General features: G+C 43.3%; 6 protein-coding genes and 1 non-coding gene across 16 annotated transcripts; 4 read left to right on the plus strand and 3 right to left on the minus strand.

The window, feature by feature from the left end:
* Positions 1-12939: 12939 nt before the first annotated feature.
* Positions 12940-128626, minus strand: FKBP5 (FKBP prolyl isomerase 5). 6 transcript variants are annotated; one of them, XM_032864312.1, is made up of 12 exons: positions 128520-128626; positions 121389-121493; positions 66430-66556; positions 62667-62811; positions 50596-50738; positions 49537-49651; positions 35077-35233; positions 28727-28817; positions 26295-26378; positions 17961-18146; positions 15862-16101; positions 12940-15172 (listed from the first exon to the last, which is right to left on the minus strand). In XM_032864312.1, the coding sequence occupies exons 3-12, from the start codon at positions 66532-66534 to the stop codon at positions 15068-15070; spliced, it is 1371 nt and encodes a 456-aa protein (XP_032720203.1). In that variant the 5' UTR covers positions 66535-66556; positions 121389-121493; positions 128520-128626; the 3' UTR covers positions 12940-15067. The 6 variants fall into 6 exon arrangements, with proteins under 6 accessions (XP_032720203.1, XP_032720204.1, XP_032720207.1 ...); XM_032864313.1 differs by having other exon boundaries at positions 66430-66559; XM_032864316.1 differs by lacking the exon at positions 26295-26378.
* LOC116871795 lies at positions 105398-105503 on the minus strand. The gene has a single exon (XR_004383507.1). It is a non-coding gene; the product is annotated as a U6 spliceosomal RNA (small nuclear RNA).
* A 15994-nt stretch (positions 128627-144620) lies between the features above and the next one.
* Positions 144621-165998, plus strand: LOC116871756. Its single transcript, XM_032864576.1, has 5 exons — positions 144621-144799; positions 157621-158432; positions 162419-162505; positions 163354-163434; positions 165852-165998. The coding sequence occupies exons 1-5, from the start codon at positions 144621-144623 to the stop codon at positions 165974-165976; spliced, it is 1284 nt and encodes a 427-aa protein (XP_032720467.1). The 3' UTR covers positions 165977-165998.
* On the plus strand, positions 164213-175592 carry ARMC12 (armadillo repeat containing 12). 5 transcript variants are annotated; one of them, XM_032864321.1, is made up of 6 exons: positions 164213-166224; positions 166829-167331; positions 173194-173367; positions 173514-173585; positions 175206-175265; positions 175360-175592. In XM_032864321.1, exons 1-6 carry the CDS (start codon positions 165981-165983, stop codon positions 175453-175455), a joined length of 1149 nt encoding a protein of 382 aa, XP_032720212.1. In that variant the 5' UTR covers positions 164213-165980; the 3' UTR covers positions 175456-175592. The 5 variants fall into 5 exon arrangements, with proteins under 5 accessions (XP_032720212.1, XP_032720213.1, XP_032720214.1 ...); XM_032864322.1 differs by having other exon boundaries at positions 166829-166974; positions 167197-167331; positions 175206-175574; XM_032864323.1 differs by having other exon boundaries at positions 164213-166143; positions 166829-166974; positions 167197-167331; positions 175206-175574.
* A 14407-nt stretch (positions 175593-189999) lies between these two features.
* Positions 190000-192625, plus strand: CLPSL2 (colipase like 2). The gene is made up of 3 exons (XM_032864577.1): positions 190000-190155; positions 190865-190987; positions 192530-192625. The coding sequence occupies exons 1-3, from the start codon at positions 190000-190002 to the stop codon at positions 192623-192625; spliced, it is 375 nt and encodes a 124-aa protein (XP_032720468.1).
* Positions 192626-207767: 15142 nt separating this feature from the next.
* CLPS (colipase) lies at positions 207768-210269 on the minus strand. The gene is made up of 3 exons (XM_032864546.1): positions 210129-210269; positions 208470-208592; positions 207768-208018 (listed from the first exon to the last, which is right to left on the minus strand). The coding sequence occupies exons 1-3, from the start codon at positions 210210-210212 to the stop codon at positions 207887-207889; spliced, it is 339 nt and encodes a 112-aa protein (XP_032720437.1). The 5' UTR covers positions 210213-210269; the 3' UTR covers positions 207768-207886.
* Positions 210270-217341: 7072 nt separating this feature from the next.
* On the plus strand, positions 217342-230246 carry LHFPL5 (LHFPL tetraspan subfamily member 5). The gene is made up of 4 exons (XM_032864324.1): positions 217342-217994; positions 222137-222373; positions 228864-228889; positions 230135-230246. Exons 1-3 carry the CDS (start codon positions 217583-217585, stop codon positions 228872-228874), a joined length of 660 nt encoding a protein of 219 aa, XP_032720215.1. The 5' UTR covers positions 217342-217582; the 3' UTR covers positions 228875-228889; positions 230135-230246.
* The last annotated feature ends 6257 nt before the right edge of the window (positions 230247-236503 follow it).

Consider the following 236503-nt stretch of genomic DNA (forward strand, 5'->3'; position numbering starts at 1 on the left):
AAGAGTCGGATGCTTAACCCACTGAGCTGTCCAGGTGTCCCTAGTTGTTATATCTTAATGCATTGAAACTTTTATATAATGTCCTTCTGTCTCTTATAATCTTTTTGAAGTCATTTTGTCTAGTGTTAGTATAGTCCTTTTGTTGTCTTTTCGTTTTTATTTGCATGGAATATAGTTTTCCATCCTTTCATTTTCAACCTATTTTTGTTTTTGAATTTCAAGCGAGTTCCTTGTTGGCAGAATATAGTTGCATCATGTGTTTTCATCCGTTCTGCCAATCTCTATCTTTTGATGGAATTTAATTCATTTCCATCTAAAGCGATTCCTAATAAGGATGGACTTACTCATCATTGTGCTATTTGTTTATAAGCTATTTGTTATAGCTTTCCGTTTATTTCTTGCATCCCTGTTTTGTGCTTTTTTCTTATTGAAGAGATTTATTTATTTTAGAGATAGAAAGAGAGAAAGAACAGGGGATGAGTAAGGGGGAGGAGGAAAGAATTTCAAGCAGATCCTGTGCTGAGCATGGAGCCCCATGGGGGGCTTGATTTGGGATCCTGAGTTCATAACCTGAGCTGCAACAATGAGTCAGACACCCAACCAACTAAGCCGCCCTGACACCTCCATTTTTTTTCTTTTTATAGTGAAATGTTTGAATTTCTGACTTCCTCTTTTGTATATTCTATAGCTATCTTCTTTTTGGTTACTGTGGTGATTACATTTAACATAAAGTTATAATATTCTAACTTGAATGTATAGCAGCTTAACTTCAGTAACATACAAAAATTACTCCATTAGAGCTCTGTCCCCAACATTAATTAAATTAAAATTATAGTTTTATACATTGTGTGCCCAAATACATAAAATACTCATTTAAGAGTATTAGTCTCCTAAATTATGTGGAAAACAATATTTGGAGTTACATACCAAAGTTACAGTAATACAACCTTTTACATTACTAATTGTTTTCCTTCTTTAAACATATTATTCTCTTAAATCATGTAGAAAACAAAAAGTACTGTCACTAACCATTGTTAAAATAATAATAGCTTTTAAGTATATTTACCTTTATTTTTAAAAAAATTTTTTTAAATTTTTTATAAACATATAATATATTTTTCCCCAGGGGTACAGGTCTGTGAATCGCCAGGTTTTTTTAAAAGATTTTATTTACTTATTTGACAGAGAGAGATCACAAGTAGGCAGAGAGAGAGAGAGGAAGAGAAGCAGGCTTCCCGCTGAGCAGAGAGCCTGATGCGGGGCTCGATTTCAGGACTCTGGGATCATGACCTGAGCCGAAGGCAGTGGCTTAACCCACTGAGCCACACAGGCGCCCACTATATTTACCTTTAATGAGACCTATATTTCACATGACTTCAGGATATTATCTAGTGTCCTTTCATTTCTCCTTGCTGGTATTCTCCTGAGCATCTCTTTTGGGACCAGTCTCAGTGATCACCAGCTCCCCTAGCTCTTATCTGTGAATATCTCAACTTCTCTGTTTTTGAAAGACAGTTTTGCCAGACAGGACCCTTCATTGACTTTTTTCTTCTTTGCCCACTTGATTATATTGGCCAACTATCTCCTGGCCTCCAAATTTTCTGATGAGAAATCTGCAGATAATCTTATTGAGTCTCCCTTCTATGTGATGATTTGCTTCTCTTGCTGTTTTCAAGATTTGCTCTTTGTTTTTTGCTTTTGGAAGTATGATTATAATGTGTCTAGTGGTAGGTCCCTTTGAGTTCATCTAATTTGGAAGTTGTTGAACTTTATGGATTTTTATGTTCATGTGTTGCACTAGATTTAGGAAGTTTTCCTCTAAGTTTAGGAAGTTAGGATTTTTTTTACAGTTCTCTTTGCCCCCCTTTCTCTTTCTTTCCTTCTAGGACTCCCATGATATGTATGTTGGTCAGCCTGATGGTCTCCCACAGATCGATTACACTCCATCTGCTTTTTTCAATTCTTTTTCTTTCTGTCCCTCAGTCTGGACCATTTCCATTGTCCTGTCTTTAAAGTTTGCAAATTCTCTTCTGCTGGCTCAGCTCTGCCTTTGAATCTATCTAGTGAGCTTTTCATGTCTATTATTGTGCTGCTTTGCTCAAAAAAATTTTTTGTTTTCTCTTTATTGATATTTCCCTTTTTATTTACACAATTTTCTTGACTTTCTCCAAATCTTCAATTTTTTGAGCATCTTGAAGACTGTTTTAAAGTCTTTGTGTAATATACCTTCTATCCTTTTTCAGGACAGATTCTGTTTTTGTTTTTTTCCTTTGAATGGGCTGCACTTTCCTGTTTCTTTGTATGCCTTGTGGTTTTGTTTTAACACTAGCATTTGAATCTAATAATGTAGTATTAAGTCTGGAAATCAGTTTCTCCAGTGTTTGCTGCTTGATATTGGTTTTATTTTTAATTGTTGTAGGCTGTCTCTGTGTTGAGGATCAAACTGAGGAGCAAATGTAATGTCTTTTTTTTTTTATAAACATATAATGTATTTTTATCCCCAGGGGTATAGGTCTGTGAATCACCAGGTTGACACACTTCACAGCACTTACCATAACACATACCCTCCCCAGTGTCCATAACCCCACCACCCTCTCCCAAACCCCCTCCCCGCAGCAACCCTCAGTTTGCTTTGTGAGATTAAGAGTCACTTATGGTTTGTCTCCCTCCCAATCCCATCTTGTTTCATTCATTCTTCCCCTACCCCCTTAACGCCTTATGTTGCATCTCCACTTCCTCATATCAGGGAGATCATATGATAGTTGTCTTTCTCCGATTGACTTATTTCGTTAAGCATGATACCCTCTAGTTCCATCCACGTCGTCACAAATGGCAAGATTTCATTTCTTTTGATGGCTGCATAGTATTCCATTGTGTGTATATACCACATCTTCTTTATCCATTCAACTGTTGATGGACATCTAGGTTCTTTCCATAGTTTGGCTATTGTAGACATTGCTGTTATAAACATTCGGGTGCATGTGCCCCTTCGGATCACTACGTTTGTATCTTTAGGGTAAATACCCAGTAGTGCAATTGCTGGGTCATAGGGTAGTTCTATTTTCAGCATTTTGAGGAACATCCAAGCTGTTCTCCAGAGTGGTTGCACCAGCTTGCATTCCCACCAACAGTGTAGGAGGGTTCCCCTTTCTCCATGTCCTCGCCAGCATCTGTCATTTCCTGACTTGTTAATTTTAGCCATTCTGACTGGTGTGAGGTGATATCTCATTGTGGTTTTGATTTGTATTTCCCTGATGCCGAGTGATATGGAGCACTCTTTCATGTGTCTGTTGGCCATCTGGATGTCTTCTTTGCAGAAATGTCTGTTCATGTCTTCTGCCCATTTCTTGATTGGATTATTTGTTCTTTGGGTGTTGAGTTTGCTAAGCTCTTTATAGATTTTGGATACTAGCCCTTTATCTGATATGTCGTTTGCAAATACCTTCTCCCATTCTGTCAGTTGTCTTTTGGTTTTGTTAACTTTTCCTTTGCTGTGCAAAAGCTTTTGATCTTGATGAAATCCCAATAGTTCATTTTTGTCCTTGCTTCCCTTGCCTTTGGTGATGTTCCTAAGAGATGTTGCTGCGGCTGAGGTCGAAGAGGTTGCTGCCTGTGTTCTCCTCAAGGATTTTGATAGATTCCTTTCTCACATTGAGGTCCTTTATCCATTTGAGTCTATTTTCATGTGTGGTGTAAGGAAATGCTCCAATTTCATTTTTCTGCATGTGGCTGTCCAATTTTCCCAACATCATTTATTGAAGAGGCTGTCTTTTTTCCATTGGACATTCTTTCCTGCTTTGTTGAAGATTAGTTGACCATAGAGTTGAGGGTCTATTTCTGAGCTCTCTATTCTGTTCCATTGATCTATTTGTCTGTTTTTGTGCCAGTACCATGCAGTCTTGATGATGACAGCTTTGTAATAGAGCTTGAAGTCCGGAATTGTGATGCCACCAACTTTGGCTTTCTTTTTCAATATTCCTATGGCTATTTGAGGTCTTTTCTGGTTCCATATAAATTTTAGGATTATTTGTTCCACTTCTTTGAAGAAAATGGATGGTATTTTGATAGGAATTGCATTAAATATGTAGATTGCTTTAGGTAGCATAGACATTTTCACAATATTTGTTCTTCCAATCCAGGACCATGGAACATTTTTCCATTTCTTTGTGTCTTCCTCAATTTCTTTCATGAGTACTTTATAGTTTTCTGAGTATAGATTCTTTGCCTCTTTGGTTAGGTTTATTCCTAGGTATCGGATAGTTTTGGGTGCAACTGTAAATGGGATTGACTCCTTAATTTCTCTTTCTTCTGTCTTGTTGTTGGTGTTGAGAAATGCAACTGATTTCTGTGCATTGATTTTATATCCTGACACTTTACTGAATTCCTGTACAAGTTCTAGCAGTTTTGGAGTGGAGCCTTTTGGGTTTTCCACAGATAGTATCATATCATCTGCAAAGAGTGATAGTTTGACTTCTTCTTTGCCGATTTGGATGCCTTTAATTTCCTTTTGTTGTCTGATTTCTGAGGATAGGACTTCTAGTACTATGTTGAATAGCAGTGGTGATAACGGACATCCCTGCCGTGTTCCTGACCTTAGTGGGAAAGCTTTCAGTTTTTCTCCATTGAGAATGATGTTTGCAGTGGGTTTTTCCTAGATGGCTTTGATAATATTGAGGAATGTGCCCTCTATCCCTACACTTTGAAGAGTTTTAATCAGGAAGGGATGCTGCACTTCGTCAAATGCTTTTTCAGCATCTATGGAGAGTACCATATGGTTCTTGTTCTTTCTTTTATTAATGTATTGTATCACATTGATTGATTTGCAGATGTTGAACCTTGAAGCCCTGGAATAAATCCCACTTGGTCATGGTGAATAATCCTTTTAATGTACTGTTGGATCCTATTGGCCAGTATTTTGGTGAGAATTTTCGCATCTGTGTTCATCAAGGATATTGGTCTGTAGTTCTCTTTTTTGATGGGATCCTTGTCTGGTTTTGGGATCAAGGTGATGCTGGCCTCATAAAATGAGTTTGGAAGTTTTCCTTGCATTTCTACTTTTTGGAACAGTTTCAGGAGATTAGGAATTAATTCTTCTTTAAGTGTTTGGTAGAATTCCCCTGGGAAGCCATCTCGCCCTGGACTTTTGTTTGTTTGGAGATTTTTGATGACTGTTTCAACCTCCTTACTGGTTATGGGTCTGTTCAGGTTTTCTATTTCTTCCTGGTTCAGTTGTGGTAGTTTATATGTCTCTAGAAATGTATCCATTTCTTCCAGATTGTCGAATTTGTTGGCATAGAGTTGCTCATAGTATGTTCTATAATTGTTTGTATTTCTTTGGTGTTGGTTGTGATCTCTCCTCTTTCATTCATGATTTTATTTATTTGGGTCCTTTCTCTTTTCTTTTTGATAAGTCTGGCCAGGGGTTTATCAATCTTATTAATTCTTTCAAAGAACCAGCTCCTAGTTTCATTGATTTCTTCTATTGGTTTTTTGGTTTTTATTTCATTGATTTCTGCTCTGATCTTTATGATTTCTCTTCTCCTGCTGGGTTTAGGCTTTATTTGTTGTTCTTTCTGCAGCTCCTTTAGGTGTAGGGTTAGGTTGTGTATTTGAGACCTTTCTTGTTTCTTGAGAAAGGCTTGTACCGCTATATATTTTCCTCTCAGGACTGCGTTTGTTGTGTCCCACAGATTTCGAACTGTTGTGTTTTCATTATCACTTGTTTCCGTGAATTTTTTCAATTCTTCTTTAATTTCCTGGTTGACCCATTCATTTTTTAGAAGGATGCTGTTTAGTCTCCATGTATTTGGGTTCTTTCCAAGTTTCCTCTTGTGATTGATTTCTAGCTTCAGAGCATTGTGGTCTGAAAATATGCAGGGAATGATCCCAATCTTTTGATACCGGTTGAGACCTGATTTATGACCCAGGATGTGGTCTATTCTGGAGAATGTTCCATGTGAACTAGAGAAGAATATGTGTTCTGTTATTTTGGGATGGAATGTTCTGAGTATATCTGTGATGTCCATCTGGTCCAGTGTGTCATTTAAGGCTTTTATTTCCTTGTTGACCTTTTGCTTAGATGATCTGTCCATTTCAGTGAGGGGAGTGTTAAAGTCCCCTACTATTATTGTATTATTGTCAATGTATTTCTTTGATTTTGTTATTAATTGGTTTATATAGTTGACTGCTCCCATGTTAGGGGCATAGATATTTAAAATTGTTAGGTCTTCTTGTTGGACAGACCCTTTGAGGATGATATAGTGTCCTTCCCCATCTCTTCTTATAGTCTTTGGCTTAAAATCTAATTGATCTGATATAAGGATTGCCACCCCTGCTTTCTTCTGATGTTCATTAGCAAGGTAAATTGTTTTCCACCCCCTCACTTTAAATCTGGAGGTATCTTCGGGTCTAAAATGAGTTTCTTTTAGGCAGCATATTGATGAGTTTTGGTTTTTTATCCATTCTGTTACCCTGTGTCTTTTTTTTTTTTTTTAAGATTTTATTTATTCGACAGAGAGATCACAAGCAGGCAGAGAGGCAGGCAGAGAGAGAGGGGGAGGAAGCAGGCTCCCTGCTGAGCAGAGAGCCCGATGCGGGGCTCGATCCCAGGACTCCGAGATCATGACCTGAGCCGAAGGCAGCGGCTTAACCCACTGACCCACCCAGGCGCCCCTACCCTGTGTCTTTTGTTTGGGGCATTTATCCCATTAACATTCAGGGTAACTATTGAGAGATATGAATTTAGTGCCACTGTATTGCCTGTAAGGTGACTGTTACTGTATATTGTCTCTGTCCCATTCTGATCTACTACTTTTAGGCTCTCCCTTTGCTTAGAGGACCCCTTTCAGTATTTCCTGTAGAGCTGGTTTGGTGTTTGCAAATTCTTTCAGTTTTTGTTTGTCCTGGAAGCTTTTTATCTCTCCTTCTATTTTCAAGGATAGCCTAGCTGGATATAGTATTCTTGGCTGCATGTTTTTCTCGTTTAGTGCTCTGAATATATCATGCCAATTCTTTCTGGCCTGCCAGATCTCTGTGGATAAGTCTGCTGCCAATCTAATATTTTTGCCATTGTAAGTACAGACTTCTTTTCCCGGGCTGCTTTCAGGATTTTCTCTTTGTCACTAAGACTTGTAAATTTTACTATTAGGTGACGGGTGTGGACCTATTCTTGTTGATTTTGAGGGGGGTTCTCTGCGCCTCCTGGATTTTGATGCTTGTTCCCTTTGCCATATTAGGGAAATTCTCTCCAATAATTCTCTCCAATATACCTTCTGTTCCCCTCTCTCTCTCTTCTTCTTCTGGAATCCCAATTATTCTAATGTTGTTTCATCTTATGGTGTCACTTATCTCTCGAATCCTCTCCTCGTGGTCCAGTAGCTGTTTGTCCCTCTTTTGTTCAGCTTCTTTATTCTCTGTCATTTGGTCTTCTATATCACTGATTCTTTCTTCTGCCTCATTTATCCTAGCAGTGAGAGCCTCCACCTTTGATTGCACCTCATTAATAGCTTTTTTGATTTCAACTTGGTTAGATTTTAGTTCTTTTATTTCTCCAGAAAGGGCTTTTATATCTCCCGAGAGGGTTTCTCTAATATCTTCCATGCCTTTTTCGAGCCCAGCTAGAACCTTGAGAATCGTCATTCTGAACTCTAGATCTGACATATTACCAATGTCTGTATTGATTAGGTCCCTAGCCTTTGGTACCGCCTCTTGTTCTTTTTTTTGTGGTGAATTTTCCTGCCTTGTCATTTTGTCCAGATAAGAGTATATGAAGGAGCAAGTAAAATACTGAAAGGGTGGCAAAGACCCCAGGAAAATACACTTTAACCAAATCAGAAGAGACCCCAAATCGTGGGGGGGAGAAAGGGGATAAAAAGAGGTTCAGAGAAAAAAAAAAGAAACAATTATAAAAAGAAAACTAATAAAGAAAAAATATAAAAAAGGACAAAAAATATATATATTAGATAAACTAGTTAAAAAAACGTTAAAAAGGGTAAATGTTAAAAAAAAAATTAGCAGAAGAAGAAAAAAAATTGGAAAAAAACCCAGAAAGAAAACCAATTAAATTAACTGCGAGACTACAAGACTAAGGAATCATGGGGAGAAAGCCATGAGTTCAGTGCTTTGGTTTCTCCTCCTCTGGAATTCCGCTGCTCTCGTTGGTATTTCACCTGCACTCTTTGGTAGGTGAACTTGGTCCTGGCTGGATTTCTTGTTGATCTTCTCGGGGAGGGGCCTTTTGTAGTGATTCTCAAGTGTCTTTGCCCCAGGCGGAGTTGCACCGCCCTTACCAGGGGCCGGGCTGAGTAATCCGCTCGGGTTCGCTTTCGGGAGCTTTTGTCCCCTGAGCACTTTCCGTAGAGTTCCAGAGGACAGGAATGAAGATGGCGGCCTCCCAGTCTCCGGCCCGGAGGAGGTGAGAGCTCGGGCCCCACTCCTCAGTGCGCCTTCAGAGAATAGTGCCCAATAACTCCCGTGTCCCTGGCCTCCGGCCGCGCTCCGAGCTCATCCAGGCTGTGACTGGTTCAAGGTAACCCTGAGCTGAGAGCTCACTCCTCGGCTCTGTCTCTGTAGCCGGCTTCCCCGTTCTAATACCTGTTTAGCCTCTGGAGCGATGTCCCTCAGCGGAACAGACTTTTAAAAGTCCCATTTTTGTGCTCCGTTGCTCCGCCACTTGCCGGGCCCTCCCCCCGCGGTCTATCTTCCCGTCGCTTTGGATTCACTTTCCGCCAGTCCTACGTTCAGAAAGTGGTTGATTTTCTGTTTCTAGAATTTCTGTTCTTCTCTTTGATCTCCCGTTGGATTTGTAGGTGTTTGCAATGTTTAGATAAGCTATCTAGCTGATCTCCTGCTACCTGATGTAGCCGCAGCCTGCTACTTCTCCGCCATCTTGACTCCTCTCCTGTAATGTCTTTTTTAAGGTCTTTCCTGAGCTCTTTCCTAGACATGTACTGTCACTTGCCTACTGCCCCCACTATGCACGCTTTTTTCTGAATGTTCTAGTCTTTAATGGCTGCCTCTCAAAAGCTGAAAATGTGAAAAATGAAGAGGGGTGGGCAAAAAAGGTTGCTGACCCTTTAAATCTCCCTGGAAGTCACTTTCACTAGAGTGGGAAGAGCTTGCAACAACAGGGGTAGGTGAAATGACGCTACCCATCTTTTTGCACCTCAATGAACAGAAGCAGCCATCAGCAGAATGTGATCCCCAATATTGAGGGGCAGAGTGCTTTTTGCTGTGGAAGTTGCTCCAGAAAAACCTGCAGAGCTTCCTGCCTGACTGGGGTGGCAGATGGGTAAACTGCTATGGTGCTAAGACTTGAAATTGAGTGAAACTGACTGCAACTTGCCATCCATGCCTTCCTTGGGAAGTTGCCTTTCAATAGACCCCAGAGTTGCAAAATAGTTATATTAGACAGATTCTGCCAGTGCAACTGTTGTGGAGGTACAGAGAGATTTCTGGTGCCTCCTCCTCTGCGGTCTTCCCAGAATCTTCCTCCCTGATCTGTTCAGGATGAACTCTTGAGTTATCAGTGTGACTGGAGGCAGATTTAAAATCAGGATAGCCTGAATACACAGATCCATTTTGCAGTTATGCCCCACCCCCTCTACTCAAATTGCTGCTGGTTCACCATCTCAAGGACTTTAACACCAAAATCAGGTTGTAGGAATTGCTAGGAAACCACATGGTTCTGGCTTCCACATTATCAAAACAAGTAAAGGAATAAAGGACCACTGAGATCGAGGTGTGGGGCTGCTGTATGAGAAAGGACAGGAAACCAATTTATTGAGCATCTACTGTGTACTGGATTGGTATGGTGTACTAGGTACTGAGACAGTGAGGAGTCAAAGAATAAATGAGTTCCTGGATCCCTCAGTGGTGGTCACATGATTATTAACTGTATGTCCAGGCTATGTCATTTTTAGGAAGACTTTGATGTCTGTAGAGGGTGAGAGTATACATGTAGGCTTAAATTTTTAGACTGATGAGATCAGGCATTCTCAGTGGGAAAAGATGGCTGTGAGCAGACATCAAATAAGTTAGCAGAGCAACTAGAATTGGACATGACATCCCCAAATACCAATCATTGGCTCCTTGTTCTTCCCACCTTATCTCCTTGGTCAAAATTTTTAAGGAGATAAAGGTGCACGTCCTCCAAGTAGGAATATTTAAATGTCTGCTCATAATGAGCAGAGTCGAAAGGAAAACCTTTGCATTTTCTTGCTTCAATCAGACTCCAAGGTGGTGGGTTGTGTTCTAATACCCAGAGAAGAAGATCTGAAAAAGAACCTAAACACCAAAATTCCTTCTCTCAACCCAGAGCATTTTTCTTTTTTTAATGGTTTACACAGAGTTTTATTCAGGGTAACTTACTATAGTGGGGGATTGGAGGGAGGATGGTCCATGGTGGCTGTATAGTTGTTCTCTGCAAGATCTAGACCTTACCCCAGATTTTAGGGTAGGGGGACACGCTGAAGGGCACTGTAGCGAGACCAGGGGGTTCACATGCACCTCAAAGGGTGTACAAGGACCTAACTACAGCTAACTTTTGATCAGATCTTGTGGCACCACCTGTGCACCAGAAAGGAACAGATGTTGATCTCGAACAGATTCACGGGAGTCCAAAAGAAGCCCCCCCTCCATCGCCTTTGGTGGGCATCTCTAAGGGATGTATTAACCTCCAAGACCCAGAACACACAGTCGCAAGAGAGGTTTCTAAGCAAAGATGAACAAGAGGGAGGGCCAAAGATGAAGTCAGTATTGTCAGCACTCCTATACTGTATCATTGAAAATATTTGTAAAGTATCATTTTACTAACTGTAGAATACACCACTGATGTAATGCTTCATTATACTTAATCCCCTTTTATGTATGTTTACTTCCTATTACTATCTTAGGACTAAATCTTTGCATACATCTTAAGTTATTTCCTTAAATTACTGCAGAATTTCTGGAGCTGGGTAGAGTATTTTACCCATACACTTAGATTTATAAAAGAGCTGCAAAGATGGCACGGAAAGTTCTCGAATGCCCTTTGACCAGCTTCGCCAGAGCATCCTTTAAAAAGCAAAACATGCCTGTCCTTTACATACTAGTGCATTTCCCCTATTTTTACTCCAAAGTAGAATTATGAGGCCTATGGCTCTGCTGCCATTGCAGGTTTACCAAATGCTTGAGGATTTTAAAGAACTACCAACAGCTCATTCCAGTGGTCAGCACATCTTCTGCAGACTAGAAAAAGACTTACTTTGGAATCGGGAGAGACCATCAGTTGACCTGGATGACTGTGGGTGGGCCACTTCACCATTCTGGGTCCTCCTCCACTTGGTTCTCCAAGAGCCTTCAGGAATTCCTGTATTGGGTACTATGCTCCAGTTGTCCCATCTGTAGGTAGTGGTTAGCCCCAAAGGGATGCTGACAAAGGTCCTCCTGGGAGTTACCCTCTGCAGTGTCCCTTTTCTGCAATGTATTGCTAAGGTCACACGTGTACCTGATGTGCAATTATCGATCGAGATAAATTATACAAACAGCAGTGATGAAATTATTGAATTGAAATTATTGAAAATTACTTTCTTGGTATCCTGTCCCTACCCCCGACTCCGAATGTCAGCCAAGTAGGAGAAAAATATGAAAGGAAGTGCTGAATGACGATTCCTGAAAACTTTCTCAAGCCATGAAAGAATGTCCCTTTATGTACAATTTTGCCAGTCATTGCTATTCAAACACATAAGCAGCCAGTTGATGGAAATAATATACAGCTAGGTCAGGGAATTTGGAGCTTTGGGATTTTGATTAAACAGCTCAAATTCAGTGTATTTTGTCACAAATGTTGGTGGGTCCCCCAGCATTGCAGTCTGAGAGAATACATCCCAGTGTACTGTGCTTAAGAAGGCTGAACAAGTGTGGACAAAGGTCTTCACTAATATTCCTTGTGGTCTGGAATGGACGCAGGCTGCCTTGAATCACCCAGGTCACAAACTTACAGCTGGGAAACTTTCTCTGGCTACCCTTAATAGCCCTCGTATGATCACTATTTGCTTAGCAAACACATGCAAATAAAGGGAATTATTTCATTCCCAGGTAACTTAGCAGCAGAGGGATAGGAGTCAAATTCAACCTGGAGATGAAGCAAGGAATTCTGAGGGACTCAAAGGCAGTAGCCGGAGCCCACCAGGGCCGTGCACAGGTGCCAGTGGTAGGAACGACTAGAGGCAGGCTCGCTACCAGCCCACAGCTGTGTCGCCTTTCTTTTGCAGTCTAGGTGGCCTCTCCTTAGGACTTCAGGGTATGTAACCATGAGTATCTGATGAAATATGCTACTTAAGGAAGAGGAAACACATGCTGAACCCAGAATATCCCTGCCACATGTTCACGTTTTACATAGAGAGGGCACAATGAAACCACTTCGTTTCCCAAACTGAACCTGCCTTACACAATCAGTTAACGTGGTGGAATAACCTACCAGGGGACAAGAAAACAAATTCCTGGGGCACCTGGGTGGCTCAGTAGGTTAAAGCCTCTGTCTTCGGCTCAGGACATGATCCCAGGGTCCTGGGATCGAGCCCTGCATTGGCCTCTCTGCTCAGCGGGGAGCCTGCTTCCTCTCTCTCGCTCTTTCTCTCTGCCTACTTGTGATCTCTGTCAAATAAATAAAATCTTAAAAAAAAAAAAAATTCCTCTTGTTTTTCTGGTGGTTAGGTTCATTTGAACAAAGATGCATCACTCCTTTAGCCCGATGCTGATTTTCAGGTCTGCCTCAGAGCGAGGAGGACCACACTGTCTCCAGCCAATTTTCTGAGGTTGCATTTCTTCAGCTTGGCCCATACTAGTTTTCCAACCAAAACGACTTTGCCTGAGGACTATTTAAACAAAACCCAAGAATAATGGGAAATCACATTTGGTTAAGGAACACAAAAAAGTGCATCTGAATGATTTTTTTTTTAAAAACAAGTTTTTAATTCATCATATGCTGCCTCAGCCCTCCAAATGCAGTCTGAAAGATGGTTCAAAGACATCTGCTGGTATCCAGACAAATTGAGATTACTGAATTTGATACAAGAATATACGAAGTTTCTTTTTCTCGAGTGGTGATGGGCACCTCACCATCCTTTGCTCAGAATCACCCGCACACCCCAGCTCTCCCCTGCCATGAGGTGACCCATAATACACACCCAGGAGTCAACTGGCTGGGATAATTTAAGTTTTGGAATCGTTTTTTGGGTTGTTACCTGCAAAAAGCTAACTGGCCTTTTTAGGATCAGATCTCAGTATTGGCCTCACTGGAGTCCTGCTCTAGTCAACAGAGCTACAAATACTAAGGAGTCAAGCAAACAAAGCAAAATTGACTTCTGGTTTTCATGTTTCCTCAGCGAGACTGGGGCTTTTTAAAGAAATCTTATGAAAAAAGACAAGAATGGAAAATTAAAAGGATTCTAGTTGTCAAAGGAGAAACAATTTAATTTTCATTTGTTCTATGGAGAAGAAGACTGGTATAAATGGAAAGGATTTTATTTTTATGTTTCGATGTGGGTCCTAACCTAACAGTTGAAGTGTTTTTGCTAAAACCACCATTAAGGTAAAAACTAGTAATTGCCAGTGTTCTTTAGGATTTTACCAAGTGAGATGTTCCAGGTTGGAGCTACTGTTTCCTTCGGTTGCAAACGTGGGCCTGCAAGTGCTTCTCAGGCCACAGGGAGAGAAAGCAACGCTCAGTCTCGCTTACCTGTGAGGACCAAGATTTCACTATGTGTATATATTTTAAGACTTGCCGTGGGACTGGAGCTTTTAGGTGAGATGTGTCTGCATGGGAAGCGGTTTTCAATATTCTTTTTCACAACTCACACCAGAACGAAGAAGCCATCGGCAGGAAAAGAAAGCTACTGCATGCCAAACCTGTGAGGAAAACCCTTAATGTACAAGAATACCACCTTCTTTTTCAACTCCACAGATACTGTTTTTAAAAAATCAAGCTACTTAGTAAAAAGTCAAAAAAATTTTTTTTGCATGATAGAGGAGTGTAAGTAAAGTTTCATAAACCAGTATACATGTTTATGAGCCGGTAATTTTTTTAAAGACAAAAAAAAAAAAAAAAAAAAAAAAAAGGCTGTGCGGATCCTAAATGGATATGTAAATGAATCCACCCCAGGTCAGAGATATTGTAAGAACAGGTCTTCAAATCTTAATAGCAAGGGTTAGAATGGTAATAAGAAATGGAGCAACAGCAATGCTAGCTGGCAGTACTGTACTCAACATTACATCCTACAAGGGACAGAGGAGGGGAAAAAGCACAATTCTAATTACTCTTTTCACATTTCAGCATCTCAGAACTTCATCGACTACAGGGGAAGCTAATCTAGAAACTCCCTCTGCTCATTATCACTGCTGAAGAACGTTTTGGGAAGGACAGACTCCCTCCTCCAGGGCCAGGCTGGGTGCAGAGAGTCCCACTCTCCCAAGCAGGCTGGCTTAGTGAGGGGGGAGTTCGACTAAGTCAGCAAGCAAGTGACCGCTGAGATTCTGGCTTTCGAGTCTGGTGCTGCTGAGAACCTGAGGGGATTCCAGACCCCTCTCCCCATGGGTTCTATTGGGTAAAAATGCTAGCACTTCAGTCAGTTAAAAAACAAAACCTCCTCTTCTTCTCCCCCACCCAACGGTAGGAAAGGAGAAAGTCATGACGCATTATTTTTAGGTTTCTGCAGTGCTATTAAAGTTAATCAGATGTAAAACCTAACCGCCTCAAATTGTTAGGATTATCTCAAGGGACCCTGAATTAGATAGTGAAAGTTGACAGAAACTGAAATGAGCTGGACTTCGCTGTTGGCTCAATCTCGCCACACCAACAGTCATTTCTCTTTTGTTCCACCTGGAGTGGTCCCATGCCACCCCCTCAAGGAGCACACTGGGCAGCAGCAGGGTGGCTGTTTTCTGGGAAGCTACTGGTTTTGCCATTTGCTTCCAGACTCACACAGACTCTAACAAACTTTACATTAAACACTGCTTAGTCCTGAGTTGGGTGAAAGCCCATGGAGGAGGGGGCCGAGTTCATTAGGGCTCTTCCCTCCTTTGCGTGGGGTCATACGTGGCCTCCAGCTTTTTCTTCCATCGCTTGACTTTCTGTTTCCTTTTCATTGGTGACCCCTTCTAAGGTCTTCTTGCCCATGGCTTTACTGGCCTCTTCCTGAGGAACAAATAAGAAATCAAAAGAACTGAAACATTCAAGTAATTCTTGGCTCCTGCTGACTGCTGGCCTGGCCTCAGACAGCAGGAGAGCATGGCGCATACTGCGCCAGGCCTGCCTGGGTGGCTAAGAGGGCAGTGCTGCCAACAGTTAAGAGGGGGTAGCTTTCACTTTTCTTTGGTGAACGTGACTAGCTTGGTGGAGGGAGGAGGGAGTGCCGCGACAGGAAGGCTGGGGAGTGGAGGAGGAGTTCAGGACTAGAATACAACTTTGCTAGAGGGGAGGCTGACGATGTAAAGGGCATGATGGTGGGCCTTCCCCATGGTGGCCCGTTTCCTGGGAACATGGGAAGTCCCGACAAAGAAGCATTATCCGAAAAAATACTTGATGTGTTTGTTTTTTAAAAACTAGCAAACTTTAGTACATCTCCAAGGAACTTCCTTTTCTCCTCTCTTCCATGGACATGTCAGTGCCTCACAACTGTGTATGTCTGATGAGCAGAACAGCCTGTTCTACTTCTGGATCCAAACCAGCCTCAGATCGGGTCAGAAATCATTCTGTCCATTCTTGTGCCTCTTGGGTTGTCTACCTGCCCATGAGCCTATGCTTAACCTTCTTGACACAAAAATCAAAGGGGCAAGGTCAGTTTTTGACATACCCGAAGGCAAGGTGGTTCTGTCTATACATACCTTCGCATCCTGCTCTGCAAACTTCTTGAACATGTTGGCGTATATCCTGCGGTCCCGCTCATTGTGCTCCTTAGCCTTTTTCTGGCACATGGAGATCTGCAGTCGTGCGGCCTTATTCTGGGGATTAACTTCCAGCACTTTCTCAAAGTCACCCTTGGCTGACTCAAACTCGTTCATGAGCAGCTGGGCTTCCCCCCTCCTGTACAAGCCCTTTTCATTGGCACTGTCTAGTCCAAGGGCCTAGGGACAGATGGTCTACATTTTAGAAAGCATGAATATAATTTGTGGACATTTCAAAGAGTTCAGTATTTAAATGACTTACCAAAGCTTTCTGGCCAAGGACTGACTCGAAAAAGTGTATTGAAGAGATAAGACTCAAGGTAATTAAATACTATTGATCAAAATACAACTAACTATACCCAAATGAACTTCTGTATTTAATGCAATTTCTATAATGATCCCAAGGGGATTTGGGAGGGGCCTCTGCAGAAGTTCATTTTAAAATTCAATGGAAGAAGTAAATGCCCAAAATGGCAGAGAAATTTTGGGGGGGGGGGGAAATAGGAGGGGACTGACCTACCACAAGGGAAAAAAAAAACATTATGAAACCACTGAAATTAAAAGTTTGATTGCTAGTCTATGGGCAAACAGTTCCATGAAACAGAACAAAGCATTCAGAAACAGATTCATGTGTATGTATATTAAAAGATTTAACAGGGACAAAGGTGGGAATGTAAATCAGTAGGGAAAGGATTAACTTTGCAATAAATGGGGCCGAGACTGGCTATAAACATGGAAAATAAGAATTAAATTTTTACCTCATATCAAAACACGAAAGATTCTAGGCCAAATACACTTACATGCAATCTCCCCCATCAAAATATAATAGGGTTATTTTTAATCAGTTTTTTAAAAAGCACACCTAGTTAGAGTAGGTTTTGCAAGTACTTAACAGAATTATTTTTATCATCTTAGGGTGGGGGAGAACTATCTAGTTAGAAAGTAAAACATCTGACGGATATTAAAATATTAACACTTTTCTTACAAGTGAGGAGAACAAGGTTCCTACTGGCAGACAAAGAGTTAACAGTAATAATGTACAGACTGCCTCAATCAATATAAATCAGACAAATAATCTAGTTGAAGGATATGAACAGGCAATTCACAGAAGAAATGCAAATGACTAATAATGAAAAGATGTATGATTTCATTAGTAACCAAAAATAAAAATGAAAACAAGAATTTTTTTGTTGCCAATAATAATGAGAAAAAATACATGGATAATATTCAATAATCCTAAGTTTTGACTCTGTATTTCCATACCTGGAAACTCAGCCTGTAGAAACAATCCCAGAAGTATATGGAAGTGGCCTGTGTACATCCTCTATGGAAGCAGCTCCAAGTCTTATCATACTTAAGTCTTGAAATGCTTAAGTCTGTTCTTATTACATTGAACCTGAGGCGTTCTTATATCCAATATCAAATACCATAGATTTAAGGAAAGTCATGGATTGTAAGAATTTTAATTTTTTTTTTTTTTTTTCTAAAATAGGCTTTATGCCCAGTGTGGAGCCCAATGTGGGGCTTGAAATCATGACCAGAGCTGAGAGCAAGAGTTGGATGCTACACCCAGGTACCCCAATTTTAACAAAACTACTCATAACATATTATAGTCTATGCATCAGAAAAGCCTCACTGTGTGGTGTCTGGGTGGCTCAGTCAGTTACGCATCTGATTGTTGATTTTGGCTCAGGTCATGATCTCAGGGTTGTGGGATGGAGTCCCGTGTCAGGCTCCTTGCTCAGCGGGGAGTCCGCTGGAGACTCTCCCTCTGCCTCTCCCCTCCCCCACTCACTTGTGTACTTGTGCACACTCTTTCCCTCTAAAAGAAATAAATCTTAAAAAAAAATCTGAATGCAATCGCAATCTTTCTGAGTTTCCCAATTCATAATGAGAAACAAACAATCCCAAGTAAACATGTGAATATAAGAAAGCAAAATGAAAAGCCCTCCACCCCTTGGCTAAGAAAAAGTAAAAGACAACCAAGTATGAAGATGGAGAAAAAGATCTGGAATATCTACATGCACGTCACTTGTTACCTTATCACAGCATTCCACAGCTTTGGTGTATTCTCGAAGCTTCAGGTAGCACATGGCCAGGTTCAGGAAGGCAGCAAGCAGAAACGACTCAGAAGCTTTAGACTCCTTTTCTGATAAGCCATATTCCATCTCTAGCCAGGACACGATCTTCCCATATTGAATCACTGCCTGCATGTACTTGCCTCCCTGGGAGAAAAAAAGCTAGGGATTATTTCTTGTACAGGCTCTGGAGGGGGTACCCAAGAACTGTAAGCTCAGGCCTCCCTGAGACAACCAAATCCTCCAAATGAAACAATCCCCTCATACTAACCATGATATTTGATCCTTTCTTTTTGCTCTTAGGAGATGGCCATGCAGGCCCCCTTTCCCATTCTCTCTGCAGTACCAGTGGCCTCTGAGCTGGTTGAGGACAGTGCACTCTATAAAGCTGTTTGTTCTCCAGCAAGTACCATCTCATCCTTTTCCGAGGGGAGAGTTCTTCCAGCAGGAGGGCGTCAAGGCTTTGGGTGACATTCTTTGGTGCTAGTGTTTATCACACTTTCATAAGGCTGGTGAGTAGTTTTAGACTCTATCACTAGTTTACTTGAAGGGGAAGTTACTTTTCCCTTTTCTCCTGACGATCAGCACTCCACAGTAGAGACTACGTGCTGGTAAGTGCCAGTCACAAATACAGAAAACTTTAGTTATCTAAACCAGGAATTGCCAAACTTTTTCTGTAAAGGGGCAGATAATAAATATTTTAGGCTTTGCAGGCCAGTCTCTGTTGCATCTTGGTCAACGGTAGTACAAAAGCAGCCACAGACAATATGTAAATATGTTTGATCCCTGAACACAGGGCTTTGGGCTGTGACTCCCCGTGTAGTTGAAAATCTGTGTGTAACTTATTTTAAATGATTTAATTACTTATCATTTTACTAATTTTATCATGACAAGGGTACTCTTTCATTCCCCTCACCTGTTTCACCCATCCCCTCACCTAGCTCCCCTCTAGTAACTGTCAGTTTGTTCTCTATAGTTAAGTCTGTTTCTTGGTTTGTCCTCACACCCCCGCCCTTTTCTCATTTGTTTTGTTTCTTACATTCCACATGAGTGAATCATCTGGTGTTTGTCTTTCTCTGACTTATTTCACTTAGCATCATACTCTATAGCTGCATCCATGTCATTGCAAATGGCAAGATTTCATTCTTTTTATGGCTGAATAATATTCTACTATATATTTATGCTGTATCTTCTTTATCTATCATGTACTGATAGACACTTGGGTCCATATCTTGGCTATTGTAAATAATGCTGCAATACACATAGGGGTGCCTGTATCCCTTTGAATTACTGTTTTTGTGTGGGTAAACACCTACTAGTGTGATTACTGGATCACAGGGCAGTTCTACTTTTAACTTTTTGAGGAACCTCCAAACTGTTTTCCACAGTGGCTGTACCAGTTTGCATTCCCACCAACAGTATAAGGAGGTTCCCCTTTCTCCACATCCTTGCCAATAGCTGTTGTTTCTTATGTTGTTGATTTTAGCCATTCTAACAGGTGTGAGGTGATATCTGATTGTGGTTTTCATTTGCATTTCCCTGATGATGAGTGTTTATATAATTGTGACTTCCCCCAAACTTTACTCATAGTCTACTGTTGACTGGAAGTCTTATTGATAACAGACAACTGAGCAACACATTTTACCTGTTATTTGTATTATATATGGTATTCTTACAATAAAGTAAGATTAAAACAAAATGTTATTCAGAAAACCATAAAAGAAAATACTTTTATGATACTGTACTGCATTTATTGAAAAAAGTCCATATATAATTGGACTGGTGTAGTTCAAACCCATGTTGCTCAAGGGTTGCTTGTAAGTGTATGTGGCTGTGTCCTAGTAGAATGTTACTTCCTAAAACGGTGTAGTTTGCTGACCTCTGATCTACACACAATGGAAATACACATAGTTGAACAGCATACAACATAAATAACTAAGACACGAATCACATAGATGTCAGTCGGCGAACTAAATGAGAAAAATCTTTCTCCTACTGTATTTTTGCTCTTATCTGATTGGTAGAAAATTAATAATTATGAATAACAACTGTGTAGTTAATTCATGTGAATTAATTATATATATGCTCCATGCAAGAAATTATGGGGCCAGGACAATGTGTTTATTGCCATTTTAAGATGAAAGAAGTGACAGCTGGTAAATACACAAAAGGGGAGTACAGGTGAGGAATCTCCTCTGAAGGATTTGACTATAAGCCTGAAAGCAGATGACACATCCTACCAGGTGGCAGAATTGTCGCCAGATCCCTGAAGATACTAGATCTAATGTGTGACCCATGAACAGTGTTAAGAACATGTTGCTAGGATTTTCCACAGTCAAAGCAGTGTATATCCCTCAATGTAGAGGTTTCTCCCCATACTCCAAAGGTCACCCAAAGACTAAGAAGAGAGAAACCCAGAGCAAATCTACAAGAATATTCCAGTTACAAAAGACTTTAAGTGGCTGGTGCAAGAAAGGAGCTCCACTTGTAGAAAGAAGCCCTGATGCTGATTTTTGGTGATGAGGATGGAGCAGACCATTTCCAAATGGAAGGTCTAAGTCCGAATTAAAGGAAAGCTACATCTCCCACTGAACATCCCACTTCACAGGTGACTTGTTTAGGGAACAGAAGACTCACAGCACCCACAGGTTCTGCGATAGAAGGGCAGAGCGAAAAAAAATGCTGAAGAGTTTTGAAGGAAAGCGTACTAAAATCAAAGTCTATTATCCTCTCGGCCTCAGACATTTGTGATACGGTTATTTAGAAGAAAATGAAATCCAGGCCCTTTTATAACAAATGCTGAAATTTTTGAGGAAATTATATTATGCATGCTATGGACTGAACTGTGTGTCTCCTGTGCCCCCGATTCACAGGGTGAAGGCCTATCTCTAATATGATGGTATCTGGAGATGGGGCCTTTGGCAAATAATCAGGTTTCAATGGGGTCGAGGGTGGGGCCCTCATGATGTACTTAATCCCCTTGCAAGAGACACCATAGAACTTCCTTCCTCGCTTTCTCCCTTGCCGCTAGCACCTAGGACAGTTCATTTAGGACGCAGCAAGCAGGCAGCCATCTGGAACCCAAAGAGAGCATTCTCACAAGACACCAACCCTGCTGGCACCTTGATCTTAGACTTCTAGTCTCCAGATATGTGAGTAAGCTCCTGTTCTTTATATCACCCAGTCTACGAGATGTTATTATGGCAGCCCAAGGTAATGAAGACAACACTTACATTTTATCAGAGCCTGAGGCCCACTGCTTTTCGAGGCACTACAGAGAAGAAAGTCCTCCTGAGTTTCAGGGTTTGTCATTTCTTTCTTTCCCTGTCTTTTCTCTTGCTGGATGGGGAGCAACTGAGGATAGGAATCATGTCTTATCCCTTTGGAATATCCAAAGATACTTAGCACAAAGAAGCCCTAGTAAAGGTCTGAAGAAATATTAAGGTCAAAGATATAACTATGCAATTAAAACTTTCTCTATCATGGGGAGCAAAAATGGAGAAGTGCATAGAAATGAAAGGTATCATTTTATTCAGATTAGGTAAGGAGGACAGTTATTTTCTCTGTTCTGCCAGTTGCTTCTTTCTTGTCCTCCTCAAATGTACCTATTACCTTTTCTTTGTATCTCCTAATGTATTATCATAGGGAAAGAAAAAAGCCAGGGAGGACAATGATCCAGATCTTATAATAATGGTAGGTTCTGGGGTACGTGGGTGGCTCAGTCGGTTAAGCACCTGCCTTTGGCTCAGATTGTGACCCCAGGGTCCTGGGATCGAGCTCTACATTGGGCTCCTTGCTCAGCCAGGAGCCTGCTTCTCCTTCTGCCCATCCCCTCACTTGAGCACTTTCCTATTCTCTCTTTCAGATAAATTAAAAATAACAATAATAATGGTAGGTTCTAAATAATCAGAATGGTAGAGGGCTATGGTTTTAAAAAACAAGCAAACAAACCAAAAAACCAAAACTCAAAAAACCTAACAGACTTTGTAATAGTTCCTTTCCATTTATATAGCATTTTAATTTCTTGAAAGCTCTTTCATCTGTCTCCTAACTGTACTTAGAGCTCAACTTCCAACAAACAAAAATCTTGTTTTTTGGTATTTCTGCTTCTAATGTACTAAAACAAGAGTTTTCAGTGTGGGGGTGATTCTGGTCCTTGGGGGGCATCTGGCAATATTTTGTCTCAACTGCAAGGAATGTGTGCAAGGAGTGTGCGTGCTACTGGCATCTAGCAGGCAGAAGCCAGGGCTGCTGCTACACATCCTGTAAAGCACAAGACAGCCTCTCAGCATCACAGAGCTACACAGCCCCAAATGTCAGTAGTGTCACGGCTGAGAAATGCTGTACTAAATGAATAAAGGGAGGAGAAAGAAGGCAGGGCGGACACTTCCTTGGGAGTTTTTTTAAAACCTGAAATTCTAGAGTTATGGATGACTTGTTTCTAAATTACAGCATTGGTTTCTTGGTTCAGCAAAGTCAAAACACAGCAAAGCCTGGTTTGTCTGAAAAGGGTTTGGCGGTTGAACGATGATCCTTAACTAACTTGCTCGAGAAATGCTTTTTTCCCAAGAAGCACAAGGGGGCGTGAGAGCCCCGTATCACTGCAGTGTCCTCAGCCTTCTTACCACTCTGTCTCCAAGTCAGAAAAAAGAAACACTAGTCAAGTCCGATAGTTAATGCTCCTGTCCTGCAGGACACTATCAGCTCTGAGAGCAAAAATCAGGTCTGTTTAACTGGCTTGCACAATGCCTGGCACAATGAATGGCATGTTGTTCTGTTAATTATTTTCAGAGCTAAATGAAGAGAGTCTTCTGACTTTCTTCTCTTTAGCCTTCAGAGGTTGGTATGAGGAGTTGACAATCTAAGCAGCAAAACGATTCCCTTTTTTTTTTTTTTTTAAAGATTTTATTTATTTGACAGAGCGAGATCACAAGTAGGCAGGGAGGCAGGCAGAGAGAGAGGAGGAAGCAGACTCCCTGCCAAGCAGAGAGCCCGATGCGAGACTCAATCCCAGGACCCTGAGATCATGACCTGAGCCGAAGGGAGAGGCTTAACCCACTGAGCCACCCAGGTGCCCACGATTCCCATTTTAAAGCTGAGTGCGATTCAGCTCTTTACTAAGGGGAGAAATACTACCTACTTATGTGTAACCCAAACCCACAGGTCGATGAAAATGGAGCTGTAATGTACTAGATGGCATGAAGTGTAGATTTTTACTTTGCCCCATCTCTGCTCTCACCCACACACATCTGGACTCTGTGCATGTGCTCAATGTGCCAAGTCAAACACTCGGAAATACGAAGCCCAGGAGGGCAGAGTGGCAGATTGAAACCTGCCCTGAAATTTTAAAAGGGAATGTGTACAGGAAACTATCTACCAACCATTTTTAAGTCTTACATCTAAAACTAGGATCACTGCTGGGATCTTTTACCTATAATTATGAAGGTGCCTCCAGGGAAGTCTCTAGTAGTACAAAATGTTCAGAGACATTCTGGGAGAAAAGTCTTAGGTCAGTGGTTTTCAACCTTACATTAATTTTCCCCCAACAGACTAATGTTTTGACAGATTTTGTCTATCAAACTGCATGTTAAAAATAATATGTTCCATATGTGTGACTGCTGATCCAGATTTTATCCAAAGATCAGTAATTTTTCGAAGGTTCTTAATATTATGAAATACACAAATCACTACTGCAATTGTGATGCTCAGAAGCGACAAAGTAAAGTAACCGTACGGACACAGAAGCCCTGCTTTCTGCCACTGATCACTAATTCTGGCCATCTCTGTGTTCAGCACACAGCTATACAACACGTGGCTTTGCCACATTACTTCATTACCAATACTGTTCCCTAAAGTTCTGAGTCATCAGCAACCAATTAGAGCTTCTGAATAGCTGAGCTGTTTTACTACACAGAGTTGATATAATTCTAGTCAGATGCCAAAACCCCAACCCCCATCCCCAAACTATTAATATTCTACTTAGAAGTTTGGGAAATAAAAATACAGTAAGGACTTTTATAGACTCCAGGTTTATAGGAAACACCATTTGGGACCTACGGTCCTAAGGGATTTTACAAAAAATATTTCATTCTAGCATATTGTGTATTTGAGTCTACACATAACTCATGTGGAAGCTTATTTGAATAGCTTAGAAGTATCCAATATAGTTCAATTAGAATTTTAAAAAAATCAAAATTACTTTTCAAGAGTTTTGAATATCACAGAACTTTAGGGCTGGAAAAAGACTTGGGGATCATTTAATCTAACCCCATCACTTTTTAAAAAAGATTTTACTTATTTATTAATTGAGAGAGAGAGAGAGAGCCCAAGCAGGGGAAAGGGCAGGCAGAGGGAGGAGCAGGCTCCCCGCTGAGCAAGGAACCCCATGCAGGGGTCAATTCCAGGACCCTGGGATCATGACCTGAGACGAAGGCAGATGCTTAACCAGCTGAGCCACCCAGGTGTCCCATCATCACTTTTTAAAGATTTTATTTATTTATTTGAGAGAGATAAAGAGAGAGAGCAGGGAGAGGAGTAGCAGGAGAGGGATAAGCAGACTCCCCGATGAGTGTGGAGACCGATGCAGAGCTCAAGCCCATGACCTTGAGATCACTCTATGAGCTGAAATCAAGAGTTGGATGCCCAGGGCACCTGTGTGGCTCAGGTCATGACCCTGGGGTCCTGGGATCGAGCCCGCATCAGGCTCTCTGCTCAGTGGGAAGCCTGCTTCTCTCTCTTGCACTCCCCCTGCTTGTGTTCCCTCTCTCACTGTCTCTGTCAAACAAATAAATAAAATCTTAAAAAAAAAAAAAAAAAAAAAAAAAAAGTCGGATGCTCAATCGACTGAGCCACACAGGCGCCTGTAACTCCATCACCTTTCACACACAAAAGTAACCTCTTTCGACATTAAATAGCTTTAAACCACTTGGAGTCATAAAGCCCGGTTTTCCCAATTTGGAGCTTATTACACTATTCCCCCAAGCTTTCCGGTGATCCATACATATTACCTTAGTATATATAATAGCTATAGATATATATAAATAATCATATATTAACTATTCCAACAGATTCCAAATGTGTTTAGCTATAACCCACAGTAAGAAATACGTTTTCAATTATGATCCAGTGCCCACTCACACACAACTGAACAAATTTTATGAAACAAAATTTGTCTTTACTACATAATGCAATATACTTCCACTAAATTGGTATCATGGCCCAATAATGGGTCTGTTTTCACAGTCTGAAAAACAACCACCGCACATGTTGGCCCCTGGCTGTGTGAATTCTTTCTGCCTTGGTTATAGTCTTACATCATTCTCTAGCTGTTTCATGGGGGTAACACTGCTTCCCCCCTACCCCAGACAAGGCTGTCCGTGCAAGAGCAAGTCTCAGAGCAGATGCTCCATAAAAACTCGCTGAAGGACATTTAATGCATCATTGCTTTAGGCTGTTGAAAACATCTAATTTTTTGGATGGCAGTGGCAAGAAGGAAAAAAAAAACCTTGACAAAACTCCATTCTTTCACTCTCTTCCTCTCTAAACCCTTTCTGCTGGACATGGAGAAAGTACTTGGTTGGGGGTGGGGAAGCAATGGCAATGGGCAGAGCATTCTGATGAGAACTGCTATTTCTTTTTCTCTTATATCTGAGGGTTTAAGATCTAAGTGAGGAAGTAACACATTCCTAGATATAACTAGAAAGGGCTTTCAAGAAACAATCAATAACAAATGTCATTCAGGAGTTTCTCAGATTCCTCACAAAACCAAATGTGGCAGGGATCATTTTGGCCACTAGAGGAAATGAATATTCTCTTCCTTTTGGTTTCTTCTGGAATCTGTGCGAGTTCTTTCCTTTTGTCATGTGCCTCAGTGGCTTGACCGAGACAGCGGAAAGGAAGATGATGTGAAACTTACCTCCACGAATTCTTACTTGCTAACAATTATCCGATTCATTCTTTAATTCTACACTTGCTGAGTGCCAACTATGTACCAAAAAAGATGCCTTAGGTCTTGCGAGATACAGTGGAGGGTGAGCAAGCCAGACCTGGCCTGCCTTTATGGACGGTTACAATCTGGAGTAGAATGTGTAAAAGAAACATCTGTATTCTTTTTGTCACATTAATCCATTCCTTCTCACCATTTCTAATACTGAAAATGACAGACTTGTAAAAATTCAGACTTACTCTTACCCAAAAGGGTGCTGATAGAATTCAGAGTAGGGGATGTCAGCACAACTCACTGACAACCTGAACAAATTCTTTGTGATGGAAAAGACTGTACAAGGACTCACACACCTTGAAATACACAGTTCCCTTCTCTTTGACAATGGCAGCCTGCTCCAATTTTTCTTTGGTGTCCATCTCCCAGGATTCTTTGGCCTGTTGTGTAAATTTGTAACAACAGTTAGATGAACAGAGAAGGAAAGAGCATTAGCTAATGGCTGTAAGAACACACAGCGGCTTCTTCTAGGATACCCACACCTCAAAATGCACTGGCTTTTAAAACTGGGTGCCACTGCCCACTCACTGCTAGGCTAGAACTCACCTTCCACAATGACCAAGCTGCAGTCTGGCCCGTGGTGCCCAAGAAGGAAGAGCAGGCAAAAGCACAGTAAGGAACCTAAGCCATTGTGTGCTTTGGAGTTATGAGGTGAGGACACACAACAAAACCCAACGTCCCTCATCTCCCTCCCACAAACTTCCCCAGCAAACTGCCATTACAATTTCAGCAAGTTGTTTCTCTCAAGCCTCAGTGTTTCAAACTCTAAAATGGGAACACTACTGTAGTTAAGTCACAGGCGTATATTCACACAATTTTTTAAATGCCAGGCCAGGTCATCGTCTCTCCACTGGAACAACTAAAGCTTCCAAACTGTGTCAACTTGCAGATGGATACCCGGGGGATTTCAAGTAAAACATAGATGCAGAAATATTTCCAGGGATTTCGTGACCATTTGCTATTTCGTATCATGTGTATTATCACTCTCCACCATTAGAGATAGGAATCCAGAGCCAACTGCACTTTCAGTATGAATAGCTGGATTTAAAGGGAGTGTCAAGAGTCAACAGAACAATCTGGGATCCTTTAGGGGAAACGACAGTGGCTGTGTCAGTGCTACTACTGCAGGAATCACGAAACTTGAGTGGGTAACTGTACAATTCTCTCTATTCAAGAAACAATTAGTGATGTATTCCTGCTGCCACCCGCCCCACCAAGTGAATAATGAGAGTTACCAGTCTTTCTGGCAACCCTGTGTTGCTTCTGACAATTTAGCTCTATTATTTTAAAATCTAGTAACAAGGGCCCTCAGCATTTTTTATACGGAGTTTGGTTTCTATGGGGTATAAGTGTGTTATTAATACTACGAGGCAGAGAATTAAAATGTTGCTTCCAACAACATCACACTTTCACATGGTTTCAAATATACATGGTTTCAAATATCCTGGAGCCACGCTCTCGGAGCAGGGAGCGCGTGGGGGCTCCTTACAGCACACAACAGTGAGAATGCACCGCGGTAAAGAAGCGTCCTCTGGGCTGTGGATGGGAGGGGGCTGTAGCTTACTTGATTCAAATGGAAATGGGAAAGCCAAGGTCGAAATAACCATATGCTAAAGATTGTTTACTCTCTCTTTAATAATAAAAACCATCGTGCTATGGAGGCAGCTTTGGAGGATCAGAGCTGAGCTGGCAGGCCTTTAGGAGAGGTACCCGGACAATACGTGATGGTCATGACAAGAGCATAATGTGGTTGTCTGGGGGAACATGGAGTGTGAGGGGTATGATCAGGAATGTCACTGTTGGGGGAAAATCCCAAAGCAGTATTCCCCTGACTTTCCTGGCCCAAAGTTCCAGCCCCACAGGACAATGATTTCCTTACTAAGTCTAATAGAATATGAACAGTTACATTTCCAGTCCACAGCTTAACGTACAGAACACAGAGGTAGCGCTACAGGCCTACAGAATGCAGTTCTTAGAAGCTCTCTGGGGAGAGCGGGGCTTGGATTTGCAGAGGGGACTTTGCTGGCCGTGATGGCATGCCTAAGCATAGGCATCCGCTTTGTGTGTGTCTGATGAAACTGCTGCTTGGAGCCTCCAGAGGTAGGCCTGAGACAAACACGCTCCAGGAGGGCTGCTGCTTCTGGAACCCAAAGCAACTGACAAACTCTCTCATTTTTAGACTTGGACGGGTAGGAAAAGAAAAGGCTGGAGGGTCAGCAGGTTTGTCTCTTGTGTCTCTTGTCACAGAGCCTGGTGGTCCACGATGCCTTGCATTTTGGATAACTTCCACGACTCCGAGAAGGGTACAATCCATTCAGCTTCGGAAAACTGCACCCCACTCCCCCAAGGAGCTGCTTGGCAGAACGTGGACCTTTCTGTCTTCAACCCAGGAAAAAAAGTACAGAAAGAACAAGTCTAGGAACAAATAAGGGAACAAGTCTTGGATTCTACCCAAAAAAGTTAAAAAAAAAAAAAAAAAAAAAAGGCTGACACGTAGGAACAAAATAAGAACACTGAGCTCCTTAGCTGTATATCAGCTGTGCAGTATCACTTCTCCCAGACTCTGGGAGCAGTGTCAAAGGCAAGAGACAAACTTCGTCACAAAAAGCACAACATACGAATAAATACCATCTATCCACACCACTAATAATAATGTAAGATAGTCGTTTCTGGGAAGTGGACAGAGAAGAAATCTACCATGATTTAGAGAAGCTGGTTATTTTCTCACCTTTTCGAAGCTCTTAAGTGTCACTTCATACATAAGCTCAGCATTAGGTTCAATGCCAAATTTCGGCTTCCCTGCCTCTCCAAAACCGTATCTGAAATGGAGAGTAAGAAAACAAAACTTTAAAAGAACTGATGTATTTCCAGGCACTTCCTCTGGTGTTCTGAGGCATCACGTCAGCACAGAGCTCTCATCTGCACTCTACACACATTGGGGACCCTGAAAACAAACCAGATGTGGGTCAGAAGGTACAGTGTAGTATCCCTGCTTGGCTTTTGAAGGAACCAGGCTAGATTTCGTTTTCTTTTCTCCTTCATCATCACGTGTAATGTTAACACCTATACACCTTGGGAAAGCTTGTTTGAGGGGATTTTAAGATTTTATTTATTTATTTGACAGAGAGATCACAAGTAGAGAGGCAGGCAGAGAGAGGGGAAAGCAGGCTCCCCACTGAGCAGAGAGCCCTATGCGGGGCGATGCGGGGCTCGATCCCACGACACCGACACCCGGGATTATGACCTGAGCCAAAGGCAGAGGCTTTAACCCACTGAGCCACCCAGGCGCCCCTTGAGGGGATTTTAAATGCTGCCTTTTCCTCTGCTTTATGTAATATCTAGTTCTTTTTATAAAATAGCCATTGTTTGGTTATCAGGACTTTCCCTCGAAGCTTTATCAGCAGGACAGAGACAACAGACACTGTGATTGCTACAACGCTATTAGCAGCTATGTTATAAGGATGCTTTTAACTTTACAGGGCACTCTCCTTCCAGTAGTACCACTTCCAGTCAGATAAATGGCAGGGGTGGGGGGAAGGAAGGAAAAACATCAGGAAGGAAACTCATCCCCCCAGTATTTCTGCAAGACATTTAAAAAGACACCGGAACACACAATGAGAGAACAAATACATAATCAAAAAGACCAGCCCTAGCAAAGCTCTAACCCCCCTCAAGAGAAACACTCTCAGAGCTCCGCAGCTATCATGCCGTAAACACAACGCCTGGGAGCCAAAATGTACTGAAGAAAACGACTGAGGGTCTATAAATTGTTTTCTATTTTCTTTCAGATCACCAAAAGACTTTTGAAAAACCCAAAGCATTCAAGAAGCACACATCTCCTAGAATGGAAGTTCTGGTGGTAGTTGGTCTGTCTGGTCCAATGGATTCCCAGCATTCAGTACAATGCCCAACATATTTTGGAAGTGTTCACTGGAATATATTCTGTTCCTGTATGTTTTAAGGCCAAACTACTCTTGAATACATGGAATGGTACTGCAAGATAACTTAGTAAACCCCACTTTTCAGGGCTGAAGGATGCCCAAACCCGGTGGCTGCTAATACCTCCCACTTTCTCTGGGGCAAAACGACTAGAAGGGGGTAGATTCCTATCCTGCTGCTTATACCACTTTCTTTACCCCCTGCATGAATTTTTCAGTAAGAAAGTGCTTACTCACCTCCACTATTACACAAGAAAATAAAAGCTGGAGCCAGAGAGAGGCACAGAGGCACAAAGAGAGTTGGTAGAATGTGGTAGTTTTAATAGCAGGGCAAAGGGTGTCTTCAGCAAAGAAATCAAAGAGGACATAATTATCAGTGGCCAATTTTAGGCAGTCATGACTAGTTTTGTACTTCGAGCTCTTAGACCTATGTAGCTCTTATTTGCTTTCTACCATCTGGTAAATAACAGAACATTCCTTAACTGCTGGGAACTAGGTAGACAGGTGAGTCCTTGCTGATCATGTTTACCGACAGCATGTGGCATTTGGAACCTTGTGCTCAACAGGTACAAACCCAACAGACGGTATGACACTTGCCTTAGGCCAGTGACTCTCGACAGGGGTGATTTTAATCCACTCCCCCAACAGGGACATTTGGTAATATCTAGACATTTGGGGTTTGCCAAAACTACCAGGGTGCTACCAGCATGTAGTGGGTAGAACATCCTACAACACGCTGAAAAGCCCCCACAACCAAGAAAGATCTGGCCCACAATGTCGACAATGCTGAGGATAAGACAAGCTGCTTAGAGGAACTCATGAATCAAAGTCCCACGGCTAGGGGTGGGGGAGGTGGGGGACTCTGAGAAGACTTGTGTAGAGTATACCATCCTGGGGAGGCGTAAGCCCACACCAAACTCTTTTGAGAGCATCTAGTCTGACTTCCAGGTTATACAGAAAGCTGTCTGACTTATGCTAGATGGGCCTGGGCACGGAAGGACCCAGGGCTCACAAATTCATTTGACTGAAAGAACACCACAAATGGAATTCCAGGACTTAGCCCAAAGATACAAAGCTACAGTAACAGAAAGAATCTGGTAGTAATGTTCTGGAATTAACAGTAGCCTGCAGACAGCAGAGACACAAAACGTGACTATTAATGACCATTAAAGCTTTATGTGCATACAAGAAGTATTTGTACCACAAGTGCTTACTGACTGCTTCATTTTTACAGATGAAGAAACTGAGGCTCAGAGAGTAGCGCTTCCGGAGAGTCACACAAAGTAGCAGCAGCAGAGCCAGAATTTAAATTCAGACTGTGTCCCTGGAAAACTTTATTTTTTAACCTGCACTGCCTCATAACAAAACACTATGTCTCTTGGCAGCCCGTGTTTTAGTCTGGGGTTGGTGCAGGACAGAAACATAAGGAAAGGGAGGGAAAAAAATTGTAACTAGCCATACCTTACCTGAAATGAATACAATGTAAAAGTATTGAACAGTATTAAACACAATATAAAAGATGCTGTTTGCTGAGAAGGAAAAAAATTGGTTTTGTGGATGTGTTTTAGGAATTTATTATGAAAACATCCCACCAAATAGTCTGTCAGAGTCGCACAGGTGTGCCCTGAACATATTCTAGAGAACGAAATGCAGATGACGCAAGAGAACTATAGAGCGTGAGTCTGTGGCAGCCACACTCACGGCGACACTGGGATGCAGTGTTCTGTGGTGTGTGGGGATCTGAGCAACACAAGCAAGCCTACGGCGGGCACTCACAGCCACCTGCTGTGGGGACGGCCTGCCTGTCTGGACAGCATTCCGCCGGGCGCGTCCGCTGGCCACACTGCTAAGTAGGCACATCATATACCTCAACACACTAGCCAGGATCTTGAAAAGAACAGGTTTCTTTCTAACCGTGCTGAATTGTTTCCATGAAATGTCTGAAAAACTTTTATATCTAGAAATTTTTGAAAACTTGATTACTTTTATAACTGAAAAGATTGGAAAAATCCACTGTATGTTAAAACAGGGTTTCCTTTTTCTTGGGGTCTAAGGGGCAAAATGGAGTAGAAAAATCGTCACCACAGTAGCAATCACAGCGAATACACCGAGAGTTTCTAGGTGTCAGGCACGCTGCAGAGTTCTTCACGTGCATTAGTTACCTCATTCAGACCTCCACAACTTTATGTTCGTAGATCCTGTTATCCCCATTTTATGGAAGGACAAGCTGAGGCTGAGGGGAGTTAAGTGACTTGCCCAAGTAGACACAGCTGGTAAGGTACAGAGCTGGGGGGGTACTAACCATTAATGACACAACAAACAATTTAAGTGTGCAAGGAACTATTTGCCTGGATGTATGTAAGGATGATTTCTGTATCTCTTTGCCATTAAACTTGAGACAGCTGCCTCCCAGGCTGTCTTGTTAGCTAGCTCAAAATACAATGAACTGATTCATATAATCTACGCTTGCATGTATGCAGAATTATCTATCCTCAAGGAGCTTAAATCAGCAAGCATACAGGGAACATAAATACCACTCTCTTCATATGAGTCTAGAACTACAATTTTAGAAAGCTACATTAAAAATAATTAGCTAGGGCGCCTGGGTGGCTCAGTGGGTTAAGCCTCTGCCTTCAGCTCAGGTCATGATCCCAGGGTCCTGGGATCGAGTCCCGCATTGGGCTCTCTGCTCAGCAGGGAACCTGCTTCCTCCTCTCTCTCTACCTGCCTCTCTGCCTACTTGTGATCTCTGTCAAATAAATAAATAAAATCTTTAAAAAATAATAATAATAATTAGCTATTACCTGGATATGGAGGAGACAGCCTTCTCTATGCTCTGAGTAAAAAACAGTTCCTTCTAGAATGAGAGAAATAAGTTCACCTGAAAGTGAACTACAACTATAGGGTAAATGTAAATAAAACACACTAAAATGGGAATATAGTAGTGGAAAAAGGATGACAGAGAAAAAGAAAGCATGAAATAAAAGGTGCCTCCATGAAGGCTGTAAAAGGGGTCAAGGTGTGGAGCATTTGTAGTCCTGGCCAAACCCTCACTTGAGAAATAGAATTAGGGCTCGAGTATGAGGGCAAAGAGGAATATGCTACTGGATTACTCTTGAGGCTCCACAAAGGCAAGCAACTGTACAAAAGGCCGACTGTACCTATTGGTGAGTGTAGGCCATCCGGATCCTCAAGAACTCAGAATCCTAGGGGCTGAAATCCAAGGAGCCAGAGAGGGAGGAGACTGCAGATAAGCAGATGCGCTTTCATGCAAACAGAATAAAAACACCCTGGTTTCTCTCAAGGGTCTATTTCTCAAGATAGAAGGGTTAGATTCATGGTATAATTTTAGGTCTAAAAATAATACCAAACATGTTTTCACAAGAGAGCTGTTGGTGTCTGATAGTTCTAAGCTGGGAAGTGCTAATGGATATCCTTATGATGGGAAAAATTTAGGCAAAAATGAGTCATCTCCGCTGCCTTTAGATCCAGGAAGAACAGGTTTTTTTTTTTTTTTTCAGGGACTCGTATAAGAACAGGTGGCACAAATTCAAGTGGTAATAAATCATCCAAATGCTTCTTCTACTTCCAACCCTCACATGTTTTACTGCCTCCCATCTAATTTAGAGAAAAGGAAGGAGAGAGGTAGGAGAATCATGTGAGATGGGCCAATAGCTTCCTGTCTTTGCAATATGGCAGGCAAAACAAATAAGCAGCACAACTTGCCTGTCGGTCCTCTCTTTGACACACAACAGTCAAGTAAACAGGCTCGCAGATCTTTGTGATATTAATTCACTCCATATGAATTAATATATCTTTGTGATATATTAATTCACTCCATGACTGTTGCCTGACTTAATTGTTTCCACTATTGGCATTAACTTCATTGAAAACTCTAAAACATTGATTGAAAAAAGTATATACATATTCTTTGTTTTTACTGAAGTACAGCGGAGTACAATGTTATATCAGTTTCAGGTGTACAGCATAGTGATGTGACAATTCTACATGTTACACTAGGCTCGCCATGATAAATTCAGTTATCTATTAGCATATAATATTAGCACAATATTATTTACTATATTCTGTATGCTATATATTTCATCCCTGTGACTTATTTTATAACCATAAGTTTGTACCTCTTAATTCCCCCTTCGCCTTGTGCTCAACAGGTATCCCCCACCCCCAAATCCTCTGGCAACCTCGAGTTTGTTCTATTTATGATTCTGTTTGTTTTGTCTGTTCATTTGTTTTGTGTGTTTTTTTTTTTTTTTTAGAGTCCACATATAAGTGAAATCATATGGTATTTTTCTCAGTCTGGCTTCTCTCACTTAAGCATAATGCCTTCTAGGTCCATCCATGTTGTCACAAATATAAAATACTGATGAAAGAAATTGAAGAGGACACAAACGGAAAGATATACCATGCTTATGGATTGGAAGTATTAATATTATTAAAATATCCATACTGGCCAAAGCAATCTACAGATTCAATGCAATCTCTATCAAGATATCAATAGTATTTTGGGGCGCCTGGGTGGCTCAGTGGGTTAAGCCTCCGCTTTCGGCTCGGGTCATGGTCCCAGGGTCTTGGGATAGAGCCCTGCATCAGGCTCTCTGCTCAGCAGGGAGCCTGCTTCCTCTTCCTCTTCCTCCTCTCTCTCTGCCTACTTGTGATCTCTGTCAAATAAATAAAATCTTAAAAAAAAAAAAAGATATCAATAGTATTTTTTACAGAACTAGAATAATCCAAAATTTATAAGGAACCACACAAGACCCTGCATAGTCAAAGCAAGCTTGAGAAAGAAGAACAAAGGTGAAGGTATCACACTCCCAGACTTTAAGATAGACTACAAAACTGCAGTAATCCTGGCACAAAATAGATCAATGGAACAAGATAGAGAGCCCAGAAATAATCCACATTTATTTGGTCAATTGATCTGTGCCAGAAGGGGCAAGACTATGTAACGGAGAAAAGATGGTCTCTTCAGTAAATGGTGCAGGGAAAACTGAAGATCTATATGCAAAAGAATGAAAGTAGACCTCCTTCTTATACCACACACACACACACACACACACACACACTAAAATCCCTGTCCTTTAGATAACTTCACTGTGTACTGAGCTGGTATGCTGCTTACCGTGGTCCAAGATATAAAATACATTGTTCTTCCCGTTGCATTTTCTCCAGGGCTTTGTCAATTCCAATTGGAATGTCATGGTCTTCTCCTTCCCCAACAATGAATACCACATCTCTGCAATCAAACGTCCTTCCATCATAGCGGCCTTCCAGGTGAACTGAGGGTGAGGAGACAGGTCAGTCAATAAAGCTGCTCCATAGGTCTGGCTAATTTAGAGAAGTGATAAATGATTATTTTCCCTTTCTCATTTCATCTAGAGACACATGGGGTATGTCCTGTTGACACTTTACCTACCCAGTCTGAAAATTTAAGAGTAATCCTATTTCTAAGTTTAAACTTGTAATTACCAACAACTCTATCAATAAGATAACTCGGGGCAGGGGGGTGGGGGAGGGCACCTGGGTGGCTCAGTTGGTTATGTGGCCAACTCTTGATTTCAGTTCAGATCATGCTCTCAGGGTCCTGGGATAAAGCACTGTGTCAGGCTCCCTGCTCAGCAGTGGGGAGTCTGCTTGAGGAGTCCCCTCTCGCCCTCTCCCTCTGCACCCCACCATCTCTATAAAATAAACAAATCTTGAAGATAACTTAGGGGATAATAAAAGCAGAAACATAGGTTTAATTTAAACCTACTACATGACAGAAATTTCCTCACCTATAACAAAGGATCAAGAAATGCTAGAATATTTAATAGATAATTATCAAGGTGCAATGAACTTAGTATCAAGTATATAATGACCTAAACATTTATAACTATTTTTTGACTTCAGATGCTTGGGAGAAAAAAAAAACCAAAAACAACTAAATGACTATTTCCCCAAAGATAAACAAAAGTTAACTGAATAAAGCAGCTCTTTTTTCTTTCTTAAGAGTCTTAATCTCATTCACAAATATATTTGAGTAAAAACAGAAAACCGAAAGCCAGCATCATCAATAACTGTATCATCATAGCTATATGCCTTAGTGGAGTGATAACTGTAAAGTGGGAAGGAATCATCAGTCTACTATAACTCCACAAATCAAATTATTTAACCATCTCTTCTGAAACGTTAAGAGGTCACTTTCTTGGGGCCTAATTTCCTGTTCCACTTAGACTCACTCACCTCATTCCCAGGGTGATTTCCTATCAGATAAAAAGCTTTTGTTTCAAGACAAAACAGGAAAAATGCATATAGATATATATTTTTTTCTTGATCCCTTACTTTTTTTTCTAGGATAAGCAACTCTCTGAATCTTTCCAACTACTTTTCATATGAAAGACATTCATTCTCTTCCACTTGGGTCTTTGACTCAGTAAGAAAAGATGAATGGTGGGGCGCCTGGGTGGCTCAGTGGTTAAAGCCTCTGCCTTCAGCTCAGGTCATGATCCCAGGGTCCTGGGATCGAGTCCTGAATTCGGGCTCTCTGCTCAGCAGGGAGCCTGCCTCCTCCTCCTCTCTCTCTCTGCCTGCCCCTCTGCCTACTTGTGATCTGTCTGTCAAATAAATTAAAAAAAAAGAAAAAAGAAAAGAAAAGATGAATGGCTCATGCAATAGCACAGCAGTCACCAAGCAATGTAATAATTGGTCTTTCCTAAGAAAATTCTTTATTCTAACCTCTGTAATGGCCTAGATTCAAATGTAACAATTTCCTAAAATTCTTCTTTTCTAACACCAGTTTCTCTAACTTTAACTTGCTTTAGAGAGACTAAAAATTACTCATTCTGTTATACTTGTTTCATGAGACAATTATTAATTTCCAAACACAAATTCAATTCCAACTTACTCTACTTTTGAATTACATGATCTCAAATATCCTCTGAAGCTCTACAATTCTATGAAACTATGACCCAGTGATACAGTTCTCTGATACAGGCCAGAAACCAGCTTCAAAGCCAATTCCTGCAGTTAATTATTTGATCAGGTTACCTTTAAGCCCAAGCTTGAAAAATTCGAGAAACCCCAAAAAGCAAATGGTAGTGGTATAGTCGTCAAGTGCCACAATGTCACATGGACATTTATGCTTTAAAGCTCTCTATCCTGGGGTGCCTGGGTGGCTCAGTGGGTTAAGCATCTGCCTTCCGCTCAGGTCATGATCCCAGGATCCTGGGATTGAGCCCCACATCGGGCTCTCTGCTCAGCGGGGAGCCTGCTTCTCTCTCTCCCTCTGCCTGCTGCTCTGCCTTTCTCTCTCACTTTCTGTCAAATAAGTAAAATCTTAAAAATAAATAAATAAAGTTCTCTATCCTTTTCTGATTTACTAAGATAAGACCATCCCGATGTGCTTCCAACAAAGACGTAGGATGGAGTCCAAGAAACTTGGGCCAAATTAGAGAGAGGTGTGACTCTCCAAACAAGGGCAAGAAATACACTGGCTCTCAGGGTGGAGTTGATATACAGGAATTTTGCTCCATGTCCCCACAGTCATAAAAGTAGATGATCCTCTCTATTACAATCACTTTTGGAATGTTCTAGATCATATAAAACTCAATCAATTGATAGCACATTGAAAATTCTTTTGAATTGGAAAATAGTCTCAAAATAAATTCAGCTTTATTATTTTCAGATACATCTAGAGAGGTTCTGCAGGGTGTCTAAGGCTTAAGATATTTTTACTTAAATAAATAAAAACTCGATGTTGCTAAAGGAATTGAAAGTCCTGAGAAGTTTATGCTCTTACATATTTTAAAATCTGCCCAAGAAATTTGATGTAGACTAATGCAATGATACTTTTCATGAAAAAAAAAAAATTGCTGAGCAAAGTGACTTTCAGCTCATGAATTGAGGAATATTCTCAAGTCTTGAGACTTATTATCCTAGTATATCACAACTCAGCTGACAGATTTTCTGTCTGAGGTTTATTGTTAGAAATGTCTTCCTCCCTAAAGGAGAGTACATTTAGTAGGGGAGGAAACTATCAGTACATTCATTGTGGTTTTTGGTTGATCACGTTTGAATGTGTTTTCAAAACAGGAAATCCAGAGACTCTGCAAAGGATTCCTGCCTGTGTGTCAGTTTCCTAGGCTAGTTTTCAGCTTGATGCGTGTACTTGATGTTAAAATTATATAAATAATTTTAGAAGTTCTCTTTACGTGGGACAACCCATATTAGGGGGACAAAAAGACTGGCTACTAATAAATGTGTTGGGAAAGATAAGTGAAGCAAGCAAGCAAAAGAAGATTTCAAAATTATAAGGAAGGTAAGGAAACTATAATGAAAGCAAGACAATAAAAGACAATAAATGACAGAACCAATTTTTATGGCTACCTTATAGGAAAGTAAAATTCCACAGTAATTCTCATATTTAGTACCTTTTATATGGACTAATCTTTTTTTTTTTTTTTTTTTTGGGTAAATCTAACTCTTAAGTCGGACCTGAACACTACCTACAGTGCCATCAAATCTTCAACTGATACATGCACGTGCACACACACGCACACACACATACCAGTTCATATGTACAAAGAAAACCACAGCCTTTTCAAATCTGGAATGTCCGTGTGAGAGAAGGTGTCACAGGCTCAAGGAGTATATAACCCATTGATTCTCTACATCTACAAGTAGCAAAGGCTATCTCTCTGTTAACTGATTTCTAAACTCAGAACACTGGTGTGACTAGTTCTGCAAGACTGCTAACAAGAACTCACGCACCACCCTGGAGCCACAGAAATGCCACCGACCGCCACAGCAGGGGTCCCCTTCATGGTGACAGATCAAATATGCCTGGCTCCTCCAGGTCCAATGCTTGGGTTTTGTTTTTGTTTTTTTTTTTTTTAATTGTCTCAACAACTGATACAAAAGAAAACCATGGCAGCTCTGGCTAGGAAGACCTGTGGTTGCTTTTGACCTTGCATCTCTTAGTACAAATACTCACTTAATAAATATTTAATAATAACCATCATGACTCACTGGGAGCTCGGCCTCTAGGGCTCAGGAGGTCTGTTGCTAATTCCAACCAGCATGATTTACGGGAAGTAAATGATCTATGACGTGTCCAAAGAGAATAAAAGTACATACAGGATGCTTCTACTTAGGGCTTTTTCGGTAGAGGAAAAAAAAAAGACACAAAAAGGAATAACATTTTCTCTTGACTTAAAGTCCATGGAACTTGGAGGGGGGAGGTCCTCCAAACCCCACGAAGTCAAACCAAATGAAATTACTCGAGCTTTGCTGAGCAATCCGAGTGTAACCACATCAAGTAAGCCGGGTCTGCTGCAAAACATCACTTAAACTGGAGCTCTGACTTATTGTTCTCTTACTGCCCTAGAGCAATTTTGTTTTGAAGAGCACAGAACACCCTGTTCTGAATGTGGCTGGCACATGAACTCGATGTGCTGACAGCAATTTGTACTCCGATTAAAATAGGGGGGAAAAGGAAAGAGTGTACTGCAGTAACAAAAACCGGAATGCGAGAACCCAAAAACTGTAGACTTTGTATTTTAGGAAGCAAAACTGAGAAGGAGGCTCCATAACCTAAAAAAAAAATGTGCCGTAAATGCTCCAGTCTAAAGACGTTAGCTCTGGTGAGTGTGTTTTTCCCTTTTCTAATTATAGTAGCTGGTGTCTGATAGCTTTGCACTCGTTCCCAAAACAATTACTGGGTCATGGGGATCTGAATGGGAATGTTGTAATGGCATTACTACTAGACAAGACTAGTCATCTGGCCAGAGAAAACCAGGTTGTGACAGGTTACTCCCACATGGCAAGGGTTTTTTCTGCTGCCTAGTTCATGCCAAATAAGTTTCTCTCTGCCTGCCTAATAGAGCAGAACATCCAAGAGATAGTGGATTCTTAATGACCCCCTGAAAAGGCAAATAAGGAAACAGAGATGGAGTTCTAAATCAGGAGAGGCATATTAATCACTGATTAGAAGAGAAACTGTAAGCATGGTGGTCAGATTTCCCCCAAACTGCCTTCTTGCTCCTCTGCACCACTTTCTACTGTGCAAGATGACCAAATACCATCGCGCGATGGCTGACAGAACTGAGGAGCAGTGGCTAACTGCGGGCAGGCGCACACCCTAGCTACCTGACTAGAAGAATTCATGCAAATGGATGAGAGATGATAGATCTTAGTCTAAATAGGGACCATACGCACAGCAACAAATCCTACACAAACACAAATCTGCACCACTCCTGTCTTTACACAGGGAGAGCACTTTAGTCAGATCTGGATTCCAATCCCATTCTGCCACTTAACAGTTGTGGCTTTGGGCAAGGTCATCTAAATTATCTGAAGCTCAGTTTCTCCATCCACAAAATAGAGAAAACAATACTAGCTAACTAGTAATTGCAGAGAGTATTAAATCAGGGCCCGAATGAAAGCTGTTAGCCCAACACCTGGCATTTGTTCATTCTTTTTTTTTTTTTTTGCATTCGTTCATTCTTATGTCAGGGTACCTACTATGTGAAGACATTGTGATACACAGAGGTGAACTCAATGGAAGTTGGCTATGATTATTTTTCTGCAATCAGAGGTAAATTATACCGGATTAAACATGTTTTTGAACTTTTGCTCGAGAAGCCACTTAATGGCGCCACAGAGAGGGCTGTCGCAGTATGAATAAAACTCAAAGTTGGTAGACAAAGACAATGTCTTCCCCTTCTTTTGTACCTTACAGTGCCTAACACACAGTTCAAGGCCAGAGAGTAAATATTTATTTAACAATTAATTTGAAAACAGGGCCTTAAGGAAAATGGTAGTGATTTTCACTTACTTCTGGGAATTTTCCTTTTTGAATACTAGTCAGTACTCCTATTTTTAATAAATTCCAAGAGCTATTTAAACTTTTTATTGATATGGAGCTTCTGTCTTTTAATACTATTTTAAAATAAACGATCCATTGGCTGGATTTTTAAAATTAACAAAAAAGACTATTTTCTACTATGATTTTACTCTACCTGAAGACTTGAAGCTGCCTTTTTTACAAGGAGCTACATAAATTCAAGATATTTGAAAGAATAAACAGTGTCCATTTTAGAGCAAGTGCCACACTGCATTATTTTGTAAAAACATATAATAAAGTGGTTTCAAGAATTTGCTCTCTCACTGGACCAAATTTACCAGGACATTCACAAATACTTCAAAAGCATATGAAAAACAAAACCAAAAAAACCTCAGAGCTCTATCAGATCTCAACATGGGCATACATGAAATCATTCCTCTATTTTCAATTTTTGGTACCACTTGGTTTTTGATACTTATCTATTTATTGAGAGAAAGAGAGAGGGAACATGTGGGAGAGGGGGGATGGTGATTGAGAGGCAGAGGAAGAGGTGGAGAGCGAATCTCAAGCAGGCTCCATGCCCAGTGTGAGCCTGATGCAGGGCTTGATCATACCATCCTGAGATCATGACCTGAGCCAAAATTAAGAGTTGGACATTTAACCGACAGAGCCACCGGGGCAATTTTGCCTCCCCCTCCATTTCCCATCTGCATGGCATTTTGTTGAAATGACCCAGAACCTAGTTCCAGGTTGTTAAACTACTATTACTTGTATTATAGTTTTGCCATTTCAGGATCTGTCAAGTTAAATGCATCCAACTTTACTGACATGTTATGGAAATTACTTTTTTGCTCACTAATGTTGCTTATGCCTTGAAGTCTTCACTTCTTGGCTTTATTTTTTTGTGATATTTTAGTATATCCTACAGTTGTTTTTTTATTTTTGTTTTTTCAAAAAGGGCAGGAATCTGCATATTCCAAAAAGTTAACTTTGTTCTTCCACTTAAAGGAATTGACTGAGTATACAACTCTAGGTTCAAAATACTCATAGTCGCTGGGGCGCCTGGGTGGCTCAGTGGGTTGGGCTGCTGCCTTCGGCTCAGGTCATGATCTCAGGGTCCTGGGATCGAGTCCCACATCGGGTTCTCTGCTCAGCAGGGAGCCTGCTTCCCTCTCTCTCTCTCTCTGCCTGCCTCTCTGCTACTTGTGATCTCTGTCTGTCAAATAAATAAATAAATAATCTTTAAAAAAAAAATACTCATAGTCGCAATGCTCAAAGCATTGCCATGTAGTGTTCAGTATCATGAGTAAGTCTGATGTCATTGTGATTCTCACTGCTTTCCATAGAGCTTGTTCCTCTGTGGAAAAGCTCAAAATTTTCTTCTAAGCTGTGGATTAAGAAATTTTATCAGAATGTATCTAGGGGAAAAAGCATTGTTTACCTCTGTAGGCCCCTCTCAACTGGCACATTAGGCTCTTAAGCCTCTTCTATCTTTAGGAAATTTTCTTCTATCACATGTTTGATTAGATTCAATTGGTCTATCTTTGATTTTTTCATCCCTATCTTCTTTCTTCCACCTTCCATATCTTGAATTTTCTGAAGACAGTAATAAATATTATATTTTTAAAAGATTTTTAAATTTATTTGAGAGAGAGAGTGCATGTGCTCGCATGGGGGTGGGGAGGAGGAGCAGGGGGAGAGGGATGAACAGATCTCTGTGCTGAATGCTGAGCCCAATATGGTGCTTGATTCCAGGACCCTGAGATCATGACCTAAGCTGAAATCAACAGTTCGATGCTTAACTGACTGAGCCACCCAGGCGCCCCAGTAATAATAAATATTTTAAAAGTTCTCTTCTATTTCTTCTTAGTCTATCTTGGTGCTTCTTTTTCTCATGGGTACTTGCTGACATTTCTTTGTTATCTGGTCATATTATAAAGGATGGATTCAGAAAGATCAAATGATTGTTGATATCTGGCACTGGTTTTCAGTTTTTCTAAGCAGTTGGATACATTTCCATGGTAATCTTTCCCCCAAAGAGGTGGGCTGATTATGGAAATCTAGGGGTGGAGTTTCCAGACATATTTACGAAGTATTTACTATGAGCTGAGCACGATGCGCCCATGAAGGCTTGGGAAACCTTTCCCCAGCTGTGATATACGAAAAGGTCTTATTTCAGGAATAAAACACTTGAGCCTCTTGACTATTGCACAGAGCTATTTCACATTCCTTCCCCTTCAAATCTGCTTTGTAAGTGCAAGCCATTCAATATGCCCTCATTCTCTAGTCCAACTCCTAATACAGGGAGACTTTTGAGGCAGAGATCCCTATTTTATTTTAGAAATCTGGCCTTACTGACTTTAGCCCAGGAGGAAAGACACAGCCAGACCCTAGAGTAATTCTCAATCCTTGGTTGCAAATTAGAATCACCCAGGGAGTTTAAAAATGTGTGCCTGGAGTTCCAGCCTATGAGATTTAAGATTCTTATTTAGCTGGTCTGGGCATCAGGATTTTAAAAGCTCCCCAGGTAATTCTAAATTCAGCCAAAGTTGAATACTGCTACTAAAGTTTACTACCCCAGCTGTTCCATATTGTTTTATAAGAAACCTGATGATTGCCCCATAGCCTGCTTTCGTTCCCTTGCACCAGCTGACTATGAGCTTGGAGTTCTGCCCAAGTCTGTTGAGAAGAATGGTATGTACCTCTGCAGAGATCTTCTCTACACCTGTTTTGAGTTGGGTTTCCTAAGTCTAGTTTCCATCCGTCCAATTTTATCTACTTTATTCCAGAAATTCTTCATAATTCCTGATCCACTTCTTGTATTCTATTTTCCAGCACAACTATGGATTTCTTACTCTTTCTTAAAAATCATTCTCCAAACCCCTTGCCCATCTCTTAGGAATTCAGTGGAATCTGGGTAGGGAAAGGATGTGAGAAGGAAGGGTATTCCAGCAAACTGAATCCTGCAGGTGGTTCTGCTGAAATGTTCATATTTGAAAACACTGATGACTGTCTGCATTTTTTGCATTCAAATGAGGTTGAAGGCACGGTGAGGCGAGAGAGCCACAGACAGCCAGCATTTTGATGTTTGACTCGAAGCACTGAAATTAACAACAACAACAACAACAACAACAACAACAAAAAAAAAAGTGACCCGACAGGGTACTTGGGGAAGGAGGAGTGGTAGCTATTTAGAGCCTTGTGTCAGATTTCTAAGAAAGCAAAGCTTAAAGGTAACCATGTAGCTACTGTTGGCAACTAAAGTATGATGACTAAAGTATCAGTCTTCATCCCACTGTCAAATAGACTACCTTAGAACACTGGCTTTTTTTTTTTAATGGAAAAAGAACAAGATTGAAGAAAAATGACAAGATGGTCATCTTAATTGACATAAGAAAAACAAACTGGAACAGAATCTAAAAATTGATCTGCAATTATTAGGATCCTGACAGAGAGGGTAAAATTTTTTTGAGGGGTATCTAGGTGGTTCAATTAAGCATCTGCCTTCAGCTCAGGTCATGATCCCAGGGTCCTGGGATCCAGTCCCGTGTCGGACTCCCTGCTCCGTGGTGCTTCACACCCTTTCCTTCTGCCCCTCCTCCTGCTTGAGTTCTCTCTCTCTCTCAAATAAATAAAATCTTAAAAATTTTTTTTGAGGAAGAATAAATCCTGTTAACGAACATAAGTTCTCTCCCCTTCCACATACAAAATAATTAAAAGGAAGCAAAAGTTCGTAATTCAGTAAAAGCCTTTTGATTCAGTCAATAACTTTATTCTTCAAAACCCAAACAAACAACAATCCTGGAGAAATAGGATTTAGGTACAATTAGTATTAAGAAGCTATAAAATTAATTTGAAGACTGTTGTTAACAACAAAGGCAAATTAGTAAGGGGTTCTAGGTCAACTCTGGTAGAGTCAAAAGAATTTGGCGATGAATTGGATGTAGGATATGAGATAAAGAGGAGTCAAGGATTTCCTTCCTTAAATCTACTTTCAGGAAGCAAAACAAATTATATAAGCAGAATATAAGGTAGAAGAAGAAATTAAATGACCTGAATTAGGCAACTTTCTTCATTTAACTGTCACAACAACCCGTGTGGGTATAAAGATTATCATTCCTGTTTTACAGATGACCAATCTGGATGCCCAAGGTAGTCAAGTAACTTGTCTAAAGTCCTAAGAATATCAAGTAGTGATTCCAAGATTCAGAATTCAAGTCCATCACTTCCAAAACTTGTGTGTCCCTCCCCAACTATTCACTGTCCCTTTTCACAGAAGTGACAGGCACTCTTAACTCTTGTGTGTCTATAATGATATATGATGGATCATCACTGTCTCCTGTTCCCTTCACTGCAGAACTGGCTTTAGTTCTGGGATGTCTTCCTGGCCTTGAATCTAAATGTATAGGTGATGCTATCAGAAATGGCAAACTGGTAAAGACGGAGAAGACTTTTCCAAAACAAGTTGATCGTGGTTTCGGACAGAGTCAAACTTCTGTCTTCCTCCCACACATGGTGAACTTGTTTCAAAGAGGGAAAGCAGGACACCTTACCCTTGATAAGTGAAAATACATTTTTATATAACTGATTTGTTCCAGAAAACCAAAAAGGGCTTTTGGGAGAAAAAGTAAAAATAAACCACTTACTCTAAAATTTCCCAGGAAAGTACAATCCTAACAAGATGAGAGACAAAAATCAGTCATAACCCTGTCTTAAGATATTTGGAAATAGAAAAAGTAAAATGAGATAAAGAATTAATCAAATATTTCTAAAATCCATTTATAGTAATGTTAAGGGAAGGGTATATAAGAGGGAAAAAACCCAGATATTAGCTCATTTTTGCAGAAGAAGTACAAGAAGTATAAACCAGGAACTGTGACTAGTGGCCAAAGGAGGTAGGTAGGAAGGAAGGTGGAAATAATGGGAAAATGAGAACAAGTTAGTAGAGATGAGGGGGGAAAACATTTCTGTGTATATCTTATTGTATAGTTTAGAATCATGGTAATGTTTCATCTACTCCAAACACAAATAAATAGTTAACATCAACCAGTGTGTGCTGGACACAAACATAACAAATGAACATAACTGCATTATAAAGAAATAGCATGACCACACTGAAGGGAGTGAGGAAAAGGAACTAACCTAAGTTGGAAAGCAGTGTTTTCAAATGTATGATCTAAGGCTCATGACTAAAGGAACTATGCACAAGTATTTCCTATATTTAGAAAGTTTGTTTTTCACAGGGTGTGGGTTAGCAATTTAAAAACTACTTTCTGTATAAACTACAATTAAACAAATAAATATATTGTGGATAATGAGAGTGAGGTTTCTCACTGCTGGAGAAAGCAGTTTTAAATATGAATGAACCAGTGGAGTTGGACTGGAACTGTGTTAGTGTGTACTCAGAGTTTGTAATATAAATACAGACTGAGAAAGAATACCTGTAGTTGGTTAGAGATGCATATTGAGGTGCATACATTTCCTAGCTCTGTCTGCTTAAGAGGTTCTAGAAGCAATAACATTCCATAGTGTGAGTATACTTAGCACCTGGATCTTGGTTTCTAAATACCTTTCTCTAATAAATCAGAGCTCCTCCGCGAATCAGCTAATTCCAGCCCTGGGGCAAGGAAGTTACAAAATGAGCCTAGAGCATCTTGTACCTAAAGTAAGGAAGTACTAGGGCACCTGGGTGGCTCAGCTGGTTAAGCGTCCAACTGTTAGTTTCAGCTAGGGTCATGGTCTTGGGGTCATGAGACTGAGCCCTGGGTAGGGCTCTGCATTTAGCATGGAGTCTGCTTGGGATTCTCTCCCTCTGTCCCTCTCCCCCTGCTTGCTCTCTTTAAAACAATTAAGTAAAATTGCTTTTAAAAAAGATTTTATTTATTTACTTGAGAGAGTGAGTGAGTGAGAGAGAAAACAAGCAGGGGAGAGGCAGAGGGAGATGGAGAAGCAGACTCCCAGTTGAGCAGAAAGCCTGACCTGGGGCTCAATCCCAGGACCCGGAGATTGTGACCTGAGCTGAAGGCAGAGACTTCTGAACCATCCAGGCACCTTATAAATAAAATCTTCAAAAACAAACAAAAAAAAAAGTAAGGAAGCACTTAAAAATCAAAGAAGGTACATTGAAAAGAACCTTCTAATGGCCAAACCTGGGACAATTTGAGCAACAAATATGAATAGCAATGAATAATAACCTACAGAATAAAATAAATTCCCATGAGTCCACACTATTGAAAATAACTGAATAAACAGGGGAGGAGAGGCAGCTCTTCCTTATAGCAGAATTCCAATTAAACTGTAGAAGAACAATGGAAGTAGAAAAATTTCCATTAGGCAAGTACTACAGTAATAACTGTTGCATACAAAAATCATTCATGGATGTTAAAATCAGCACGTGAAGGTATGATATAAAAGACCTCTGCATGGTCTCCTAGTAGTTCTCTGCCAGTGAGATACTTAGTAAGGCAAAAATAGGAACTTTACAAAGGAGAAACATGGCAGACCCCACTTTAACCAAGGGACCCAAGTTAGTATCATCACATGTACCTCTTGATAATGAAGAACTGAGAAGGGCACATCACTTACGTGGTATTTTTCAAAACAATGTGTAACTTCAATCTAATCAGACAAACCCAAACTGAAGTATATTCTAAGATCAGCCAGTTGTCTTCAAAAGTGTTAAAGTCATGAAAATCACAGAAAGACTTATCAACTGTCACACACTGGAGAGGCTACTATTAGAGGGACTAAATACAATAATAATGGTGGATCCTGAATCTGACCATGGACCAGAAAAAGGACATCGGTGTGGGAACTGATGAAATTCACATAAGATCTGCAGAACAGTTAACAGTATTCCATCAAGGTTAATTTCCTGACTTTGATAGATGTACCGTGGCGAGGGAAGATGTGAACATTAGGGGAAGCTGGGTGAAGCATATAGGAGAAATTCTCTGTACTAGTTTCACAGTTTGTCTGTAAGTTGAAAATTATTTTAAAATGGAAAGCTAAAAATAAAGAGTCCCACTGAAAATACTACTAAAAGCAAGATCTGATTGAATTTAGCCTGCCCCAAAGTTAACTCTGCAGTGGTGGCTTTGTGGCCTTGTCAATAATCAGGAAAAGTTTTTCCTTTTATTTTGGTTGCCAAAAACCTCCAGTTTAAAAATATTCATTATAAATTGTTGAATTTGGGGAGTTACTATATCATATGGGGAAAAATCTCTATTGTTGTATATGTTTGAAAATTTTCATAATAAAAAATTAAAATATATGTTATAGATAACCTTTTGTGTACTTGCTAAAGGTAATTTTCTATCATCCCTGTAACTTTCCTAGAATTCTGTCATGGAATGTTCAGGGCTAGTAGGACCTTACAAATCAAGATGTCTACCCCTGTGTCATTAGAAAGGAAGGAAGCTAACACTCAGAGAGGCAAGGGCTAGTTAGAGTCAGCTGAAGCCAGAATCCTATCTCTGACTCCTGGTCTAACTATTTCTCCAACATGTGAGCTCCTCTTCATTTATTTCAAAAGTTACCATGATAATAGTTACCTAAACATTTCAACTGCAATAGTACAGTATTACTATAACTGGTTCCAATTAAATGAGTAACTCAATCTGAACTAATTTGCAAGACTCTCAGAAATGAAACATGGGTCTCAAATAGTATAAACAATGGTGAAGATAAGAAGATCTACCATTCTAGTTTACTGTTCCAAATGAACTCTTTATTTTAAATAAAATATTTAAATAAAATATTTTAAATAAAATAAAAATTTTATATAAAATATACTTTTATCATAGTTCATTTGCCATCCTTTTTTAGTGCTTTGAGTGTTTTCTCAGTGGAAGTATTTTTCTTCTTCTCACAACTTTGTGAAAGTACTTCAGCCCAGCGAATGGCATCTTTCAAACATCTGTCCAAGTAGAGAGCATCTACCTTACACCTACAGTGGAAAGTGCTGTAGGTGATGCTGGAAACAAAAAGATGAAGAAAGATTCTGGTGCTCAAGCTGGATACTGGGCAAAGGGGCAAGCACGGATTATAGTATAGGGTACATGATGACAAATGGGGTATATGACGGTATGTTGAACGTACTCTAGGAGGGAGGAAGAGTGATCAGTATGCCAGTCCTCAGTAGTATCCTTACTCCCAACTTAGCAAATAACAAATGGAATAGCTTTAAGTCATCCAATAAATGGCAAAGGAGAACTTGAACCAAGGTCTCCCAGAATAGAATGAACAATTTTATCCAATTTTGATATAAGATGAACTTTTTCATCCTGAGAGAAGCCAGTGAAATGGGTTTGAGAGTTCTGAAGTGCACTACAATTTAACTGCTCTGTTTAGTAACTCTGTAACCTTGGGCAATTTATGTAACTTCCCTCGACTTACTTTTCTTACCTGGGGATAATAAATCTTATCTCATAATGTTATTGGAAGAATTAAATGAATAAATATGTAAGGCAGCTAACTTAGTTGCTGGCACATGAAGGAGTCCATAGATTTGGACTTGATGGATGGGATTACCTTTTATTCACTTTCTGGGTCTACAGAAGCTGGCACAGGACCTGGCATGGACATGCTGGAATGAATATTTACCAAATAAAGTCACTATTTAATAAATGTTCAACTTGAAACTATTCTTGGGCTATATTTATTACTATAAACCCATTTTTAGAAAGAAATCTCCATTTTATCCCCATAAATGGAGCCCAGCTTTTAAGGACTAAGTATTGTTGTCACAGCAACACTTACTTTCTACTGTTGCTCCTTCATTTGGGTTTGAATATCCTTCTCCCTTCCGTTTGATTCTTCGGATAATGCCTCCATCTTCAAATAAATCCTCTCCTTTGAAATCAAGAAGCTCAATCTAGAAAGGAAAAAAAGGATCTGGCTGAGAAAAGACCAAACAGAGCCAACAGAACATACTTAAAGACAAGGGCAACCAATTCTCCTTTCATTTTACAAAATAAAACTCTTTTATATTTATCTATGCATCTCAGTTATTGGAAAAGTAGGAAAAAAGGAACACTGAATTTTCAATACCTGGAAAGAGCCTTCACGTAATGACAATGTCTAGGACTACATCCTGTGCGGCTGCAGTGCAAAGACAGACAGGAAATACTAGGAAAGCTGCCTTGTGGGCAAAAAGCCAGAACTACAAGGTGCTGGCCCAGAACTGTTTTATCTGACTTTAAAGGCCACCACCTTTCCACCCCAGATTCATGGAATTCCCTTTTTCAATGTAAAAATAAATCTTATGAATCAGGCCTATGATCAACTAAAGGTGTTTTTTACCTAGTTATGATGTTTCAGGCATTTCCTCCCTTAATTTTTTAAATCAGATTTGGACAAATATATAAAAGTCAACACAGGGTGAATAAGATTATTACAACCTACCACTTCTAACGAAGGAGTGAGATCTGTGACAAAGAGTAAACCTGTATAATATGAGAATACCTTACAATTTGGTTTGGGTACACTTCAACACTTTACCTCCCCTTTTCCAACCTATCTTCTGGGCAATTTCAAGCAGGTTCTACTCACGCCACTGACCAGAACCTTTATTTCTTAAGCCTGGTGTCTTTTGTTTATTTGGATACGACCTTTCTGTGCCAGAAACACGTTTCTAAGAAAGCACTGGCACACACCCCTTGGGTTTGTGGGAAACAATTCAAGAAGCCAAGCTCCAAAATAAGTAAGTTGGATCTGATTCTCAGTGGCAAGCCTAGCTACTTGTCCACTGCCTGTTGCTTCAGAGCCAGCACTATAGTAGAACAGATGCTAACAAGGCAACACCGCACACGTACTTACCTCAAAAAAGAGAGTTGCATTCGAGGGAATTTTGGGGAGACTGCCAGCCGATCCATAGGCATACTCTGGTTTGCAGAGTAAATGGCAGATCTCTCCTTTCTTCATGGTAGCCACCCCAATGTCCCATGCCTTGATAACTTGGCCTAAGAGAAAGAAAAATGTGGTTGAAAGCTATATGCCCTATTTAAAAATATTTAACCATCAAAAACACAAGTTGAAACGAATTTCCTATTCTCTTTACATTACACACTCAGTAAATAGGGGCTACAAAAGAACCTGGTAACATTTACCCACTAAGAAATAAATTGGGATTTTTGAGGGAGACCAGAGTAGATTCCCTGCTGAGAAGAATGAAAGTAGGATCAATTTCTAAATTGCTCAAAGACTGTATCTTTGAAAAGGGTCAATAACATAATCTTTGAAATGTAGCTGGGTTGTAGTTGTTGCTTAATTTATAATTTCAACTATAATAAGGGCATTTTTCTAGGTATAGATAGAACAAAAATAGTATGGAACAAAATGGAATTTGTCCTAAGGAAGCTTATAATTTAGTTGGATAAACAAAAACAACAAACAATTGGAGAAGTATAAATTGCATAAAAGGGCCCATGAAAGATGTCTTCTCAAAATTTAGAAAAATAATTTTTTTTTTTTTTTTTAAAAAACAAAATGATTATGTGTTCTTTTGTCAAATCACAAGAACTACTGAACTCAGAATTTCTTCTCCCCTTCCAGGAAACAGAAGTTGATTTTACTCCTCAACTGTGGAACTATATTAACTTATAAATTGGGGTTTTTTGTTTGTTTTATTTGAGAGAGAGAGAGAGAGAGAGCGCGCGCACGCGAGCGCACAAGTAGGGAGAGTGGAAGGCAGAGGGAGAGGGAAAAGCAGGCTCCATCCCAGGTCCCTGAGATCATGACCTGAGCCGAAGGCAGACGTTTAACTGACTGAGCCACCTACGTGCCCCTGGCTTATATAATTGTAATTATATCTTACAATAAGCAGTCTCAAATCCTTTTGGAAACAATAAAAAACGTAGGTGAGCTAAAGGAATAAAATACGAAAATAAGGTATAACGTCAATCAAAAACTTAAGGATAGCAAATTCAGGTAAACAATGAATCGCAGTGGAAGTAAATTTTGAAGAAAGCTATTATCCTGAACTGAGAGTGGATGACAGGATATTAGAATAAGGGGAACTCTATACTTACGTAGGTAAGTAGAGATGGATTAAACATTCATGACTTATGACTACAGCTTAAGTATTACAATCTTTCAAAAGATCAGACACTTAGTTAAAAATTTCTAAGTTATATATAAGTATTATATTAAAGCACACACAAGAGAGAAAGATATAAAGTGAAAGGGTATCCATTCTTTCCTCGTAAGAAGCCATTATTGTTCCTTTTATATCCTTCCGGTGTGTGCTGTCACTTCTCAAAAGATTTAAGACACAAATGACAGTATACTACACATTCAATTTGGCTTTTCATTTAATATACATCTTGGGGCACCTGTGTGGCTCAGTCAGTTGGGCAACCTACTCTTGGTTTTGGCTCAGGTCATGATCTCAGAGTTGTGAGATGGATCTTTTTTATTTATTAAATCTTTTTTATTTATTATTTGCCAGAGGGAGACACGGTGAGATAGGGAACACAAGCAGGGAGAGTGGGAGAGGGAGAAGCAGACCTCCTGCTGAGCAGGGAGCCCAATATGGGGCTCGATCCCAGGGTTCTGGGATCATGACCCAAGATGGAGACAGACACTTAATGACTGAGCCACCCAGGCGCCCTGATAAATAAATAAAATCTTTAAAAAAAAAAAAAAAAAAAGAACAACCAGGGGTGCCTGGGTGGCTCAGTGGGTTAAGCCTCTGCTTTCGGCTCATGTCATAATCTCAGGGTCCTGGGATTGAGCCCCACATCCGGTTCTCTGCTCAGCAGGGAGCCTGCAGCCTGCATCCTCCCCTCTCTCTGCCTACTTGTGATCTTTCTCTCTGTCAAATAAATAAATAAAATCTTTTAAAAAAAACAACAACCAATAGTATTTCCCCTTGTGATAAGTACCAAGTATTGTATCGAAATACTGAATCACTAAATTGTATACCTGAAACTAATATTACACTGTATGTTAACTAATTGGAATTTAAATAAAAACTTTTAAAAAAGAAATGTACTTCCCCTGATTAAAAAAAGGTATGCTACTTATCATAGAATACCTGGAAAGTATAGAGGAGCATAGAAAATAAAATTTAAAACCTCTGAAATCCCAGTATTTGAGGTAAACTCCCAATTTCCTGGTTCATTATCTTCCAAATTATAAATGTATACTTTGTTTGCATTTAAATTTTTTACATATTCATTCTCAAAATTCTGGTCATAGTTTATTTGGTTTTGTGATTTACTCTTTACATTTCATACTGTATGAGCATTTTTCTTATTAAAAGATAGTATCTGAAAAATGACTTTTAATAACTATATAGTATTTCACCTTTTGATTATAATTTCATCACTTCCATTAATAAACAGGTTCTTTTTTTCTTATTTTAAATTTTATTTATTTTTTAAGGTTTTTATTTATTTATTTGACAGAGATCACAAGTAGGCAGAGAGGCAGGCAGAGAGAAAGGTGGGGGAGGCAGGCTCCCTGCTGAGAAGAGAGCCCAATGTGGGGCTCAATCCCAGGACCCTGGAATCATGACCTGAGCCAAAGGCAGGGGCTTCACCCACTGAGCCACCCAGGCGCCTCTATTATTTTAAATTTTAATGAACAATTTTGCACCTAAATCTTCATGTAGCTTTATTTTATTTATTTTTTTGCATAGTAAAGGCCTGTTACCTGAAAATCAGAACTATAGTTGGTAGGTTAATTTAAAATGTTGCTTTGAGAGAGGAATCAAAAAAAGAACATATACATGTCTCAAACATTTATTTTAAATTAAAACATACCAAAGTATGTTAATTCACTGATCTTTGTAACAAAGTCAACTCCTTGTCTGTAGGTATGGCTTTGGTGATAAAAAGTTTCACATCATCTTTACTGTATATGTCATAATTATGATATATCATTTCAATTTATAATGTGGGTTTCTTTAAAGTGGACTGAGAACCAGAAGATACTTGTAAAGCAATCAGTAAAATTCAGGTAAAATGTGGTCTAAATGGCCTACTTGTTTTTGCCTTTTATCCACCCCTAATTCAATAGCAATTTAAAAAATGCTTTTAGCGGGGCTCCTGGGTGGCTCAGTGGGTTAAAGCCTCTGCCTTCAGCTCAGGTCATGATCCCAGGGTCCTGGGATCGAGCCCCACATCGGGCTCTCTGCTCAGCAGGGAGCCTGCTTCCACCTCTCTCTCTCTCTGCCTACTTATGATCTCTGCCTGTCAAATAAATAAAAAATAAAAATCTAAAAAAAAAAAATGCTTTTAGCAATTCATCTTAGTAAGTCTTTCCAAAAATGTTCAAGTTTTCATTGAAATAATCCCTTTCTTTCTACACGAATTGTTTTATGTAAAACACAAAGTATTTTATATATGATCTAATTAAATTCTACAATTACAAAAAGCACAATAGAGATAAACAGATTTCAACTGATTCTTACTAAGAAGAAGAAAAAGTGCTTGACACTGACAGCTAGGCCTTAATGATGTCTGAAGCAGGCCGGGGGGAAGCTAGGCCATGCTATTTTCCTGTTGGACATAAACAATCTCACAAAACATCAACATCAGACAAGGTCACTCCGAGACCATGAAAAAGTGAGACAAAACAAAAACACTTCAAAATTTTGTCTGGACAAAAAATAAGGTCATTTTGCAACCTACCAAATACCAAACATCCCCCTCTCCTGGCTGACAGGGGTGACTGCTGCTTCTCCAGCAGGTGTAGCTTTTAGTCTCTGTCTATTCAGCCTTCCCCCTAGATAAGACTTATTAAGACACCTAAAGACTCAGCCCACATCCTAACAATATCCCATCCAGAGCAAAGGCCCTCTTCCTTAAACCCTTCCCCAAATCACCTAATACAATCTCAAATTCCATAATAAATCCTTTTGAACACTCCTACTAAAATACCCCACAATTTCCCATATGCAATTTCCCTCCCTACAGTGAGTAATAAACCCAACTTGTTCTATAACCTCTGTGTCCCCAGTGGTCTGTGACTGGAGGGCACTGACAAGGCCCACTTGAACTGGCTGAAGCAGAGTGTAGAACCCTACCACAGAGTAAGAACATAGCAGTACCATTCAACATATTTGCAAACAGAATGGAGAGCATAGTCTGGAGTTTGTTAAGCAAGCTTCTACCATACTTTCTCAGGTTGAATTCTTAGAAGCAGAATTAAACATTTTTAAGATTTTTAATCTGTAGGCTCTTTTGAGCTTTAGGATAGTAATAATAGGTATAAACACCAGGAATATGGAATTTGTTCTAACACTTGACCTGGACTTCCATTAGCTCAAACACAATTTATCAATTTCAGGAGTCCTATTTCTAACACTATCTGAAGTAAAAATACATATTTAAACAAATGTATAATGTAGCTATCCCTAAGTTCAAATGCTTTCCATATATACCTAACTGTAGGCAACTGGAAAAGTTTAAAAAGTATATAAATAGCCCAGTATAAAAGCAATGCATTTTTCTTCCTTCTGCAAAGTGCAATCAAAGAATACATTTTAAAATACAAAATTTGGGAGCACCTGGATGGCTCAAGTAAGTTAAATGTCCGACTCTTGGTTTCGGCTCATGTCATGATCTCAGGGTTGTGAGACTGAGCCCCTTGTCAGGCTTCATCAGGCTCTATACTAGGTGTGCAGCCAGCTTTGGATTCTTGCTCTCTCTCTCTCTCTCTGTCCCTCCCCCACACTCCCCTCTCTAAAAACAAACAAACAAAAAAAACTCATAAAATTGGGGCACCTGGGTGACTCAGCCGGTTAAGTGTCTGCCTTCGGCTTAGGTCATGGTACCGGGGTCCTGGGATCAAGCCCCACATCAGGTTCCCTGCTCAGTGGGGAGCCTGCTTCTTCCTCTCCCTGCCACAATCCCTGCTTGTGCACTCTCTGTCAAATAAATAAAATCTTAAAAAAAAAAAAAAAAAGCCCATAAAATTTTATAGGTTCAGTGTACTGCTCTGGTGGGGTACGCTATTAAGGAGGGGAGGGGAGGCTGTGCATGTGTGAGCATGGAGCATGTATCAGAACTCTGTAACTTCTGCTCAATTTTACTATGAACCTAAGAGTGCTCTAAGACTAAAGTCTATTAAAAATTATATTAACACATTTTAATGGAAGCAACCCAAGTGTCTATCAAGAGATGAATGGATAAAGATGTAGATAAAGATAGATATATACACATACACATAGTGGAATATTACTCAGTCATAAAAAAGAACAAAATCTTCCCATTTGCAACAATATGGATGGATCTAGACGGTATAAAGCTAAGGGAAATAAGTGTCAGTAGGGAACTGGGGTGGCTCAATCTAAGTGTCCATCTCTTGATTTTGGCTCAGGTCCTACTCTCAGGGTCGTGGGATCAAACGCCATGTTGGGTTCTGTACTGGGTGTGGAGCCGGCTTAAGATTCTCTGTCTCCCTGTCCCATCCCCTTTTCTCCCTCTCTGTAAAAAAAGAAAGAAGTTACCAGGCGCCTGGGTGGCTCAGTGGGTTAAAGTCTCTGCCTTTGGCTCAGGTCATGATCTCGGGGTCCTGGGATCAGGCCCCACATTGGGCTCTCTGCTCAGCAGGGAGCCTGCTTCCTCCTCTCTCTTTCTCTGCCTGCCTCTCTGCCTACTTGTGATCTCTACCTGTCAAATAAATAAAATCTTTAAAAAAAATTTTTTTAAATTGTGGTAAAATACATGCAAAATTTTCATCACATGCACATACAAATTTACTGTCACAACCCTTTTTAAGTGTTCAGGTCAGTACTGTTAAGTATATTCATTGTCGTACAACCAGCCTCTACAACTTTGTCACCTTGCAATGTTAAAACTCTACCCATTAAACAACTCCCCATTTCCCTTTAGTATTAGCTAAATAAGTCTTTCAACATGGACTTTCTCCCTCTTACTCTAATATACTAATGACTGACAAAATTAACAGTTGGTTTTACTAGTGATCATGGGTCATCACACAGCAGAGAAGACTATATTAATGTTATAGGCAGACTGCTGATATTACTTCATTATAATTTAATCTCAATACTAAGAGAGAAGTATAGGTATGTGAAGAATCCAAAATGATTGGTTTCTTTGTTTCTCTTCTTAGATCTGGGGGAAGAATATAACAGGAGTTTTCACTTCATAATTCCCAGCCATGTTTGTCACATACCAAGAACATCAAAAACAACTTCACTGAAGCAGCTCTCCATAAGAAATCACTAGATCTAGATAAGGGTAGGTGGGGATGGGCAAAGCCTAAGCATGCCTGGATTTACTTCGAAGAACTGAAAGATATATTCATTCATTTCCCAAATTGATCCCTTCCCAATTTTAGTGATAATATACTTGTTGGAGGGAGGGAGGGGGAAAAATCAGAACTTCTACCATGGAAGTATATTGGAAAATGTTGAGTCCTTATTTCAACTTCTTCTAAAATGAGTTATGAACACAGTTCTAGGAATTCAGAACATGTAAGATTTAGTTAAGAAAACCCAATATGCAGAGAGCTTGTGTGGCTCAGTCAGTTAGGTGTCTGCCCTTGGCTCAGGTCATGATCCCTGGGTTCTGGGACTGGGCCCCATGCCGGGCTCTCTGCTCAGCAGTGAGCCTGCTTCTCCCTCTCCCTGACGTTCCCCCTGCTTGTACTCTCTCTCTGTCAAGTAAATAAATAAAATCTTTAAAAAAAAGGAAAAAAGAAAAGAGAGAAAACCCAATGAGGGAAACCATCTCTTCATTCTAATTTGTGTAACATATTCTGAAGTAGTAATAATCGATTGTCTTAGATTGATTCAGTTTTTGTCTTTCCAGACTTCCTGGGGCTAAAAAAGATGGTTAAACATTATTTCGCAAAGTCTGTATGCAGGCAGAGCAAACAGAGTTAGGACCCAAACTGCTGTAGCACAGTTTGTCATTCCACTAGGAAGCCAATAATCCTAACACTGTGACAACAGTAACAAACATGTGAGTGCTTACTATGTGCTAAACAATGGTGTGCAATGTCTTACTTACTCTTCAGTGTATAACAGTATATATTATCATTATCATGACTTTACAAATGAGAGAAGTGAGGCACAGAGTTTAAAAGACGGCACAGGAAGAGCAATAGACACACAGACACCCAACCTGTAGGTAAAGCTCAAATATATGTGGATGTATAAATGTACATATATATGGTATGTGTATTTTTATGGCAATTTTTTACAGACAAGCACTCATAATTCTATTTTTTTTTTATTTTTTAATTTACTTGACAGAGAGACTCTGAGAGAGAGAGAGAGGGAGCATAAGCAGGGGATGTGGGAGAAGGAGAGACAGGCTTCCCACAGAGCAGGAAGCCTGATGTGGGCCTCGATCCCAGGACCTTGGGATCTTGACCTGGGCTGAAGGCAGATGCTTAACAACTGAGCCACCCAGGCACCCCATAATTCTATTTTAAATACTGAAATCACAACAGAATCTCCAAATCAGTGTGACTTTCCACTGAAATATTTCTACTTATTCCCTTGGGAGAGGTGAATTTTAAGGAATCAAGAGAGCTCAATATAGAGTATTTATGCTACTGTCCATTTATGTTATTTTTCTTCATTTTGGTGAAGTAGCTACTGCCGTAACATATAGGTATAAAAGTATAAACTGTCTAACCAGTGTTTCTTGCTTTACAGTAAACTGAACACATTCTGCTACAGAAGATTTACCAGAAGTATATTGCTCTTTTCTCATATTTCTAATTATCATCTAATGGAGGCCTCTAAAGTTTCTGCCATTGTTTTGGTTTTTAGTCTTTTACACAGTTTTTTTTTACACAGTACCTCGCCGTACTCTTTACAGAAGGTCCAAGAATGAAATCATAGCCAGGATTAATCTTCAAGCTTTTCCACGGAGGTCTCCTTTTTATTTTTTTTTAATTTTATTTATTTATTTGGTACAGAGAGAGATCATAAGTAGGCAGAGAGGCAGGCAGAGAGAGAGGGGGAAGCAGGCTCCCTCCAAGCAGAAAGCCCGACGCAGGGCTCGATCCCAGGACCCTGAGATCATGACCTGAGCCGAAGGCAGAGGCCCTAACCCACTGAGCCACCCAGGAGCCCCAGAGGTCTCCTTTTTAGAGGAGGAGGGAAGGTTAGGTGGCTTACTCGCGTTAAAATGACACAGGAAACGGGTGCCTGAATTCAGTGGGTTAAGCCTCTGCCTTCGGTTCATGTCATGATCTCAGGGTCCTGGAATTGAGCCCTGCATTGGGCTCACTGCTCAGCAGGGAGCCTGATTCCCCCTCTCCCTCTGCCTGCCTCTCTGCCTACTTATGATCTTTCTCTCTGTCAAAATTTAAAAAAAAAAAAAAAAAAAAAATGACACAGAAAGAGTGACAACAGGAGCCCTGGCTTCCGAACACCCAGGTGGATGCTCCTCTCCCCATGAAACCACAGTGTCTCTAGAGAGGCGTGCCGCCATAAGTACCAAGTTAACTGGAAGTTGCCTATTTTATCTCAGCTCCAAATTCTAGGAAACATAAAAGACTCATTCATCATAGGGTAATTTATCAAGAAGATGTGGGTAGAGAAGATAGTAGCGTAAGTTCCTAGCAATTTTTTTTTTCGTAGCAATTCTTTTTTTTTTTTTTTAAAGATTTTATTTATTTATTTGTCAGGGACAGAGGGAGAGAGAGCGCGCGAGCACAGGCAGACAGAGGCAGAGGGAGAAGCAGGCTCCCCGTCGAGCAAGGAGCCCGATGTGGGACTTGATCCCAGGACGCTGGGATCATGACCTGAGCCGAAGGCAGCCGCTTAACCAACTGAGCCACCCAGGCGTCCCTTTCTTAGCAATTCTTAAGTCTACTTGCAAAGATAGCTGCTGAGAGAAGGTATGTTATCTTAACTCCATCAACATCTTCAAGACGGAAATTCAAAGGGTAGAGTAAGAATTTGGGGGACAGGGCAGTGGGAAGAAAGATGTCTGATGAGGCCATTTACTCTGAGGTCATCTCAATTAAATACTGATGGCACAGCCATGCCCTGAAAGTTCACATCCCTAAATCAACAAAAAAAGAGACAAATTCTAATTTAACTGTCAATCATTATCTGCTTTATCAAGAAAGGGAATGTGTATTTGATTTTGACTGGTATCATACTGAAACACAAGATTAATCTCACATTCTCACATGACCACTAACTCACTCAAGACCCAAAGGAGAAGGGAGCAGTGGCCTAGCCAATACCAGAGCTTGGAGAGAATACAGTTGAACAGGAAGCAGAAGTCACCATGACCTATGCCTGTGAGTACCAGGGAAGAGAGAGTATGAGAGGGGCAGAAAGAGTTTAACTCCAAGGGTGCTCAGTGGGTTGAGCCTCCACCTTTGGCTGGGGTCGTGATCTCAGAGTCCTGGGATCGGGCACCGCATCGGGCTCTCTGCTTGGGAGGGAGCCTGCTTTCCCCCCGCTCCCACCTGCCTCTCTGCCTGCTTATGATCTCTGTCTGTCAAATAAATGAATAAAATGTTTAAAAAAAAAAAAAAAAAAAGAGTTTAACTCCATAGTTCCTGTTTGCTGTTTCCTTTCTCAGATCCATGCTTAATTAACAATTCATCTAAAATGGTACAATCAGAAGAAGAAGGGCACCTGGGTGGCTCAGTGGGTTAAAGCCTCTGCCTTCAGCTCAGGTCATGATCCCAGGGTCCTGGAATGGAGCCCAGCATCTGGCTCTCTGCTCAGCAGGGAGCCTGCTTCCCTTCCTCTCTCTCTGCCTGCCTCTCTGCCTACTTGTGATCTCTGTCAAATAAATAAATAAAAAATCTTTAAAAAAAGAAGAAAGGGATGATAATCAACACAGAGCCACAGTGGTAGATAGGGGGATTACTCCTTTTCTCTCACACTTAATCTGGAAACCAACTAGAAGTCCGTTATATCTGTAGCAGATAAGAATAAAAAAACATTGGTAATTCAGCCACTAACTTTCAACAAGCCACATGGCCCATAAAGTTCAATTTGATGTATGGGCTACTATTCTCCTTACAAGACTAAACAAACAAACAAACAAACAACCAAAATTAACTGAAGACATTTAAAAGCATTCAAAAATAATTAGTATAAACCACATTTAAGACCCGAAAATAGTGGTTCTCAACATTTTTTCCTCAGGACCCTCTTTAAATCTTGAAAATTGAGGACCTGAAGGAACTTCTAATTATTTATTGATAATTACCACATTGAAATTTAAAGAAAATAATTATTTACCAACTCACTGAAAAATAGTAGTAACCTCATTATATGTTAACACAAGTTATTTTTATGAAAAGTAACTATATTTTTTAAAAAAATTAGTGAGGATGGCATTGTTTTTACAAATTTATAAGTGTAAAATGTGTCTACCTTAATAAAAGACAACCAGATTCTCATACCTACTTTTTTTTTTAAAGATTTTATTTATTTATTTGACAGAGATCACAAGTAGACAGAGAGACAGGCAGAGAGAGAAGAAGGGAAGCAGGCTCCCTGCTGAGCAGAGAGCCCGATGATGAGGGGCTTAATCCCAGGTCCCTGGGATCATGACCTGAGCTGAAGGCAGAGGCTTTAACCCACTGAGATACCCAGGTGCTCCCTCATACCTACTTTTGCATTCAAATGTTGCAATTCTGGTTTAAGTCTACAGAAGAAATCCAAACCCCAAAAGATAAATAGTTGGAAAAGGTAAGAGTACTTTAATAGCCTTTCAAGGTAATTATGAATATAACCATCTGATATGACATCAAAGCTGGACTAGTGGTAGGTTTCGTAACGGTGAGCTGTAGTATGGAATGTGAAAGCATATCAATGAACTTTTCATATCATATTACATTAAAATCCACTGGTCTAGCTTGCACAATGAATGAATGGATCTTTTAGTCAGGCATGATCTTGTAACATCTAGTATTGGGAAAATATTGGTTCACTGAGTTATGCAGATCTTCCAAATGTTAGCACATTTCATTATATAATGTTTTTAAAATCTCATTCATTAAAACCCATTGATCTCATCAGAACTCTTAAGTTTTGGGGCACCTGGATGGCTCAGTGGGTTAAAGCCTCTGCCTTCAGTTCAGGTCATGATCCCAGGGTCCTGGGATTGAGCCCCACATCAGGCTCTCTGCTCAGCAGGGAGCTTGCTTCCTCCTCTCTCTCTCTGCCTGCCTCTCTGCCTACTTGTGATCTCTGTCTATCAAATAAATAAATAAAATCTTTAAAAAAAAAAAAAAAGAACTCTTAAGTTTTGGAAAGCTGCCAAGGTCAGAGTGGCAGATACACATTTCCCAAAACCGTAATTTTTATTTGAAAACTCGATAGTTTTCAATAGGCTTACTTCATTCATTTTTAAGAAAGTATCTTCCAAATACTAAATAATCAAATCTAAATAACAAGTTTGCCCTTTCAAATAAAAATGGTGCTTTCTGAAAAAATGTACTCAAGTTAAGTGCACAAGTGCTTCTCCATGAGATAACCACTACATTTGGGTCTGCAGGAGCGCTCAATGTGTGCTTCCTATCTGTTACAAAGCAGCGAAACAACGTGAAACTCAAGGATTAGGATTTAATAAAATTAGTATTTCTTACACTTCATCAAGCACATTAAGTGAAACTGGCTTCCCTTTTTTTTCTTATTTACACAGTGAATGAGGGCAGCGAGGCATAAATGATTACTGGCAGAGCTTGGTGTTGCGCCTAGACCTGTGCCGGGGCCCTGGCCGCCTCTACCACTGCAGCTTGTGTGTCTTCCATGCAAGTGTCAATACAGCAAAAAGATAAACAACATCTTAGTAGTATTAAGAAAACAATTTTGACATTATGGACCCCCTAAAAATCCACTAGCTCCTAGACAGAATTGACTAGCTCCTCTATGTTATAAATGGCAATAAATCCAAGCAAAACACAACTCAAAAATACCCTCTTACCTTTGCCAAGACTAAAGACAAATGGTTCATTTCTATCATGACTGGAATCAAACTTCTTTCCATTTGACAACTTCCCTTTGTAATGGACATAAACTTTGTCTCCAATCATTGGTGTTTCCTCACTATTCCCCACTCTTTTGACAATCTAGGAAAGACAAACATCAAGAAAAAGGAGCTGATTTCATTATAATTGGAGAATAGAAATGTCACACAATCCATTCCACATTACCCAGGCAGGTTTACAGACAATTATGCCCTTTCTAAAGGCTTCCCTCCCAGTTCTCTCAATAACCCCCGCTATTAGAAAACTGTCCTGTACTACTCTCAATCTTTATTGCTATATTTAATTATTCCCTCAAAATAACATAATAATATAACCAATAGATCCTGCTTCATGCTAAAGTCTCTCAAAACACAGAGCTAGTTCATACACAAATTAAATTAGATCAAAAAGATTAGTGGACTTTCAAAACCATTCAAAAAGAAGTCCAAAGCAAAATTACAACAGTGAGATTTTATTTACTTCCCTCCTTTGCTAAAAACATTACTTTTTGACTAGATTCCACTAGTTTGGTTTAATTTCAAAAAGCTCGATTTCCTGATAGAACAGGTTATACTTCCTCTTTTGTGAGGACTATTTAACGTGTAACAAAAAAACAGTATCACTGCATAGTTTGATACGATACTAAACAACCTGTTTTCTAGTAAAACAAATGCCAAAAAGGCTCCAGGCTGAAAAACAGTTAGCTGTCATAAAATTCAGTGTATTTATTTTGTTCTTGGCAGAGCAGACCACTAATGCAGTTGGTCAGTTCTGGGAAAAGAAAAGAAAATCCAAGCATGTGGTGGTATAATTTATTCCATCAATCACCTATGCTAAATTAATCACTTTTTTAGGTAACAGTGGTTGGTAGCTCATGTCCAAGAAACGTCATTTTAGAGGAAGAGTCTGAATTTTTATATAAAGAATTCAATTATCCACTCCGAAATTCCTTAAGATGTGTCCTCCCAGCCCCACTCTCATATTACCATATAAACACTGTAAATTTATATTCTACAACTTTCTTAGTTCAAAAGTCCAGACATTCTTTAAAGGAAAAGAATCATTACTGCAACTCCACCAAACACCTGTTAGAATGAATCAATGAGTTCAGTCAAGTGGAAGGATACAAAATCAACACACAGAAATCAGTTGTGTTTCTATACACTCCTAGCAAGGAAAGAACTGAAAAAGAAATGAAACAAGCACAGAAATACAAATCGAACCTGCAGGATACCACCTCACCTGTTCGAATGGCTATGATCAAAAAGACAAGAGATAATAAGTGTTGGCAAGGTTGTGAGAAAAGGGAACACTCATTACTGTTGGTGGGAATGTAAACCAGTGTAGCCACTGTGGAAAACAGTGTGCAGATTCCTCAAAAAATTGAAAACAGAACTACCATATAATCCCAGCAATTCCACTTCTGGGTATTTCTTTGAGGAAAAGGAAAACACTAGATCAAAAAGATATATGTACCCCCATGTTCAATGCAGCATTATTCACAACGCCTAAGCTATGTAAACAACCTAAATGTCCACAGATAGATGAATGGATAAAGAAAATGTGGTACATATATACACAGTGGAATGTTAATTCAGTGATAAAAAAGAATAAAATTTTGCCATCTGTGACAACAGGGATGGACCTTGAGAGCATTATGCTAAGTAATAGAGAAAAACAAATTCTGTAGGATCTCACTAATATATATGGAATCTAAAAAAGCTGATCTCACAAAACCAGAGAGTAGAATGTTAGTTGCTAGGGGCTCTGGATTGGAGAAATGGGAAGATGTGAAGAGTTACCTTAAGGAGATACTTTAAGGATACAATCTAGTCTAGATTCATTTTAAAAATGTAAGCTCCACAATGTAATTTTATCCTCCTGAGCTAGTCACTGATTTCCCAGATGTGCCTTGGTCTTTAAAAAAAAAACAAACAAAATAAAACATACACATACTGAAAATGTATATATGTATGCATATATGTATGTATGTATAACATGTATATATGTATATATAATATATATTTATATGTATAATATATATAATATAATCTCCATATATATATGGAGATTACTACAGATGAGTCACTGTGCCAAATGCTTTATATAATCCCAATAACTGTATGAAGTAGAAAGTAGTGTTCCAATATTACAAATGAGGAAATTTCAACACAGAGAGGTTAACTAAATTGCCCTAGGTCACACAGTTAGTAGACCTATTTAATCTTAACCAAAAGCCCCACAGTGAAACCCAAGGCTCTAGACAGGAATAAATGATATGATTTAAAGGGCTTACAATCTCAAAATATTTCTTACAAGCCTAAAAATCTTAGCAGATTTACTCCCTGGAACAAAGCAGGGCTGAAGGCAGACTGGGGACTATGTTCTTTGTACGGGTACACTGAAAAATGAAAGAGAAGGACTTTCATAGAGCAGGGAGATGCTGAGGACAGCCTGCAAAATACCTACTGTCTCCAGAAGTATCCTGGAGTTTGGGAGAAGTGATTCATATAGTTATGGGTTGAGAGGCCCTCTGAAAGACAGCAGGATATAAATCTAGGGCATAAAGTCCCTCATTCTAGAGTTGAAACACTCTGAAATTTACCTTGGCATATAGCAAGCTAACAGTAAAACATGTATATTTAGAAGATCGAGGCACAGAAAAAAAGCTTTCATATAAGCAAGATTAGACAAAACAAACTAAGAAATTCTCATTTGCTGCTGCTGACACAAGGAGATATTAAAACTCAGCTTAGTGGTAATATTAGAGTTCAGCAAGAAAAAAATTATACAAAAGTTGCATGAGTAACAACAGTGTAGGAGAAATAATGACTTAATATGACTAAAATCATTTAATCTCTCTCAGCTCCGATTTACTTACATGGAATACCAATATACACCTTCCATAAATGGAAGGGTCAAGATGTGCTCATTGTCTCACAAAACTATTGTGAGACACAAAAACACACATGTAGAAATGGTTAATTACAGAGTGAAAAATATTCAGTGTGTTTTAACGAGGAAAGCAAATTCAAAAGATATATTCTCCGATGAAACCTCAAAAAATATCTTCACTGCACAAACAATAATCTGTATGTAAAAACAAACCCTTTTGAACTCTGCAAGTCAGCTTTTCATTTTCCTCTAATACGTCTCAAACTGAATTGTCACCAGCTAGCTTTAATACACTTAAATATTACGTTAAAATAATAACCCTTGTGTACACTCTTGAGAACTCGGAGACACAGCCTTTTAGAGTCACACATAACTTGGATCTGGATCCCAGACCTGCCTTTATTTACCCAGCTAGGCCTCAGTTTCACCCTCTATAATCTGGGATTAAAAATAAACCTCGGGTTGGGGCGCCTGGGTGGCTCAGTGGGTTAAAGCCTCTGCCTTCGGCTCAGGTCATGATCCCAGAGTCCTGGGATTGAGCCCCGCATCGGGCTGTCTGCTCAGCAGGGAGCCTGCTTCCCCCTCTCTCTCTGCCTGCCTCTCTGCCTGCTTGTGATCTCTGTCAAATAAATAAATAAAATCTTAAAAAATAAAATAAAATAAACCTCGGGTCATGCAGATGAACTTGACTGCAGTGTTTAACACTTAGTAAACCCCAGTAAACATTAGTCACCTCTACCTCCAGCCAAAAGAAACAAAGGTTTTTATATGTAATCCTTCCAGACAGCAAATTTCCCTGCATGTCATTCATCCTTGTAACCTCACCTTTAATACTCCTCTATCTTTTTTAGAGGTGATATCCTCTCCACGTTCAGCCACAGCTGCTGCTGGGTTTTCTCCATTGTTCTTGGCACCCTCGTCAGTAGTCATGGTCTTTTATAAGTAAGAAAACCTGCTGAGAAGAAACATATTTTAGCTAGGTAAAATATCATTGTTTTAAGCATCTGAAAACCTCCCTAGGAACAGGCCTTCCTCGATTTAAGATTTACATAGAGCCAATAAGGTTAAACATTGAACATGAAAACAAAAACATCTGCCATGAGCATGTACTGATGTCAAGAGGCATGTACATAAAATATCATTCAACTCTTCAATTTCCCGTCCAGCACTGGTGTCAAATTAGAGAGCAGTACAAGTCAGGTTTGGTAGTCATTATATTCCTTAACGTGATTACACACCCACAGGCAGTACTTTCAGAACTTTGAAAATGTCTTTTTTCCTATAGTGATATTCTTGACAGAGAATTAAGAACCCATTAGATGATATGATTTTAAAAATGACAATATACAGGGGTGCCTGGATGGCTCAGTCATTAAACTTCCAACTCTTGATTTCAGCTCAGGTTGTGATCTCATGGGTCCTGGGATGGAGCCCCAAGCTGGGCTCTGCACTCAGATGGAAATCTCCTTGACAATCATCTCCCCCTGCTCCTCCCGCCACCCATGCACACTCACCCTATCGCGTGCCCTCTCTCTAAAATAAATAAATAAACAAACCTTTTTTTGTTTTAAATAGCAAAATGTCATAGTGGTAAACAGAACATGTGTTAGAAGCTGAGGGACCCCAGTCCACGTCTCAGCTCCAGCAGTATCTGTCTGACACGGGCAAACTTAATCTGGCTGAGCCTCAATTTCACATCCGTAAAAGGGAGAGAGTACATTGTTCCTGGAGTTCCTGTGAGGCGTTAATGAGATAATGTATGTGAAGGGATTAGTACAGAATCATAACTTACATAAAAATGTAAGCCTTTGTCATGCTTATTATTGGGTCCCCTTTAGAGATACATTTTTCATCTCCTGCTCAAAATATCTATCTAGAATGAGGTTCTTCTCTGGCATGGCATTCGAGGCCCTTCACAATCTGATCCTAACCAAGCTTTCACAGGTCTAGCTTTCACTGCTTTCTTTTACTTCCTTTCATGCAGTTCATGCTCTAGTCAAACCAGAGCAATTCCTCAGCCATAACAAACCCTCTGCTTTCCCATCTCCATGCTTTGGTCACTCTTTTTCTTCCCCTCCAAATACTGCTCCCTCTGAAATTCTTCCTCCATCATGCCAATCTTGACTCTATGCACGGAAGTTGTCTGCACTTTTCTGTGATTCCTGAACTCTTCCCTCGATGTGCTACCATATATTTCTAAGAAGATACATTTGCTAGATTTGAAAGATTCTTGAGGGGCGCCTGGGTGCCTCAGACAGTTAAGCCTCTGCTTTTGGCTCAGTTCCTGGGATCGAGCCCTGCATTGGGCTCTCTGATCAGCAGGGAGCCTGCTTCTCCCTCTCCCTTTCTACCCCTGCTGCTCGTGCTCTCTCACTCTCCCTTTCCCAATCTCTTCCCTCCCAAAATAAATAAATAAAATCTTGACTAAAAAGAAAAGGTCCTTGAGAGCAAGGGCCATGCTTTGTTCATAGGTAGATCCCCTAGACTGCCTCTACCTTTCAGACTGCTACAACAAAACAAGCAAGGAATTTGGAGCCCCTTACAAGCTGTTTGATGTTGGCTATCTTTAACTTCTCTAAGCCTTTCTTCCCACCTGTGTGATTGGAATAACAACATCTACTTTCACAGAGTGATCTTCTGGATTAAATGGTATGATGTGTATTTTTAGAAGTATACATTCCAATGTTAGCTCTTACTATCAGTCACCCAAATGACAGATACTTTTCATGCAAACCAAACCCACAGGCCAATGAATAGATGCAACAAAACACACCTCACTGGCTACCGCCATGAATGATTCCACACGGCTCCCCTGGTTGAGCGGGGAAAGTCAAGGATTAATCACGCTACAGCTATTCCCTATTAGGCTAATAATAATGGATAAAGCTCCCTAAAGTCAATATATAATAATAACACATGCAGTGTTTTCACTCATTTCCAACTGACCTAAATTTACTTCAGTGTCAACAAAGACAAATCAAATTCTGCTGTGTCCAAAAATCTTCAAAGAGAACACCAAAGACCAGGGGCTAAGCCCCTTTGCTTAATTTTCTAGTACAGTTTATACCAAACACAAAAGATCCAAATGCTTGGCTCGGGATAAGGGAGAGGCCAGAACAAAGCATTCTCAGACAAACAACAACAGAAATTACGTACCCAGCTGTATGTGATGCTAGGCTAGATAATTAAGAAAATTACATGAACAGGGTTGGTTCCCAGCTTCTAGTAACCAGCTGCTTATGACAGACTTCTCTAATGCATGGGGACTTGTAGAAGGCACCTCCAAAACAGAGAGGAAAAGATCTTTTAAATATTTGGGGAGTCATGAATCTTACTCCTGGAAAAATCCATTGACATAAAAAAATGCCTTGACCTTCATAGATAAACTGACATCCATCAATAGACCCCTGGCAAATCTTGAATTAAATCAATGAGAGGGGCTCCTGGGTGGCTCAGTGGATTAAAGCCTCTGCCTTCGGCTCAGGTCATGATCCCAGGGTCCTGGGATCAAGCCCCACATCCGGCTCTCTGCTCGGGAGGGAGCCTGCTCCCCACTCTCTCTGTCTCTGCCTGCCTCTCTGCCTACTTGTGATCTCTCTCTGTCAAATAAATAAAATCTTAAAAAAAAAAAAAATCAATGAGAAAATTAAAATAAACAGGTGGAAGATTATAGGGAACAGGACAGCCATACAGTCTCAAAGCATGAACCTTCAGATTACTAAATAAAGAAAAAGTGCTTTCCAATGATCTGACAGATACCCCTTAGCACAAGCAGTCTGCATCATGACCAAATGGTGCATTACCAAAAAATAAAACACGGCGATCACTGTGCCTCCTGGATGGAATGGGAACTACATTGTGATGTGATGTGATGGAATGGGAACTACACATGTAGTATTCCTACCAAAAGTATTTAATCTGAAACTAATCAAGAAGAAAAGACAAGGGTGCCTGGATGGTTCAGTCCTTAAGTGGCTGCCGTCGGCTCAGGTCATGATCCCAGGGTCCTGGGAGAGAGTTCCACATAAGGCTCCCTGCTCAGCGGGAAGCCTGCCTTCTCCTTCTCCCTCTCCCGCTCCCGCTCCCGCTCCCGCTCCCGCTCCCCCTGCTTTGCGTTCCCTCTCCTCTGTGTCTCTCTCTGCCAAATAAATAAAATCTTAAAAAGAAAAATCAGTTGTGGAATATCATGTAAGACCACTGGACTAGATGCCTCAAAATGTTAACGTTATGAACGTATCCCTCACTCAAAAAAAGATAGGGGGCCTGTCCCAGTTTAAAGGAGATCAAAGAGATACAACAACCATTAGGAGAAGGAAAGGAAAAGTGAATTGGGGCAAATTGGAGGAGGAGATGAACCATGAGAGACTATGGACTCTGAGAAACAATCTGAGGGTTTTAGAGGGGAGGGAGGTGGGGGAATGGTTGAGCCTGGTGGTGGGTATTGCAGAGGGCCCATATTGTACAGAGCACTGGGTGTGGTGCAAAAACAATGAATCTTGGAACACTGCATCAAAAACTAATGATGTGTTTTATGGTGACTAACACACACACACACACACACACACACACACACACGACTAAAAAGATACAACAACCAAATAAGATGTGTGATCTGTGGCTAGAAACTGGATTAGGGGGACGAAAGTGTTATAAAAGCATATTTTGGGGAGAATTAGAAAGACTTAAAAAAATGAGACTGTACATTAGATATTATTACTTTATAATGTTAACTTTCTAGAGTGTGATACAGTATTGTGGTCCTATGTAGAATAATATCCTCATTCTTAGGAGACACATCCTGAATTATTTAGGTGTGAGATGTCATGACGTCTGCTACTTACTTTCATATCATTTAAGAGGGAGAGTGAGAGAGTGTGTGTGTATGCGTGTGCACGCAAGCACAAATACCACAAAAAAACTAAAAGTTCTGAAAAAGCTTGACTACCCCACATCCGAAGGCATTGCCTTTCTTTTTAATTCTTATCAATTGGGGGTACACTACATTTTTAAATGAAAATATTGTCAATCAAAAAACAGCTCAGTCAGTTAAGTGTCTGACTCTTGATCTTAGCTTAGGTCATAATCTCAGGGTCATTAGGCTGTGCTCAGCCAGGAGTTTGCTTGACAATCTCTGCCCTTCCCGCTACCCGCAACACCTCCCCCCGGTCCCGGCCACTCCTACTTGTTCACATCACTCTATCAAATAAATAAATCTTTAAAAAGCCATTTCTTTTGGTTCTAACCTTACCCCTTGGAAACAACAGCTTGCTAAAATTCAATAGAGAACTTAGAAGTTGATTTGTTAACTTTATAAGTCTCATTTGATAAAGGAATTTGGTCTTCACATTTGGTTCTAACACTTAAAGGGATGCAAGTAATTGTAATCTCAGACAATAGTTCCGAGTAGTATGGAGTATATGAAAAGGGGTAGCACGAGTAATTAAAACACAAATATAAAAAACAATGAAACACCTTTCAACTTTCAAAGGCAGATAAATCTGGAACAATAAAGAAATAAACTGAACTCTTCAAGTTTCTCCCATCAATTTCAATTTGTCCTTTGGGGTACAGATTTTTATAAACAAACAAAACAAATTTTTAAAAAACCTTCTTCCTTGACCTAGTCTTATATGAAAAAAGGCAATAAGATGAGACAATTCCTGAAAATCTGCAAGACACACTGAGAAAGTTTCCCTTTTTTCATAAGGGAGGCTTTTCTTCTTTCCCCTACTCTGGGTTTATTCTGGATTTAAAATCACTATGTAGCTATGGATATTAATCTATGATAAAGCTCACTGTTCTGAACTGTCCAAAGGGGGGAAACTCCTACCCAGTACATCAGAGAGGGAACACACAGTTCTGTTATGGACATGCCAGATAAGCAGGCACTCTCCAAAGTGCAAGTCAGCAAACACCTGAGACATAACAGAAAAATGAGAATGCGCTTAAAATTTCACCAACACTGTATTGAAAAATTCAGTTAACATAACTAAATTGTCAGATCCCCCAAATGAGAAATCAATTTTTTTTTGAGAAATCATTTTAAAGCATTATCCATTAGTTCTCCATGTGTATTACTCACTGTGTTGTTCTCTGTTAAAATATAGATAACTTGAATCAGATTATCCTACTAACAGGAGAGTTTTCAGAGAGAAGACAAAAAAAGAATATCAGAACTGGAATCTTTGTTAATGGCAAAGAAAAACAACAATAGCATTCTTTCTAAGTACCGCAGATGCCTGGGCCATAACAGCTTTCAGCCTCTTAAAACTAAAACATAGGGGCGCCTGGGTGGCTCAGTGGGTTGGGCCGCTGCCTTCGGCTCAGGTCATGATCTCGGGGTCCTGGGATGGAGCCCCGCATCGGGCTCTCTGCTCAGCAGGGAGCCTGCTTCCCTTCCTCTCTCTCTGCCTGCCTCTCTGCCTACTTGTGATCTCTCTCTGTCAAATAAATAAATTAAAAAAAAAAAACTAAAACATAAAAGAAAGAAAACACACAAGGAAAAAGATATACCCTAGGACTTGTAACGAAATGCAATAATTTAATTTTGAAAATACCCATGTAAGGATGAACCAGAAAGCCCTCATTGACTTTCAACCCCATGACTCTGTCAAAACATTCAAGCCCATTAACACATGGGAGTGTCAAGAGGAATTATCTCTTTGTAGACAAGATACACATACAAAAAGGATAAATATGCAAGCAGAGGAAACAAGATCACATCCGAGGACAGACTACACATCAATATGAAGCTGCACACTATGTTTAGCCATCTATTTTCCCCAAGTTAACTTCCTTCCTCCACACTAGTATGGGGAATGGGAAGATGATGACTGATATTCCCACACATGGCCATACATTTTTTTCTCCTTCAAAAAAGCAACCTGTGAAAAGATGTACAAATGGCCAATAAACACATGAAAAGATGCTCGACATCATTAGTTTTTAGGGAAATGCAAATAAAAATCACAATGAAATACGTGAGGAGGAAAACTTTCCCCTTCTTCCCTTCCAGGTTCTTTCGCTGGTCTAATATTTAAGTTGGCATAAGATAAACAAGAAAAAAAAAACCCAAATTTTGAACCTATGGGAACCCCAAAGATATGAAGTTCCCAGACACATAAGCAACTGCGTGTTATGAGCCATCCTGAGCGAAGGAGAAGGGAGTAGGGGTGTGGGGCTTCAAAGGGGAGGAAGACAATTCACAGGATGATGGGAGGAACAAATGTTTGGTAAACAAATGTTTGCCCTGCCATGCAGGTAAGTCTTTTTTTATATAAAAAGTTATCTCTGGTATTAGCTCCCATCCTGGTACAGGCCCTCCATGTAAATTCTTTAAGGCAGCGCAGGGAGAGGTATGTATGTATGTATGTATGTATGACTGAATCGATCAATCAACCTACCTCTTCCTCAATCTGTTAGACCTCAATTGCCTTCCGCTCAAAAGAGTCCACATGCCCAAGTGGCATATTTTGGGATCACATGTTATGCTGCCCCTTAGATACTTTCACACCCATCAGAATAGCTATTTTCAAAAATGGAAAATAGCAAATGTCTGGGGAGACTGTAGAGAAACTGGAACCCTCATGCATTGCTGGTGGGAATATAAAATGGCACATCCTTTGTGGTTCATCAGAATGTTCCACACAGAATTACCATTATGATCCAGCTATTCCACTCCTGGACATACACTCAAAATGACTGAAAGCAGAGAGCTGCACAACAATCTCCAGAGCAGCACTCTTCACAACAGCCTGAAGGTGGAAACAATCCAAGTGTCCATAAACAAAATATGGTGCCTGTGCTTATATGTATGATTAAACCATCCAGCCATAAAAATAAAATGCTGACACATGCTACAACATGGATAAACCTTAAAAACATTATGCTAAGTGAAATAAACCAGACACAAAACGGCAAATATTCTAGGACTCTACTTCTAATGAGGTACCCAGAATAGGCAAATTCATAGACACAGGAAAGTAAAATAGAGGTTAGTAGGGGCTGGAGGAAGGGGGCATGGACTGTTGTTTAATGGGTTCAGAGCTTCTGTTTGGGAAGGTGAAAACATTCTGGAGAACAAAAGTGGTAATAATAGCACAACAGTGTGAATGTAGTTACTGTCACTGCACTGTACATTTAATAATGGTAAAAACTGTAAATTTTATGTTATGTATATTTAAGCACAATTGAAAAAAGAAAAAAGAGGGGTCTGGGTGGCTCAGTCGGTTAAGTGTCTGCCTTCAGCTCTGGTCATGATCTTGGAGTCCTGGATGACTTCAGAGTCCTGGGATGGAGGCCCAACGTGGGGCTCCCGGCTAGGTACGGAGCTTGCTTCTCCTTTTCCCTCTGCCCTTCCTCCCCCCGCTCTTTTAAAAAAGAAATAAGTCTGAGGCCAGAGCAAGACAGAAATTAACAGAACAGTCATCCAGACTTAACTTCTCTCTTTAATCCTCTTAACTGAAGATGCCTTGCTCATTTCCAGTGTACATCCTCCGTGTACATCAAAAGTGCTGAGCCCGGCCTCCAGCAGGGACCATGGCATCAACTCTTCAGGGACCTAAGACTCAGATGTCCAGTTAAGAAGACAGGAGAGGAAAAAGAATCCTCAACAGAATTACCACATTATTGCTACAAACTACTGCCTCCTTTATTCCATCTCTTAGATACATCCAATGTTTTGCTACACTTGCTTTTCTCAGGTCAAGTAGTTACTGAAGAAAGCAAAGTTAACAGACCAAATTTATAATTTTTAAAAAGATTTTTATTTTTTATTTAACAGAGAGAACACAAACAGGGGGAGTGGGAGAGGGAGAAGCAGTCTTCCCACTGAGCAGGGAGCCTGATGCGAGGCTTGATCTCAGGACCCTGGGATCATGACCCGAGTCAAAAGCAGATGCTTAATGACTGAGCCACCCAGGTGCCCCCAAATTTATAATTACTCTGTCACTGACTACTTCGATAAATTACTGTTCTCAAGTATTATATTAGTATTAAAACAAAAAAAAAATCTAGAAAATATTAGACCATCCAAATTCCAAAGGTTGAAAGACAGTACTAAATTACCAACTTTCTCCAAGAGGGCCTTGGAATTATAGAAAAATCGATAAAGCTCTGACTGAGCTGGAAAACAAGAAAAGGTGTTACCGAATTAGAAGGCAGAAGGGATCAGATTGAAGGAGAGGACAAAGAAGCACAAACTGGCTTTTAAACAGCAACTGTAAGAAGAGCTCTTCCCAAAGGAGTCTTGGGTGAGCATTTTCAAAAGCAGGAGTGGGCAAGAGAAATTAAGCAGAGAACCACGTCTAGGGAAGAAAGCAGAAGCCATGTTTGGGTCAAGAAGCCATGTTTGGACCAATTAGGTTGGGCAGGTTTCCTTCTCTCCCTAGTGTACAAGGTGGCTCTCATTCTTTATAAAGGGTATAAGGATTTTCTTTATTCCTGGGGTTCAGACTTATCACAGGATATATTGTGGTATTTGACTTCTTTCCTTAATTCCCACAGAAGCCTTGATATCCTGGTCTTTAATTGCTTAAGATGAGTCTTTGGGGATCTCAGGGAAGTTCCTACTATTATTTCATTTCCTTCATTGTCCTCTACTTCAAAGTCTTACTAGACAGACTGTACACATCTCAGTTTTATCCTTCAAATCTCTTAAGCATATTTCTAAACATGGGATAAACATGAGAATCATCTGGGAAGCTTTAAAAAAAAGCCACTGATGCCAGCACCCCACTAGCAGAGAATCTGCATTTAATTGGTCTGGGGTGGGGCCGGGGCCTCAGTGGGGTTTTTTGTTTGAGATTTATTTATTTGTTTGAGAGACAGAGCACACATGAGTGGGAGGGGCAAAAAGGAGAGGGAGAGAATATCAAGCAGACCCCACGCTGAGCATGGAACCTAACTCAGTGCTCTATTTCATGACCCTGAGATCATGACCTGAGCAGAAACCAAGAGCTGGATGACGCTCAACTGACTGAGGCACCCAGGTGCCCTAAGGGCATTAGCATTTTTATTTTATTATTATTTTTATTAACGTATACTGTATTATTTGCCCCAGGAGTACAGGTCTGTGAATCGTCAGGCTTACACACTTCACAGCACTCACCATAGCACATACCCTCCCCAATGTCCATAACCCAACAACCCTCGCCACATCCCCCCTCCCCACAGCAACCCTCAGTTTGTTTTGTGAGTTTAGAGTCTCTTATGGTTTGTCTCCCTCCCAATCCCATCTTGTTTCATTTATTCTTTTCCTACCCCCCAAACCCCCAACCCTGCCTCTCAAATTCCTCATATCAGGGAGATCATATAATTGCCTTTCTCTGATTGACTTATTTCGCTAAGCATAATACCCTCTAGTTTCATCCAAATCATTGCAAATGGCAAGATTTCATTCCTTTTCATGGTTGCATAGTATTCCATTGTATGGAATACTATGCAACACACCACATCATCTTTATCCATTCATCTGTTCATTCCATTGTATATATATATATACACGACATCTTCTTTTATTTATTTATTTATCTATCTATCTATCAGAGAGAGAGAGAGCACAGGCAGACAGAGTGGCAGGCAGAGTCAGAGGGAGAAGCAGGCTCCCCGCCGAGCAAGGAGCCCGATGTGGGACTCAATCCCAGGATGCTGGGATCATGACCTGGGCTGAAGGCAGCTGCTTAATCAACTGAGCCACCCAGGCATCCCATACACCACATCTTCTTTATCCATTCATCTGTTCATGGACATTTAGGTTCCTTCCATAGTTTGTCTATCACGGACATTGTTGCTATAAACATTTGGGTGCACGTGCCCCTTCAGATCACTACATTTGTATCTTTGGGGTAAATACCCAGTAGTGCAATTGCTGGATCACAGGGTAGCTTATTTTCAATTTTTTGAGGAACCTTCCATATTGTTTTCCAGAGTGGCTACACCAGCTTGCATTCCCACCAACAGTGTAGGAGGGTTCTTTTTTCTCCACATCCTCGCCAACATCTGTCATTTCCCAACTTGTTAATTTTAGCCAATCTGACATCTCATTGTGGTTTTGATTTGTATTTCCCTGATGCCAAGTAATGTGGAGCACTTTTTCATGTGTCTGTTGGCCAACTGAATGTCTTCTTTGCAGAAATGTCTGTCCATGTCTTCTGCCCATTTCTTGATTGGATTATTTGTTCTTTGGGTGTTGAGTTTGATAATTCTTTATAGATTATGGATACTAGCCCTTTATCTGATATGTCATTTGCGAATATCTTCTCCCCTTCTGTCAGCTGTCTTTTGGTTGACTGTTTCCTTTGCTGTGCAAAAGCTTTTGATCTTGATGAAGTCCCAATAGTTCCTTTTTGCCTTTGCTTCCCTTGCCTTTGGCAATGTTCCTAGAAAGAAGTTACTGCAGCTGAGGTCGAAGAGGTTGATGCCTGTGTTCTCCTCAAGGTATTTGATGGATTCCTGTCTCACACTGAGCTCTTTTGGCCAATTTGGATCCATTTTTGTGTGTGGTGTAAAGAAATAGTCCAGTTTCATTCTTCTGCATGTGGCTGTCCAATTTTCCCAACACCACTTGTTGAAGAGACTGTCTTTTTTCCATTGAACTCTTTCAACTTGGTTAGATTTTAGTTCTTTTCTTTCTCTAGAAAGGCATTTTGTTTCTCCAGAAAGGGTTTCTCTAATATCTTCCATGCCTTTTTCGAGCCCAGCTAGCATCCTGAGAATTGTCATTCCAAACTCTAGTTCTGAATGTCTGTACTGGTTAGGTTCCTAGCTATTGGTACTGCCTCTAGTTCTTTTTTTTATGGTGAGTTTTTCCGCTTTGTCATTTTATCCAGATAATATATGAACGAGAGACTAAAATACGAAAAGGGTGGCAAAGACCCCAGAAAAATGTACGCTAACCAAATCAGAAGAGATCCAAAACCAGGGGGAGAAGAAAAGGGGAGAAAGGGGGGAAAAAATGTATGTATGTATGTGTGCGTGTGTTTGTGTGTGTGTGTGTGTGTGTATAAATAAAACAGAGCTACCCACTTGAACTTGGGTGTATTTTGGTCTCTTAGAAGAAACAACTTCCCAGAAAGGGGAACCCTCCTACACTGTTGGTGGGAATGCAAGCTGGTGCAACCACTCTGGAAAACAGCATTGAGGTTCCTCAGAAAGTTGAAAATAGAGCTACCCTATGACCCAGCAATTGCACTACTGGGTATTTATCCTAAAGATAAAGACAAATGTAAAGATAAAGACAAATGTAGTGATCTGAAGGGGCACATGCACCCAAATGTTTATAGCAGCAATGTCCACAATAGCCAAACTATGGGAAGAACCTAGATGTCCATGAACAGATGAATGGATAGAGAAGATGTGGTATGTATGTATGTATGTGTGTATACAGATATAGATAGATCTAAGATAGATCTATCTGTACACACACACACACACACACACACACACACACACAATGGAATACCATGCAGCCATGAAAAGGAATGAAATCTTGCCATTTGAGACAACGTGGATGGAACTAGAGGGTATTATGCTTAGCGAAATAAGTCAATCAGAGAAAGACAATTATCATATGATCTCCCTCATAAGAGGAAGTGGAGAGGCAATGTGGGGGATTGGGGGGTAGGAAAAGAATAAATGAAACAAGATGGGATTGGGAGGGAGACAAACCATAAGAGACTCTTAATCTCACAAAACAAACTGAGGGTTGCTGGGGGGAGGGGGGTTGAGAGAGGGGGGTGGGGTTATGGACATTGGGGAGGGTATGTGCTATGGTGAGTGCTGTGAAGTGTGTGCACCTGGCAATTCACAGACCTGTACCCCCGGGGCTAATAATACATTACATGTTAATAAAAAAAATTAGAAATTATAAAAAGAAAAAAAGAAACAACCTCCCAAAATTTTAAAGAAAGAAAATATATATATATACACACATACACCTATATATATATATAAAAATAAGGGTAAACATGATGAAGGGATGGAATATGACTGTCAAGATGAAAATTTTTTTTAAATTCTAAAAAAGGAATTGATAAGTTCATTCAAAAAAAGAAAACAGGAGGGAATGTGCTCAGGCTGGAGATGAAAACAAAGCCGTATGCTAGATTAGGGTATATTTTGATCTACTGTAAGAAATTGTATCCAAAAATTTTTTAGGAAAAAAAACCTATATGTATACGGAAAATAAGGTTAAATACAATGAAGGGATAAAATATGACTTTAACAATGAAGGTTTAAAAAGGTGTTTTTTTTTAGAAAGGTATTGTTAAGATAAACTAGTTAAAAAACGTTAAAAGAGGAAAGAGGAAAAGTTAAAGAAATAGAATAAGAGGGGGGCCTGGGTGGCTCAGTTGGTTAAGCAACTGCCTTCGGCTCAGGTCATGATCCCAGGGTCCTGGGACCAAGCCCCATGTTAGGATCCTTACTCAGCAGGGAGCCTGCTTCTCCCTCTCCCTCTGCCTGCTACTCCTGCCTGCTTGTGCTCACTCTCTCTCTGTCAAATAAACAAATAAAAAAAAGAAAAGAAAAGAAATAGAATAAGAAATAAAATAAAATTTAAAAAATTTAATTTGGAAGACTAAAGGATCCTGGGGGAAAAGCCAGGAATTCTATGGGTTGCTTTCCCCTAGCTCTGGAGTTCCGTTGTTCTCCTTGATCAGTGAGCTTGGTCTTGGCTGGATGTTCTTGCTAATCTTCTGGGGGAGGGGCCTGTTGCAGTGATTCTCAAATGTTTTTGCCCAGAGGTGGAACTGCACCACCCTTGCTAGGGGCCAGGCTAGGTAATCTGCTCAGGTTCGCTCTTGGAGCTTTTTTTCCCTGAATGTTTTCCATAGAGGTCTGGAGGATGGGAATGAAGATGGCAGCCTCCCAATCTCTGGCCTGGAGGAGGCGAGAGCTCGGGGCCCTACTCCTCAGTGTGCCCTCAGAGAAAAGTAGTCAATCCCTCTCATCTCCCTGGTCTCCACCCATGCTCCAAGCTCATCCAGCCTGTGACTGAGCACTTGTGTCTGACACATGGTCCTATTTGGAGTCTCCAAACCCAGCAGATTCCTGCCTCCAGAGAAGGAAGGTGAGTCTCCCCAGATCTGCCACTTGTGGGGTCCCTGCTCAAAGAGCAGCGGTGGGACTGTGCCGAGGATCACAGTTTAATGTAACCCCAAGCTGAGAGCTCACTCCTCGGCTCTGTCTCTGTAGTCAGCTTCTCTGCTCCAATACCTGGGAGCTCTGCTACACTCAGACACCCCTGATCCTTCTGTGACCCCGCGGGACCTGAGACCACACTGTCCCTGTGAGGGCTCCACCCCCACTTAGCCTCTGGAATGATGTCCCTCAGTGGAGCAGACTTCTAAAAGTTCCGATTTTGTGCTCTGTTGCTCCCCCGCCTCCCAGGAGCAGGCCCCTCCCCTTGCGGTCTATGTTCCCACTGCTTTGGATTCACTTCTCTGCACTTCCTACCTTTGAGAAAGCGATCAATTTTCTGTTCCTAGAATTGCTGCTCTTCTTCTCTATTTCCTGCTGAGTTTGAATGTGTTTGGAATGGTTTAATACCTATCTAGCTGAACTCCTGCGATCTGATGTCATTTCAGTCTACTCCTCCTCCACCATCTTCCCTCTCCCACATCAGTGTTTTTAAAAAGTATCTCAGATGATTCTAATGTGCACAAAAAGTTAAGAAACATTAAGCTTTTCTCTTAGATTCCATCATTGGCTTTTTGCTCTATATTCTGAGATTTTCTTTAATGGAATGTCTAGATCACCATTTGATTATCAGCTATGTCCATTATTTCATTTACTCTGTTCAAAGTATCTTTTAAAGCAAAGTTTTTGATTTTTGTATACTCTTAATATCTGGTTGCACATTTTTCTTACATGTCTTTATTCTGTGGATACAATTACTTCTCAAATATTCAGGGATTCTACTTAGAATAAAATGGGACATCTATGAATAAGTATTTGGCTAAAAATTTTTTTTTTTTTAAATTTTGTGCAGGGGAATTGCTGGGAGATCCAGGGATTCCCCTAGGATCTCCCATAGGCACTGGGCAGAGGTAAAGGCTGGGAGGTTAAGAAACTGAAATGAGAGAAGATAGCATATAATGAGTTACAAGTTAAGTAGAAGGGGAATGCATAAAGATGCAAAAGTGACAGGTGAGCCATGTGATACTTGCACTAGGCTTACCAAAGGAAAAGGTGAAATGCTTTAGGTAAAAGGGAAAAAGAAAGCAAAGGCTTAAGAAGAAAGGATCAGAAAGACTTAAATACATAGGGGAAAGAGTCAAGCATGGATTTGTTCATCAAACAGTTACAGACTGCTTAAGTTACCACTAAGTTTACCATAGGGCTAAATAAAAGTATCCTAAAGTTTTTCCTCAATAAAATGGTCGTGGGAGTATTTAAATAAAATCTGGCAAATTCATACCACAAAAATACAGTCTTTGAAAAGGATGAGAAATTTAGACAGTAAAGAATCATTAAGAGTCTAAATACCAAAAACATCCAAACAGCTGAATTAAGATTTTATAAATGCTCATTCACTGATAAAGAATACTATTGTAATAAGTGAAGTGTATTGTCATGGTACATAGTGCCCAGTGATAACATGGTCCACTGGGCTATTAAAAAAGTAAATAAATAAAATTCAGTTGATGATATCACAGGGGGATAATACATGTGACAATGTGCCATATTGTAATTACACACAGCAACCAACCATGTTCCCCAGCTGTTTGTAGATTTTGGTGTGTGCAATCATTTTACAGTACTAGATTACAAATTATGTGAATATTACATGCCTTTTTTTATTATTTTTTTCTTAGAGTTAAGAAAGCTAAACTCTGGAAATATTAATATAGAACAGGTAAGGTCTTAGCCATTCCAGATATAATAATGACATGAAAAGATGGGAAGATGTCCAAGATGTACTATTAAGTAAATGGTGAGCTGCAAACAATCTACAATATGATCTTATTTTCCAAAGGAAAATAGCATATATGTTACACAAAAAGTTTGGAAAGATACCTACTATCAAAATAGCCAGTAAAATTAACTCTGGAGAATGAGATCTGGGAGAAGGGGGAGAGAGGAAGAAATTTTCACTTCTTAAATTTTATTTTAGGGCATTTAAATCATTTAACAATAAGCATATATTACTTTCATGATTTTTTTCAAACATAGGACAAAAAGATGAAACAATTCCCGGTTCCACTCATCAGGACTTTTATTATTTTTTAAAACAAATTGCTAAGGTTAATGTAAAACCACTGAAATATTTTTTTAATTAAAAAAAGATTTTATTTATTTGAGAGAGAGAGAGTGGGAAAGAATGCACGAGTGGGGTGAGAGGGAGAAGCAGACTCCCCACTGAGCAGGTGGCCCGACATCAGTCTCTGTCCCAGGGACTCCAGGATCATGAACTAAGCCAAAGGCAGATAGATGCTCAACCAACTGGGCTACGCAGGCATCCCTCATCAGGAATTTTTATTTTTACTGTTAAATTTAATTCAAACATTTTGGAGCATCTTCAATGTAGAGGAAGAGAACTCTGGTTGAGCAAAGAGTATTTGTGAGATACCCAGAGGGCAGAGAGATAAGGACTGAACTCAGGAGAGAAGTCTGGATGTTCGTTGGGGAGTTATCAGACTCTACATGGAAATTAAGATAAAAGTATACAGCAATTTCTACTAAGTAAATAAAACCATGTTCTCAAACTTCTAATGTCTAAGCCTCATTTCTGATTACTAGGACTCTTAGCAATACAGCTGAACAGTTTAAAAACTGCAAACCATCCCCAAAGCAGCCAGCAACATTACCAATGACAGATCAAAAAGCTCTCTCAGCACTTCAAAAGCACAGTTCCTCTCATTCCTTTAATACCATACCATTGTTCAAATAAAATTATTTACTGCTCTTTCACCACTTCAGGGAAACATGTGAATCCTTCTCTGGTACCTTATTGACTTTACGCACTGCCTTGTAGCTGTCACTAGCTGTAGCCTACTCCATACCAAATCATGGCACCTCTTAGCTCAAAGGTACATCTGACAGATATCACTGGTTAGAGTTATGGAAGAGACTGCCAGTAATTCTCAAGTCTCTTTTTCTCCACTTCTTCCTTGTTAATAAGACCTCTATTTTTAACAGGACACAAAGCTTCCTAGAACAAACCTGTGTCCTACCCTGCAGGTAAGTTTGGCCATGTAACTAAATCCAGGACACTGGGAGATAAGGTAAATGTATCCATAGAGGAACAGGTAGCCAAAGCATTATACACACACATCTGAGTTCAAAGTTGAAAGATAAGGAGCCGTTCAACAAACAGCTACTGAGTACCTACTGTGTGCCACTGTTCTAGGCAATGGAGCACAGCAGTAAATAACAGAAAACAATTTCTATCTTCTCAGAACTTACATTCTGCTAAGGGTAAAGACAGGAGTAAGCCTCTATTACTTCATGTTCTGAACATGTTTGCTCATGTTTTTGATAGAAAAGTCAAATTCTAGCTGTATCACATTGGAGATTATCACCGTGGGTTGACTCACAGGGTCAAACAGTTTGCTTCCAAGTTGGCTGATGATTTCTAAGAACAAGCCAACAAGGTAACATGACAAAGATCTATGAACATTACGGACAGGTCCATAAATAGACAATGTGTCCTATTCATTTTTATACCTCCACCGTGTAAGTGAATGGAGTAGAAGAGGCACTCAACAAACATTGAAGTGAATTGTGACTTTCAATAGCAGTCAGTATAAAAAGGGTAAAATATCAGACACTAGGGTAAGGAATTAGTGTTGAAATATCATTACCAGTTGACTACATTCCTTCTCCAAATCTACTCTGAAAAATCTAGAGAATTACACTGTACCTGAGTGTTCAACTATTAAAAAAAAAGTCAAAATAACATTCTGTTCTAATAAAATGCTGGCAAAATTAGCATATCTCCAAAGTTCATGTAAATATATGGCTATACATACATACATACATACACACAGCAGGTTCATCTTGTGAATTATATCAGTTTTCCTTAAACATGGGCAGTCAAGAGCAGAAGACTACCGGCAGCTGTCAATCTCTGAGGATACATTAAATCACAACTGGAGGAAAAGGTGGTTTAAAGAGCTAAAATGCAGAGGGAAGAAAGGTAGGATAAAAGTTCTGTGTCATACTGTATCCTCTTCTAGTACCGTCTTATTAAAGCACTGTAATATACATTAAGCAGATTTAAGACATGGCTTTAATATAGTCTTTCCAAAGGTCATTATGTCCAAGAGAAAAACTATATGAGAATAGCATTTTTGGTCTGTGAACAAAACCTTATATAGAAGGAATAAAAACCCTGGCCAACTTAAATCCCCACCATAAAGGTGCCAAAGGAGAACAGCAAAGGAGGACAGAGAAGGGAAAGAGTGCTTGCTCTCAGGTCTGATGTCTAGAAGCCTCTGTGGCCACTGGGTTCTGAGAACGAGCAGATCTTCCATTACAGGACAGATGCAGTGTCTGGGGAGAAGTCTGACAAAAACAGAATCTGTAATACTGTAACAGATCTAAGCAAGAATAAGGAAAATTTATTTTATTACTTATTTTTGTGAAGATTTTATTTGTCAGAGAAAGAGAGAGAGAGCACAAGCAGAGGGAGCAGCAAGCGGAGGAAGAACCAGGCTCCCCACTGAGCAAGGAGCCTGATGCAGGACTCCATCCCAGAACCCTGGAATCATGACCTGAGCTGAAGGCAGATGTTTAACTGACTGAACCACCCAGATGTCCCAGAAGATTTATTTTCTCCCAAACCCCTCCAATTTGAGCTGGTACCTTCCCCCACATGCATGTCAAGTTACTGACCAGTGAAGTCTGTTACTGTGACTTATTCCATCTCTCAAGGATCAGGTTCTTAGGGCCTTCCAAGGTGACAAATTAATCCCACAATTAATCTTGTCAACTAGACAAAGATTCATCTATCTCCCTAAGTAAACACCCTCTTCCAAAAAGTGACTCAGATATTCCACAATTCCAGAACAAATTTCTAAGGGTATATATGACAGAACACTGAACCATGCCTCAATTTAAGCTCCGATCTACTGGCAACTAGCTATGGAATCTTTGGCTGTTGCTCAGTTTCTCCAACTGTAAATTTCAGGAGATCAGACTAGAACGATAGCTAAGATTTATTCCAACTATAATATTTTATGTTTAGAATTACTTTTTAATGAATAATACACATTTTACTTTATGGAAAAATGAGATTTGAAATGCGGAAGGGAAAACAAGTCCCAAGGAATGGAAAAAGTTATTCTGGTATTACAGAGTTCACTTTCCATTGCAATGCTCTGGCAAAACACTATTACTTCTGAGCTCTACAACCTTGGATACTATATTTGTATTTTATAGCTGCAGTAACAAATTACAAATTTAACCGCTTATATAAAACATATGTATTATCTTACAATTCTGGGGTCAGAAATAGAGCCTTCTGGACAAAAAAATCAAGGTGTTAGCAGGGCTGTATTCCTTCTAGAGATTCTAGAAGAAAATCTATTTCCTTGCCTTTTTTTTCAGGTTCTAGAGGCCACCCACATTCCTTGGCTAACGGCTCCTTCCTATTTTCAAAACAGCAATACTGTGTGTCTCTGATCTTGCTTCTGCAGTCGCATCTCCTTCTGACCACAGCCAGGAAAGTTTCTCTGCTTTCTTAAATTTCTTAGGAACCCCTATGACTATGTTGGGCCCATCTGTATAATCCAGGATAATCTCCCCATCTCAAAATGTTTAATCATATCTGCAAAGTCCTTTCAACTATGTAAGGTAACATATTAACAAATTCCAGAGATTAGGATGTGGACATATCTGAGGGGCCATTATTTACATAAATACCTAGTCATCCAAACAAAATCCTAAGAATTTCTCCCAAGCCTAGAATTCTGTTAACTTCCTCCATTTTATCTTTAGGGTTCTTGTAACATTCTTTCCCATCTCTCTATTTATCATCCTGTTGAGCAATGTTCTAATCTGACAGCAAAATTCAATCTATTATTTTATATGTATCATTCTGAAAATTCCTTAAGAATTTCAGAAAGCCCAAGTTGGTACATTTATTACAGTTTTTCAGTTTTGTGTTAAGTTAAAACATTAAGTGAACTTGATAACACACAGTGCATGTTTTCCCACCTCAAACTTAACCACTGAAAAATTACAGTTGAGTCCCTTATGTGATCCTGAAATTTGAGCAGCAAAATATAAACACTGAAAAACACTTAAGTACATTTTTTTTAAAAGATTATTTATTTATTTATTTGACAGAGAGAGAGAGAGAGAGAGAGAGAGAGAGATCACAAGTAGGCAGAGAGGCAGGCAGAGAGAGAAGAGGAAGCAGGCTCCCTGCTGAGCAGAGAGCCCGATGTGGGGCTTGATCCCAGGACCCTGAGATCATGACCTGAGCCGAAGGCAGAGGCTTAACACACTTAGCCACACAGGTGCCCCCCCTCAAGTACATTTTTAAAACAAATGTGACATAGACTCTACAATAAATGGTACATATTTAAAGTAAACAACTTGGGGCACTTGGGTGGCTCAATGGGTTAAAGCCTCTGCCTTCAGCTCAGGTCATGATCCCAGGGGCCTGGGATCGAGCCCTACATAGGGCTCTCTGCTCAGCGGAGAGCCTGCTTCCCCTCCTTCTCTCTCTGCCTGCCTCTCTGCCTACTTGTGATCTCTGTCAAATAAATAAATAAATAAATAATCTTTTTTAAAAATAATAAAAAAAAATAAAGTATACAACTTGGTAAGTTTTAACATATATATATATAGAGCTATAAAGCCATGACTACAATCAACATAATGGACATATCTTTCACCCCCCAAATTTTTCTTATGTACTTTTATTTTTTTAATAAAAATACTGTACTTTTATTTTTTTATTTTTAAAGATTTTATTTATTTATTTGACAGACAGAGATCACAAGTAGGCAGAAGGGCAGGCAGAGAGAGAGAGGAGGAAGCAGGTTCCCGCTGAGCAGAGAGCCCGATGTGGGGCTTGATCCCAGAACCCCGGGATCATGACCCGAGCCGAAGGCAGAGGCTTTAACCCACTGAGCCACCCAGGCGCCCCTGTAATTTTTTTTTTTTTTTAAAGATTTTTTTTTTTTTTTTTTTATTTGACAGACAGAGATCACAAGTAGGCAGAGAGACAGGCAGAGAGAGAGAGGTGGAGGCAGGCTCCCTGCGGAGCAGAGAGCCCGATGCGGGGCTTGATCCCCGGACCCTGGGATCATGACCTGAGCCGAAGGCAGAGGCTTAACCCACTGAGCCACCCAGGCGCCCCTGTACTTTTATTTTTAAGAGTTTATTTATTTGGGGCATCTGGGTAGCTCAGCTGTTAAGCTTCTGCCTTCTGCTCAGGTCTTGGTCCTGGGCTCCTGGGATTGAGCCCTGCGGGGGGAATCCTTGCTCAGCAGGGAGTCTGCTTCTCCCGCTCCCATTCCCCCGCTTATGTTCCCTTTCTCACTGTGTCTCTCTCTGTCAAACTGAAAAATAAAATCTTAAAAAAAAAAAAGATTTTATTTATTGATTTGAGAGAGAGAGAACATAAGTGGGTAGATACTATATAGGGAGAGGGAGAAGCAGGCTCCCCACTGAACAGAGAGCCAAATGTGGGGCTCAATCCCAGGACCCTGGGACCACAACCTGAGCTGAAGGCAGATGCTTAACCAACTGAGCCACCCAGGCACCCCTCCTGTGTACTTTTATAGTTCATTCCTGGGACGCCTGGGTGGGTCAGTGGATGGCTCAGAACCCACATCGGGCTCTCTGCTCTGTGGGGAACCTGCTTCCCCCTCTCTCTGCCTGCCTCTCTGCCTACTTGTGATCCCTCTCTGTCAAATAAATAAAATTTTAAAAAAATAAAATAAATGATTTTTTTTAAGATTTTTATTTATTCACTCGACAGACAGAGACCACAAGTAGGCAGAGAGGCAGAGAGAGAGGGAGAAGCAGGCTCCCTGCTGAGCAGAGAACCCGATGCAGGGCTCGATCCCAGGATCCTGAGACCATGACCTGAGCCGAAGGCAGAGGCTTTAACCCACTGAGCCACCCAGGTGCCCCAAAATAAATGATTTTATAGTTCATTCTTCTCCAGCTCATGTCTCCAGACAACCTCTCATCCGCTTTCTGAATAGTTTGTATTTTATAGAATTTCATATAAGTGGAAACATGTCTCTTTTCATTTTTTCTTTGTTTTTTAAAGATTTTATTTATTCATTTGAAAGAGAGAGCAAGCAAGCAGGGGAGGGGCAGAGGAAGAGGGAGAAACAGACACCCCACTGAATGCAGAGCCCAACAAGAGACTTGATACCCGGACCTTGAGATCATGATCTGAGCTGAATCAGATGTCTAACAAACTGAGCCAGCCAGGTACCCCAATTTTGAATTAACTTTTAAATATGATGAAAAGTATGGATTAAGGTATGATTCAGGTTGTTTTGTTTTGTATAGGAATATCATTGTTCCATTTATTGAAAAGACTATTCTTTTTCCATTTAATTTCCTTGGCACCACACTCAAAAATTAACTGACCATGTTTTTTTCTGGACTCTCTGTTCCAAGAATCTATTTGTTTATATTTACATCAATATCATTGTTTTGATTATTATAGCTATAATAATTTTTAGAAGTCAGATAGTGTTAGATCCTCTCTGTTCTTCATCAAGATTGTCTTGGTTATTCTAGAACTTCATTTCCATATGAATTTTAAAACCAGATTTTCACTTTCTACAAATTGCCTGTTGGGATTCTGATTGGTATTGTACTGAATCTACATCTTTAGAGAGAAGTGACAATACTGAGTCTTCCAATCCTTGAACATAATAGTTCTTCATTTACCTAGGTTTTCTCTATTTTTTTCTCAGTAATATTTTATAAAAGCTTCCAGTGTAAAGATTTTACACATCCTTTACATAATTTATCCCTAGGTATTGAATGTTTAAAATTTAACTATAATAATATTTTTTAAACTTTTTTCTCTTTTTTGTTAATGTGATACATAGTATGCCGCTCCCCACCTTATCTGCAGGAGATATAACTAAGACCCCCAGTGGATGCCTGAAACTACAAATAGTAGCAAACGCTATATTTACTATGTTTTTTTTCTATATATACATACCTGTGATAAAGATTAATTTATAAATTAGGCACAGTAAGAGATTAACAACATAATAAACTAGAACAATTACAACATACTATAATAAAAGTTACAGGAATGTGGTCCCTCTCTCTCAAAATATCTTAATTGAACTGTACTCACCCTTCTTGGGAAGATGTGAGACCATAAAATGCCTACACAATGAGAGGAAAGGAGGTGAATGATGTAGGCATTGTGATGTAGTGTTAAGTGACTACTGAACTTCTAAGGATATATCAGGAGAATCCTATGCTTCCAGACTGAGGTTGACCACAGGTAACTGAAATCATGGGAAGCAAAACCACAAATAATGAGGGATTACTATTTGCATTCTTCAGACAAATCCCATTTGGTCATTGTACTTTATCCATCTTATATGTTGTTGGGGTCAATTTGCTAAAATTTCGTTAAGAATTTTATGACTGGGGCACCTGGATGGCTCAGTGGGTTAAGCCTCTGCCTTCGGCTCAGGTCATGATCTCAGGGTCCTGGGATGGAGTCCCACATCGGGCTCTCTGCTCGGCAGGGAGCCTGCTTCCTCCTCTCTCTCTCTCTGCCTACCTCTCTACCTACTTGTGATCTCTGTCTGTCAAATAAATAAATAAAATCTTAAAAAAAAAAAAAAGAATTTTATGACTATTCTCATAAGGAATATTGGTCTATAATTTTTTTTCTTGCAATGTACTTGGATGGATGGAATATTTATTACTTATTTTATTTTTTTAAGTAATCTCTACACCCAACGTGGTGCTTGAACTTACAACCCTGAGATCAAGAGACCCATGCTCTACCAACTGAGCTAGGCAGGCACCAGTGTCTCGTTTAATATCAAGATAATACCAGTATCATAGAGTGAGTTAAGAAGTATTCCCGCCTCATCAATGTTATGGAGGAATTTATGTAAAACTGGTATTATGACTTCTTAAAATGTTCAGTAGAATTTATCAGGGAAGTCACCTAGGTCCACAATTTTATTTGGGGGAATATAATGTCTTTAATAGGTAAAGGACTACTCAGGTTATTTCTTCCTGAGTAAGAGCTGGTATTTTGTGTCTTTTAAGGAATCTGTCCATTTCATCCATCTAACATACTGGCATGAAGTAATTAATATCACTGTCTTATTTATCCTTTAAATACCTACAGGATCTGCAGCGGGCGGGGGGGGGGGTGGAGTAGGCTTCCCGCCGAGCAGAGAGCCTGAAGCGGGGCTCAATCCCAGAACTCTGAGATCATGACCTGAGCTGAAGGCAGAGGCTTTAACCCACTGAGACACTCAGGTGCCCCATTAATTCCACTTTTTGAACTGGCTACTTTACCAATGAAATGGTCTTCTTTATTCCTGTTAATATTCTTTGCTCTAAAATCTAGTTTGTCTGAAATTGATATGGTTATTCCAACTTTCCTGACTGGCATTAGCATGGAATATCATTTGCGAACCTTTTACGTTTAGCCTATTTGTATCTTAATATGAACAGTAGGTTTCTGTAGGCAGCATACCCAATCTACTATGTACCCAATCTACTAAATTCTGCCTTTTAACTGGGTTGTTTAGGTCATTTATAGTTAATACGATTATTAATATAGATCAGTATAAATGTAACATTTTGCTATTTGTTTTCTATTTGTCACATCTGTTTTTGTTCCCCTTTTCCTCGGATCTCTGAACTTACAGTTTTTAACAAATCTGGAAAAATTTGGCCATTGCTTCTTTAAAATTATTTTCTGTACCCCCTCTCAAGACTACAATTACATTTATATTAGACCACCTGAAGTTGTCTCATAGCTAACTGATACTCTATTGATTTTTCCCCCAGTCTTTATTTCCTTTTATTTTGGATGATTTGTATTGATTTGGCTTCAAGTTTACTAATCTTTTCTCCTGCACTAATTTGCTGTAAATCCCATGAAGTGTATTTTTCATCTCACACATTGTAGTTTTCATATGTAGATGTTCAATTTTGGTCTTTAATATATATTACATATCTATATTTTACATTCTCAATCTTTCCTATAATACTCTGAACATATGGAATATACTCATAATAAATGTTTTAATGTTTTTGTCCACTAATTGTATCATCTATGCCTCTGTTTTGACATACTGATTTTCCTCCTCAGGGGCTGTATTTTCCTGCTTCATTCCAAGTCTGATATTTTTTATTGGAAGCCAAATGTGAATTTTACCTTGGTGAGTACTAAATATTTTTGTATAATTATAAATATTAAGCTTTGTTCTGGGATGCAGTTAAACTACCTGGAAATAGCTTAATCTTTCTGAGGTCCGTTTTTATGCTTTGTTAGAGAGGACCAGAACAGTCTTTAGTTTAAGGCATTTGCCCCACTGCTAATCTCAGTATTCTATCCAATATCCTAGACTTATATTTTCCTCTCTGGCTGTTGGGAATACAAACTGAGAATCAGAAATTGTTCCCTGTAATCCTTTTGGGTGGTTTTTTTCTTGGCTTTGGGTAGCTTCCGTAAAATACATGCCCTGATTAGCACTCACCTGAAGACTTTAGAGGGACTTTGCAGACCTATGGAGTTCTCTCTTTGTGCAGTTCTTTCCTTTCCTAACTGTAGCAACCCTGGCCTCCTTGAACTCCAGCTCTCTCTCCTCAACTCAAGGCAACAGCTGAGCTCCCCACTCCTTACACCGCATCCTGGAAGCTCTCTCCACGAAGTAAGCTAGGATAATTGTAGGGCTCATCTGTTTCTGGTTTCTCGGTGATCACTGTCTTGTGCTACCTGTAGTTCAGTGTTTGAAACTTCATATATTTTTTCTGGGGTTTTTGTTTATTATGTGATTACAGCCAAGAGAGTAAATCAATCTCTCTCAATCTATCTTGGCCAGAAGCACAAGTCCTTAAGTACATTTTCAAGCCAGAGAAAGGAGACACAGTAAAAAAAAAACACAAGTATTATGGATGGAGTTTCAAGTGGGAGAAAAGATATTTGATAAAATAAGCACTGTTTAGAACAAATTTTGAGTCTGAAATTTGAAGGGTATAGGCTTTCCATGACGTTAAAAAAGTCAAAGCCTACAACTGATAATGGACCTACCTCCAAAAATGGCAGCTACTTTTTAAAAAAATGGCAGTCATAACTATAGTTTTGTGTTTATTTCTGGAAATCTGGATAATTGCAATCTCTTTTTTCTTTTAATCTATGTAAGAAATGACGGTTTTAAACCTTAGAAGAATGAAAAAAGTGTGACTTTACATTTCTAAAGGCCATATACCATACTTTTTAAACATCTGAAGAACTATTTTTCCTCTTCTTTTAATTCACCTGAAAATTACATAGTAAAAATCACCTTAATACTTCAAATACTTCATAATGCCACAAAAGTTGACTTGTAATTGGCATTACTCTTTAGTGTGTCTATAAAACTTGCTTTTGTTTTACAACAAACTTCAAATGGACACTCATTATATGCAAAACCTATAAAGTATCAGTATACTGAGATTTAAATATTGCTTAAACTGGAAAGAAAATCCCCAAACTATTTAGAACAAACACAAGCACACACACACACTGTAGCAGCACTTAAAAATAACATATGAACAGCAGTCGGTCACCAAGAGACATGGCTTGATTCTCTGTGTATCTATTTAAACTTCTAACTAGCTCTGGCACCACTTGCAGGTATCTGCTCTTAAAAAGCATACAGTATCATAAGAAAACAACCAATACAGATGTAAAGAAACTGACAGAACACAAGAAAGGCAGAGAAGGCTCTTAAAGAGTGCTGCTTGGATGGCTTCCTCCCCCCAACCCCTTATTTTCCATCAAAGTAGCTTCTGTGGCTCAGATTGCATTATCTGGCTCCTTGCCCTCATGCTACTCACCTGCCATTCATTCCAGTTATCAACGGCAATTATACAAACTATCGAGAGTCCCAAAATTTCATCTAATTGTTCTGAGTAAAGTCTTAAGCTGGGGTGTAAGGGAGGGTAAAAAGGCAGAAAATAAACTGAAGGAAGCACTGGAGAGATAAAAGAGAATCAAAAAACTGAACACTAAATCTGAGACTAGCTCATTTCTACCCATAACCTTATATCCTCACCTTCACACACTTCCTGGAAAGTTAGGTAGCTTGAGTTTTTATCCGCAGAACTAAAAGTTGCCTCTTGAGTTAAACTTATTCTCTTAGACAAGACTTTGTTAAAATTATAAAATTTGACATAGTTATATATTACACAAAGTTTGGGGAATGAAGAAAGGAAGAAAGAATTTACCACAATCCCAATTATTACACCATAAAGGTACTTTTTTTTTAAATGGACATTGTTTTTTAAAACTATTGTAGGTTCACAGCAAAACTGAGTAAAATAGCCAAACAACCTCAAAAACTACAAAGTTGAGAGGACTCACACTTCATGGTTTACTTACTACAAAGCTACAATAATCAAGCTACAATAATCAAGACCATGTGGTACTAGGATAAGGAGAGGCACAGATCAATGGGAGAAAACTGAAAGCTGAGAAATAAACTTTTATATTTATGTTTAACTGATATTCAAAATGGTTGCTATGACAATTCAATGGGAGAAATAATAGTCTTTTCAACAAATGGTGCTGGGACAAATGGATTTCTGCAAGTAAAAATTAGAGTTTGATACCCTACCTCACACCATACATGAAAAGGAACTCAAGATGGATCAATGACTACAATGTAAGAGCTAAGATGACCTCCTAGAAGAAAGCATAGGGACTGTGAATCTTCATTGACCTTTGATTAGGTAAAGTTTCTTTTTTTTAAAACTCAATGATATATTTTTTAATTAACATATAATGTATTATTTGTTTCAGGAGTACAGGTCTGTGATTCATCAGTCTTACACAATTCACACACTCACCATAGAACATACCCTCCCCAGTGTCCATCACTCAGCCATCCCATCCCTTCCATCCCCCTCCCCTCCAGCAACCCTCAGTTTGTTTCTTGAGATTAAGAGTCTCTTACAGTTTGTCTCCCTCTCTGGTTTCTCCTTCTTTCATTTTTCCCTAGGTAATGGTTTCTTATGTGAAACAAGGTACAAGAAACAACAAAAATCGATAAATGAGACCTTATGAAAATTAAAAATGTCTGTGTTTCCAAGAACACCATGAACAAAGTGAAAAAATATTGCAAAGGATGGGATGAAAATTTTGCAAATCCCGTATCTGGTAATGGCATTTTATCTAGAATATATTATCGTCTTGCCGTCTAGAAGAGGGAAAAGAAAGGAGGATCCTGAGCTCACCTCCTATCAAGGACATACAGAGGGAACAACTACTTGTGATAAAACTCACTCTGAAAAGGAACTAAAGACTGGCAGAACAAATCTTTTACAGCTAAAGACATAAGGAGAAGACCACATCAAGATGGGGAGGAGTGAGAGGCACCTGGGAGGCTCAGTCAGTTAAGCATCTGCCTTTGGCTCAGGTCATGATCCCAGAATCCTGTGATCAAGCCCTGCACCAGCTCACACTCAGCGGGGAGTCTTGTTTGTCCCTCTCCCTCTGCCACTCCCCCAACTTGTGCATATATATGCACATGTGTGCACTCTCTCTCTCTCTCTCAAATAAATAATCTTTAAAAAGAAAAGAAGAAGAAGAGGAGGAAGGGCAGATACACAGTTGGTGAACCAAACCCCCAAGGCTGCAACTCCCAGCAGGAGGGAGAGATATCACAGGCATGGAGAAGCCAGGAGATCAAGCCCACAATGGACACCCCTGGCCCTGGGACCTGCACCAGAAAGATGAGACCCCATAATATCGGAAACTGAAAATCAGGGGGCTTATTTCTGGGAGAGCCACAAGGCTATAGGAAACTGAGACTCCTCTGTTAAAGGGCCAGGGCACTAGTATCACCCAGTTCAAACCCAGCACAGAAGCAGGGTCTGGAAAGCACCTAGTACCTGGGTTTTAGGTGAAGGAGATTTACTGACTAATTTTGGAAACGTGTGTTGGAGGGGATAGGAATCTGCAGGAACTTTCTTGGAAAATGGAAGTGCTAGAGGGCACCGTTTTTCTTGCCCTCCTTCAACCTAGCTGGCCAGATACTTGTGGGAGCCTGTTCTGGCACTCTCTACCTACCTTGTAAGCATGCTAGCCCAGCCCCAGCATTCCCCTGTGACCTGCCCAACCTGGCAGGTGCCCCTCCCTGATGGCTCCCACCCCACCATACCTGGAGGGCAGTTTCAATATTCCCCTGGGGCAACTACTGCTCAGTCATACCTGACAGGCAGCTCCAGCTAGGAGGTACCCCTCCAAGCACACCTCCAGACTCCTGCCCTGAAGAATGAGGGAGCTAGCCCCACACACCAGCATGCTCTTATTAGCCACAGTGGGGTCTCTCAGCTAGCCATGGGAATGAAGTGGGGGGGGGGGGCTGCCCACCAGTGTACCCAGAGGTAGAAGCCAGTCATTGCAGATAATAGGGCTGAGGGCTGGCCCCACTCACTAGCATGTCCCCAAAAGCTACAGCAGAACCACTCAGCAGCCATGCAAGGGGCAAAATCTGTACACCAGTGCCCCCTGCTAGAGGGTGCAGCCCGTCATTGCTGACAGCGTCTGAGGGTCAGCCATGTCCAACAGTGATGGAGGATAACTGGAAGGCAGGCAGGCAGGGACAAGGGGTCCCCCCTGCCCTAAGATGAAACCACCCTTAAAAGGATTTTACACCACCCTGGAAGGAACCCTCCACCCTTTCCCATATGATAGGTGAAAAAAATCTGATTGGATAACAGGTGCAGGGAGGGTTAACCAGATTGAAACAGCTCATCAACAAACCCATAAAAACCCCTACACCTAGAAACTCCAGTACAATCCTTTCAGGTCCCCTCCCTCCTTGGGAGCTTTGTACTATCACTTTGCTATCACTCAGTAAATTGCTCAACAAACCTTGCTTTGCTTTCTACCACTCTGGTCTACCTCTTCATTCTCTGAAGTGGAGTGACCAAGAACCATGGGCACTGAAGGAGAAAAAAAATCCTGCAACACAAGCACAGCCTATAGGAGAGCACATGCAGCCAACAAAGGGGACACCCTTGGAACACGTGGTTATGTGACCAGAGAGGACCACACTACTGGATACCAAAGATTATCTTCTACATAAAACCACTACTTTCAGACCAGGAGATGTAGCTGACCTAAATAATACATAGAAACATAGATTTAGACACAATGAAGGGACAGAGGAATATGTTCAAAACGAGAGAATAAACAAAGCCAAAATTAAATGAAACAGAGATAAGCAATCAGCTTGAAGTAATGGTCATAAATTAACACCAGGCTTGAGAGAAGATTGAATGAAATGAGAACTTGAACAACAAAATAGAAAATACAAAAAAGAACCACTCAGAGCTGAAGAATACAATAACTGAAATGAAAAAATACACTAGAGGGAACCAACAGATTAAAAGATGCAGAAGAATGAACCAGAGATCTGGAAGACAGAAAATTGGAAAACAATAAAGCTCAATAGTGTAAAGGAAAAACAATTTATAAAATGAGGATTAGTTAAGGGGATTCTGTGAAAACATCAAGCATATCAGCATTCATATTATAGGGGTCCAAGAAGGCGAAGACAATGAGAAAGGAGTAGAGAATTTACTCGAACACATACCTAAGAACAGCCTTAACCTAGAAAAAGAAACAGACATCCAAGTCCAGGAAGGAAAGAGTGCCCCAAACAAGATGAACCCAAAGAGATCCACGCCAAGACACATAATAATTAAAATGGCAAAAGTTAAAGAAAATTTTAAAAGCAGGAAGAATAAAGCAAACAGTTACATACAATGGAAATTCCATAAGGCTGTCAGCTGATTTCCCAGCACAAAATTTGCAGGCCAGAAGGGGCTGGAGCCTGATACATTCAAACCTCTGAAAGGAAAAAACCTAAAACCAAAAGTACTCTACCTGGCAAGGTTATTATTCAGAATCGAAGGAGTAATAGCTTCCTAGACAACAAAAGTTAAAGACGTTCATCATCAGTAATTCAACCTTACAAGAAATGTTAAAGAGAATTCTTTAAGTGGAAAAGAAAAGGCCATAAATAAAATTATGAAAGGAAAAAATTTCACCAGTAAAAGCAAACATATATTAAAAGGTAGTAGCAGATCTGGATGGGGGAATGGGATGACTGGGTGATGAGCATTAAGGAGGGCATGTGATGTAATGAGCACTGGGTGTTAATATGCAACTGATGAATCACTGAACTCTACCTCTGAAAGTAATAATATACCATATGTTAATTAATTGACTCAAAATAAAATAAAATTTTTAAACTTCCATTAAAAAAGGCAGATTACGTGCTCGCTTCGGCAGCACATATACTAAAAAAGGCAGATTACTTGGGGTGCCTGGGTGGCTCAGTGGGTTAAAGCCTCTGCTTTCAGCTCAGGTCGTGATCTCAGGGTCCTGGGATCGAGCCCCGCGTTGGGCTCTCTGCTTGGTGGGGAGCCTGCTTCCCCCTTTCTCTCTGCTTGCCTCTCTACCTACTTGTGATCTCTGTCTGTCAAATAAATGAAATTAAAAAAAAAAAAAGGCAGATTACTTATAAAAATAGTATAAAGGTTAAAAGATAAAATTAGTAAAATTATAAAAAGATATAAAATAGAACATTACATATAAAAACTTGGAAGAGGAAGTAAAAATGTAGTCTTTTAGGGACGCCTGGGTGGCTCAGTTGGTTAAGCGGCTGCCTTCAGCTCAGGTCATGATCCCAGCGTCCTGGGATCGAGTCCCACATCGGGCTCCTTGCTCGTCAGGGAGCCTGCCTGCTTCTCCCTCTGCCTCTGCCTGCCATTCTGTCTGCCTGTGCTTGCTCTCTCTCCCTCTCTCTCTCTGACAAATAAATAAAATCTTTTAAAAAAAAAATGTAGTCTTTTAGAATGTGTTCAAATTTAAGTGACCATCAACTTAATATACACTGTCATGTACATAGATTGTTATATATGAATCTCATGGTAACCACAAACCAAAAACCTGGAATATGTATACACAAAAAGTAAAGAGAAAGAAATCCAAACATAACACTAAGAAAAGGCATCAAATCACAAAGGAAGAGGGCAGAGAACTATAAAAACAACCAAAAAACAATGGACAGAAATGGCAATAAATACATACCCATCAGTAACTTTAAATGGAAATGGACTAAATGCTCCAATCAAAAGAAACGGGGGGACAGAATGGATAAACAAGATCCATTTATATGCTGCCTAAAAGAGACTCACTTCAGACCTAAAAAAATATATACACTGAAAGCGATATAAAGATATTCCATGTAAAACAAAGTGGGGGGGAAAAAAAGCTCAGATAACAATATTTGTATCAGACAAAATAGACTTTGAAAGAAAGACTGAAACAAGAAACAAAAAAGGGCATTACATAATGATAAAGGGGTCAATCCAATAAGAGGATATAACAATTGTAAATATCTATGCACCACACATATAGGAGCACCTAAATATATAAAACAAATATTAACAGATACAAAGGGAGAAATCGACAGGAACACAATAACAGCAGGAGACTTTAACACTCCATTTATATCAATAGATAGATCATCCAGACAAAAAAAAAATCAGTAAGTAAACAGTGGCTTTGAACAATGCATTAGACCAGACAGACTTAACAGATATATACAGAACATTCCATCAAAAAACAGCAGAATATACATTCTTTTCAGGTACGCATGGAACATTTCCAGGGTAGATTACATGTTAGGGCATAAAACAAGTCTCAATAAATTTAAGAAGATTAAAATCATATAAACATCTTTTCCAACCACAACTGTATGAAAATAGAAATCAATTACAAGAAGAAAACTGGAAAAAAAAAAACACAAATATGTGGATACTAAAAAACATGCTATAACCAACCACTGGATCAAATGAAATCAAGGAGGAAAAATTTAAAAATACCTGGAGATGAATGAAAACCGAAACACAATGGTTCCAAATATTTGGGATGCAGCAAAAACAGTTCTTAGAAGGAAGTTTATTAGTGATACAGGCCTACCTCAAGAAATAAGAAAAATCTCAAATATATAATCTAACCTTACACCAAAATGAACGAAAAAAAGACTAAAGACCAGGGGCGACTGGGTGGATCAGTGGGTTAAAGCTTCTGCCTTCGGCTCAGGTCATGGTCCCAGGTTCCTGGGATCGAGTCCCGCATAGGGCTCTCTGCTCAGTGGGGAGCCTGCTTCCTCCTCTCTCTCTCTCGGGTCATGGTCCCAGGTTCCTGGGATCGAGTCCCGCATCGGACTCTCTGCTCAGTGGGGAGCCTGCTTCCTCCTCTCTCTCTCTCTCTCTCTCTCTGCAAACTTGTGATCTCTGTCAAATAAATGAATAAAATCTTTTTTTTTTTTTTAAAGATTTTATTTATTTATTTGACAGACAGAGATCACAAGTAGACAGAGAGGCAGGCAGAGAGAGAGAGGGAAGCAGGCTCCCTGATGAGCAGAGAGCCCGATGCGGGACTCGATCCCAGGACCCTGAGACCATGACCTGAGCCGAAGGCAGCGGCTTAACCCACTGAGCCACCCAGGCGCCCCTATAAATGAATAAAATCTTAAAAAAAAAAAAAAAAAAAAACTAAAGACCAAAGTTAGTAGATGGAAGAAAACAATAAACATCAGAGAAGAAATAAATATAGACTACAAAAAAAAAAATAAAAAAATAAAAAAAAAAACAGAAAAGATCAATGAAACTAAGCTGGTTCACGGAAAAGATAAACAAAATTGACAAACATTTAATCAACTTCTTTTTTTTTTAAAGATTATTTATTTATTTATTTGACAGATAGAGATCACAAGTAGGCAGAGAGGCAGGCAGAGAGAGAGGGGTAAGCAGGCTCCCCACTGAGTAGAAAGCCCGATGCAGGGCTCTATCCCAGGATCCTGGGACCACGACCTGAGCCGAAGGCAGAGGCTTTAACCCAGAGCCACCCAGGCGCCCCCATTTAATCAACTTCTTAAAGAAAAAATGAGAGAACCCAAATATATAAAATCAGAAATGAAAGAGACCAAAATGAGACCACAAAATACAAAGGATTATAAGATACCACAATGAAAAATTATAGGCCAACAAACTGAACAACCTAGAAGAAATGGATAAATTCCTAGAAACATACAGTCTTCAAAGACTGAGTCAAGAAGAAATAGAAAATCTCAACAGACCAATTATTAGGAACAAAATTCAACTGATAGTCAAAAAAACTCCCCATAAACAAAAGTCCAGGACCAGATGGCTTCACAAGTGAACTCTACCAAACACATATAAGTTACAGTGTCTATCCTTCTCAAACTATTTCAAAAAAACAGAAGAGGAAGGAATGTTTTCAGATTCATTCTACAAGGCCAGCATTACCCTACTGCTAAACCAGACAAAGACACTACCCCACCCTGAAAAAACTTAGACTAATGGCCAGCATTACCCTACTGCTAAACCAGACAAAGACACTACCCCACCCTGAAAAAACTTAGACTAATATCCTTGATGAACATAAATTTAAAAATCCTCAATGAAATATTAGCAAACTGAACTTGAAAACACATTAAAAGGATCATTCAACACTATCCAGTGGGATTTAATCTAGCAATGCAGGATAGTTCAATATCTGCAAATCAATCATCATGGTACAACATGTTAACAAAGTGAAGAATAAAAATTACAATCATCTCAATAGATGCAGAAGTATTTGACAAAACTCAACATCCATTCATGATAGAAACTCTTAACAATGTGAGTACAGAAGAAATATACCTCAAAATAATAAAGGCCATGTATAAACCCACAGCTAACATCATATTCAATTTCCTCTAAGGTCAGGAACAAGACAGGGATCCCCATTCTCACTTTTACTCACCGTAATACTGGACGTCCTAGTAACAGTAATTAGACAAGAAAAAGAAATAAAAAGCATCCAAATTGGTAAGAAAGAAGTTAAACTGTCACTATTTGCAGATGACATGATACTATATATAGAAAACCTTAAAGACTCCACCAAAAAAAATTAGAATAAATGAATTCAGTAAAATTGCAAGATACAAAAGTCAACATAAGGAAATCTGTTGTGTTTCTATAGACTAACAACTATCAGAAAAAAGAAATTAAGAAAATAAATGCATCAGGGGCACCTGGGTGGCTCAGTCGTGGGGCATCTGCCTTCAGCTCCAGTCATGATCCCAGGGTCCCAGGATCTAGCTCCACACTGAGCTCCCTGCTCCGGGGCAAGCCTGCTCCTCCCGCTCCCACTACCCCTGCTTCTGTTCCCTCTCTCCCCGTGTCTCTGTCAAATCAATAAATAAAATCTTAAAAAAAAAAAAAAAAAGAAAGAAAGAAAAGAAATGCATCAAAAATAATAATATACCTAGGAATAAATTTAACCAAGGAGGTGAGAGATCTGTACTCTGAAAACTATAAGACAATGATGAAGGAAATTAAAGATGACACAAATAAATAAAAAGATATACCATGCTCATAGATTGGGAAAATTGATGTTAAAATATCCAGGGGCACTTGGGTGGTTCAGTTGATTAAGTGTCCGACTCTTGATTTTGGCTCAGGTCATGATATCAAGGTCCTAAGATCAAGCCCTGTATCAGGTTCCACACTCAGTGCAGAGTCCTCTTGGCCCTCACCCTCCCTCACTTGCTGTCAGTATGTCTCTCTCTCTCTCAAATACATAAATAAAATCTTAAAAAAAGAAGTAAAATAAAATGTCCATACTACCAAAGCAATCCACAGATTCAATAGAATCTCTATCAAAATACCAATAGCGTTTCCCACAAAACTAGAACAATCCTAAAGTTTGTGTGGAACCAAAAGAGAACCCAAATAGCCAAAGCAATCTTGAGAAAGGCACAAATCTGGAGGTATCACAATACCATATTTCAACTATACTACAAAGCTACAGTAATCTAAACTGTATGGTACTGGCATAAAAAGAGACACATAGCTTAATGGAACAGGATAGAAAGCCCAGAAATAAACCCCAGGTTATATGGTGAAATTAATTCATGACAAAAGAGACAAAAACATACAACGAGGAAAAGACAGTGTCTTCAATAAATGTGGTTGAGAAAACTGGACAGCTACATGCAAAAGAATGAAACTGGACCACTTTTTTATATCATACACAAAAATAAACTCAAAATGTATCAAAGACCTAAATATAAGACCTCAAACCATAAAACTTCTAAAAGAAAACACAGGCAGTAAACTCTTGGACATCAGCTTTAGCAATATTTTTTGTATATGTCTCCCCAGGAAAGGAAAACAAAGGCAAAAACAAACAACTGGGGGGTGCCTGGGTGGCTCAGTGGGTTAGAGCCTCTGTGTTCAGCTCAGGTCATAATCCCAGGGTCCTGGGATCAAGTCCCACATCGGGCTCTCTGCTCAGCAGGGAGCCTGCTCCCCCATCCCCTTCCCGTCTGTCTCTGCCTACTTGTGATCTCTGTCAAATAAATAAATAAAATCTTAAAAAAGCCAAAAAAACAAAAAAACCCAACTGGGACATCAAATTAAAAAGCTTTTACACAGTGACAGAAACCACCAACAAACCAAAAAAGGCAATCTGCTGAACGGGAGAAGACACCTGTAGCTAATATATTCAGTAAGGGGTTAACATGCAAATACAGAACTCCAACAACTCAACACTGAAAAACCAAACTGATTAAAATCTGGGCAGAGAAGATTGGAAATGCTACACCAAGCCCAAACTTCTTTGTCTTGTCATTTCTTCAAAAATTTATTGTTTCTTTGTCTAAAAGGTATAAAAGCTCCCTGCTTTGGTTACTTCTTTGAGTTTCCTATTTTTATGAACTTCCACACAAGCAAAATTAAATGTTTCCCTCTTGTTTAAAAAAAAAAAAAAATTGGGCAGAGGACCTGAATAGACAGATATTTTTCCAAAGATGACATATAAGTGGCCAACAGGTACATGAAAAGATGCGCAACATCACTTATCAGGGAAAGTAAAATCAAAACCACGTGAAATATCACCTAACACCTATAGTTAGAAAGGCTATTATCAAAAAGACAAAAAATAACAAGTGTTGGTGATGATGTGGAGAAAAAGGAACCTCTTTGCATTAGTTGTTGGAAATGTAAATTGGTGCAGCCACTACAGAAAACAGTATGGAGGTTCCTCAAAAAATAGAAAGTTAGAAATACCATAAGACCTAGTAATTCCATTTCTGGGTATTTATTCAAAGAAAACAAAAATACTAATTCAAAAACATACAGGAACCCTTATGTTTATTGCAGCATTAGTTACAATAAGCAAGATATGGAAGCAAACTGAGTGTCTACCAATGGATGAACGACTAAAGACAATGTGGTATGTATCTACAATGGAATATTACTCAGCCCTAAAAAAGACTGAAATCATACATTTGCAACAACATGTATGAACCTAGAGGGTATTATGCTAAATAAGTCAGAGAAAGACAAATGCCACATGTTTTCATATATATAGAATCTAAAAAAGAAAACAAGTGGAAACAGACTCATAAATACAGAAAAAAGAAACCTGATGGCTACAAGAGAGGAGGGGGCCAGAGAGAGGTGAAATAGGTGAAGGGGAATAAGATGAGCAAACTTCCAGTTACAAATTAGTCCCAGATGAAAAGTAGAGCATAAGGAATACAGTCAATAACACTGTAACTTTATATTTATAATAGATGACTACACTTATCATGGTGAGCATTTCATAATGTAGTTAACTACATTATTATTAACACTATATTGTATACCTTAAACTAATATATTATCTCAACAAGACTTCAATAAAAAAAAATCTACAACTCAGTAACAAAGAAACAACCCAATTAAAAAATGGGCAGGAGTGTCTGGCTGGCCCAGTCAGTGGAACATGCGACTCTTGATCTCAGAGGTAGGAGTTCAAGCCCTACATTGAACACCCTTAAGGGTCACTCATTCAGTTAAGTGTCTTGATTTCAGCTCAGGTCATGATCTCAGGGTTGTAGGCTCCATACTCAGTAGGGAGTCCACTTGAAATTCTCTCTCTTTTTCTCCCTCTGCCCTTTAACCCCCATCCTACTTGCTCTAAAATAAACCTTATAAATAAATAAATCTTTTAAAAATGGGCAAAGTATTCAAACAGACATTATTCCAAAGAAGATATAAAAATAGCAAATGATTACATGAAAATAGGCTGAACATTAGTAGTCTGTATGGAAATGCAAATCAAAGCCACTCCATACATGCCAGGGTGGCTATTAGGAAAAGGACACATCATAGCAAGTATTGACAAAGATGTGGAAAAAGTAGAACCCTCACGCATTGCTAGTAGGAGTGTAAAATGGTACAGGTGCTTTGGAAAATAGTGTGGCAGTTCCTCTAAAGTTAAAGTTATCATCTGATCAATTCCAAGAAAAATGAAAACATATGTCCACACAAAAACGTGTGCATCAATGTTCATAACAGCATTATTCAGAATAGCGAAAGAGTAGAAACAATCCAAATGTCCATTAACTATTGAATGGGTAAATAAAATGTAGTGTATCTATACAACACATTATTGAAAAGCAACGAAGTACTGATAACATGCTACATGAATGAACCCTGAAAATATGCTAAATGAGAGTGAGATGCAAAATACCACATATTGTAGGATTCCATTTATATGAAATGTCCGTAAATCCACAGAGACAGAAAGTAGACTGGTGGTTACCTAGCGTAATGGTAGAAGTAGGAGTGACCGACTGCTAATGGGTGTGTGATTTCTTTTGGGGGCGATAAAATGCTCTTAAGTGGGATAATGGTAATAACTGCATAATTCTGTAAATATACTAGAAACCACTGAGTTATACACTTTAAAGAGGGGAATACCATGCTATGTGAATTTTATGTCTATAAAGCTTTTAGAAAAATTACCCCATTGAATAGATGGACATTAATTCCTAACGTAGATTGCTTCCAATATACCTATACTACATAACACTACTGTGAACATTTTTGTGCCTAGGCTTTTATCATATAATTAAGAGCATGGATTCTTGGGGTGCCTGCCGGGCTCAGCTGGTGGAATGTGCAACTCTATCTCAGGGTTGTGGGTTCAAGCCCCATGTTGGGTATAGAGATTATTTAAAGACACAATCTTAAAAAAAAAAAAAAAAGGTATGGGTTCTTTAAAGATTTATTTTAGAGAGAGAAAGAGAGTGTACATGCACACATAAGAAGGAGGGGCAGGGGGAGAGGGAGAGAATTTCAAGCAGACTCCCTGCTGAGCATGGAGTCTGACACAGGGCTGGATGCCACAATGCTGAGATCATGACCTGAGACGAAATCAAGTAGGACACTTAACCAGTTGAGCCACCCAGGCATATGGATTCTTTAAACACACTGCTTCAGTGAGAATCTCGGCTTGACAACATAGCAGTTATAGAAGTGGTGCTTGGGCAAGTCGCTCAACTACTTTGTGTAATTTCCTCCTCTATCATGTGAAATAACAGTAGTCACCCCTCTTGGAATTTTGAGGAGTAAATTAAGTAAGGGCTTTGCATGGTGTCTGTCACATAATAAACTTTCAATATTAGTAGTTAAAATCATCATTCTGGTTTATTTTCTTTTTTAGGTTTTTCTTTTTTTAATTGAGGTATTACTTACAAGAAATATAGGACACTTCACAAATTTGTGTGTCTTCCTTACACAGGGGCCATGCTAACCTTTTCTGTATTATTCCAATTCTGGTGCATGTGCTGAGAAGCGACCACTGTATTATTTTCTTAAGATGATTTCTGGAGGGACGCCTGGGTGGCTCAGTTGGTTAAGCGGCTGCCTTCGGCTCAGGTCATGATCCCGGCGTCCTGGAATCGAGTCCCACATCGGGCTCCTTGCTCGGCAGGGAGCCTGCTTCTCCCTCTGCCTCTGCCTGCCTCTCTGTCTGCCTGTGCTCGCTCACTCTCTCTCCCTCTGTCTCTGACAAATAAATAAATAAAATCTTTAAAAAAAAAAAAAAAAAAAAAGATGATTTCTGGAAGTGGTGTCACTGGGTCAAAACCCACGAAACATTTATGTGTCTGAATACATTTTGCCAAACTACATTTCAAAGGGGGTACACTAATTTTTCATACCGATAGCAAATATAGGAGAGAACCGAGATGACCATGCCATCACCAACATTATGTTACAGTAAATTTTTGTTAATTTAACAGATGTCTCAACTTTCCTTGTGGTCCTGAGCATCTTCAAACCCAACGGTTTTCTAATAATCCTATGAATCCTGCATACCATGAGTACCTACCAAATGTGAACTCTGCACAAGACCCTACACTGGGAGCCACAACGGAAACTAAAATGAATAAGGTCAAGGATTTTGTGTGAGGCAAAACAAAGAAACATTTCAATTCAAGATAACTATGATTAAGTATGACAGAGCTACAAAGTATTTGTAAGCGTAGGGAAAAGATGGTGGTTTATAAAGCAGGCAAAGGGGGGCAGTGCTCCAGCTGGTTCTTGAAAGATGGACATTAATTTCAACTGGCAAGGGTGTGGCAAGAGTAAAATCAAGGCTGGTAAAAGAACACTGCACACAGCACATTCCAGAACTGTGGCTTGAGTAGGAAGTTGCTAGGGGGGAGAATGGGGAGAGAACAAGGCACAGGGTCTCTAGGAGCACAAAAAGGGCCTTCTAAAACACAGCCAATGACTCTGTGAGCTGGGAGGGAGGGTTTCTCACAGGGCAAAGAGCATGCAGAAAGACACAAAGACGTGAATCATCATGACCCATCCAAGGACCCGCATGTAATCCAATTTGGCTAAAGTGGAGGGTACATGCGAAAAGGATGCAGATGATGCTAACTAAATAGGCAGAAGCTAACTGTGAAGAACTTGGTGTGCCAGAATAAGCATTTGAACTTTATTCCAAAGGAAAGAGAACTGAAGCATTCTTAAGGGAAGAGGTGACAATCAGAGTAGCTAAAAAAAAAAAAAAAATTAAAGTTACTCTGGAAACCCCCCAGCAGCTTTCCAGCTCACACAGAATAAAATCCAAAGTCCTTCTTATACTTAACACCCTACATGCTGGTCAGTGGCTAGCTCTGAAATTACTTTCCTATTGCTTCTCTTTTCACTTACTCTGTTTCTGCCACACCAGCCTTGTTATTCCCCCACCAACATGCCTCTCCCCACGGCTTTTGCACTTGCTGTCCCCTCTAGCACCGTTCCCCGCCCGAAACACAGAGTTTGCTCCCTCACTTCCTTTAGGTCTTTGTTCAAACACTTTCTTATCATAGAGGGCTTCCCTATTACCCAACATATAAGAACAAGAAACAACCGCAATCCGCCCTACCATTTTTCCCCTCCATTGACCACCTGGCACATAGATTTACTTGGCTATTTCTTATCTCCCCTTACTAGAATGTAAGTTCTATGATGGAGCCTCTCTCAATAACCCTATGCTATAGGAAGTGTTATTGCCATTTCCAGATGGTGAAATTAAGAGGCACAATATTGCTAGTGAACAGAGGAACCAGGTAGAATGACTCCTGAACTTGCAACTATAATCATTTCACATAGTGTCAGAGGTCCTGACTTTGATCCTCGATCATTTCCTGTGAATTGGCTCCATCCTGACAAGTGCTATGACAGATTTCACTATGTCCTAAAAGGATGGATTCTTACCAGTGGTTATTAGCCATGTTTCATAAGCCAGGAAACATTTTTTTTAAATGACCAATTAAACTGCAAAAGGTATCTGGACTTTACCCAGCAGTAAGCAATATTTTTTCTTGTTTAGGACCCAGAGATATTAAAACAAGATAAAAACATTTTATAAAACTAAAAAGAACAAAGCATATGACACCAAAATTACTTTTCCAAGACCTTTTTCAAGTAGAATATTAACATCAAATCCATCTTTAAAATAACTTACAATTTTCTGAGGTATCGCTACCAAAGGAAGAACAAAGTATCTACCTTGAAAATACCAAGTAAATACTGTATCATATGCAGATACATATCCTGATTCTTTCCCTACACCTCAGATTACTAATTTCTTCTTTCCCTGATTCTTTCAACCCATTTTCCATTATTGAGAGCACGTGCGCCTTTCCAAAACGTAGTTCTCAATCAACATCTTTTCCCATCAGCTACTTCATACCGGAACTTACCACTCTTAATTCGCCACTACCTCTATTATAACCAAATCTAGTTATAATTGCTCGTTCTTCCCTTTTGCAGTTTCTGATCTCTAATGGCCTAACCTTAGATACTTCAGTACCTCCTTTTATATCCCTACCTTTTTAAAGAAAATCAACTTTTCCAAAATTGGCCTATTCTCTATTTATTTCATTAATCTGTATTATCTTGCTATTCTCCTAGGTTTAGAACTTTAATATATTTTCTCACCATTTTCTCAACAGGACCTGCCAACTGTTCACTGTATTTCCTATTACCTTACTTTCAAATTTGTATCTATCACCATATTCAGGGTTTTCTTCATTGCCTTCCTGAATTACCACAGTTGTCCCGCTGACCTACCTACTTCCAGCACACTCACTTCCATTAACTCTATACATACTGCCAGTAAAGCCTCACACACACAGTACACTCCCAATTCAAGGACTTTAAATGGCTCCCCAGCACAACAAATCCAAAACTTCTCAAACCAGCACTCAGGGCCTTCTACCCCTTTGGAATATCACTAATAAATGTTTATCTGAAAACATTCTAAGACAAAACTCGAGAAAACCGGGGCACTGGGTGGCTCAGTGGGTTAAAGCCTCTGCCTTTGGCTCAGGTCATGATCTCAGGGTCCTTGGATCGAGCCCCAGGTAGGGCACTCTGCTCAGCGGGGAGCCTTCTTCCCTTCTCTCTCTGCCTGCCTCTCTGCCTACTAGTGATCTCCGTCAAATAAATAAATAAAATCTTAAAAAAAAAAATTTAAAAAACTCGAGAAAACCAACATCTTGATCTCTCTGATCTGAATCAGCGCAATGCATACTACAGGTCTCTATAGACAACACAGACCACCATCGTCCACGTGATTTCAGCTAATTACATCAGGCAATGGGAATATATTAATCTATCATCTTCTAAACATCTCAAATTACTATGGGAAGGATTAATTTTCAAAAGTTGAACTCTTTGGGGCGCCTAGGTGGCTCAGTGGGTTAAAGCCTCTGCCTTCGGCTCAGGTCGTGATCCCGGGGTCCTGGGATCAAGTCCCACATCGGGCCCTCTGCTCAGCAGGGAGCCTGCTTCCTCCACTCTCTCTGCCTGCCTCTCTGCCTACTTGTGATCTCTGTCAAATAAATAAACAAAATCTTAAAAAAAAAAAAAAAAAAAAGTTGAACCCTTTTAATCAGCAAAATGAAAGTGTGTAGAGTTATTAGAAAATAACACCTCATATTCCTAGTGAAAGTACGAAGTAGTAAAATATTTTAAAGGTGAATTTGCCAATATCTATAAAGTTTAAGTGCAAAGTATCATTTAGCCCCGCAATACTTCCAGGAAATTATTGTAGATATTCTCACAGAAGAAAAATTATATGCAGAAGGATATTAAGCACAACATAGTTGTAATAGTATAAAAAAGGAAATAGGACAAACTAATTAAAAGTTCCTTACTAGACTTTTTTTTTTTTTTAAAGATTTTTATTCATTTATTTGACAGAGAGAAAGATCACAAGCAGGCAGAGAGGCAGGCAGAGAGAAGGGGAGGGAAGCAGGCTCCCCGCTGAGCAGAGAGCCCAATGCGGGGCTCGATCCCAGCACCCTGAGATCATGACCTGAGCCGAAGGCAGAGGCTTAACCCACTGAGCCACCCAGGCGCCCCTAGACTTTTTTTTTTTTTTTAAAGTAGGCTCCATGCCCAGTGACCTCAAGATCAAGAGTCGGATGCTCAAGAGACTGAGCCACTTATGTGTCCCCTTACTGGACTATTATTATCCATCCCATAGTGGAATATTATACAGCAAATAAAAATAAGGAAGCAGCTGTATGTGAATTAATACAGAAAGATATTTAAGAATGACCTGAAGGGAGGGAAAAAAGCAAGTCACAAAACAGATGTACATTATTATTCTATTTTGTGTAAAGGAAATTCATTTATTTGTGAATGCAAGAAAATATCTAAAAAGAAATAGTAACAAACCACTAATAGTTAATCCTGAAATGAGATTTAGGGGAAGAAACAAGGGATTTTCTCTTTTTGGGGTGTATATGTGTGTATAGGTACATACATATACATCCTTTTTTTTAACTGAAGTATGGTTGGATATACAATATTAGTTTCAGTATACCATCAGTGATTTGATATTTATATACATTATGAAATCTTACCATAATAAGCAGTTACCACCTGTCACCATACACAATTACTACAATGTTATTGACTATATTCCCTATGCTGTACTTTACATCCCCTGATTTATTTTATAACTATAAATTCGTACCTCTTAATCCCCTTCAGCTATTTCATCCATCCTCCCACCCTCTCCCTTCTGGTAACTACCAGTTTGCTCTCTCTACTTATGAGTCTGTTTCTGTCTTGTTTACACATTCCACCTAAGTGAAATCAAAGGTATGTGTCTTTGTCTAACTTCACATAATGCCCTTTAGGTTCATCCATGTTGTTGCAAACGGCAAGATTTCATTCTTTTTTATGGCTGAGTAATAATCATGTGCATCATGCCTTCTTCATCCATTCATCTATCGATGGATACTTAGGTGGCTTCCATATTTTGGCTATTGTAAATAATGCTTCAACGAATACAGGGGTGCATGTATCTTTTCAGGTCATATGTATCGTTTAAAAAAAATCAGTATTAAATTTTCACTTAAAAACAGAAAGAAAAAGGGGTGTCTGGGTGGCTCAGTCTGTTAAGCCTCTGACTCTTGATTTTGGTTCAGGTCATGATTTCGGGGTCATGAGACTAAACCCCACATCTGGCTTCACGCTGGGCATGGAGTCTGCCTATGATTTTTTCTCTCCCTCTCCCTCTGACCCGCCTCCAAAAAAAGTAAAGAAAAAAAGAAATAAAAGACAACTCTTTTTTTTTTTTTAATTATTTATTTATTTGAGAGAGAGAAAGGACACAAGCCTGTGAGCTTGGGTGGCGGGGAGGGGCAGAAGGGGAAGAGACTCTTAAGCAGACTGCATGCCCAGCATGGAGCCTGATGCGGGGCTTGATCTCAGGACCCTGAGATCATGACCTGAGTTGAAATCAAGAGTTGGACGCTTAACTGACTGAGTCACACAGGTACCTCCTAAAACAGATTCTTAAATTCAGAGAACAACCTAGTGGTTGCCAGAGGGGAGGTGGGTGGGAGGATGGGTGAAATAGATGAAATGGATTAAGAGGTACAAAATTTCAGTTATAAAATAATTAAGTCATGAAGATGAAAAGTACAGCATAGAGAATATAGTCAATAACACTGCAATAACTTTGTATGGTGACAGAGGGTGACTACACTTATTATGGAGGGCAGTGAGTGGTGCAATGAATTGTTGAATCAACATATACACCCGAGGAGCACCTAGGCAGCTCAGTTGGTTAGGCGGTCAACTCATGACTTCAGCTCAGGTCATGGACTCAGGGCCGAACCAACTTGAGATTCTGCTTGAGATTTTCTCTGCTTTCCCCCAACACATGCTTCCTGTGCACACACTCTAATAAATAAAATTTTAAAAAATATATATAGTACACCTGAAACTAATATAACATTGCATGTCAATTATACTTCAATAATAAATTTTAAAAAGAAAAAAAGGCTGTACATAGCAAAAGTTCTTAATTTTGGATGCATATAACCGATCTTGATCACCCACAGTGCAGGAAATACAAGCCACTCAATGCTTAAGGAAAAACTCATCCATTCATTCAACAAGCATTTACGGAACACTTCCTATGTGCCAAGCACTGTGCCTGAGGATACAGACATAATGGTGAACAAGACAAACCTAGATCATGCTCTCAAAGAGCTAAGAAAGGAATTTTGGTCTCTATTTTTCCCATTTCCCCAGTAAAAGCCACTCTGACTTCTAGGTATCTATCTGCTCTCATGCTTACAGTTCCCCCATAAAATAGATACAAATTAATAGGTACACTATACCAAACAAAAACAAAAGCTTTAAAAATGGACTCCTATTCCTGTCATAATTAATTTTAAGTTATCAGAAGCACAATTTATAAAAAGAATAGTTCAACAAGCACACTTCCAAATAAATAAGAATTAGGCTAGATGCAAAATGAAGTTTAAGAGAAATTAAGAACATCTGAGGAGGGAAAAAATGTTATACGAAATATTAATTTTCATCACTAATTTATACACATTAACTAAATTTTTGTACAATGAACATGTACTGCATAAGAAGCTCTAGAATAGGGGGTGCCTGGGTGGCTCAGAGTGTTAAAGCCTCTGCCTTCGGCTCAGGTCATGATCCCAGGGTCCTGGGATCAAGGCCCACATCGGGCTCTCTGCTCTGCGAGGAGCCTGCTTCCTCTTCTCTCTCTGCCTGCCTCTCTGCCTACTTTTGATCTCTGTCAAATAAATAAATAAAATCTTTAAAGAAAAAAAAAAAGCTGTAGAATAGAACATATACGAGAAGTATAATAATAGTAAATTCTTGTTCTTGAAAAAACTATCTACTGCAACAACAGAGCAACTACCACATGAAGTTCAACTTCTTATCCTTCCATCCCAGTCTGTTTGTGGTCTGGCCTTATTGAGACTCCTTGTCTTGTCAGCCCCAAGTCCATTTCTCCCCCTCTTCTTCTAGAAACAGCATTCTGAGACTTTCCAGTAGGGAGCCACTGCTCACCTCCTGGAGTGGAACCAGTAATCTCGAATCTTTGCCAAGCCATTGCTTTCTATTCCCTTAGCTGCCAAAATGGTTCATAGGTGAACATACGACCTTAACAGATACAAACCAAAACCAATCCTGAAAAGAGGCTAATTTTAATGAGACTACTAAAATGACCATAACCACAGACATATAATGCAGCTAAAATTCCTAAAAAGAACATTGTAACAAACAGAATTCTCATTTCATGTGGCTGTGAAATAGTCATTAGTCACCTCTTTTGTTGAAATATACAACAGAACAGCAACAAAAATACAATATTCAAAAAATTCCCATTTCTAAGATTTAAAACTTCCTAGTTGTCTCAAAGAGTAAGAATGTTGAATCCATATAAACCACAACCTGTTAAAATAGGTAAGTACCCTAAGAGAAAATACAGGTTACCAGGCATATACATTAATCACATCTCCTCTGACAAAAATTTTAAAAAATAAGTTCAAAAATAAAGGTTCCTATGCATAGTATTTTATGAGGCATCTAAAATGCCTCATTAAAAATACCCTTGCATACATTTAAATTTTTAAGTAATTTAAGTAATTTTGATTAATTATCTTATTGTCAACACTAAAAAAATTACAGAATATATTAATAAATTATAGGGAAACAAAGTTCAATTCAAAATGAGAAAATAAAACTTAAGCCATCAGAACTTCCTAAGAGTAAAATGGGCTACCTTGTAACATAGAGACCTCTCCTTCCCAAAAACTAAACTATAACCAAAACTGCAAGTCTCTGAAAATCTGACATCCTTGAAGAATTTGACAGATGTGCCAGCTGTTTTTTTCTTCAAAGCATATAGTTGAACACATATAATAATCTGTTGCATTCTTCTCTAGCATTGCATAACTTTCCTGGCCTACAATGCACATACTGCATCTATTACCATACTTAAGCATTCGACAGCATTGTTTTAAGAATCCACAATATTCATCTCTAACTAAACTCATATATAAAAATTTTAATCTTCAAGTGCCCATGAATTTCAGCAGTTAAGTATCATATATATTTTTTCCACAAAGTCTCAATACATTTCCTGAACTTTCAGCTTTCAGTTTCCTGTTCGTCAATGGCTACAATTCCAGAGGCAATATATAAACACACCCCAGCCGTGGTATTTCCACTTTTGACAACAGTGGATGAACTTAATATGACCAAACATAACTATAGCATATATAAATGGTACATGACAGTTAACATAGCAATAACAGGAATTTAATGATTTATAAAAATGGAAATGTAAATCATATTACTGATATAAGAATGAAAGTTACAACATCAACAGTCTCTTTCTTTCTCAATGTATAAGAATTGCAGGGCTTCTACCTAAAGAATCCTCTGAATACAAAACAAGTTGTAGATTATAAGACAGAGAAAAAACAAATTCCCTTCTCCCTTCAAAAAAATGAAGACAGGAAAAAAGAAACCAAACCATGGGAAATAGAAGTAAGCGATCTGACTGATACAAAGTTTTGAGGACATGAAAAAAAAATTTTTGTATACACTTGGATTATACAATTCAACTTCACAGTATTTGAAATAAGAGTAATTAGTATTTCAGTAAAAATGAATCTAGTCCGGAAGCCTACTTTCTTTGAAAGAATATAGCAGGGCGCCTGGGTGGCTCAGTGGGTTAAGCCGCTGCCTTCGGCTCAGGTCATGATCTCAGGGTCCTGGGATCGAGTCCCACATCGGGCTCTCTGCTCAGCAGGGAGCCTGCTTCTCTCTCTCTGCCTGCCTCTCTGTCTACTTGTGATCTCTCTCTGTCAAATAAATAAATAAAATCTTTAAAAAAAAAAAAAAAAAGAAAGAAAGAAAGAATATAGCAGGATAAGCAAAGGTCCGGGGCATCTTTATGTAACCCATGCCTGTTTCTTTCTGTAATCATGGGGAAGAATACAGAACATTATTACCAGGTACAAAATGATTTCATGATAAGATTATGCTTAAAGTGACAAAAAAGTATTTGTACACCATGCAGATTTTCCAAATGCAGGAAGGCCATCTTGCCAAAGTTAAAACAATACATTTCAAGGGGGAAAAAAAAAACAAGTGTGATAATGATTTATTTGCTGACTAGGAAGAGGCATTATTTATATATGAGGAAAAAAATTACTCTGTAAAAAGGGGGTATTTATTGAGCATCTAGAGTGAAACTAAGCTTAGGGTTTTACAGATCTTCCATCACACTGCATCTCCACAGGAAAACAGTGTACAAGAAAACAATGTTTAAACAAGTTTCTCACCATGATGTGTGGCATATACTAAAATCTAAGAGGCTAGAAAATATGTAAACTTAATAGACTACTGTACTAGCAGTATTGGGTTGGAGGCTGGGAGGTCAAAGTACAACAGCTCCCAACTCTTCATGCTAATCTTAACAGCACAACAACCTGTAAAATGATAGAAACAAAAGCCCACTTCTTTTTGAAAATGCTATCTATGATTACAACACTATTGTATTTATAATTTAAATCTCTAAAAATGAAAGAAAGAAACCCTTTTCTTCTTAAGGCAGATTTTGGAGCCTTGGTTTCAAATATTACTTTAAGAATAGTAATGCTTGGGGCGCCTGGGTGGCTCAGTGGGTTAGGCCGCTGCCTTCAGCTCAGGTCATGATCTTAGGGTCCTGGGATCGAGTCCCGCATCAGGCTCTCAGCTCAGCGGGGAGCCTGCTTCCCTCTCCCTCTCTCTTTGCCTGCCTCTCTGCCTACTTGTGATCTCTGTCAAATAAATAAATAAAACCTTAAAAAAAAAAAAAAGAATAGTAATGCTCATACAAGAAATGTAATCGTGGACTTCTCATTAAGAGGTGTGTATTACTATCACATTTTTCCCAGTGGTAAAATTATTTTTTATCTTGGTTTTTAATAGCAATTAGTAGAAAAATTATCAGGAGTACTACTATAATTTCTACCCACATGGCTGAGAATCACACTAGGCATGACAGTAAAAAAAAAAAAACGCCCTAGTTTAGCTCTAAAAGGTACAGGCCTGCTCAGTAATTAGCTGTGGATCTTGAACATGTGATTTTACTTCCTCTAGACCTCAATGTCCTCATCTGAAAGGCAAGATGGCTGGACTAGAGGTTATTTCCCTCCCTTCCTCTCTGTCTCCCTGGCTCTTTCTACTTTAAGGCTCTAGCGATTTAGGATCAAGCCTGGGGTTTCTGAGGAGGGAGACAAAAATCTGCAGAAAAGGAATAAGGATAATGTAAACAACTGGAATATGGAGAGAAAAAAGTCCAAAATTCATGTTTATAAAAAGAAGTGGACAAACGGTTCGTGATAGAAGATCATGAGCTTTACTGTCAAAATTAGTTTGAATACAAGTTTCAGTTATACTGCAATCAGGAAAGAAAGAGAGAAATGCCAGAGATAACAGACTTAGAAACATTATCTATAACACACAAGAACGCCTCACAAATAACCCAAGAAATCCTCCCCACGTTCCCTCAGTACATAAAGGACCTCATAATACCTGGCTTGATCATTCATAACTCTGCCCCAACATAATCACCATTTTCCCACAGATTATTCCCCTCAGTCAATCTGACTTCATCATTTCAAACAAACCTAGACTCTCTCCCCTTCATTATCACTCAATGCTTTCTGAAATGTATTTTCTCTTTTCTCTCAACTTATACTAATAATTTATCATGCTTTAACCATATTTGAAGCACCATTCTCAGTATTTAACATGTATCAGCTCATTTAATTCTCTCAACAACCCTAGGAGGGAGGTCATGTAACTTCCTTAAGGTTACACAGCAGCAGAGCTAGGATTCCGACACGGCTCCAAGGAGACTGTCCTCCGAACTTGCTAACTAGTCCTTCAAAGCTCAGATCAAGTTCTGTCACCTTTCTGAAGTTCTCAGCTGCTTAACAATTATTCTTGTCTCTTGAGTCCTTAAGTAAACCACTCATTTACAATTTACCATTGAACCTACGTTGTTATTTATCTTTTGTGCACATATTCTAAGAACAGGCTTTTTTCTCACTTATTCTGCAACAACACTACTTAGAACCTAAGAGAAGCTAGTATCTGAAATATAAAAGTGCTTATTAATGTAACTATAAATGACATTTTGTCAACATATCGGAGATATATACCAGACTCTGGGCTGAGTGCCTTTATATGTACAGCCTCATTTAATCCTCACAACTGCCCCTCCTCAATACTGCAAATGAGGAAATGAGGCTCAGAGAAGCTATATATGTTATTCAGTATCACAGTGTAGTGATAGTCTTACTTAAGAGTCTGTACCATACTCTTCATCTGCAGTGCACCACAGAACGCCTTGAAGAATCAGTCCTAACCACAATGAAGTTCAACTTGCACTTACTCTGCGGCGTGACTCTGAACAATAAGGATTCAGGAACAGAGGTGCAGCTGTTGCCCCCAAGAAATTTGTAGTTCAGCAGGACTTTGGGACCAAACTGTCCTATCACTGGCAGAGTCACCATCACCAACTTAAAAATGTTAACTTATATTTTAAATCAAAATACCAGAATAGGGGTGCCTTTGTGGCTCAGTGGGTTAAAGTCTCTGCCTTCGGCTTGGGTCATGATCCCAGGTCCTGGGATTGAGTCCCGCATCGGGCTCTCTGCTCAGCGGAGAGCCTGCTTCCTTCTCTCTCTGCGCCTGCCTCTCTGCCTACTTGTGATCTGTCTCTCTCTCAAATAAGTAAATAAAATCTTTAAAAAAAAAAATTTCAGAATAATCCTGGGAAACTCTCTTCCACATCACTCACACTCCCTTCAGGCCCCCTCACTTCCTTTATGCTCAGACTCCTCTCTCTAAGCTTTTGTATTATAGAGTAGAAGGGTCCCGTTAATCCTAACAACCATTAGGATATCTAAATTTAATTTAGTGATGTATCAGACTCAAGGGTATATCTGATAAATTCCATGCCCATAATGAAATGAGTACTGAAAAACAGCTAGAAAAAAACAGTAGCGAAAAGAGGGATATGAAAGTTACAGTGTAAAGGAAAGAAAAGGCAAGAAAATGTGCACAAATATAAGGTAGAAAGTAGAGTCCAGCATAAATTCAGTGGAGAAACACAGATAAATAATACCAAAATCTAATCCATTTTAGGATATCTGACTCCTTTTTTCCTTTTCCTAGCCTCTAAAGGAAATAGAAAAAAAAAATATATATATATATACATATATATATAAAACAACTGAAAAACCATTTACTAGAAACAGTATATAAATTAGGAGATTTTTTTTCCAAGAAACCATTCATTTTAGAATTTCAGAGCTGCAAAGAAACCTTAAAATACTACCTAATCCAACCCACCCATTTTACAATTAAAATAAGGCTCAGAAAGGTTGATTTTAATTTGCCTAAGAACAAATGGCTACTGAATCTCACCCCAATGTCTACTCCTACCAAACTAAGCTTCCTAGAAATGTATTTTACTCCTCCATTTTCTGCTCTTAATAACTATTAATTAGTTTCTGCATAAGCATCTCAGAATCTACTTATTATTCCTAATTCCCTTAGAAGAAAATAACCATTCTGGATTAGGTTGAAGCAATATGGACTTTTATTCTTTTATTCCCAAAGTCAGTAATCTCAAATAGGGTCCTGGTTCTTACCAGGAGATTCAAACATTTCCCAGAAGAGCATAAAGAAAAAAGATCTCCAAAAGCTGATCAAAAGCAAGCCAAACTGATAAACTACAATCTACCGGGAAAGGAATCAAGCCCAAGACCCCTGGAGGCTGGATGACAGCTAGTGGGAAATGCAATGGATATACCTTATTTTCCCGTTTCTATTTTATACCCTCCTAACTAACCACAGGTTCCTATCTTTCTGACAAACATCAATTCCAGGAGTCTGTAAAGGAAAGAAATGAAGAGAGTATCCTGTCCCTTTCAGCAAAGGTGGCTTTTAGACAGGAACTATCTTGACCAGGAAATATGGCGTGAGGGATAAGTTTTAACGTAAACCCATAGACTCGTACCTTTAGCCTTAAAAACACCAGGAATTCCTGAAAATGTGTTATGTACACTTAGAATTTCCTCCACTGAAAAGCACTTCAAGATATGCTGGGCTGGAAGGAACTCATCCTAGGCTGTGGCCTCATGAAGTCTGTTGTTTACACACTGCCCCCCCTCCATAAACTGTGGGCCCTGCCAGCCACTGTTCTCTGGGGTATTTGAGCTGATCCTGAAGTCTTAAACAGAACCTTAGCTTAAATACAGTGAACACATAGGCCTTAATACTGATGTGTTTGCCTATAGAAGGCTGACTGAAACCTCTGGAAGGGAAGAAAATGTCTTAGTTTACTTTAGAAACATAGCTTCCTTTTTATGTATATGAAGTTCATTATAGATTAGGAACAATCTCCTGCTTTAACATCTTAACCAAATCAAGATTATTATACTGAAAATGAAAAGGACAAAAAGATTAAAAGAGTCCTTATAAAGTTAGAAACAAACTGTCTTACTGACTCAATGAACTTGGGAAGTAAGAGTAAAAATAACCAACAAGAATAATGAAGTTACTAACAGCTGAAGAGGAAAACTGGGAAGAGCTTTTCAGCTGGGGGTAAGGGGAGGGGTGTTCGTGTGCAGCTGCTACAGGGATGGTATTTAAACATATTTAGTTTCAAGACATAGGTAAAAATTTGGGCCTCAAGTTTAGACAAAAGATAGAGATTTGCAGTCTAGAAAGCAGAGCAATGATTAAGTTTATAGAGAAAGAGAAGGTTACGGGAAAAAAACATTTAAAACAATAGCAACCCTCAGATAATACACTTTGAAGATAACCTAACCTTTCAGATGAATAATACTTATCATACAGATATGGAATATTTGGACTGCTTTGTTCTAAATGAAAAGCTAAAAAAATTAATTTTTTTCTCAGCCTATGAATTAACAGAGAAAACCTAACGATTAAAATAGTTTCATAATTATGGTTTGTCCAAAGTCAAGTCTCTGAACTAAAACACGCTGCTTCTGAAGTTTCTCTATTTATAACAAAACTTTTGGAAAAAACAGAGAAAAATCTGATGTACCAATACTACTACTATTTTACAATAGTGGTGAGAACTTAAAAGTACATTAACCAAAATGTGGATAATTAATAAATCTGGAGAATAGGTATATGGAAGTTCATAATACTATTCTCCCCAGTTCTGTGTAGTTTAAAACTTCCATAGTAAAAAAAAAGTCTTTAAAAAGCCTACCTACAGATATTGTAAAAATTCTTTTCAATTAAAAGAACTTTTTGGGGGCACCTGGGTAGCTCAGTAGGTTAAAGCCTCTGCTTTCAGCTCAGGTCATGATCCCAGGGTCCTGGGATAGAGCCCTGCATCGGGCTCTCTGCTCAGCGGGGAGCCTGCTTCCCCCTCTCTCTCTGCCTGCCTCTGGGCCTACTTGTGATCTCTATCTGTCAAATAAATAAATAAAATCTTTTAAAAAATAAAACTTTTTTTGAGAAAGCGTGAACACAAGTGGGGGAGGGGCGGGGAGAGGGAGAGAAAGACTCCCAAGAAGGCTCCACCCTCAGCAAGAGCCCAAGGTGGGGCTCCATCTCATCACCCTGTGATCATGACCTGAGCCAAAAATCAAGACCAACTGAGCCACCCAGGCACTCCAAATATCTTAAAAATTCTATCTGTCGTTAAGGCTTGACAACTCAAAACAAAATTCTAACAGACAAAAACTTTTCAAATAATGTTTTATTGATTCTCAATAGACTAATGAAATTTAATGTGTATGAAAGGGAGAAAAGATCCTCTGTCATTTTAGAGGACTATAAATATGTTCATTAAAAGGGAAAAATTCCATTTACCCATGTTGGCTCACGCTGGAGAATTGTTATTTTTCTCTTCAAAGAACTTTTAATTTTTGTTAAAAAAAATATATAGTCCATATAAACATATGGTTTTAGTTAGGAAAGGCAAAATAAACATTTATTCCCAGTATCAATGATTAATTCATTGGACATGCTGGTTAGCTATCATATTATCTCAAAATCTTCCACTCTAGTAAATAATCAAATAAACAACTTTTTACATAGATGCAAAAAAAAAAAAAAAAAGGACCAAGATCCATAAATTAGAAACAAATATTTAAAATTATATAAACTAATGAGGGGGGGAAAGTTGAACGTTTTTAACAATGATCATAGTTTAAGCTAGGATTTAAATGGATGAAATTTAAGTCGTATCACTCTACTGAAACTGTGATAGTACCGCAACTAGCAGAGAACAAATTGACTGCTTAGATTTACCACTTACTGATAAGCAAGAATAGTATATATGGTTTACAAGCGCGTATCTTTCCTCTCTATGATAAACAGCACCACCCAAAAATGATAACTAGATTTGTTTGCCTTCTCTTCATCTGTAAGTTCCAAAAAATAAAAACTATATATGTCTGTGCAATACCTAGCACACTGTAGGGGTACAACTCTTCTAACAGGAATAATCACTACCTTCAATTCCCACAAAACTATTGCTAGCTATCAGTCTCACTTCCTAGGTGATGTGCATAGGATAACAAAATCAAGCAGGGTTTCCTTGCGGGCAGTTCTGCCTTGAATCATTTTCAGAATCTTATTTCTTCTAATGAAACAGATCATTAGGAAACTTTAGAGAGAAGCGGGGTGTGTACATCTATGTAAAGACAAAAGAAGGCTGAGAGAGATTCTCTTTTTCCCCATCACTATGAAAGTCTGAATTGAGGTATTTCACTTTTTGCAGGTAACAAGATCACTGTCCTCTTCAACAAATTGTTGTAGCTTTTTTCCTAATTAAAGTAAAAATTACATACCGTAAAGTGTCCAGATCTTAAGTAGTCAGCTCAATAAGTCTGATCAAGCGCATACACCAACAACTGGTGAATCTCGATGTTCTTGTACTAGGCCTTGCAACTTCTCTGTAAGTTAAAAATTATATGAAAATAAGAAGTTACCCAACAAGTATACACTGAATTAGCATTACCCAAGTCAAGTTACAGAATACTTCTATCTCCCCAGAAAGGTCCCTTTTGCCCCTTTCCAGTCAACCACAACCTTACCCAGAAGCCACTGTCCTGATTTCTAACACCACACCTATAGTTTTGCCTGTTCTTATATTTCTCATAAATGGCATCATTTGGTACATCCTTGTGCTTGGCTTCTCTTGCTCTGAATAATATTTCTGAGATTCATTTATGTTGTGTGAATCAGTAGTCCGTTCCTATTATGAAAAAAGCTGCACAAACATTTTACACCAATCTTTTTGCAAACATGTACTTTATTTCCCTTAATGCAATAAGATTTCACTTAAAAAGGGGAGGGTTCCCACATATAAATGAGCCCATAAAGTCATATAGTATAGAAAGATGGACTGATTGCCCATAAACATATCACAAAAATATATAGTTATATAAAATACAAAAAATATAGGTGTTTTATCTATGTGAGTGTGTATAAATGAATAGATTCTGAGAAGTCCACCTGGAACCAACAAAGATATTTTTTAAAAACTTATAAAGTTCATAGTAAAAATAAATCTAAGACGGGAATGCTGTCTGTTTAATTTTTCTTAGTAAGTATTATGTTTTAACCCATAATGATTGATTCAAAAATCAATGATTTTTGATCATTCAGAAATCATGATTCAAGAATGATTCAAAAGAGAAACAGATTTCTTTCCATCTAAGTTGCCCTGTTCTGCTTCAATGAAATAGCTCCTTCTCATAACAAATCTCCTCCCCAAACTAGAACTTCAAAATATTAAATGTTACCTCCATTACATAATAATTTTTTATGCAAGGTGTAAAACCCAAAATATGTGTTAAAATTACAAGTTTTATCTTATTGTCTTGCTTTTATAAAAAGTTAAACAGGGAAATAATCCATTGGCTAATACTTAACATGGGTAAAGACCATTCCAACTTCATGGAGAATATATTCTGAAAAGGACTCAATCTCTAGAATGTTTTCTCCATCCCAAAAAGTAATTTACTACAGCATTAAGTCTATGACAAACACATCTTGACTTTGAAATTCCACTGTATATTTTTCAGCTGAAAGCAGAGGAGGTTCTTTAATTTCCAGAGGTAGTAACATTAAGGAACATACATACAAATCTGATTTTTTAAAAGATTGGTTTGAAATTCCCAACCTTGCTTTTGATAATTAGATGATCATTTTTAGGGACTAGAAGTGGATCCTCATTTAACATCACTTATAAATTGCCAAGATGGAGGCAGAATGCTACAAATGGTTCTAGAAATTTACCACTGCTTGCTTTAGGAAGGGTTTGCAACTATAAGAGGAAAAAACCCTGTTTAAAGGTGTTTGATCTTTGTTCACCTTTTATTCCTCATCCCACAAAATGAACAACTTCAAGGACACACAATTCTAATGTACTACGTTTTTAATCTTAAAAAATATTCTTGGGGCGCCTGGGTGGCTCAGTGGGTTAAAGCCTCTGCCTTCGGCTCGGGTCATGATCCCAGGGTCCTGGGATCGAGCCCCACGCTGGGCTCTATGCTTAGCGGGGAGCCTGCTTCCTCCTCTCTCTCTCTCTCTCTGCCTGCCTCTCTGCCTACTTGTGATCTCTGTCTGTCAAATAAATAGATAGAATCTTAAAAAAAAAAAAAAAATTCTTAGCATCTTAGCATCTGTTCCTTAACTTTCACAGATGTGTAATTATTCACTTAACCCATTATTCACTCTGAAAATACATCATTTTCACTTTTCTAATAATTGTACCATTTTCTAAAACTAGGAAAACAGTTTCGGTTAACTGTTACAAAAATGACAGCAGCTCTAAACAGCTACAACCTCCAACTTTCATTATCTTTTTCCTGTCTTAAAGAATTACAATCTTATTCTTATTTTTAAAGTGTTTTTCTTCCAGACCAAGAGTAGAAAACAGATACAGCGAATGTGTAGACCCCATACTCCCTCTGGTGGTCCTTTATTCTCATTAACTAGCCATTTTCCAAAAGACTGGAAGTAAATACTAAATTAAGCATAAATGAACTTGCTCCATTTAAGGATTATATATAGCCTTAAATGTTTAAGTTTCAACTGAGTACAGGCCCATTCTTTTCATTAAAATACATGAGATATAATCATTTTGAGTACTTGAATTTTAGTGTTTCAAATACTGCTAAAATATCCTTAGTAACCTGTTACACAGATTAGTTACAAGGGTGCATAAGGACCTACTATAATTAATTTCAAGTTGTCTCTTCTGACAGAAGAGTCTTTTACCTGGTATGTATCTTTTTCATAAATTAAGTCACACTTAAGTAGTTATTGACTTTATTTTTTTTAAGATTTTATTTATTTATTTGACAAAGAGAGAGAGATCACAAGAAGGAAGAGAGGCAGGCAGAGAGAGAGGAGAAGCAGGCTCCCCGCTGAGCAGAGAGGCTGATGCGGGGCTCCATCCCAGGACCCTGAGACCATGACCTGAGCTGAAGGCAGAGGTTGAACCCACTGAGCCACCGAGGCGCCCTTGGTTACTGTTTTTAAATCAATAGTTACTTTCATACTAATAACCACTTAATCTCCTATGTGTGTAGATTTCATTTTCTTTTACGCTTTGGGGATATATTATCAGAAGTTAAAAATGCCCTGTAGATTGTTCCTCTCTCCTTGGCCATCTTGGCGACTGCTCTTGGTTGGGGTTTGTCCTGCATCTAAAGAAGATGGTGGCTGCACAGAAGCAAAAGTCACTGGAGTCGATTATCTCTGGGCTCCAACTCAATATAAGTGGACAGTACACGATGGGGTACAAGCAGACAAAATGATCAGAGATGGCCAAGCAAAACTGGTCATCCTAGCCAACAACTGCCTGCCTTGAGGAACTCTGAAATACAGTACGATATCACGTTGGCCAAAACGTGTTCATTACTAAAGTGGCAGTAATACTGAATCGGACACAGCATGTGGAAAATACCAAAGTGTGCACCCTGGTTATCAATGATCCAGGCGATTCTGATATCATTAAAAACATGCCACAAAAGACTGTAAAAGTAAATCATGCAAAATTTTTCTTTAATGGGGTGCCTGTGTGGCTCAGCGGGTTAAGCCTTTGCCTTCGGCTCAGGTCATGATCTCCGGGTCCTGGGATCAAACCCCACATCTGGCTCTCTGCTCGGCAGGTAGCCTGCTTCCCCCTCTCTCTCTGCTTGCCTCTGTCTACTTGTAATCTGTCAAATAAATAAAATCTTTAAAAATTTTTTTTCTAAAACTGGCCAGAGATCGTTTGAAAAAACATAATGCTCTGTAGAAAATTCAGAAATGTATAATAAAATAAAATCTAATTTATTAATCAGCTAGGTTAAAAAGTTTAAATAGTTTCAGGGTGCCTGTCTGGCTATGTCGGTGGAGCATGTGACTCTTGACCTCCAGGTTGTGGGTTCAAGCACAACACCAGGTGTACAGATTTCTTAAATCTTTTCTTTTTTTTTTTTAAAGATTTTATTTATTTATTTGACAGATGGAGATCACAAGTAGGCAGAGAGGCAGGCAGGGAGTTGGGGGGAGCAGGCTCCCTGCTGAACACAGAGCCTGATGTGTGACTCCATCCCAGGACCCTAGGATCATGACCTGAGCCGAAGGCAGAGGCTTTAACCCACTGAGCCACCCAGGTGCCCCAGATTACTTAAATCTTAAAAAAAAAAAAAAAAAAAAAGTTCAAATAGTTTCAGAATTATAAAATATACATATTTGGTTGTTCAGTATTAAGTAATTACAGAATTTGGTGTGGCAAAATATGTACAATATAGATTTTTTTCTTTGGGTGCCTGGGTGGCTCAGGCAGTAAAGCATCTGCCTGCTGCTCAGGTTAATGATACCAGGGTCCTGGGACCAAGTCCCAGTCGAGCTCCCTGCTCACAGGGAGCCTGCTTCTCCCTCTGCCTCTCTCATTAGTAAATAATAAAATCTTTAAAAAAATATGTACAGATTTTTTCTTTAGGAATTGTGAAAAATTATAGTAAGGGCCTATATAGAGATATTCCAGTATAACATGCATATTACTGTCAAATAAAGCCACATTCATGTCTAAGAGGATCATCTGATTTATTTCTCAAATTAGCTATTTTAATAAATGTCCTTGTTTTTTTGTGGTTCTATTTATTCAAAAATAATTTGGCCACTCCCAAATTCAAAATTCAAAAGGAACCACACCTGAGGATAAATGACTTAAACACACTCACAGTGTTTACCATATAGATGTAAGACTTCATTTTATGCTTAATTTTGAAACTGAAATGTGGTTGATAATTTTATGATATGGTCTACCACAAGTTAAAGTGGACAAAAAAACCCAGTAAAATACCTAAAAACTGAATTTGAAAATGGGTTTTTAATTAAAAGGTACTTTATAAAGTTCCTAAATTATGCTTTTATATAAATAAAACTATGAAATATAAGTTTAATTTATCATATGTGGTATATTTAAATATCACCATAGGATACAGATTATAATACTTATTATACATAGTAAATTACACACAGTAGTTAAAACTAGTATATTCCTATACACTTTAAAGAACAATCACCTAAATCATCCAAAAACAATGAGGAACCCCAGACTTATAAGATTCCTTATAACTATTTATATAGAATAAAACCCACTCTACAGGACAAATCACTGTTCAGGCAACCTACCGTAAGCATCAAAAAGACAACTTAGCTTTAATAGCAATAATTTCTTCTACAGCTACAGAAAGACGATGTTCTTTCTTCTCTAGACTGATTCATTCTAAGCTGAGAAACTTTTAGGAAACTAAATATCCCAAAATATGTGTCCTCTTCCAATCCAAGAATAAACAGAAAATTGAAGTTTTAATTAGTTGCCTAATCCAGTATTTTACGTTTTTCATGTTGAACTGGTTAAACTTATGTTTTAAAAAAGAAATTCATCTAAACTACCATAACCAAAAAATTAAAGATTCAGAAAAATATTTGTTCTGTTAAATGTTGTAAAGACAAAGACCTCATAACATTTAAGCCCGTTGTTTTAGTGATAGAAAACATTTCATAAAGACCATCTTTGATTTTGTTTTTAAAAATCCCAGTCACAACAAGCCTATTGGTTAAAGCGTTCAGCTTTAAATGGTGTTACTAATTAGCTAGGTAAATAGTAAAATTACTATTCAGTAAAATACTAATAAAGTAGCATAATTAAATCAAAACTATAACTTTGTTCTTAAGAAGTTACACTTCTATTAAATATAAATCATCCCCAGAAGATAGTAAAGACACATCAGAAAAAAATCGAGCTAAATCAGGTGTTATAAATAAATTTAAATATGTAAAAACTACATTTTAAAAATTGTTATATATTATTTTTAAATGTATTTTTTTTCTGTAGATGCCTTACATTGGTCAGGGCCGTAACTGTAGATTAAGTGGAGGTCAGTTGGGAGAGAGACAAAGAGAAAATGGTAAGTGAAAGTATGAAAAATAAAGATTTCCCTAAAAGAATAAAAAATCTTTCAAGTCTATCCTTGAATTTTGATTCAAACACCAAGAGAGAAAGCTACTATAATTCTCTAAAGTAAAAACCCTCGGGAGTTGGTGGGGGGGGGGGGGGACAGAATTCCATAGACTATTAAAAATACTTAACCGAAATATGCCTTAACTTTTCCCTTGCCCACAATCTAACAAAATGGTAAGACAATGAAAATAAACACTCCTGTCTATCCTCAGCGAGGCAAAGAAAGCTCCCATTCAACGCTAAGCCTTATTCCACTGGAAAACATCCTCCTGAAAAGTAAATCCAAAACCACGAGCTCAAACTACTTCATGCAGAATTTACTGAATGGCGGCCAAACGTTGTACACGCTGTCCTGAACCACAGCTATCTAGAGTTCTGCATTCTCCATTTACTTTGTACCTTACTAAGCTTTTGCCACCACTGCAGAAACCGAACTGTTAAGTAAGACTACAATGTTCCTCCAAGCTCGTCCTAGACGCTGACCCCATCGAATGGCTGGGTTTGTTTTTAATCAATACTGGGTTTGGCTTCTATACGATCGCCAGCACAGCTTTTCAGACATCAGTGGAAGCAGTTCTAACGTTCTAGGAGTGAACCGAATGAGGAGCCCTAGAACAAGTTTTAACTGGCTTTCACCTGGCAAGAGAATAATCACCTGTTAGAACGGCGCTGCACTGGCACCCTCCAAGAGCGGCCGAGCACCGGGATGCTGTATCCCAGCCACTTGTCCCATGGCGGCAGGTGAAGGCGGAGAACACGCATCCACACCCACCGCCCGGGGAGCGCAAACCGAAAGCGAGAAGCGCAGCCGCGGGACACTCCGTTATCCTCGCCCGCCACGGGCCCCGCCAGGTGTGCGCGGCTCCATCGCGCCCACGGCGTCCCGGCGCACCGCTCACCCCGGCTCGACTTCGCCCGCCGCCCGGGCCCCAGAAGGCGAAGTTTCTCTCCCGCCTACGGCGGCTGCTGCTCACGCGCCGCCCGGCTCTCGGCGGGTCCCGCAGCCTGCTCCGGGCGGTCGCGGTCAGAGGCGCCGGGCCTCGGGCGAGTCGGGGGCCGCCGACGGGAGCCGGAGCCGGGACCTGTCACCTCGGGCGGGAAACAAAAGCCGGGTGAGGACAAGCGGGCGCGACCGGCCTCGCCTCCGCGAGGGGGAGCGCGGCGGGGGCGGGGAGCGGCTCTCGCGGCCGCCGGACTCCGCGCCTCCCAGAGGGAGCACCGGCCCCGCGCGCCGGCGGGGCACAGAGGGGCTCCGCAGTGGGGCTAGGGGCACCCGGCGCGCTCGCCTCGAGGCTTGCCCGGCACCGTTCGCCCCGAAGCGCCGCTCCAGGGGCTGGGAACCCGTGCGTGAGGGGGCGCCGCAGCGCGGCGGCCCCCGGACCGCGAAGGAGGGAATTCGGCTCCCGGGGCGCTGTGGCCGCCCGCCCCATCCCTAAGGCCATGGCGCCGGTACCTGTCTCAGCGGTTGCTCCTCGGCCCGGTCTCTCTCTGCCTCACCCGCGCGCTGCTCGGCCCCCAGCCCGCCCGGCAGGCCGTCCGCGCGCTGGACGCCGCCGCCCGAGACTGGCAGCGCCCGCGAACCGGCCCGAATCCCCCGGGCAGCGCCCGGCACGGTCCCGCCCCCGCCGGCCGCAGGACCCGCCTTCCATAGGGCCCTGGGGCTGTCAGTCCGCCCCCAAAAGGCGCGCGGGCTGTCGCTCTGCCTGTCCGGATTGGTGGCCGCGCGCCGTCCATGCAAATGAGGCCCCGCCCCCGTCCATTTGCACCTCCGCCTTAGTGTAAACTCCGCCTCTCCACAGCAGCCCACGTGTCTGGCCCTTGGCCTTTGTGGGGCCGGAGGGAAGGGATGGAGGAAACTGACTGAAGCCCCCTCACACCATCTCTTACCTCCAGAGAAACTCATGCCCAAACAAGCTAGTTGACTTCACATCTGAATAGTATCTCTGAAAGCTCTGCCCTCCGGTTTACCCGGCCTACCCCTCGGAGGATGGAGAGGGGTAGGCCTGGCTGCTTGTGTCAGGTAAGCGGACTAGGTTAGCGCCAGGAAGTCAAAGATGCCCAGTTGAGCCTGGGGAAATCCCACTTTGAGACCGAGTTTATCACGCAGCATTTCCCATGGACACTAAGTGACTGTGAAGACAGTGCTTGGCCGTGGCTTTCTGCGGTTCAAGCGTGAGATGTGAAGCGATTGAGACGGCAAAGGGCCTTAAAAAATGTTTGTGTTCTCTGATCGCCTCCTGTCGCACCCCACCCCTGCCATCAACAAAGGGTAGACCTGCTGAACAAATTCTCCTTAAGGAGGGGCCAAGCTCCTCCAGCCGGAAGGCTGGCTCCCTCTGCTAGTTCCCCATAGAGATTCAGATGAGGGGTTTGAGTTGGCCGCACCTGGCCTTTAGGGGATAACTAAGTCAATCCCCTCACTGTTAAGGAAACTGAAACCTAAAGTCCCATAGCTATGGAGCTTAATAGTCACCTGTGGAAACCTGATGTCTCATAACCAGATCAGAAGCCACATCCCTTAGCTCCAAATCTGCTCTCTGCATTATGTCATGTTGGTCATTTAGGTATTTCTGAAGAACCTCTTCAACAAATCACCATCGCAGCCTTCAGGAGGTGGTGCCTGCAGAGAGGGCAACTAGAACCAACACTGAAACCTCCTGAAGGGCAAGGGACCTGGCTTAATGCCTGAAAGTTTCGCTCTTTACCAGATGCCACTGAAACAATTTATTCATGCATTAATTCAACAAAACACTGGTGATTAAACCCAAACCCAACCTTTTATTCTTCAATGATTTGTTCTAAAAGTTTCCAACACAAGCTGATTAAGAATCTACCAACAGGGGAGCCTGGGTGGCTTGGTAAAATGTGGGACTTGATCTAAGGGTTGTGAAATCAATCCCCCCAACCGGCTCTGGGAGTCCGCCTGTTCCTCTCCCTCTGCTCTTCCCCTTTCTCGTGTGCATGCGCTCTCTCAAATAAATTAATTTAAGAAAAGAATCTACTAATAATAGCAAGTGCTGTGTGCAGAGTATACATAGGTGAAAAGACACTGTGACAGCCCTTGAAAGCTTTAGCCAGGGAAATAGTAACATCCACAGCACCTGTCAATACCATTTACATTACAGTGGGCAGCTCGAAGAAGAAGCAATTGGCTCTTCCTGGAAAAGGCAGGGAAGGCTTCACGGAAGAGGTGACAGTAGAGCTGACTCCTAAAAGATGGAGTCTTCAAAGATGGTGTTTGCCAGACGGAGGGATGTAGAAGAGGAAGGAAGGGGATTCCCGGACTCCAGAGGATAGTGTGAGCATAAAGCACGCAGACCTGGAAAAGCCTGGTAATTGAGGGAACAGCGAGGAGAACTATGGGCAAATCTGCAGGGCTGTGTGGTCATGTCACATGCTCTGGGACCAGGCTCTAACAGGAGGAAGACAGAAAGGCCCCGGAGGCTGCCAGGCTGTGTTGTAACACACCGCAGCAAACAACAACAGGGCCTGTAGATACAGCTGCAGGCTTTTTTTTTTTCTAGGCCAGAGTCTGTGGGGAACAGTCAGTTCCACAGTTCTGATGGCAGCCTGGCTGGCCCCACCCACTCTCTCAGAAAACCACTCCGGTCACTGTACTTGCCCTCCTTGGCATTTGGAAACACGTGTGCTTGCAATTTCCCCAAACACTGCTGCCCTTCAGAACTCAAAGATAACGTGGGCTATGGCTGCAGACACCTTGGTATGGGACGGACAGCCCTTTTCTAATGCACAGGGCGGTTCTTTGCAGGGCCTCTTACCAAGGCTGGCTTCAGGGGCATGTGACCTGCCCTTGGTTTCATGCTCTGCTGTCACTGTGTTGAGATTCTTCATAATTTTTCAACATTGCATTTTCACTTTGCACTGGGACCTGCATATTATGTAGCCGGTCCTCCCTGTCACTGTCACTGGGAATTCTGTGATCCTGCTCAAATCATATCTCATTTTTAAAGTACTTGGCATTCACTAGGTTTATTCACATGCACTGTATCACTTGAGTCTCACAATGAAAATGTGGGGTAGGTCTGCATTACTAGCCCTATTTATTAGCCGAGAAAACTGAAGTTTGGCTAACTTCTCCAGGTAGTGCCTCAAGGAGTGGCAAAGCTTGTATTTGAACTCAGCCCACACAAGCCCTATTCCATCTGCTATGGAGCTACCTGTTGTTGATTTCAAAATCCTTTCAAAGACAGATTTGCACAGGAAGGATGTACTGGGGTTTTTTGTTTTTGTTTTTGTTTTAAGTAGGCTCTACACCCAACATGGGGCTTGAACTCATGACCCTGAGATCAAGAGTTGCATGCGCTAATGGCTGAGGCAGACAGGTGCCCCGAGGATGCATTGTTTTAAGAGTCAGAACACATGGTGGAGTGAATATATGTCATTTCATGGCTCCTTATCACATCTGCACAATTTTTCATTAATTTTGAAAAAAATTCACCCATTGTATGTTTAAATACTGTTTCTGACTCTTTCCTTCTGGGCCCCCAGCTGAAATACCTATTAGACCTTCTCACTACATCCTTTTCTTTTATTTTCATTTTTTCTATCTTTTGTTCTTCAATGCTATGTTCTAAAAGTTTCTTGTGACTACTTTTCACTTCACTAATTCTGTCTTCAGCTTTTTATTTTTTTTATTTTTAAAATATTTTATGTATTTATATAACAGAGAGCGATACAGCGAAAGAGGGAACATAAGCCGGGGGTAGAGGGAGGCGTGGTGAGAAAGGGAGAAACAGGCTTCCTGCCGAGCAGAGAGCCTGTTGTGGGGCTCCATGCGGGGCTGGATGCAGGGCTCTATGTGGAGATCGATGTAGGGCTCGATCCCAAGAGCAGAATTATGACCTGAGCCGAAGGCAGACACTTAATGACTGAGCCACCCAGGCGCCCCTTTAAAAAGCCTTTAGCTTTGGGGCACCTGGGTGGCTCAGTGGGTTAAAGCCTCTGCCTTCAGCTCAGGTCATGATCCCAGGGTCCTGAGATCAAGCCCCATATCTGGCTCTCTGCTCAGGGGAGGCCTGCTTTCTCCTCTCTCTCTGTCTGCCTCTCTGCCTACTTGTGATCTCTGTCTGTCACATAAATAAATAAAATCTTTAAAAAAAATAAAAAGCCTTTAGCTTTTTAAAAAATTCTCCTCTTGGGGTACCTGACATGCAACTCTTGATCTCAAGCTCATGAGTTCAAGCCCCACGTTGGGTGTGGGGTCTACTTAAAAAAAAAAAATTATCTTTTCAAACCCATCCATCAAGCTCTTAATTAGTTTTTTGGTTTGTCTGGGTTTGGTTTGGTTTTGTTTTTTGTTTTGTTTTATTTTTCATATTTTGTATTAGTTTGTAAAGATTTTATTTATTTATTTGACAGAGAGAGATCACAAGTAGGCAGAGAGGCAGGCAGAGAGAGAGAGAGAAAGGAAAGCAGTCTCCCCGCCAAGCTGAGAGCCCGACGTGGGACTCGATCCCAGTATCCTGAGATCATGACCTGAGCCGAACAAAGGCAGAGGCTTAATCCACTGAGCCACCGAGGCGCCCCTTGTTTTGTTTTTTAGTTCCAAAATTTCTAATTGGGTCTTTTTCAGATCTGCTGTGTCACTTCTTATATTTCTTATATCTCTTGACTTGCTATAATTTTCAAGCTCAGCTTTTTTCTCTTTAAACAGAGAAAGTGTAGTTGTTTTATGGCTTCTGTCTATTAATTTCAATCTAGTGTCCCTATGGGCCTGCTTCCGTTGTCAGTTTTAAACTACTGGTTCTTCCTCATGTTGTTTTATCTCCTCATGTACCTGGTTATATTTTGGACATTGTATTTGAAAAATCATTTGAGGCAACAAAAATAATATCTTCCTCCCAAAAGGATTTCCATTGGTTTCTGCAGGCATCTGGGGACACTAGCAAGCTAGGATCACCTTAACTCAGTTTCAGGGCTTCTGATTTTCTGAGCATCCCAGATGACTTGAAGCTGGAGGACAGTTTGTGGGACAGTTTGTGTGTTTATGTTTCCTCCTTACCCCATGTTGCAGTTCTTTGAGGTTCTAGTCAAAGATTGGGAGTTGTTTTAGTCATATATTGTTTCACAGCAAACTATCCCAAAATTTAGCAGTTTAAAACAGATGTCAGTGGAATTTTTCTTAAAGGGCCAGATGGTAAATATTTTAGATTTGCAGGTCATATGGTCTCTGTTACAACTTCTCAGCTCTGTCATTATAGTTCAAATTAACCATAGACCATACATGAATGAATGGAATGGCTGTGTTCTAATAAAACTTTATTTACAAAGCCAGGCAGTCATTCCCAAGCTTATGAAAAAACATGAGTGAAAAACCCACAACTAACATCATGCTTAATAGTGAAAGACTAGATACCTTCTCCAAGAAAAAGACAAGGAACAAGACAAGGATATCCCCTCTTGCACTTCTATTTAATATTGTATTGGAGGTTTTAGCCAGATGATTAGGCAAGAAATAGAAATTAAAAGCCATCCAGATTGGAAAGGAAGAAATAAAACTATCTCTACTCACAGATGACATGATCTTGTATACAGAAAATACTAAAGAGGAGTGCCTGGTTGGTTTAGACTGTTAAGTGTCTGACTCTTGATTTCAGCTCAGGTCATGGTCTCAAGATCCTGAGATAGAGCCCTGTGTTGGGCTCCATGCTCAGCAGGGAGTCTGCTTCTCTCCCTTTCCCTCTGCTCCTCCCCTAGCTCACTCTCCTGTGCTCACTCTCTCTCTCTCTAAAATAAATAAATAAATAATCTTCTTTTTAAAATAAAAACTTAAAAAAAAAGAAAATACTAGGACGTCTGGGTGGCTCAGTCGTTAAGCGTCTGTCTTCGCCTCAAGTCGAAGCCCCGCATCCGGCTCCCTGCTCCACCGGAAGCCTGCTTCTCCCTCTCCTACTCCCCCTGCTTGTGCTCCCTCTCTCAGTGTGTCTCTCTGTCAAATAAAGAAATAAAATCTTAAAAAAAAAAGAAGAAGAAAATACTAAGGAATCCACATAAAAATTATTAGAACTATTAACTGAATTCAGGGGCATCTGACTGGCTCAATCAGTAGAACATGTGACTCTTGATTTTGGGGTTGTGAGTTTAAGTTCCACATTGGGTGTAGAGCTTACTTAAAAAAATAATCATAGGGGCGCCTGGGTGGCTCAGTGGGTTAGGCCTCTGCCTTCGGCTCAGGTCATGATCCCAGGGACCTGGGATCGAGCCCCGCATCGGGCTCTCTGCTCGGCGGGGAGCCTGCTTCCTCCTCTCTCTCTCTGCCTGCCTCTCTGCCTACTTGTGATCTCTCTCTGTCAAATAAATAAATAAAATATTTTAAAAATAATAATAATAATAAATGAATTCAGCAAGTTTGTAGGAAACAAGGCAAGTCATAAAAATCAATTATATTTCTATACACTTCCAGTGAACAATGCAAAAATGAAATTAAAGAAAAATTTCATTTATAATAGCTGAAAAAGAATAAAACCCGGGGGCGCCTGGTTGGCTCAAACCTGGTAGAGCATGTGACTCTTGATCTTGGGGTCATTAGTTCAAGCCCCACGTTGTGTGTAGAGCTTACTTTAAAAAATAATAATAGGGGCACCTCACTGACTCAGTTGGTGTAACATGAGACCCTTGATCTGGGGGTTGTGGGTTTGAGCCCCATGTTGGGAATAGAGATTACTTAAAAATAAAATATTGGAGAGCCAGTGTGTCTCATTTGGTTGGGCATCTGCCTTTGGCTCAGATCATGATATCAGAGTCCTGGGATTGAGTCCCGCATTGGGCTCCCTGCTTAGCAGGAAGTCTGCTTCTCCCTCTCCCCCTACCACTCCCCCTGCTAGCGCTCTCTCTCTCTCTCTCTCAAATAGATAAATTTAAAAAAAAAACAACTTTAAAGTAAATAAATCAATCTTAAATAATAATAATAATAAAAATACTTAGGAATAAATTTAACAAAGGTGACAAAATTATACTCTGAAAACTACAAAACATTGTTGAAAGAAATTAAAGAAGACATATGTAATCAGAGAAATGTTCTATATCCATGCATCAAAAGACTTAACATTGTTAAGATGGGAATACTTCCCAAATTATCTACAAATTCAACGCAATCCAATCAGAGTCCCAGCTGACTTCATTATGGAAATCAACAAGTTGATTCTAAAATTCATATAGAATTACAAGGGACCCAGAATAGCCAAAACAGTATTTAAAAAGAAAAATGGGGCACCTGGGTGGTTGAGTCAGTTAAGCATCTGACTCTTGATTTCAGTTCCAGTTGTGATCTCAGGGTTGTGGGATCGAGCCCTGAGTCAGGCTTCCCCCCACCCTACCCCGCTCAGCAGGGAGTCTGCTTCTCTTTCCCTTTCCCCATGCCCCTCCACCTGCATCCTTTCTCTCTCTCTCTCTCTCTCAAATAAATAGGTAAATCTTTTTTAAACAAGAAAAAGAAAAACAGGGGGTGCTTGGCTGGCTCAGTCAGTAGAGCATGTAACTCTTGTTTTCAAGATTTTGAGTTTGAGCCCCAGGTTGGGTATAAAGATTGTTTAAAAATAAAATCTTTAAAATAAATATATAGTAAACAAACAAATAAATAAAAAGAAGAACACGGGGCACCTGGCTGTTTCGGTCAGTAGAACATGCAACTCTTGATCTTGGGGTTGTGAGTTCAAGCCCCACATTGGGTGTGGAGCTTACTTAAAAAAATAAATAAGTAAATAGAAAAATTAGAAGGACTCACATTTCCTGATTTCAAAATGTATTACAAAGCAACAGTAACTAATACTTGGTACTGATACAAGGATAGACATGTAGATCAATGAAATGGAATCGAGAGTCCAGAAATAAACCCACACATCCATGGTCAACTGATTTTCAATAAGACTACTAAGCATTGGTGAATAGGTGGAGAAATTGGAAGCCTTGTGCATTGCCAGTGGATTGTAAAATAGTACTGGTTCTATGGAAAATAGTTTGGTACTTCCTAAAATGTTAAACATCTAATTAGCATATGACCCAGCAATTCCACTCTTGTATATATACCCAAAAGAACTGAAAACAGGGACTCAAACAGGTACTTGTACACTAACCTATATATTAGCATTATTCATAATAGCCATTATGAATAGCCATTCATAATAGAAGGTCTAGCAACCGATGCTCAAAAGAGCCCAAATGTCTATCAACTGATGAACAGATAAACAAAATGTGGTATATCCATACAATGGAATATTATTTTGCCATTAAAAATAACAAAGTACTGATAGAAACAATGATATAGATGATCCTCAAAGATGTTACACTAAGTTTAAAAAGATAATCACAAAAGACTGCATATTATATTATTCCATTCATATGAGAAGACAGAAGACCGGAAGTAGATTGGTGACTGCTAGGGACTGGGAGTATAGGGGAAAGGTACAGGGTTTCTTTTTGAGGTGATAAAAATATTCTAAGGTTGATTGTGTGATGGTTGTATATATCTGTGAACATACTAAAGACCACTGAGTTGCATACTTAAAGTGGGTAAATTGGGGCTGCCTGTGTGGCTCAGTTAGTTGAGCATCTGCCTTCAGCTCAGGTCATGATCCCAGGATTCTGGGATTGAGCCCCATGTCAGGCTCCCTGCTTAGTGAGAAGTCTGCCTCTCCTTCTCTCTCCCTCCCCCTGCTTGTGTTCTGTCTTGCTCTCTGTCCCTCAAGTAAATAAAATATTTTTAAAAAATGGGTGAAATATATGGAATGTGAATTAATTGTTTTTCAATAAAGCAGTTAAAAAAAAAAAAAAGAGGGGCACCCGGGTGGCTCAGTGGGTTAAGCCTCTGCCTTCAGCCCAGGTCTGGTCTCAGGGTCCTGGGATCGAGCCCCGCATTGGGCTCTCTGCTCAGTGGGGAGCCTGCTTCCCCCCCCCGCGGCCTGCCTCTCTGCCTACGTGTGATCTCTTTCTTTGTCAAATAAATAAATAAAAATCTTTAAAAAGAAAGAAAGAAAGAAAAGGCAGCCATCTGTGGGCCATAATTTGCTTACTCCTGACCTAAAACAGTAACTATTCTAGGGATACCTGTGTGGCTCAGTCAGCTAAACAACTGACTCTTGGTTTCAGCTCAGGTCATGGTCTCAGGCTCAGGAGATCAAGCCCCACATCGGGCTCTGTGCTTAGTGCAGAGTCTGTTTGGGACTCTTTCTTCCTTTCCCTCTGCGCCTCCCCTCCTCAAATAAATAAATAAATAAATATTTTTTTAAGTTAAATTAAAAAAAAATTTTAAAAACTATTCTATTTAGTTGCTCACAGTGCTGCAGTTTGGAGCAGTGACAACTGGTCTCTGTGTGGCATCACCTGGGGAAGCTTGACCAGTCCTGAATGATCTACTGCCAAGATGGCCTTACTCAAATGGAGGGCAAGTGGGACCTCAGCTGGGATATTGGTGAGGGTCCTAGGTTCTTCTCCACATGGTCTCTCCATGAGGGTAGGTTGGGTTTGTCACAGTATGGTTGTCTCAAGATAATTGGACCTTTACATGATGACTGGTTTCCTCTAAAGAGCAAATTTGGAAGCTTCCAGCCCTTCTAAAGGTTTAGATCTGGAACCAACAGTGTCATTTCCACCATCTTATGTTGGTGAAAGCAGGTCACGGGCCACCAGGTTCAAGGGGAGGGAACTAATAATGATGTGAGTATAGATATATGGTTTACTGGAAGTCACTAAAATAATAATCAATCATTCTTCCCTCTGTCCCCTAATGTTTCACTTCTTCCCCCATGCAAAACAGACTCACCACCCCTATAGACCACCCCCACACCCCGCAGAATCTCACCTCATAGCTCTACCAGGATTGGGTTTGAGGTCCATAATTTCATGATCTGAATCAAATCTAGGTATGAATGAGATTTCTCAAGTGATCCTCCTCTGTTTCTGACAACCTTTGAACTAAAGAGACAAGTTATCTGCTCCCCATAGGAAAACCCCTAAATATATTCCTCTTTAAAAAGGAGGAACTGGAGTCGCCTGGGAGGCTCAGTCAGTTAAGCGGCTGCCTTCAGCTCAGGTCATGATCCTAGCGTCCCAGGTTTGAGCCCTACATCGGGCTCCTCTCTCGGCAGGGAGCCTACTTCTCCCTCTGCCTGATTTGCCTGCCGTTCCCCCTGCTTGTGCTCTCTGTCTCTCTATTAAATAAATAAAAAATATTTTTAAAAATTTTTTTTAAAAATTAAAAGGAGGAACTGGCAGAAACATAGCAGCCACAAGTCCATAGCAATTCTGAAATCCAGCTGGGTACACATCACCTTCCTTAGTTAGCTCCCATTTTTTCTGGTAGTTGGACTTACTACTGGCAACTTGCTTTCCCCAGAGCCAAAATATGGAAGCCGCCTTCTTAAGGCTTCAACAAGACTAGGTACAACATTGCTTCCATCACATTCTATTGGGTAAAATGGATCACAGAGCCTGCCCAGAGTTAAGGGGAGTACATGGAGCATGAATACCCATGCCCATGGTTCACCGGGGGTTATCAAAGTAATAGTCTGCCACACGGGTGGTTTCTTTTTATTTATTTATTTGACAGATTACAAGTAGGCAGAGAGGCAGGCAGAGAGAGAGGAGGAAGCAGGCTCCCCGCTGAGCAGAGAGCCCCATGTGGGGCTTGATCCCAGGAGTCTGGGATCATGACCTGAGCCGAAAGCAGAGGCTTTAACCCACTGAGCCACCCAGGTGCCTCTACCACAGGGATGGTTTATCAGAGTCTCCAACCTTGGTAGGGTCTCCATTCCAACTTTGTACCCTTAATCCTAATAAGCTTTTGAAAGCACAGCTCAACCTCTCTGATGACTCAAACTGGCAAATGCCCCTGAACAAGAGCAGCCCCAACTGCTGGACTCACTTCTCTGCTTGGGATGCCAACTTTAATAAATAAAAATGCAGGACATCCAGTTAAATTTGAATTTTGAATAAACAAATGCTTTTTAGTATGAGTATTCCAGAAGTATGGCATGGGCACACTTATGCTAAAAAATAATTTCTTGTTTATCTGAAATTCAAATTGGACTGGGACATACACTAAAAAAAAAAAAAAAAAATTTGTTGGTTATCTGAAGTTCAAATATACCTGGAAGTCCTGTATTTTATCTGGCAGCTCTGATCTCCCTGGATTCCTATCTTTTCATATATCTTGGTTCAGTAATTCCTCACTATCTTCTTATATTTTTGATGCTTTTAAGATTTTTAAAAAGATTTTCTTTATTTAATTGACAGAAAGAGACAGCTAGAGAGGGAACACAAGCAGGGGCAGTGAGAGAAGGAGAAGCAGGCTTCCCGCTGGGCAGGGAGTCAGATGGCAGGATCCATCCCAGAACCCTGGGACCATAACCCAAGCTGAAGGCAGACACTTAACGACTGAGCCACCCAGGCGCCCCAGTGCTTTTAAATTTAAAAATATTTGGGGATGCCTGGGTGGCTCAGTCAGTTAAGTGTCTGCCTTCTGGGCAGGTCATGATCTCAGGGTCCTGGGATGAGAGATGAGTCTGCTTCTCCCTCTGCCTGCTGCTCCCCTGCTTGTGTGCTCACTCTCTCTCTTTATCTCTGACAAATAAATAAAATCTTTTAAAAATTTTTTTTTGAATATTTTAAGATTTAATGTAGTTGTCTCTGACAGGAGAATTGGTCCATATTCTAAGTTGCTTTTCTGTATTTGGAAGAATTCCCCTATTATGAGGTGTTTTTTTTTTTTAAGATTTTATTTATTCATTTGACAGACAGAGATCACAAGTAGGCAGAGAGGCAGGCAGAGAGAGAGGAAGGGAAGCAGGCTCCCTGCTGAGCAGAGAGCTGGATGCTGGGATCCATCCCAGGACCCTGAGATCCTGACCTGAGCTGAAGGAAGAGACTTTAACCCATTGAGCCATCCAGGCGCCCCTCCCCTATTATGAGTTTTGTCCTCAATCTGTAAGTCAAGACTCTAATTCCCAGCCTCCCTGGCAACTAGAGTATGGACATGTGACCTAACTCTATCAATCACACACCCAAGGGAGACTTCAATTTGGAAGAGCAGAACATGAGGCTTGGTGAAGGATTCCCACTCTTCCTTGGACAGCTGGCTATAAAAAAATCAGTTTTTAAAAATGAGACAAATCTATGTATATTGTAGCATAGATTGTTGGTTATTCCCTGATATCCATTCTCCTCAGGGCAACTGGATGGCTCAGTCAGTACAGAGTCTGCTTTTGGCTCAGGTTGTAATCTCAGGGTCTTGGGATCGAGCCCCCCATCAGGCTCCCTGCTCAGTAGGGAATCTGCTTATCCCTCTCCCTCTGTGCTCTCTCTTAAATAAGTAAAATCTTAAAAAAAAAAACAAAACAACAAAAAACTATTCCCCTCATCTCCTGATTTTCAACATGGTATATAGCTACCTGGAATAAAGAATATTACCCAGGGGCACCTGGCTGGCTCAGTTGGTAGAATATGTGAGTCTTGATCTCAGGGCCATGAGTTCAAGCCCCACATTGAGCATGGAGGCTACTTAAAAGAAAAAAAAATGTTTCCAGCCTCCCTTACAACTAGGTACGTCCCTATGTTCCAGCCAATGAGAGTTGAGCAGAAAACTCACGGGAAGTATCACTAATGGGAGGAAGCATGTACCTCTCTTTCCGTTTCTCTTTCTGTTGGCTAGATGCAGATGTAATGGGTGGAGCTCAGACAGCCATTTTGGACTATGAAGTAGGGCCCTATGCTGAGCATGTCACAGCAAAAGGCAGAAGGAATCTGATAATTGTCAGGTCGTAGTGTTGCCTGGCTACTTACTTCTAGATTTTATCAGTAAGAGATAAATCAATGTCCAATCTTACAAGGCACTGGTATTTTGAATTTTCTGTCACTCACAGCTGAATATAGTCTTAAATGATACACCTATTGATGTGGAATGATTTCTAAGATAAATTGTTAAGTGAAAAAAGCAAGGTACAGAACAATGTATGCAGTATGGTGCTTTTTTGAGGAAAAAATGCAAATAGATAGATCTATGTTTGTATATGAGCAACCTTTTCCGAAAGGATATACTGTTTGAATATTGACTATGCGCACATATTACCTATTCAAAAGCTAACTTTAAAAAATAAATAAAAAATCTAAAACTAGTTAATAGGGTCCCCTGGGTGGCTCAGTCAGTTAAGCATCTGCCTTCGGCTCAGGTCATGATCCCATCGTCCTGGGATCAAATCCAGCATCAGCCCCCCGGCTTGCTGGGGAGCCTGCTTCTCCCTCTGCCGCTGGCTCTCTCTCCCTCTGTCTCTCATGAATAAATAAAGGGAATCCAAAAAAAATTAAAATTAAAATTAAAAAAAATAAAACTAGTTAATAACGTAAAATGTTTTACACTTTTAAACCACAGTAATTTGGTGAAACGATGGTCAATTTTCCTCTTCTTTCTATTTTTGTATATTTTTAGATTTCTAAAGCATATTTACATGCGAAATTGAATAGGCCCAGACAATACAAATAATTTATGTTTTAAATATTTGTATTTTGTTGATGTGCATAGCCTTTCATTCCCAGGACCTAAAAGGCCAATATGCTGAATGCATCCTTTGGACTGCAAAGCCTTTCAGCCATATATATTAAACATCTATCTATCAATCACTGTTCTAGGTAAATAAAACAGACAAGATGCCTCTGTTCATGGACTTAAGGTTCTCATGGGACAGAGAACAAGTAGACAAACAAATAAGATTCTATCAGATAGGGCTCACTGCTACAAAGAACACAAAGAGGGTAAGTGGGATAAAAAGTGCTGAGGCCACCTTTAGAGGAGAATAAAAGTCTTCAAGGAGGTGACATTTGTGCTGAGGCCTGAATGATGAGAAGGGTTCCGTTATGGAAATTTCAAGAGGATGAGAAATCCGGGCAAGGGGCCTAGAGCATGGAAGAAACAGAGAAATGATTGGAGAGCTGGGGAGAAGTGTGTGGTCAGGAGGAATGGTTCCAGAAGATCTTGGGGGATAGGCATATGTGTACCTCGGTGAGAGACCATTACACACCTAACCAGAATTACTAAAATTACAAAAGACCAACAACACCAAGAGCTGGCAAAATGTAGAACAGCTGGAATTCTCACACTTTGCTGGTGGGAACATAACACATTCACTTCAAAACACAGTTTGGCAGTTTCTTTTGAAGTTAAACCTCCGCTTACTGGGGCTCCTGGGTGGCTCAGTCGGTTAAGCAGCAGCCTCTTGATCTCAGCTCAGGTCTTGATCGCAAGGTCGTGAGTTCAAGCTCTATACTGAGTTCCATGATGGGTGTGGAGTCTACTTAAACGAAAAACAAAAACATAAACATAAACTTACCATATAACACACCAATTCTGCTCCCAAGCAAAATAGAAACATGTTCACAAAAAGAGTTGTGGAAGAATGTTCACAGCAGGGGTGCCTGGGTGGCTCAGTGGGTTAAGCCTCTGCCTTCAGCTCGGGTCATGATCCCAGGGTCCTGGGATCGAGCCCCGCATCAGGCTCTCTGCTCCACAGGGAGCCTGCTCCCCTCTTTCTCTCTGTCTGCCTCTCTGCCTACTTGTGATCTCTCTCTGTCAAATGATAAATAAAATCTTAAAAAAAAAAAAAAAAAGAATGTTCACAGCAACTTTTTTCACAATAGCCCCAAACTACAACCTCAATCTTCAACAGGAGAATGAGTGAACGGATTGTGGTGTAGCCATACAGCAGAACACAAAACAGCAACGAAAAGGAAAAGATATTTATTAGGAGCAAAAACACAGACAACCCTCACAAACGTTATGTGGAGCAAAAGAAGCTGGCAGGGAAAAGAGTCCATACCGGGTGATTCCTTGTATCTGAAATTCTAGGAAACGGCCAATCTAACCCAAAGCAGCAGAGGGCAGATTAGGGGCTCCTGGAGCCAGGTGGGGATAGATTATAACAAGGAAACTTTTAGAGTGATGGAAATGATCTGTATTGTGATAGAGGTTATACAAGGAAACACATTTGTCGAAACTCATAAAACAATGCTCCTACATGAGTACACTGCATTATATGTAAATTCCGCCTCCGTAAAGTTGATCCAACCCACACACACAAGGTGTGTGCCTACTTATTAGCCTGGTACATTATCTGTCTGTTTCTCTCTGTATTTTCTAGGCAATAGCTGGCAAGTAATAATTTCTCACCTGCTCCCTTGTTTTTTCCCCTACCCCTAACCCCAAAGAGAAGTGTGACACCCAAAACTTCTAACTTTTGAGGCTGACTTTATCACCTCAGCCCTCACCACAGAAATGTTCATCTACATTTTACAGAGAACACAGGTCCAGTGTGGCGAAGTCAGCAAGAGTGCTTTCCCTGCATGCCTCTTTGGTGAATTGAGGAGAGTCCCTCAAAGCCCCCGAAGTTTCTTTCCTCTGCCAGCTAAAGCCTGAAATTCTTGGTCTGAGTATCATCCTTTTGGTGTCAGGACTTTAGGAGCCTGGGAAGGGAGGTAGCCCCAGTTTGGTTGAGTTCAGTCCCCAGTGAATGTTCCATGCAACAAACGGGCCCCACAGAGACTGGGGACAGAGGTGAGTGACATCCAGGACCTGCCACTGAAGCACCCACAGTCTTGGCTGAGTGGTCTTGGTACAGTGGGCCTGAGATGTCCAGGAACTTGCTGGAAACACAGACTTCTGAGTCCCTAGGAGATTCTTCTTTGAGTGGGGTGTTGTTAGTCTGATGCAGACCATCTTTGAGAAACGGTGGCTGGGACGGAAGAAATACTGAAACCATTTAGAATAAAATATGGCTGAAATTGTTCCAAATTTGAAGAATGCACCACAAGCAGGATAAATACACAAGAAATCTCACCACGGCACAACTTGTTAAGAAACAAAAACCAAAAAACAAAAACAGTGATCTAGAGAAACTTGGTTCCCGGGATTTAAGAGAAAGCTTTTGCAGGGTGGAAAGTGTTGGCAGAAAGTCCCAGAAGTGGGTGAGAAGGGCAAAATGGGGGGAAGGTGAACCTGAGAGTTTAAAGAGAACTGTCAAGGTCTTCTTGGTTTGCAACCAGTTGGGCTGGGCATGGGGAAGGGCCCAGGCTCTGTGTTTTGTTTTGTTTTGTTTTGTTTTGTTTTGTTTTTTAAGATTTTATTTATTTATTTGACAGAGAGAGAGAGAGAGATCACAAGTAGGCAGAGAGGCAGGCAGAGGGAGAGGGGGCAGCAGTCTTCCTGCTGAGCAGAGAGCCCGATGTGGGGCTCTATTCCAGGACTCTGAGATCACGACCTAGGCCGGAAGGCAGAGGCTCAACCCGCTGAGCCACCTAGGTGCCCCAGGCTCTGTGTTACAAGATAATCCCCTCTCCACTTTCCCCTTTGCTGGGAAGAGCCAGGTTGTTATCCTGTCCCAACCTTGTTCTTAGAGATCTTCGGGCTGTCACTGCACAGCTAGATGCTGCTCTAACCCTGTCCTGCAAACAGCCAGGGGTATTTCCCAAGCCTGGGTGCATGCAGGACTAGGAGCTGGCTACCACTGAGGAGACACAGAGGCACCAACGCCTACTCTCTGGGGACCTAGCTCTGATGCCTGGAACCTGGCTGACCCTCAAACTGAAATTGGCCTTGTGCCCTGTGAACTCCCAGAAAGCATTTACTCAGGTTTCTTTGCAGCTTTGCTTCCCTGTCCAGGCCCAACAAGCACGGATCAGAATTAATCACATCCCAAGAAGCCAGCGTATCAGCCTAGAGGCCTACGTGGGCAGGTGAGAAAGAGGGGAGACTGACTTAAGCATTTGGTGGGTGAAGAGGGCATGGCTTAGGTCAACAGGAACCACATCCTGGGGGAGAACTCTGTACTAGAGACAGGTAGCATCGAAGGCCAAATCTTGTGGCCTAAGAGAGGGATAACCCAGTGAAGTTGGCATCCTTAGGAAGACCCTTGTCTACAATATGCATATTCGCTAATGTCCACCAGGCACTTATTGGAAGTCGGCCCATGTTCTAGATGCTTTATGTGTCTTCACTAATTCAATCTTCAAAAACAGACTAAGGAAATTATAGCACAGAGAAGGTAAATGATCTGACAAGCCAGCAAGTGGCAGAGCTGTGTCTCTTCCCCTAAGCTCCTCCACCTTTCAGAAGGGAGCATAGGGAGACTGAAAATGTTGGTTGGTGATGGTTACCTATCTGCCTGGTGGTCTCACCTCCCGCCACATCTCTCTTGCCCCTGCTTGGCTGCCCAACTCTTCCTACCACCAAACCCGGGGGTCCAATCATGTCCTTCTCCTTTTCCTCCAGTTATCAAAATCTTTCAAGAACTCAGTTCAAACCTCACCTCTTCCAGAAATCCCTCACAGACATCCCTGGTTGGAACAACTCTGTCCCTGGCTGGTGTGCTGAGATAGGATGTTCTTTCAGCATCGGCCATAATTCACTTGGCATTAGGTCACTTAGTGGATCTGGCTTCCTGGCAGCTTAAGCACAGAGATCGCTCAGTATGAGCCAACACCTGCCTGTGTCATGGGCAGGAGGTCATGGTAAGTGGGTCATTAGAAGGTCTTGAGGACCTCTCTCTTCACTGACTTGAAAAAACTTGGGCTTGGAAATCCATATAAATTCCATGTAAAAGACAAGAAGATAAAATGAAAATAGGATGTATGGGATTTTACTCTCAAAATCTATTTTTAAGGGGTGCCTGGGTGGCTCAGTTGGTTAAGCCTCTGCCTTCACCTCAGGTCATGATCCCAGGGTTTTGGGATAGAGCCCTGCTTCGGGCTCCATGTTCAGTGGGGAGCCTGCTTCTCTCTTTCCCTCTGCTACCCCCCCCCACCCCGCTTGTGCTCTCTTTCTCTCTCTGCCAGATGAATAAAAAATTTTTAAAAATCTTTAAAAAAATCTATTTTTAAAATTTTTTTTCTGGGGCGTCTGGGTGGCTCAGATGTTAAATGTCTGCTCAGGTCATGATCCCATGATCATGGGATCGAGCCCCACTTCAGGCTCCCTGCTCAGAGGGGAGCCTGCTTCTCCCTCTCCCACTCCCCCTGCTTGTGTTCCCTCTCTCACTCTCTCTCTGTCAAATAAATAAAAAAAATAATCTTAAAAAAATTTTTTTTTCTATATCCTCTGAAATAAAATAGCTTTGGCATAGCAGACATCTTACATGAATGAAGATGAGCCCTACTTCTTCACTGCATTAAATTTTAATGAGTTCATTCATTCATTCATTCATCAAACATTAAATGAATCTGGTTGCTCAAAGCTACATAAGTTGGCAAATATGTAAGACAGGGAATGAAGCAGCATAGTGTAGAGCTGAACTGTACAGACTCTGGCTGAAATGGCTACGTGTAAATCTCACTCTACCACTTATTAGACATACCACTTTATTATTTTTTTAATTTTTAAAGATTTTATTTATTTTTGCAAGAGAGCATGCGAGCACATGCGAGCCAAATGTGGGACTTGATCCCAGGACCCCAGGATCATGACCTGAGCAAAAGGCAGACACTTCACTGACTGAGGCGCCCAGGCATGCCACTTTAGGTAAAGAAGTCACTTAAACTCTCTGTGTATCTGCTTTCCCACCTATAAGATGGAAATTATAATTACGGTATCTATCAAGGTTGTGAGGATTAAATGAGCTAATGTGTACTAATAAATAGAATTATCTGTTTATATGTAATATATAAAGCAATCAGAAGTGTGCCTGCTATGTAGAAATGTTGGCTTTTAAGTCATTATTTGTCAGCATTATGTTAAAGTGTGTTTTTTTTTTTGTTTGTTTGTTTTTTAGAGAGGGGGGTGAGGGGCGGAGGGAGAGGGAGAGAGAGAATCTCAGGCAGGCTCCATGCCTAGTGCATAGCCTGACGCAGGGCTTGATCCCACAACCTTGAGATCATGACCTGAGCTGAAATCAAGAGTTGTATGCTTCACCAACTGAGCTATCCAGGTGCCCCTAAAATGTGTTCTAAGAGAGAATGAGAAAGGACCCCTTAGTCTAGAAAGATAAGGAGGAGGTCCTTGCTAGGTCAAGGAGGGGACAGGCATTCCAGGCAATAGGAACAGCACATGCAAAGCCTCAGATGTGTACACCAGCATGGCCAGATAGGGGAGCAGGGAGGTTGGGACCTAGTGTGTAGCTGAGGGCAGGCTGAGATGGGCAGGGGTCACACGTGCTGTGCACAAAGGTCTGACTCTCCCCTGTCAGGCCTTCGGACCTCCGTTCTGATAGTGATGGCGAGCCAGTTACAGATCAGTTGTGTGTCTGAGGCAGCTGGTTCTGGCAGCAGAGTGAGGGATGATACAAGACTGGAGGTGAGAACCCCTCCCCCAATTAGAAGCTCCCGGAGGGAGGTGGTAAGAGATACTGAAACCTTGGCAGTAAGCACTGAAAGGAGAGAATGCATGAGAAGGATGGAACAAGAATCACCCAGGGGACGGGCGACTGACTGGATAGTGTAGGGGAGGACAGACCTGGGGCGGCCCCTCAGCTCCACTCTCCAGGCTGTTCCGCCCATGTGGAGTTCCATGAGACCCAGGCACACATGCACTCTTAGAAGATAGTTGCTGTATCTTATTCATTTCTGTATCTACCCCCTCACCGTCCCCAGCCATCCCAGCACCTTGCTAGGCCCATGCTGTGTGCCCAGTGACTCCAGCTGAATTGGGTTTCATGGAATCCAAGCTTGCTCCCTGCCCAACCCCTAGGTTGGGTAATTGTGTCAAATGCAACCACTCTGCCTCACCATTCTCTGGATTGCTGCTGCGCTGCCCTGGAAGTGGCCAAGAGAAGCCCCCCACCCCACGTGAGGTCCTAGGCCAGCCTGTCTAGGACCCTGCTGTCAGGCCCAGAGGTGCCACATCAACCTTGGGACTGAGCCCTCTTCAAAGCCTTCCTACCTCTCTGTGGGAAGAGACTATGAGCCTAAGACCCCTGTAGCAACGGGAAGAATGGGTGGAATGGAGGCAAGGGCCTGCCAGTGAAAGCAATGAGATCAGCCTCACATCTTCCGGTCGGTCCCGCAAAACGATGGCTACTTGGAGACATCTGTTCACATAAGTGATGGAAACCTTACCCGCCCCGCCCCGGGCCCCCATTCCTGTCAGCCAGCCAAGCAAGGTGCTGCCCATAGAGAACCCACCACGCCTCAGCTACCCATAGAGTCATTCATCAGTAAGAGAAATTAAGACAAAAGAGCCTAGTTTAGGAGAAGTACAGAGGCAGCCAGAAGCCAACAATGGAGCACTGTCCTCACCCCACATTGCCCCGGAGGATCCTCCGTTGGCAAGGATGAGCTGGCTCACCTGAGAGAGGAAGGTGGCGAGGAGCCCATGTGGGCACCACGGCCTGCCCACGCATTCACTCATATTACCCATGTATACATCCACGTGTATGCACGTGTATGTATACACATGTCAGCATGTGTATGTGTGTGTGCGCGTGCGCGTGTTCGTGTGTGACCACGTCCCGTCCATGTGCGCATGCGTAATAAATCTATGCGCCGTGTGGCCCAGGGCAGGGGCATGGGGAGCAGAGGGTTGCATCTTTGCAAAGCTGCTGGTCTCTCTGTGGGCAGGTAGGTAGGACTGGGTTTGGGTGTGGTTGTGGGAACAGGAGCGGTATGTTTGTTGTGAGGGAGGATTTCTTCCCAGGTGTTTGTGAAGGAGGACGGGACAGATGAGGTGGGGCAGCCGTTCGAGGTGGGGCAGCCGTTCTTCCCGCAGAGGCCCTGGTTGTCCTTGTGCTTCCTGGGGTCACCTCCCAGGGTGGCTGCCTTTGCCCGAAGTGCCTCAGTATGATGCCCCAGGTGGGGCTAACTGCCTAGCAGGAAGGCACCATCTCTTAGAGACTCTGAGGAAGGATGAGCTCCATCTTGGGAAGTTGAAAGAGGTGCATTGGAAGGGGGGTTTGTGGGGGGGCAGAATTCACCCCACTCTTCCAGGGGTGGCTGACAAAAACAGCAGCCTTCCTGGCAGAGAGGCCCTGCCCTAGGGCGGGAGGGTTGCAGCATGAGGGAGGCTCTGTCTGTTCTGATAGCAGAGACATAGGGCCACTGCTCAATAGATCCCAAATGCTGTGGGGGCCTCAGGGGGCAGCATGTGAATTAGGTCACAGATGACTGGGAGAATATCAGAGGAAGAGGGGGAAGGGGCATTCCAAGAGGCAGAGAAACCCGAGCAAGCGAGCAAGCGCAAGCGAAGCCACTGAGGCGGGGAAATGCTGGGTACATTCGAGAAAGCAAGAAAACAAGAGCTGAAGGAAATGTAAATCTCTTCTGGAGGCTGCCTTCCTCCTGGATATGGGAGAAAACTGGGGCCCAGAGAAAGGACGTGCTTCTAAGACCTAGAAGCAGAAATGAGGTCTCCTGACTTCCAGGTCAGTGCTCTTTCTGCTACTCCAGAAAGCCTGCAGGGAAGAAAACCAGGGAGTGTCAGGCTGCTGATTTTGCTTCCTTCGCTTTCTCATCCCCAGTAGGGAGGCCCTGTTCTTCGCCTCCCTCTGTCAGCAGCTTGCTGTGTGATATAGCACAAGTCACTTTGCCTCTCTGAGCCCTTGATCTCCAACGTCAAGGGGGTGAAAGGACTTGCCTCAGCTGGGAATGCTACCTGTCACTCCCTGTGGACTGACGTTTATCTTAGTCATCCTCCTTTCTTCAGTGCTGAGCAGAAGCTCAAGTAAGTGTTTGTTTTTGTGTTGTTTTTTTTTTAATTTTACTTATTTATTTGACAGAGAGAGACACAGCGAGAGAGGGAACACAAGCAGGGTGAGTGGGAGAGGGAGAAGCAGGCTCCCCGCAGAGCAGGGAGCCCAAAGCAGAGTTCAATCCCAGGACCCTGGGATCATGACCTGAGCCAAAGGCAGATGCTTAACAATGGAGCCACCCAGGCGCCCCTCAAATCATTGTTTTTAAATGAAGGAAGGAAAGAATGATGAGCTCCATGACTCTGGTACCACCCTACCTTGAGAGCCTCAGCCTCTCCCTGGGCAGGACATAGAGTGAAGGAGGCAAAAGACTGTGGAAGGGAGAACAAGAGAGATAAATAATCTGGCCACACGGAGGCCCTGACTTCTCCCTGTCCCTGGGCGGCTGCCCTTGAGAGAGCCCTTCCTTGCAGCCTTGGCCTTGCTGAAAACTGCTGTAGTGAGGGGGCTGGGGGAGGGGCAAGGACCTCATGCAAAATAAGGGGCTGGATGGACCCAGGAGGAACCCTGGCAGGCCTCTCCCTCACTCCTGCTCTCTCCACTCTGTCTGCTCTGAGAAGTGTCCCCAGACCTCCTGTTCCAATCCTGAGAGGTTGGGCTGGCCCTGGAATCTACAGTTTCCCATGCCAGTGATTCCTTGTTTTTTTTTTTTTCAAATAGAAATAACCCTTCTATTTTGAGGCCCCCCTTTTCATGTTAAAGATTGTATTGCCCATTTCCCTCTTCTATGATAGCAGCTGTATTTCTTACAACCTTCTAAAACACAAATATGCGTGCATACACAAAACCAACCTGTGGTGTAGAAATCAGATAGAGCTTGCCCCCCCCCCGGGGGGTTGGGGACTGGCTAGGAGGGGGAACAAGAGAATACAGGGGTATGGAAAATGTTCAAAATCTTGATTTAGATGATGGTTGCTCAGGTCTACACACTTGTCAAAGTTCATCAAGCTGTAAACTTAAGATTTGTACTCTTACTGTATGTAGATTATTCCTCAATAAAGTAATGCTAGCACCTAAAGGACACATATTCTGGCTGGTTTAGTCAGTAGATCATGGGACTCTTGATTTCAGGGTGTTGAGCTCAAGCCCCACATTGGGTGTGAAGCCTACTTAAAAAAAATTTTTTTTAATTAAAAGACACAGATACAGAGAAATATGTAAAACAGACCTGCTCAGTTTAATGAATTATAAAGCAAGCACCCGTGTGAACATCACCCAGAATGCTTGGAACCCCCATGTAGTCCACAGTGCTGACTGGAACCAAGTGGCACCCCTTGGGCCCCAGCACCCACAGATTGGGCATCTTGGCTGCACATACTGTGCACTTCCTGCTCCCCAGACACAGAGACAGAGATGGGGTGGAACCCATGAGTTTTGGAACCTAGAATTTCCCATCAGTGCAACCCCAAGCTTGACTACAGCTCCCGTTCTGGTGAGCTGAAGGAACAGAAAACACACCCATTTCCCCTTTCTGGGAGGGGGGTTTCCGCACTGGCCTCCCCAGGCCAAATCTTGGCTGGGGGATGGGGGATGTCCCCAGTGAAAGTCAAGGAGAAATGTGCCTTCCCTACATCCATGCTAAAAATAATCCCAGGCAGTGCTGCTGCCACCGAGCAGCAGGAAGGACAGAACCATGTTTTGCTTTAAACCTAGAAGCAGCTCAGCAGTTGGGGGCGAGGGAGGGGTGGGAGAAGGAGGCTGGGGATCTGAGAACCCTGGCAGTGCTCTCCCCACCCGCATCTCCCAGCTGCAGCTGGTCCTCTCAGGGGTGCCTGGAAGGGGGTTGTGAGTGTGAATTGTGTGAGAGTGTGTGTGTGTGTGTGTGTGTGTGTGTGTGTGTGTGTGCGTGCGCGCGCTGACAGGGCCTTCCAGCAGAGCAGGAAGCTGGGGAAGGTTGGAGATGGATGGGGAGGGGTCTCTCTCCTGCTAACTGGAACATGTAGGCTGAAAGGGCAGGAGTCACGTACTCCACGGGGTCCCAACCTCGTCTGAGAAGAGCTCTGTCCTAGCAGCCCACACCCAGCTGCCTCTGCGGGGGGTGGGGTGGGCCTGTCCTCCTGCCGGTGTGGCGCCTGCCCCTTAGGGGCTCCTGGCACACACAGGGCTGAGGACTGTCACTTCCCAGTCCCCGGCTCTTTCTGGCTTCTGCTCTGCCCAAAGAGATGGGGAGGTCCTCAAGGGCGGGTGCGGTCCAGTGGCGAGGAATTTCCCTGGAAACGGGAAGTACAAGAAGTGTCAGTGTGGGATCCCAGCTCAAGGAGTAAGCGGCTGAGCACAGGCTAAGGGCACCCCTGGCTCCCCTCTCCTGCTCTCCCACTGACCACAGCTCCCCTGGCTGTCTGAGGCATCAGAGGCTTCACGTGGCCACGGGACCATTCGACAGGTGACCTCAGTTTCCAAAGGTAACAATAAAAAACTATCATGAATTGAATGAAATGAATGTGTGTCGTGTTCCAGGCTTTGTACTGCCTTACATGGATTATCTTATTTAATCCTCTCAGCAAGCCTGTGTTACTGAAATTATTACTCTGCCTATTTACAGATGATGACCCTGAAGCTTATGGTGATGAAGTGCTTGTCCTAGGATCCCACTGGTAGTACATGGCGGAGACAGGGCTCAAAGTCGTGATTTGGAATAGAGAATGCCCATGATGAACGTCCAGAGAACAATGAGACAAATTTTTGGAAACTGGACGGTTACTGTACTTGATACTTTGGTTAAAACACACACACACACACACACACACACACACACACACAGTGGCTTTAGAGACAAAATTTTTACCACCAGTTATGCCTTGGCCAAGAAATGTAACCATTCTGAGCCTCAGTCTCAATCTCTACAAAATGGGTACAATAATCCTTGCATAGAATTGCTGTAGAGTAATAAAGTTGAACCCAGCATTTTTTCTAAACCTGGAAAACTCTAAGCTCCTTACTGCCTCAGGGCCTTTGCATGTGCTGTTTCCTGTGCCTGGAATCTTCAGCCCCAGATGTTCACATACCAGTTTGTTCTTGTCATCTCAGTCTCAGCTCAAATGTAACCTTCTTTAGCGCAGCCTTCCCTGACTACCCAAACTACCCCATTACCCCCAACAGCAGCACTCTGTTTTTACAATCTGAAATTATCTTGCTAATTTATTTGTTTCATTTGTTTTTCTGTTTATGGCCTATCCTCCCTTTCCAGCTGCCAAGGATGTAAGTTTCTTGAGAGCTGGGATCTCTGTAGGGTTTAAGGACCCATTCCTAATGCTCAAAGCAGCGCCTGGCAAACATCAGAGCTTCCTAAATATTTATGAATGAATGAATGAATGAATGAATGATTGTGCTTTAAAACCAACATTATTCTGTCTGTCAAATAAATAAATTAAATTAAATTAAATTTTAAAACCAGCATTATTTTCCAGTGTCTGACTCTCTCACAGGCCTCACTAAGCCAAAGGGCAGTAAATGTGGGGTGGTTTTTTTTTTAAAGGTTTTATTTATTTATTTGACAGAAAGAGACACAGCGAGAGAGGGAACACAAGCAGGGGGAGTAGGAGAGGGAGAAGCAGCCTTCCCACTGAGCAGGGAGCCCAATGCCATGCGGGGTTTGATCCCAGGACCCTGGGATCATGACCTGAGGCAAAAGCAGACAGACGCTTAACGACTGAGCCACCCAGGCTCCCCAGTAAATGTGGGTTACTGAGGGCTCGAGAGAGGGTTTTGGGCCTGGCCCAGGCCCAGCTCTGGAGCTCCCAGGCTGCAGGGAGCCATGAGGCTGCTTGGGCTTCTGGCTGCTCCAGGATAAAGGTCAACCCTTTTACTGGAACATGAGGTTCTGCACCATCTGGGCCTGCCTGTCTCTGGCCTCGTCTCCCTGGGTTCCCCAACCTGCACTCCATGTCCAGGCCAGACCAAACAACTCAAAGTGCCCACTGGAAAACACAGTCTGCTTCACACCAGTGTACCTTTATAGACACTACTTCTACCTGGAACATCCTGCACCCTGGCTCTGCCTGGCTAACTCCTCTCAGATCAGAGGGGTCCTCCCTGACCCCTCTGGACACACCCAGTCCCCAACTTCCCAGGCAGTGTAATGATGTATTTTTGTTCAGCTTCCCAAGTAGCCCAGAGATCTCTTGAGGGCAGTGACTAGGTTTGGTGCACCCCAGGATGAAGCACGGTGCCCGGTGCATACAGTAGGCGATTAATAGATGCTCAGACACAGCTTTTAGACTTTGGGTCCTGAGGAAATAACCCAATTCCTGGAACACACAGTAGGTGCTCATTAAGTACCTCATTAATGCATGAAGCTCAGCAGTCTGACACTGGCAGAAGGTGGAGGAAAGGGGTAAGGTAGGGTTAGGAATGGCTTCCTTGGAAACAAGTCGGTGTCAGAGGGGACCCTAGGACACTTCCCGGAGAATGAACACGTAAACAACAAAAATGAAAAGCAAACACAGATGGATGGAGGCATATAAACAGGGCTCTCAGCAAAGACAGAGAGAAGGATGAAAGAGGAAGAACTGGGCTCCGAGGGGACAAAATGTGCCCATGAGAGCCGCAGAAGACAGGAAGCCAGAGACTGGGACAGGCCGACTCACTACAGGATGTCTGGTGCACTTGCTTCAGCCTCTGGGGGTAGATAAGGGTGGTGCGGGCAATGTGGTGCTCTGGTCCCTTCCCCCGGTGGTAGGGCTGGATGAAAGGACACATGTCACGAGATTTTGGGGACATCTTGAGAAACTCTTCCTCTCTTAGCTCAGAAGAGGCCCTGTGTTATGAAACACGGCACCCAAGATATCACAGTCACAAACCTAGCTTCTTGCCCTTGGGTGAGCAACTGAGCCGCTCTTGCCTGTTTGCCCATCAGGAAGGCAAGTACTATTCTTTCTTTAGAGGAACGTTAAGATCACACTGAGTTAGGACATGTCAGGGAAATGTACACAGTCCAATACAAATGCCAGGGATTGACCTAACAGTGGTGATTTCTCCTGAAGTCCAGCTGTGCATGGGTCCTAAGGGAGGAACCTAAGTTCACATGCCCCTATGTCACCGAGTGCTGCAGACAGACCCAAGTTCAGAGACTCAGCCTCTGGTTTTTTGGATTTGATACCAGATCAATACGACAAGGCAAAGTTTATTCCCAGGTGAGGGGATGAGTGGTGGTGGCATGCATGCCAGCTGGCTGAGAGACAACTAAGGATGCCCTCAGCCAACAAACCTGACCATCCAGCCCCACCACTGAGTGTCCTCTGGGGCCTCTACACTTCAGCCTGTCAAATGGGCTGAAAACAGTTTTCTGGCTATCAGATTATACCGCAAGCCGTATGAACTCCAAGGAGGCAGAGTTCCTGGAATCATTTGAGGACGAAGGGAATAAGACTCTGAGAAATGGAGGCCTGAGAAATGGAGGATTTACAATTTAGACACATGATCTAAGCAATCTGGCAGAACAGAAATACTGGCACTGATGGTAGAATTAAACGTGAATCCTAGTTCTGTCACTTCTCTGAGCCTCAGTTTCCTTAAGTGTCAAAGGAGGCTAACAATAGCATCCACCTCCCAGAGCTGTTGCAAAGAGTAAATGAGCTTGTGTGTATAAAGCCCAGAGCCCAACGCTTGGTCCTCGGTAGCAATCGATATTCGCTATTATTGTGAATAATAATATCACAGGCTACCGGGGGAGGAAGGCCAGATCAATCTCTGAACATTGAAGCCACTTTGAGGAAGTTAAACTGGTCATGACTCAGAAAATCATTAAGTCACCAAGTGTCAAATTCCATTTTGCAGCTTCTATTAGGAATGTGTGATTCCTGGTGGTGGGGGGGGATTCCAATCTCCCGCCCACCCCAACTCTGCCGTGTTCTCTATGACTGATGGGGGAGGATCATGGATTAAGAGGTCTGCCAAGCTTTTGGGGAGGCAACATAAATAGAGTCTGTTGCTCATTTGTCCAGCCAGGCTCAAGAATATTTCTGAAGTGCTTGGGTAAACAAGAGGGGCAAGGAACGGAGGATCAACCTCAAGGCCCCAGAGAACCATCAGACCCAAACTGGAGGGTCCATGACCTCGGAGGCTGTTGCAGGGCTGGGTGATAGAAGAGAGAACAGGGACTGGGGCTTTTACCCTTTTGGAGTCCGACTTCTGTCTTCCAGGGTGTTCTCTGCACCCCACTCCACCCTCTCACAAAAGTTTAGAACCCAAGGACTGACTCATGGTGGGGTGCAGGGCCCAGGTGGGAGGTGGGCAGATGAGAGCAGGGGTGACTGACTGCCAGCAGGATGCCACAGCTGAAGAAGGAAGTATAAATATAAAGCAGCCGGTGTTGGACTGGACAGAGGCCATATGAAACACACGGTACATTCCGGCCCCAGCGTAACAAACTGTACCAGCCTTTTGGAGAGCTGGGAGCCCTGTGGAGGGGAGGGAAGAGAAGCAGAGGTTCCTTCGAGGTTGGCCCTGCCTCCTCCTCCCCCACTTCTCCCACAGCTCGGGCACCACAGGGAAAGTCCCGATGTTCCTTTTGCAACCACAGGAAACCTACTATCCCGGCTCACACTCTGTACCCAGTGTTCCTCTCAGCAGCTCCAGACAGGGAGGGAGCCGTGAGTGGGGGAGGGTGAGAGGGCTGGCGGCGGGGGTGGGGGGGTGGGGAGGTGGGGAGGGTGGATGTAGGCAGCCACAGCAGCCCAGGTAACACAGGGAGGTGGCCATCATCACTGGGAACACTAACTCACAGAGTCCCAGCCTGTAAGCCTAAGTGCTGCAAGGAAGGTCCAGATGGCAGTGAGGTGTAGGGAAGGGAGTGTCTTGCCCAAGATCACACAGGCAGCTGTTCACCGGGGTGGGACCAGAGTGCATCCAGAGCTGGGCAGTGCTGGGCAGCTCTCTTGGGTGTACTGTGCAGGCGTGGCAGGCCAGGGAACAGGCAGTGCCCGGGAATGGAGGGTGGGGAGCTCAGATCCCAGGATGCCTCTGTGCTCTGGTTACCTCTGGGCAAGTCTGGCTTGGGCACCAGCCCCTCCACTCCTTCCAAACCTACCCTCCTCCCCCCATCGAAATATTAGAGATAATGCATGGAAAGTGGCTAGCACGGAGGCTGGCTTATGGTGATGTCAACCAGCATGAGTCACCTCCACGCCTCGTCTCTCCTCCTCCGCACACGCAGCTCAAGGCCTAGAACCTCCTGGGATCTTTCTCCCATATCACCACCTCCTTCCTGAGTCCCTATAGCTCTTAACGTTTGGTACTCACCACCTGCTGCCTTGGGTTATTATTTAACCTCACGAGCTCTGTGTTTGTCTCTTCCACTGGTCTGCAATCTGCCCAAGGGCAGGAAATCATTTCAATACACCCAACATTTACTGAACATCAACTCCAGTGCCAAGCTTGGCCTGTGGGGGATGAGCTCAAGTGATGGGGGGAGGCCTCGAAAAGGCAGACTTTGTTTCTGCCTCAAGGACCTCAAGGACTTTTTGATCTGGTTAGAAGAACAAGATTAGTAAACAGATCACTAGAATATGAGGCCACAGGCTGTGCCGCGAGAAAGGTACAGACTGAATATGCTGGGCATTCAGAGGGGAGAGGAATCAGATCTGGCTGGCGCTGTTTCAAGCAGGCTTTAAGGGTTGGGGCTTAAGGATGGGTAGACTAGGAGGATGGGCACTCGGGGCAGGAGAAATGGCACAGCACTCTGCCGAGGTGGGAAGGAGGGAGATGAAAGGGCTCTCGGAACTGTGTCTTCAACTTTCTAATGACGTCCTTAGCAGGACCTCACAGAGCCTTCCATATGGTAGGTGCTCGGGAGACAAGCCCTTTGTCCCCGGCTCGGTTTGGAGACGTGGAACCTTCAGGAACTGCACTCGATGACGTCCTTCTGTAGACGGATGGGTAAAGAGAAAACGTGGCTCTGAGTAAATCCGGGTTTGGGGCTGGAACAAAGGGAGGGGTCAGGATCCAGTTTGGGGTCCTCTCCTCCACCTCGCCGTCCACTCCCGGGCTCTTCGTACTCCTGGCGTCCCGCCAGGGGTTTCCCAAGCTGTCCCAGAGGGCCGGGCTTGGTTCGCCAGCCCCTGGGAATCCCTGGAGTCTCCAGGCTGGTGTGAAGAGCGGTCGGGGAAGGGGTCCGAGGCACGAGGAGGCTCCTCCGGGGGATCGCGCGCATTGGCCCCCTCCAGCGGGCTTCCGTTGTCACGTGACCGCGTCCCAGGTTTTCCAAGTGTGGGGCTGGCGCGTTCGCCGCTCTCCTCCAGACCGTACCGAGCGCTGGTGGGGCTCGGGCGGCAGCTCGGGCTGCTCCTTTTCCCTCGGGGAGCTACCAGCACCTGCCTACCCCCACAACTGTGCTACTTGGGCCCCGCACACGCCTGCGCTGCTACAGCGGGGTGCAGGTGGGGGATGGAGAGGTCTGAGTGCTGTAAGGCTGGAGGGCTCTCCCTACCCCCACTCCCGGCAGGGCGCGCGTCCCCGGGGCTCCGCACCGGCCCTCGGCCGCCCCTGGCCGGGCCCCAGCGCGCACTTGCAGGGCTGCGGCGGCGGCGAGACCGCGTCGGCGGGGAGGCTGCGCGCCGAGCGCAAGCCGCGAGCACAAACAGGGCGAGGAGGCTGGTGTGAGCGCCTGGGCCCGGTGCCAGCGCGCCGGGGCTGGAACACAATGTCCCGAGCGGGCGGGCGAGCGGGGAGCGAGAACAGCCTGACTCAGCAGCTGGGTAAGTGGGTGTGCTCGCTCACCAGATCAACCGCTCTTGCAGCCTGCGGTCAGCGACGACCCGACTCTCGGAGGCTCCCTCGAACTGGGGGTGGGGGGGTTGGAGGGGGAAGGCGGGCGCACAGCCGGCTCCCCGGCTCCCGCTCCTGCCTGCCGCGCGGGACCTCCACGTGGCCCGTTTGCGCATCCCTCTGCCTGGTCGCCCCTGCGTTTCCAGTATCACAGGGCCCCCAGCCCGAGCGGAGCAGGCTCGGCTCCCCCTACCCCCCGCCCTGGGGAGAGGCGCTCTCCTCGTGCCACCGGGCAGGTGTGGTCTGGGCTACAGCTTCGGTGTCCCAACTACCGTTTCAAAGCCCATCACTCTGGGAGACCTCTGGAGGTCTTGGTATGGGGGATGGAACTCATCATCCTGCAGGTGGGGGTAGATATTTGTCCTAGGGTGGTGGGGAGCACAAGAACAGGATGCTGAGAGAAATGGGATATAGGGCAAGAAGATCTCCACCACCTCTGTCCTTGGCTGACCCAGAGTTTAGAGTCTCTTCCTGTCCCCTCCCCTCAAAACCACTAGGCCCCTGAAGATTTCCTCAGAGGGAGGGAGAGCAGGTGGGGAGGTGCTTTGAAGCCTGAGACCCTGCTTCTCTGCCTTACCCACCCTCCCACCCAAAGCCACAACAAAGACCCATGAATCCTGCCACCCAGCCACAAAGCTACTCCTTCCTCTTCTGGGCCTGCTGTCCTGGTGGGGCCACTGTGAGGATGACAGCCCAGAGCTGGACTTTTCCTGGAGGCGTACATCTGTCCCACACCCTAGCCTCCTGGGGTGTCTGCTAGGTGCCCCAGGGGACACGCTGTGCCTGGAGTGTGCCAGAGCTGGCAGGGAGGGGCTCCGTCCTCTGCTGAGTTCCAGGAAAGGCCCTGGCAGCCAGCACAGGCCTGGGCTCCAGGGCCTTGGAGGGTGGGGCTGGGGGAGGGACCCCAGGCAGCAGAAGCGCCTCACCTGGGCCTCATGCCCCTGGGCCATCTGATGGCATCTCTGGCATTCTCTGAGAAGATGGATGCCAATGCAGGTCTGGGCCATGGACCCCCTTCCCACACAGACAGTCATTTTTCCCATATACGTGTTCATCCAGCCAGTGCTCACCGAATCTCCCAGCCAGAAGGTGCCTTAACTGTTATCAGCTCCAACCTTCTACCTAATGTATGAAATCTGTCCATGATATCCCAGGTCAGTCATTGTTCTGAAGCTGTCTGCATACCCACGGTGACAGGGACACTCTCACAAGGCAGCCCATTATCTCCAAGTTCAGTTACCTATGGGACACCTGTCCTCACATGACCTGGAAGTGGCTGAACTCATCTTCATATCGTTCACACCAGCTCTTCCCCATTACCTACGGTGACTTTCCCATCCCCCAAACTCACCATGAAGGTGGGTTAATTTTTTTTTAAAGATTTTATTTATTTATTTGACAGAGAGAAATCACAAGTAGAGAGGCAGGCAGAGGGAGAGCGGAAAGCAGGCTCCCTGCTGAGCAGAGAGCCCAATGTGGGGCTCCATCCCAGGACCCTGAGATTATGACCTGAGCCAAAGGCAGAGAGGCTTAACCCACTGAGTCACCCAGGCTCCCGAAGGTGGGTTAATTTTTAACTATTTTTTCTCCTTCACCATCCTATACCTGATCTATGCCCAAACTCCTCCCTTTGTTGCTTTTATTACAAGATGTATTGTTCCTTATTTTTCTCATCCACTTCTTCCTCTCTATCCCAGAGGTTCCACCTTTGGCTCAAATTCCCACAGCCTCTGCCACACCTTTCTGACCCACGTTTTTCCTTTCTCCTAACTAGCCTACTGGAAAACTGTATGTTTTCAACTTCAGACTCCTCAGCCAAGCGCACTGGGTACACCAGCCTCTCGGCTGTGTGTTCCACATGAGGGGACCTGGGCTCATTCGTGGTATGCCCAGATCACAGAGTCTAGCCCTGGGCCTAGTTCATAGCAGAAGGGCAGCGGATATTAGTCAAGTGACCAACCCACTTGATTGTGCTCCTCTCTCACTTTTTTTCTCCTGACTCGGCCTCCTCATTCCAATTGAGCCTGCTGGTTCCTGGTACTTGCTCAGGCCTTCTGTTTTGAAAAGTCACAATTTTTTATCTACCCAATCTTCAGAGAGGGTGGGGAAGGGAGAAGCGGACATCCAAGTTAACATCAAGGAGTCTGTGCCAAATGCCAACTGCAGAGCCCTTGAGTGCCCACTGGGAGCAGAAAACCACTGAAGGGGGTGGAAGGCCGAAAGGGGAGTGGGCACAACCAGTGACTTTGGGTTTATAGAGGGGTCTTTTCACAGTTGGAGAGTCCAGCCTGCCTAGCTCTGGGTCCCTGGTCTGATGTCCATGATCCTTCAAAATCCACCTCCTGCAGGAAGGCTCTGATCATTTCCACCCAATGTTGATCATTTTGTCAGCTTCCTTCAGAGCCTTATGAGCTGCTTTCAATCTCTTTACTTTATTGCTTATTTTGTCTTGTAATATTTTCAACCTCATAGATTATAAATTCCTTATAATCTATATAGTATCTCATTTACGTATTTAATATAATCTATTTAATTTGAGAAGGAAGCATAAGGTAGGACATTCCAACTTTGGAGGGCGCATAAACCTGGATCTGGATTCTAATACTTGGTTGTTTGGCCTTGGGCAAGTCTCTCAACCTCTCTGAGCCAGTTTCTTCATCTAAAAAAGTCGCAAGTGATACCTACCTTGCAGACAAGGGGCAAAGATAACACAGATAATACAAAGGGCCAAGAAAGTGCCTGTTGCATAGTGATCAGACAATGGCTTGTCTTCCTTCCCTGTATGGCCGGAGTCTTTCCGGTATTGGGAGACAAAGTTCCGTAACTAGTCCCCTCCATAGTGGAACACTTTTAAGCGTGAAAAAGGACACTATTAATCATTACACCAGTTCCACAGACTTGACCCGGGGCGCAAGGCCATCCTACCCTAACTTACAATGACGGGTGAGGGCAGGGTTCGGATCCCGAGGCACCGTAGCCCAGCGCCTAAGCATTAGGACGCCCATAGAGCCCAAGCTCAATGAGCGCTTGTTGAATGAGCAGAACCGGTCCTCCCTTCAGTTTCGTGCTGCAGCAGCGAATGGAGAAGCAGATTGAAAAGCCCGCCCCCGCCGCCTCCCCACCCCACCCCCACCCGGGTCCCAAAACCTCTGGTAGCCTCCTTTCTCGAAAGTCTTCTCCAGCTCGCTTCCCCCGCCCTGGTTGCCGTGGAAACAGTGACGTGTACGTGAGGGGCGTGATCTCTCTCCATCCTCTCCCGGAGCCCTGGCTCCTACATACCCAGACTAGAGGAAGGGATGAGATTGGGGTCTTCGAACCTACCGCCCGCCTCCGGGCCTGGAGCTAGCCACGCCCACCTGGCTGCGCGCTTACCCCCCTCCCCTCCCGCGCACCGCGGACGCGTGGCTCGCTCTAGGGCGGCCCCCCACCCGCAGCCCTCCCGGCGCCGGTGAACTGGCTGGGGTCCGGAGAATGCCGGCTTCAGCCTCTGGGATCCCTTATCACCCCTTCACCCTCGCCGGGCCAGTGGATCCGGAGAACGCGGGCGGGCGCTCAGCCTAGGCCCCCCCCTTCCCGGGCAGCCCTAGGCACGCTCCGCGTCCTGGGGGGTTGGCGGGAAGGGTGGGAGCCCGAGGGGCGCCGGGGCGCTGCGAAGCGCGGGAGGGAAGGGGTTAAACAAGGTGCCGGCTCCAGGCGCAGCGGGAGTGGGGGGAAGGGAGCGAAGGGAAAGTGAGAGCGGGGGCGGGGGGTGGGGGACGGAGCGAAAGAACATCCTGTGCCCGCCGCCGGATGCGCGCCTGGGGAGGAGGTAGTCCGGCAGGGTGGGGGAGCTAGAGGAGGGGAGGCCCGGGGCGGGGAAAGGCTTGGCCTCCGCCCCCCCCCACCGGCCCTTCTCCTCTGGGGGCGCCTCTCCCAGTGCTTTCGCTGCGTTCCTCCCGGTCCACACGCCTTCGCTGGAGTAACGAGCTACCGAGAGGCCCCCGAATCTGGTTCCTGGGCCGGGGTAAGCGCCAGCTGGGAGGGGACGGTCTCGGAGAGTGTGGGTCTACGTCAGGGCGCGGGCGGCACCCCCAGTCTTTCGCCTCTTCACTTTCTGGCTTTCTACCGGGGCAGGGTGGGGGCTCACACGTGTGAATTGCCCCGTGTTCACCGAGAGTCACAACATAGGTTCTCAAATTCAGTCTGACAGCGGCACTTCCCGTAGGTGTCAATAGACCCGTATTCCGGAGGCGGAAACTGAGGCTCAGATTATGGAATTTGCCCAAACCCAATCCCTTCGGGACTCCAGTGAGCTTTTCATTATAGAATACTCTATTTTCCCCTTGGCTTCAAGCGCCGGTCCCTTCTAGAGTCACCCATCATAATGGCCTAGCACTGTGTTTTGCACCGTAGGCCCCCAATAGTACATTAGGCTTTTCTTTTTTTTTTTTTTTTTCTTTTTTTTTTTTTTTTTATTTATTTGACAGACAGACCACAAGTAGGCAGAGAGGCAGGCAGAGAGAGAGAGGAGGAGGAGGCAGGCTCCCTGCTGAGCCGAGAGCCCGATGTGGGACTCGATCCCAGGACCCTGAGATCACGACCTGAGCCGAAGGCAGAGGCTTTAACCACTGAGCCACCCAGGCACCCCACATTAGGCTTTTCTAATTAACTAGGCTGAAACAGTCATTACCAGAGCCTGGTAGTTTGAGGTTTCATAGGTGGGGAATAGGCTGATAAGTATTTGCGGGGAGGACTTTAAAGGGGGCTCCAGAGTTGTTCAAGGCAATTAAATGGGTTAGGGTTGCTGGGACTGATTAGCCTGAAGAAGAGCAGAGTGGGAGGGGTAGGTTCGATGAATAATGTGTCTTTCAGGTGTCATTGAGGCCCACCATCTGTGTACTCACTGCTTTCCCACACCCAACACTTTTGTCCAGGTGAAACCTGCTTGTAATGGTAATTACTACAGTTGACATTTGATGAGCTGTACGTGCTGGGTGGTTTCAAGTACTTGATCCTCACAAACAACCCCATGAGACAGACATTATTATTCCCATTTTACAGGTAGGGAAAGTCAGGTACAAAGAAAGCACAAAACTAAGTGGCTGAACTGGTTTTGAACCCTGGTAATTGGCTAGAGCCCACCCTCTCCTTCACTAAACTAAATTGCACCTGCCAGTGATGGGAACAACAGCTTTGAAAGTAGAAAGCTAGGGGAGATGACAGAGAGGTGTGTTGTCAGGCAGCCCAGGACTTTTTGCCTTGGTGAAGGCAGGTAAGAAACTTGGAGGCTGACAGTGTGTGTAATTGGAATCTCAGACTTCTCTCTAGTCAGTGACTCCAGATCTTTGCCACATTCCTGCAAAGTTGCAGCTTTCATTTGGGCACCCTAAGAACATTCAAAACACAACTACCATCTATTAGCATCATCATTTCATAAAAGCAAGTGCATTTTAATTCCCAAAATAAGAAAGAACTCATCTAAATAAAAAGCAGTCATTCCCAAGGAGGGACAGTCATTGACTTCACACCAACAAATGGAATTCCCTCTGTTTGTTTTTTTCACTGTGCTATAAACTAGTGAAAATGTCACTCTGGGCATGGCCTCTGCCTCTCCATCCCTCTGCAGCATTTGAGAGCAGAACCAAAAGAAGTGGGCCTTAGGTGTAGCAGAAAAGTGTTAGATTAAAGCCAAGAAGGAACTTTTTCGGAAACCTTTAAAAAGCAGGTAAGCGCTGCATTTGCTTAGGAAACGAGGGTTGCAGAATCAAGTCCATGGACTGGAGAGGCCAGTCGCTCTGGGTGCTACCCCAGAGAAAGGGAGGAACCTTGTTTTGAAGGATCTATCCTCAGATCCACTAGGGTAGCCTTAGAACCTAAAGCTGTCCCAGCAGGCAGCCATTTCCTGGAGTTCATAGGTCATGACAGGTGGTTTTATGGCAGCTGGAGACCTCCAAGGGCTTCTGTTACCCCTCCTTGCAGTAGTCACCCACCTCGGGGCTGGGGAGAGTGCTACGAATGACCTTGAGGAGGGCCAGGAACAGTAGAGAGGAAGGAAAGAGAATAGCCACCTGGGAGTGTTGCCTACATCCTGGGGTGTGATGGGTGAAGGCTCTGGGCAAGCAGGGCTTGCCGGCTGCAGCAGCCTGAGGATACTGTTTCCCTACTTCCCCACCTCCTTCAAGCCCAGGTAGCCCAGGGCCTAGAACCGTCCAACAGGAGCTCAAAGCCAGGCAGGTAAAGCCCTCTTCTGGCATAACAATGCTCCATGCTGGTTCTGGGCCTGAGCCTGGCTTGGGACTTGTCACCTCCCTGTTTTGTATGAGGAGGTGAGGCTGCAGGGTATGGGGACAAGCAGGGAAGGGGAAAAGAGAGAAGGGTCTGCTCTCACCTGCCCCATCCTATTGAGAGAGACCAAGTCCTCCAAAGCGGGATTCTCATGTTTCTGGGATAGTGGCATTTTTCTGACTCCCCGGGGGGCCTCAAGCCTCATCTCGTCCTGTAGGGTTGAATGGGACAGCGTGCTGGGCGCTAGGGTGCGGGGCCCTGGACTGTGGTACTCCCAGATTTAGGTCCCCATCATGGAAAGGCATACACCTACCCAGATTGTAATCCTGGAGTTAGAGAATGATAAATGTGGATCCCCCCAGGTTGCGAACAGTCACAGACTGTGACCCAGGCAGGGGCAGTCCCTTCCTCCTCCAGGGTCACACTGGCCAAATGGGCCTGGAATCCCTGTACCCAGATCTCTTGTCATGGTTCTGCCCTCAAATCTTCAAAGAATGACAGAAGTCATGATTTGAGCACCTACTAAGTGCAAGACTCTACCGGATGTTGGAGATGCGGAGAGGGCTGCCCTCAAGAGCTTCTGGCCAGACGGGTAGATATTACCTACTACAGGGGAACTACAGCTGCCGAAAATGATGGGTTTGCCTGAGGACTGCAGGACTTTATGAAGTGCTCCCCTTGATGGAAGGGGGCCCTGCCTGCAAAGCACATCGAGGCCCAGCAGTGGATCTATGGTGAGGAAATCAAAGATGGGAAGTCCGTCAGTGAGAGAAAGGTATTGCCTATGGGCATATCCCAAATACCCCTCCCAGAAACTTCCCAAAGAACCAGGCCAGAAATTGGGCCTCTGCTGCCCTCTAATGGAGGAAAGCAGCGTCTAGCACTGCCTGCCGGGACCCAACCAACCTGCTTCCCCTAAAGGAAAGGGGATGTGAAGGACCTTCCTGCTCCCCCCCTCCAGACTTTTTATTCCCCTAGAGTCTTGAGCTTCATTTCCAACAGCCTCTGAAGACGAATCTTTTCCCCTTCCAAGCACTCTTGGTTGCCCCGTTTCCTGATCACCACCCTCCATTCCGTTTCCCCAGTTTCCTTTGTTGCCCAGGTTCTGATTCTGGTATCCTGGTTCCTGGCCCCGCCAGAGTTCTGGTTCCAGAAGGCCCTTACCAGGTGCCTTGGGCCTCGCTCCCACCCGGGCGCAAGGCCACACTGAAGACATGGGTATGAGCATCCCCCAGTACCTGGGGCAAATGGACATCCGCAAAAGTGTAGTGGGCTTGGCCACAGGTGCTGGGTTCATCTACCTGCTCTACAAGGCCATCAAGGCTGGTATCAAATGCCAGCCGCCCCTCTGCACTGCCTCACCCATCTGCATCGCCCGTGAGTGTACGGGCCCTAGGGAGAGGGCTCTGCCCCAGGAGGCACCTGCTCCCGAGGCCTCCAGTGTGGGAGGGCCCAAAGGTGACTCCTCCAAGTTCCTCTGTCCTTCCTTCCTCTTCTCCATCTGCCTCCAACCCACCGTAGAGATGCTAGCTCCAAGTCCCCAGGGAGTAGATGGCACTCTAAGTGTATCCTCGGGCCTCATCTGGCGGGTCTCCTGATTCTGCCTGCCCTCTAGCTCCCGGGATGCCCCTGCTTGGACACCTGGCATTAGCAGTACTCCCTAAGGGAAAGCTGGGCCACCTGCATGCCGAGAGCCTCCACTAGTCCGCAGAAGAAGCACCCTTCTGCAAGACTTGTTCATTGCCATCTGTTGGGCTGTCACTGCCGTGCAGTGATTATGACGAAAGAGTGCATGTGACTGCCATAGGCCAGCAAATTGTTACAGTAAACATATAAAACTAGGACACTTATGATCTGAACAACACAGCATTAGACATAGCGCTCCTCCTGCAACACACACGGCTCAGCTGTACATGGGGGGGGGCATCCTGCGTAGAGCAAGAAGGCATCTTCAGAAAAGTCAAGGCAGCCTCATCCCCAGGTCCCTCTACCCCGCTTCCCAACCCCGTTCTTTGATCACTTCTGAGTCCACAGCCTGAACTGGGCTGGGGTGGCTGTCTAGGCCTGGCAGTGGAGCGCGAGCGGCACGGGCGGGACTCAGGTGAGCTCCGGAGGCTGCTCAACTCCTTGGAGTACAAACAGGATGAGTACGCCAAGAGTATGATCCTGCACAGTATCACGCGCTGTGTGTACTTGCTGGAGGCCGAGGTGAGGGCAAGGAAGCAGGAGGCCCCTCCCAGCCAGCCCAGCCCCTGGGGGCTACGCCCAATCCCTACCCTCCTGGCTGGCCACACTGTGTCCTGGGACCTGTCTCTCTGGCCGATGGCGGGAGGGCTTGTGCTGAGGGGTCTTGTTGACGTGGGGGGTGGATGCAGTGGGCCCAGGACACCCGCTTCTCCTGCCTCTTCTGTCTCTCCTGGCCCACTCCAGGCCTCCTCTTGTACTGCCGATGACATCAGCTTGGTGGGCTCCATGCTAGATGACAAGGACAACAGTGTCAAAATCCAAGCTCTGAACACACTTAAAGCTTTCTCTGGCATCAGAAAATTCAGGCTCAAAATCCAGGTGAGCCCAGAGGCAAGTGGTGGATTAGAGCACACAAGATGTCCATAGTCCATGGGTTCTTTAATGGGCATAGGGCAAATGGTTATGTTCCAGAAGTTGTTTGGGTCTGAGTCTGTGATCCAGAAATAACCTTTTCCTTTGTAGTAAGTGAGACCCTCGGGGGTCATCAGTCTTTGACTCTCAGGCTGAAACTGAACTGGGATGCTGGAGTGTCTCTGAGCCCTAAACAGTGGAAAGCGCAGAGGGTCTTTCTGATACCAACTAATTCTACCACACCAGTGGGGGTGTCCAACAATTCAATTCAATTCTGACACTGTCTACCTGGGGTTAGTGCAGAGACCCCACGAGTAAAGGACAACGGACAGTCCCACAAGACAACCCCCCCCCCATTTCCCATGCCAGTCACAAGTGCCCGTACATTCAGTTATAAATTTAGACTTCCTCCTCTGGTTTGATAATTCACTAGAATGACTCACAGAACTCAGGAAAACACTTAACATTTACCTGTTTATTAGGAAAGATACAACCGAGGAGTGGTCAAATGGAGGAGTTATGTAGGGCAAAGTATGGGGGGAAGGGTGCGAAGCTTCTGGACCTTCTCTAGGCAAGCCACCGTGTTAGCCCCTTAATGTGTTCACCAACCCAGAAGTTTGTTGAGCCCTGTTGTTTGGGGTATTTGTTGAGGTTTCATTATGTAGGTGTGATTGATGAATCATTGGCCATTGGTAAGCAAACTCAATCTCAAACCCCTCCCTTCCTCCTTCAACCCCCTAAACCTGGCTTGGCCTTTCTGGCCACGAGTGCCCCCATCCGGAAGCTGTCTACCATCCACCAAGAGTCACCCAATCAGCATAAGGTTTGGAGTAACTAAGAGAATAATAAAAGGATCTTCTATCGGGCAATTGCGAGGATTTTTTTAAAAAAAGATATTATTTATTTTAGAGAGAGCACAGGGAGAGGCAGTGGGAGGGAGAGGCAGAGGATCTCAAGCAGACTGTGCTGAGCATAGAGCCTGACCCAGGGCTTCATCTCAGGACCCTAAGATCGTGACCTGAGCCGAAACCGAGTTGGATGCCCAGATGACTGCCACCCAGGCATGCCCCCCCCCCCAGCCGCCAAATGCAAGCATTTTAGGAGCTCTGTGCCTAAAACCAGGGACGAGGATCAGATATACCAACCCCCACCCCTGTACTGTATTAGTCTGATCCTGGTGACTAAGCCGTGGATCTCTTCACTACCACCACATAGAGAAAATAGAAGCCACGAAATGTTCCCAGGCTTACCTGTTTCCCCATCCATCCTTTCCTCCTGATGCTATGGCTTTCTTCCTGTCTAGGATCAGCGTCTATCTCAGTCCTGGATCCCTTCCCCTTCTTTAATGGCCTCTCTTCTTAATTAGCCTCTTTGAAATGGCCTCCCCCTTACTCCCTCCCATTAGGATTCAACATGCTCTCATTCTTCCAACCTTAACCCCCTCCAAAAAAGAACCCCTCTTCCTTCCTTGACTTCTAAATTTCTCTCTAGCGATTGGTTTCTCCTGGATGAAAAATCAGTAAAATATTGAAGACTTAACATTTTATATATGTACCGTGGAAAGAACCATAAAACAAAATGCATGGCTGAGAACTAGAACTTGGCCAACAGGTTAGGTGTTCCAGAGACCCTCCCTGATCTCAAACTATACCTCCCAAACAGAGACAATTATTTCCTGCATGTTTTGTGCATCGATTCCTTGACTTGCTGTATAGTTTTGCTGTATATTTAGGTATCCTATTCTATCAGGGCAAGGCAAAATGTCAAGAATAGGCAAAATGCCATTTGGGATTTTTTAAGCTCCATAAAACTGGAAATACACAGTTGGTAGTCTCTGGTTTGCCTCCCCCTCGCCCCAGCCCAGCATTGAAGGATTGACCTTTCTTGGTGTGCTAGCTGTTTCCTCATCTTCCACTGCTATATAGTTCTAGTTCATGAATATCCTGCAATTATATTTATCCACTTGCCCGTGGGTGGGCCCTGAAATTATTTCCACATTGTGTCATGAGGCTTCTTGTACACATCTCCCTCTAGGATAGAGGAGTTGCTCTAGGATCCGCAGGAGTGGGATGGCTAGATGATAATGTACGCCCAACTTCTCAAGATTTACACGTTCTACCAGCTCTGCCTGAGTCTTCCCATTGCATTATATTTCCTCCCCCAAATTTGATATTCTCACACTTTGATTTTTGGCAACAAGGTTTTTTGGAGAGGGGCGCCTGGCTTGCTCAGTCATTAGAGCATGCGACTTTTGATCTCGGGGTCATGAGTTCAATCCCCATGTTAAGGGTGAAGCCTACTTAAAAATATAAAGAAAAAACATTTTTTTTGGGAGGGGGGAAAGGTCTCAGTCTCCACTTGCTGGCCACCTCTGCTTTATTGCCAAACCGCCAGATCCAGGGCCAACTCCTCCACTTAGATATCCTAGGGACCCTCTAACCCAGCATGTCCAAAATGGACCTTGCCCCCATTCCCTAAGTCAGACCACTCTATCCCAAGGGATCTGATCCCATCAGCCCCTCGCTTGGTATTCCTCAGGGCTGTCAGCATGAAGAGCATGATCTCCGCCTCCCTGCCGCAGTCCTGGCTGTTCATACTGTATGTTTCATGCTCTCCCACCCCCCACGCCTTACACCTGCTGTTTCCTCTGCCTGAAACACCACCCAGACGAACTCTTAACTGTCCTTCAGGTTTCAGTGGACAGGAAGGGGTTGGGGCAGGCAGAAACTGGTACTAATGGGAATACTGTGATCCTCATTCCAGGATTCTAGCCCTCCTTTTATGTGGCTCACAAAAAATACAGCTTGTGGGGTTGTCTCTTTCCTAAGCATCTTGTCCAAGCATCTTGCATCTCAGAAGCCAAGATCCCTTTGTTCACTGAACAGATGTATATTGAGCACTTACTTTTTGTTTAGGCACTGGAGATGCAACAGCAAGGAGGAAAGATCCCCCTCCCCGGGGGAAACTTACATTCTAGCAGGGCAAGACAGGCAAATTTTACAAATTAGTAAAATATACAGCATATTTCATATAACAAGTGGAGGGGGAAAAATAAAAGTAGGGCCATAAGGAAGCTGGTATGGGGGTGGTGGTACAGTTTCAAAAGAGAAAATTTGGGGGACTTAGAGCTTGATGAAGAGTTCTTAGAAATAACACCAAAAGCATGATCTAAAAGAACAAAAATGGATACACTGGACTTCATCAAAACTAAAAACATATGCCTCGTGGGGGACCCTCTTGAGAGGATGAAAAGACAAGCTGTAGACAGGGAGGAAATATTTGCAAAGCACATATCTGACAAAGGATTCCTATCTAGATCATATAAAGAGCTCTCAAAACTCAATATTAAAAAATCCAATTAGAAAACAGGCAAAAAACGTGGAGATGCTGCACTGAAGAAGATCTACAAGTTGCAAATAAGCCCATGAAAAGATGTTTAACATCAGTAGGCTTCAGGGAAATGCAGATTATCACCACAATGAGATAGCACTATACGCCTGTGAAATGGTCCAAACTCAAAATTCGTGACAATACCAAGTGCTGGTGAAGATAGAAATGGGCTCTCTTGTACGTTGCTGGTGGGAATGTAAAATGGTACAGCACCCACTCTGGAAAATAGTCTGGCCATTTCTTTAAAAAATGAACCATCAGGGTGCCTGGGTGCCTCGGTCAGTTGAGCACCCGACTTTCTATCTCAGTTCTGATCTTGACCTTAGGGTCATAAGTTCAGGCCCCGTGCTGGGCTCCTTGGTGGGCGTGGTGCCCACTTAAAAGCAAAAACAACAAAAAACAAACGATACATTCACCAAACAACTCAGCAGTTGCACTCTGAGGCATTTATCCTAGAGAAATGAAAACTCGTCCCCACAAAAGCCCATAAGCAATTATTTGTTGGCACCCCTCTTGTACCAGTCAAGAACTGGAAACAACCAAAGTGTCTCTCAATAGATAAATGGTTCAACTGTGCAAATGCACACCACAGAACACTCCTCAGAAATAAAGGGGAATGAACTATTGATTCAACAACTTGCATCTCAAGGACATTCTACTGAGTGAAAAACCAGTCTCAGGAGGTCACAAAGCAGGACTCAACATGTAACATTCTTGAAGGGACAAAATTACAGAGATGGAGAATGGATGAGTGGCTACCAATGGGTAGAGCTGGTTTTGGTGAGTGTGGTGGGGGAGGGATATGTGACTACAACGGAGTCCCATGAGGGCAATCTCTGTGGTGAGAGGACAACTCTGATGGAACAATCTGTTGATGGCCGTGGTGGTTACATGAATCCCCATATGTGACAAAATGACAAAGACTGTACAGACACCTTGAGCCAGTACCGATATAGGCAGTGTTGATACTGTATGTAAGTACATAAGGTTAGCCTTTGAGGGAATCTGGGGGAAGAGCCCACAGGATGTCTCTATGCTATTTTTGCAAGTTCCTGAGAATTTATAATTATTCAAAAATAAAAAGTTTCAAAATAAAAAGTGTGTTGCCTGTGACAGTGCTGTGGAGAAGAATGAAATAAAGATGGAGGATAAGGAAGGCTGGGTGGGGAGTGGTTGGGGAAGGCCTGACTGGGAAGGTGACATTAAAGCAAAGTCTTGAAGGAGGTAAGAGAGTGAGCTCTAACTATCTGGAAGAGAGAGCATTCTAAGTAGAGAAAACAGCCTGTGCAAAAACAAGATAAGTGTGTACTTGGCATGCTCAAAGAATGACTAAGAGACCATTGTGACAGCAACCGTGGGAGCAAAGAAGAGAATAGGAGATGAGGTCAAAGACATTGTGAGGGGAGAGGGGCGGGGCATATTGGACCTCGTAAACCACTGGAAGGACTTTAGCTCTTACCTTGAAAGAACTAGGGACATGAGCAGAAGAGTGATGTGTCTAACATGTCTGCTGTTCTGGAAATAGATGGGGGAGGATGGAAGCCAGGAGACAGGAGGCTATTGGAGAAGGGCAGGTGAGAACTGATGGTGGCTTGGAACAGGTGGTAGACGCAGCTTGATAGACCTCAATGGATCTTGATAAAACCTGTTGACAGATTTTGAAGGTAGAGCTGACAGGATTTTCTGAAGGACTAAAAAAGCAGAGTGAAGAGAAACAAAGTCGTTAAAGAGGATTACAGGCTTTTGACCTGAGTAGGGGGAAGGGAGTTGTGACCAAAAGCAGGGAAGGTGGTGGGAGAAGCAGGTTTGCGGGCTAGGTATGTGTTAACTCTGAGATGGTCGAGCAGGCATTCTGGGAAGGGGAGTCTGACTGGCTCAGTCGGTGGAGCATACAACTCTCTATCTTGGAATTGTGTGTTTGAGCCCCGTGTTGGGTGTAGAGATTATGTAAATATAAAATCTAAGAAAGAGCGAAAGAGAGAGAGAGGGAGGAAGGAAGGGAGAAAGAATGAAGCATTCTGATAAGAAGTGGAATTGACACCAGAATATAAGAAAACTCAGAATATGAGTTTTCTCAGAAAGGTTTGGGATAGAGACAGAAATTTGAAAGGCACCAGCATCAACAGTATTTAACACCGAGTCTGGATAATATCACTGAAAGAGTGAGGAAGATAGAGAAGGAAAGGTTGGGCAGAAGAACCAGGAAAGGAATTTGTGGAAGAGAAGCCAGGTGCAGAAAGGACGCAGGTGTGGCCAACCAAGTCAAGTCATGTTGAGAGTTTAAGTTAAAGAGAGTTGTCTCCTGGGTTTGGGCTTGGGCATCATAGGTAGGGGTAGGGAAGAGTGAACACAGAGGCTGGGATAGTGTTGGGGATCACCACATAAAAGCAGACCCTTCCCTTCTCATCCCCTCTACCCGCCCCCCACCCAACCCTCCAGGAACACACCATCAAGGTGCTGGAACTGATCTCTACCATCTGGGATTCAGAGCTCCATGTTGCAGGCCTCAGACTCCTCAACAGCCTCCCACTGCCTGACTACGTACATCCACAGTTGCGACGGGTGATGCCTGCCTTGATGGAGATCCTGCAGTCCAACTATATCCTGGCACAGGTGCCTAAGAACCATGGCCCTGGCCCTGCCCCTCCTGACCAGCCCTGCCTGGCCTAGCACCTAGAGGGAGGAACAGAGATTTGTGCCTTCCCTGCTCGGGCCCACTTTGACTTGCCTTCTCATGCTTTACTCTTTCTTTTATTCAGGTGCAAGCCATACGATTGCTGAGCTACCTGGCACAGAAGAATGACCTTCTGTATGATATTCTCAACTGCCAGGTGAGAAAGGAACTGAAGAAAGGTTAATGGATACCAACTCACATCCTAGGGAAGGAAGAATCATGGATACCCCAGGCAGACTCAGTCCTCGCAAGATCATCTTGTTTCTCTTCCTGCCTTTGCACTAGATATATTGAAAACCATCCCCTCTTCCATTCTCCCAAGAGAATGAGAGTTCATTTTGTTGAGAGGGGGATTCTCTTTAAGGGGCTTTCTGAACTCTGAGAGCCAGGAATCCAGGTGACAAAACAAAAGTAAATGTAGGTATTTTCATATTAGAGAAAAATTACTTATAACAAAAACCATTATTAGGATAGACAGGGTCACTGCATAATAAGGGTTCAGAAGGATAAAGGAACTCTAAACTTATATGAACCCCATAACATAAACTCAAAATTTATATGGCAAAACATGATAGAATGACAAGGAAATATTTTCCTTTTTTTTTTTTTTTTGCTTTAGTGAGGTATAGCGAAGAGACAAAATGTAATATTTAAAATGTACATAGTGGCAATTTTATATATATATACATACACAGACACATTGTGAAAGGATTCTCATCATCTAGTTGATGAACACATCACTTCACGTATGTATCTTTGTGTGTGTGTGAGAACATTTAAGTTCTACTCTCAGCAAATTTCAATTATCTAATACAGTGTTATTAACTATAATTACTATGTTTTACATTAGATCTTCAGACTTTATTCAAAAAATGTTTTTTAAAAAGAGTGAGAGCACAAGCCACAGGGGGAGGAGTAGAAGGAGAGAGAGAATCTCAGATGGGCTCCACAGCCAGCATGGCTCCCAACACAGGACTCAATCTCAGATGCTGAGATCATGACCTGAACCAAAATCGAGATTTGGATGCTCAACTGACTGGGCCACCTAGGTACCCCCAGACCTTATTCAATTTATAGCTTGTACCAATGTCTCCCTCTTTCTTCTACACAACCAGCACCTAGTAACCACTATCCTACTCTGTTTCCAAGTGTGAATATTTATTTACTTATTTACTTATTTACTTAGAGATTCCACCAATAAGTGACACCATGCAATATTTGCCTTTCTCTGTCTGGCTTATCTCACTCAGCATAATGTCCTCAGAGTTCACCCATGTTGTCACAAATGGCAGGATTTCCTTCTTTCTCATGGCTGAATAATTATAAGGAAAAATTGACATACCTATCACAATGGAAGATTTGGGAGATTAATTTTTTCAGCAGTTAAGAGAGAAAAGCCTAAAACCAGTAAGGGTATATTTGCTGTGAATAATACAAATAAGCTTGAACCATTAGACACACCTAGAACATTCTATAATTAGTAAGCATATATTCCTCTCGAGCACACAAAATATTTATAAAAATCAACCACATGCTAAGCTTTCATGTTGGACTCAACAGGTTTCCCTGGATCAATATTATGATCCTATCTCATGTTTTATGACCGCAGGGCCATTATATTGGAGAATGACAATGAAAGGAAAACTAAAAAATTCCTATACGGTTGAAACTGAGACTTGGGTGTACTGGGGAGTTGAGACAATAGGAAGATGGAGGAGGGAGAACTTCAGAACTTGTCTTGGATTTCTTTGCCATGGTCTCTCTACTCCCATCACAGGTGCACTCCAACTTCCTGAACCTGTTTCAGTCCACACAGCCAGGGAGTCTGCTGTTCGAGGTACTGGTGTTTGCTGAGCGGCTAAGTGAGGGCCGGAATTCACCCCACTACCGTGCCGTGAAGTGGCATTACAACGAACAATCTTTGCATGAAGCTCTCTTTGGGGATGAGTCACGACTGGCAGACCGGCTACTCGCCCTGGTCATCCACCCTGAGGAGGAAGTTCAAATCCAGGCCTGCAAGGTCATAGTCAGCCTGCAGTGCTCCCAGGATGTGGGAGTCCGGCCCTCTTCCTGCAGGCCCAGTCATTCCTACTTTCATAGCGGGGAAAATAATTAAGGAGAGCCAATAAATGACTATGGGAGAAAATCTTGGAGCAGTTTCTCTCTAGGGTCTTCCAAGGGCTTGGCTGTAGATTTCATCCCTGAGCAGGTCAAAGCATGGGCACATCTCCCAAAACACATCCCCACTTCCCTGTTTAGGGAACAGATTCCCTTCTCCCCTTGCTGCTTTTCCACTTTGAATGTGGAGCCAATGCCTAGAGGGAATTTCAGAGAGAAGGTGTGTTTGGGGACTGAGGCCAAAGATAATCAACAGGAGAGAGTATTGCATTGGGTTCCTCCAAATGGGCTAGCCTGCGCCACAGCAGTCAACCACATCCAAATCTTAGTGGCTTAAAAAATGACAAGGTTATTTCTTTATCACAGCCCCTAGCAGGTCGGACAGGGTGTGGGGGAGCAGGTATCTTTTTTTCAAATCATCCCTCGGTGACCAAGGCTGAGAAGGGCTCTTATTGTGATCTACAACTCCTAGAGAAGGAAACGGGAATATGGCAGTGATCCCTGGCTCTTAAAAGTTAGACCAGAAATGATGCTCCCCATTTCTGCTCACATTTTGCTAGCCAAAGGGGGTAGGGAAGATCAGTCTTACCATGTGTCCAAGGAAGAACTGAAAGTATTTGGTGACAGCATGAATTATAGCGACTGCAGGCAACTGGAAGGGTGAGAGCTCTGGAATCAGACTCTCAGGTTCACATCCCAGCTCTGTCACTTACTAACTGTGTGACCTTGGGCAAGCCATTTATCCTATTTGAGCTTCAGGCCTCCCCTCACCCAGAAAAAGAATATAATAACAGTACTTATCTCATGAGGCTGTTGGGAGGATTATATGGGGATCATAGGAATTAATGAATGTAAGACACAGTGTTCTGCGTGCAGAGTTATTCATCAAAGATCAAAGGTTGAGAGAGTGAAAGATTGACACTGGAAAGGTCCTTAGGGCATCACGTCTGAGGTTTCTCCAGTTTCTTTGGGTTACAGGCACTGGGGAGTCCCAGAACCCTCTATGAAGACCCTGAAATGCCACTGGAACTTAGTTTTAGAAACCAGAGTGACTGTGTGAGTCATATAAAAACCATAACCATGAAACCTCCAGAAACAAGAAGACAGTCAAACCAAATATGGTCACCAATTTTCTGATTTTTCCCGATTTCACCTATTTTCATTGCATTTCCCACTTGTTCATTCATTGTGTGATCTTGAGCCCTTGCTGGAAAACAAGCAGTGGTGGTTGCTGATGGCTTAAGAAATCATTAGGAGAAAACCCTAAAATTGGAGCTGTTTCATCTGCTACTACTTGATTCAGGAGGAAGAACATGTTGGCCCAGCTATGGAACACTGTTGTTCTTCGGAGGCAAGATTTAAAACCACAGTCTAGTCCAAGGCCAACCCTGGCATTTTGCAGAAGGAAAAAACAAACCCAAAGAGGGAAAGTGACTTGCTCAAGGTTACATGATTGGCCTGGGGCCAGAATAGGGTTAGAACCCCTTACTCTTGGGCTTTTTGCTTTCCAGTTCCTTGGGCTGAACCCCATGGGAGTGGACCATGGATTCTAAACCAGAATCTGTGGCAGTTGAGGAGGACTGTGCTTCTGGCTTTTAGGGGTCCATTTTGGACTGAACTACTTAAGGACATATGTCCCCACTGAATTCCTGACCCAGGACTTCATCCCTTGGGTGGGTGGGGAGATGGTTGTTGATGAAGATGGGCTGAACAGAGAGCCAACCTCATCACCATCTCCCAAAGTTTGACTTGTCACCCTGAGTGGCTATCACTACCAGATCTGAATCCTCAGCCCTTGTCTCTCTCCTGAGTTTAGGCCTGAGGCTGCCTCTTCCTGCTTCTTAGATATACTGCAGTCACCCCAGTGGAACTTGTCAAAAGCAAACATCATCCCATCCACCCCTCATCCCACTCCCCATGTTCCCATGTCACCAGCTAAGTATTGGGCATCACCTTCAACTTCTCTCCACCACATCCAACCAGCCATTCCAAACATCCCACATCTATCCAAGTTCTTCATTTCCCACTGCTGCTACCCTATGCCCTCCATCAGGACTTTTGGGTATCATTTTCTACTTCTGTTATCCATTCTCTCCAGCCCAACATACTCCAGGCTAATCTCAGAACCCCACATTACATCATCCTCAAAAACATTCAGGGGTTCCCTACTGTCATGATGAACTTTTTCTCAAACCCAAAGCCAAGTCTCATTATCTGACAAGTATAATTGTACTTATACCAAAAGTAGGTTGAGTTCTGTCCTCAAAGACTTGGCTACTGGCCACACACCCCCCTTTTTTAACATGATGGCACCAAATGAATTAGCTTTGTATTTAAGGTCCTTCATGATCTGGTCCTATTGCTTGCCACTAGCCTACCATATAAAATCTCTTCTCCTGCCAAACTGGAGGGAACTAGTAGTCGCTGCTGACCTAATCCTACAGGTGGGGGCTTGCCTCTAAGCTTTTGATACAATGTTCCCTGTGGCTACAATGTCCTTCTCTCTTTTCCACTGGGCTGTGTCCTATAGTGTCATCAGAGTTGAATGATGTCCTACTGCAGCCTAGAGCTTTCCTCAAGCAGCCTTTGCTGCTTCTTGTAGCACTCCGTATCTGAACCTTTCATTCAGCATTTGGCCAATTAAATCTTTGATCTTATAAACTTTGTTTTTTTGTAGAAGATCATATCTGACTCCTTATAAAGCCTTGAAGGAAGAGCCTTCTCTGCATAGGCACAAGATAGCAATTGGCTGATGGTAATGAAAGGGGAGTTGGCAGCAGGCGATGAGATGGGGAGGGGTGGTTTGGTTATTTGTGGCTGTGTAACAACTATGACCAAACTTTGCATGTCAGTCTGGGTCCAATCAAGGGAGAGAAACCACACAGTGATCTGAACAGGGAAATTTTAATATAATTATGACACCAGGGGATTAGAGTAACAAAAGACTTGGTTAGTAAACAGTAAAGAATACATGAATTATAAATGGAGGAGCAGCCCTACTCCCAGGGCTGAGGCTTAGGATAGCGCAAGGAAGAGACACCCCCCACCCCCACTAAAGCTGAAACCCAGACCTTGGTGAGAACACAGCCTATGGCTCACCAGATGGCAGAAAAGTTGCTGTACTGTCATGAGAGTGGAACATGCCAGAAAGCTGCCCTCTAAGATGCCAGGGAAACTTCTTCACAGGGAAGTGCCAACTCAAAGGCTAGAAAACCAGGTGCCTGAGTGGCTCAAATGGTTGGGCATCTGCCTTTGGCTCAAGTCATGATCCCAGGGTCCTGGGGTCAATCCCCACATCGGGGGGTCCTTGCTCAGTGGGGAGCCTGCTTCTTCCTCTCCCTCCGCACCCCCGCCCCCGCTCCTGCTCTCTGGCTCACGCACGTGCTCTCTCTCTCTCTCTCTGAAATGAATAAATAAAAAAATCTTCTAAAAAAAAGAGTCAGAAAACTGCCCACTGGGCGCAGCTAGCCTCTATGTACCACGGAAGCCTGGTGCTCGACACCCTGTGACTGCTGCAGGAGCCTCATGCCAGAGAAGCCAAGTGTATAGCAGGGGCTGGGTGCTGGAGAAGCTGCAAACACTGAAAAGGGAGGAGTCATACCACTTACATTATTGCCCAAGGTGGGCAGTGCCGGGAGAAGCTGCTAGCTGCTGGCACCAGGCACCAGGCACTGGTGAAGCTGGAGATTTCCAGTTGCACACACTAGAACCAGGAAGCAAAATCCTTTTCTCCTGCAACCTCCCTCCAGCTCTCTCCTTCTTAGCAATTTAAAACCTCAGTAAGCATTTGTTATCTCCCCTAGGAATCCAGATGCATCTGAGCTGGGCAGTGCTGATTCAGTCAAGCTACGATTGTGGTCAAACTTTTGGCCTGGGCTGCAGTTATCCAAAAGCTTGACTGGGGCTGGAGGATGCACTTCCAAGATGGCTCATTCATCTGGCTGGCAAGCTGATGCTAGCTCTTGGTAGGAGGCCTCAATTTCTCTCCATGTGGGTATCTCCACGGGGATGCTTGGAAGACCTCATGATGTAGCAGCTGGCTTTCCCGAGAGCGGTTCATCTGAGACAAAGCAGGGCAAAAGCTGCAATAATTTTTCGGACCTAACGTCAGAAGTCATACCTTATCACTCTGCTACATTCAACTCATTAGATGTGATTTGCTGATTCACATTTAAGGCAGGGAGAATTAGGCTCTACTTTTTTTTTACATTAAAACAATTTTTTTAATTTTTTTTTTTTTTGTAAAGTAGATTCCATGCCCAATGTGGAGCCCAACATAGGACTTGAACTCAAGACCCTGACATCAAGACCTGAGCTGAGACCTAGAGTCGGACACTTAACCGACTGAGCCCCCAGGCACCCCTAGGCTCTACCTTTTGGAGGAAAGAGTGGCAAAGAATTTGTGAATGTTTAAGAACCACAACAGGGGGCTTCGATCAACCAGGACTAATGGAACACTGCTGTGTGCTCAGAAGCTCAATGCATCTGTCTCCCCTGACAGAGGCTGGCTTTCAAGAAGAAGAGAAATTTCATAACTGAGAGTTGCCATCATCTCTCTTCCCTCAGGCTTCCTTTCAGATGGTTAGCTGTTTCCTTACCTTCTTTTACCTTCAGGCAATTTCCAAGGAAATTTCCATCTTTTCAGTTGATTCTGAGAAGGCTTCAGAGAAGAGAGGGGCTAGCACTGGATCTCTGAAGAGGAGAGGGGAGGAGAGGAAAGAAAGGGAGGAGCTCCTCAGGGTGGGAAACCTTTGGCACTTTCTACAGCTTCTCTGGCGATGAGTAACAGATTTCAAAATGAGTGAGCAAGAAGCAAACAAATAATAATAGAAAAACAGAAATGTGATTTCTTAAAATAGTTTAGGTATTGTTGTTTGAGATGCAGTGGCCTAGATACATACAATAGAGTGAGAAGAGGGAAGGAAGGCAGAGAATTTTACCAAAAGGGAAACCAGTCAGTTTCCCTCAGATGGGACTATGGTAGGGGCTGGCTTGCTGTTAGATGACAGTTAGCCAGACTGTCAGTTACAGGACAAGGGAACTTCAGCTGTGCCCACAAGATGACTTCCAGCAGGATCCCGGCACAACATTCTCAAGCAAATGGGACTGGAGTCCCTAGCTTTGTGCTGCTAAGTCTTAAAGGAGAGCATCTCCTTCCCTCTCAACTCACATGTTCCCACTAACTGCTCCCTGAGCCCAAAGCAATAAAGACTTCAGAGTTGTGGTTATGAATGAAGAAACAAAGGAAAGGAGAGAGATTGATTTATCTTTTCAAAATAGGAAATTTTTTTTATCACCAGCAAATATAACTTTTATTGCTCTCCAATAATAATAGCTGGTAAGTGTGGTAGACAGCCTTCTAAAATGACCCCGATGACCCCCACTTCCTAAATATGCCTTGTGTAATCTGCCCCCCTTGAATGTGACCTGGACCTAGTGACTTGCTTCTAACCAACAGAAGATGGCAAAGGAAGAGAATAAAAAAAATAACAAATTTTTAAAGATTTTTATTTATTTATTTGAGAGAGAGAGAGAGAGAGCACGAACAGGGGGAGGGGCAAAGGGAGAGGCAGAAGCAAAATTCCCGCCGAGCAGGGAGCCCAATGCAGGGCTTGATCTTAGGATCCTGGGATCATGACCTGAGCAGAAGGCAGACAACCAACTGAGCCACCCAGGCACCCTCAGACTGTTACTTTTAAGATTAGAGTACAAAAGACTATGGCTCCCATCTTGCTTCTACTCTCTCCTGCCTTTCAGTTGCTCATGACCATGAAGACAGCTGCCATGCTACAAGAGGTCCTATGGAGAGATCTATGTGGCAAGGAACCCAGGCAAGACTCAGACCAAAGCCCGTGAAGAACAGAGACTGTCAGTCTAACAACCTGCAAGGAACCAAGACCTGCCAACCACCACTTGAGGGAGCTTGGAAACAGATCCACCCCCTGCAAGCCTGAAGGTTACCTTGACTGTAACCTTGTGAGAGACCCAGAGTCACGGGACCCAGCTATGCTGTGATTGGATTCCTGACACATAGAGACTGTAAAACAAGAAATGATGGGTCAAGCTACTAAGCTTTGGGGTATTTCATTACGCAATGATAGGTAACAAATACAAAAAATGATTGTTGCCTGGGTCCCGTCACTGGGTCGGTTCTCTTCTTTCAAAACGAGAATGAGAACAAAACATTCTGCAACGTTACACTCACTGTGGGAGCTTAATGTCTGTGATCCCTGCCCACAGGAAACTAGAGCCGCTTGAATGTCCTGGAACATGATATGGTATCCTTTGAGAGGAATAAAAAGGGAGTGGATAGAGAGCTTTCCTCCTCCATGACACCTGGCCCCACTAAGTCAAAAGATAAATCAACACCCCAGCCTGAGAGGTCCCCCTTCCTCTCTGCTGTCTTCCTCTCCTCTTAGTCCTCAGCCCCAGAGCTTCTCAGTCATTGTTACCTTAAAAAACTTCTTGTCCTTGAGTTGGGCCAGGGAGTCCCATAGCCAAAACTCAGTGATGCCTGTCTTTCCTTAATTGGGAGGAAAAGTGAAGTGAATAGATATTTTACTCCTAAATGTTTGGCACTTATTACACCTTATCTGCTGATGAGTAAGAGACTTCAAAATGAATGAGAACAGAGCAAACAAATAATAATAGAAAAACAGAAATGTGATTTCTTAAAATAGTTGATGTATTGTTGTCTGAGAAGCAGTGGCCTAGATACATACAATAGAGTGAAAAGAGGGAAGGAAGGCAGAGAAAGAGAGCGGAGTTCATGAACTTGGATTACATCTTTTGCCATTTCCTGGTGTTCTACAGGGAGCACCAGAAGGTCCAAGTGGCCAGAGCAAGTGTGAGAACCTCAGCTATTCCCAAGGGAGTGAACAGATTCCTCAGATTTGACTCCAGGTTGGAACTTCAGGGGAAATTCCCTAAGGCTTGAGGTACCCCAGGTCACATTATTGGAAGGTGGAGAAAAGACACTGTAATGAATCGTGTTTCCTAAGGCTGGAACCATCAAGGCTAACTGCGGGGCTCCGGTGACATCTTCTGGTTACAAGGCTGGCAAATATTTTTTGTTTCCAAGGGGTGTAAGTGTGGGCACTGTGTTTGGCTCAGCCCTGTCAGTCTGAGATGACAATGACAAAAGCAAATGAATCCTCACTGTAGGGCCTCTCCGTTCTCTTATCACCCTGGGTGCTTAGATTCTGGGGGTTGCTGGAGTCAACTGTGAGTCCAGGAGGCAAAGAGGGTGAGGTATGGAGATTGCATGATTAAGGAGATTAGGGCCAGGACTCTTGGGCATGAATGGGAATGTACCTTGTGGAATCAGATAGCACACCCCTGGCAAACACACACTCAACATAGACTACTAGACTGCCGCCATGCCTCATTTTCTGTGGGATGCTACATTTCCCACCTACCTTTGCAGGTACGTTTGGCCCTGTGAATATGACTGGTCCACAGAATGCAAGAGTCCTTAAAAGGAGGATTCAGGGGGCGCCTGGGTGGCTCAGAGGGTTGGGCCTCTGCCTTCGGCCCAGGTCATGATCTCGGGGTCCTAGGATCGAGCCCTGCATCGGGCTGTCTGCTCGGTGGGGAGCCTGCTTCCCCCTCTCTTTCTGCCTGCCTCTCTGCCTGCTTGTGATCTCTCTCTCTTTCTGCCAAATAAATAAATTAAATCTTAAAAAAAAAAAAAAAAAGGAGAATTCACACCCTTTCTTCCCCCATCCTCCATTCTGCTGCCTGAAACAGGAACAGCTTGGAAAGCCATCTTGGACCTTGCTTATTAAAGCAGTACCTGTAGATAGAGAGCAGCCTGGATCACGAGGCTTTGGAGCTACCATATCAGCTCTGGACTATGTATGTTTGGAATGTTACAAGAAAGAGAAATAAACCTCTGTCTAAATTAAGCCATTTATTTTTCAGTTTCTTTTACCATGGCTACACCTAATTGTATATCCTATAGCCCTGTCTTGGTAAATGAGATTACACTATTAGTGATTTGTTTCACACTTTACTTATTAGACAGACATTTGTTGAGCATTGAGGCCTCTTATTGTATTCTCTTAAATAGGAGCTGGCAGGTGAGCACAGAGCCAGGACCAAAGGGGAGAGTGAGTTTGGTCCATCAAGGGGCACAGGGGAGGTGAGCTCATCTATCTGCCTGTTTTCCCCAGGACCATCTCTTGCCTTGGTTTCCACAAGTGGCAGATACCATGTTTTGTCTATGAAGCCACTATAACTTTTAGGGAAAGGAACTATGATTACCATGGGAGTCTATAGGGAATGAGCAAGTTTAAGTTACTGTTAGCAAAGCTGATGATGGCACAGAGCAGCGGGAGCATTCTTTCTTGATTGTTGCCAGAAGAAATTGACAAAGCAGCTTCCATTGACCTTCCAGAAAGTGGACCAGGATGGGCGCATAAGAACAGCACAGTTGGGAAGGGGGAAGGCTGTGGGGCATGGGACTTCCCCACCAAATTGCCAGAGGAGAGGTAAAACCCTGATCATCAAATTTGTAATTTTAAAAAATCCAACATATTGGGGCGCCTGGGTGGCTCAGTGGGTTAAAGCCTCTGCCTTCGGCTTGGGTCATGATCCCAGGGTCCTGGGATCGAGCCCTGCATCGGGCTCTCTGCTCCGCGGAGGGCCTGCTTCCTCCTCTCTCTCTGCCTGCCTCCCTGCCTGCTTGTGATCTCTCTGTCAAATGAATAAATAAAATATTAAAAAAAAATCCAACATATTAAATATACATGAAAGAGAAACATAGAAATAAAAGGCATGTGTTGGCGTTCAAAGGGACATGCAGCTGTAAAAATTGAAAAGTTTTCAGATAGGGAGTAGAAACCTACCTCCGCACCAGGTAACCTGTACCACTTCCAGACATTTTGTCCCTGTGCTGTTGACTGGCTTGTTTAACTTCTGTTCCACCTCCTTCTGGTGTGCCTTCCCATAGAGCTGGACTGGAAAGCGAAACATTAGACTATCACACCCAGGACTTCAGATGTGATTTAGGTATAAAGATCCCCTGCACTGCCTAAGAACCAATGGGCATGGAGGTGAGTGGGGCAGAGGAATTTGTGGGGGAGGCATTCTCTTTTTTGGTTAGGGCAGATATCGCAGACACAGGCAATCATTTGACCGTAGGTCCCTGATCATGAGATCAAAGCTAAGGTGTGTGTTCCTGGTACCAACAGTGGCAGTGATGGCTTCCTGAATCCTACCTTCCTGATGGTGACACGGGGTAGTGGCTTTCCTGGCAGCTCAGTTCTGCAGTGGTTTGGGGGTTTTGTGTCTGGAGGCTCAGTCTGGTAAACCCCCAGTCGTCTATCTTACTACATCTCTTTCTGCTAGATAGGCCCAGTGGTGTCTGTTATCTGCAACTGGAGCCTGATGCTAACGTGCCTAACATAAAGCAGGGCTCACTAAATGTTTGTTGAATGAATGAATCAGGGGCAAATAAATGGACACTGATGTCTGCAGTCAAATCAGCTGGACTCAGTAGAGTGCTGAAATCAATTTGGTGGATTCTAACCCACATTTTTGAAGATTTTATTTCTTTTAGGGAGAGGGAGAGAGAGCCCGAGAGGAGGAAGGGGCAGAGAGTGAAGGACAAGGAGAGAGAGAGAATCCCAAGCACAACCTGCACTGAGTAGAAAGACTCCATCTCACAAGCCTGAGCTGAAACCAAGAGTCAGACACTTAGCAGATTGAGCCATCCAGGTGCCCCCCAACCAACATTTTTAAAAGATGAATAAAGAATCTCAGAACAGATCACATACAGTAAATGTAAGTATTACTTTGTGAAACTTCAGTTGCATGCACAGACACACACACATTTGCAGTGGTGATAATCCAAATATTCGACCACCAGCATGACACAGACATCAACCAATTGGAGTGGCTGTTAACAGTTTCTACTGGTGTCTGAATACCAGTATAAAATGTATCTCCTTAGGGGTGCCTGGGTGGCTCAGTGGGTTAAAGCCTCTGCCTTTGGCTCAGGTCATGATCCCAGGGTCCTGGGATCAAGCCCTGCATTGGGCTCTTTGCTCAGCAGGGAGCCTGCTTCCTCCTCTCTCTCAGCCTACTTGTAATCTCTGTCTGTCAAACAAATAAATAAAACCTTTTTTAAAAAATGTATGTCCTTTAGTAAAAAAAAAAAAAAAAAAGAAAAAAAGTGAAATTCATTGGTCTGTGGATTGTAGCCTAACGCTTTTGGGGAATGGGAGGCAGTGGGCCCATGTTTCTAAGCACCCTTCCTTTGGCATTGTTCCTGGCCAAAGGAACATGTCCATGATCCACTCCTGCCCTTGCGGGAAACTTTCCTGGATCTAGAGCAGTCCTCACATGGCATGACTTGGGATATTCTAGATATCTGTGTTTCTACCGGCCAACATCCATCCCCATTTGTCAGGAACCAGCAATCCCCCATCTCCCTGCTGCCACACCTAGCCCAGGCATCAACTGCTGTTAGTCTCAGGGCCCTGCAAGTTTCCCAAACTTGACTGACTCCTGACTCCACCATGCCTTGCACAAGCAGACAGCATGTCCTCACTGTGCTCTGCTCCTTCTTACCTCCAAATCTTTGCTCACTCTGGATCCCTGCTTGGAAGCTTTTTAATCTTAGCTTGCCTGAATCCTAGTTTCTCTTCAAGGCTTTGAAAAAGAGCACCGCCCCCCTCTTTTCCTGCTGACATCCGAGACTGTCCTGGGCATTCTACATAGAACATTGGTGTCTTCACCCTTTCACCCCCAAATATTTCCTACTTTCCTTCTTCTCTAGGAAGCTTTGGGTGGGCTGACCCCACATCTCAGACTCTTTTGAGTGCCTCCTTACTCATCATTCTCCTCAGATTACCTTGAGAGTTCCTTCAGGAATGAATTGAGTAATAGACAATTTCCATTACATCAGTTTTCTCCAGAATTTTATTTTGGAATTCCCCAGACTGATAAAACTTCTGGGGCCCTGGGTGCCTCAGTCAGTTGAGCCTCTGATTCTTGGTTTCAGCTCAGGTCATTACCTCTTGGTTGTGAGATCAGCCAAGTATCAGGTTCTGCACTCAGCCCAGAGTCTGCTTCAGATTCTCTCTCCCACTCCAGCGTTCTCTCTCTCCAATAAATAAAATAAATAAATAAAATCTTAAAAAAAAAAAACCCTTCCAAAAAACTCTGGGAACTGACAGAATTTGTGTATTAACCAGTTGTATATAACAACCATGTAACAACAACAGGAAAAAACAAAAGAAACGACCATTGTGTTATTGCCAATGTTTCATGAAAACACATTTGAACACCAAGAAAGTAGGAAGGGCATAATTTCAGAACAAAGAATCATTCTTTAAGTTCATCTTTAACAAAAAACCTTACATCACCCCCATTTTCTCCATTTTGCCGAGGACCAGTGAAAACATTGTCACGGAAACCGCCAGAAAGGTACAGGAAGGAAGAGAGAGACAGTGGAGAATGTCAGAAGGTGAAGAGACAGAGAATCGGGGGTAGGAGGAGATCACAGAGGTCCCCCAGTGAGGTGTTCCCCTGCTTTGGACTGACTCCCATTCTCCTCATACAAGACTGGAGCAGCCATGTTTGGACCCTGGCCAATGGGCAGCACTGTGGCCACACTCACAGGTCAGGTGGCTCAGTGACCACTCCTATACCCCTGGCCCTGGACACCCTGATGATCGGGCTTCCACCCCCGCTTCTTGCTGCAGAGGTGTCCTGGACTTGTGCCTGTGACCAGCGCCAGCTGAACTGGGGAGACAAGCCATTGGTACAGGAGAAGGAGTGCAGGACTTGGAGACAAGAGCCCAGGGTCTGGGCCAAGCTCTGCTGCTTTGCTTGTGGAAGTCCCTCCTTCTCTGGGTGTCCGTTTCCTCACCTTAAAATGAAGGTCCTAAACCAGTCTTAAGTCATTTCTGAGGAAAACTGCAGACCCTTGTCTTAAAAAAAATTGTTTTAAGCCACGCACATAGAATTTCAGGGGCTCCGCCATCCCCTCTGAGCCTTCAGTGAACTTCCCAGGGGCCTGGGACCCCAGATCAAGAATCCCAGCTTGCCAATCCTGACACACAGTGGCTGGCCTCTTGCCTCCAAATGTGTCCTTTTTGGAGCAGTTAACAGTATTTACCAGTTTCCTAACACTCACAAGGGCATGACCAAACACCTCAGGGAAGGAGAGAACTCTGTACAAAGAATTATGAGTGCCTGGGGATCCTCTCTAGTTCACAGTGGGGCTGGGAGAGACTGCGAGCTTCATGGTGGGTAACTAGCGGCCCAAAGCAGCAGACCATGGGTCTGGACAGCTGTAGATCACGACTCCTGGAGGTAGAGGACCCTGTGATAACAAAATCCCTTTACTGGGAACAAGGCCTTAAGGTCACCCACTGCAGTGTGGGACAGGGGTAAGAGCTTGGGCTCTGTAGCTAGAATGCCCTGCATTTGTATCAAGGCTCTGTGACTTAATTGTGCCTTGAACTTTTGGGTTCCTCATCTGTAAAATGGGGCTAAGAGTTATGCAGCAGAAATGATAGAATACACTGAATTCTCTGAGACTTTCTTGAATTTCCCATCCTCCCTTGCAGAAGCTGAGGTCATGTGACGAGTTTTGGTCAGTGGTCTGTGAGTGGAAGAGGTGTGTGTCACTCCAGGCGGAGGCACTGAAGTGTCTGTATCCTTTCTCCATCTCTCTCTTCCACCTTCCAGCATGACCCTGGAGGCCAGTCTTCCAGATGGTGTAGCTACAAAACAGAAGAAAGATCTTCTGTTCCATACTAGATTTTACGTGACTGGTAAATAAGACATTATTGTGCCAAGCCACTGACATTTCAGGAGCTCTCTATTGTGGCGGATAGTGTTAATTACCCTGACTAATACAGGGAGATCTAAATGGGTTGATGCATCCCAAACCCTCTGAGTACAGTGGAGGCTCTTATTGTCTGACAAAAGCCTTAAGGCCCCTATTTTAGTCAGCCCAGCTAACATAACAAAATATCACAGATGAGGGAGCTTATTTCCCACAGTTCTGAAAACTGGAACCCCAAAATCAGGGTGTCAGCATGGTCAGGTTCTGGTGAGAGCCCTCTTCTTGGTTTGCAGATGGCTGCATTTTGTGCTGTGTCTTCATATAGCAGACAGAAAGAGACATCAAGCTCTCTGGTGTCTTTTTTTTAAGTAATTTCTACAACCAATGTGGGGCTTGAACTCATGATCCCGGATAAAGAGTAGAGATGCTCTATCAAGTGAACCAGTCAGGTGTCTGGTGTCTCTTCTGGTGTCTCTTCCTATGAGGGCACTAAAACTCTTAGGGGGGAACCCTCATGACCTCATCTAAACCTAATCACTTCCCCAAGTCCCCATTTCATATATCAACACATTGTGGGGGCAGGGCTTCAACGTATGAATTTGGGAGGGGCATAAGTGGGTCTGTAGCTCCCCCTACTGAGCCAGGCCTTCTCACATCTCTTCTTAAAAGCAAATTTTTTTCAAGATGGATTGATTGATTGATTGATTTTAGAGAGAGGGAGAAAGAGAGAAAGCAGGCAGGGGGAGGGGTAGAGAGAGAGGAAGAGAGAGAATCTCAAGCAGACTCCCCATGGAGTGCAGAGTCCTACACAGGGCTCGATCTCATGACCCTGAGATCATGACCTGAGCCAAACTCAAGAGTGGGACGCCTAACCCACTGAGCCACCCAGGTGTCCCAAAAGCAGATTTTTAAAAGCAGAAGCAGGCAAGTGTGAGGTGAGGTGGGGGTTTCATGAAGAGGGATGTCCTGAGGAAGGTGCCTGTCCTGAAATTCCACTGATCACTATATGCTGCTATCCCTTAAACCCCCTTTCCTTCTGAGTCTTCCTCTCTCCTCCCCTCCCTTTTGTCCCCACACCCTGACTTTTCATACAATTCAGAAACAAAATCTTAGACAATTAATCATCTAACCCAGACCAGACACATCCTAGGTCTTGGAGGCCATCTTGTCTTACTTCCTGTTTCTTACCGACAGCAAGACTGGACCTCGAGAGGTCCAGTGAAAAGCTCCAGAAGTTGGCGCTGGCTTCTCCAAAAGATACAGGGTGGTTGGCCGCTGGGAGCACCAAGGACAAAGAGAAAGAGAGAGTCAGACTATTAGGAAGGAAGCTCGTTTCATTTCGGTATATCAACTTTGCATCATTTTTCAAAGAAAATTTTCTTTCGCAGGTGTTTTTTTTTTTTCAATTTGGAAGTCATGCTTAGGGAGGCTCCTAGGGCCCCTAAAATGTGCACTCCAGTCTGTCCAAGGCTTGACTCAGGGTGTCACGGGAACTCTTTTCCTTATTCCATTAGCTTCCCAGGGCCCGGGGGGAGTCCTCGGTGGTGCCGGAAATGGCTTCTGTCTGCCTCTGCTCCTGAGCAGCCTGTGACCATTAAATTCTTCACCCTCCACCTCCAGCCCAGGGCGGGCCCCTGGGGCACCAGGTCACATGCCAGGCAAAGGGTTTATCCCTGCGGCCCCTCCAGCCCCAGCAGAGCCTCGAACCGTGGCACCCAGGCCCATGGCCACAGCCTTCATGCTCCTTGTGGGGGTCGTGCTCCCTTGCTGGGGCGATTTCCGGCTCTTTAAAAAGAGGTTCATGAAGGTGAGCCAAAAGAGCATTTTGAACTTTCTACTATAGTGGGTGTGGGGGTGGGGGGTGTGTCTGGCATCACAGACCAGCCAGGAGGCCCCAGTCGGGTTTGAAGAGTGAAGTAGGGGGTGGGTGTGGGTACCACCCCAAAATGGGGACTTGTTCCTGGGGCTGGAAGCTTAATGTGTCCCTCCCCACCCCCAAAGAGCTTCAAAGCTCTGCTTCACCTCCCCGGTGGGCCTGGAGGTGAAAGAAAGTGGTCTTACGACCAGCACCTCCCCTGAGCCAGTGCCCACCCCCACCATCTCAGACCTGGTCCCCCAGCCACACCTTATCAACCTGCCCGCACTCTCTTTTCTCCCTCTCCTGAGCACAGTCACTGTTCCTTCCCTTCCCTGTCTTTCTCCCCCTCCCTTTCTTTCTCCCCGTCCCTTTCTTTCCACGCAACTCCCACCCCCCAAACCAAGGTGTCATCTGGGAGTATTTGCTCCCCTAGCACCAGGGAGATGGAGGCCCAGGAAAGGAGGCAGAGAGGGAAGTACTAACCTCCTGTTCTTCTGCTTCTCTGAGCACTGCTGGGGCGGGTGCGGGGCCGGGGGTGGCACCTGGTGGTCACCACCTCATGGCTTCTCTTTCTGGACCCCTGGGGCCTTGACGATGCCCCCCATCCCTCCCACTCCTTGGCATACCGCCAGAGAGCTGGTGACAGTTGTCCCCACAGGTGAATGGGGCTGAGTGCTCCCACCACTCTGAGTGTGCCAGTGACTGCTGCCTGATGGACCTGGACCGTGCTGGAGCCTTCTGTGCCCCCAGGGCCAGAATGGCCATGTTGTGCTTGTTCCAGGTGACGCTCCGGGCTGGTGCAGCTGACTCTGCCTTGAGGGGTGGGGGAGGCTACAAAAGCCCATGTGGCTGTCCCTGCTTTCCCACCCTCTGCTTGGGGTGCCCTCACCCCTTCCTCCTCCCGGCAAGCTCCTACTCGTCCTGCAGGACAACTCCAGTCACCTCCTCGGGGAAGACTTCCCTCCTTGGAGCTCATAGGAGCTCCAAGGGGAGCTCCTCATGGGAGGGTATGGAGCTCATACCCTCAGTGCCGTGTGGCTCCAGCCAATTTGCCTTGTTTTCCCTCCGCCTCCACCGCTGGCAGGAGCCCTTCTGGGGTGGGCTTACAGCAGGTTCACCTCTGAACCCCCTCCCTCCCAACTTAATACCTGCACATATTAGGGGTTCAACGAATGTTCGTTGAATGAACATCTCTCCCCTGACTCACTGAGACAAAGTCGATGGGAAGAGACTCTTCCCTACCCATCCCCCACCTCCATAATTTTTTAAAAAAAGATTTTATTTATTTATTTGTCAGAAAGAGAGAGCGCACAAGCAGGCAGAGTGGCAGGCAGAGGCAGAGAGAGAAGCAGGCTCCCCGATGAGAAAGGAGCCTGATGCGGAACTTGATCCTGGGACCCTAGGTTCATGACCTGAGCCAAAGGCAGATGCTTAACTGACTGAGCCACCCGGGTATCCCCCTACTTCCCTAATTTTTTGAGAGGAGCATGGCACTGTGGGGACTGAACCACAGCTTGGGAGTGGGACCTGAGTTTGTTTCTTTGTTTAAGAGTTTAGTTCTTTATTTGACAGAGAGAGAGAGAGAGAGACAGCACATAAACAGGGGGAGCGGCAGAGGCAGAGGGAGAAGCAAGCTTCCTGCTGAGGAGGGAGCCTGATGCAGGGCTCTATCCAGCACACTGGGATCATGATCTGAGCCAAAGGCGGATGGTTAACCATCTGAGCCACCCAGGAGCCCTGGACCTGAGCTTTTCCACTTCCTGTCTTTGTGACCTCAACCAGGTCACTTCTGCTCTCTGAGCCCCAGTTTTCTCATCTGTAAAATCGGGCTAAAGCCACAACTTCACTGGGTTGTCTTGGTAACAAGCTCACTGGAGCTTGGGTATGAGCCGGCAGAAATGCGGAACACAGCGTACATGTTGTTACTACTCGTCATTTCTTACCTGGCCCTGGGCCCACGCCTTTCTAGAAGAATGGGCTTGGCCTCCATGTCCCTGTCTGGGAAGCTGCCAGTGCCCTAGGGAGGCAGCCAGTCCCCTGACTCTACAGCTGGGGTGGTCAGAGGGTCTTTTCATTATGGCCCTTGCTCTATTTTATCCAGTCCTCATGATCACCCTGTGGGGCAAGTTACTATTACTATCCCCATTTGACAGATGAGGAAACTGAGACCAAGAAGCTTATTAACTTGCCTAAAGTCATAAAGCTATCCTCGGCAGAGCTGACACCCCTTTACTCATGCTTGTGTTCCTCCTCCCCGAGATGTTAAAGACTCCTTCTTCCCTGCACCTCAGTGACCCCCAACTCTTGTTCGCATTTCCCACAGACCAAGGGAGCTATCAACATCATATGCCCCTGCCAAAGCGGCTTGAGTTGCATAACCAGGGACCCATTCTGTTCCCGCCGGTGCCATTTGATTTAGAGGAGGACATAGGCTGATTGCTGACCACCCCCTGCCCTGGGGCCAGAGGCCTGAAGAGCCCCCATATTGCTCACGATCCAGCTCCTGAGACATTAAACTCACTTCCTGACCCTGGCTTCTGTCTGTACTTCCTGGGAGAGGGAACCTGCTAGGTATTATTCCAGTCCAGGGGCGGGAAAGTTCGGCCCTGTCTGTGGTGGTCTCAGGCCGAACTGCAGTAAAGGAACAGGGTAGGGGAAGGTGAGTGAAGAGGCAGGGTCCTGGAAGAGTGTGGAGGGCTTTACAGGAAGGGCAGGGTTGAGGAATATGGCTGGAGAGCATATGTTGGGGTGCTCATGGATGAGTATGAGGTAGGAAGGACTGGAAGGGAATTTTGAAATGTTTTCCAAGGGGAGCACCAGGATGGAGATCATTGAAAGAATGTTGATGAGAATGTATAATGTAAATGCCAGAATGTTCCTGCCAGTGGGGGGAAAGACCTGGTGCACTGAGGTCTCTCTCCACTCTCTCAGATATTATCAGTTCCATTTTGTGGATAAAAAAACTGAGGCTGAGAGCTACATGACTCTCAAGGTCACCCCATGAGGGTTTCAATGAGGAGTCTTTCTGCTGCAAGTACCCAAAACAACCCAAACTGGTATAGATGATCAGGAAATTCATGCATGGTTAGAACTGGAAGTTCAGTGGCAGGCGGGCTTCAGGTCTGGCTGAATCCAGGTGCTCCATGCCCCTGAGGCTGGATTCCTTCTCAGTAGCCACAAAAGTTCCAGGGGTCACCTAACAATAACTAACAGTTAGGATTTCTTGAGCACTTATGTTCCACACACTATGCAAAGTGCTTTCTTATCTATATTAACTCATTTTATTGTTACAAGTTTAGAGTAGGTACTATAATTACCCCTATTTTAGGAAGGGGGGGCGCCTGGCTGTCTCAGTCAGAAGACCATGTGACTCTTCATCTCAGGGTCATGAGATCGAGCCCCATGTTGGGTGTAAAGATCACTAAAAAAATAAATAAATAAACATATTTTATAAATAGGGTACCCTTCTCAGGAGTTCAGAGTAAAGGATGGGGCTGGGATTTGAACCCAGGCTGTCTTGCTCCAGAGGGCAGGCTCTTAATCATGAAGGCGGCTGGGATCTTTCACATAACACAGCTTTTTCCTCCCGTCTGATCAGCCTTTTCTCTGCCCAGACATGGGCTCTCATCCTTTCTCTCAGAAGCCTTATTTCTAAGGTGAGGTCTCTAACCCCCACCCCCAATAGTTTCCTTCTTCTTTTCCCCCAATACAAGGTAAGGGACAATGCTATGAATTCAAGCCCCTTTTCATTTTCTTCATCCTTGGCACCAGAAGGATTGCTTTTGTACAGGTAGCTTGGGCTGTGTAACTATTTCTAGCCAGTGAGGTGACAGGTGTAACTTCTGAGCCAAAGCAGAGAAGCCCAAGCGTGACAGAATAAAAAGGAAGACTACTTTTTGGATGACTGGCCAGTGATAGCTTTCCAACCCCTTTGGCGCCACAACAAGGCAAGCTGGTTAGAAATCACATATCTCCTCCCTCGGTGCTGGTGGGCAGCGCAGAACATACGACCCCCAGCCTGCTCTGTGGAAACCTCACTCTGGCCCCATCACCACAGTAACAGCCAAAGCCACATACCCCTTCATCCTTGCCACTCACATCTCCTCGCACCTGTCCTGAAGTTTCCTGTGTTCCAGTAATCAATCTTTTCCTATCGTCTTGGTTTGTGTATGATAGGTCCCAAAATCCAAACCAATATGGGACAAGAGTTAATCTCCCCCTCCATGAAACACCCAGAAAAGCTTTGAGTTCTCCAGTTCTCTTTTGCCATGACCAGGTGGTGGGATAAGGTGGTGGCTGGGGAGGGGGGGCACAGTGCCTGGGTCACTAAGTCACTCGGTGAAGGACGGTGACCCCGAGAGTGTCCTGATTCACAGCTGACTTTGCACATGTGTTCACGAGTGTGGTGTCAAGCCTCTGTGATTCCTGGGTACTTTGTGCCCATAGCATTACCTAGCTTGACTTACCAGCCTCTATGAAAATGTCCAGCTGCTCTGCCCTCCGTCTTACCAGCTGTTCCCACCGCCAAGGCTGTCACTTTGTGGACTGTCTTCACCGAAACCCACTCACAGTCTTGGAATGTCTGGCTTGGAATTCTTCTGCTGGCCTGCAGAGATGCCTCCGGGCATACAGGAATTTTCCCAGAGGGGGAGTTATTGAAATTCTAATTGAGGGGCACCTGGGTGCTTCAATCAGTTAAACATTGGACCCTTGATTTCAGCTCAGGTCATGGCCTTAGGTCCTAGGATACAGCCCCACCTGGGGCTCTACACTGAGTGTGGAGCCTGCTTAAGATTCTTTCTCTGGTGCCTGGGTGGCTCAGCTGATCAAGTGACTGCCTTTGGCTCAGGTCATGATCCCGGGGTCCTGGGATGGAGCCCAGAATCAGGCTCCTTTCTCAGCGGAAAGGCTGCTTCTCCTTCTCACTCTGCCTGCTACTCCGCCTGCTTGTGCTCTCTATCAAATAAATAAATAAAATCTTTAAAAAAAAAAAAAGATTCTCAGGGGCCTGGGTGGCTCAGTCATTAAACATCTGCCTTTGGCTTAGGTCATGATCCCTGGGTTCTGCGATTGAGTCCTGAATCAGTGGGGAGCCTGCTTCTCCCACTCCTACTCCCCCTGCTTGTGTTCCCTCCCCCTCTCTCTCCGTCAAATAAAGAAATAAAAATCTTAAAAAAAAAAAAAAAGATTCTCTTTTTCCCTCTTCCTGCTGCCCGCAACCCCTCTTTCCCATTGCATGCTCTCTCTCTCTCTCTCAAAAAAAAAAAAAAAAAAAAAAAAAAAAAAAAAAAAAAATTCTAATTGAAGGCCTCTTGGGGGAGAGAGTGGAAAGATGAAAACTAGAACCTCATTTTCTGTTAATTGATAGCTTTGTGACTTTGGGGAAGTTTGGCAACTTCTCTGGGCCCTAGTCACCTCATCTGAGAAACAAAATATTCATAATACTTACTGTTTATTAACAATAATATACAATCGGATTACATGAAAGATTCTTTTTTTTTTTTTAAGATTTTATTTATTTATTTGACAGCCAGAGATCACAGGTAGGCAGAGAGGCAGGCAGAGAGAGAGGAAGGGAAGCAGGCTCCCTGCTGAGCAGAGAGCCCGACGGGGCTCGATCCCAGGACCCCAGGATCATGACAGAGCAGAGGCTTTAACCCACTGAGAGCAGAGGCTTTAACCCACTGAGCCACCCAGGCGCCCCTACATGAAAGATTCTTTTCAAATCCCTTGAACTCGAAGAACTTTGAATTCTAAAGATAATGAGAACCGCTTCCATATACAGGGCGTCAACACCAAGTGAAGCACAGTATCTGTTATTTAATCTGAAAGTTCCCTCCACCCCTGCGATGACTGCGTTAGCCGACGTGTTGCCGATGGAGAAGGAAAAGCAAAGTCTCGCTCGGAAATTAAGAAGTCCCCCCGAGATCACACAGCCAGTAGGCAGCGGAGTTGGCATTTGAACCCAGGTTGTGCCAGGGCCAGAACCTGAGTGAGGACTAGACTCTTCTGTGGGTGGCTGGATGAGCGCAGAAAATGGTCCAGGACACAGCAGCTCTTCTGGGGAAACTCCCACTTTACCCCCATTGCTTGTTCTTCTATCCTTGGGAGCTGGCAGCCGCCTCTCCAGTCAACCCTAGGAATGGGCATTCACACTTCATTAGCTCCCCTCCAGGCCCGAGTCACATGTCAGGGCGCTCCCATGGTCCTTCGAAGCCCACCACCTGCTCTGGGCCTTGACGCACCTGCTGCTGCCCCTGCCCATCCTCACCCTCCTTTTTGCTTCCCCCTCATAGCAGCTCATTTTTACGAGGGACAAATCGATTACTCGGCAAGGACTTGGAGCGTACAGTCACTGTGCCCAGACCCGTGCTGACTGGCGAGCTGGGTGGGCACAGAGGCTGATGTAGGCAAAAGCCGAAAGACGCCGGCAGTGGGGAAGGTTGGGGGGAGGATGTCGGGGAGAAAGAAAAAACATTCTAATTGTGGGAGCTATGCCAGGACTGTGCTAGATGCTGCCACTGCACAGGTGAATATGACTCAGGACTCCCTGCCCCAGGCTCACATCTGGTAAGAGAGACATTCATTCATTCATTCATTCAACAAATTTTACTATATATGGAAATTATCTTTCTAGGTGCTAGGGATGGGGCTGTGAGCAAGACCAAAAAGCTTTGCCCTTGTAGAGCTGACATTCTACTGGAGGAGGCAAATAGGGATAATATTTATATAGCCCAGACGATACACACCTGGTGACAAAGCAAACAGGGAAGGGGCTTCAGGTATGGGGGTGTAAGGAGAGGGTGGAGTTTGAGACAGTGTGCGTAGGGCAGATCTTACGGACCAAGTGCAATTTCAACAAAGACCTAAAGGTATAGAGTATTATAACATTCTCACGTATGCAGCACCTAGGCATTCAGCACCTACTGTGTGTGAGGACTTTAGTCCTATGGGCTAAGAAATATGGCAGTGAACAAAATAGGGAAAGAGACTTGTCTCCTGGAACTTAGGTTGGAACAGGAGGGAGACAGAAAGTTAAAAACAAAAGGAGAAAGAGAAAGATGAAGATAATTTCAGAGAATCCTAGTGTTGTGAACATAGTGAGGCCAACTGATGGCGGCTGCTGGAGCTGGGTGTTCAAGGGAGGCCTCAGTGGGAGGCAGCCAGATAGGGCTCACAGGCCAGCATGTTCTGGGCAGAGGCACCAGCAAGTGCAAATGGTCAGGGGCCAGGTGAATCTGGTGCATTCAGATCCCCAGTGGTGGCTGCCTGGTGTATGTGTGCGCATGTGTGTGCACGCATGCGTGCGTGTCTTGGGGGTGAGGGAGCCAGAGATCTAGTGATGGGCAGGCAGCCCTGGGATGAGGAAACCTTGCAGGTCCAACAAAGCATTTCAGTATCTAAATGCCCTAGGATGTCCTTGCAGGCTTTGAAGCAAGGGAATGACAATGATGGGATTTACCTTTAAAAAAAGATTTCTCCTGGGGTGCCTGGGTGGTTCAGTGGGTTAAAGCCTCTGCCTTCGGCTCAGGTCCTGATCCCAGGGTCCTGGGATCAAGCCCTACATCGGGCTCTCTGCTCAGCAGGGAGCCTGCTTCCCCCCTCTCTCTGTCTGCCTCTCTGCCTACTTGTGATCTCTATCTGTCAAATAAGTAAATAAAATCTTAAAAAAAAAAAGATTTCTCCTGTTCTGGGAAGAATTGGGGAAGGTGGGGGTGGGGAGAGACCCTTGAGAGGTGGAGGTCAGAGTCCTGGGCCGGGTTACCAGGAAGAGTGGAATCAGGGAGACCAGTAAGAGGCTATTGCCAGTCCAGCCCCCTCCTGCTTTATTTCCTTTGTAGTACTTCGTCAAACATAATAGAGATGATCACACACGTATAAGTAGTAATTATTAATTAATACTAACACATATATGTTAGGTAAAAATTAGGTACAGTAAAATGCCCAAATGTTGATTTTACATTAAAATCAGTGAATTTAAAACCCATGCAAACATCCTCACAAACACCACCCAGATCAAGATACTACCAGCAACCCCACAAGGCTCCCTTACTCTGGCTGCCAGTCACTGGGTCGCAAAGATAACACTCTCCAGACCTCTTTTGTTGTAGATTACTTTTGCTTGTTTTTGAACTTCATATAATAAAATCACACAGTATTTTTTGCTTATGGCTTCCTTCTTCAATGTTTTGTCTGTGACACCCGATCTATTTCACTTATTTATTTTTTTTAAACATTTTATTTATTTGACAGACAGAGATCACAAGTAGGCAGAGAGAGAGAGGAGGAAGCAGGCTCCCTGCTGAGCAGACAGCCCCATGCAGGGCTTGATCCCAGGACCCTGGGACCATGACCTGAGAGGAAGGCAGAGGCTTTAACCCACTGAGCCACCCAGGCGCCCCATATTTCACTTATTTATTACCTGTCTTCTCCCCTAGAACTGCGTGCCCTTCTCCAATAGCGTAGTCACGAATCCCTGGAGTTACTTAAGTTACAATTAATTAAAATTAAGGAAAACTTAAAATTCAGCTCCTCAGTACCCCCTCGCCACATTTCAAGTGTTCATTAGCCGTATGTGGCTAGTGATTACCAAACTGGAACTGGCAGAAAAAGCACATTTTGGTCATTGCCAAAAGTTCTACGGGACAGCTGCTCTGGAACGTCAGCTGGAGGAGGACAGAACATGGCGTTTCTGGGCGGTTCTGTTTGTTTTGTTCCCAGCTGTATTCCCAGTGCCCGACAAGCTGCCCGGACACAGTAGGGGCTCAGCACTGAATACTTGTGGAATGACACTGAACTTGTCTGACAGAGAGATGACGGTGGCAGTGATAGGTCGCGTCATGTCCTAAACCCCAGCACTGGGGATCACTGATATGTGTGTGTGCGCGTTTGCGTGTGCGTCTGTGTGGTGGAGGAGGGAGCCTGGAGGTGACAAGCGAGCTCCCCTTTAAGGATTAAGTAGGAGGGGCGCCTGGGTGGCTCAGTGGGTTAAAGCCTCTGCCTTCGGCTCAGGTCATGATCCCAGGATCCTGGGATGGAGCCCCGCATAGGGCTCTCTGCTCCTCGGAAAGCCTGCTTCCTCCTCTCTCTCTGCCTGCCTCTCTGCCTACTTGTGACCTCTGTATGTCAAATAAATAAATAAAATCTAAAAAAAAAAAAAAAAAAAAAGAATGGCAAAAGTCGAAATTAAAAAAAAAAAAAAAGGATTAAGTAGGAGTTCGCGGCGAGAAGGTCGTGCAGCTCAAAGAACCGCGGGAAGCAAAGACAGGAAGGCCTGGATCCGGCGTGCGAGAGAAGTAACCTCTTTGGGGGACACTAAAAGTAAACCTGCAAAATCTCTTTAACCCCCTCCCGCACAAGTGAGGGGCCGCCGACGCCGACATCCGCGGTCCCCAGCTCCAGACCGCCGGGCCTGGCGGGAGTGGGCGCGGAGGTGTGAGTGCGGCGAGGGAAGTAGGGCGGAGCCAGCAAGTGGGAAGACCCCGGGTGCCGGCTCCCCGCAGGACGTCGGGGAGGTCTGCAGCCGGAGCAAGAAGCGCAAGGGCGGGTGCTGCCGCCCGGTGTCCGAGGTGCTGTGAGTCGCACTGCGCCGCCAAGAGGTCCGAGGGCAGCGGGTATCGCATGCTGGGGTGTCAGCGCCCCGGGTGGGGTAGGGGTGAGCGGGGAGGGCCCCGGGAAAGGAGGGGCCGAGGCGGTCAGGAGGGTGGCAATGACAGGGAGCTGCGACCGCACCTTCTAGCCGCCGCGGGGAGCCCGCGGACTGACCCAAGATGGGACACCCTCCCTCGACCCAACCCCAAAGCCTTGGAATCCCGGGTGGGAGGCGTCGGGCTTGGCGAGGCTTCTCCTTCTAATATAAGTTGCCGCTCTCGAGGGTTTATCTCAGCAAACTTTGAAAGTAGCCCCGTAAATGGGCACAGCTAGAAGGTCTGGTCCCAATCATGGTTCTCCGCCCACCCTTCCCAAGGGCTCCAGGTGTTCCTGGCTGGAGGTGGTGGGCTGTGGTAGCCTCTGAAATGGCTGTGCAGGAGAGCATAGTTGGTTTGCCCGTGAAAGGACTTAAGGAAAAAAGATGGAGGCCCCCTATGGATGAGTGTTTATTCACTCAGGATAGGCGCGTGGGTTAATGACAGGAAAGGTAATGCAAGAGATTAGACTAGGAGGGCACCAACAATCCTAGAGGTCAGCCTGGAGGAGGCAACCGGAGGCACAGACTGAACAGTGTCTGGGGGGCGTCCCTTAAGCCCAGGCTCCACCGCTGTGTGCAAGCAGATGGACCCCAGAGCTAAACTCGGGTGGGAGTGGGGGCTGCCCCTTAGGGCTGAGGGCAAAGCAACCCCTAAGGTCAAGGTGAAAATCCTCCCTTTCCTAGACATTCCTAGACCTGTATCATGAGTTGTCTCTGTCTGCTGGACCTGGCTTGTGTATTTCTGAAGATGAGAAATCATTTAAAATCATCTATGGCCAGGGGCACCTGGGTGGCTCAGTGGGTTAAGCCTCTGCCTTTGGCTCAGGTAATGATCTCAGGGTCCTGAGATCGAGCCCCGCACTGGACTCTCTGCTCAGCAGGGAGCCTGCTTCCCCCTCTCTCTCTGCCTGCCTCTCTGCCTACTTGTGATCTCTCTTTCTGTCAAATAAATAAATGAAATCTAAAAAAAAAAAAAATCATGTATGGCCGTTGTAGGAAAATTGATAAAAAGAAGTCAGCTAAGAACATTTTCTCCTAATGCTCCCTCCTCTTTGTTGTCTCCCCCTCCTCTTCTATCTCCTCCTCCATCAATCCCCATGCCTACCCAAAACTATGTTCTTGTCCCTAGCTCTGAGAGCCTCCACCAGCAGGAAAGTGTGGGATGGAGGGATGATGCATCATCATTGAAATAGTTTTCAATGTTTGCTGCCCCTGGCACTGGGGGCTGGGGAGGCCAGGCTGGAATGGGCATTACACAGATTGCTGGGGGGAGTGAAGGGTCACAGAGAGGCAGGAAGCTTAGGCTTGGCCCAGTCCCCTGTTGGGGCTTGAATGAAAGTCCCCAGAGGAGACTTGAGCTCCCCTCCCCACCCCAGTGGGCTTCAGCCCATTCCATAATCCACCCTCCAAAAGCTCCGTTTACACCAGAACTCTTGGTTTCCCCTGACCTTCAGTACCAGAAATGTGAAAGAAAATGTACAAGACAAAAGTGTATAAAGAATTGCTGGTCTCAGTTGGTAGAGCACGCAAAACTTGATCTCCGGGTCATGAGTACAAGCCTCATATTGGGTGTAGAGATTATTAAAAAAAAAAATTGTCAGTGTTTATGGGGCATTTACTGTATGCTGGGGTAGTGCTAGATGCCTTACACAAATGATCTCATTTAATCCTACAAAAAACCTTATGAGGGATCAGAACTGTTATCACCCCTATTTTATGGGGGAAAGGAGGAGCCCGAGACAGACTGAGCAACTTGCTCCCAGTCACACAACTTTCAAGCCGGACTCTGGACTCTTCTGGGAGACCAGAAGAGAAAGGAGGGTTGAGAACGAAAGGAGAGCCAAGGAAAGAGCTTGAGGAAAAGAAAGATGGAAACACCTGTTGTGCTGTGGGAATTTCTGGGCAGAAAATGAATCAAGTGGAGTTTCAGGAAATTGTACAGCTGGTTGTGAGAGCCTTTCGAGCCAGATGTGAGCTCTCCGGCTGCATGTGTCGTGAATTCTTAGCAGAAGCAGGCTTCACAGCAGCCCTGCTGTATTCGGGTGACATTTTGGAGATAAATAATTCAGATTATGGACCCGAAGTTCCCTACTTGGCTACGCTTCTGGGTAAGCAAGCCCCAGACCTAAGCCAAGGGTGCCCCCCCAAGATGCAAGAGCTCAGGAGTTGAGAAGGAAACTGAGGTTCACTTAGAGCACCCCCTGTAACTCCTAGTGACACTATAACCCATGTCTTGGTAGAAATTGCTCCTGTACTCAATGTGTCAGACAGATACTCAGTGTTACATGTACATCAGAAAGATTATAGTACATAGCAGTATGTGAGCTCCCCTTATTTGGAGAAAGTCTAGGAAATGCCCTTGGAAGGAGAGATTGCAGGCTGAAAACCCAGCCTCCAAGGATACCCAGTGTCTTCAAATTTGGTAGGGGAGGGGGATGATATTGCTGATATGATTCAACTAGTTTCATGCAAGGGAGGAAAACTTTCCCCCTACCCTCTTAGGTTCATGTTTGGGGGGTCTGTAAATTAAACTGACAAAAAACAGATTGGCGGGGCATCTGGGCGACTCAGTCAGTTAAGCGTCTGCCTTTGGCTCAGGTCATGACCCCAGGGTCCTTGGATGGAACCCCACATTGGGCTCCTTGCTCAGTGGGGAGCCTGCTTCTCCTTCTGCCTCTCCCACTAATCATTCTCTCTCTCTCTCTCTCAAGTGAACAAATAAAATCATAAAAAAAACAAAACAAAACCAGATTGGCAAGAGAAAAGACAGGTTTGGGTTTTGGTTTTATTTGTTTGTTTGTTTGTTTGTTTTTTAGATTTATATATTTGTGAGACAGAGGGAGAGTGAGCAGAGGGAGGGGCAGAGGGAGACAAGCAGACTCCCTGCCAAGTGGGTAGCCTGGTGTGGGGCTTGATCCCAAGACCCCAAGATTATGACCTGAGCTGAAATCAAGAGTTGGATGTTTAACCAAACTGAGCCAGGCAGGTGCCCCAAGACAGGGTTTTTTTGTTTTTTCCTAAAGATTTTATTTATTTATTTGACAGAGAGACAGTGAGAGGGAACACAAGCAAGAGGAGTGGGAGACGGAGAAGGAGGCCTCCTGTGAGCAGAGAGCCCGAAGTAGGGCTCCATCCCAGGACCCTGGGACCATGACCTGAGCTGACGCTTAACCAACTGAGCCACCCAGGCACTGCACCCCCCAGACAGATTTTTATTCACATACGTATGTGGGGGGAATTTACAGAAAAAGGTGACTTAATGAGGCAGTTGGAATCTGGGACATATATACCATCTTAATTGGAGAAGGGGAATGGGAGAAGGACACTTTGGAAAATGGCTTCTTAATAGGGGAAAGGTTGGGAAGAAAGGGCACTTAGGGGAAAGTGAATTACTTTTAGAAAGATAAATGGACCCTTAGGAGAGTAGATGATAGATATGATAGTTTTGTTTTGTTTTTTTTCAAAGATTTTATTTATTTGACACAGAGAGAGAGAGAGAGAGATCACAAGTAGGCAGAGAGGCAGGCAGAGAGAGCGGGGGAAGCAGGCTCCCTGCTCAGCAGAGAGCCCAATGTGGGGCTTGATCACAGGAACCTGAGACATGACCTGAGCCAAAAGCAGAGGCTTAACCCACTGAGCCACCCAGGCGCCTATATGATAGCTTTGTGACAATGTCTGTTTAGGTGTGGTGCTGACTTCTCCAGTGGTAAGACTCCAGAGATAGGAGTCAATCTTTCCTGGTTGCAAGAAACCTCCCCAGAAGGAAATTTATGAGTTGAGTTCTTTTGGGAGGCTCTGTTTTTAGGCAGATAAGGGGCTTCAGAAAAAAAGCTTATTCTCAAATGCTTTCAGCTTAAAATAGCTGCACTGTTCAGTGGAAGTGAAATATGAGCCTCAAATGTAATTTAAAATTTTCTAATGCCCATATTTTAAAAATGGAACCAATTTTGATAGTATATTTTATTTATTTTTTAAAAATTCTTTATTTAAGTTCAATTTAGTTAACATACACTGTACTATTAGTTTCAGAGGCAGAATTTAGTGATTCATCAATTACTTATAACACTCAGTGCTCATTATATCAGGTGTCTTCCCTAATGTCCATCACTCACAGTTAATCCATTCCCTCCAGCAGCCCTCAGTGTGTTTCCTATAGTTAAGAGTCTCTTGGGGCATCTGGGGGGCTCAGTGGGTTAAGCCTCTGCCTTCGGCTCAGGTCATGATCTCAGGGTCCTGGGATCGAGCCCCGAATCGGGCTCTCTGCTCTGTGGGGAGCCTGCTTCCCCTCCCTCTCTGCCTGCCTCTCTGCCTGCTTGTGATCTCTCTCTGTCAAATAAATAAATAAAACCTTAAAAAAAAAAAAGAGTCTCTATGGTTTGTGTTCCTCTCTGTTTTCATCTTATTTTATTTTTCCTTCCCTTCCCCTATGTTCATCTGTTTTGTTTCTTAAATTCCACATGTGAGTGAAATCATATGGTATTTGTCTTTCTCCAATGGACATATTTTGCTTAGTATAATACCCTCTAGTTCCATCCACGTCACTGCAAATGGCAAGATTTCATTCCTTTTGATGGCTGAGAAATATTCCATTATATATATATACACACACACACATATATATATATATATATATATTCCATTTTATACACACACACACACACACACACACACACACACACTTCTTCATCCATTCATCTGTCGTTAGACATCTAGGCTCTTTCCCTGTTTTGGCTATTGGACATTGTTTTTATAAACATGAGGTACATGTGCCCCTTCAAATCACTATGTTTTTAACCTAGTAGTGCAATTGCTGGGTTGTAGGATAATATTTTTAATTATAACTCAATCAAAAATAATATTTCAACATGTAAAATATTTGAGATATTTTGCATTCTTTTTTTGGTAATGGGACTTCCAAACCCAGTTTGTATTTTACACTTATCCCAGTTCAGGTGAGCCATACCTCAAGGGCTCAGCGTGTGGGTAATCGATACTATATTAGACAGCATATGTCTACTACAGTGTCTGGCATTAGGAATCTTTTATGGATTCAAGCCTGCAAATACCCCTGCTTGCTTATATAGCTGAATTTCTAGCAGATCTAGAGAAAAAAGTTACAGCAAGATGGGGAGCTCCTGGGATTAGGATATTAAGATAAGGTATGTCAATTGCAAGGCTACAACCCACAGGACATCTTTTTTTTTTTTTATGGAGAGAGTGCGCATGCGGGAGTGGGGGTGTGGGGTGGGGAGGTGGCAGAGGGAGAGGAGACAAAATCTTAAGCAGGCTCCATGCTGAGCTCAGAGGCTGACATGGGGCTCCGTCTCACAACCTTCAGATCACAACCTGAGCCAAAATCAAGAGGCAGACACTGAACTGACTGAACCACCCAGGCCTCCCGCCATCAGAGGACATCTTTGTGGGAATTAGACAATGAAGACTCCTCTGGGCTCCAGGCTTGGTGAGAGGAAGGTGCTTTTGAACAGCAACAACAGGACAATAAATGCTCCCTTTCTCCCAGCAGTCTTGTATTAGTGCAGAAAAACAAAAACCACTCCAAAGAGTTCAAGTAGAAAGGATTTAATACTTTATTAAAGGAACAGGGGGTTGGGATCTTTGCCTTTTGCTTCCCACAGAGCCCAACTTCCCACTCATCCCGGGAAATGAGGGACATTTCCCTTGAGTCCTTCACAGTCTGTAACACAGTGCTGGACACTATGGTCATTCGGATGTGTGAAGAAGCAAATGAATACAGATTCCACCCAGGGCTGAATGTGGGCACCAAGGAGTATGACCCAACCCTGTCTCGGGCCTGAGACCCCTACTGGGTTACGGTACTGAAAGCTACTCTGGGACACCTGGGTGGCTCAGCCCATTTAGTGTCTGCCTTTAGCTCAAGTCATCATTCCAGGGTCCTGGCATCGAATCCTGCATGGGGCTTCTTGCTCAGTGGAGAGACTGCTTCTCCCTCTGCCCCTCCCTCGTCATTCCTTCTCTCTCTCTTTTGCAAAAATAAATAAAATCTTAAAAAAAAAAAAAAAGCTATTCTGGTTGAGCCCTCACTTGGGCATGACAGACACTTACTTGGGTCCCCAACAGCCATTGCCCACCTTGCTTGCTCACTGAACCCCGGTGCTGTTGGGGCAGTACTGTGGCCAGCCCTAGGAGAGGGATCATATAGTCTAAGCCAGTCATGGTGATCCCATACCCTCTGCCCAGCACTTGCTTTTCCATCTTCCCTTGGGGCCAGAGGTGGTCATGTGACCCAGTTGGAGACATTCGGATAAGGAGAGGTCAGCCTGGAGGCTTTTGGGCAAGATAAGAAGGCCTGCTAAGAGAAACACTCTGCCTTCACCCCTCTGTACACCCATCCTCCACTCTATGCTTCCTAACTTTGAATATGGGGGAGAACATGATGTTAGGAGCTGTCGGAAAGGCACCTGCCAGTTGAGAGGAGGTTCGAGAATGGCAGGGCAGCCAGCATCCAAACAGATGCCTCACTTCTACCTCCAGACGTCTGGATGTGTGGGAAATTTGTTTCCCTAGTCACTTAAGCCATAATGACATGGACTTTTTGTTTCCTTCAGGTAAATCTAGTCCTACCTCAGAAACCTAATTCATTAACCATGAGCTACAAAATCCTGAGGCTGGGAGAACATCTCAATTTTAATTAGTTTGTTTTCTTCTTCTTTTTTAAGATTTTATTTATTTATTTGACAGAGACAAAGCGAGAGAGGGAACACAAGCAGGGCAAGCAGGAGAGGGAGGCTCCCAGCAGAGCAGGGAGCCCGATGTAGGGCTCAATCCCAGGACCCTGAGATCACGACCTGAGCTGATGGCACTTAATGACTGAGCCACCCAGCTGCCCCTTACTCTCTTACTTCTTTGTGTGAATCTTCTCTCCTGCATCCCCATTGAGGGTCTGTGAATTTTCACTTGCACAGCTCAGTGACGGGGACCTCAGTACTGCCTAAGGCAACCCAGGCTTGGTGGCTCCACAAAAATGGCTATAACATTTTTGTATTGACCAAACCCAGGGGCCGCCTTGGGTGACTCAGTGGGTTAAAGCCTCTGCCTTCGACTCAGGTCATGATCTCAGGGTCCTGATATTGGGCCCCAAGTAGGGCTCTCTGCTCAGTGGGGAGCTTGCTTCCCTTCCTCTCTCTCTCCCTGCCTCTCTGCCTACTTGTCATCTCTGTCTGTCAAATGAATAAATAAAATCTTAAAAAAAAGCACCCAAATTCCCTACAATTCCACTCATTTGTCTTAGTATGAGTAATTGAGAAAGAACCAGGAATTGTAGAAAGGGTAGGGGGATGAAGTTTGATGGATTTAGTGCCAACTTTTTTGAATTATGTGACATTGAGAAAGTTACTGAAACTCTCTGAACATTAGTTAATCTAGACAGTCAATAAATTCTCCCACCTGGATCATTGTGAGAATTTGCTAGCACAGAGTCAACCCACAGCCATTGTTAGTGGTCTGAGCCCCTAACACATGGGTTGTGTCAGCTTGGGAATTGGGCCCAGAACGGAGGTATGAACCCAGGACAAGGACTGGGAAGTTTTGATGCAGGGCAGGAATATGGGCCATTCTAACTCCCCACTAGAAGTGTGTGCATGTGTGTGTGCGCACATGAACCTGAGAACTTGAGGGCCAAGGAGAGCATCCCAGGGAGGTGTGACTGGGCCCCAGAAGGAGAGATTCCCTGTGTGGCTGCTTCACAACCTTGTCTCCAGGCTGTCCAGCCTCTCCCCACCTGGTCCCAGACCCATCTGTCCTTCGCCTGACCTGACACCTGCCTTGATGAGACAAAGGCTTGATGTGACATCAAGGAAGACACTGATTCAGCAAGAACATTCAGGAGCCTGGGGAAGGTTGCAGGAAGAGCTTTAATTGCTGAGAATCCAATCAGAAAAGGGAGGTGCTGGTCAAGGGGGCGTGGGAGGACAGCCAGGGAGAGGTGGTTGGGAGGAGCATCCTTCAGGGGTTTTACTCCCTGGAGCGGCCGGCATCGAGGCAGATGCCAAAGTTGGTATTGGTGATGGAGCCCACGATGGTCTTGTCCACCTCACAAGTCAGGCCCCGCTCACAGGGACACTTGTAGTAAACCCCATAAAGCGTCTGCAAAGACACAGAGCCAGTGGAGTCACAGGCTGGTGGGGGGCTCCTTTGGGCATAGCCCACCGGGGCCTGACCCTGAGAACACCAGGCCCGCGTCCCTTTTCAGTCTGTCTCCTCCCGACTGCGACGCCAGGGGGCGCTGTGGGCCCGGAGGACCCAGGTTCTGGGTCCCACTCAACCTCGTTTGCGCTTACTAGCTAATCTCCCTGGGGTAGACTCTATTTACCCATGCGCGAAATGGGCATGACAAATCCCCGCCCGCACCCACCTCACTGGTCAGTTGTGAGGATCAAAAGAGTTGAGCGGATGGGAAAGTGCTCTGAAGCCTGTTGACCTCCCCCTCTTAATCGCAGCGTTCAGTGTCCGGGCTCCCCCTCCCCGCTCCCTGATCCTACCCCCAAGCCAGAGGGCCCTCCTCCTCTGAGCTGTCCCCCTTCCCGCCGGCACCTACCTTGGCAGAGCACTCGCTGTTCTCGCTAGCCTTGGGCGCGCAGCGAGCCAGGCTCAGCCCAGTGTCCCGGTGGCAGCACTTGCTCTTGCACTGGACGCTGTTCAGGCAGAGCTCGCCGTCTTCCTGCCGGGCGGGGGAGTGGGGGAGGAGTTAGCCCGGGGCCCCTCCCCCCACCTTTGTCCCTCCTCTGCCCCACCCCCCACGCCACCACCCTCTACCGCGGACAGTGCCTTCCCCGGTGCGGACGTGTGTAGAGGAAGCCGTGTGGGGGGTGGCGGCCCGTCCGTTCCCCCTCCGCCCCCAGTCGTGGGAGAAGCGGGCAGGGTCGTGGCTACGAAACGGGACACAGGTTCTAGTACCCGTGGCACTGCCAGCTCCCTGTGTAATCCTGGGCAAGTCACGCTCTGCCTCAGTGTTCCCTTGGAATGTGCACAAGTGACCCAGAACAGGGTCTCCAGACCCTGGATCCCGCCTTCCTCTGAGGAGTCTATGAAGGTGGCGGACCACTTCTGGAAAACTCCCCGCTCCCTGGACAAACTTTTACCTACAACCTCAGGCGGATCCTGGCCCTTCCCAGCCACCCAAGCCCCTGAATTAAGAACCTTTGGGTAGGGACGCCTGGTTGGCTCAGTTGTTAAGTGTCTGCCTTCTGCTCGGGTCATGATCCCAGAGTCCTCGCATCGAGCTCCGCATCGAGTCCCGCATCGGGCTCCCTGCTCAGCAGGAAGCCAGCTTCTCCCTCTCCCACTCCCCCTGCTTGCGTTCCCTCTCCTATCTCTCTGTCAAATAAATAAAATCTTGAAAGAAAGAAAGGAAGGAAGGAAGGAAGAGAGAGAGACAGAGAGAGAAAGAAAGAACTCTTGGGTACAGAGGAGGCAAGGGGTAGTGGGAGAGCAGGGCTCTGGGGCCATCAGCCAGGGCTCCCCCATCCCTGCTCAATGCTTTCCAGCAGCATGACCTCAGGCAGGTGGCTTTACCTTTCTCTACAACTGCTTTCCATCTGCAAATGGGTTTGATGCTAATAGTAATCTCCCGTGTTTAGCATGAGAGCCAAATGAGTAAACGTTCCTGAGGCCTTTGGAACAGTGTGTGTCACTCAAGGTCAGAAGCCACAGTCACTGGGGAAGATTTTTAAACTTTAGCTGGACCTTCTGAGACAGAGTTTCCAGCACAGGGACCTAAGTGTTTTTGTTTTTTTTTTTTAAGATTTTATTTTTTTATTTGACAGAGAGGCAATGAGAGAAAGAACACAAGCAGGGGGAATGGGAGAGGGAGAAGCAGACTTCCTGCAGAGCAGGGAGCCTGATGTGGGGCTCAATCCCAGGATTCTGGGATCATGACCTGAGCCGAAGGCAGACGCTTAACCACTGAGCCACCCAGGCACCCCAGGGCTCTGGATTTTTATAAAGCTCCCTCAGCCAGGTCCAACCACTGCTCTGAGCATGCTCCCTGCTGATCAGCTTAGTCTGAGCCGCCCACCCCACCACCACCACCCCAGTGGGGAAGAGGCACAGGGTAGACCTGGACAGTAAAGGGAGAGATGTCTCACCTCTAGGGATCCAGGCAGCCCCGGGGTGAAGACATTAGAGGTAAAGATCTAAATTTTAAAAATCCCCACCTGGATCTTCAGATGACTCCTTCCCCCGACAGCCCTCTTACCAGATTGATAATGATGCCCCGAGGGTCAGGAACTGCATAGACCACTGCAAGGGCCACGAGCAGAAGGACGAGGATCTTCTCCATGATGAACGGGCACAGCTGGAACAAGTGGCAGCTGGCGGGTCAGGTGGCAGAAGATAGCCCGCTAGGGTTGCGGAGCTATAAAAGGGGCTCTGTCCACATGTGACCTACCTTCCCCGACCCACGGGGCTTGACGTGAACAGAGGCCCAGCTGTGGCCAATCTGCTGGGGGGAGGGTCCTGATAAAGCCACTGGGCGGCACTGGGCACCTTTTGTGTGTGTGTGTGTGTGTGTGTGTGTGTGTGGTGATGCTGCATCATGGTTGGGTATGGACTTCTGGAACACTCTTACTTGTACAAGTTATAAACTGGGCAAGTTTTCTGTTCTGAGTCTCAATCTCCTTATCTGTCAATGGGGAATCCTTTCAAGAGTTGGGGGTGCTGAGGGAATGAATCTGTTAGATGTATCTTAACACACGTATCACTCACTCTGGGTGTCCTGCTCTCTTGCCCTCAACCAGGGGGCTGCCTGCATGAGAGATCTCAGGGGTCCTTAGGAAGGTCCTCCTCAGACGAGCCCTTCCTGTTTCCTTTCCCCTTCCCTTAATATCTGCAATCCCAGAATTAGAGACTCACCCCTGCAGGGAAGGCTTCCACTCACCCTGTCTGTCCCCTACCCAAGGCCATGTGTGGGCATGAACAGTAAGTCAGTCCTGGCTGAGAACGAGGAGGTCTCGTGAGCTTCAGGTGGCCCCGGGCTGGAGGCTGGGAAAGGCACAGCTGCCCAAGTGTGCTCAGGTGTAGGACCAGAGCAGCTTTCCCTGGAGGACTGGTCGTTGCGGCCAAGGACCCCTTCCCCATCCCAGGGCATGGAAGACCGCTCCACTGGGGAGGCCCCTGATCGGGTTGCTGAGAGCAAAGCTTTGATCCAGACAGACTTGGCTCCCAAACTCCCACACAAGCTGTGTGACCCTGGGCAAGTCATTTCAATTTGTAAGCAGTCTGAGCCTCCATTCCAGTTATCTACCTGAGAAAGATGATGGCTCCTTCTCTGTAAGGTCAGGATTGAACAATGTCTGCGGGAGTGCCTGGCGTGTAGTAGGCACTCTGCCCATGTGATACCAGCCCCTTCCTCTCCCCCTGACACCACTAGAGGGTGGAATATAGAGGAGAAGCTGGAGGAACCAGCCAGGAGACCCTCAAAATGGCAGAAACCTATCAATTCCAGACACAGAAATACCACTGATTAAAAAAACACTGTTCTCTCTTATATATTTATAGATCTCAGTGTTAAAACCGCTTCTCCCCCATGAGCTCATTCTGGTCCCTCCTTTGCTCTGCACCTCCTCCACCCCAACACCCCTGTGAGCTGAGCCACAGGAAGGGTGATTATGCTTTCCTTGTCACAAGTCAAGGCCAGGAGTTGGGGAAAGGGACTGGAGGAGCTATTTCCATCTGTGAAGGGAGCTGTGAAAAATGCATGAGTCCTATGTCTAGCTGGTCACAGCCAGCCTCCCAGAGGAGAAAAAATGGGTTTTTCTCTTATTAATGAAGAGTATAGCAAAGAGAACTTTGACCAATGTTTGTGCTTCCAAAACATAAGAAAAAGTTGAGTAGTTTTTTTTTTTTAAGATTTTATTTATTTGACAGACAGAGATCACAAGTAGGCAGAGAGGCAAGCAGAAAGAGAGGAAGCGAAGCAGGCTCCCTGCTGAGCAGAGAGCCTGATGCTGGCCTCAATCCCAGAACCCTGGGATCATGACTTGAGCCAAAGGCAAAGGTTTTAACCCATTGAGCCACCCAGGTGCCCCAAATTAATTAGATTTTTTAAAGTAGGCTCCACACCCAACATGAAGCCCCACGTAGGTCCCAAACTCATAAACCTGAGATCAAGACTTGAGCTGAGATCAAGGGTTGGACACTTAATCAACTAAGTGACCTAGGTGCCCCAATTAGATGCTTTTTGTACCAAACCTTGTTTGGTTTAACCACCCCTTCCCCAGTCTAAAGAGTGTTGTGCTTTGGGTTTGTTCGCTTCCAAAAGGAACACCACATGCAATCACATTGATTAACCTCAAAGACACAATGTTGAGTGAGGAAAACCATAGACGAAAACACATAGTGTATTACATTTACATGCGGTTCAAGAGAAGGCAAAACTGGGCGCCTGAGTGGCCCAGTCAGTTAAGTGTCTGCCTTCGGCTTAGGTTATGATTCCAGGGTCCTGGGATCGAGTCCCGCATCTGACTCCCTGCTCAATAGGAAGTCTGCTTCTCCCTCTCCCTCTGCTTCTCTCCCTGCTTGTGCTGTCAAATAAATAAAATCTTAAAAGAAAAGGCAAAACTAACCTATGGTGATGAGAATCTGTAGTTCTACCCCTGGGAGGGCAGTTGATTGGAAGGGGGCAGGAGGAAGCCTTCTGGAGTGTTATAACTGTTCTAAATCTTGATTTGGGATGTTGGTAACACATACGTAAATATCTAGTGATTCACTTAAGATTTGAGTATTTTACTGTATGTAGTGCAGTACTGCACCTCAGTGTTTGTTTTTTTTTTTTAAAGATTTTATTTATTTATTTGAAAGACAGAGATCACAAGTAGGCAGAGAGGCAGGCAGAGAGAGAGGGGGAAGCAGGCTCCCCGCAGAGCAGAGAGCCCGATGTGGTGCTCCATTCCAGGACCCTGGGATCACGACCTGAGCCGAAGGCAAAGGCTTTAACCCACTGAGCCACGCAGGCGCCCCATCCTCAGTGTTTTTTAAAAAGCAGATTTCCCCCTGGCCAAGTCCTACCATACGGATAGTGAGGGTTGGGGTGATGTCATGCCTCTTGGTGAGTGGGGTTGGGGCACAGTGGCTGTAGGCCTAGAAATGTGGCCAACATCTTTTGGGTGTCCCCTGCTCTATATTCTCCAAGATCTCCCAGGACACACATACAAAGACAGGCCTCCAGCAGCCGTTCTAACAAATGAGCCCATCTTTTCACTCTACCACTATATCTATCTATCTATCTATCTATCTATCTATATCTCCCACATTTTCTCTATCCATTCATCAGTCAATGGACATTTGGGCTCTCTCCATAGTTTGGCTACTGTTGGTGATGCTGCTATAAACATCGGGGTCCATGTACCCCTTCAAATCTGTATTTTTGTGTTAAGATTTTATTTTTAAGTAATCTCTACACTCCAGGTGGGGCTCGAACTTACTGAGCCAGTCAGGAGCTCCCAATCCCATGTTCCTTTTGCTCTTAGTCAGGACCTCTGCTGATTAGAGTTCTTTTTTTTTTTTTTTTTTTTTTTTAAGATTTTATTTATTTGTCAGAGAGAGAGGGAAAGAGAGTGAGCACAGGCAGACAGAATGGCAGGCAGAGGCAGAGAGAGAAGCAGGCTCCCCGCCGAGCAAGGAGCCCGATGTGGGACTCGATCCCAGGACGCTGGGATCATGACCTGAGCTGAAGGCAGCCGCTTAACCAACTGAGCCACCCAGGCGTCCCCTGATTAGAGTTCTTTGGGCTGTGTCGTGGCCCAGACTTCTATTCCGGAGATATCTGGGTCTTGATGGGTCTGCCCCTGTGCTGGGTTACTAAAGTCTTTACTAACTTATTCCTGACTGCCGTTAATTTTCACAACTGCATGTGACAGTAATGGGAGGCAACCTAGGCATTTCCTGAGCTCTAAATGCATTCCTTCTGCTCCCTCTGTGTATACCACATTCTCTGATCTAGATTGTCAGGATACCCAACCAAAATCAGTAATCTCTTTTGAAATATTAAAGTATACACAGAAAAATTCGCGCTTTACAGTGTATAGTTTTATGACAAACGCATATATCGTGTCACCACCACCACCACAACCAAGATACAGAACACTTGTATCATCCTAAACAATTTCCTCGGATGGCCCCTTTGTAATCAACCCCACCACCAGAGCCGTGCTGGCAACCACAAATATGTTTTATTCTCTAGTGTTTTGGCTTTTCCATAATGTAATAGAGATGAAATCAGACAATATGTACTTAAATTTTTTCTTTTTTTTTTTTATGGCTTCTTAGCATAATGCATTTGAGATTCATGCATGTTGTGTCAGGCTTAGGAAGTTCGTTTATATTGCTGGCTATGGTGTGTTGTGTGGATGGAACCATAGTGCGTCTATCTATTCCCCGGCTGAAGGACAATTGGGTTATTTCTGAAAAGTTTTGGCAATTATTAATAAAGCTGTTATACGTAGGGGCACTTGGGTGACTCAGTGGGTTAAGCGTCTGACTTTTGATCTCGGCTCAGGTCTTGATCTCAGGGTCTGATCTGAGGAATTCTGATCTGATCTCAGGAGTTCAAGCTCTATGCGGGGCTCCTGGGTGTGGAGCCTACTTAAACCAAAACCCAAACCAATACAAAACAAAACCCCCAAAACCAAAAAGGGGCATCTGATGTGGCTCAGCTAATTGAGGGCTGGACACTTGATTTTGGGTCAGGTCATGATCTCAGGGTCATGGGTTCAAGTCTCTAGTGGGTTTCCATGCTCAGCAAGGACTCTGCTTGCGATTCTCCCTCTCCCTCTGCCCCTCCCCTTCCCATGCACACTCTCTCAAGTAAATAAAATAAGGCTTTACAAAGAGAGAGAAAATAAAGCTGTTATACATACTCATGTATAAATTTCTGTGTGTGTGCAAGTTCTCAGTCCTCTGGGGCAAACACTCAGCAGTGAGATGGCTGAGTCTCATGGCAAATGTTTGTTTCAGTGTCTCAAATATGTCAGACTGTCTTCCAAAGGGGCTGAACTAATATGTATTCCTTAAAAAAAAAAAAAAGCATTCCTACCAGCAAAGTAAAAATATTTCAATTGCATTCCACATCCTCACCAGCACTTGGCACTGCTGATTTTTTTTTTTTTGGTTTCTTTATTTTTTTTTCTTTTTTCCTTTTTTGGTTTTTACTTAAACAATTTTTTTAAAGATTTTATTTATTAATTTACAAAGGGAAACACAGCGAGAGAGGGAACACAAGCAGGGGTAGTGGGAGAGGGAGAAGCAGGCTTCCCGCTGAGCAGGGAGCCTGATGTGGGTCTCAATCCCAGGACTCTGGGATCATGACCTGAGCAGAAGGCAGGCACTTAATGACTGAGCCACCCAGACACCCCTGTTTTTTTTTTTTTAATTTTTTAGTAGTGAAAAATCAGAAACTGACAAAATACTCTAGAAAGGGGAAATGATTAAATGATTACATACTCTGTATCAATATACAAGTATTAAAATCATGTTTTTGAAAAAATAGTAATATGAGAAAATATTAATGGTGTACAGCTAAGTGAAAAAATTAGGTACTAAATTGTCCAGCTGTGTAAAGCAGTATATGCAGAAGGAAGGAAAAGCACCAAAATGTTAACAGAAGTAATAATAATAGTGATAAACATTTTGAGTACTTTTATATGTGAGTCCCTGAGCCAAACAGTTTACATATGTTATTTTACCTAACCTTTATATGATAGACACTATTTTTTAAAAATATTTATTTATTTGAGAGAGAGAATGAGAGAGAGAGAGCATGAGAAGGGGGAGAAGGTCGGAGGGAGAAGCAGACTCCCTGCTTAGCAGGGAGCCTCATGTGGGACTTGATCCTGGGACTCCAGGATCATGACCTGAGCCAAAGGCAGTCACTTAACCAACTGAACCACCCAGGTGCCCCAATACTATTTTTAAAAAGATTTTGTTTATTTATTTGAGGAAAGGGGAGGAGCAGAAGGAGAGGGACACGCAGACTCCCACTGAGTGTGGAGCTCCCTGGTGCCCCCTTTCCCCATCTCCATATGCTGAGATCATGACCTGAACTGAAACCAAGAGTCAGACAGACACTCAACCACCAACTGAGCCACCCAAGTGCCTCTATGATAGATACTATTATCCTCCCCACTTTACAGATGAAGAAACTGAGGCATAGGAAGGTTAAATACACAGACGGTCACATAGGTCGTAAGTGGCTAACTCAATACAGATCTGTCTAAAGCCAAAGACTGTGTTTTTAAGGTGATCATGGCTCTCCCTAGTTCTTGGGGTTGTGCATGATTTATATTCTTCTATGTAACTTTCCCGAATTTTCCTGTCTCTCTACATCAAACATGTTTACCTTGCAGTCAGGAGAAATATATATTTTGAAAAAGAGGGGTAAAAAAGAAATATGCAGGGGCGCCGGGGTGGCTCAGTGGGTTAAGCCTCTGCCTTTGGCTCAGGTCATAATCTCAGGGTCCTGGGATCAAGCCCAGCATGGCGCTCTCTGCTCAGCAGGGAGCCTGCTTCCCTCTCTTTCTCTCTGCCTACTTGTAATCTGTCAAATAAATAAATAAAATCTTAAAAAAAACCAAATATGTAACAAAAACATAAACAGGAAAAAACATAAAGGAAAAAGGTACTGTATTGAACAAATCATGTGTAAGGTTTGGGAGGCTTCCTTTGGGGTACTTCGTAGTTGTTATGACACTATCAGTCTGCATTGCAAATATACATATGCATATACATGTATGTAAGTATCTCACCATCTTTGAGGGCAAGGGCTCTGTCATTTTTATCTCTGTGGTTTTGCTTAGGGAAGATATCCTCCAACATAGGGCTTAGGACATAGTATGCTCTTAGTAATTGTTGTTTGAGAGAAGTCACAGAGACCAGAAACCAGTGACCGGAAGACACAATCAGAAAAGGTTTTGCTGGACTCCAGGGGGTTGGGAGTTCTGAGAAGGCGACTAGGGAGCCAGGGAGGGTTTGGATGGGACTGGGGTGGGGGTGGGGGTGGGAGAACAGATAGTGCTCAGGACGAGGTTTTGGTTTTGCATCAGGAATTGAGCGGGAGGACTGTGACAGTGACAGTCGCAGCCCCAGCCTCCCAGTTTTTGGAAGCTCTCCCACCCACACCCCGGCCCTGGCGCTCAGGAGGGTTTAGAAAGGTCTCAGTTTCCTGTGGCTGGAGTGCGCGATGGGCGGGCCAGGCGCTCCCCGCCCCTCCCCCGGCCGGGTCTCGGGTTCCAAAGCCTCCTCTGACCCGATTCCCGCGGCGCTGGCCGCGGTGCTGAAGCAGCACTTTCGTAGGCGGGAGGAAGGAGGGACCGAGCAGCGCGAAGAGGCGGAGCTCTCTGGAGCCCGGAGCTGGAAATGGGGGGAGGGGCAGGGCGGCGCCAGTAGGCCCAAGACCTTGGCAGGCTGGAGAGGAAGACCGGAGACAGCCTGGCTAGAGCGGACAAAGGCATCTGGACAAGCTTACGCTGAAGAAACCAAGGTTGTCTTCCTGGTCTTATTAATCCTCTTTCCTCTTCTTGGAGGAACTCTCACCTTGTATCCTTACCTCAGCCTCCTTCCCGGCCCGGCTAAGGAGTGACCCACTCCTAGGCCTCTGTCTGCTAAGCCACTGGCTTACAGTCCACAGGATTCCAGCCAAGGGCCTACGTCCTCACCATGGTGAAGTTGCTGCCTGCGCAGGAGGCAGCCAAGATCTACCATACCAACTATGTGCGCAACTCCAGGGCTGTGGGTGTGATGTGGGGCACACTCACCATCTGCTTCTCTGTACTGGTCATGGCCCTCTTCATCCAGCCCTACTGGATCGGTGACAGTGTTAACACACCCCAAGCAGGCTACTTTGGCCTTTTCTCCTACTGTGTGGGCAACGTGCTGTCCTCTGAACTCATCTGCAAGGGTGGCCCGCTGGACTTCTCCTCCATTCCCTCTAGAGCCTTCAAGACCGCCATGTTTTTTGTGGCATTGGCCATGTTCCTCATCATTGGCTCCATCATCTGCTTTAGCCTCTTCTTTGTCTGCAACACGGCCACTGTCTACAAGATCTGCGCATGGATGCAGCTGGCTGCAGGTGAGCAGGATTAATGGGAGGACTAGCAGGGCCCAACCCAGGGAAGGTGCAGCATTCCACCCTCTGTGGATGCTCTGGGTCTCTTACCCAGGTGCTCTCCTTTACATTTATTTTATTTTTTTTTTCAAAGATTTAATTTTTTTAAAGTAATCTTTACTCCCAAAGGGGGCTTGAACTCACAACCCCAAGATCAAGAGTTATACCGACTGAGCCAGCCAGGCGCCCCTCAGCTGTTCTCCTTTAGCCCAGCCATACTCAGTGCTTAAGCTTAAGCTCATACTCTGCTGAAGCTTCTGAGGAGTAGAGAATTTTAGAATGGCTGAGACCGAAAGAATTGTTGAGATCAAATTGTTCAACCCCCTCATCTTGTGGATGGGAACTGAGGTCCAGAGAGGGGAAGTGACTTGCCCAGGAGCACACAACTAGTTGGTAGAAGGTGTCCCGACTCCCAGGCCACCACATCAGAGGTTGTTTGCTCTGGGAAGGAAAAAGAAGGAAACTTCCATTGTTGGCCATGTGGGAATAGGATCCAACCCAGGGTAAAATTGTTAAGCACATCCTAGATGTCTCCATCTCCCAGTTCTGGGCATTTGCTCTTTCTCCTTTAAGGACCCACAGATCCCTGTCCTCACTCCTTCCCTCCCACCCCAGATTGCTCTCAAGGAGATTCTAAGATCAGTTATTGATTTAGAGTGTTATGCTGTGACCTTTCCCATAGAAACTTGCATTTAAGTTCCCTTTCATGGTGGAATGAAAGTCTTTGTTCCCTAGTTATAGGTTTCCATACTTGAAGCAATAAATGGGAGTGGTATTTTGTGATGGGGGAGTAGGGTAGTGGCTAGAGTCTTTTTTTTTTTTTTAAGATTTTTTTTTTATTTGACAGAGAGAGAGAGAGAGTGGGAAGGGCAGAGGGAGAAGCAGACTCCCCGCCGAGCAGGGACACCTATTTGGGGCTCGATCCCAGGACCCTGGGATCATGACCTGAGCTGAAAGCAGACGTTTAACCAACTGAGCCACCCAGGCACCCCAAGTGGCTAGGGTCTTTAAAACTGTATGGGGTAGGTGGCTACTTATGGTGCCCAGAAACAAGGCCTTCCCTGCCCCTTTTTCTTGCTCCTGGCCCAGGCAGGCCTCTCAGCCCTTGAGCCTGCTGGTCCTGTTCTCTAAGCCTTGTCCTGCAGGCCTCGGTCCCGTCCTATCCCAAGGACCAGGCACAGGCTGCCCATACTGGGAAATGTCTAGGAGCAGTGCTAGGACTGCAGACTAGAGAGAAAACCATCTTGACATCATTGGTTAGAATGAGAAGCAGTATTATCCATAACAGGGGGAGTGAAGCAGGGATCAGAATCCCAGACAACCAAACACATAGACTCAAACACTCTGTCAGAGTTGGAGGGGGACCCCAGAGAGGTGTAGGTATCCCTGCCAGCTACAGTGAGGAATCTGGGAATAAGGAAAAGACTTGTCCAAGTCTATAGCAAACCAACCGGTGACTAAGGACCTAGGGGAATTAAGGCAGTGGGTTCTAAGAAACTGGATGTATTCCAAAGACATTTTTATTGAGCCACACATTTACATAGGTATAATGGCTGACCAAGCACTTTCATATATATCATCTGAAGGAACCCCATCCCTACCTTAGTGAGGGAGATATTCCTCTTATTTTATAGATAAGCTCTTAGTGGGTAACTTATCTTTTAGCACAGGTAGTGATGGACAGAACCTTTGATTCAAAATCTTGTACTCAGGGTAGTCACCTGGCTCCGGAGCTGCTTCCCCAATCCATCTACCTACTCCCTCTCCTCTGGTCTCTATACATTGAGGGAGAGGCTGGGGCAGGGCTAAGGTAAATCTCAGTGGGCAGTGGGGAGAAGGTGGGAGAATGAAGACTTAGCAGTTCTGTGACAAAGAAGAGTAGAATGGACCCTGGCATGGTTACCAGCTGGTCCACCATATCAGAGCTATGGAAGGCTGGAAACAACCATTTCTCTCATTCTCCATGCTGCCCCCTCCCACAACATCCTGCAGCAAGTGCCATTTGCTGAACAGGCAGTGTGCTTGGGAAGGCCTGGGTGGGGGAGGCATCAGCAGGCCATTTGAATTAGACTCCAGATCATGAAGCTAGAGACACTGATAGCAGAGGTGGCCGGATGCCATCCTGTGAAACATTTATGTTGGGGAAGGGTAAAGGTGGTGTCATGTTCCATTCTTTAATGGAGAGGAATGAAAGACGAGCCAAAGGGGGCGATGAAGAGGGCAGACAGCAGATGGGACTAAACCAGTTAGTTTACCCTTGCCAAGAAGCCTGAGACCAGGGAGGGGAGCAGGAGAAAGGAAAGAGGATCGATGACTGGGGCAGTGTGAGGCTGTAGTTTAACAATGTTAATCCAGCTTCTGGATGCCAGGTGTAAGCTGTGTGTGGTTCCAGCTCCTAGAAACCCAGGTATGGCAAGTTGCTTGTCTCTCTGAGTCTTGGTAACCTCCCCTCTAGAATGTAGTAACAGACCTCCTATCACAAGGTTCTGGTGAGGATGGGATGTCTAATACACATAAAACACCTTCTCCAGCGCTTGACACATAGCAGGTGCTCAGTAAATGTGAAAAAAACACAAAAGCCACTTTATCAGTCAGGATGGATGAGGTGACAAATAACTCCCAAATCTTAATGGCTTAAAACAAAGCTTCAGTTTTTGTTTCCAGTGCGTGCCCACTGAGGACCAGCTGGGGGCTCTGCTCTCACTGTTCTCTCCTGGAACCCTGGCCGATGGAGCATCTGCTGTCATCTGGCTGGTGTCATTGCAGAGCGAAAGGATGCTCTGGAAGGTCTCTCTCTAGTGGTTAAATGCTCTGGCCTGGAAATGCACACATTTTGTTGTCTAAGGGAAGTCTTGAGGCCTTACCTAACTTGAAAAGAGGAGAGCAAGGAAGTACAACCCTACTATGTACGTGAAATACCTGTGAACACCTCTAATGACATCCACATCCACTGAAGTTGCTTCCATTCACTTGGCTTCAATACCAATAACAATAGCAACGATGGACAGGCACTGGTTGCCTACCATGAACCAGATGCTGCCGTGAGCGTTTTCCCTACATGACCATATGTAATCCTTACAGCTCTGCTGTAAGGATTTTTTGGAAATTAGTATTTTAAATAAATATTAGGGATTCGTAAATTCAGGGAAGTGTGAGCAGCTGCACTGACCTGTACTGGGTTAGGATGAAGAGACCTATTTGCTTGAATGAAAGGTTCACAAAGGAAGCAGCCAGAGAGGGGGCTGGAAGACTTCATGTATTCATTAAATCTAAGATTCCAAGTTGTAGGACATGCTGTTATTCTATGTGCAAATACTTGTTCTTTTTTTTTAAAGTAGCCCAAGGGAGGGCTTGAATTCACGACCCAGAGATTAAGACCTGAGCTGATATCAAGAGTTGGATGCTTAACCAACTGAGCCACCCAGGTGCCCAGGAAAAATACTTCTACTCGAACCACAGCCTGAACCTTTCTTATTATAAGTATTTCAGAGATACTGGAGTATGAACAATTGTGCATCTTAGAAGTGATGAGTTCTCTGGACTGAGAACGGATTTTGCGGGGGTTTGAAGCCAGGGTCGCTAGTGCCTCATCAAGTCCAACGTCAGGGGCGTGGCTGCGGGCCTGGTAGGACCACCTGGTGCCATGGCAGAATCTTCCCTGGGTGGGAGAGCTCCGCTTTCTGCCTCTACTCCTGACCAAAGGGAAGTCATTTTAGCTCTTGGATCCTCAATTTTCTCCCCTGGGTTCTACAAGAATGATGGTAGGCACTGCCCCATACCTCTCAAGGCTGTTAACACGAAAAGAAGGGAGGTGACAAGATAGCAGCAGTGCAGGGCGCCTGGGTGGCTCAGTGGGTTAAGCCTCTGCCTTCGGCTCAGGTCATGATCTCCAGGTCCTGGGATGGAGCCCCATATCAGGCTCTCTGCTCGGCAAGGAGCCTGCTTCCTCCTCTCTCTTTCTGCCTGCCTCTCTGCCTACTTGTGATCTCTGCCTGTCAAATAAATAAGATCTTTAAAAAAAAAAAAAAAGCAGCAGTGCAAGGTGGGAGGTGGCAGGCTGAGCACACCTAGCCTGATGCTGTCTGCCCGCACTTCTGCCCCCTCAGCCACAGGCCTGATGATTGGCTGCCTGGTCTACCCCGACGGTTGGGACTCAAGTGAGGTGCGGCGCATGTGTGGGGAGCAGACAGGCAAGTACACACTGGGCCAGTGCACCATCCGCTGGGCCTTCATGCTGGCCATCCTCAGCATTGGAGACGCCCTCATCCTCTCCTTCCTGGCCTTTGTGCTGGGCTACCGGCAGGACAAGCTCCTCCCTGATGACTACAAGGCAGATGGAAAAGGTAATTCACCATCCCCCCGGGAGTTGGGGCTTCCTCTCCACCAGTCGCCAGAGGATTGTCCCTAGCCTGGGGTTGGGGACACCAAGACCAATCAGACACAGCCCTTATTCCAGAAGCCAAGGGCCAGTGGGGGTTTACAAGCCAGCAGGTGATGAGGGAGGCTGTCTGTGATAGAAGGGTGTCCTCCTGCCTCCCGCACACCCCCACTCCCATCAGGGTCTACAGGGGAGAGAACTCTGATCCAGCCTGGGACCTAGGGATGGCCTCCAGTAGAAGGTGGCACTGAGGCTGGGTCTGGAAGTTCACTGGGAGTTTGGTAGAGAGAGGAACAACAGGTGAGCAGAGGGGCTGAGTTGTTGGGGCAGGAGGAGAAAGGTAGGTTAGGGGGGCAGAAGTGACAGCTCTTGGAGTGCAGATGGTGGGTGCTCCCTTGAGCTGGGGAGAGAGCCTTGGGGTTCTCTGTATGCCATCCTGTTTCAATTTCTGCCCTGCCCAAGTCCTATCCCTGAGTCGCAAGAGTCAGTTGTAGCTGACCCAAAGCCAGGCAGACCCTTCAGCCTTTTCTGTTTCCCATTGACCTTTCTTCCTCCTAGGGTACTTTCTGCTTCTGTATCTCATTAGGCACTTCTCTTGTGTTAAGGGGCTTTTTAGGGGCATAAATTTTATCTCCTAGTCATAGGGCATTCCTGTCTCACACCCTTGTCAATTCCCAAATGCCTACTTCCAGCAGGCAGCCGCTGTGAGGGGCCTGTGGCTCCACAGGGACCCCTCCAGTCTCCTTTCCCCACAGTTGTCTTCACCCGATTGCCCTGAACTAGAAGAAAGAGGCAAACTTCCTTGCTCGCCCCGCCCCCCCATGACCAAGGACCCTTCCCAGATAAGGAACTTGAAGCCCAGGAGGGAGACCCACCCAGAGGTACACAAAAAGGTGGTGACAAGGAAGACCCAAAATTCTGGTCTTCTCTAGCTCAGCCCAGCACCCACTTCTCCACAAGGAAGTAATCAAACATCTCGTCCTTGTTTGGGAGTTTAGGAAGACTCACACACCTAAGTTTTGTGGTTAAAGATGAAAAGCAAATTATTAGAATGAGCTGGGCCAAGGAGGAGAGAAGAGCGAGGTATCTTTCCATTGCGGGAGCACTTAAGGTCTGGGTCCCTTGTAAACCCAATAAGGGGAAGGGAAAAAGGAACTAGTATTTACTGAGCCTTTTCCATGTGCAGAAGTGATGTGAGTTTTGTTCACAGGAGCCATTTTTATTTAATCTGCACAGCAACCCTGTGAGGACAAGTTGGAGGTGGGGAGTCCAGCAGCAATGGGCACAGCCAGCATTTTCTCCAGTAATGGAGGGTTTCTCAGGGAAGTTTCAGAAGGAGCTGATGGAGGCATTTTGTTCAGCTCTCAGCCTCAAGGTCGGCCCAACCTGCCTTAGAATATTTTACATTACTCATGTGCATTCTTTCCTTTTCAGAAGGGATTCTTTCAGCTGGAAAGAAATTCTATTGACATCATTCATTCATTCATTCATTCATTCAATAGGCTCCACACCTAGCATGGAGTCCAAAGCTCACAACCCTGAGATCAAGATGCAAGCTAAGATTAAAAGTCAGACACTTAGGGCGTCTGGGTGACTCAGTTGTTAAGTGTCTGTTTTTGGCTCAGGTTCTGATCCCAGGGTCCTGGGATCGAGCCCCACATTGGGCTCCCTGCTCAATGGGAAGGCTGCTTCTCACTCTCCCACTCCCTGTGCTTGTGTTCCCTCTCTCACGGTGTCTCTGTGTCAAATAAATAAATAAAATCTAAAAAAAAAAAAAAAAAAAAAAAAGAGACACTTAGCCGACTGAGCCACCCAGGTGCCGCCACATAATTCCTTTTAAAGTGGTTTTTTTTTTTTTTTTTTTAAAGATTTTATTTATTTATTTGACAGACAGAGATCACAAGCAGGCAGAGAGGCAGGCAGAGAGAAAGGAAGGGAAGCAAGCTCCCTGCCGAGCAGAGAGCCTGATGCGGGGCTTGATCCCAGGATCCTGGGATCATGACCTGAGCTGAAGGCAGAGGCTTAACCCACTGAGCCATCCAGGCGCCCCTAAAGTGGTTTCTTCTTTTTTTTTTTTTTAAGTTTTTTTTTTTAATTCATTTAACAGAGAGAGAGAGCGAGAGAGATCCCAAGTAGGCAGAGAGGGAGGGGGAAGCAGGCTCTCCACAGCAGAGAGCCTGATGCGGGACTCAATCCCAGGATCCTGAGACCATGAGCTGAGCCGAAGGCAGAGGCTTAACCCACTGAGCCACCCAGGCGTCCCTAAAGTGGTTTCTTATGAAGAGATGGTTTTGTCCCTTTGACACTTTTCTTTACAAATAAAAATGTCTGTTCACTCTTTTCTCCTTCCTTGTCCTTCTCCTTTCAGATCCCATGCACTTGCCATCAATCTTTTCAGAGTTTTTCCTCTCCATATTTTAGTTCCTTCACTATCATGGAGGACTTAGTTTATCCTTTTAGTTTATTACCTGTTAGAAAACACTCACATAACCTTTCTGAATAGATCTAACTACTCAGTGACGTAGTTATTGCCTCTGTCAAAGCACAGAATTGGGTCAGGAAAGCAGAGGTTGAGTCCCAGTTCTGCCAGGCCACTTTCTTCAAGGGGAAAAGGGGGACACCAACTCCTGCTCTGCCCCCTCCATTATTGTGTGGCATGAACGAAACAATGAAAGCAGAAATGAAACCTTGCACAAGTACATAGTTGTCAAGGGGTTAAGGAGGCAGAGAGTGAGCGTGGGCTTTGGAGTCAGATCTGGGTTTAAAATTTGGGCTCTGACAAACCATAAGGGACTCTTAAGCATAAGAAACAAACTGAAGGTTGCTGCAGGAGGGTGTGGGGGATGGGGTAACAGGGTGATACATGTTAAGAAGGGCCTGTGATGTAATGAGCACTGGGTATTATATAGGACTGATGAATCACTGACCTCTATCACTAAAATCAATAATACATTATATGAGAATTGAATTTAAATAAAAATAAAGTTTGGGCTCCATTGTTATCTAGTTGTGACTTTGCAGAGATTACTCAATTTCTCTGAGTCTCAGTTTCCTCATCTCAGCCTCATTTTTATGGAGATGAGGTGGCCGGTTTCTCCTCATTTGTAAAAAATACCTGCTTCAAAAAGTCGTGAACAAGAGAAGGCTCAGCAAGAAGATGAGGATGTCTTCTCCTGTCACTGCTGCGGAAGATTGTACTGAAGATTATAGCCAGGGTGATTAGGCTAGAAAAAAAAAGGAAAGAAATCCAGTTTGGAGACGAAGAAGTACAACTGTCTGTATTAGCAGATGACATGATTTTGCATATGGAAAATCCTAAATAATCCACTAAGAAACTATTAAAGCTAATATACAACATCAGTGAAGTTGCGGGATATAAGCAGTATACAAAAATTTGTTGCCTTTGTATAAACTAGCAATGAATGATTTGAAAATGATATTAGGAAAACAGTTTCATTTATAATAGCATCAGAAAGACTAAAATACGTAGAAATAAATTTAACGAGAAGTGTAAGATTTGTACATGAAAATTAAAAGACATTGTTGAAAGATATCAAAGGCCTAAATAGATGGAAACATCTATATTCATCGCTCAGAAAACTTAATACATTAAGATGGCAATGCTCCCCAAACTGATCTACAGATTCAATGCAATCCCTATCAAAATCCCAGCTGGCTTTTTGTAGAGATTGATAAGCTGATTCTAAATTTCATATGGAAATAAAAGGGACCCAGAAGCAGCCAAATTATGAAGATCAAAATTGGAAGACATTCATGTCCTGATTTGAAACTTACTACAAAGCTACAGTAATCAAGATGGTGTGGTACTGGCATGAGGATGGACATACGGATCAATGGAATAAAATTGAGAGTCCAGAAGTAAAGCCAAACATCCACAGCAAAATGATTTTTTTTTAAAGATTTTATTTATTTGGAGAGAAATAGAGAGAGAGAGCACAAGTGAGGGGAAAGGGCAGAGGAAGAGGGAGAATCAGGCTCTCGGTTGAGCAGGAAGCCCAATGGATGTAGGGCTCGATCCCAGGACCCTAGGACATGACCTGGGCTGAAGGCAGATGCTCAACTGACTGAGGTACCCAGGTCCCTCTTGCAAACTGATTTTTTCTTTTCTTTTCTTTTTAAAAGATTTTATTTATTTATTTGACAGAGATCACAAGTAGGCAGAGAGGCAGGCAAGAGAGAGAGAGAGAGGAAGGGAAGCAGGCTCCCTACATAGCAGAGAGGCCGATGCGGGGCTCATCCCAGGACCCTGGGATCATGACCTGAGCCAAAGGTAGAGGCTTTAATCCACCGAGTCACCCAGGAGCCCCGCAAACTGATTTTCAACAAGAGTGCCAAGATCATTCAGTGGAGGGAAAAAATAGTCTTTTCAATAAATGGTGCTGGAACAACCAGCAAAAGAATGAAGTTGGATTACTCACTTCACATCATACACAAAAACTAACTCAAAATGGATTAAAGACCTAAATGTAAGATGTAAAATTATAAAAATCTTAGAAGAAAATATAGGTATAAATCTTTGTGACTTTGAATTGGGCAGAGGTTTCTTAGATGGGATGCCTAATACATAAGCAACCAAAGCAAAAATATATATAAACTGGATTTCATAAAAAATTGAAAACTTCTGTGCTTCAAAGGACACCAACTAGAAAGTCTAAATATAATGCAAAGACTGGGAGAAAATATTTGCAAATCATGATTCTAGTATCCAGAATACATTAAAAACTCCTACAACTTAACAAATAATAAAAATATAGATAACCCAATTTTTAAAGTGGGCAAATGATTTTTTTTTTAAGATTTTATTTACTTATTTGACAGAGAGATCACAAGCAGGCAGGGGGAGCAGCAAGCAGAGGGAGAGGGAGAAGCCGGCCTCTCACTGAGCAAGAAATCTGATGCGGGGCTCAGTCCCAGGAATCCCAGATCCTGACCTGAGCAGAAGGCAGATGCTTAACCCACTGACCTACCCAGGCACGCCTGGGCAAAGGCTTTGAATAGACATTTCTCCACCACAAATATCCAAATGGTCAATAAGCACATGAAAAGATAGTCGTCATCATCATTAGTCATTAGGAAAACGCAAATCAAAACCACAATATTATTTCACAGCCACTAGGATAAATTGAAAAACAAACAAACAAACAAACGAACAATAACAGGTGCTGGTGAGCACGTGGAGAAACTGGAACTCTCATATGCTCTAGTGAAAATGCAAAATTGTGCAGTTGCTGTGGAAAACAGAAGGGCAGCTCCTCAGATGGTTAAACACAGAGTTACCACTATGTGGCTCGCAATTTATTCCTAGGTATGTCTGCAAGAAGACTGAAAATATGCTTGCACAACTTGTATACAAACGTTCATAGCAGCATAATTGCCAAAAAGTGGAAACGACCCAAATGTGCATCAGATGATGACTTGGATAGATGACCTGTGTATATCCATACAGAGGAATAGTATTCGGCTCTAAAAATGAATGAAGTACTGAGAATTACTACCGTGGGGATGAAACTTGAAGACATTGTAAGTGAAAGGAGCCATGCACGAAAGACCATGTGTTGTATGATCCCAATGATATAAAATGTTCAGAATAGGCAAATCCATGCAGACAGAATGTAGGTTTTAGTAGTTGCCTGCGGCTGTGAAGAAGGGGTGATTGAGAGTGATAATGGACACAGGGTTTCTTTTTGGGATGACGGAAATATCCTAGAATTGGATAGCAGTGGTGGTTGCACAACCCAGAGATTATATTGACAACTACCAACCTGTACACTTATTTTATTTATTTAACAGAGAAATCACAAGTAGGCAGAGAGGAAGGCGGGGGGAGGGGGGCCGTGGGAAGCAGGCTCCCCGCTGAGCAGAGAGCCCCATGTGGGGCTGGATCCCAGGACCCTGAGATGATGATGTGAGCTGAAGGCAGAGGCTTAACCCACTGAGACACCCAGGGGCCCCCTAAGCTGTACACTTTAAAATGAGTAAATTTTGTTAGTGAATTATAGCTGAATAAAAAAAATGAAAGATTGTGTGAAGGGTTAGATAGTGCATATAAAGCACTGACAGCGCCTGCACGCTATACAGGTGATTAATAACTATTAGTTCTCTTGCCCTTTTGTCCTTCCAGGATCTCCAACTTTTTACACCATCCATCTACCCACTCAGTACCAGCTCCTGGGCCCCACGTGCCCACTGACACCTTTGGGTATGGGGTGGGGGTACAACAGTGAGGGAAGAAGTCTCATTGGAACTTGCCATCTGATAGAGGACGCAACATGCAATATGGAATTACAATCTGAGAAGCATTATGGAAAAAAAGAAGCCTTCTTGAGATTGAATAAATGACATCTGATCTAGTTTGGAGAGGGAGTAGTGTGTAGGGACTTATCCTGAAAAGGAGGCGTGGTTGTAAACAAATAATGTTCTCTTTTTCCTTGCAGAGGAAGTCTGAAGCAGCTGAAGTTTGGTGAGTAACCACATTGTTGGGTGGTCTCTATGCCTTTGGAAGGGCTGTGGCCTCCCTGTTTCCTTATTGACTCAGCAGGGTGCATGGCTGGTGGGGGCTGCGGTGGGGCCTGGGAGAGGAGGAAGGACTCTGGCAGGAGTTAGCAGGCATCTGAGACCCTCTAGTTCTCCTTCTGTCTTGAGAAGTAGACAAAGAACAGGAAGAAATATTTAAAATAGGAGGTGGTGGGGCGCCTGGGTGGCTCAGTGGGTTAAAGCCTCTGCCTTCGGCTCAGGTCATGATCTCAGGGTCCTGGGATCGAGCCCCACATTGGGCTTTCTGCTCAACAGGGAGCCTGCTTCCCTTCCTCTCTCTCTCCCTGCCTCTCTGACTACTTGTGATCTCTGTCAAATAAATAAATAAAAATCTTAAAAAAAAATAAAATAGGAGGTGGTTTCATAAACTCATCTTTTTCTGGAGCCTGGCAAACAAGGATAGACTGTTTACAAATTTGCATTCTAATTTGGGCCTTTATTTTCAGAAAGATTTTAAGTGATTTGTAAGAAACAAACAGAAAACTTAATAAAATAAAAAAGAGTCACAGAGAGGAAAACAAATATTCCAGAAAGCTAGGCTAACAGAAATACTGTATTGAGTATTAAATTTAGCTTTATGCTTCCTAATAGCCAAGGCAAAAAGAAAAATATGATGTAACCTGTTTTAATGTCGGTTGAAAAGGGAGCACACATATCAATTTCCTTGTTGTCTTTAAGTTTCCAAAATGTGATTTGACGAGAATATTAAGGAACACATTAATAAAAAGGGCCCATCATAGTATCACCTTCCAAATGCTGCCATTTATTGAGGACCTCGAGCAGGCCAGGCACTTTGTGTGGGGAGGAGGGATTATCTCCATTTCAACTATTTTAATTTTTGCAAAGTACCTTCCAATCCTTGACCACTTAGATGTACTTTTCTGAATAATTATAAGCTAGCACTGCCCCCTCCATACTTACTAGATGATTCTCAAACTCAAATATGCATACAACCCACCTGGAGATCTTGTTAAAATGTAGATTCTGATTCAGTTCGAGTGGGGCCATAAACCCTGTGTTTCTAACCTGCTTCTCATAATGGTTGCACTTTTGAGTAGCAAACTGCTAGAGCGCATGTGAACATACATGGGGAAGTTTTTTTGTTTTGACTGTTTTTTTTAAAAATGTCAAATTTTATATTCTTGCATTTTTTTTTTTTTGAATATCACAGGTCAACTGTCTCCCTGACAATGGAAAATTAAGGAATCGAATTCTTCAGAGACAAAAACTTGTTCCTTCCAATTTTCCCTGTTCCTGGGTACTATAGACCTGATGTTCTGAAGCCTTTTGTTATAGGATTAGAACATGGCGTGTATACAGAAAATTTTCAGGGGCAAGCAGCCCCGCAGTGACCAACATCGGAGATATTTGGAGAGAAATGGGTGGTACTCTTCTGATGGGGCCCCAGTTCTCTTCGTATCCCTTTTACACCAGCGATCACTTTACCCCCTCGAGGCCTCTCCTCTGTAAAATGAGAGGGCTGAATGAGTCCCCGTCTCGGGGCCTCCCAGGTCTGAGTTTCCCACAGCCAGCCTGCCTGAGGATACATTTGTTTGAAGGCACACTAGAAACAGCCACCCAGCTCTAAAAGGGTAGGGGGGAAGAGGTGCTTGTAAGTGTGCTAGATCATTTCAGGTGGAGGTTTTAGGGGTCCTCTGTTTCTTTCTCACATTTTTTTTTTTAAATTGGTGATTGGGGTGGGTCTGGAAGGGAGGGGCCACCAGAACCTGAATCCATCAGAAAGCCCTATGAAGATTGGGTGAACACAAGATCTAAAAACTTAGGAGACTGACTTTCTCTCCTTTGGACCCCTATGTGACCCAATCAGAACTGGGCACTGGCTTGAGAAATTTGTTATAGTAGATTATATTTCTTGCAAAAAAAAAAAAACCAAAAAAAAAAAAAACCCCCCCAAAAAACCAAACTCGGTACTTTGAATTTGGCACTCTAAATGGTGCATCTTTTGCCAGCCTCCAGAGGGGAACTCAATTTAGGTAAAGCCTCCTTGTGGCAAACACCAGGACAAACAGGTTCTTTGGGCTATTCCCTGCCTGGGGATGGTGCATGGAAACTGGGTTTTGTTGGTCATCCACAGTGGATAAACCTGATAAACAGGTGTTTTTTCCTGGTCTTGTGCAGCACTCAGTAAAGAGAAAAAGTGGGCGCTGGTAAGAGAGGGGAGGAGGTAAACACTGAACAAAAACTTTTTTGGATCTTGTTACTTGATCAAGGTGCAGACACTGACACAGCAGGTTTCTCATTCCTGGGCTGTAAGGGACGCTTCTTTTTTTCCCTTTAAACTCAACTCTACCCCCAGCATGGGGCTTGAACTCACAACCTAGGCAAGAGTTGGAAGCTTTATGGCCGAGTTAGTCAGGTGCCCCCGCAGGGCACAAAATTTTAATCAAAGCCTTGACAACCTGTCCAGTGAGTGTGGTTTCTTGCACAGTTCAGATGGATTAGGAATGAGTACTACAGACTGTCCTGTTGTTGGTAATGGAAACTATTGGGATGGGACTTAATAATCACATTTGTATTTCCTTGTGTTGATGGAATTATTTCAATCAGGCACGCACTTTATGCAAACCCGATGAATGACAAAATCCAATAAATTCTGTAGCTTAGTGCCTTTTCTAGTTATATTTACTTCTCATAATTTTACTTTTTGTAAGTAGTAACTTTTCTAAAAGTCTACCCTCTAAAGATTTCTTGCTAAAATAGTAACTATGGTGGTCCACTGAAGCTTCTGGGGGACTTAGGGTGCATCTGCCAACAGCCTGCACCTTGCTCTTGTCAGGAACAGCTGGCTTCACCAAGGTGCTCCGAGTCCGTTTACGAATGACCTGGTGCTGGGGAAGGATCTGCAACTCTGTTTATGAGTCAGATGACCCAGATGACCTTTTGCTTTATCTTCAAAAAAACTCATTATTCAATCTCTCCAATCACAAGATTAATTTTGGTTGCTATCTAGTAACTGTTTATCAGCTCAAGTAGCTTTACTTTTACATAAATTCCTAAAGGCAGGAATCTCCTCTTTGGAAGTATGTAGAAGTTCAATAAAATCAGCACTCCTCTAACCAAGTCACCTTATTGCTTTCTTGCTTCTGGCTTGCCTCTGGCTTGGGCTGGGCTGTTGGGATGGTTGTGATGCCCAAGCTTTACCAACCATGAGTAGGCCTGAGCAGATGTGGTCAAGAGAGGATTAGTCATTTACATCTGAGAAGTGAACGGGAAGGATATTTTAAATGCTTTCATTGTTTCACGTCCCTGCATTAGTTACCTGTTGTTGTACCCGTAACACATTGCCACAGACCTCGTGGCTTACACGTTTTTTTTTTTTTTTTTTTGTGGGTTAGGGATCTGGCAAAGAGTTGGTACGGTGTCTGCCTCCAGGTTTCTCACAGAGCTGCAGTTAAGATGTCAGATTCTTCCAGGCTCAGTGGTTGTTTGCAGGATGCAGGTTCTTACAGGTGGTTGGGCTGCGGGTGTCCCCATAAGGCAACTCACATGGCAGCTTGTTTGCCCAGAAGAGTTCCAAGACAGAGAAGGGGCGCAGAAGACAGCAGCCGCAGCCCTTTGTAACCCAACCTCAGAAGTTGTACTTGCTACTTTTGACTTAACCTGTTAGAACAGTCATCAAGTCCAACCCACATTCAAGGTGAGGGGATTATAGGGGCGCCTGGATAGCTCAGATGGTTGGGTACCTGCCTTCGGCTCAGGTCATGATCCCAGGGTCCTGGGCTCCTTGCTCAGCGGGGAGTCTGCTTCTCCCTCTCCCTCTGCCACTCCTCCTGATTGTGCTCGATCTCCAACAAAAAAAACAATCTTAAAAAAAAAAAAAAAGATGAGGGGATTATACAAGTGTGTTAGTACCAGGTGGGAATCACTGGGGTCCTTTTTCCTAAAGATCAAGTAAGTGCTCTAACCCTCAAAACTCATCCCACTTTTGTTAGCTTACCTCAAGAGGATTTGTAGTAGGGTCCACTAATTTCCCACACTGATGGTCCTTTCCTCTACATTTACAAAATCCAAAGCAACCAGTGCAGTCTTAAGGGCACAACTTCTAGGAACACACCTCAGGTGCGGGCAGCCAGTGGACTTCTAGAATAGTCCAGTTCTGACAGCTGGAGGACAAGCCTTGTTACTGGGTTAAAGTGGGCAGAAGCTAGACTGGAATTAAGGACAAAAGATTATGATAAAAAAGCCTCCTCCCTCAGAAGGAATGGTACAGCCAGCAACGCAACTACATACTAATGTAAACTTGCTTAATGAAACCTCCAAACACTTAAAATGATCTCAAAATTTCTGGCTTTTTACCTGGGATATCTGGCATCACAAGGACTTTGTGTGGACTAATATTTGTGCAGAGATTTAAAGGCAAATGTGTATCACACATGTAGTTCCTAAATTCCAACTTTTAAAAACAAGACTTTAGGGGCACCTGGCTGGCTCAGCCAGTTATGTGTCTGCTTTCTGCTCAGGTCTTGATCCCAGGGTCCTAGGATCGAGTCCTGCATCGGGCTCTCTGCTTGGTGGGGAGCCTGCTTCCCCCTCTGCCTGCTTCTGCTTGCTCTCTGACAAATAAATAAAACAAAAAAATCAAACCCCAAGACTTTAGCGACATGAAAACAAACTTCCTCCTCAGGTCTCAAAGCTCTCAGATTATATATAAAAGTTTATATATTTAATCTTCACATACCGAAGACTGTGCAAGAGATCTGGTAGTTATCAATGACTTGCTAACTTCTAAGGCCCCAGATTGGTGGGCAAAACACAAAGGACTATTCAAGCTCTCTGGTGTCATTAGGCCTTATTTTGGGGGATAAATATAATTCTTTATAAAATTATTTATTTATTTAACAGAGAGCGAGCGAGTGCACAAACAGGGGGAGAGGGAGAAGCAGGCTTCCTGACTACATGGGGCTCAATCCCAGGACCCTGGGATTATGACCTGAACTGAGGGCAGACGTTTCTAGAACATACTTCAGGTGCGGGCAGCCAGTGAGCCACCCAGGTGCTCCTGGAGTAAATATAATATTGACTCTGTTATCAATAAATCACAAGTTTTCTGTGATATTGTAATCTAACAGTAAATCTCTTTCCTCATAAGAGCAAAACTCTAGTCTTCAAAAATAAAAGAATGTAACCTGGGCCTCTCGAGCTGGCAAATGGTTCCCCTGTGGACACTCAGGGTAAATGAAGACTGAAAAGCAGGGGCATTGGGGGGATGTGGAGGATTAATTCAAACCCCAGTTTGCTGGCTCTTTTAAGATAGCTACAAGTTCTCCTAGGACAGCACTTAAGTTTTCCAAAACCCTCCGAGGTCCATACATTTAAGACAAGGCTTAGAGACTGCCTAGACTGGTCAGTCTGGTGAACACACTGGTTTGATGAATTCCAGTTCAATTTTTGAGGTTAAAAAAAAATACCTGGGACGCCTGGGTGGCTCAGTGGGTTAAAGCCTCTGCCTTCGGCTCAGCTCATGATCTCAGGGTCCTGGGATCGAGCCCCCCATCAGGCTCTCTGCTCAGCAGGGAGCCTGTTTCCCTTCCTCTCTCTCTGCCTCTGTGATCTCTGTCAAATAAATAAATTTTTTAAAAAATCTAAAAAAAAAAATCTTATTTATTTGGCAGAGAGAGAGGGAGAGAGCACAAGTGGGGGAGCAGCAGGCAGAGGGAGAGGGAGAAGTAGGCTCCCAGCTGAGCAGTTAGCCTGATTCGGGGCTTGATCCCAGGACCCTTGGATCATGACCTGAGCTGAAGGCAGACACATGCTTAACCGACTGAGCCACCCAGCGCCCCTAGGTTGTTTTTAAAATGTGTTATATTCTCTTCTGGTCAACACTACAATATGAACACACTACATAGGTCTTACGTATGATGCAATTAAATTAACTCTAAGAGTTAATGTATGTAGCCCAGGGGTGGGGAAGGACTTTCTATGAGTAACACTAAAAAACATCACAAATAAAAGTGAAAGGCAAATTAAAAACTGTTGAAGTATATATGATGGGAAAACGACAAAAATGCATTATCTTTAATACAGAACAAACCCATACCAAATAAAAAGGGAAGCACACAAAAACAAAGCTGGGCAACATAGCAAATAACCAAAAAACACAAATGGCCAATAAAACCCATGAAACAAGTTTCTGACTTGTCATCCAATATTCAAATTAAAGCAAGGCAAAGATGCTCTTGTTTTTTGGCAAACTGGCTATTGGGAAAAAAATGAACGTGACTGTAACAAGCCCATTCAAATGCTGCCGGTCACAGCAAAACAGTCCAACCATTCTCCATATCAGTTACCTGACATTTATTACAAGCCATGAAAATGTGCTTACTCTTTAGCCCAGCCATGCCATTTTGGAGAATTTATTCTAAGGAATGAATCTATGAAAGCCCATGTACAAGAGGGTTTCACGAATCTTTGGCAACTTTTGCATCTACTGGGATTGTGATCATAATCTGAGGGGGGAGTGGTAAAGTACACACCACCAATATTCTGGGAAAATGCTACTGGATATAGGAAATGATACCCTTCCTAAGATTTTTCCAAAATGTACGTTGTTAGTCTCATCTACCCCCAATTTAAAAGACAGAAGCAAAGCTACAAATGGCACAAAGTGGTGGCAGGTGTTTAAGCCAGGCGGTTTCCCTGCATATTTAAGTTCAAAAACGACATTCAACCAATCCTTCTCTCCATTCTGAAGTGTGGGTCAGACCAACTTGGGCAGCAAAGTAAAATAAATGCTCTGGAAACATATAGATTATTAAATAATTTGTTTATTGTACTGCATTTATAAAGAAAACAGACAATGCACCCAGTAGAAAGAATAAAAATGCATTTGGGGTTGTAACTGACAGCAATAGAAATCCTTTACTGAGATCGTGGCAATTTGACAGCATTATGATTAAGTTCAATAAAGGTACACGGGGTATGTGGAAGATCAAATTCTACAGCTGCCTCTTTCTACGGCTTCTAATTCATCTGGCTCCTTAAATGATAGGGGGAAAGCCCTTATTTGGTGGGAAAACATTTTCAGAAAGAAGTTATAGGTTCTCTCTTATTAAAATTTCTTTTCACATCAGTTGTTAAAATGGGGCCTTCTATTTTTGTTTTGGTTATTTCACTTTAATATTGTCACCAGAATTCCTGTAATTGCACAACTGTTATTTTACAGTGTAGACAAGAATTCGGTTCTAGTCTGCTATTGCTGTAGATATATGTATCGCTGAAAAGCCAAAGTGGATTAGAACTGCCGAAGGATTTTCCCTGCCGTTGTTGGATACAATCTATTTTCTTTATTCTTGATAGGTGCATAGACAGCCTCACTTAGAATTCTTTCTACAGGAACATGTCTGATTTCAGGACTACCCAATCAAGGATCCGATGAATGGCTGGCCATAGTTACTCAGGGTTCTGTGTTTATGCGTTAAATGGATTGCATAATTGTACCACTTTTTCCTGTTGTTGGTGGAAAAATGGCAGAATCCAGACTCCAATCTCCAATACAGAGTTGGCTACCTGAAAGTCTTGT

This window comes from Lontra canadensis, unplaced genomic scaffold (assembly GCF_010015895.1).
Source record: "Lontra canadensis isolate GAN:19392208 unplaced genomic scaffold, GSC_riverotter_1.0 scaffold27, whole genome shotgun sequence".
Taxonomy (NCBI): Eukaryota; Metazoa; Chordata; class Mammalia; order Carnivora; family Mustelidae; genus Lontra; species Lontra canadensis.

Bases quoted from the DNA above. Each gene is read 5' to 3' on its own strand.
- FKBP5 (XM_032864312.1), bottom strand. From the start codon at position 66,534: ATGACTACTGACGAGGGTGCCAAGAACAATGGAGAAAACCCAGCAGCA. The intron at 62,812-66,429 runs GTGAGGTTACAA...TGTCTTTCCTAG, and splicing joins AAGATAGAGGAGTATTAAAG to ATTGTCAAAAGAGTGGGGAA. The intron at 35,234-49,536 runs GTAAGTGTTGCT...CCTCACCCTCAG, and splicing joins TGAAGGAGCAACAGTAGAAA to TTCACCTGGAAGGCCGCTAT.
- LOC116871756 (XM_032864576.1), top strand. From the start codon at position 144,621: ATGCCTGGAACCTGGCTGACCCTCAAACTGAAATTGGCCTTGTGCCCT. The intron at 158,433-162,418 runs GTAAGTGGGTGT...CGCCTCTCCCAG, and splicing joins CAGCCTGACTCAGCAGCTGG to TGCTTTCGCTGCGTTCCTCC. The intron at 163,435-165,851 runs GTAATTACTACA...CCGTTTCCCCAG, and splicing joins GGTGAAACCTGCTTGTAATG to TTTCCTTTGTTGCCCAGGTT.
- ARMC12 (XM_032864319.1), top strand. From the start codon at position 165,981: ATGGGTATGAGCATCCCCCAGTACCTGGGGCAAATGGACATCCGCAAA. The intron at 167,332-173,193 runs GTGAGCCCAGAG...CCAACCCTCCAG, and splicing joins AATTCAGGCTCAAAATCCAG to GAACACACCATCAAGGTGCT. The intron at 173,368-173,513 runs GTGCCTAAGAAC...TCTTTTATTCAG, and splicing joins CCAACTATATCCTGGCACAG to GTGCAAGCCATACGATTGCT.
- CLPSL2 (XM_032864577.1), top strand. From the start codon at position 190,000: ATGCCAGGCAAAGGGTTTATCCCTGCGGCCCCTCCAGCCCCAGCAGAG. The intron at 190,156-190,864 runs GTGAGCCAAAAG...TTGTCCCCACAG, and splicing joins TTAAAAAGAGGTTCATGAAG to GTGAATGGGGCTGAGTGCTC. The intron at 190,988-192,529 runs GTGACGCTCCGG...CATTTCCCACAG, and splicing joins CCATGTTGTGCTTGTTCCAG to ACCAAGGGAGCTATCAACAT.
- CLPS (XM_032864546.1), bottom strand. From the start codon at position 210,212: ATGGAGAAGATCCTCGTCCTTCTGCTCGTGGCCCTTGCAGTGGTCTAT. The intron at 208,593-210,128 runs GTAAGAGGGCTG...CCCGCCCGGCAG, and splicing joins GGGGCATCATTATCAATCTG to GAAGACGGCGAGCTCTGCCT. The intron at 208,019-208,469 runs GTAGGTGCCGGC...GTGTCTTTGCAG, and splicing joins ACAGCGAGTGCTCTGCCAAG to ACGCTTTATGGGGTTTACTA.
- LHFPL5 (XM_032864324.1), top strand. From the start codon at position 217,583: ATGGTGAAGTTGCTGCCTGCGCAGGAGGCAGCCAAGATCTACCATACC. The intron at 217,995-222,136 runs GTGAGCAGGATT...CTGCCCCCTCAG, and splicing joins ATGGATGCAGCTGGCTGCAG to CCACAGGCCTGATGATTGGC.